The sequence below is a fragment of the Entelurus aequoreus genome, linkage group LG19 (assembly GCF_033978785.1).
Source record: "Entelurus aequoreus isolate RoL-2023_Sb linkage group LG19, RoL_Eaeq_v1.1, whole genome shotgun sequence".
NCBI lineage: Eukaryota > Metazoa > Chordata > Actinopteri > Syngnathiformes > Syngnathidae > Entelurus > Entelurus aequoreus.
The window spans coordinates 29,787,369-30,059,055 of record NC_084749.1 but is presented as its reverse complement, the minus strand read 5'-3'; the positions used below and the strand labels follow the sequence as shown (position 1 = coordinate 30,059,055).

Here is a 271,687-nt window from a genome sequence, read left to right as displayed (position 1 = left end):
TTTTACCGTGTCCCAGGTTGTTTTTTCACTCAGTCCTGTTACCCTAACTATCATTGGGATTTGGAATAAATCCAAAGGGCCCCTGACTGAAATGTCCACCCAACCTCTGGAAAAGTTGGAATATCCCACAAGTCAGATGGTCCGCAGGAAGTTGCATTATGCATATCTTTTGCAGTCCAAAGGCCAAAAGTAAGTTCACTCAATTATTTAATTTTGTATATATACTTGATATGTCAACTATTAATCCAAATTCTGTCATCTCTACCATGTATGCTCCACCAATGGCCCCTGAGCAACACATTGGACACCAGCGTTTTGCACCTTTGTGATGAACTCAGCATCACTAAAAAGTTTTTATTTTTTGTTGATGACAATTTGAATCCACGCATGTTCGGATAACTAATACATTACAAAAGCAGGAAGAAAAAGAGGTTTCCAAAAAAAAAACAAACAAAAAAAAAAAAGCTGAAGAAGTTTGTAAACTCACCGGCAGCACGGATGTCCAAGATGCCGATGAGCAGCAGGGCCATCCAGCCCGGACATCTCCGGAGGTCCCCGCTCGGCGCTGTCCGACTCGGATACATTCCTCTGGGCTTAGCGTTACACCTTGGTCCGCTTTAAACATCCACCAGCACCTCCACAAAAACAAAGTTGGCGACTTAACTTAAAAGTTACCGAACGTACAAAAAACTGAACTATGAGCGTCTTAAGGAAATGTGAGCTTCAATAAGTTTGTGTCTTCTTCCTCCTTGACTTTCTCCTCTTGTGTCTGCTCAAGTGATCACAATCCTGCCCACTAACTAACTAACCTCTTGTCTCAGCACATGGCTGCCTCCAGTACCCGTGATGCCACCCGGTGGCCATCATAGGTACTGCGATTAAAACACACTTCTTTTCATTGGTCAGTTTGATCACATAGGTGTGTCCACAATGGGGACATTTGACGTTTTGTTGACCACAACATATTCAGTCCAGTTTCACTTTATTTCGAACATGCATTCGATACAATGTAATGCATCACATAATTCCAGTTGTTTCAGTACAGCATGTCCGAAAAGGAGTAGGAAGAAGCTGAGTTGATTTAATCCTACCCCTTATCATCATTCTGTAACAGAACAGCGAATAAATAAATACATAATATACCATAGTAAGTAAACAAATATTCATATTTCATATGTACTGTTGCGTTTTTGTTTTTGTTCTTTTTTTCGACAATATTAAGAGACTGTTCAAACTACAAGTGTTCACAAAGTACACAGAACAATAATTATAATGAACATCTTGAACCTTTTTTTTTTTTCAGATAAAGATTATGTATTAAATAAGAAAAATCAGCAAAATGACATGTTGGGGAAAAAAACATACTATGACGAAAACTATTATGGTTTGTCACCTATGTGCTGTATACTGTCGGAATAAAATCGAACAAAAAAAAATAACAGTAATAATTTAAGAAAACAGAAAAAAGACTAAATGCAATGTGTACGCCCCCCCCCCCCCGAATGCAGCTGAGATAGGCTCCAGCACCCCCCAAGACCCCAAAAGGGACAAGCAGTAGCAAATGGATGAACGGATGCAGGGCCGGCCCGTGGCATAGGCCGTATAGGCAAAGGGCGCCGTCCATCAGGGGGCGCCACGCCAGTGCCACAAATGTTGGAGAGAAAAAAAAATAAAAATAAAAAATAAAAAAGTTGGTACTATTATTTCTAAATACAAAAAATAATCCCACGTTAATCAAAATACAAAGTGAAGCCTATTTAATAGAAATATTATTTGTTACAACATTAGGCCCCCCCCCACCTCCCTCCCCCGCACACGGTGCGCCCCCTCCCTTCCCGTATCATTCATGACTCTTTTTGGACGTCACCACATCAAAAAATCAACACAAGATGTCAAAACGGCCAAAACTGTCAGGTGCCCAGGGAAGAAAAAAGTGAAAAGAAGAGGAGGAGAAACGAGAAAAAGACAGAGGTAGCAGGTAGGTAACGTTAGCCTACATGAAATTATTTGTCTGTTACAGAATGTGATAGTAACCTGGCTTTTTAGCATTAAGCTAATGTTACATGATTCGGCAATTGCTAATCAATAAATAGCTAGTTCTGTTTTAACGTCCAGTTAATATTGTGGAGGGGGCTAAATTTTTATGGAAAATAATAATGTAACGTTAGGTAATTACAGTACTCCCACCTTACATTCCTCAGGGACATTTGTATTAGATCTTTTAAGCAGGTGTTTTCTGTTTACATTGTTATTGCATTCTGGTTAGCTAATGTTTGCCCTGCAGGTAATAGTCACTTTTCCACCCCTTTATATATTAGGTATAGTTGTAAGCCTAGTCGTTAAAGTGCACATCATTAATGTTAATTAAGCAATATCACATGAGAGGGAATGCTGTTTTTTAATTTGAGCACTGCTGTGATTCGGTTAAAGATAATCATAACATAACATTGTCATATAATATGTTAATTTGCTTTCTTTAGTAAAAAAAAAAAAAAAGGTCCAAGACAAAGCTATTCGGTTTCTTGTGAGTATATACACTTCACTGCCGATGTGGGGGGGTGCCACCTAAAATCTTGCCTAGGGCGCCAGATTGGTTAGGGCCAGGCCTGGACGGATGGATGCAATGGATTTATTTTTTTTTTATACCGTTTACTAAAGGTTATATGCTCTGTCACCTAATGTACTAAATGCATATGAATGTGATTATAGTATGATTTTCTTGGGGGGGAAATAATCTAATGATTTAGTGTCGATTGATTTACTGCAAATTTCGTTAAATTGCATTATTTAATGACAATTATTTGCTGTAGGTGACAAAGCATATTATTTTTAGATAGAAAGATAGTACTTTATAGATTCCTTCAAGAGAGTTCCGTCAGGAAAATTAAAAAGTTAATAGTATCAAAATATGGGCAGTACAATGGAACAGGGGTTAGTGCATGTGCCTCACAATAGGAAGATCCTGGGTTCGATCCCCGGGCTCGGGGTCTTTCTGTGTGTAGTTTGCATGTTCTCCCCGTGACTGCGTGGGTTCCCTCCGGGTACTCCGGCTTCCTCCCACCTCCAAAGACATGCACCTGGGGATAGATTGATTGGCAACACTAAATTGGCCCCATTGTGTGAATGTGAGTGTGCAGCTGAGATAGGCTCCAGCACCCCCGCGACCCCGAAAGGGACAAGCGGTAGGAAATGGATGGATGGAGTATCAAAATATCTGTTTCTCTCATTACAGTTCGTCTTTTTGCTCTGTTTTCTTACAATTGACAATATGCTGCAGCACATAGCTGCCACAGTTTTTCATCTCAAATATATAATGTATTTTTAGATTTTTTTTCTCAAATAAAATATTAGAATGTCTCTCGCCTCGCATGGTTTGACTTTTCAGTATGCGGCCCTAGGTGGCAAACATTTGGACACCACTTGCTATTCTTTAAGATTCAACCACAACAAGTTAAGAAGTTTATTTATGTACAGTAGTTACACTTAAGCCAATTATTCATACCCTTAAACAGAATAACATTACTAGTTGGCCTTTGTATTCCTCTGTGGTGACGCTCTTAACTCAAAACTCTTGTATCTCAAATCAGCATCTCCCACTGAAAATCTTTGAAATCAATGTAATAAATGGTGCTCAAATCAGCACAATTTTAGCATGTACTGTAACATGCCTTGAAAAGAAAATAATATAAATTTTGATAAGAAATATTGTATAAAATACAATAGAATGTACTACTACTAACAACTACAGTAGTTAAATGAAGTAACGTAATAGTATTGTACAGCTTTGACTTTGGAGAGTGGACCCACAGTATCTCTGAAGTAACAGGACTGAAAGTAACCGAAAATACATGAATTCTAACCACATGGCATTCAGGCAAACCGTATGTTGACACGAAGCAGATTAAAGTGAGGCAAGAAAATATGTATTTTAAAAATAAAATCCGTAAGAAAAATAGGTAACAGCTAAGAGTTGACAATATCATCAAATATATATAAAAATTAAATAATTGAGTGAACTTACTTTTGGCCTTTGGACTGCAAAGGATATGCATAATGTGGACCATCTGACTTGTGGGATATTCCAACTTTTCCAGAGGGTCAGGGGATCTTTTGGGTGGACATTTCAGTCAGGGGCCCTTTGGATTTATTCCAAATCCCAATGATAGTTAGGGCAACAGGACTGAGTGAAAAAACAACCTGGGACACGGCGTGATTCTTTATTTTTAATTTTTTTGTTTTTTTTTCAAGCAAACAAATATACACAATGTGGGGACTTCTTTGCTATTTTTTAAATATAATTCTTAATTTAGTGAAACAAAAAAAACAACAAACAAATATATATATACAAACCCCGTTTCCATATGAGTTGGGAAATTGTGTTAGATGTACATATAAACGGAATACAATGATTTGCTAATCATTTTCAACCCATATTCAATTGAATGCACTACAAAGACAACATATTTGATGTTCAAACTCATAAACTTTTTTTTTTTTTTTGCAAATAATAATTAACTTAGAATTTCATGGCTGCAACACGTGCCAAAGTAGTTGGGAAAGGGCATGTTCACCACTGTGTTACATGGCCTTTCCTTTTAACAACACTCAGTAAACGTTTGGGAACTGAGGAGACACATTTTTTAAGATTCTCAGGTGGAATTCTTTCCCATTCTTGCTTGATGTACAGCTTAAGTTTTACATCAAGTTGTACGGTATTTTAGGCTTTATAATGCGCCACACATTTTCAACGGGAGACAGGTCTGGACTACAGGCAGGCCAGTCTAGTACCCGCACTCTTTTACTATGAAGCCACGTTGATGTAACACGTGACTTGGCATTGTCTTGCTGAAATAAGCAGGGGCGTCCATGGTAACGTTGCTTGGATGGCAACATATGTTGCTCCAAAACTTGTATGTACCTTTCAGCATTAATGGCGCCTTCACAGATGTGTAAGCTACCCAAGTCTTGGGCACTAATACACCACCATACCATCACAGATGCTGGCTTTTAAACTTTGCGCCTATAACAATCCGGATGGTTCTTTTCCTCTTTGGTCCGGAGGACACGACGTCCACAGTTTCCAAAAACAATTTGAAATGTGGACTCGTCAGACCACAGAACACTTTTCCACTTTGTATCAGTCCATCTTAGATGAGCGTAGGCCCAGCGAAGCCGACGCCGTTTCTGGGTGTTGTTGATAAACGGTTTTCGCCTTGCATAGGAGAGTTTTAACTTGCACTTACAGATGTAGCGACCAACTGTAGTTACTGACAGTGGGTTTCTGAAGTGTTCCTGAGCCCATGTGGTGATATCCTTTACACACTGATGTCGCTTGTTGATGCAGTACAGCCTGAGGGACCGAAGGTCACGGGCTTAGCTGCTTACGTGCAGTGATTTCTCCAGATTCTCTGAACCCTTTGATGATATTACGGACCGTAGATGGTGAAATCCCTAAATTCCTTGCAATAGCTGGTTGAGAAAGGTTTTTCTTAAACTGTTCAACAATTTGCTCACGCATTTGTTGACAAAGTGGTGACCCTCGCCCCATCCTTGTTTGTGAATGACTGAGCATTTCATGTAATCTACTTTTATACCCAATCATGGCACCCACCTGTTCCCAATTTGCCTGTTCACCTGTGGGATGTTCCAAATAAGTGTTTGATGAGCATTCCTCAACTTTATCAGTATTTATTGCCACCTTTCCCAACTTCTTTGTCACGTGTTGCTGGCATCAAATTCTAAAGTTAATGATTATTATCAAAAAAAAAAAGTTTATCAGTTTGAACATCAAATATGTTGTCTTTGTAGCATATTCAACTGAATATGGGTTGAAAATGATTTGCAAATCATTGTATTCCGTTTATATTTACATCTAACACAATTTCCCAACTCATATGGAAACGGGGTTTGTATATATATATATATATATATATATATATATCTATATATATATATATATATATATATATATAGATATATATATATATATACATACATTATATATACACGTTTGTATATTAATATGCATATATATATTGTTTTTACTAAATTAAAAATGATTACCGTTGTCAAAAATAACACATTAACTCATGTGATTAATCACAAAAAATATTACAATAATTATATACATACGCAGATTTAAAAAAAAAAAAAAATCTAATTCTGAAGTATTTATTTGATCATGTCTTATAGTAATGTTTAACGTTTTTGAAGCAGGGACAGGCAAAAAAGGCTTTTTTCCAGCAATAATTTTTTAAATTGTATTATTAAATTTGCAATCACACCAGTATGCAGGACACTTGGTACAAAGACACAGTTCATTTTATTATGCATTTATAGATCTTTTACAGCTACATTACCCATTACCTCCCTGCTTGGCACTCAGCATCAAGGGTTGGAATTGGGGGTTAAATCACCAAAATGATTCCCGAGCGCGGCCACCGCTGCTGCTAACTGCTCCCCTCACCTCCCAGGGGATGGAACAGGGGGATGGGTCAAATGCAGAGGTTAATTTCACCACACCTAGTGTTTGTGTGACTATCAGTGGTACTTTAACTTTAATTTACATGGATCATTTCCGAATTGGAGACATTTCGATTTTTGCGTCACAGCCATAACATATATGATACAGAATGCATCATATAAGCATGCCGTTTTTGAGTACATGGTACTCGTCCTGAGACCAACTCTAAATAACATCTGTGAAATACCCCCTAAAATGTAATTTATATTTTAATCCACCCCTCTAAGGACCGAATTGCATTTTAAATAAAGCATTTTTAAATGTGCAATAGGAAGGGCTTTACGAACCTACCAGTCAGGGTTCAGGATGAGCATCGCTGATCAAGGCAGAGCGGGAAGACACAACCTCTCTTTGGCAGCTTCCGGTTTAAACCACGGCTTGAGTGGAGCGCATGGCACGCCAAAACCTCTGAGCTTCGACGAACATTCAGCTATTTTTGACGCAAATGAAAGGATGTTGTGGCATACTCGGGATGAGGTCGATGAACAATTGACACTGGCCGAGGATTGTTTTACTGTGCACCATTGTTTTGTATCCCACTATTTTAACTGCTGTATTTAACATCTAATGTTTTACTAGGATTTTTTAACTTAGTCACTTGGCACTTAAATTAAATTACTGGGTTCGGACAATAGTTTAAATTATCATCTGGTGCGGGGTCAGCAACCCGCGACTCTCGAGCCGCATGCGGCTCTTTAGTGCCGCCCTAGTGGCTCCCTGGAGCATTTTTAAAAAAGGATTGAAAATGGAAAAAGATGGGGTGAAAATATTTTTTTTGTTTTAGTATTTTTTTTTGTTTGAGGACAAACATGACACAAACCTTCCCAATTGTTAGAAAGCCCAGCGTTTAATATGTTTGTGTGTATGCTTCACTGATGAGAGTATTTGGTGAACATCCTTTTGTCCTACTAATTTCGGCGGTTCTTGAACTCACCATAGTGTGGACTGTGACGCAACAGTTTGTTTACATGTGAAATCTTCCACTCCTTCTTTGTCTCATTTTGTCCACCACACGTTCCATGCTGTGCGTGAATGCACAAAGGTGAGCTTTGTTGATGTTATTGACTTGTTGGAGTGCTAATCAGGCATATTTGGTCAGTGCATGACTGCAAGCTAATCAATGCTAACATGCTATTTAGGCGAGCTGTATGTACATATTGCATCATTATGCCTTATTTGTAGGCATATTTGAGCTCATTGAATATCCTTTACTTTTATCCTCTTTGTATATAATTTAGTTTTGCATGTCTCATGACACATTATCTGTATGTAATATTGGCTGCATTATAGATGGTTGTTTGTGTGCCATGTTGTTCCAGACCACAGCAAACATGACCTAGCTTGCCAAAGATAATAATAAGTACATTAATAGAAGACAGCCTGCTGTTTCCTGTCACTTGGACACACACATCTATACCTTTGGCCATTAAAAGCCAGTAATTTCCAGGAGTTATCTCACATTTTAAGTAGCCTCTGGTTTACTAATGGTTTCTGATGTAGAATAAATGTGTAGAATAAATATTAAATTTCAACATTTCTGTCAACAAAGATTTGCTTCAGCCTGCGACATTGTCATTTTGATAGTAGGCTATTATAGCTAATGTAGTCATTTACATCATGTGTTGTCTTTTCATTTTTTGCGGCTCCAGACCGATTTGTTTTTTGTATTTTTGGTCCAATATGGCTCTTTCAACATTTTGGGTTGCCGACCCCTGATCTGGTGCTTTTATTTTGAGGCTTGGTTTTATTTTGCAGTGTATTCCCCTATTTGCAGTGTGTGTGTTTTAGTGTGGGAACATTTATGTTTTTATTTGATTGAAGTCTTTTATAATAGTGCTGGTTTTAATTCACAGCTACTGATAAACTATTGCCTTTTAACTACTAAGTTAACTTTTAGTACCCACACCCACTTAGAACTACTACAAATGTATTTTTAAATGTTATGTGATTTATGTTTTGCATAATAGGACAATTGTTTCCAGAATTTCTAACTCTTAGGTTCTTAGGACGATATGTCCATATGTGGGATAAAATGGTCTAACATATTAAAACCATACACAAATATTCAACCCTGTGAACTTTGCTGATTGGACAGGAACAAAGAGAGATGAACGAAAGGACAAAACAAATTAAAGAGGAAATTCTTCAGCCAATTAGAAATGTTACACACACACACACACACACACACACACACACACACACACACACACACACACACACGCACACACACACGCACACACACACGCACACACACACACACACACACGCACACACACACACACACACACACACACACATCTTGTCTCTGGAAGTCTGCACCTTGTTTCATTTTATGTGATCCATTTCTGGCACATACTTTGTCACTGCTTGTGACTCGGCACACATGGAGAACAGGCAGGAAAAGAATGGTACCAATTTGGTACCAAGCCTCAGGACTGTCGATAATGAGACCGACCTCTTCTTATTAGAAGTGAATGTCATCCTCTCTCTTTTATGTTGGAACTTTGCATGTACCCTCAAGAGAAAAGTGAATAGGAATAAACCCTCAAGGTGAATTATTTTTGGTTGAAACAAGGTGCATGGTGGGAACTGATTTAAAATAAACTTAAACTAAACTATTTATTTCAATATACATACATATATGCACTTATTGAACTATTTAAAATGTGTATTGTATGAATACTTGAATGTGTCATTATTATAATTGGAATTAAATACGTTAATGCAGTGGTCCCCAAACTACGGCCCGCCGGAAGTCCCTAGTAAAAAAAAATATATATATATATATATATATATTTTTTTTTAATTATTATTTTTTTTAAATCTGTCCTTTCTAATCCATTTTCTACCGCTTGTTACTCTCTGTGTCTCCTAGCCGCTCAGGCAAATCATATTGTCTAAAAATGCATTTTCTCATCGATAACGTGACATCATCGCGCTCAGTATAATATATATATATATATATATATATATATATATATATATATATATATATATATATATATATATATATATATATATATATATATTTTTTTTTTTGGTGCAAGATATTGCACCAAAAACCAGACATTTGCAGCTGGAATAGTCATTTACCACATTAGCAATGTATAGAGTGTATTTCTTTAAAGTTAAGACTAGTTTAGAGTTATCTTAATTGAAAAACAAGGACATTTCAATGCGACCCCAAACTTTTGAACGGTAGTGTATATATATATATATATATATATATATATATATATATATATATACACACAGTATATTTAAAAAATGGGTTTTATAGTAAGATTTTGTTTCTACATATGAAACACTTCCTTGTGGTCTTCATACCATGTAATGGTGGTGCTTTGGTCAACATTTTGCATAGATTTGGTTTTACAGACTGTTTTCTGTCTCTTCAGGATGCCTGCCCTCCATTACCCTAAAACCAACATTGCCACCTCATACACACACACTTGGTATGTTTACATGCACTAAAAACTAATTATTGCATGGATTTGGTTAAAAAAAAAAAAAGCTTATGCAATCTGAATTAGGGTTTTGCCTTTTTAACGATGGGATTGACATAATTGAAACCCCCTAAATAATTTTGATTTGTTTGAAAAAAAAAAAAAAAAAGTATTTTATATTAAAAAAAACCCGACTACAAATTCAATATCAAGTGTCCAGAATATAAATATGATAATACATCTGTCCGTCCATCCATTTTTTACTGCTTGTCCCTTTTTGGGTTTGCGGGGGGTGCTGGAGCCTATCTCAGCTGCATCCGGGCGGAAAGCGGGCATGCCTAAACCCTGGACAATAGATTATTTGATACACATAGGATTATCATCAGTGAGTAATATAACTCATAATAGCACATTGTTACTATTATTAGTATTATACTACTATTAGTGCATCTCCAGGGGGTAAAGTCCCCTGTCTTTAAAACCTAGTGACGCCTAAGTTGTTACCTGCACATTTATCTGATTGCATATTTACTAAATACAATTTTTAAAAGATTAATCTAAATTACATTGAACAGTGGAAAAATAACATTTGTTGCCTGTTGACTTAATTAAACATAAAGTAATATACAACACAAATGTTGTATATTTTTACACATCCATCACAACTATGTACTTTAAAAATTTGAGTTGAAATTCACATTTTAGTTGTATTTAGGCTATTTAGGCTAAAAGTGTCATCAGTTGCATCTGTCATCAATAAAGGGAGCAAGACGCTCTTATCCTGGCTCGTAAAACCCGAGTTTGGTTCTGATTATCTACGTTAACATTTTAGTAGTATACAACTTACACCCCCAACCCTCCACTCCGTCGGCCATGTTGTAGTTTTTTTTATCGCTTCTATATCAAGTCTACTGACAGATATGTTAGAACTATTAGCTACTTTTTTTTAATTACGTGCATGTACGAGCCAGTCTGCCCCACAACGAGAGGATAGAGATATATAAGGATTGCCGTATCCGTAATACGCCGATAGGGAGAAGTTTTTATTTAAACGATGAGTCGGGTGTGTCTTGACCTCCGCTGAACCCCTGAGGCCGACTCACCGAACCCCTAGTTTGATCGAAACCCAGGTTAAGAACCACTGGGTTAGAGTGTCTGCCCTGATATCGGTAGCTCATGAGTTCAAACCCCGGCCGAGTCATACCAAAGACTATAAAAATGGGACCCATTACCTCCCTGCTTGGCACTCGGCATCAAGGGTTGGAATTGGGGGTTAAATCGCCAAAATAATCCCCGAGCGCGGCCACCGCTGCTGCTCACTGCTCCCCTTACCTCCCAGGGGGTGGAACAAGAGGATGGGTCAAATGCAGAGGTTAATTTCACCACACCTAGTGTGTGTGTGTGACTATCAGTGGCACTTTAACTGTTAAACCTCTATCATATATGGAGATAATAGATATCACATAACTGAGGCAAACAGTTTCCATTGACTTCCTTGCAACTGCCAGTTATCCCTGGAGAGATGTTGTTAACCGGAGTACACGCTTCCTGTTGATCATTCTAGATAGTGTAAGGCATGCCTAAACCGATATCACTTGCAATGAAAAAATACAAATTATTATATAAATCACTTGTATTGTTTCATCCAGCATTTTATTTTATTTGTACCTCCATGATAGGTGGAATGATGAATGGTGGTGAGAAGAAAGTAAATAGTGGGCAGCAGACCAAGCAAACCAAGGTTGTGGTCAACCCAGGAAGTTGTATAAGAAATGATTTCATCCCTGGAAGAACAGATTTTATCGAGGCTGGGGCACAATCGGCTTGTTCCTTGGGAGTCTCGGTCCATTTTTACGAGAACTTAATCGGAACTGTTCTGTTTGGGATCCTCTGCAGGCACGCACAGCCGTTTTTGTGTGTGTGTCACATATTGTTACAATTCATGCAACAGACCGCTCTTGTGCAACTCCGATATCAAACGCAGAACCCATTCACACAGAAAGAAAGCGGGCATGACTGATTAGAGCTGGAGGGACCGTATTGGCGATGACCATTATGTGTCATTTCTTTTACTTAGGGTGATTTTCTCTGTAAGAATTACCATCAGAGAAGTATGAGACGGCGAAGACCTCGCTAATAATCCAATCACCCTCACAAGATTATTTCTGACATTAGCCTCGATCTTTATTCCCTTGAGGTCCGCTGACTCCGTTCTGGCCGAAAATAGGATTTTAAATTGCAACCATGCGCGCGTGCCGCATCACATGGACGGAGAGGCTGTCTGCAAAATAAAATGGCAAGGATGTCTTAGATAATAAAAGAGTTTGAAAATAAGAAAATTGCCTAAAAAAAAGATCACAGTTTAAAAAAAAAAAGATTGTGTGTTTTGTCAGCCATAGGCACACATTTAATGGGTTTTTTTGTACTTTGATGTGTAAAAAGTGCTGGCTATCATTAAATGAATACCAAAGCATATGAGCCCGACTACATTCCCAGAACCTGCACACATACTTTTGATTATATTTTGAATCATGTTGCAATTTACCATGTCAAATGATTATTTTTGGCTTACTTACACTTTCAATTAAACTACTAAATGAACCTAAACCTTCATATCTTGTTGTGACTCTATTGCTGCGATGTTACGGCCTAATGAATATGCGTGGTGGTTTTTGATTGACATATTCCGTACAATTGACCACTAAATGGTAACACCCCAAATAAGTTTTTCAACTTGTTTAAGTCGGGGTCCACGTTAATCAATTCATGGTACAAATATATACTATCAGCATAATACAGTCATCACACAAGTTAATAATCACAGTATATACATTGAATTATTTACATTATTTACAATTCGGGGGGTGGAATGTGGAGGGGGTTGGGGCGGGAGGGGGTTAAGTTTGGTCGATATCAGCACTTAAGTCATCAACAATTATATCATCTGAGAAATGGACATTGTAACAGTGTAGGTCTGACTTTGTAGGATATGTACAGCGAGCAGAGAACATAGTGAGCTCAGAAAGCATAAGAACAAGTATATACATTTGATTATTTACATTTGATTATCTACAATCTGGGGAGGTGGGATGTGGTGGGGGGAGAGGCTTAGGCTAGGGTTGTAGCTGCCTGGAGGTGTTCTTTTAGTGCGGTTTTGAAGGAGGATAGAGATGCACTTTCTTTTACACCTGTTGGGAGTGCATTCCATATTGATGTGGCATAGAAGGAGGATGAGTTAAGACCTTTGTTAGATCGGAATCTGGGTTTAACGTGGTTTAATGAGCTCCCCCTGGTGTTGTGGTTATGGCGGTCATTTACGTTATGGAAGTAGTTTGACATGTACTTCGGTATCAGGGAGGTGTAGCGGATTTTATAGACTAAGCTCAGTGCAAGTTGTGTTACTCTGTCCTCCACCCTGAGCCAGCCCACTTTGGAGAAGTGGGTAGGAGTGAGGTGTGATCTGGGGTGGAGGTCTAGAAGTAACCTGACTAGCTTGTTCTGGGATGTTTGGAGTCTAGATTTGAGGGTTTTGGAGGTGCTGGGGTACCAGGAGGTGCATGCGTAATCGAAAAAGTGTTGAATGAGAGTTCCTGCTAGAATCTTCATGATGCTTTTGTTGACCAGAGAGGAGATTCTATAGAGAAATCTTGTTCGTTGGTTGACCTTTTTGATTGCCTTGGTTGCCATTTTATCACAGGAAAGATTAGCCTCTAGAATGGAACCTAGGTAGGTGACCTCATCTTTCCTGGTGATAACAATGTCACCCACTTTTATAGTGAAGTCACTGACTTTCTTAAGGTTGATTTGGGACCCAAGCTGCTCTGTTCTCAATGGTTACTGGGTGCCATTTGGCCTTTCTCGAAGAAAAAATGCCTTATGCTGGTGTTGTTTACTGCTGTACGAACCGTTCAAATCGCAAAAAGGATAAACGTTTATTCAGGGTTCCTCGAGAGGTTTTCAAAAAGGGCGGAAAAGTTCAAGACTTGTGGAAACGACGACGAGAAAAGCAGCTCACACTCCAGTCCAAAGGAGCAGAGTCGAAGAATGCATGAGTTCGCAGTGATCACTTCATTAAACCCTTGTGTAATGTTCATATTGTTGTTACTCAGCCAACGTTTGTGGGTCTGATGGACATGTTGCATTTTGTGGCTTTTAATGCCTCACAATCAAACACTTTTATGTTAAAATACTGAACAGATGTTTACCTTATCCCAATAAACATCTGTTCAGTATTTTAACATACAAGTGTTTGATTGTGAGGCATTAAAAGCCACAAAATGCAACGGGTCCATCAGACCCACAACGGCTGGCTAAATAACAACAATATGAACGTTGCACGGAAAATTTGTCTGCCAGTTTCTGCATCCCACGGGGATTCTTCTTTTGTGTTTCTGCACCTGCGGTTCCCACACAAGGTTGCAACATTGTTTGTCAACACTGTCTGCTCTCATTTTCTCGCACATTTGACCCTCTGATATTCTGTGTACCTACACTCTGTCCTCCTCCTGTCTAGGCCTGCTGTGTGTGTGTGTGCGTGGACACACACACACACACACACACACACACACACACACACACACACACACACACACACACACACACACACACACACACACACACACACACACACACACACACACACACACACACACACACACACACACACAGAAAATGAGCCAAAGACATTGAGTCTCAGTTTGAAAAATTAATTGTATCATTTTTCTTTTAATAAAAAATGAAAACGGGTCCCACAGACCCGAACACCACATAAGGGTTGTATGCTAATGTTTATTTATTCCCATTTAAGTATTACCTTGATATTATTTGTATTTCTTAAACATGTTTGCTTCGAGTGTTTCGAAAAGCACCACCTTGGCGTGTCTAAAAAGAAAGCAAATGTGAGCAAAATCTAAAAGAGTTAAAGAGTTTACCAAAGGCAGCAATCACAAATGAATCTTTCAGCACAAACACGACGTTGATATCTATAGTTATATTTTGATAACGACAAGGAAAACCAAGCGACTCGTAAACGGGGCGTGCAACAGCAACAAACATGGCTGCAGACGCAAAGTTAAATCATGAAATGCAACCTTACCCGAGCAAAAACGATGCATATTTTATCTGGCAGAGTCTTGATACCAATTTCCTTGACCCAGTTACATGCAAAGAAGTCGTAGACCTCCATGCTTTTCCAAGTTTTCATCTGTTTTGTGGTGTAGAATGATGTCAGGAGCACAAGATAGTTCGATATGTCTGGGATCGCGACTGACGTATAATCCTTGATATCACTCGACAAACAATTTTTTTTTGATAACGTGTAGCATGGTTGTCAAACATACGAACAGCTTTAATCCGGCCCGCGGCCTGCAAGATGAGTTTGCTAAGTATAAAAATTAGCTTTAATTTTTTAATTGAAAGAAACGGCGGTTCTAAATGTGTCCACTGGATGTTGCAATAGTTTTTGGTTCTTTTGCAATAGCAATTTGAGTGCAACTCACATCACACATGACACTCTTTAAAGATGAAGTGTCAGCCGACTTTAAGCGCCTTCCGGATTGGCTGCTGCTACTCCAATCAGCACAGGTGCAAGCCATCAGCTGCTCCTGTTGGGGCTGGCAACAGACTGATGCAGTATCAACGCAAAATACCTTCTTTCCTTGTAAATTATCCACTCAATGGATAAAATAACGAAACGCTAAGATGCAAAAACTTAAGTCAACATGACCATCATCCTCGTCGTACTTAGAGTTCCCTGCAGCGCTCGCAGTTGGTTGAAAGCCATGTAGGGAGAAGTACAGAGCGCCAATAAACCTTAAAAGGCACTGCCTTTGACTGTAAATTGTTTGTTTTTTATTGATGCTTTTATTTTTTTTTGTATTGTGTAGTTATAATTATATGCTTTTACTTGTAATTGTATTGAATTGTGGACCCCAGGAAGACTAGTGGGTTGTTGAGGCAACCAGCTAATGGGGATCCTTGATAAAAATTAAATTAAAATTAAATTAAATTAAATTAAATTAAAATTTGCGTGCCGGCCCAATCACGTAATATCTACGGCTTTTCACACAAAGTGAATGCCACGCATACTTGGTCAACAGCCATACAGGTCACACTGAGGGTGGCCGTGTAAACAACTGGTGAATGAAAGCTTAGCATAGCTTGATGAGCGGCACCATGTTAATATAGTGCAAGAGTCTCCGACTTGTATTGCCATTAGAGCTACTGAACAGCGGAGATCTAGTGTACTTCCTGTTGGGAAGAAATCTTTGAATTCATGAAGGAAAACAAGTACAGTAAACCATCTGTTCTTTAAGCAGTCAGGCCCTTGGGGCAATAAGTAAGTAAGTAAAGGTCAGAGATGTTTTTGTTCTAGGATGAATCGAGAAATAAATACAGTAAATAAATATGGCTTTTCAACAACCGTAAAGCAGGTTAGAAGTGTTTTTTTTAATTCTGACTGATCATAACAATACTAAAACCAGAATACTCTCTTGTGCAAAGATGATTAGTTTGAGGCTTAATTGAAGGCAGGTGTGTCCATTTGGGAATTGATGTTGATTTAATGGCACACAGGAGAAAAATCATAGCGATATCTTGTTTTTTATTCAAATGTTCACATGCTTCTTAGAGTTCCCTCTGAAAGGGACCTAAAACCTTTAGTATGTCAGTATGTGGAATTGAATTATAGAATGGCTTCAGCAAAGAAGTCAAACAAAGTACTAACATGATCCAGTTTAAGAAACTGTTCAAACTCAAAGTGTTTAAAAATCCCAAAGAAGAAGAATCCTGATAAAAATTTAGAACCCTGAGATCAGTGGTTCTTAACCTGGGTTCGATCGAACCCCAGGGGTTCGGTGAGTCGGTCTCAGGGGCGTATTACGGATACGGCAACAGCAGAAGTCAGACTGATTTGCAGGCGTGTAATTTGTTGTGAGTTTATGCACTGTGTTGGTTTTGTTGTTTGAACAAGGTGATGTTCATGCATGGTTCATTTTGTGCACCAGTAATAAAACATGGTAACACTTTAGTATGGGGAACATATTCACCATTAATTAGTTGCTTATTAACATGCAAATTAGTAACAGATTGGCTCTTAACTAGTCATTATTCAGTACTTATTAATGCCCTATTCGGCATGGCCTTATTATAACCCTAACCCTCTAACCCTGGCCCTAACCCTAACCAAATAACTCTAAATTAAGTCTTTGTTACTTGAGTTTGAGTTTATTTCGAACATGCAAGCATACAACATGATACATCACAATTTCCAGTTTCTCTTTTCAACATATTCGAAAAGGAGTAGGAAGAAGCAGAGCTTATTTAATCCTACCCCTTTTCTTTACATAACAGTTGCTAAACTTTTTTGTTCACTTCCTGTTCTCAATTTATTCACAATGTACTCCATAAGTAATCACAATAAAAAATAAATAGATAAACAATAATTGGTGGAGTAAGTTACATTTCATAGGATGAGATAAGTAAGATTATTTTGAGAGTGAAAGAATGGATGAATTAAATAAATTCAGAATGTTTATCATGGTTCTTCTTCTTTGTACTTTGTAAACACTTTAAGTTTGAAGAGTTTCTTGAAGTGGATCATATTAGTACATTGTTTGATTGCTTTGCTTAATCCATTCCATAATTGAATTCCACATACAGATATACTGAAGGTCTTAAGTGTTGTACGTGCGTACAAATGTTTTAAATTACATTTTTCTCTAAGATTATATTTCTCCTCTTTTTTTGAGAAGAATTGTTGTATATTCTTGGGTAGCAGGTTATAGTTTGCTTTGTGCATAATTTTAGCTGTTTGCAAATTCACTATGTCGTGGAATTTCAGTATTTTTGATTCAATAAATAAAGGATTTGCATGTTCTCTATATCCAACATTATGTATTATTCTAACTGATCTTTTTTGTAACACATTTAGTGAATGAAGCGCACATTTGTAGTTGTTTACCCATATTTCTACACAGTAACTCAGATATGGTAACACTAGTGAGCAGTAGAGAATATGAAGTGATTTTTTGTCTAGAACATGTTTTGCTTTATTCATTATTGACGTGTTTCTTGCTACTTTATGTTGTATATTTTTTACGTGAGATTTCCAGTTCAATTTATCATCAATCATTATACCTAGAAATTTGGTTTCATAGAATATGTCCCCCATACTAAAGTGTTACCAAAAACATACACTTTTGTTTTGAGTTTGAAAAAAAACATTTTATTTTTCACTAAAGGGTTCGGTGAATGCACATATGAAACTGGTGGGGTTCGGTACCTCCAACAAGGTTAAGAACCACTGCCTTAGATGATTGAATTTATTTTGTGTGATCACAACTCATCTATTTATTTATGAGAACTGTTGTATTTATTGTTCAATGATTTAAATTGTGTTACAGATTAAGAACAAGAAGTTAACAAATGCGTTGATAATTGCAACTAGGTAGATAAGGTGTAGGTTTAAATAAGCTCTGCTTCTTCCTACTCCTTTTCGGACATGTAATGAGGAAATTGAAATATGTGAAATATCATATTGTAACTATGTTCGAAATAAACTTAAACAACAACATTCTACTCAATTGTTTTGGGGGAAACGTTTCCAGAAAGCTAAAGGCCAGGGGGCCAGACTTCTCCCTCAGTCTTATTTTGTATATTCAGGAGAATTGGCGTCCTCGACAGAAGACATTTGATTTTGTTGTGTTTATTTTGTCCGAGTTACAGGACCGTTCTGCTGTTTTCAAGGCCCTTCTTCAAAAAAGCTAGTCAAAGATCATCTCTATGGCAGCATTCTATTATTTTTAAGAATCTGCTGCAAAAATGTGCCTCTCACAATTTTCTTTTTAACTGAACTCATGGGCCACCAGTTGAATAGCCTAAATCAGGGGTCACCAACCTTTTTGAAACCAAGAGCTACTTCTTGGGTACTGATTAATGCGAAGGGCTACCAGTTTGATACACACTTAAATAAATTGCCAATTTGCTCAATTTACCTTTAACTCTATGTTATTATTAATAATTAATTATATTTACACTTAATTGAACGGTTTAAAAGAGGAGAAAACACGAAAAAAATGACAATTACATTTTGAAACATAGTTTATCTTCAATTTCGACTCTTTAAAATTCAAAATTCAACCGAAAAAAGAAGAGAAAAACTAGCTAATTCCAATCTTTTTGGAAAAAATTTAAAAAAGAATTTATGGAACATCATTAGTAATTTTTCCTGATTAAGATTAATTTTAGAATTTTGATTACATGTTTTAAATAGGTTAAAATCCAATCTGCACTTTGTTAGAATATATAACAAATTGGACCAAGCTATATTTCTAACAAAGACAAATCATTATTTCTTCTAGATTTTCCAGAACAAAAATTTTAAAATAAATTCAAAAGACTTTGAAATAAGATTTAAATTTGATTCTACAGATTTTCTAGATTTGCCAGGATTTTTTTTTGGAATTTTAATCATAATAAGTTTGAAGAAATATTTCACAAATATTCTTCGTCGAAAAAACAGAAGCTAAAATGAAGAATTAAATTAAAATGTATTTATTATTCTTTACAATAAAAAAAATTAATTTTATTGAACACTGATTTAAATTGTCAGGAAAGAAGAGGAAGGAATTTAAAAGGTAAAAAGGTATATGTGTTTAAAATCCTAAAATCATTTTTAAGGTTGTATTTTTTTCTCTAAAATTGTCTTTCTGAAAGTTATAAGAAGCAAAGTAAAGAAATTCATGAATTTATTTAAACAAGTGAAGACGAAGTCTTTAAAACATTTTCTTGGATTTTCAAATTCTATTTGAGTTTTGTCTCTCTTAGAATTAAATATGTCGGGCAAAGCGAGACCAGCTTGCTAGTAAATAAATAAAATTTAAAAAATAGAGGCAGCTCACTGGTAAGTGCTGCTATTTGAGCTATTTTTAGAACAGGCCAGCGGGCTACTCATCTGGTCCTTACGGGCTACCTGGTGCCCGCGGGCACCGCGTTGGTGACCCCTGGCCTAAATGATGAAAAAGAGGACCTAAAATGGAATCTTGAGGAACAGCACTAGTATAACTAAAGAAGTTGAACAAATGACTACTGACTGCATCTGAAGTAAACAAGCTAGGGCAACACCTTAGTTACATAAATCATATTAGGAAAAAAAAATGTAACTGCTAATAAGAAGGGGACTTAAAGGCGTGCCTTGAGGAACGCCTCAGTTATGTAAATGTCAGTTTGGAAACCAGTGTACTAGGTTTACTAGCAAGGTAAAAAAAAGTCAATGCAGGAATCTTCCAGTGTGCTTACAGTGGTCCAAGTTCCTCTACAGTGAATCCACAAAGTATTTACAGCGCTTCACTTTTTCCACATTTGTTATGTTACATTGTGATAATACAGCCTTATTACAAAATGGAATAAATACATTTTTTGTCCTCAAAATTCAACGGACAATACCCCATAATGACAATGTAAAAAGGTTTTTAAGTTTTCTTTTCAAATTTGTTAAAAATAAAAAAGTTTAAAATCCAATGTACATAAGTATTCACAGCCTTTGCTTAATATTTGGTTGATGCACCTTTGGCAGATATTACAACCTCAAGTCTTTTTTAATTCCATGCCATAAGCTTGGCACACCTATCTTTGGGCAGTTTAGCCCATTCCTCTTTGCAGCACCTCTCAAGCCCCATCAGGTTGGATGGGAAGCGTTGGCTTTCATCCAGGGTGTCTCTGTACTTTGCTGTATTCATCTTTCCCTTTATCCTGACTAGTCTCCCAGTTTCTGTTGCTGTCAAACACCCCCACAGCATGATGCTGCCGCCATGCTTCACTGTAGGGATGGTATTGGCCTGGTGATGTGCGGTGCCTGGTTTCCTCCAAACATGACACCTGACATTCACACCAAAGAGTTCAACCTTTTTCTTATCAGACCAGATAATTTTGTGTTTCATCGTTTGAGTCTTTCAGGTGCATTTGAGCTAACTTTTTACTAATAAATGGCTTCCGTCTGGCCACTCTACCATACAGGCCTGATTGATGGTTTGCTGCAGAGATGGTTGTCCTTCTAGAAGGTTCTCCTCTCTCCACAAAGGAATGGTGTAGCTCTGACAGAGTGACCATCAGGTTCTTGGTTACCTCCCTGACTAGACTGAGACAAATGCAGCAATCTACAGAGACATCCCGGATGAAAACCAACACTTCCCATCCAACCTGATGGAGCTTGAGAGCTGCTGCAAAGAGGAATGGGCGAAACTGCCCAAAGATAGGTGTGCCAAGCTTGTGGCATCATATTCAATAAGACTTAAGGGTGTAATTGCTGCCAAAGGTGCTTCAACAAAGTATTGAATAGAGATGTCCGATAATATCGGACTGCCGATATTATCGGCCGATAAATGCTTTAAAATTTAATATCGGAAATTATCGGTATCGGTTTCAAAAAGTAAAATGTATGACTTTTTAAAACGCCGATGTGGACACGGACGTAGGGAGAAGTACAGAGCGCCAATAAACCTTAAAGGCACTGCCTTTGCATGCCGGCCCAGTCACATAATATCTATGGCTTTTCACACAAAGTGAATGCCATACATACTTGGTCAACAGCCATACAGGTCACACTGAGGGTAGCCGTATAAACAACTTTAACACTGTTACAAATATGCGCCACACTGTGAACCCACACCAAACAAGAATGACAAACACATTTCGTGAGAACATCCGCACCGTAACACAATAGAAAAAATACCCAGAACCCCTTGCAGCACTAACTCTTCCGGGACGCTACAATACACCCCCCAAACCCCGCCCACATCAACCTCCTCATGCTCTCTCAGGGAGAGCATGTCCCGAATTCAAAGTGCTGTTTTGAGGCATGATAAAAAATATAATGCACTTTGTGACTTCAATAATCAAAAATAATAATTGTTTTCCATAACTTGAGTTGATTTATTTTGGAAAACCTTGTTACATTGTTTAATGCATCCAGCGGGGCATCACAACAAAATTAGGCATAATAATGTGTTAATTCCACGACTGTATACATCCGTATCGGTAATTAAGAGATGGACAATATCGGAATATCGGATATCGGCAAAAAAGTCATTATTGGACATCTCTAGTATTGAACAAAGGGTCTGACTACTTAAGTACATGTGATTATTTATTTTTAATTAATTTGTAAAACCTTTTCACATTGTCAATACAGGGTATTGTCTGTAAAATTAATGTATTAAATTTTAGGAATAAAAAAAACAAACAAAAAACAAAACATAACAAAATGTGGATAAAATAATGCGCGGTGAATACTTTCCGAACAGGAGCACTGGAGTGTTTTTACAAATTTGCTGAAATTTTTTTTGTCTCCGCAGTTTTGAAGTGAACTCTAAAGTCGGTATGGTGTCATTCCTGGGCTGAATATGCCCCCCTAATAAACCTGCTGCAGGACATTGAATATTTGATTGAGGAATCCAATTAAGAAGTTTCTCAAACAAGTAAATTCCAAGAGCTGTATCAAAATATATTGTCAAAGAGGTATTAAATTACCCAGACTACACCATTTTTATTCTTTAACCTTACTTGGTAGTTTTAGAATGACGTCTTTGTCCACCACACTGCTTCGCAATTTATTCCGGAGAACATTGAAGGGGTGTCTGTGTAAACATGGCCCCATGCCAACTGTGGAGAATGCTATTTGGACCTTTAATAGCTGCAGACCAGACCGTCTTTATGTAATCCTCTCTGTGATTACATGATGTAATAATGACAGCCAATCCAAACACAGCCTGTGGGCCATTAGCAGCATTAGCACAAGAGGAACACATTATGCATGCATTGCAGAGCACAATCGTGATGCTTTAACTCACCTGGCAATGCTCTTTATAGTGATGGTACTCAAACACAATCAAATCACAGGGAATGCAAAATATATGTTATTGTTCTGCCTTCGACCCCAAAATCATCTTTCGTTAGAAAAAAAAAAAAAAAAAATCCTACCTAATTTTCTAAATCCCAGTTTAAGAAATGTAACCCAACTAACCACACGCTTTGGTGAGGGATTAGCCACCTGATTGTCGGCGGCACGACACTGACATGCATGACATTAATTGTCCTAAAGTACACCATTTGTGATTAAGGCCAATTTTGCCTGTCATGTTCAGAGAGAAACATGCAGCCTTTTCCTGCTGCACCTGAGTTTTAACCCTCACTCCTATTAACCAAATTGCAGCCAATTTCACTCCAGATATGGCGCTTGTGTGAGTTGACACCAATTTGAGTCACAAATACATTCAGCCGGTGTCGCAAAGTTACTAGCATCATTTATCACCTGTACTGAGATCCAACAAACACTATAAATTACAAATAAGACTAGAAAAGTACTCGGAGAGAGCAGACCTCCGCCAGGCCTGTTCTAAAAGTAAAGAAAAAAAAATCCTGAATCGAGATGTCGATCCTGATCCCCTAAAAATATTTCTTATCCCATTTCTGACATTTGCTGAACGTTTCACCAAAACTAGAGATGTCCAATATTAAACGGCCGATAAATGTTTAAAATGTAATATTGGAAATTATCATTATCGGTTTCAAAAAGTAAAATTTACGACTTTTAAAAACGCCGCTGTACGGAGTGGTACACGGACGTAAGGAGAAGTACAGAGCGCCAATAAACCTTAAAGGCACTGCCTTTGCGTGCCGGCCCAATCACATAATATCCACGGCTTTTCACACACAGAAGTGAATGCAAAGCATACTTGGTCAACAGCCATACAGGTCACACTGAGGGTGGATGTATAAACAACTTTAACACTGTTACAAATATGCTCCACACTGTGAACCCACACCAAACAAGAATGACAAACACATTTCGGGAGAACATCCGCACCGTAACACAACATAAACACAACAGAACAAATACCCAGAACCCCTTGCAGCACTAACTCTTCCGGGATGCTACAACATACACCCCCCGCTGCAACACTGCATTAATGTAGCGGTGGAGTGCATCAAAAATGGCTGCAAAATTGACCCCAAATCATGATTATATACATATTGCTTTGACGAAATAAAATAATGTTTTGGATATAGAGAACATACAAACCCTTAATATATTAAATCACAAATATTGAAACTAAACAATTTGGTGCATTTGCAAACAGCTAAAATTATGTATAAAGCAAACTATAACCTGCTACCCAAGAATGTACAACAATTCTTCTCCACAAACGAGGAGAAATATAACCTTAGACGCGCCATCAATATCTGAAGTAAAAAAGTTGGATCACCACCACATTTAGGCAAAAGTAACACACACTGTCGACCACTCAATACTTTTGGACAGGTTGGAAAACTGTGTGGGGATCTCAGGCACAGTTTTAAGCTGGTTCAAGTCATATCTACAAGATAGGAACTATTTTGTTTCCATTGGTGACTTTGTATCAGAACCAACCGACGTAACGTGTGGAGTCCCCCAAGGTTCAATCCTGGGGCCGACTTTATTTAACATCTATATGCTCCCACTAGGACAAATCATGCAAAATAATAACATTGACCATCATTGCTATGCCGATGACACCCAAATCTATGTAGCGCTATCACCAAATGACTATCGCCCCATAGATCTTCTGTGCCAGTGCATAGAGCAAGTCAAACACTGGATGTGCCAAAATTTCCTACAACTAAATGAAGATAAAACTGAGATAATTGTTTTTGGTGCTAAAAAAGAAAGGTTTAAAGTCATCCAACACCTTCAATCACTGTCCCTGAAAACCTCAAATAAAGCCAGAAATCTTGGGGTTATTTTAGATTCTGATTTACATTTAGACAGTCACATCAAATCAGTAACAAATTCGGCCTACTATCACCTCAAAAATGTAACAAGACTTAGAAGGCTCATGTCAGCTCAAGACTTTGAAAAACTTGTACATGCCTTTATTACCAGTAGGCTAGACTATTGTAATGGTCTCCTTGCAGGTCTTCCCAAAAAAACTGTCAGGCAGCTACAGCTTGTTCAGAACGCTGCTGCTAGAGTTCTAACAAAGACCAAAAAACGTGAGCACATTACACCAATTCTTAAATCCTTACATTGGCTCCCTGTACATCAGAGAATTGATTTCAAAATCCTCCTGCTCACATATAAATCACTACATGGTCTAGGGCCCAAGTATATCACTGATATGCTCCCACTATATACGCCCTCTAGATCACTAAGATCTTCTGAGACCAATCTGTTAGCGGTTCCCAGAGTAAACTCAAATCAAGGGAGAGCATCATTCAGTCACTATGCAACAAATAGCTGGAATAAACTTCCTGAAGATGCCAGACTTTCCCCAACTCTGACTACTTTTAAAACTAGACTGAAGACTTTTATGTTCACCTTAGCTTTCAGCTAAATCTTTTAATCTTTTAACTTTTAACGTCCGCACTGTTTTTATTTTTATTGTCTGCATTTTGATTTTGCTTTTATTTTCTTTCATTTCACTTTGTTGTCTGTGAAGCACTTTGAGTCTGCCTTGTGTATGAAAAGCGCTATACAAATAAAGTTGCCTTGCCTTGCCTTAGAGGAAAATCTAATTTAAAACATTTGTATGCTCGTACAACACTTAAAACCTTCAGTATATCAGTATGTGGAATTAAATTATGGAATGGATTAACCAAAGAAATCAAACAAAGCACCAATATGATTCAGTTTAAGAGACTGTTCAAACTACAAGTGTTCACAAAGTACACAGAACAAGAATTATGAACATCGTGAACCCTTTTTTTTTATTGAGACAAAGATTATTTATGTATTTAATATTTGTTTGCTTACTATGGTATATTGTTTATTTATAATTAATTCGTTCACCGTTCTGTTGCACAGAACAAGGAAATTGGATAACATTGCTATGGTATGAAAAGGGGTAGGATTAAATAAGCTCTGCTTCTTCCTACTCCCTTTCGGACGTGCTGTAATGAAACAACTGGAATTGTGTGATACATTACATTGTATCGTATGCATGTTTGAAATAAACTGAAACTGAACTGAACTGTTTTAATGTAAGCTGGAGTATATTTAGAACTATACTTAGACTTATTATTTTGGTTTATTTTGTCAGGAAAACTAATGTCAAAACGACTTAATTGCACGCTTCCGGGCACAGCCGCACACGTCCTTGGTACCAAATATGGTGCCTCTCGTTTAGTTTTCCATACTCTCTCTATACACGACTCTGGTGAAACCCCCTCAGCCCCCTTTAGTTAAGGTGGCCCTGGCTATGTTGCCAATTAACAGACAGACAGACAAACAAGCCCCAGCATTAATTAACCTCTTGGCAGAAGTAATTAATTGAAGGATAAATAAAATTACCAGGTTCGTTTGTTTTCTTCATCTGTCGCTTCCAAACAGGCTGCCAGAGGGTTCACTCTTTGGTCTCAGTTTCTGCGCGCATTTGTTCTATAGCAAAATTTAAATAAACGTAGTGAACCCTCGTCTGTCACCCACTCTCTGTCTCTGTGGATGGAGGCAGGGCATCTAGCAAAGACACACAGTAGCTCAACCTCGTAATGCAGGGGTGGGCAATTAATTTTTACCGGGGGCCGCATGAGCTACCCGAGCACTGCTGGAGGGCCACATCGACAATATTTCAATTAAATTTTGCTCAATATTATTTTTGATATATACCGTAAGATAAATAATAATAATAATAGTAATACTTCAACATAGTGTGTGTAACAGCATTCCATGACTAATATATATAAATTAACATTAATAATAAATGACAGTAAAATAAGCACACGTATGACTGAGGAGTCATAGTGTAACTTTGTGTGGTGTTTGAGTTGTCCGACTTTTTGTGTGGCCTTAAACGCACCAGTGGTTTAGTGCTATGCGTGTTGGTGACAGATGACAAGTTGGTTTTGGCCTGGTTTGTACGGCAGAAAATGACTAGTTTTTCGAGATAGAATTGTTTTACTCATGTTTTTGGTGTGGTTATGTCCGAATATAAACAGTTTTGTTCAATAAAGTGATCGATATAATTCCTGTCCTCGAAGCATCTCGATAGACGTTACAATAATTGAACGGTGTTCAATTGAACGGTGTTGACGAACACCGTTAGGGCCGCTTGTTGTCACTGTCACTCAAAGTTGCATTGCAAAATTCCATAGAATAAATATGTTTATTTTGTTTATAATTCAGATGGGATTTGATTTGGTGCGCGGCATATACTTGCTGCGCGCAGTGGACGCTTGAGCAGTGCGCAATTGCGCAGGCACGCACCTTAGGTGAGGGAACGTTGCTTTGCAGTTCATGTGTTGTTGAAAACACGCCATTCCTCATCAACTTTTCTCTTTTTGGCGTCTCGGGTGTAAACCGTGCATCACTTGTCGCTGCATGTGCACCTTCACTCGCAGGTTACACACGGACACACGCCCATAAATAATACTTTTCAAAATAAAAGCAGCACAGTTGTATTGCGCGCAGGACATAGATGTTTTTTCAACTTTATTTTGTAATTGCAGTTGTTCACATTCACTCACAATCACGCACACGTCCACACGGAAGTAATACAAATAACGATTTTCAAAACAAAAGCAGCACCGTTGTATTGCACACTCGACATAGATACTTTTTAAAATGTATTTTGTAATTTATAATTGGCCTCACGCGGGCCGGACAGGGACGCACAAAGGGCCGGATGCGGCCCGCGGGCCGCAGAATGCCCAGGTCTGTCGTAATGTAAATGTAGCAGAAATGATCACACCCAAAATATAATCACTCATTCTTCCAATTCTGAGATTTACTGTGAGTTTGTGGATAAATGCATGTAAATCTATTGTTTTGATCACTTAGGCTAATTGCATGGTTTTGTAACATTGGTCCATGATTACTTCAAAACTGATATGGTTAACATTATAAGCAAAAGAGAAATCTTAAAAAATCTTAAAATATGATTTGTTATTGAATTTTGGATAAACATGGCTTCTTTGCAAGACAGCTCTGATTCAAGTTCTAAATATGAGATTTATAATAATAATAATACCTGAGATTTATATAGCGCTTTTCTAAGTACCCAAAGTCGCTTTACATGTTAAAAACCCATCATTCATTCACACCTGGTGGTGGTAAGCTACTTTCGTAGCCACAGCTGCCCTGGGGTAGACTGACGGAAGCGGGGCTGCCAATTTGCGCCTACGGCCCCTCCGACCACCACCTATCATCCATTCAACATTCATTCACCGGTGTGAGTGGCACCGGGGGCAAGGGTGAAGTGCCCTGCCCAAGGACACAACGGCATGGTAAGAGGCGGGGAGGGAACCTGCAACCCTCAGGTTTCTGACACGGGCGCTCTACCCACTATGCCATGCCGCCCAAAGAAGAAGCAGAAAAAGGCCAATTAGCCCGATTAGAACTTCAACCATACCGTTTTGAGCCTGAAGCCGAGGCTGACCAGGCTGCACGTGGTGTAGCTGCAGATCTCTGTTCTCTTTCAGCATTTCCTCAAGCATCTTGAGGAAAACATCAGTGGAAGAGGACACAAAATAGAATACTAACGGCTTACCTTCTTTTTCCCCTTCTGTTTTTCCGCAGGTTCTGACTGAGTCTTTCTCCCCTTGATGTTGCTCCAGATTTTTGGGATTGCATTTGGCTTGAGTGTTCTACATCCTCCATCTACAAACCCTTCTTCGAAGTAAGAATCATTAAAAAGATCGCTGCAAATTTCACTTGGTCTGTCCCATTTTCCATCCATCCATTTCCTACCACTTGGAGTTTATCCCAGCTGCATTCGGGCGGAAGGCGGGGTACAGCCTGGACAAGTCGCCACCTCATCACAGGGCCAACACAGATAGACAGACAACATTCAAACTCACATTCACACACTAGGGCCAATTTAGTGTTGCAATCAACCTATCCCCAAGTGTAGGTCAATTTGACTGGAGAAGTCCATATTTTCCTCATTCTAAAGTGTATGCAGGCTGACTCCTTCTTTGGTTGTATTACTACAACTTGCAACAATGCAGCTGGCAGACATATTTGATAATTCCTTCAAATTCTGCGTGAAAATATCATAATTCGGGATGAATAGCTGCCAAAAATACACAATATGAAATCGCTTCCTGTCTTCTGTAGGTGACGTCAGCAGGCTGATGCAGGCCCACTACATTTTGTAGTTAAAAGTGGGCGTTTTAAAAAGTGTTGAAACCCATTCAAAAAGTAGCCTAAAATCACTATCATGTCTATTTTGGGGGAATAGTAATCATTTTTAGGTCCAGAACTATGAAATAAGTGCTAAAGTTGTCAGCATTAGAGGAGCCCTTTAATGTAGCTAACTAACTAACGACTGGAAACAGACCCCAGTGAATACATAACCTCCTAGCGGAGGGAACAATATATGTTATGTATTCATACATTTTTTCAAATGTTTTTGTTATTGTAGTTTAAACTGAGCAGCATCATGTCGTAAAATAAGGGACGCGTTCAGTTTTCGACTGACCTTTTGAAACAGATTGTTAACAAAAACTGATGTACTACTGCAGTAAAAGCTGAAATTAATAAATCAAAATGAGATCATTTCTTATTTATGGTACAGCTTTTGTATTAGATCTTATTAGATAGAGCAAGTGTACCCAGTTAAGTGGTTAGTTCATTTCTAAGTCGGGAAAATCATCTACAGAAGCATGATTAATAGAGACAAAACATGACTACAAATGTTATGACAGCATGTATTATTTTATTAATAGTGCATTATGCTTTCTTTTTTTTAAGTTACTTTCTTTAGGGTTTCATGGTTTCAGTTGGTTTGGAAGAACAAAGGATGAAGGTACCAGGTTTCAACAAGAAGGAAAAACAACAAAGAATGAAACAACCCCTACCTAAATTCTCTTATATACACTTTGCACTGTTGAAATGTTAGACGTTGAATTCAGTTGCTGTTTAGATGTCAAATAGCACAACGAGGCTTCCCTTTTAGTGAAAATTACACACACACTAACATACAATGGCAGTGTATGTCTATTCTCGGGTTCCTGTTCAGTTCCCTTTAGTAATAATTAAGGTAAATACAGCAGACTGATCTATGAGAGAAGAGGTGTTGTCGTTACCGAGAGTGGTTGCGAAACAGTGTGAAACCGGAATCATGTGATCACAGTGGGGCCAGTGCGTCCAGTCCGCTCATGCAGCTGCGAAATCTTCAAGGCGATGTCTACCAAAGGAGCCAGCATCACCTGCACAGAGCCACAAAACACACATACTAAATATGCAATGTCCCCTTTGGGTTACACAAACATAGAATCTCTTTCTACTTTTACGAGCACGACAACAAAATAAACCACTTGGGGGCCTAAGAAGGTTGCAAGTGTAAGCGCTTCGATAAAGAAGGTGAGAAACACTATTAGTTTCAAGAAATAAGTGGTCGCAAAGTCCAAAGATGGCGTCTGGTACGTTTCAGTTTTCTTCTGACCTATTACTTTACTAACAATTGGAAGTACTGCTGTATAGGGTTGTGTCATATAGACCAGTGATTTTCAACCAGTGTGCCGCGGCACATCGTCACGTGTGCCGTGGGAAATTATTTAATATCTCCTAATTCAGTGGTTCTCAACCTTTTTTCAGTGATGTACCCCCTATGAACATTTTTTTAATTCAAGTACCCCCTAATCAGAGCTAAGCATTTTTGGTTGAAAAAAAGAGATAAAGAAGTAAAATACAGCACTATGTCATCAGTTTCTGATTTATTAAATTGTATAGCAGTGCAAAATATTGCTCATTTGTAGTGGTCTTTCTTGAACTATTTGGAAAAAAAGATATAAAAATAACTAAAAACTTGTTGAAAAATAAACAAGTGATTCAATTATAAATAAAGATTTCTACACATGGAAGTAATCACCAACTTAAAGTGCCCTCTTTGGGGATTGTAATAGAGATCCATCTGGATTCATGAACTTAATTATAAACATTTCTTCACAAAAAAATAAATCTTTAACATCAATATTTATGGAACATGTCCACAAAAAATCTAGCTGTCAACACTGAATATTGCATTGTTGCATTTCTTTTCACAGTTCTTTTTGACAGACATTTTAGTGAGGGTCAAACCATCATGGCATGGGGGAAACTCTGGCTTTATGGTAATGAATGAAATAGCCTACTTGATTTGATGTTCAGTTTATGAACTTACATTCATATTTTGTTGAAGTATTATTCAATAAATATATTTATAAAGGATTTTTGAATTGTTGCTATTTTTAGAATACCGGTATTTAAAAAAAATCTCACGTACCCCTTGGCATACCTTCAAGTACCCCCAGGGGTACGCGTACCCCCATTTGAGAACCACTGTCCTAATTAACCGTTGTCGGGTGTCTGTGCTATAATAAAGTGCGGCAGATAATGTAATACTCTTCTATTTCAGTAGGTGGCAACAGAGGGCGATAAATACCTGTAAAGACAATCGAGTTAGCGCTGCGCGACACGTGACAGTGACAGTTTGGGATTGCAGCAAGAGGAGGCGAGCAAGTGACAGTGATGGAGAAGTTTTTGAGAAGGGAAAATGCAAATGCCAAACAAGGTCCTGGACAAAATTCGGACCCAGATGAAGGCCCTAGTACAGTGGTTCTTAACCTGGGTTGGATCGAACCCTAGGGGTTCGGTGATTCGGCCTCAGGGGTTCGGCGGACCCTCCGCCGCGGAGGTCAAGACACACCCGCCTCATCGTGTAAAAAAAAACTTCTCCCTATCGGCGTATTATGGATACCCCCCAAACAATGTTCCCTCTAATTTTCCATCTGATTTGCAGGTGTGTAATTTGTTGTGAGTTTATGCACTGTTGGTTTTGTTGTTTGAACAAGATGATGTTCATGCACGGTTCATTTTGTGCACCAGTAAAAAAAAAAACATAACTTTGTCTTGAATTTGAAAAAAAAAACACGTTTTGGGGGAGGCGCGGTTGGGAGAGCGGCCGTGCCAGCAACCTGAGGGTTCCTGGTTCGATCCCCACCTTGTACCAACCTCGTCACGTCCGTTGTGTCCTTGAGCAAGACACACCACCCTTGCTCCTGATGGGTCGTGGTTAGCGCCTTGCATGGCAGCTACCCGCCATCAGTGTGAATGTGTGTGTGAATGGGTGAATGTTGAAATAGTGTCAAAGCGCTTTGAGTACCTTGAAGGTAGAAAAGCGCTATAAAAGTATAATCCGTTTACCATTTATTTTTCACTAAAGAAGGGTTCGGTGAATGCGTATATGAAACTGGTGGGGTTTGGTATCCCCAACAAGGTTAAGAACCACTGCCCTAGTATGAGTGGTCGACAAAATAAAAAAGACAAGACGGTGAGATCGAGGCAATACAGCGAAAGCTATCTTTCATTTGGATTTACTTTCACCGGGGATGCAACAGCACCAACTCAGCAGTGCTTGTTGTGTGCACCCAATAGCGCCATGGTGCCAAACAAGCTTAAACGCCATCTCCAAACGAAACACCCTTCCGTTCAAAACAAGCCGATGGACTATTTTGTACGCTTACGTACAAACAATGAGAAACAGGCAAATTTTCTGAGAAAAACCACAAAGGTAAACGAGAGAGCCCTCAAAGCTAGCTACCTTGTTGCTGTACTCGTAGCTAAATCAAAAAAGTCCCACACTGTGGCAGAAACATTAATACTGCAAGCTTGTAAAGCCATTGTTAATTAGATGCTCAGGCCCAAGTTTCACACTAGGTGAGTATAAATACATTTAGAAACTATATTATTAACTATATGTATTATATACTGTGTTAGAGTGTCATTTTGGTTGGTGGTGTGCCGCGGCTCAAAACAGGTTGAAAATCACTGATATAGACGACATACAACATAAATTATATAAATTTAGCTGACGATAGAGCTTTTAATACTACTAATAATAGCATAATAATGCATGTTGATGACACATTCTAGAGAGAAGGCATGCTCAACGCAATGTAAAGTCCTCCCTAGCATCCTTCCACAGTCAAACTTTTATATCACTAATCCTTGCCTTCATGGCAGCAAATACAAGTTTTTCTTACAAGTATTATTATCACATGATTAGAGGACAAAGAATAGCTAAATATGCTACATTACACACCGTAGGAGGAAACAAAAAAACTAGCTAACCGCCAAGCTAGAGATTTTGAATGAAAACAAAGGTGGGCGGATAGATACAAATATCGACAATAACGACACCAAGTACACTATCAGTATATGGTCCATACTAAAATTATTAATTTGATATTTTGTACAATTAAAAAATTGTTTTGTGATTTTTTTATTGTTTACAAACTCAGGGAATAAGAGCAAATAGTAGTTTTGCTTTGGTTTAATCATTTTACACTATTGACTTTATTATTAAATTTGTATGTACAGTAGTAAAATTGAATAAGGATGTCGCATGATTAACCCTTAACCTGTCATTGTTTTATAAATAACAAATAATTACTGTAAGTTCTGACCTGAGGGTCCTGGTAAATCTTCTGGGGGTCCTTCTCATAGCTGTCTATGTAGAGCCTGACGGTCGCGCCGGCACTACCAGTGCCGCTGAGACGGAAAATGATCCTAGAACCGTCTGAGAAGATCATTCTGAGGCCCTGAGGGAATTTAAAAAAAGTAAAATACAAATATAAAATGGAAAACACCTTGAAGAATGATTAAAAAAAAATTAAAAAATTTGTGTCCGTGAGCACTTGTGTATTCTTGGGGTTAATGTCTATATTTTTAACAAGGTGATCTTAAACACGACAGATTCCTGACCTGGTTTTTGGAAACGCTTCCATCCACAGGATCAGTGTAGGAAAAGTTGTCTGTGATTGCCACCTCGTAGGCCTTAGCCCCCGATGAAAACTTCTTTCCCACAAAGGACGGCTCGAACATTGTCGTTTCCAGGTCCTTGATCATTTTGTTGGCAGCGTCTGAGTCGACCTCTTCATAGTCGTACCTGAATGAAGATTAATGTAAACTCAAGTACATATATTTGTTTTTGTCGTACTATATACAAAAACACATACAACTTCTCAACACTATTACATTTTTATGCTGCAGCTATCAGTATGACCACTAGAGGGAGTAGAGCAACACACTACAAAACAAGTGGCATGTCTTACTGAAAAGTAAAGTGAAGTGAATTATATTTATATAGCGCTTTTCTCTAGTGACTCAAAGCGCTTTACATAGTGAAACCCAATATCTAAGTTACAATTAAACCAGTGTGGCTGGCACTGGGAGCAGGTGGGTAAAGTGTCTTGCCTAAGGACACAACGGCAGTGACTAGAATGGCGGAAGTGGGGATCGAACCTGAAACCCTCGAGTTGCTGGCACGGCCGTTCTACCAAACGTGTGACGCCAAGCTTCTGGAAGGGGGTGTACCCAGCCTTCCACCTGGGTGCATTGGGATAGGCTCCAGCCTCCACTGCAACCCCGAATGGAAAATGGATGGATGGATGGATGAGTAGTTTAACATCCATCCATCCATTTTCTACTGCTTATTCCCTTCGGGGTTAACATTTAAAAGCAAAACCTGGGAGGATTGGTATGAAAATCTCTTATTTTAACACCATGTCACAGAAAAATGAAATGTGGTATTTAAATTGACATTTGTTTGATGAAAACATATGTGCTTTAGTGTATTTGGATTTTGTCATAATTACAACCACCCACTTTTTTAAAAATTACAAAAAAGAAAAAAACTGATGTTTTCGCTTTTTTAGTGAATTTACATGTTGTATTTGTTGTGTCTAATGTGAACAAAATAGAGTATTAGTGAGAAAATGCCCCTTTTTAAATGGAGGGAGTGCGCTTTATAGACCTAAAATCTAAATTTGAAAAATATAATTACAGCAAAATATAAAAAGCAATTAAAAACATATGGTTGGGTATCTTCTGACCTTTCACATTTGAACGATACGGTACAAAATTCCAGGTACTTTTGTGTGTGTTCATGTGTTAATGAATGTTAATGTGTTTAATAATACATTCTAAAAAAATTTATTTAACATTTACCAGTAAGCTAATAATGACAACTGTGCTGTCCGGTTGTTTAAACTGTATATTGTTTTCCTAAAACTCAGTCTCATTTGTTAGTATGCATTTATTTCAGTTTGTCCTAGATGTGTTGCCATAGTCAGGAAGTAGTCTTTAGTTGAATGTGCCGGTTTTGTCTTTTGTTAAACCCTAAAAAGTGTTTATACTTAAAATATTTCACTTATACGTGCATTTTAGTTTTGATTACCAAAGTTGGAGGTGTTGAAATCGCCATGTAAAATCACTAATGCTAATAAGTAGCATTATATGGCATATCCACTGTAAATTAGCATCGAGCTAGCACATTTTGAAAAGTGGAGCATTACTTTTAAGTGCTTTTTTATCAGGCATGCTGGCTCTTTTTAGCATTGACAGTTGCAACATTATCTACAGTGTAGGCAGTCCGCTACGAACACGCCTGTTTGCTTGCCAAGCGCCTGAGCCGGCGCCGAGTCTAACACCAGACATGATGTCATATGCAACAAAGCTGCTGAAATATGGGACTGGGACCTTTTTATTGTCATTCAAATTTGAACTTTACAGCACAGATAAGATCGTAATTTTGTTACATAAGCTCATCGTAGTGCAGGATAAAAAAGCAATAAGGTGCATATATAAATAAATAAATATATATAAATAATATATAAATATATATATATAAAATAAATAAATATATATAAATAAATAAATAGATTACTGTACAGATAAATATATTGCACTTTTTCTGTACGTGAATTGGCTGAACTTAGTCCATACCTATTAAAGTATCGATATCGGTAGTCATCCTTAAAAATACAACATATTCTACAGTACAATTTAGATTGGTACATTACAATCTGGCTTGTGTTTCTGCAATGTGGAGTATGAGGCAAACGGGTGATAGTTGCATACGTTGTGAAAATCTTGTGACAGCAAAGTAGAAAAATCATGATCAAAAAATTATGAAAAAGTAAGCAAACAATGGAGGAAATCTGGCATTTTATGTTGTTCTTAAAGTGTACCTGTTCATCATTTATAATGATGTATTTTTACTATCAATATTGAACCATTCTCCTAACAACCTTGGAGTAGACTGCAGTGTGTCTATTGCGACTCTTTAGGTAACAACTTCCTGGCGGCTCTACAGAAGAGGGACAAACTGTATTGGCAGTGGAATCAATGTTGTTCTGTACTAAACTGAATTGTACTGCTTGGTTAAAACAAGTGTCACATTTGCATCTACTGTACCTGGTGAAGAAGTTTCTCCCAAACTTTTGCCAGTGATCCTTCATGATGTCTTCTACGCTCTGTTTACGATTGGCTAAGATAGACAACCATGCAAGTACTGCCCACAAGCCGTCCTTCTCCCGGATATGATCAGAGCCTAGATGGTCAACAAGGACAGGGGAGGGAAGCTTTTAGGGTCAATTCAATGTTTTTACTTCCAGGTATCCTGTGGCAAAATGCATACTTTTTTTTTACCCACCAGTGCCAAAGCTCTCCTCTCCGCACAGTGACAGTTTTCCTGCATCCATCAAATTCCCAAAGAACTTCCAGCCTGTGGGTGTCTCGTATAGTGGCATCTTCAGGGCTTTAGCCACACTAGAACAAATACAACAACAAATGGACATAAATCTTGATGGTAGTTTGTTTTTTGTGAACTCAATTAGTAGTAATATAGTGAGTTTTACTTGTCAAGGGCCCCACTAGTGGGCATACTACGGGCCAGACCCTTCACACCGGTTTTCTGGAAGTATGGGATGCTTGTAATGTTGGCAGCAATAACAGCCACCGAGTCTGAAGGGTTCACAAAAAAGCCATGTTTGCCGAGCACCATGTTCCGGTCCTTGAAAAAAGGGTACAGACATGCAATGTTTAACAACTTTTGATAGTAAAAATTTATTTACAGTTATGTGCACCGCGCGTATGCCCTAGCCTGTGTTTTATCTACTGATTCTTTCAATTTTCGGTTATAGGCTCTGATTGGACAGCAGAGTGAGGCTCAGGAGATAAAGCCTGCAGGTTGAGGAGCCGGAAGCTCTCGCTCTCTTTCTCTGTCACTGTGAATGCTCGCCAGCCCAGCTGCTCGCCACACCCATCACTGTTTTGCCACGACTTGCTTTACTTGCGCAAACATCTGGTGCAATATACCAAGTGTTAAATAAAACTTTTTACTGAACAAGTAAGTCCGGAGCAAAAACCGTAACATAATTTGAGGCTCGTCCAAGAATTGAACCTGGGACCTTATGCAAAGAGAGCTTTAACAAACCCTTCTCTCTGTGGCAGCGTAGTACAGTCACACAGGCTCACTGGTAGTCAACATGTGGCCCTTCCTCATGACGGCACAGCCAAGGTGTATCCTATGTGTACCTGCTGCAGGAAACATGGCCACTGATTAACAATTGCTTTAAGAAGAAGAAGAGCCAAAAGTAGTTGCATATAAAAGGTAAGGTCCCAGTGACTATTTTACACGATAGCATACCGTAGTCTATTTTTTTTGTGATGTGTTGCCTTATTAATACCCTACTTGATTGGTTATATAATGCAATTTAAAGGGGCCCAATTATGTAAAACCAACTTTTCTTACTTATTGGTACCTGATTTTGTGTATTTGGGATCTGCATAAGTCCCGAAAATTTGAAATCAAACAATAGATATTTATAAAACAATCTTGCCTTCCTTCAAACTTCCTCCAAACAAGCCGTTTGGAATTTGCCGCTACACTGATTGTAATGCCAGCCAACATCTACATACTGTATATGGTAAAAATTTACCCAAGTCTTCCATTGTAGTCCATGGCTGTAGTCAATAAGCTCTCTCTTTTTTTATATCCTCTTGTTGTGGGGTAGATTAGCTCGTACATGCACATGCATCCTCCGCTATTGCCATTTCTAATACAGAGTACTGGTAGTGTCTAGTTCGAACGTATATCTGTCAGTAGACTCCATAACGAAGCGCTACAAAGTACAGCATGGATGACGGGGAGAAGACGCTGTCGAAATGGAGGCACGTAAATAAGAACACCCACAAAACGGCGCATCTTGAAGAGAGGGTCAGAAAGCAGCTTTGAAGATGGTCTGTACAACATAATCTATGCAACATTTTGACCAAAGAACCACCATTACATGTTATGTAGACCAAAAGGAAGGGTTTTAAATGTAGAAAAAAAAAAATCATAATACGACCCCTTTAAATTACCATGTACTCTCCTCAGCTTGAGTCATACCACCAGTTGCGATGGCTTTGTTTTCCATTTTTCCAAGATAGTTTTCGTGTTGAAGTATTTTCGCTGAAGCTTGACCCTGCACCTCTATTAGAGTTGTTGAGACATACATGTTTTTTTGACCTAGAGGAACTTTTTAAAAAGGAGGACATTTTCCCCACTGTGTTTCCCGTGTGCGCTATGACACCTACAGATTCTTTCCTCAGCTATCATGCAGTGCAGGAGCTGGTGAGCTTTGATAGTTCGCATTTGTTTCTTAGGCAGGAGTTGACGCATTAATTACACGTTCCTTCCTGGTGTATGATGGCTCTCTTTTTCCCACCATTCACCATCTATGGGTGAAGGTTTTACATGCAAATAATAATTTCCTCTTTCAGAACTGTTCTACAGTATTTAGGGTCTTATGTTCTAGCTATTAAGAAAAACATCAACTTACACCATCGCCATCGAAGGCGGCACCAAAATCATACTCTCCACTTTTCATGGAGTTCACCAGGTCGGCAGCGTAAGTCAGGTTTGGGTCAGGGTGGTGCCCGCCAAAGTCCTCCTTCGGGACACAGTTGGCTGCGGAGTTGGCGGGAGAACCGAGCTCCTCACACACGATCTTCTTCACATACGGACCAACCACTGAAAAATAGAGAGAGTGCCATTAGAAAAGGGGTGGCGTGGCGCGGATGGTAGAGTGGCCGTGCCAGCAACTTGAGGGTTCCAGGTTCAATTCCAGCTTCCGCCATCCTACTCACGGCCATTGTGTCCTTGGGCAAGACACTTCACCCTTGCTCTGGGTCATGGTTAGCGCCTTGCAAGGCAGCTTTTGCCATCAGTGTGTGAATGTATGTGTGAATGGGATGTATAAGGTAAAGTATCATTTCAGGTATAGTAAAACGCTATAAAAATACAGGCCATTTAACAAAAAACACAATCACAGAGCGAAAGACGATCAATCGAAAAATAATCAAAAATGACATTTAGAGCTTCAAGTCAACGTAAAAATGCTGTGCCATTTATTTGTACAAATAGACTGTCCCCAAAGAATACCCTACTTTGTGTAGCCAGGTGTCGCTAAGAGTGAAGGATGCCAGAACAGCAGCAGAAAAAATAAGTCATCACGTGACGCTGTCACAGCCAATCTGCCACAGCCAATCTGCCACACAGAGGCGTCACGGAGAAAAACACAAACTCAGAGTTGTCATTATAAAGCGAGCAGCTCATACCAAAAAGGAATTTGATGTCAGTTGCGTGGGCACACTTTGGCCTCGATAAAGATGACGTCAACCAAGAAGTAGTAAAGTGCAAAGACTTCGGAAAAATTTTAAAATAGTGTCTGTGTCCAAGGGTAACAAATCAAATATTTTCCAACATTTGGAGCAATGTTATGTTACCAAATATGAACAATGTACAATATATTGCCAAAAGTATTTGGCCACCCATCCAAATGATGAGAATCAGGTGCCCTAATAACTTGGCCCGGTGTATAAAATCAAGCACTTAGGCATGGAGACTGTTTCTACAAACATTTGTGAAAGAATGGGCCGCTCTCAGTGATTTCCAGCGTGGAACTGTCATAGGATGCCACCTGTGCAACAAATCCAGTCGTGATATTTCCTCGCTCCTAAATATTCCAAAGTCAACTTTATTATAAGAAAAGTGAAGAGTTTGGGAACAACAGCAAGTAAGCCACCAAGTGGTAGACCACGTAAACTGACAGAGAGGGGTCAGCGGATGCTGAAGCGCATAGTGCAAAGACTTTCTGCACAGTCAGTTGCTACAGAGCTCCAAACTTCATGTGACCTTCTAATTAGCCCACGTACAGTACGCAGAGAGCTTCATGGAATGGGTTTCTATGGCCGAGCAGCTGCACCTAAGTCATACATCACCAAGTCCAATGCAAAGCGTCGGATGCAGTGGTGTAAAGCACGTCGCCACTGGACTCTAGAGCAGTGGAGACACGTTCTCTGACAATCTGATGGACCAGTCTGGGTTTGGAGGTTGCCAGGAGAACGGTACATTTCGGACTGCATAATTCCTCCTCCACTTTGGTGGAGGAGGAATTATGGTGTGGGGTTGTTTTTCAGGAGTTGGGCTTGGCCCCTTAGTTCCAGTGAAAGGAACTTTGTATGCTCCAGGATACCAAAAAATTTTGGACAATTCCATGGGATGGCATTTCAAGTTCATATGTGAGTAAAGGCAGGTGGCCAAATACTTTTGGCAATATAGTGTATGTCACAAAAAAAGAGACAGATAACAACAAGTGACACCAATATGCAGATCTTCTAAACGTAATCATTTACAAATGCCACACACTATGGAAAGGATTGTGGGGAGAAATTAATGTTGTAGTTTTATTGTAAAAAATATTTTTTTAAAGGTAAAAGTAATTTTCTACACAACACAGTACAGTGGAACCTCGAGTCACGAACGCCTCTATTTGCATTCTTTTCGGTTTACAAAAGTTAAGATCGAGCCAAATATGCTTCGGTGTGCGACCCGTGTCTTGGTGTACGTTCGCTTCATTCATTTATTCATTTTGTGTGCCTCTGGAAGCTCTATGGGGGCTGCCATTCTCTGTGCATCAGTTGCTGACGTCTCTGCGCTCCTGACTTGTCTCCATTCATGATTATCCCCTGCTGGTTTCCCAATGGACTGGCCTTTCACATGAAGTCGGGAACCGGGGTGACCACTCCTTATGCATCAGTCGGTGACGTCGCTGCGCCTCGACGTGTCTACATGCAAGAGGATCCCCTGCTGGCTCTACTATATTCTACTACATTTAGAAACTTTGCCAGACTCAATCCCACCTATTTGACTGATTAACATTATCACATCATTTATTCAGAAAGTATAAATAAAGACAAATGAAGATAGAATATTAACTGACACAAAAAAACATTATGATTTGTACATTTTTAGAAGGCACTTTGTCTATATTACAACAAAAAAAAACAATCTGATGTTGTCTTTATTTTAGAATTATCATACCATGATTTTACCAGTTCGACACACTTGGGAATAGATTTTCCTCCACGTGACCCCTGAGCTAAAATTACTTTGATCCGTATCTAAATTGGCAGCACCGGAACATCTCTAATTAAAATTATTTTCACTGAAAGAATACAGTACACTTTTTTTTTTCTCCATGGAATTTTTTTTTTCCGCAAAACATTTTCATTCTAGCTGATGTTTTCAATTCCATTGAAATGTGAATTGAGAATGTTCATTTCAGTAACTTGTTTTAAAATTATAAAAATATTTTGAGAATAAACTAAACTGGAATATTTAACTGAAATCGAAGTAGAAGGTTCAATTAATTGTGATTTTATTTGATTTTTTACAAAATTGCCCGGCCTTAGCAAACACTAAAACCCACTTAAATAATGCTTTTAAATATATTGTGTGACAATAAAATGTACACTGGTCAACATCTGCTGAATCAAGAGCTGAATCAAAAAATTTAGATAAACATCTGCGCTGTGTTGTACCTCCATGCATTGCGTCCAGACGGATGTTAATGTGATTGGCTCCAGAGAGAAGCTCCTTTAGAGCAGGGAAGTCAAAGATACTCCTCAGCATTTCAGCGTACGCATCTTCCGATCCTACGACCTCCACTGTGACAAATCATGAGGGAAACATAAATTAAAGCTTTAAAGACATTTAGGACCATAATGCAGCTTAGAAGTTCACGGTCTCCTAACCCGTGTTTTTGGGGTCCACCGAGCCCCCCCCAACGGCACCCTTCAACATACCCGTAAAAGGCTTGAAGTTGTCCACATCAAAGGTCTGCTTGCCAATCTTTGATACGTCCACTTTGAGCTCGGGGCAGATGTGATACTCCTGTAGCCCTTTGCTGATCTCATATATTTTGTTTGTAATGCCTTCTGGAGCAGGTCCTAAAGACAGTGTAGCAGTTTAGCAGAGTCTTTTACAGTAAAAGGGAACATTTGCACAACATAATGTGTGCTCAGCCAGCGGAAGTCCCAGTGCTGCGAGCGCTTTATTCACCTCCACTGGCGATGTTGTACTTGATGCCAAAGTCCCCATTGGGACCACCTGGGTTGTGGCTGGCTGTGAGGATGATCCCGCCCACTGCCTTTATCTTGCGGATCACACAGGACACAGCTGGGGTGGACATGATGCCATTGTGGCCAATCACCAGGTGACCGATCTGTAGGAGGAGTCACACCAGAATACCACGAAAACATTTAATTTAAAACATATAAATAAAATTGGTGTTTTTAAAAATGAAAAAAAAAAAAAAATTTGATGAAGTAATCTACTTAATCATTGATTATAAACATAAGTAATAGTCATTTACTGCAAATACATGGGTTTTATGCTGCCAATTCCAATCATCCATGAGTAAGATCGGCCGATACAAAGACAGATCACATAAGGTTGCGTGTCTGCTTGATTGATGGGAAAGTAGGGTTGCTAATAGGGGTGTGGGAAAAAAATCGTTTCGAATTCGAATCGCGATACTCACGTTGTGTGATTCAGAATCGATTCTCATTTTTAAAAAATCGATTTTTAATTGTTTTATTTATTTATTAAATTTGTTTTCTTTTTTTTAATTAATCAATCCAACAAAACAATACACAGCAATACCATAACAATGCAATCCAATTCCAAAACTAAACCCGACCCAGCAACACTCAGAACTGCAATAAACAGAGCAATTGAGAGGAGACACAAACACGACACAGAACAAACCAAAAGTAGTGAAACAAAAAATAATATTATCAACAACAGTATCAATATTAGTTACAATTTCAACATAGCAGTGATTAAAAATCCCTCATTGGATTAATTAATAACCATCTGTGCGCCTAAATAAAAAAATAAACAATAGTGTCACAGTGGCTTACACTTGCATCGCATCTCATAAGCTTGACAACACACTGTGTCCAATATTTTCACAAAGACAAAATAAGTCATATTTTTGGTTCATTTAATAGTTAAAACAAATTTACATTATTGCAATCAGTTGGTAAAACATTGTCCTTTACAATTATTAAAGCTTTTTACAAAAATCTACTACTCTGCTTGCATGTCAGCAGACTGGGGTAGATCCGGCTGAAATCCTATGTATTAAATGAATAGAGAATCGTTTTGAATCGGGAAAATATCGTTTTTGAATCGAGAATCGCGTTGAATCGAAAAAACAAAACAAAAACGATTTTGAATCGAATCGTGACCCCAAGAATCGATAATGAATCGAATCGTGGGACACCCAAAGATTCGCAGCCCTAGTTGCTAACCGTCCCTTGAAAAACGGAACCGTCCCGTATTTAGAAACAAAAGTACGAGTCCCGTATTGAGCTGTCTAGAGACAGACTTTGTACCTTATTTTGAATAAGTGGCTAACATAGCTGATTATTTGACATGCATGTTCCTGGGTTGGTGTGCCCTATAAAGTTAGAGACAAAAGTAAATTGTAGCGTTACATGCCAGTGTCGCTACAGTAGCCAACACGCACCTTGTCAGGAAAGCAGATGATTAAAGTAAGTGTATAAAACAGGGGTAGTGAACCTATGGCTCTCAAGCCAGATGTGGCTCTTTTAATGACTGCATACAGCTCTCAGATAAATCTTAGCTGTCATTGCTTAACACGATAAGTAATGAATAATTCCGTTGGTAATCAGTGTTAAAAATAACATTGAAAATATAAAACATTCTCTTGCATTTTAATCCATCTATCCGTTTTCTACCGCACCTGTTCAAGAAGTTGCATTAATGGTAAGAAGGATTTTATTTATTATTGGTTAGTTTCAGAATAACAATGTTACTAAAAAGAATAAGAGACGTATTACACTCTAAAAATGTTGGTCTTACTTAAAAATGCACGCATTTAGTTGTATTTGATAACTCAATGACAACAACCTTCTTCTTTGTTCAAATCATCCGCAGGTATTTCCAAAGCTGCATCTCTAGCTCTCCCCGTCAGTGATAGAGCAACAGCTAAGGCTCGTTTCTCCTCATCCAGGTCGGTAACACGTATCCACATTTCAACTTCATTTTTCCAGCTCTCATATGACTTATTTTCTTCTAACGCAGGAGGGACTCTGTAGTTAGCGTTGTTAACCATCCTCTGCTACCATTGATAACTCAATGACGAAAACCTTCTTCTTTGTTCAAATCAGCCGCAGGTATTTCCAGAGCTGTATCTCTAGCTCTCCCAGTCAGTGATAGAGCAACAGCTAAGGCTTGTTTCTCCTTATCTAGGTCGGTAACACGTATCCACAGTATTCAGTGTTAATATCATATGGCTCTCACGGAAATACATTTTAAAATTTTTGGCTTTCATGGCTCTCTCAGCCAAGAAGATTCCCGACCCCTGGTATAAGTTAAAATACAAGCATTCTTCTATCTTTGTTTGCAACAAGTGCAATATTTATGCGAGCGTCTTTGTTTTGTCACTCAGTTGGTCCGAGGTCGAGCACGCGTTATTGTTCAATGAGGACATTACACATCCAGTTTGTACCCTTCGGTAGGCAAAGAGAGGTATGTGGTTTAAACTATTAGTGGCGTGTCATTTATTCCACTTTAATGAGCTACGAGTGTGTGTGTTATGCTTTTATTTAATGACAAACTACACAATATAGCATAAAGACATTAGCCACCCCGAGTGGAGAATCCTTCAACAATAAAGCACAATTGAAATGTTGCCAGTCAACACTATAACATAAATATCTCACCTTTCTTTTGTCAGAGTAGTAAACCTGCTCTATATAAAATTGCACACTGAATCTATTCTGTTTTAAGTTAAGCAGGACAGACTTCTGTTAACAAATGTGTTTGTATTCTGTTAAGTTAAGCAGGAAATATTTATATTTCCGACAAAAAACATTATTCTGTTAATTGAGCTATTTTCACTATACAAATATTATTAAACAGTTTGTTTCCAATGTATTCGTATTAATCCAAAACATGTGCATCCAGTAAAATTCTGGTTGGATTCAAATAGTATACAAATATATGTGTAAATTGTCAGTCATATAATCCACAAAGGTTGAATGGAAGCAACTCTGAAGCATCTAAAGCAAGAAGAGTCCAGTTGCCTCCAATCAACCATTGTGGATAGTAGAAGACTCCATCCATCCTATTTCTACCGCTTGTCCCTTTCAGGGTCACGGGGGGCGCTGGAGCCTATCGCAGCTGCATTTGGGCGGAAGGCGGGGTACACCCTGGACAAGTCGCCACCTCATCGCAGGGCCAACACAGATAGACAGACAACATTCACACACTAGGGCCAATTTAGTGTTGCCAATCAACCTATTCCCAGGTGCATGTCTTGGGAAGTGGGAGGAAGCCGGAGTACCTGGAGGGAACCCATGCAGTCACGGGGAGAACATGCAAACTCCACACAGAAAGATCCCAAAGACTTCTTTCACACAAATTTTTTAAAAAAGGCCAAAAAAATTAGGCCGACCAGCCCTGAAAGGTGACTCATTCTGTTTTCCGGGAGTTGTCAACCCTATGGGGAAGGGATCTGTGGTTCCCAACGCTACATCACGGATCACGTGACTGGCTTCCTCATTAACCCTCAAAGTGGCTCGGGAATCTCTGTGAGATTGGTGCTATTTTAAACATGTTTATTTATTCGCAAACTTTGGCAGTCTTTTGGTGTCATAAATCAGATATACAGTATATGATAATAGTGTCAATATGGGGGCAACTTGTTTTTCCCCTCTAGTGGTACTTTAAATACTTTATTTAATTGATATTGTTACACCGCCATCCTGTTTTTTTCTGATTATAATTGCAATAAAAATGTACAATAACAATACAATAACAATTTCAAGTATCAATATCAGCATTGGTATGGCCAATACTGCCCCTTTAACTACTTGATATTGGCTCGATACCCACGTTTGTAGTATCGCCCAAAACTAATGTAAAGTAGCCAAACAACAAAATAAAAGCATTTAGTATATTTTAACAGAAGTGTAGATAGAACCATGAACAGAAAGTAACCAACTATTAACAGTAAATGAGCAAGTAGATTAATAAAAGTTTTGAAAAAATTATGCAACCGGAAATTACGTAATAAATTCAGCCACATTTTTTGTAATCCGTTTTGAAACGCTTCTATTAATATTTATATACCAAAGGCTGCAATTTTTATCGTGATATAGATTTTAGACCATAACGCCCATCCCTCCAATCACATGTATTAACTATAATTATTTCAATGTATTTATGGTGAGTGGTTTTGACAGTTTTACAATATGAAAACAATATTTAAACTACTTCATTTTCTTTTATTACATAAAGTTGTACATGCAAAACAAAGTCAATAATACACAATATAGTCACTAGACACTTATTACTCTACTTTTTATTTCATTGTCTATATTAACTTTCTTTCTGCGATAACGTGGTTTCATCTACACTTCTTAAGGCTGTACTAAGCACTTATCTCTTGGTGTTGTTTAGTTTAGATATTAGCATCCCTGCTCCTGGATTAAGTTTTAACATGTTTAGCCTCACGTGATAATGATACTGAAATATACTAAGAGTTTATTTGCCGCAATAGAGGTGATTATTATTATCTTAGGGGAGTGTCTCCACACTGTGTATGGCGAAACATAATTAGCTGCCAGTTGCTTGTCAGTCCGGGGACTAAAAATAGAGTCAGCCAGAGATGAGCAATGTTTGTGATCGGCATTAAAAGGCTTAAATTGGCAACGGCAATCACATACTTTTTCAAAAAAATCGACCAATCAAAGTGGTTGATCTGCACAATCTGATGACATGCAATACAAGCATTGTACTAAAAAATGTCACAAAAAAATGTTTTTAAGCCATCATGGGGCTGTTATTTTAATTCTATATTTTTTATACAGTTTATAGTAGAGTAGTTTTTAACTTTACAACATCATACTGAGAGCTTGATGAGGTAACCAAAATATTCAAAACACAAATAGGTCTCCACCACTGCAAACTTCAACCAGAGCACTCAAACAGTGGGGCGGGCCCCCCTGGGGGACATACGATGCAAAGTCGGGGGGGCGCATAACCTCGGGGAACATTCTTTTTTTGCTGTACCAGAATATGATGAGAGTATGTCGCACTTGGCTTCGCTGTAACCACGGTGGGGGACGAGGAAAGACTAGCGTTTTGTTTCCTTTATTTTTGATAAGCTTACAATGTTATGCAGAGGTATTGTCATAACAAATTTATCGACAAAATATACTATTTTTAGTCATGGTGGAGAGTGGGGCTCGTGAAATATTTTCTTCTTCCTAGGGGGGGCCTAACAGAAAATATTTGAGAAGCACTGAACCAGAGTAACACGTCTGGTGATGTACCTAAAGAAGTGTGTGTGCAGTGGTGGACGCTCTTAGCGTGTGTAAATCTATGCAATTTCTCTACTCACTTATTTCTAAATCACCAGTTTCAAAAGTGGGCTTGCAATATTCATTTGTGCAACTTCGCCCACTTATTATCACATACTAATTTACTGCTAATGCTGCTCTCTCACCTTCCTCTATGACAAACAGCAGTCAGCACACCCTAAGGCAGTACATACTGTATTTTTGCTGGGGACTTTACAAAAGCTTGCTTAAAGTATAAATTATCCAAATTAATACAATACTGTGTATACAATGTTCTACTTGTGTGTACTCCAACAATAAGCAGGCTTATACAACTATTCCTCCATGCAGGATTGGTTCACCTGCACCTGGATTGTTTTGACGCTTTTAAAAAAGTTGTCTAATACTGTATGTTTGCATTTTACCTATTTTATTTTATTTTTTTATTTTTAAGCACCTTAAACATGCTGCTGCACACTAAATTGTGTGTGATTGTGAGTGTGAACGTTGTCTGTTTTGTGCATTTTCTCCGACTTAACTTTCGCCTGCCCCACTAAACACACCAAAAAGCTTGTTTATAGATGTACAATAAAAATCATGATAGGAAGTTGCCATTCGTTATATATTCGTTATAACTTTGTGACATGATACAATGCACTTCGATGAACATATCAAATATAAATGTGACAGATTGTAGCCAAAGGCTGATTTCCATCTGCATCTCATTGAAAAGAAACAAGCCCAGGGCTCCCACTAATTCAGCGTTACAGGGAGTTGTATTTTTCATGCACTTATTTTTGCTGTATTTAACTGACACAAGTGGGAAGCCGGTCCTTGAAAATAAGGCCTACATTAAACCCGTCCGTGGTGCAAAAAAGGTTATTATTCACTTTTTTTGGGGCATAGCCATCTTGTTAAGTTACAATGAGAACAACTGCAACTATAGACATATAAATTACACAGCTAAATTGATAAATATATATTAACGACTATTTACCTTAGAGATTGTTTATTGGAGGATCCAAGCAACCCAAATTGTAGGGTTCTATATTATTTGGTGGCATCTCTCAAGTTGCAGCACACAACAGAGGAACGTGACTGAAGGCACGTCCTGCACTACGCCCCCTGCTGGCCAACAAATGTCCACGCACCCTGGCTCAGGTATGTCTCCAAAAAAGCTTTTTGTAACCACCCTCAACTTGTTTTTACTTGCTCGTAAAACATTACAAAAAACAAGCAGACTGGCCTTGTTGAGGAACGCATACCAAAACGTATTGATAGTCTGGCATGTAAATAAATTATCTTTCAATTTGGAAAAGACTAAATGTATGGTATTCAGTAATAAAAGAAAGGTAGAAGTTAGTTTATCCATAAACAAGGTCGAAATTGAGAAGATGTCTGACATCAGATTTGTTGGGGTCATCCTAGATGAAAAGTTGACATGGAAAGCTCATATATTGCATGTGAAAAATAAGGTATCTAAAAGCTTATTTATTTTGAAAAAGGTTAAATACAGTTATAATGTTCAATCATTCTACCTTATTTAATTTATTGTGCAGAAATATGGGGAAACACATATCACAGCAACATAATGCCTTTGTTTCTTTTACAGAAAAGAGCAATTCGTATTATTTTTAAAGTAGGATATAGAGACCACACAAATCCACTCTTCATTAAGTCAGGATTATTAAAACTAAAAGACATTGTAGAATTGCATACTCTGTCAAAGATGTTCAAAGCTGGAAATAAAGTTCTTCCGAAGAACTTACAAAAGTTATTCGTGTTCGCGTCTGAAGATGAGAATCACAGAAGGCCGTATGACTTTAAACATCAAAGAGCGCGAACAAATTTGAAACAAATGTGCTTGTCTGTCACAGGCAGAACATGCAAACTCTGTGACTGTGTGGGTTCCCTCCAGGTACTCCGGCTTCCTCCCACCTCCAAAGACATGCACCTGGGGATAGGTTGATTGGCAACACTAAATTGGCCCTAGTGTGTGAATGCGAGTGTGAATGTTGTCTGTCTATCTGTATTGGCCCTGCGATGAGGTGGCGACTTATCCAGGGTGTACCCCGCCTTCCGCCCATGTGCAGCTGAGATAGGCTCCAGCAACCCCCGCGACCCCGAACGGGACAAGCGGTATAAAATGGATGGGTGGATGGATGGGTGCTTGTCTGTTGCTGGTGTGCAAGCATGGAATTCTCTAAAGAAAGACTTAAAAAGTTGCAAGAATATTTTTGAATTTAAAAAGAGTTACAGAAAGAGACAACTGGCATTATATCAAACTGATTTTTGATTTTGATTGGACGTGTCCTTGTGAAAATGCTTAAACGAAAATTAAAAAGTATGATGGAGTTCGGGTGTTGGTGGCGGGAACAGTGATAAAGTCATCTAAAATAATTTGTCTTAAAAAAGGGGGCAGATAAATATAAGAATATTATTCTTCCATCTGATCATCACTAAGGACAGCACACACCCTGGCTTCCACCTGTTCAACCTGCTACCATGGGGCAGGCGCTACAGGTGCATCAGAGCCAGAACAAACAGGCTCAGAGACAGCTTCTTTCCCAGAGCTGTCACCATCTTGAACTCTAACATATAATAAATAATTCACCCCTATCCTACCCTAATACCCCACTGTGCAATATTACCCTTCGAGTGCAATACATCCGACACTGATTGTTATCACTCCGGTACTCTTGTCTTGTTCTGTATATTGTACAGTATTTTGTATATTGTAGAGCAGGGTTGTCAAACTCAAATACAGAGTGGGCCAAAATTTAAAACTGAACAAAGCCGCGGGCCAAGGTTGAACAAATTAATCTTTTAATAGGGACCAAAACAAGTTTTGCATTGAATATTGAACAAGAAAGGCATATATAACTTTATAGTGACATGCAAAACCCAGTTTCAAATAATAATAATTGAAAAATATCAACGGCATATCAAATACAATTTAAATAAAAATTGAATGCCTCTTTTCTATTTGCAGCCTTCAGAGGTAAATATCAACATGAACTTTTTCCACAGGCTAATAAATTTGAAAATAAAATAACAATGAATAAACCAACCAATCAGGACTTTAAACTGCTCAGTTTGCAACACTGATCTAATCTGATGTGCCCAAGCCAGATACCTGCCATCTTTTCTTGGATGCTAGTTCATTAACGTCGGGGCTCAGGCTTTGAGCTGAGGCAACCTTCATTATCGAACAAAGGTGTTCATCAGTCATTATATCTCGTAGCCCACCTGGACCACAGTCTTGGGGGAGTGCCTTAAAGACACTGCCTTTAATGTCCGCTATGAGCTGTCGTCACGTCCGCTTTTCATCCATTCTAACAACGTGCCGGCCCAGTCACAAGATATGTGCGGCTTCTGTATGAACACACACGGTAATGCAACGCATACTTGTTCAACAGCGATACAGGTCACACTGAGGGTGCCCGTATAAACAACTTTAACAATGTTAGAAATATACGCCACACTGTGAATCCACACCAAACAAGAATGACAAACACATTTCGGGAGAACATCCGCACCGTAACACAACATAAACACAACAGAACAAATACCCAGAACCCTTTGCAGCACTAACTCTTCCGGGACGCTACAATATACACCCCCTCTACCACCAAACCCCCCCCCCCCACCTTGTAGCTCCCGGAAGAGTTAGTGCTGCAAGGGGTTCTAGGTATTTGTTCTGTTGTGTTTATGTTGTGGTACGGTGCGGATGTTCTCCCGAAATGTGTTTGTCATTCTTGTTTGGTGTAGGTTCACAGTGTGGTGTATATTTCTAACAAATCTTAAAGTTGTTTATGCGGCAACCCTCAGTGTAAATTGTATCGCTGTTGATCAAGTATGCATTGCATTCACTTTGGTGTGCGTGCAGAAGCGGCACATATTATGTGACTGGGCCAGCACACGTTGGACTGGATGAAAAGCGGATGTGACGATTTTCGGGACAGGCACTGAAATCTGGTACTCTCCCGCGAGGGTTGGCAAGTATGGGAATTAGCGGTGAATGCTGTGTTACCGCGGCACCGCCGCTTAATATGATCGGCGGGCCAGCTCTAGTGTTAATTTGATATCGCCTCAAGGGCCAAGTGAAATTACACGTCGGGCCAAATTTTGCCTGCGGGCCAGAGTTTGACACCCTTGTTGTACAGGATTGCTTATTATTTTTATTGGATAGTAGTCTATTTATTTCAATTCTTAATTTGATCTTTATTACTTCTTGTGTAATTTATTTTTATCCCATATTTGTTCCCACTACCGCACCTTAAATTGGAGTCCTTAATCTCGTTATATGCAAATATAATGACAATAAAGTCCCTTCTATTATATTATATCATGGAAATGTATAAGAAACAAAAAAACAATGAAAGCGTGAACTGTACGTGGCTTGTATATATGCATTTTCATGAAAGGAATAAACAGAAATGATGATGATAAATGTGTAAAGGTCAAAGGTCCAGCGGTGTAACGCGAGGTCACCAGAGGACATTAAGGCTGCAATGGCCACCTTTGAGCAAACTTCCATCCATTTCTAGAACTATTCACATTCACACAGAGGCCCCTTAAATTATTAATGTAATAGGTTATTAAAGGTTTTTAGCGAATTAGTATAGGTGACTTACGAGTATTAATACTGAATTGACATGGGATACCTGCAACATCCGGGTTCTGCGCAATGACACGTGAAATACTTAATTCAAAAGGCGCGCTAAATGAGTGCTAGCTAAGATTGATAGCCGGAAGCTAACATTAGCTTATCCAAAAGGGGGGAACTAAAGTGCGGTGGTTTTCCATACTGACCCCATTGGCGGCGGCGATTTGAACAATGAGCTGAATGGCGTCGCTCATGAAGAACCTGCCGTCACCTCCCACCACCAGAGAGGCTGCCTGGCGCTCGGCAGGCGGGATGACGGAGATTGTGCTCTGGATGAAGTTCTCCGTGTAGTGCTGGTTCTGCTGGAACACGGTAACCCTCTTCCTCAGGCCACTTGTGCCGGGCTTCTGGTCCGTGTAAGCCTTGGTCTTCACCGTCGTTACTTTCACCATTTTTGACAAGTCACCCCCCAAAATAGCACGACAGTAATATCCTGTGTTTATCCGCGGCGTGGACGGGTCTGCAGTGCAGTGAGCAGGGCTGCCAGCCGAGGACTAGATTGGACGACGACGCCCCCCTCGCAGACCCACCTCCTCGGTTTAAAGGGCACGTTAAAGCCTGCTCTGCACCGCGCAATTCATACTCCCACATTTGTCATGTTCAGGCAGGCTTTTAATAATAATGATTTGTTTTTATAAACAGAATTACATGTCAAAAATACCATACTCACCCTGATACAAGACGACACTCGTTAATTTCCAGTTTAATTATATTTCTGTTGATTCTGCATCATATGCACTATGGTTTCACGATTATGCGATTAATAATTTCACGACATAAAATTATAAAAACACAGGATTTGATTCAAACCCTTTATTTATTAAATACAAAATACTGAAATTCCACGACATAGTGCATTTGCAAACAGCTTAAGTTATTCACAAAGCAAACTATAACCTGCTACCCAAGAATGTACAACGATTCTTCGCAACAAAAGAGGAATATAATCTTAGAGAAAAATCTAATTTAAAACATTTGCGTGCACGTCAGTATATCAGTATGTGGAATTAAATTATAGAATGGATTAAGCAAAGAAATCAAACAAAGCATCAATATGATTCAGTTTAAGAGACTGTTCAAACTACAAGTGTTCATAAAGTACACAGAACAATAATTATGAACATTTGGAACCCTTTTGTTATTGAGACAAAGATTATTTATGTGTTCAATATTTGTTTGCTTACTATGGTATATTATTTATTTGTTCACTGTTCTGTTACAGAGAACAAGGAAATTGGATAAAATTGCTATGGTATGAAAAGGGGTAGGATTAAATAAGCTCTGCTTCTTCCTACTCCTTTTCGGACATGCTGCAAAGAAACAACTGGAATTGTGTGATGCATTACATTGTATCGTGCGCATGTTCGAAATAAAATGAAACTGAACTGAACTGCTACTCAAGAATATACAACAATTCTTCTCAACAAAAGAGGATAAATATAATCTTAGAGAACATTTTTATTTAAAACATTTGTACGCACGTACAACACTTAAGACCTTCAGTATATCAGTATGTGGAATTAAATTATGGAATCCGAGAAATCAAACAATGCACAATGTTTACAAAGTACAAAGAAGAAGAACCATGATAAACATTCTGAATTTCTCATCCATCCATTCATTTTCAAGATAATCTTACTTATCTCACCATATGAAATATAACTTACTTCACCAATTATTATTTATTTATTTTTATTGTTATTACTTATGGAGTATATTGTGAATAAATTGAGAACAGTAAGTGAACAAAAAATGTAGCAACTGCTATGTAAAGAAAAAGGGGTAGGACTAAATAAGCTCTGCTTCTTCCTACTCCTTTTCGAACATGTTGAATAGAGAAACTGGAAATTGTGATGTATCATGTTGTATGCATGCATGTTCCAAATAAACTCAAACTCAACATGTTTTCCTTAGAGCAGTGGTTTTCAAACGTTTCCCCCCCCAAGTACCACCTCAGAAAACACTTGGCTCTCCAAGTACCACCATAATTGACATTAAAATGCAGTAGCGTAATAGGCCTAAGTATTCATTAAAAACAAGGCAGATGATTTATTTAATATGTAAATATTTAATATTTTTGGCCACTGCAACAGTATACACAGTTTGAACGGTAACATTGTTTGAATATAGGAAAACACTGTATTCAATCAAGTGAGTCTTTGGTGTACCACTCAGTTTGAGAATCACTGACTTAAGATATTTTGATGTTATTTATTAGACAAACATAACAGTGATCAAATAACATTGTAATAACCGTACAAAAATAGTATAACTAAAACGTATTAATAAGTTCTGTTATGTTATGTTGTTATGTTATGTACGTGAGTTAAGTTTATATGCATAGATACATAAAAAACACATGAGTGAGTTTATTAATGCCTCAATAAATAATTATGTCTAATATGTTTAAGGCACCCCTCCAAAAAGAGACATTGTTGTCAACTGTGAGTGAGGCACATATTGTGAAATAGTTCTTAGGCCATTATTGTTTGCTTGTTGCATCACAGTGTGTGTATTCAACACAAAAGAGCAAAGTTGAACATCATATATATACCTTGCCGACTTACATGTGAGGTATAAATTACAGCTTTTGATCTCTCATCCTAAATAATATTAAACATAAAAAATACCAGGGATTGTGAAATTAACTTCTTATTGATATGTGACTTGTATATTTTCACAATTATGCTTTTTAATTTGAAAAGTTTTAAAAACGGATAAAAACCCCCCCACAAATTACTTACTGTACATATTTAAGGAGATAAAAGTCAGTGTGTTACTAAACCTGCATTGGGGAAAGAAAAGCATACAGTGGCATAAATTATATATCGAATGCCATATGACATTTAGTTAGCTGGCTCTACTGTTTCAGTAGAGAAAGTCAAAGGGCAAAGAATGGTCTGTGAGATATAAATAGAAGATCAAGACTCCACTTCTGGAAAGGGCAAGTAAAGTTTAGACTAGAGTGCAATGCAGACACACTTACTTTATTGCCAGTGCAATATCCCCAAAGCCAACCCCGCAGTACATTACCAGCTCCGAGTGGTGACCAGTAGATAGTGAACGATATGAGATGTGTACTCAAAGCTTCACAGTAAGCCCCTCATTTTAATGGAACCTTTTTCATTTTAAGTATAGAAATGCTGGGCTTAACTATTTATAAGGCAGTAAAGTCTCTACACAGTTGTAGGTCCAATCCAGTTTCTCACTGATAGGCAGGACATGTTGGCACACCTAAAGACAGCAAACATATTCATCACAGTCATCCAAAATTCTAAATTCTATTTATACATAGACCTGGGCCGATAACAACTTTTGCTTGACGATATACTGACCAACAAATTATTGCCAAAAAACGATATTATTGTCAACATTATTTTGAGACCAAATTAACCGCTGATGTAATGATAATACATGATAATAATAATGCAAGTATGCCCCTTAAAATGCAATAAACTTGCATTTTAATTCAGGGGTGTAAAATGTACGGCCCATGAAGATTGAACGACATTACAGCAGAAAGTAAGCAGATGTTATCATGGGGTGTCAAAGGTATGGCCCGGCCCGCGAGATGAGTTTGCTAAGTATGAAAATGAGCTGAAATTATTGAATGAAAGAAACTGTTGTTCTAGATGTGTCCACTGGATGTCGCAATTGCAATTCTTTGTATCCCCTGCGCAAGCACACGCATGACTTCAGAGGGGGTGCCTTGTTAGAATAATGGCAACACTTCCGTGTTGGGACACTGCATACTTGCTGCTTATTAGTGATAGTAAACAACATGTGGATTTCTACGTTTGTCAAAGATGTTGTTGATAATGTAACCTGTGACAATTCTACCCAAATAAATGCTTTTAAAAATCTGTACGTTGTATTTATGACTGGAGGACACACTTTTATGGGTGCGCATGAGTACTGAGATGAATGAAATTAGTCTGAATTCACAAGTTTTGTTGTAGATGATGCTCTACATATGTACAGAACAAACCACGTGATGTTATTAGTACATCAATTGAGAACAATGAGTAAATTATATTATTAAAATCCTGTCATTTGATTTTGATATTATTTTTTTCATCTTCTGATAGAATAAAAATAAACACCAATGGGAGCATTTTTAAACCCTGCCAGACTCAATTCCACCTTTTTTTAATATTATCACATTATTTATTCAGAAAGTACAAGTAACGACAAATGAAGATAGAATACTATGTGCTTGATCTATTTTTAAACAACGAAAACAAGCTGAAGTTGTCTCTATTTTTAAGTTATCATGTCATGATTTTACCACTTGGGAATACATTTTCCTCCATGTGGCCACTGAGCTAAAATTAGTTTGACACCCCTGTTGTAATTGAAACGTAAACTTAAATATCCAAATTAAATACAACAATCAAAAAATAAAAATAGAATATAGTCTGTCAGCAAAATTTTGCACTTGAATAAAAATCACAACCAAAAGCAATACAATAGGTTCTGTCTCTGTTAAGGAGGGGTAGGGGACCCTCAGATATACACAACCAAAGCAATAAATAAAATGTCTAAATAAAGTTATTGTGACCAAAATGATCATGTTTATCATTATTATCACGGTATTGTTGAATATACTCAAAAAGTACTAATATACACACTAAAATCTTGTCACCAAGTTGTATATAATTTCTTTAATAACTAAAATAAATAGACACACAATATACTTTCTTGGCATCGGAAACATTAAATATTGTTCTGGCTTCATAAGAGCCATATATTATTTGTATTTGTGTGTTTGAATAGGTTCATTTTCTTCTATTTTAATGTGTTAACATTTTAGTATTATCAAAAAAAAATACAGATTGGGTGATCAGTTTGTTTTCCTGTGGAATTTATATCGATTACTTTGTGCAACGACAGCACAGCCTTTATGTTCAATGTGACTACTGTATCTTAATAGTTTAGACAGTCCTGTGTTTATACAAGTTTTGATAAGTGTATGACGTTTCTTAATAGGAAAATACAATGTCTACTGTTTTCATGTTAGCGTTTAATCTAGCTAGCAAGCTAAAGATAGTCGGTCCATAATTTTATCAACAAATAGTTATCAATCACGGTTTTGGGATCATTTTAATTTAATGTAATTTTATACGGTAATACTAACTGTCGGGAGTTTCAGTGGTTATAATTATTATCATTTATGTGCATGTAGTACAAACGCCTGCAGCTGCTGAAACGATGCAAAAAGTGACCGCTCTTGCAGCCCGTAACAGCGCATGCATTTGGCGATTTTCGAGGCTGTTATCAAGTTCATTTTCATTTATCGTTCTCTTAACTGACTTATTGAATATCGACCCAGGTCTATTTAAATACACCAGCCATGTCAGAATTATTTCGATATAAAATAAAATGCCTACCATTTTAGTTCTAGCTGGCACCTCAATGGCAAACACATTCAAGCCTCGACTGCTGCAGCAGTTGCTGTTGTGTTTGTTGTTGACATGAATCGTCACTTTCTGGTTGGACTGCAAAAAAACAACAACAACATAAAGACTGATCACCTTTTTGTTTGTAAATTGTCATGCAGATATTGAACTTGTATAATGTAGCATGCATATGGAAATGGTTTTGTTATTTTGGACACACATTTTTGCACAGCAATTAAATAGACTAACAATGTTGCCAATAGCAATTTTTGATATGGGCTTCATGGTATGAGCAGCATTCTCTAGGGGGATAAGGATAAGAGAACATTTAAAAAAAAAATTTGTGCTCATTTTATAATCAGGTCGGGTTATGTGTGCACAGGGCGCCATTGAAGATCCAACCACCACGGAGTGTTGCTATACAGAAATTCCGAATTTGGAACTTCACACCCTTAATATTGTTGATTGGGTGAAGACATTCGAGAGAATAGTTGCCCTGAAATTTGGGAGTCTCCCGGAAAAATCGGGAGGGTTGGCAAGTATGACGCTGTCAAGCGCCATTCATATAAAACTCGCGGGCCGCACTAACATTACATTTTCATATTAAGGTGTGGGCCGCAAAATAACGTCTCGCAGGCCGCAATTGGCCCGCGGGCCGCGTGTCTGAGACCCCTGGTTTATCCCACAAAATTGGCTAAAATGCTAGTATATTAAAACTTAGCTTGCTAACTTAATTTATTTGTGCGAATGCCTAAATTATCTGTTTACAGAAGATGCTTCTATTCTTGATTGTCAGTTAACATATTTGCTATAATTACATAATAATGTGTACATGAGGTTCACAGTAATAATATCTTGATGAAATACGTAAAAGAGTCATGTATGTAATATACTGTACTATAAAGCCTGATTCTGGGAGACAGCAAAGTCTTCAATTTGAATTTAATGGACTTTTAATTCTATTTCCTTCCGTTTGAATTTGAATCGCAATTCTACTTCCTGTTTGCAAACTCAATTCAACTTCATGGAATGCAGTGGATTTCAGAGACATTCTCAATTCAAGTCATCATTTTGCACAAGCTTGCTATCAAGAGCCCCAGAGATCGTGTTGTTATCTACCTTGTTGGCTATGAGGGAGGACACCCTGTGTTCTCCTGTGTAGGTGTAGATGAACACGTTGTCCTGTCCCTTTAGCTGTTTGGCTGTTCCTGCAAGAGTGATAGACCTCTGAAGGGCCTGGTTCAGAAGCTTGGGCCCTGAGTCCAGTCTTAGTGCCTGAAGTGATGGCCTTGTGCCCTCGCAGAGCACTTCTATCTGAAATGGGCAAGCCTGATGGACATGATAGTTACAATTAGTAACTTGTTGACTTAAGCGCTGATGTGTTCGCTTTGACATTTTTGTTAAAAAGAGTAAAAACCTCCACAAGCTCCAGCCTACGGTTGTATCCCATGGTTTCCACAAGCGTCCATAGGTCATCGGAATCTCCATCTTTTTCCGTTGCTTCCATCAGATTGAGCTCCATGAAGCCCTGTCGTGTCAGTTGGTTCTTTTTCATGTCAAAATTATCTGTGAACAAAAATATTATGAATCTTGAGAGTCAAATGGGACTTGGAGATTTGAAAATTGAAAATACAATGTCCCAGCACATGAACTTAGTGTTGATGAGGGTTGAGAACTCATCATAACCAGAAGGGGTAGTAGTAAGTCACATTTACTTGGTTACATTTACTTAAGCAACTACTTGGATGAATTGTACTTAGTTTAAATGCAACATACTTTTAAAGTTTACTTGGGTATTTCTGTGAAAAAGAAAACACTGCTACATTACATTGAGATTAATTCCCATCGCTAGACTTATTTATATCATCATTGTATTTATTTGTAATCTATTGATTACTGCGTGCAAAGAGGCATTATTTTGGCATTTTAAATGATAAATAAATAGAGAGACTTCTTTCAGCAGGCACTGTCACATGTAGAGATGTGACGTTCGCAAACAAAGTATTTTGAACGGTTCTTTTAAGTGAATGATGAGAATCGATTCGCAGTTTCGAGCCGTTCGTTTAGAAGCGGAAGCAGTGCCGGCAAGTGTGTGTTACTTGACTGGCGACTGGACTGGAAAATGAGTGAGAGGCAAAGGAAACAAAACAATTTTTAGAGTCACATTTCTGGATCATTGTCCTAATGTGAATAAAGTATTCTAAGCGAACACACACCAGGTATGTTGGTACAATTCTGGAATTCACATTTTTATTATGTCTTCATTTTTATTGTAGTGTAATTTGTACTTTTTATATACATATACACTGCAAATTATTTACCACTTGTCACGATTTAAATATGTATTTCTAGAAATGTCCTTAGTTTTAAGAGCTATTTACTTATTTTAGTAATTATCTTAATTTTAGCATGAATAATTATATGTTGTCTACTATAGTTTGAAAATATTAAAATTGAGAAAATCACTATTAAAATGAGATATTTCGGTTTTCCCCACATAGAAAATCTTGTTTAAAGATTCTGCAGCATCCTGAGGATGCTTAATTTAAGAATTGCATGTTGAATAATGCCCGTTTTCAGAATACGTATTTCTATTTCAAAAGTCCTGCTCATTTCTAGATATACAACTCTTAATTTAGGATGTCTTATCAAGTAAAATTAACTAGCTGCATGGACAGATAATTTCACTTGTTTTTAGCATTTTTTCCCCCTAAAATGTAGTCTTTTTATCTTATATTTTGTCAGCTCTTTTTTGCAGTGTACACATGTTATTCATATTTGTGTATTTTTTCTGTATTGTCAAAATGCTCTTGCGCTGCAAAGTTTTTTAGGTGAGGGAAAATTCAAAGTAGTAACAGTTTTGAAATGGCACCACTTTTATGGAATGTTTACAATGAAAACAAAATAGTTATAGTCAATATTTTACTATAACTCCCACCAATAGAGTAATGTTGGTTCCCTTAATAAAAACAACAACTTAAAATAAAAAATAACTAAACTAACTAGCCTGTCTTTTGGACGGCTCCAAAAGAGCCATAAATACCATCTCTCGTCCCATGACTGTTTAACCAATCCAACCTAAGCACTAGTAACGTTTGACTCCATTTCACCAATCAAACAGAGCCTGGCAGTCACATGACTGGACTGTCGGCCACACAGTGTGAAAATTGTGCGACTCGCAGTCAGACGAGACAAGGCTCTTCAGTGTTCACTTTACAAACTATGAAAAACAACATTCATACCATGTGCTGAATCTGTGTCAGTAGAAATGTTCACATTTCAGCCTGCAAGAATTCCACTTCCAACTAGAGAAAACATGCCGCAGTGTTTATGTGACAGCTGTGCATTTGCTAAAATTAGCCCTGTAAAATGTGCATCTTTTGTAATTCATGCTGTAGTGGTCTCTCTCTCTCTTACTCACGCATACACACTACAGTTTGAGTAGGTACATTAAAAAAATATTTATTAAATCAATTAGAAGTTACTCACCAGTCACTCTGTACTTAAGTAGTTTTTTCCACTGAATACTTTTACTTAAGTAATTACTTAATGACTACTTTTTACTTTTATTTGAGTTATAATACTCTAAAATAGCAGTTCAGTTCAGTTTCAGTTTATTTCGAACATGCATACGATACAATGTAGTGCATCTCACAATTCCAGTTGTTTCATTACAGCACGTCCGAAAAGGGGTAGGAAGAAGCAGAGCTTATTTAATCCTACCCCTTTTCATACCATAGCAATTTTATTCAATTTTCTTGTTCTCTGTAACAGAACAGTGAACAAATACATAATATACCATAGTAAGCAAACAAATACAAAATACATAAATAATCTTTGTCTCCATGCATCCATCCATCTTCTCCCGCTTATCCGAGGTCGGGTCGCGGGGGCAGCAGCCAAAGCAGAGAAGCCCAGACTTCCCTCTCCCCAGTCACTTCGTCCAGCTCTTCCCGGGGGATCCCGAGGCGTTCCCAGGCCAGCTGGGAGACATAGTCTTCCCAACGTGTCCTGGGTCTTCCCCGTGGCCTCCTACCAGTCGGACGTGCCCTAAACACCTCCCTAAGGAGGCGTTCGGGTGGCATCCTGACCAGATGCCCGAACCACCTCATCTGGCTCCTCTCGATGTGGAGGAGCAGCGGCTTTACTTTGAGCTCCCCCTGGATGGCAGAGATTCTCACCCTATCTCTAAGGGAGAGCCCCGCCACCCGGCGGAGGAAACTCATTTCGGCCGCTTGTACCCGTGAGTTTGTCCTTTCGGTCATAACCCAAAGTTTGGGTTCAAGATGTTCATCGTAATTCTTGTTCTGTGTACTTTGTGAACACTTGTAGTTTGAACAGTCTCTTAAACTGAATCATATTGGTGCTTTGTTTGATTTCTTTGGTTAATCCATTCCTAATTTAATTCCACATACTGATATACTAAAGGTTTTAAGTGTTGTACGCGCGTACTAATGTTTTAAATTAGATTTTCCTCTAAGGTTATATTCCTCCTCTTTTGTGGAGAAGAATTGTCGTACATTCTTGGGTATCAGGTTATAGTTTGCTTTGTACATAATTTTAGCTGTTTGAAAATGCACCAAATCGTTCAATTTCAATAATTGGGATTTAATAAATAAAGGATTTGTATGTTCTCTATATCCAACATTATGTATTATTCTAATTGATCTTTTTTGTAACACATTTAGTGAATAAAGCGTACATTTGTAGTTGTTTCCCCATATTTCTACACAATAACTCAGATATGGTAACACTAGCGAGCAGTAGAGAATATGAAGTGATTTTTGGTCTAGAACATGTTTTGCTTCTTTCATTATTGATGTGTTTCTTGCTACTTTATGTTGTATATTTTTTTTACATGAGATTTCCAATTCATGTTATCATCTATTATTACACCCAAAAATGTGTTTTCTTTTACCCTTTCAATTTTTACTCTGTCTATCTGTATTTGTGTTTGACTTTCCCTCCTACTGTTACCAATTTGCATTATTTTAGTCCTACAGTGCCATTAAAAGAGTACACTTTTGTGGCTACTCTACCCACCTCAGATAAAATCAAACAATTTCTCATTGTAGTAGAAGACCAAATGTGCAGCATGTTCTGACAGTTCTAATCAGTTTTCATCATTCACACGCACCTTCAGAACTTGTTTATTACTTTGCTGTTACGACAGACCTCTCCTTTAACGTAGTTTATATGATGTACAGGGGCACTATTAAATGAATGCTGTGAAGGATTTTGTGAGTTATACCTTTGCAGATGGCCCACGTCCCCATCTTACACTCTTCTCCACTGATCATCAGCTCCAGGAAATTGTATTCCTCCAGACTGAGCAAACCATTTCCATCCAAGTCTATCATGTCAAAGATGTCAGATAGCACCTCCCTGTGGCAATATATGGTATCAGTGCATTATAATCAAACATGCATGTCATAGATAGGATCATACATGCACTTGTAATTTTGATGCTCAAAGACTAAAACCAACTGGGATGTTGATATTTATTATGCATTAGCGATGTTCATCATTAGATTCATGCACGTAATCTCTTGTCAAACCAGCCATGTTAGCACTAATTGTATACTTCTTAACAAAATCTTGGCACCAACAATTTTAAATTACCGGAACTCCCTGGTGAGGTCCAGATTTCCAGTGTCATTCTTGTAGACAAGTTCTATAGTTTTACTATAAACATTCTTTCTGCCCCTTTTCTTTAATTTGCAGCCACTGGAGAAAGGCAGCAGGTAGTACTTCCCAGCTTTTAGTTCTCCTCTCCAAATGTACTTCTGTGGAAACACGGACCATTTTTCATACACCACATCATCATATCATTCAACAAAAACATGTAACAGGTTATACCTTACAGTATTTAAATCCTGTTGTTTTGACAACAAAATACCACCGTGTGCGGAAAGTCAATGTGACATAATTAATTGCTATAACACAACTAGGACTGAAGGGAGTTTGTTGAAATCATTAGGAATAATTGAAATTAATAGTAAATTTGATATTTAGATGATGTTTACAAATTAACAATAAATATTATTGAACGGAATACAAAATTAGCCTAACACTAACTTACTTCGTTGTCTTTTGCATTAGTGAAACACATTAGTGAGGAATCTGTACTGCCAGCTGACATCACAAAGAGAGCCGTGTCCACGTACATCCAGGGTGGAGGCTTGTCTTAACAACAAAACAGATTACAAATACATTACATTACACATATCAATTGTCTTCTTAAAGTATTTGTTGGATAAAATCAGGAATGAGTAAAGCCTACAGTAAATGGCACTGATTGATTGATTGATTTATACTGAAAGATACTGGGTACAATGCATCTGTAAAGTATTTACAGCGCTTGACTTTCCCCACATTTTGTTAAGTCAAAGCCTTATTCCAAAATGTAATACATTCCCCATTGTCCTCAAAATTATACACACAATAACCAATAATGACAATGTGAAAACGTTTTTTTTGGACAATTTTTTGCAAATGTATTAGAAATAAAAAAAAATCACATGTACATAAGTATTCACAGCCTTTTCCATGGAGCTCAAAAGTGAGCTCAGGGACATCTTGTTTCAACTGCCATCCTGGAGATGTTCCTATGGCTTAATTGTAGTCCACCTGTGGTTAATTTACTTGGTTGGACATAATTTGGAAAGGCACACATCTGTCTATATTTAAGGTCTCACACTTGACAATACATAGCAGAGCACAAACCAAGAACAAAGTTGAAGGACATTTTCTGTAGATCTCTGGGACAGGATTGTCTCGAAGCACAAATCCAAGAAATGGTACCGAAAATATCAGGTGCCTTGAAGGTCCCAATGAGCACAGTGGCTTCCATCATACATTAATGGAAGAAATTTGGAACCACCAGGACTCTTACCAGAGCTGGCCAGTCATCTAAACTGAGCGATCTGAGGAGAAGGGCCCTAGTCAGGGAGGTGACCAAGAACCTAACCCAATGGTCACTCTGTCAGAGCTGCAACATTCCTCTGTGGAGAGAGCAAACCCTTACAGAAGAACAACCATCTCTGTAGCAATCTACCAATCAGGTCTGTATGGTATAGTGGCAGCCATTACTTTGTAAAAGTTTGCCAAAATCCATCTGAAAGACTCTCAAACCATGACAAAAAAAATTCTCTGGTCTGATGAGACTAAGATTTAACTCTTTGGCTTGAATGACAGGTGTCATGTTTAGAGGAAACCAGGCACCGCTCATCACCAGGCCAATACCATCCCTACAGTGAAGCATGGTGGTGGCAGCATTCTGCTGTGGCGATGTTTTCTTAGCGACAGAAAATGGGAGACTAGTCAGGATAGAGGGAAAGATGAATGCATCAATTTACAGAGACGTCCGGGATTAAAACCTGCGCCAGAGCGCTCATGAACTCAGACTGGGGCGACGGTTCATCTTTTAGCAGGACAACGACCCTAAGTACACAGCCAAGATATCAAAGGAATGGCTTCAGGACAACTCTGTTACTGTAAATATCCTTGAGTGGCCCCGTCAGAACCCAGACTCTCGAGAGATCTGAAAATGGCTGTAAACTGACGCTTCCCAACCTGATTAGGTTTGAGAGGTGCTGCAAAGAGAAATGGGAAAAGAGGAATGGGCAAAATTGTCCAAAGATAGGTGTGCCAAGCTTGTGGCATTGTATTCAAAAAATACTTTAGGCTGTAATTGCTGCCAAAGGTGCATCGACAAAGTATTGAGCAAAGGCCAGTGAATACTTATGTACACACCTCACAGATAGATTGTAGTCATGTGGGAAACAATGCAATCTGCATGTTGAAATCCAAATCTCAAGTAGGTTGAAGTCCCAGTCAGTAACAAAATACAAATGTTGTAGCACACTATTTACTACTAAAGAAAACAGTAATTAAATGTCAAAATTTTAATTTTAAAGTGCACTATCGAGAGATAATAACATCATATAGTGAGACATGCAAAACCACCACCATACCTGTTCTGCGGTTGAGAGTGATGGGCTGGATGCTTAGGGTAACACAGGCTGTATGAGGCAGGTGCAGCTGGTAATGTAGCGAGCTGATAGTGCCATCCTCCTCCAGTAAGAAACAGCCCTTCATGCAACTGTGATGCCACTCCTACAAAAATATTTCAGTTTAATTCACAGGACAGGTCATGTAAACTAAAAATTATGTAAATACTGGAGTGAAATATTACTTTGACAAAAATGTGTGCAAAATCAGGCATATGTAGTTAAGACTGTAGTTGATTGTATCCTGTATAATACCCAGAAAAACATTATTTTGGCTCGGTTGGTGGGGCGGCTGTGCCAGCAACTTGAGGGGTTCCATGTTCGAGTCTAGCTTCTGTCGTCCTAGTCTTTGCTGTTGTGTCCTTGGGCAATACACTTCACCATTGCTCCCAGTGCCAACCACTCTGGTTTAAAAGTAGCTAAAATGTAGATAATGGGTTTCACTATGTAAAGCGCTTTGAGTCGGTAGAGAAAAAAAGCGCTATATAAGTATTATTTCACTCACTCACTCAGTGGTGCTAGACAACAAAATGCATTCGTTTATTGTCGTATGAAAAAAAATTGTGATGAACCACTGAAAAGGCCCACACACCAAGCTTTTGTGTCTTTAAGCAAAGCACCTTAACTCCTCTAACTACTCCCTGGTTAATGAATAAGATACCAGTCACTAATGCTGTATACTGGCTAATTAGTGTGAATTAGTATTTAAATGTCTGTTAATGGCAAACAATGTTTATTTTTCCGCTACAGAGAAAATACCTTAAATAGACAAAAAGTATTGGATATAAGACCATTTTTACAACTACTAAATAATAGAATGTGTGTGAGGATTTGATTTGGTCATTCATCCAGAATAACATTTCTGCGGTCATAGGTGCCTGCACTATAGTTTGTCCAAAAGGTGTTTGGTTGAAGTCAGGACTGTGCTGGTCAGTCAGGTTCTTCCACACCAAACTCTTGATTGATTACAGTGGAACCTCTTTGTTCGAACTTTTCGATTAACAAACCACAGACTGAGTAAAAATATGCTTTGGTGTACGAACCTTGCCTCAGTGTTTCATCCACCCACTGTGGGCCTCGCAGCACAGCTGTTTTGTTGATCAATCTCTGGTGCTTATTCAGTCAACACAGCAGTGCTATCATTAGCTACTGTGCTCAGTGCTAATCTGTGTTCTTTTTTACCGCAGTTTACTAGTTTTGCCTGCTGATTTTGAGTGTACAAAAAGCAATGGACAGGTGATGTGTGGTTTAAAACATTCAGAAAGTATCAACAGCGATGTCGAGACTGCCCCCTTCTTTCTGCTGAAAAAAGGTAAAGTTGTTTTTTTCATTATTCCTAATCATTGTAAAGTTAAGGAGTGTTGTGATTTCAGACTGTGAGTGCACCACAGGGCTAGTGACAGTGTTTGTGCGTGTCAGCAGGACGGTTGCAACCGAGTACAGTTCAGCTAGTTGTTGTTGTTTTGGTTTTGTTATTAAATAGATAGTTGATCCATCAACACCTTGTTATGTTTGCTTGATATACAGTACTTTATATTGTATTCAAAGTGTACATATTTTTACCAAAATATTTTTGTTGAGGCTGAAACCCAATATTTGTGTTTACATTTTTTTATGGAGACATTTGCTTCAATATATGAACTTTTCTATTTATGAACCCTGTTCATCAAACCAATTAAGTTCGTAAATCCAGGTTCCACTGTATTTCAAGTGTGAACTGTTTTGTCCCTTGATGTCTGTGGGTGTTTTTGTAGCATTAATGTGGGCTGTGCATCAATGGTTACTTGTTATGCTTATATTCATCCAGAGGAGAGCAGACAAGAGTCATACAAATTTGAAATTATTCAAATAACACTTGAAGTAGATGGTGCAGTGCTTCATTTTACTTTTCCGCTTTACCAATAAAGCAAATCAGTTGAATCTATGTCAGAAGACTGAAAACAAACATGTGATACTGCCTTTACAAAGGAGCTTTTATACAGGGTTCAACTAAAAATACATCACTAAATAAATTGCATTTTGCATGCTATACCATACTTGTCAACCATGTGATACACAGAGGTGTCATACGATTTTAAAACAGGGGAAGCTTAACGCCCTCAGGAGACGCACAGGATTTAAGCGAATGCAGTACTCAAGCATAACATTTAACAAAAAGACTAACACAGACTGAGAAATTATTTCATGTTACTGTTTCCGCCTGTTTACTGTTGTTACAGTACAACAATAATACACAAGTGAAGCAAAGCGAGACTCACAGATGTATAATCATATTTAAGTGAATAATGACTTCAACTTATTTTCTGCCCACTTCATTTTGAATTTGTCGGCACATTTTTGTAAGAAACAAAGAATAGAAAAAAACCAAATTATTTTGGGGTCCTTAGAAATCTTTGACGATGCCCTCTGAAATAGGCATAATGATGTCCCTGGTGATACACAAGCAGGCATGTGATTTGAACTTAATGAAAAAGACTAAAAATAAGCCAGAGGTCTGGGGGCCGCGAACATGCAAAAATCAGCTAAAAAAAGTGTTATGGGTCACACTCCTGCTGCTTCTCTTCCTGCTGTGCGTCCTGACAAGCGCAGCACGGGCCACGCCCACAGACGCACTCTCTCCGCTGCTGGCGCACCTCCTCGCGCACCTCCTCGCGCCTGCAACCAATCCGTAATCTACACACCTGCCCGTGATGAGCGATCTGCCTTCAAGAGCCAACGCAACCTGAGATCCGACGCCAGAACTTAGCTTCTCGTACCCAGTACACTCCCCGTCATCCTTCCTCGTCGTCAAGCTGTGTGTCTTGTCACCTTGGACCTTCCCGTGGATTCCTCCTTGCCTTCCTGGATTTCGACCTCACGCCTGCCCACTGACAACGACGCCGCGCTCCTTCCCTCGACTACCCGCCTGTCCTCCAACACTCGAGCCTGCCTTGCCCTTATTTGGACTTCCACCTGGATCTCGACACGCACCCTCAACACCCTCTGACAACCACGCTCAGATAAGTCTCACATTTAGTCACACTACATCTCTTTGGTTTAATTACACGTCACTTACATACCAAGCTGTCAATAAACACGCTGACAGCTAAACAACGCCATCGTTTCTGTCGTCTGCTTCTCCACGTAAAACGTCACAAAAAGCACCATTTAAAGATGTTTTAATGTTTAAAGAATTGAAAAAATATTAACAGAGTTTACAAAAATACATACCCCATTCATCCAAATGAATAACTATGTCTGTTTCAGTCACTATGTTATTTAGTCACTACAGTAATTACAACTTGTGTTCACATCCACAGGAACCACATGGGTTAGCCTACTCTATACAGCAGACCTGGGCATTCTGCGGCCCATGGGCCGCATCCGGCCCTTTGTGCGTCCCTGTCCGGCCCGCGTGAGGCCAATTATAAATTACAAAATAAATTTAAAAAAGTATCTATGTCGAGTGTGCAATACAACGGTGCTGCTTTTGTTTTGAAAATCGTTATTTGTCTTACTTCCGTGTGGACGTATGCGTGTGCGTGATTGTGAGTGAATGTGAACAGCTGCAATCACAAAATAAAGTTGAAAAAACATCTATGTCGTGCGCGCAATACAACTGTGCTGCTTTTATTTTGAAAAGTATTATTTATGGGCGTGTGTCCGTGTGTAACCTGCGAGTGAAGGTGCACATGCAGCGACAAGTGATGCACGGTTTACACCCGAGACGCTAAAAAGAGAAAAGTAGATGACGAATGGCGTGTTTCCAACAAGACATGGACTGCAAAGCAACGTTCCCTCTAAGGTGCGTGCCTGCGCTATTGCGCACTGCTCAAACGTCTGCTGCGCGCAGCAAATATATGCCGCGCACCAAATCAAATCCCATCTGAACTCTAAACAAAATAAACATATTTATTCTATGTAATTTTGCAATGCAACTCTGAGTGACAGTGACAACAAGCGGCCCTAACGGTGTTCGTCAACACCGTTCAATTGAACACCGTTCAATTATTGTAACGTCTATCGAGATGCTTCGAGGCCAGGAATTATATCAATCACTTTATTGAGCAAAACGGTTTATATTCGGACATAACCACACCAAAAACATGAGTAAAACAATTCTATCTCGAAAAACTAGTCATTTTCTGCCGTACAAACCAGGCCAAGACCAACTTGTCATCTGTCACCAACACGCGTAGCACTAAACCACTGGTGCGTTTATTGCCACACAAAAAGTCGGACAACTCAAACACCACACAAAGTTACACTATGACTCCTCAGTCATACGTGTGCTTATTTTAATGTCATTTATTATTAATGTTAATTTATTTATATTAGTCATGGAATGCTGTTACACACACTATGTTGAAGTATTACTATTATTATTAATTATTATTATTATTATTATTATTATTATTTATCTTACGGTATATATAAAAAATAATATTGAGCAAAATTTAATTGAAATATTGTCGATGTGGCCCTCCAGCCGCATGAGCAACCCGAGCACTGCTGGAGGGCCACATCGACAATATTTCAATTAAATTTTGCTCAATATTATTTTTTATATATACCGTAAGATAAATAATAATAATAATAATAATTAATAATAATAGTAATACTTCAACATAGTGTATGTAACAGCATTCCATGACTAATATAAATAAACACCGTTAGGGCCGCTTGTTGTCACTGTCACTCAGAGTTGCATTGCAAAATTACATAGAATAAATATGTTTATTTTGTTTAGAATTCAGATGGGATTTGATTTGGTGCGCGGCATATACTTGCTGCGCACAGCGGACGTTTGAGCAGTGCGCAATAGCGCAGGCACGCACCTTAGAGGGAACGTTGCTTTGCAGTCCATGTCTTGTTGGAAACACGCCATTCTTCATGAACTTTTCTCTTTTTAGCGTCTCGGGTGTAAACCGTGCATCACTTGTCGCTGCATGTGCACCTTCACTCGCAGGTTACACACGGACACACGCCCATAAATAATACTTTTCAAAATAAAAGCAGCACAGTTGTATTGCGCGAACGACATAGATATTTTTTCAACTTTATTTTGTGATTGCAGCTGTTCACATTCACTCACAATCACGCACACGCATACGTCCACACGGAAGTAATACAAATAACGATTTTCAAAACAAAAGCAGCACGGTTGTATTGCACACTCGACATAGATACTTTTTTAAATGTATTTTGTAATTTATAATTGGCCTCACGCGGGCCGGACAGGGACGCACAAAGGGCCGGATGTGGCCCGCGGGCCGCAGAATGCCCAGGTCTGATCTAGTTATTTACAATATTTACACATTACTTTGGTTCTTGATGGCTCTGACATGAGCCTTCCTGGCAAATTTCTGAGCAGATTGCATTTTCCTTTTTGTTTCTGCTTTAGTGGATTCTGCCTTGGATTTTATAGCCAATTTCTGTCTCTTTGACTCCCTCTCCACTTCTAACTGATCCAAATGCAAAAATCATGCAAAAATCATAAAAAATACAAACCGTGTTTAATCTATTACCCAACTTCCTTTATCTGAATAGCCATTTGTGATGTATAGCATGAAATAAATAGCTTGCAGTCATGTTGTTTATGTTTCAAAATGATTAAACTATTATTCAATGTCAAAATATAAACAGTAAAAATAATGAACAAAATGTCAAGTACTGTCTTGTTCTAAAACACCAATGAAAATGACATTTAGCATTTAGACAGGTTACACTGTAGCAAAAGTCATCACATGTCTGCTACAATCATGTGTGTTTTTAAATGTGTATTCACATCTTCCATGTTGAGAGCAGTTTTGATTTGGGCTTACATGGTAAACAACTAAAATTAATGTTTTGGGCATTGTTTTATCCAGACGCATACATTTGTTCAAATGTGGCCAAGTAGACGCATTGTGGGTTTCCTGGATGTCGTCTACATAGCTAAAAGAAAAATCTAAGGAAGAGAATCCCTCTCCTATCTTCCACTAGTTTTTAAAAAATATGTAAATCGCCCGCTTGAATATTGCCTATTCTCTTCTCCGACTCTCTCGTCGTCATTTGGGATGTGCGTGTCTGTTGTGATTTCCCTTCCTGGTTCGATGACTCACCCTATCTTGCCTCTGACTGGCCTGTCCGTAATGTTTGCCCTAATCTTAACCAATCGTGACTCATCATAGTAAACCAACCAACCAATCATGGATTTATTCCCATATATTTTGTCCCCTGCCCGTGGTGTTACACCAGTCCATCTCTCTCTTTCTCTTGTCCCTCTCTCTTCTTTTGTAGCATGTAGCTTAGCTAACCGCTACATGGGTCTAAAAATAAAAATCAAGCTACGGAAATCGTTACTCGTTTAAAAAGTAGCCAAGCTACTGGGAAATGTAGTTAAGCTATGTAGCTTCAATTTTTACGTTAATAATTTTTAATAGAAAACCGTAGTTTTTACCACTGCAGCTGCAAACCGAAATGGATTATCAAAAACCTTACTCATTACGAAAAACCGTAGTTGTTGGCAAACATGGCAAAGAGAGGGATAAAGATTTTAACACACATTGTAGGTCGGAAAAAACAAAGAAAAACGGAAAATATTTTTTTATATTTTTACAGAGATAAAAAAAGACGGATTTCCGACTATCCATCCATCCATCCATTTTCTACCGCTTGTCCCTTTTGGGTTTGCAGGGGGTGCTGGAGCCTATCTCAGCTGCATGCGGGCGGAGGCGGGGTACACCCTGGACAAGTCGCCACCTCATCGCAGGGCCAACACAGATAGACAGACAACATTCACACTCACATTCACACACTGGGGCCAATTAAGTGTTGCCAATCATCCTATCCCCAGGTTTATGTTTTTGGAGGTGGGAGGAAGCCGGAGTACCCAGAGGGAACCCACGCAGTCATGGGGAGAAAATGCAAACTCCACACAGAAAGATCCCTAGCCCGAGATTGAACTCAGGACCTTCGTATTGTGAGGCACATGCACTAACCCCTGTACCGCCATGCTTTCCGACTATAGACGGAAAAATCGCACGCCTGTAATAAGTGAGAAGTGAATATTAGTGAGCATTTAGTTTTTTAGAGTCCGACTTCCAGAATAAGAGAGGTTTTCACTTAACAATATGTTTATTTTTATGTTTGTCATTTGCATTGATGTAGAACTGCACTGCATCGAACTGAGTTGTTTCTAATGTTTTGGTTACCATATCAAGCTTAATTAAATTAGAATGGTATAATACTGTATAAGCAACATTACTTCAAATTTTGTGGCTTAACTCCATTGCGGTTTTTCTAAATATAATTATTAAAAAATGATACCACAGTTCGTGTTAGATTATTTAGAACTATTATTAGTAAAAAAAACAAAAACATGCTTATTTAAGGAAAATCATATGTATTTTCAAGCATAAAAATGGCTAAATTAACTTAAAATAATACATGTAAAGTACTGTACCATATTGCACAGCAGATCACTCTCATTGAACACGTTTTTTTAATTTATATTTTCACATGTTAGTGGTTGTGTTAAAGAACTGTGTGTAAGTTTATAATTCAATTACAGTATGTTTTATTTATGTCTCAACTTTTCCACTACACAGGAGCCCGAGGACCACTAAAATATTGACAATAAATTTGTAATCTTACTCTTGATTTTAATGGTATTCAATAATTATATCTAACCAACTTACAGTTTAACAGGATACACCTTGTAATATGATATGAAAGCATGTGTTAATTACAAAGATTATTTATTTCACACATAAACCTTAGGCTTAGGTCAGGCTAGGTCAGGGGTCGGCAACCCGCGGCTCTAGAGCCGCATGCGGCTCTTTAGCGCCGCCCTAGTGGCTCTCTGGAGCTTTTTCATAAATGTATGAAAAATGGAAAAAGATGAGGGGAAAAAAATATATTTTTTGTTTTAATATGGTTTCAGTAGGAGGACAAACAGGACACAAACCTCCCTAATTGTTATAAATCACACTGTTTGTATTAAACATGCTTCACTGATTCGAGTATTTGGCGAGCGCCGTTTTGTCCTCCTAATTTTGGCGGTCCTTGAACTCACCTTAGTTTGTTTACATGTATAACTTTCTCCGACTTTCTAAGACGTGTTTTATGCCACTTCTTTTTTTGTCTCATTTTGTCCACCAAACTTTAAACGTTGTGCGTGAATGCACAAAGGTGAGTTTTGTTGATGTTATTGACTTGTGTGGAGTGCTAATCAGACATATTTGGTCACTGCATGACTGCAAGCTAATCGATGCTAACATGCTATTTAGGCTAGCTATATGTACGTATTGCATCATCATGCCTCATTTGTAGGTATATTTGAGGTAATTTAGTTTACTTTAAGTCATCTTAATTCAATTTATATCTCATGGCACACTATCTGTATGTAATATGGCTTTTAATTTTTTGCGGCTCCAGACGGATTTGTTTTTGTATTTTTGGTCCAATATGGCTCTTTCAACATTTTGGGTTGCCGACCCCTGGGCTAGGTCATGTCTAAAGGGCTTTAATAATGTTAAAACCCGTACTTAGAAGGCCGTAAACATTTTTTCTTCTATAATATTTAGTAGTGTTTATTAATTGAGCCCAAGCAAAGAGATGGGAGAATTTTGATGATTTCATATTTATACATAAATATATGTAAGTAGGAAATCATCAAAATTAAATATTTGTAAAGGAAAATATATTGATACGTTCAAAATGATTTTATTAGGTTCTACATTTACACTCTATTCACATGTCCTTTTAAATCTATAAGGACAATAAGGGTTAATATTACACTTCTTGTAAGAAATAGTCTGTTCATGCAAAGAACTGTTAGTAGCTGGGATTAGAACTGACCTTGTTGCTGTTGGATGTTCCACAGGCTGTGTTTGACACATTTGAGCGTCGACTGCGAGCGGAAGGAGGATGAGAAGATGGTCGGCTGTCTGAAATAAAAATACGAAAGCGTAAACAATGATCCAGATCTCATTAACCAAGTCTTTGAACTATTTGAATTGAATTTGCGTTGGAGAAAACTAGATGTCGAGTGCCATGATGAACTACATTAATTAATACATCCTTTTGAAGTTGTTTAAAAAACATTTAATATTATTGAGGGCAATATCTTAATAGCAGAGCATGATGGAAATCTCAGATCTCTCTCTGCATTTACCCCACTCCTCTTGTGGGTTTTCTGCGGGTATTATGGTTTCCTCACAAATTTGATAGGCACTTGTGCACCCAGGACCTCAAACAGCATAAACAGTAACACATTCATTCATGAATGACACTATTTTATTTTAGCAGTATATTTGTAAAAGTGAACAATCAAGCGTTATATATGTACAGGATGAGGGCCATTCGATCGTGCTATTTGCGTGCCCAAGCAAGTAAAATAAAGTAAAAAAATGTACAAGTGTTTACAGAGTGCAAAGAAGAAGAATTGTGACACATGTATTGAACTTATTGAAAATAAGATATAATTAGATGATTGAGTGAATCATAACTGTTTTAACTTTTTATTACCAGAACCATAGGCGCCGATCAAAGCCAAGCACCCACGTGGGATTGATGGCAAATTCTCTCTCACCAGCAAGCAAAAACCGCGCCTGCTCAGAAAATTAGCGTCAGATTTACCGCAGAATTGTGGATCGGCGCCTATGACCAGAACTGTCGTATTTAGAAATACTTGATGTAAATTATGTTAGAAATTTAAAAGAAGAAGTAAACATACACTATATTGCCAAAAGTATTTGGCCACCTGCCTTGACTCTCATATGAACTTGAAGTGCCATCCCATTCCTAACCCATAAGGTTCAATATGATGTCGGTCCACCTTTTACAGCTATTACAGCTTCAACTCTTCTGGGAAGGCTGTCCACAAGGTTCATAGGACTTTTCCACCATTATTCCAAAAGTGCCTTGGTGAGGTCACACACTGATGTTGGTCGAGAAGGCCTGGCTCTCAGTCTCCGTTCTACTTCATCCCAAAGGTGTTCTATCGGGTTCAGGTCAGTACTCTGTGTAGGCCAGTCAAGTTCATCCACACCAGACTCTGTCATCCATGTCTTTATGGACCTTGCTTTGTGCACCGGTGTACAGTCACATTGGAAGAGGAAGGGGCCCACTCCAAACTGTTCCCACAAGGTTGGGAGCATGGAATTGTCCAAAATGTCTTGGTATCCTGGAGCATTCAAAGTTCCTTTCACTGGAACTAAGGGTCCAAGTCCAACTCCTGAAAAACAACCCCACACCATAATTCCTCTTCCACAAAATTTCACACAATGCAGTCCGAAATGTACCATTCTCCTGGCAACCTCCAAACCCAGACTCGTCCATCAGATTGCCAGATGGAAAAGCGTGATTCATCACTCCAGAAAAGGTGTCTCTAGTCCAGTGGCGACGTGCTTTACACCACTGCGTCCGACGTTTTGCATTGGACTTGGTGATGTATGGTTTAGATGCAGCTGCTCGGCCATGGAAACCCATTCCATGAAGCTATCTGCGTACTGTACGTGGGCTAATTGGAAGGTCACATGAAGTTTGGAGCTCTTTAGCAACTGACTGTGCAGAAAGTCTCTTTGCACTATGCGCTTCAGCATCGCTGACCCCTCTCTGTCAGTTGACGTTGCCTACCACTCCGTGGCTGAGTTACTGTTGTTCCCAAACACTTCCATTTTCTTATAATAAAGCAGACAGTTGACTTTGGAATATTTAGGAGCGAGGACATTTCACGACTGGATTTGTTGCACAGGTGGCATCCTATGACAGTTCCACGCTGGAAATCACTGAGCTCCAGAGAGCGGCCCATTCTTTCACAAATGTTTGTAGAAACAGTCTCCATGCCTAAGTGCTTGATTTTATACACCTGTAATTAGGACACCTGAATCTCATAATTTGGATGGGTGGCCAAATACTACTGCTTTTCGGACATGTTGAAAAAAGTAAGGGAAAATATGTGATGTATCAAATTGAAAATGTATACATGTTCGAAATAAACTTCTACCAACCAACCAATAATAGATGCATAATAAAATGAACTGTAAAATCCATTCTTTATTCAGCAAGTGGTCTTGCACGTCAATCTAAATGCAAATTTAATAATACCATTTAAAATAATAATTTTAACCACCTTAAACATTGGAAAAAAAAACTTTTGTTGACAGTCCCCTACCGCTGCGCGCCACGGGAGACAGTGAGAATGTCTTAGGACATTTGCCATTATGTTCTTAACAGTGACAGAGCAGGAAAGGGCTAGCAACAGGTTTTAGGTAAAATATCCTATGAAGCGCCCTGCCATTCATTAAGTGACATTTCACAAGCGCTTCTCTTATGCAAAACAGGGCCCCACACAGATCACGGGGGCCTTACGCACAGCGGGCGATTTGCGTATGGGGAGGGGCTGTCAGGGTTGTCCCTGACAGTTTGGTCAAGTTTTAGTTTTCCTCTGCGTTTGTCTTGGTTTCCTGTTCTTAGTTTCCTGTCAGTGCTTTTATTTTGTCTTCATTTCCTGATTGTCTCCCTGAGTGCTTTGTCCCCTCAGCTGTGGCTGATTGGCACGTGGCCACACCTGGTGCCAGTCAGCCAGCTGCCTATTTAAACCTGTCCTGCCCTCCAGTCACTGCTGGATTATTGTAGTGTCATTATAATACTTGTCTCTTCTACCTGTAGCTTCTACCTGTCAGTGTGTCACTATTTGTCATTGTAGCTCTGTCTACTTTTGTCCACTCCACTCAAGTCAAGTGTATAGAACCTTTATTTAACCAGATAAGAAAACCCATTGAGATCAAGATCTCTTTCACAAGGGTGACCTGGCCAAGAGGTCAACAGCACATGTCACAGAGCAGTTTCAAAAATAATACATTAAGACATACATTTTAAAATACATAAGAGAACTGTAAAACAACATCTTTAAAAACACAGGCACTGTGCAAACGTCTCTCGCGGTTTGTCCCTCAGGACAGAACGGAAGGCTCCAAATGGAAGTAGTTCTGTAAGTTTCAGTTTAGTCTGCAATGCATTCCATGCCATAGGGGCAGCAATGCCAAAAGCTCTTTTGCCAAATTCAGTCCGTACATGAGGAACAGTTAAAACATACAAATTGTTAGAACGTAATGCGTAAGAGCTGCTTTTTCTTTGTAACAGAGTACACAAGTATGGAGGTATTAAACCTAAAAGAGCCTTATAAATGATAGTCAGCCAATGTGTGTATCTGCGTGCACTCAATGAAGATAAGTCTGACTTCATATACAGTTGACAATGGTGGGTGAGACTACGACAGCCAGTAACAAATCTTAGTGCTGAATGAAAAACAGTGTCCAAGGACAAGTTAAAAACAAGTGTTTTTGTTTCTTGTCGACAGTTAGCCTTTGTGCTATTTTAGTTCATAGCCTAGTTTGTTCTCCGCCTTGTGCGCGCCTTTTGTTTGTACCCTTTTGTTTGTTTTTTGCCAAAGTATTGAATTAAATCATGTTTTCTCGCACTATGCCTGCCATCATCTCTGCATCTTGGGGTTCGTCACCAGCAAACTCCGACAGAATAATCCAGCCTAACACGAACCTCGCAGAGATGTCCATGGCGGAGAGGCTTAACAGAGCTTTAGAACTGATGGCTAAATTAAAGAAAAGTTCGGCCGCTTTTAAAGCCCTCTCCCACCCACCCCTGTCGTCTGTGAGCCTATTTGGGGACGTCTGGGATCCGTCCCTTGGGGGGGGGGGGCTATGAGTAGCTGTGCAGCTGGGGAGGCACAGCTACTCCTCACCCCAGTGGGTCTGCAAGAGATGGCGCCATCATCTCCGAGGGGTCTGCAACAGACGGCGCCATCCCCTCCGGTGGACCAGCAGACGCCACCATGCTCTCCGGTGGGCCAGCAGGGGTCTCCACCATGCTCTCCGGTGGGCCAGCAGGGGTCTCCGCCACCCTCTCCGGTGGACCAGCAGGGGTCTCCACCACCCTCTCCGGTGGACCAGCAGGGGTCTCCCCCACCACCCTCTCCGGTGGACCAGCAGAGGTCTCCACCACCACCCTCTCCGGTGGACCAGCAGAGGTCTCCACCACCACCCTCTCCGGTGGACCAGCAGGGGTCTCCGCCACCCTCCTTCCCAGTGGGCCAGCAGAGGGCGCCGCCATCCTCCTTCCCGGTGGGCCAGCAGAGGGCGCCGCCGCCATCCTTCCCGGTGGGCCAGCAGAGGGCGCCGCCGCCATCCTTCCCGGTGGGCCAGCAGAGGGCGCCGCCACCATCGTCTCCGGTGGGCCAGCAGAGGGCGCCACCACCATCGTCTCCGGTGGGTCCTCCCATGCTGGCGGTCAAGCCGCCTCGCCAATTGCGGCAGCTTTCAACACGCCGTCGCCACCTGACTCTTCCCCGCTGGTTGCGGGGACACTTGGCCTGCCGGCCCACCTCCTTGTCCTCCCTCCACCCTCCCTTGACTTTGGACTGGTTTTTTTTGGGTGGGGGGGATTTTCTGATACGTCTGGTATCCGTTATGGGAAGGGGGGCTACTGTCAGGGTTGTCCCTGACAGTTTGGTCAAGTTTTAGTTTTCCTCTGCGTTTGTCTTGGTTTCCTGTTCTTAGTTTCCTGTCAGTGCTTTTATTTTGTCTTCATTTCCTGATTGTCTCCCTGAGTGCTTTGTCCCCTCAGCTGTGGCTGATTGGCACGTGGCCACACCTGGTGCCAGTCAGCCAGCTGCCTATTTAAACCTGTCCTGCCCTCCAGTCACTGCTGGATTATTGTAGTGTCATTATAATACTTGTCACTTCTACCTGTAGCTTCTACCTGTCACTATTTGTCGTTGTAGCTCTGTCTACTTTTGTCCACTCCGCTCAAGTCATAGTTCCTTCGTGTCACAGTAAGTGTTTTTGATTCTTGTCGACAGTTAGCCTTTGTGCTATTTTAGTTCATAGCCTAGTTTGTTCTCCGCCTTGTGCGCGCCTTTTGTTTGTACCCTTTTTTTTGTTTTTTGCCAAAGTATTTAATTAAATCATGTTTTCTCACACTATGCCTGCCATCATCTCTGCATCTTGGGGTTCATCACCAGCTAACTCCGACAGGGGCGGCTCAAATGAGCAAACCAAAATGAAAGAATAACGCATTCAACGTGTGCAGTCGGGTAGCATCTTATGTCAGCTCCTTATTAAAATGTAACAGGTTCAAATCAATATGTGGGAGAGTCACAATGATTTGATAATTCCGACTACTGTGCAGGAACTCGTTTGTTTTTGCAGTGGCGGTCGACTGGGCCCTCCCCTCCAACACTTTCAAATCCCTCATCCTCTCACTAGTGAGTAGTTGTGGAATCGTCCAAATCAATACAAGAACATAGACTGACCACTTAAATCCATCCCATCTATCATACTGTCCTCAGTTTTCTGTTGGTCTTTCTTTCTCAGCGTGGTGGTTCTAACATGCTATTTACTGACACATCCAGTGGATAAATTAGTTGCCATGAGCACGTATCTTTTTGACCAGAACAATGTCTTGTGGTTCTCTCTGTTGCAGATAAAGTGTTTGTCAATCTCCTAATGGCAGAAATGATAATCACAGCACTTTACAGTCTCCTCCCTCCAAACAAGCTGTTCTAATCATGTGGCTCTCATGATGAATGAACTGTCTTAATGAGGTGATTCGTCACTTGGGAGTAAGGACATGATCAATAACAGAGCTATTATATTTAATCAAAAGAAAATGACGATGTGTTGCAAATGGTGTGTATGGGTAAGTATTTAAAAAGTAAATAAGTCAATCCACCACAAAAAAACACAACATAGTAACACTACCCCGGTACCTTTCTTCTGTGTATTATCTGGATCTGACGATGTTGCTTCTGCAGTCTGCAAAGAAGCTGCTGATTTGGGTGACATGGAGGGATTTGGAGGACCGCCTGAATGGCTGCCAAAGTTTTGTTTTTTTAGCTTGGCATCAGCTTGGAGCTTCTCCAAAGAGGCCATCTGACACGCATCCACTGTTGACACAAGCAACCTGCAGAACTGAAGGGAAATTGTATTGACAATATTATGGCTGTCTTCAAATAGTGGAAGATTCGACGATAACCTTGTAGTCCAATCGTCAGACATTGCACAAACATTAAACCCCAAACATTAAAGATGGGTGCGCTAAGTACCTGCTAAGGCGGATAGATGGATGGATCGATTGCGTTGATCATAGTAAAACACTCTTGTGTGCAGACAGATACAGAGTAAGAGATCATTATAATCTGATTACAATTTGGGCAGTCACGAGAAAGAGAATGCTGCTTCCAGGTGTCTAAAACAGCTGGCTATGGGTTTTGGCCCTTCACATCTTTCTTTAAAAACTATTTGACCGCACACAAGAATATTTTACTAGTAGACAGTGTTGGTAAGATATTTCTATATGGGGAACCGGGCTCCTTGGGATGTGCCACAGTCAAACACCATGACCTCCGTGCCACCACGCTCCTTCAGTCGGCCGAATCCCGCCATATGTTCGGTAGGAACTCACCGGAAATTAAATGTGCACGCGCCGCCTCGCCCCAGAACCGTAGCTCTTTTTGCTGGTAAAGATAATGACCCTTCAGCATGTACACATACAGAAACTTTATAACTTTTACTTCTTCTATTCAGTCAAGTTTGTTTTGTCGAGGACCTCACTAAACAATCCAACAACTACCGTGTTTATTTGTTTATCAGAGTGGTTTAGCCTTTTTCTGGGGTGGAAAAAGTTGCAATTGTGATGAAAAAAATAGCACATGAGCTGTTTTGTTCACTTTAATGAAAACTATTCTTTTTATAACTATCTGAAAGAATCACCTTATAGCGGCTAGATTTATATCATGTGACGCTACACTGACACCGTGTGAGCAGTAAGAATACATTAATATTATCACAATCTCTTTATTTCTGTCTTAAAATAAAACGCCATATTATAGGTGACAATGGGGAAAATCTAACAAATCGGATCCTAATATGACATTTCTTAGTCAAAGACAGCCCTAGACAATATATTATGTGACGCAGTGCTTCTCAATTATTTTCCGTCCTTACACTCCTAGGGGACAAAACATTTTACACGACCACCCTGAATTGAATTACAATCAAGAACTTGATAAGATGTTTTTATTTAAATGTACAGTATGACTCACACAGTGTGAGTTACGTTTTTATATACTGTATGCTGCTCACAACTAGGGCTGAGCTGTATACCGATATTACAAATTTTATACTTTAGAAAGAGATATGTATTTGAGACAATACCGCAATACCGATATGTAATCCTTAATGTCCTGACGCGGAAGTCTCTCTGCTCATTGTGGTGCTGTGTCCCTCTTCTTCCATGCACCTTTGACACATACTCCAGTACTAGGGGTGTGTGAAGCCTATATCAACCATCTCATTTTTGCCGGGAAATCACGTATTTTGTCCTCTTTTTTTCCGCAAATTTTGCTCTCAAAGAAAAAATAATAATCCTCAACAGATTTTCCAGGGATTGGGTCCGTTTGACTCGAGCCTCAGCAACACTCAAGGCAAAAGGCGTTCATGACAGCAGCATGGCGAGTAGCAATTTACGTGATTCTGTCAAATCAGCAACGCGATAGCAATGGATGCACTTGGAAATGATGGAGAACATATCGTGTAATTAGATATGTTCCCAGTTGCAACGGTATGAAAAAAACGAAAATAATCAACTCATTATATCAGCTTCCCAGTTGCAACTAATTTGCTCAAGAAGTACTGCCATGACAAAGGTATACATAATCTGAAAGGGTGTTTGGATGCAGTGGCAATATTGTCACTTGTCACACAGCATCCTGCAGTTTACAGCTTGGTGTTCCTGGCTTTAATTTTTGAGGGACCAAGGGTCTTCTAAAAATGTTGAGCTAAAAAACATTATTGTTAAAAGTAGCTAATTTTCAAGTTGCTGCTAATGTTTGAAATATCATCTTAAAGCAGGGACTGTATTTTAGATTACACTTTTTCAAGGCTTTTGTTTATGTGCATTTATCTTTGCAGGAAACTTTAAAATTTCCAGAAAAATTACCCATGTTAAGTATTTATTTCAATAAAACAACCTGACACATGTTTTGGTTTGACTTTGTCTTTCGGGATATATCGTATTCAGCCAAAACATAACGGGATATCACTTTTGGTCCATACCGCCCAGCCCTTCTCACAACGTCCCCTTTATCTTTTCATTTTTGTCACAAATGTGTCCATCTCTTTGCCACTGTTCTGTATACAAATGTGTTAGGCATGTTGCCACCTAGCTGCAGGCTCGTGTGATGTTCCAACATGAATACTAAAGTGTAGACACACATAATGAAAATCTTCTGTGCTGCTCTCAACCCCACTAAAACCTCACCGTGACCCCAGGGGTCCTGACTCACAATTTGAGAAACACATTAAAGGGACAAGCGGTAGAAAATGGATGGATGGATGGATGGTTAGTATATGACAAGCGCTCATCATGATATCATGAATATTATACATTTTGTAAATATGATTATTTCTTCTGAAAAATGTATTGTCTTTATTTACAGATGTTATTTATTCTACTCATACTATATTTATTTTTGCATTATATATGTTATGAGGTGGCAACTTGTCCAGGGTGTACCCCGCCTTCCGCCCGAATGCAGCTGAGATAGATGGATGAATGGCATTATTAATATTGCAAAAGTGTATTTTTTCCACATCTTTGGACACACAAAAGCCTACAACTTTTTGCCACTGATACAATATGAGCTCAAAAGAACAGGCTGAAAGAATGTCATACTTACTTCTGCATAGTTGAATTTGCCATCCTTGTTGATGTCACTTAATGAGAAAATGGCATTCACCTCTTCAGGTGTCATTGTATCACCTCCCTGTAAGGTTCAAAATATTTTGAAAGCAATAAATCCTGAAAATAAATGTTCTTTAGATACGGTCAATTTTTAACTTTTCAAGCTTTAATCCAATATGTATACATAATGCTAAATGCTTAGTAACTCACGGTCGTAAGAAGCATTTCCACTTTGCTGTGTGAGATGTATCCATCGCCATCGGTATCCAGCTTTTTGAAAACTTCTATCAGCTCATTCTTCTCAGCCTTCCGCTCATGTTTCAGAATCCCACAGAAATCGTCAAAGTTCATGTCAGTCGTTCCTGTGGTCCAGTACTTATCGAGAGTGGCTTGGGAGGGATTCCTGCCAGCCAACTGGAGAACTAGGAAATCGGGAACAAGGCAACCGACAACTCTTTCTGGCCTTTTTCTAACATTTTCCTATATTTCATGTAAAAAATAGAACTCTTAATGAGAGTGTACGCATATCCTTATTTCTACTTTCCTCAGTCTTAACGTAAGCATTCAAAAATATGGCAACACAAAGAAGTGTGCTCCAAACAGGCACATGCACAGATACAGTCGTGGTCAAAAGTTTACATACACTTGTAAAGAACATAATGTCATGGCTGTCTTGAGTTTACAATAATTTCTACAACTCTTATTTTTTTGTGATAGGGTGATTGGAGCACATACTTGTTGGTCACAAAATACATTCATGAAGTTTGGTTCATTTATGAATTTATTATGGGTCTACTGAAAATGTGACCAAATCTGCTGTGTCAAAAGTATACATACAGCAATGTTAATATTTGGTTACATGCCCCTTAACAAGTTTCACTGCAATAAAGCGCATTTGGTAGCCATCCACAAGCTTCTGGTTGAATTTTTGACTACTCCTTTTGACAAAATTGGTGCAGTTCCGCTAAATTTGTTGGTTTTCTGACATGGACTTGTTTCTTCAGCATTGTCCACACGTTTAAAGGCCTACTGAAACCCACTACTACCGACCACGCAGTCTGATAGTTTATATATCAATGATGAAATCTTAACATTGCGACACATGCCAATACGGCCGGGTTAACTTATAAAGTGACATTTAAAATTTCCCGGGAAATATCCGCGGTATGATGATGTATGCGCGTGACAAAGTCAGTTTAACGGAAGTTATGGTACCCCGTAGAATCCTATACAAAAAGCTCTGTTTTCATTTCATAATTCCACAGTATTCTGGACATCTTTTGCAATTTGTTTAATGAACAATGAAGGCTGCAAAGAAGACAGTTGTAGGTGGGATCGGTGTATTAGCAGCGGACTACAGCAACACAACCAGGAGGACTTTGTTGGAGAGCAGACGCGCTAGCCGCCGAACTCACCTTGACTTCCTACGTCTCCGGGCCGCCAAACGCATCGGGTGAAGTCCTTCGTCCTTCCGCCGATCGCTGGAACGCAGGTGAGCACGGGTGTTGATGAGCAGATGAGGGCCGGCTGGCGTAGGTGGAGAGCTAATGTTTTTAGCATAGCTCTGTGCGGTCCAGTTGCTAAGTTAGCTTCAATGGCGTCGTTAGCACAGCATTGTTAACCTTCGCCAGCCTGGAAAGCATTAACTGTGTATTTACATGTCCACGGTTTAATAGTATTGTTGATTTTCTATCTATCCTTCCAGTCAGGGGTTTATTTTTTTTGTTTCTATATGCAGTTAAAGCACGATGCTATCACGTTAGCTCGTAGCTAAAGCATTTCGCCGATGTATTGTCGTGGAGATAAAAGGCACTGAATGTCCATTTCGCGTTCTCGACTCTCATTTTCAAGAGGATATAGTATCCGAGGTGGTTTAAAATACAAATCCGTGATCCACAATAGAAAAAGGAGAAAGTGTGGAATCCAATGAGTCAGCTTGTACCTAAGTTATGGTCAGAGCAAAAAAAAATATGTATTTCACTGCATTCTAGTCCGTCACTCTAACGTTCCTCGTCCACGAATCTTTCATCCTCGCTCAAATTAATGGGGTATTGGTCCGAATCGCTCTAGCTGCGTTGAAAACAATAGGAAAATATGAGGGAGTGAACAACTGACAACGTCACGCTACTTCCGGTAGGGGCAAGGTTTTTTTTTATCAGAGACCAAAAGTTGCGAACTTTATCGACGTTGTTCTATACTAAATCCTTTCAGCAAAAATATGGCAATATCGCAAAATGATCAAGTATGACACAGAATGGATCTGCTATTCCCGTTTGAATAAAAAAAATTCATTTCAGTAGGCCTTTAAGTCAGGACTTTGGGAAGGCCATTCTAAAACCTTAATTCTAGCCTGATTTAGCCATTCCTTTACCACTTTTGACATGTGTTGGGAGTCATGGTCCTGTTGGAACACCCAACTGCACCCAAGACCCAACCTTTTGTTTGTGCCGTTACGGTTTTTAAGTTAACGTTTTTTTTGTTTTTGTTTTTTTACGTTATTAACGTGCTATTAGCCATGACTAAACACTAGGTATGTCAAAATCTCCCCAAACCTGTCCCATTTGTTTGTGCGACATTTGTGCTGCAAAATTATTTGGTCTAACTCTTATAAATTTTAAGTTATTCATGTTTTATGATTCGCCTGTGTGAAGTTGCCCCCCCACCCCCCATTGTCCAAATCTCTACAAACGTGTCCCAATTGTTTGTACTTTGTTTGTGCTGCAAACATTTTCGTTTGGGCCGGTTTTTAAGTTACAGTATTTAAGTGTTCATAACCAAACCTCCAACCATGTCAAAATTCTCCCCAAACCTGACCCATTTATTTGTGCTTCGTTTGTGCTGCAAACATTTTCGGTCAAGCAATTATCATTTTTAAGTTATTAACAAATTATGGCTCTAGTGAATGAATGTGAGTGTGAATGTTGTCTGTCTATCTGTGTTGGCCCAGCGATGAGGTGGCGACTTGTCCAGGGTGTACCCCGCCCACCGCCAGAATGCAGCTGAGATAGGCTCCAGCACCCCCCGCTACCCCGAAAAGGACAAGCGGTACAAAATGGATGGATGGATGGATGGAAGTAGCCCCCCGCCTCAAATTTTCCCCAAACCAGTCCCAATTGTTTGTTTTTTTTGGTCTAACTGTTATAGTTTTTAAGCTATTAACACATTTTGATTAAATAATAATAGTACGGTATATAATAATACTAACCAAGTTGTAGCGACATTGTTATTGTACACGGAGGAAATCTTTTTCTGGCGTAGTAACACATCGCCTTGCGATGACATGCTATGGTATTAGCCGTAAGCTAGCTATGGCAAAGGGCAATAGATAAACTGGCTTTTGTATCAGCAGCTGAATGACTTTTGAGATTGTAATGTACAACACAATGCGATAGGACACTAATTTGTACTGACTGAAAAACATGAACCATCATATACATATACAGTACATGCAGTATCTGTAAAGTTTTAGCCCAACAATTCATGTTTTGTTTTTACACAGCTCGCTCGACAGTGCATGTAGTTGTAACAACACACATGATATGCTGCATGTATCATGATCAATATTATAGTGACTCACTCGGTGGACAGTTGTCAGTCCAGCTGGCCGGCAACGTTTTTTCAAGTTGACTTTGGGTAAGCATGCCATTTATGTCCGCAGAGCTTAGCTCCAAGTTCCACATTTATACCCGCAAGTCACGCCGACCTCACTCTGTCAGCTTCCGTCTGCTCCAACATTTCACCCTCTGTTCGTGCTCGCTTCTATAACAAGCAGTTCATCCTCTGTATATTCAGGTTCAAAAAGATAAAGTGGTGAATCCTCATTTGTCCAAAAATAGTCGTCTTTGTTGTCTGTTAAAAAATCTGCCATGATTACAACACACTCGTGTTTGTTTCCGGAAGTAGGAACACACATTTTATGCCGGAAGTGCGCTGCTTTGGAAACGGAAAAAATGCGTTGAGGAAAGAAGTTCCGGTAATGCACAAAATGACCAAAATACAGCAAATATCTAACATATTACATATTGTTATTAACGGGTATGTACCGTAATTTCCGGACTATAAGCCGCACCTGACTATAAGCCGCACCAGCTAAATTTAGGGGAAAATACAGATTGCTCCATATATAAGCCGCACCCGACTATAAGCCGCAGGGTTTTGATGTGTAATTACCGTAGTATATTGGGGTTCCTGCTACCACGGAGGGGATTGTCGGGACAGAGATGACTGTTTGGGAACGCAAAGCGTCCCATTTATTAACAATAAATCTTTCAATCATTCAATCAAACTTTCACATCTTTGACATGGCGAACAGCATTCGTGCAGAGTACAAATAATACAACGGTGCAAAATAATACAAAGTGCTCGCCTGTACGTTATCAAAATAACCAGCCTACCGGTATATGAAAAGTCAGTCTTTAATCATTGTGTCATCGTCTTCCTCCTGCGTACTAAAACCACCGAAATCCTCTTCGTCGGTGTCGGAGAAGAACAGGCCGTAAATAAGCCGCACCCTTGTATAAGCCGCAGGGACCAGAACGAGGGGAAAAAGTAGCGGCTTATAGTCCGGAAATTACGGTAACTATAGTTACTTAAAAACTGTAAGCAGCACAAACGATTGAGACAAGTTTGGGGAGATTTGTACAAGGCGGTGGGGCCAACTTCACACAAATGAATCACAAAATGTTAATAACTTAAAAACTATAATAGTTAGACCAACATTTTTTACAGCACAAATGTAGCACAAATAAATGTGACAAGTTTGGGGAGATTTTGACACAGTTGGAGGGAGTGGGGGGTTTAGTTATGGTTAACATGTTAATAATCACATGTTAATAACAAACCACAAAATGTTAATAACTTAAAAACTATGATAGTTAAACATAGCAGAGACCAGCACAAACATAGCACAAACAATTAGTACTGGTTTGGGGAGGTTTTGACAAGGGGCCGGGGGGGCTGGTTATAAATATTTAAACGTTAATAACTTAAAAACTATAATAGTTAGACCAAAACATTTTGCAGCACAAATAGATGAAACAGCTTTGGGGTGAAAAAAAGCACAAACGAAAATGTTTGCGGCACAAACGATTGGGACAAGTTTGGAGAGATTTGGACAGGGTGGGGGGCCAACTTTACACCGGTTCAAAACGCAGTAGGAATAAGCAACGCATATTTAACCCTCCTACCCCTTTTCCATTTCATAGCATTTACCAACACATTTATTCACTTTCTATTTTCAATCCGTGCACAATTTATTCCATAAATATAACAACTAAAGACCTTAAGTGTAGTGCGTGCATACAATTGTTTTACATTGCATTTTTTTCAACTTCACACCGGTCCTGTTGAAAAGAGAAACTAAACAACTGTATGCACTAAACCAGGGGTGTCAAACGTACGGCCCGCGGGCCGGATAAAACCTGTTCGCGGGCCGCACCAGGTTTTATCCTGCCCGCGTGATGAGTTTGCCAAGTATTAATATAAGCTGCATTTTTTGTGAGTGAAAGAAACTGCTGTTCTAAATGTGTCCACTGGATGTCACAACAGCAATTCTGTTAGGAAGCGCAAGAGGTACAAAATAAAGCGTGGCTGCGGCTCCTCTCCCTCGACCCAAATGAAACTTAAAACCTGACGTTTTATGTCTTCTGTTTTGAACACATCGTTATTTGGCACCCTTACTCCCCCATAATGTCTGTCAAAAACGAGAAAACTTAACCCTTTTGAATAGATTTTACCTCGGTTTCTTACGGTTTGTTGAGTTAACTCTGGATTGATACGTGGACATGACAGAGGAGGTACTTGATACCTCGAAGAGTTTACATGTTTTTTGTTCCATCCCAGAAAGACTGTGACTTAAAGTTTATTTCCTGGCTTTGTAGATCAGTGGTTCTTAACCTGGGTTCGATCGAACCCGAGGGGTTCGGTGAGTCGGCCTCAGGGGTTCGGCGGAGGTCAAAACACACCCGACTCATCGTGTAAATACAAACTTCTCCCTATCGGCGTATTACGGATACGGCAACAGCTGACTGATTTGCAGGTGTGTAATTTGTTGTGAGTTTCAGTTTATGCACTGCGTTGGTTTTGTTGTTTGAACAAGGTGATGTTCATGCACGGTTCATTTTATGCACCAGTAAAAAACAGGGTAACACTTTAGTATGGGGAACATATTCACCATTACCGGGTAATTAGTTGTTTGTTAACATGCAAATTAGTAACATACTGGCTCTTAACTAGTCATTATTAAGTACTTATTAATGCCGTATTCGGCATGGCCTTATTATAACCCTAACCCTCTAACCCTGGCCCTAACCCTCTAATCCTAACCCTAACCAAATAACTCTAAATTAAGTCTTTATTACTTATAATATGTTCCCCTCATGTCCAAATAACTCTAAATTAAGTCTTTGTTACTTATAAAATGTTCCCCTAGTGTCCAAATAACTCTAAATTAAGTCTTTGTTACTTAGAATATGTTCCCCTAGTGCAGACCTGAGCAAATTAAGGCCCGGGGGCCACATGCGGCCCGTTGAGCTTTTCAATCTGGCCCGCCAGACATTCCCAAATAATTTTTTTGAGATCTTTAGGATGGAAAGTGTAGCTGCCATTATGATGTGCAGTCATGTTTTCTAATGACCGTAAGTCTTCAACTATACAAAGTATTTCAATGGTTGGAATCTGCGCTTACGGATGATATACCAGTTACCATGGCAATCTAATTAGTTACTATGGTAATCTAATTAGTTACTATGGTCATCTAATTAGTTACTATGGTAATCTACGTCACAGCAGCTCAGACGAGGCACCAAGCAGTGTGGGCGGGAAGTGTTTCCACAGACGCGGAAGGAGATTTTCACAACAAAGTTCTAAAGCTTAGTGATATATAGAATAAAATAGAATATAATAGAAAGTACTTTATTGATCCCTGGGGGAAATTCAGCAAATATCAGATATATCAGATTGTAGGTGGGTTTATTTTGTACCCTTCGCCTTCATATTTCACTGTTTGTTGCATTTTTGTTGCGTTTCACTTCATCGTAAAATATGTCGATGGTGTGACGTTCATATTTTGTCAATATTCAGTGTTTTATCATTCATAGAAAAATTAAACATTCTATTACGTTTTTAAGGCGGTCTGTCATAACGTTTTTAGCATTCAGTCAGACATTATTGTGAGGTTTTGTATTAGTGTTCCTAAAAATAGATATACCGGCCCCCAGACACATTTTTTTTTTTCTAAATGTGGCACCCGAGTCAAAATAATTGCCCAGGCCTGCCCTAGTGTCTAAATAACTCTAAATTAAGTCTTTGTTACTTAGAATATGTTCCCCATACTAAAGTGTTACCAAAAACATATAACTTTGTCTTGAATTTGAAAAAAACAAACATTTTATTTTTCACTAAAGAAGGGTTCGGTGAATGCGCATATGAAACTGGTGGGGTTCGGTACCTCCAACAAGGTTAAGAACCACTGTTGTAGATACACTGAGACGAAATCTAAGCTCATTGTGTTTTTGAAACTGCACCAATTTCCTCAGAGTTTTAAACAAACTTGAAGTGTTTTTTCCAGAGGATTATTTGTGATTTGTACGTTTTCATAATGTGCTTGTTCTATTTTTGGCCAAAGTAAACAACCTGGAGTTGTCTTTATTTTGAAGTTATCAGCCCCTGAGCTAAAATGAGTTTGACATCCCTGCACTAAACAATAATGAATAATTTTCGTGTTAGGTGCCCTTTTTTCTGTATTGAGCACCTGCCCCCACCCCCCAAATTCTCTGTGCACGTGCCTGGCTCCACCGATGCAAAACACATCTTTGAAATGATTTGGATGACATTAAAAACTTGAATTTCATGTTGTCCACAAACATGTACCGTATTTTTTGGAGTATAAGTCGCACCTGCCGAAAATGCATAATAAAGAAGGAAAAAAACCTATAAAAGTCGCATTTTTGGGGGACATTTATTTGATAAAACCCAACACCAAGAATAGACATTTGAAAGGCATAAATAACCAACTGAGAACATGCCTGGTATGTTAACGTAACATATTACACTTTCCATCATTGTAACTGAGCTACTGTGTTGAACAATTTCCCTTGTGGATCATTAAAGTTTGTCTAAGTCTAAGTCTAAGAGTCATTCAAATAACTATAACATATAGAACATGCTATATGTTTACCAAACAATCTGTCACTCCTGATCGCTAAATCCGATGAAATCTTATACGTCTAGTCTCTTACGTGAATGAGCTAAATAATATTATTGGATATTTTACGGTAATGTGTTAATAATTTCCCACATAAGTCGCTCCTGAGTATTAGTCGCACCCCCGGCCAAACTATGAAAAAAAAATGCGACTTATAGTCTGAAAAATACGGTATGTAGTTATTGAATATGTTCCATTGTAAGACCTCGACATGGAAAAGGAAAATGTTTTGATAGGGTTGGGGTCCCCACATCTGTGGTCCCCTCCAAGGTTTCTCATTGTAGCCCATTGGGTTGAGTTTTTCCTTGCCCTGATGTGGGATCTGACCCGAGGATGTCTTTGTGGCTTGTGCAACCCTTTGAGACACTCGTGATTGATTGATTGATTGATTGGTGTAAATCTGATTTGAGATACCGTTGACAAATATTTCAGGAGGCTTTCCTTTTCCAGTCAAATAGGTAAATAAGTAGGCTTGTGCTATTTAAAAAAATATGACTTACCTCGACATAATTCCTGTTTTGAAGAGATATTTGCCAGGCTAGATCTGAACACACCTATGTAGGCGGCTCTACACTGCAAGTAGAAAGCTTCGTCCTCATCACCAGGAGCCGAAGATGACTCCAAATAAGACATATTTGCTTGAATATATTTTCCAACTCTGTCCCACAACAACAAATCAGGGCAATTGTTTTTACGAATCCAAACAGACTAGCAAATGCATTACGGCTAAACTGATTGGCTTAACTGGCTTGGTTATGTTGTTCGCCGTTACTAGGGTCTGCTTGCTTTGGCAACGTTGTGTGTTCACCACTAAAGAGCACGGAAGAAACACACGTTAACATCTAAAAGTGCCCCCCGGCCCCCTTTTTGCTGGCTCAAAAATCAAATTAATACTTCTTTAACACTTTGAGTTCCACTACAAAACATTGGTGTGTATTTAAACTGAGCATTTTGCAATGTTTTTAATTCCTTATCACAAGCAGGCAAACCGCACTAGGTAGTAGAGTTGTGTATTGTCGTTTCAGTCTTTTGAAAATGGCGGCATCTAGTGTTAGTAGTGATGTTAACTGGCGAGTGTAGGCCATTTAGGTTTACCTATTACACATTACATATTATATTACACACGAAGTATTGGTTAAAAATACATCCATTACTACTTACATATAACACTGAGCTTTTTAATTTAGTTGTGCAAGCTGAACAATGTCGGCGTAGGAGTAGACTAGATGTCAATAAGAAAACAAATCAAACAGACGCCAGTTTTGTGTACCCGAAAATGCCGTAAGTACTTTTAACCCTTATGTCCTGATATAACTTAGCAATACGTGCTCTCTTCTTCATTTACGTGTACAATTTCGTAAACACTGCATTGGAATCATCACGCGACTTATATGTGTGCGATAATGTCAGTGGATGTACCGTTGACTTTTGAACATGGGATTTTATATGCTTAAATGGTGTGAATTATTCATTCTATGATAAACATTCGGTTTGTATAATGTCAAGTTAAGGCTGTTGTTTGACACAGGTTACTGTTTTAATAGGACCAGAAGAGCTCTGCCAGTCGTGGGACGTGCTAATGTAAGTACATGCAGTAAGTATCATGATGTTCAAACAATATATGTAGTGCATTGACCCAAATATAAGACGACCCCTATACAAGAAGACCCCTCTTTCCCCAGTCCTCTTTAAAAATAAGGGAAATAACAACTGGTAGATTACAATATACAGTGGGTAGATTACAATTTAAATGATATCATATCATAACTCGGCTGTTGCCCAACATTTAAGGCTGTATTCACGTGTGTGGGCAATACAAAAGGCTGCAAATTAAAAACATAAATATGGCATAAAGTAAGCCTAGAAATTATATAAATTAAGTGCATGAGCCTCACAATACGAATGTCCTGAGTTCAATCCCGGGCTCGGGATCGTTCTGTGTGGAGTTTGCATATTCTCGAGACTGCGTGGGTTCCCTCCGGGTACTCAGGCTTCCTACCACCCCCAAAAAACATGCACCTGGGGATAGGTTGATTGGCAACACTAAAATTTGCCCTAGTGTGTGAATGTTGTCTATCTGTGTTGGCCCTGCGATGAGGTGGCGACTTGTCCAGGGTGTACCCCGCCTTCCGCCCGAATGCAGCTGAGATAGGCTCCAGCACCCCCCACGACCCTGAAAGGGATAAGCGGTAGAACATGGATGGATGGATATCATAACCCGGCTGTTGCCCCATATTTAAGGCTGTATTCACTTGTGTGGGCAATACGGCTGCAAATTAAAAACATAAATATGGCATAAAGTAAGCCTAGAAATTATATTAAATTAAGTGCATGTGCCTCACAATACGAAGGTCCTGAGTTCAATCCCGGGCTCGTTCTGTGTGGAGTTTGTATGCTCTCCCCGTGACTGCGTGGGTTCCCTCCGGGTACTCCGGCTTCCTCCCACCTCCAAAAACATGCACCTGGGGATAGGTTGATTGGCAACACTAAAATTGTCCCTAGTGCAGGGGTGTCAAACTCATTTCAGCTCAGGGGCCGCATGGAGGGAAATCTATTACCAAGTGGGCCGGAATGGTAAAATCATGGCATGATAACTTAAAAATAAAGACAACTCCGGGTTGTTTTCTTCGTTTTACTTTGGCCAAAAATAGAACAAGCACATTCTGAAAACGTACAAATCACAGATAATCCTCTGGACAAATCACTTCAAGTTTGTTGAAAATTCTGAGGAAATTGGTGCAGCTTAAAAAAACCCAATGAGCTTAGACTTTGTCTCGGTGTATCTACAAAGCTAGGATTAAACTTTAAAGATTGAACAACAAACACGTGTAAACTCTTCTAGGTATCAAATACCTCCTTTGTCATGTCCACGTATCAATCCAGTGCTAACTCAACAAACCGTAAGAAACGGAGGTAAAAACTATTCAGAAGGGTTAAGTTTTCTCGTTTTTGACAGAGACATGATGGGGGAGTAAGGGAGCCAAATTAACGATGTGTTTGAAGCAGAAGACATAAAACCCAAGATTTTTTCTGTTTCATTTCGGTCGAGGGAGAGGAAGACGCCACGCTTTACTTTGTACTTCTTGCTAGTCCTAACAGACATGCTATTGTGACATCCAGTGGACACATTTAGAACAGCAGTTTCTTTCTTTCAAAATACTTTAATACTTGGCAAAATCATCACGCGGGCCGCATAAAACCTGTTCGCGGGCCTGATCCGGCCCACGGGCCGTACGTTTGACATCCCTGCCCTAGTGTGTGAATGTGAGTGTGAATGTTGTCTGTCTATCTGTGTTGGCCCTGTGATGAGGTGGCAACTTGTCCAGGGTGTACCCCGCCTTCTGCCCGAATGCAGCGGAGATAGGCGCCAGCACCGATCACCGAAAGGGACAAGCGTTAGAAAATGGATGGATGGATGGAACTCAAATATTTCAAACCAAAATGCCAAAGGCTGTGTTCAATGTGTTTATCATTGTTGTATATCTGTTTTTTGTCTTCATGCTGTCTGGTCTGGTTTTGCTCTCGTTTTCTTTTTGTCTTCACATTCAGTTACCATGACACCAAAGTAAAGGTGGGAGTAATTGAGCCCACTTGGCCGTCATCCCCACCTATACTATACCTGCTGTTGCCACACACCAGTTGTCGCGGGATCTTTCCCTTGTACTTTGTCGCTTGCATTTCCATCATGTCCTTATGCCTTGAGATTGTTTTGCTCGATTTGCTCCTAGCCTTCACTTTGGCTATTTGTGTTTTAAAGTTGATTTTTTTTCTAGTTTTTTTTGTGGCACCGGCGGCTCCTGATTGTGTCATAGTTTTTAGTTCTTCTCCTTTTGTTGCTGAACGTCAAAAATCTTGTTTTCTCAAATCTTACTCTCTATTTCGAACATGTTGAAAAGAGAAACTGGAAATTGTGATGTATCACGTTGTATGCTTGCATGTTCGAAATAAACTCAAACTCTAACTCTAACTCTATTTAATCTGGGATCCACTCCTGAACAACTCTTAAGTTATTTTTTTGTATTCTGCAAGTATACACTCATTAATCTCTTTACGGTGAAACACTTAAAAAAGTCAATAAAATTATTGGTAAGATAATCGCTTTTCTCTGCTATTAATAGCGACCACCTTCCAAAATACCAGTGGATTCCAATATTTCAAATCAAAATGCCTTCTGCTGAGTTCAATAAGTTGATTGTTTTTATATTCCACTATTTACAAAGGGCTCAGATTTCATGAAAAGCTTCTAAAATATACTTTTAAAGATTGCTTTTGCCGAGCACTGCAACACTAAGCGGTTAAAGAAAGGAGCAGACAGACAACGCTTCTGTGTGTGATTGTAATAGCGAAACATGTTAACTAATAAGTAATTAATGAACAAATATAAAGAACAAAAACACTGAGAAAAGCACTTTGTCAACATGGCACAAAGAAATGTGCAAAATAGGCTTTATTCAGCAACAACAAGGTACTGTACAGCTGGAGTCCTGCAAATACTAAAACATTTATTCAACCTTCACATAGAAAAAAAGTAAAATAAAACTTTTACAGTTTAAAATAATTTATGCTAATGATGACTAAATGCCTGACGACAAACACACTCAAGGAACATTTCTATAGAAATATCAGCTGTACACAGATTAAAGTATATCAAAGCTTAGGGATGAGTACCATTTTACATTTCAATCAATCAATCAATCAATGTTTATTTATATAGCCCTAAATCACAAGTGTCTCAAAGGGCTGTACAAGCCACAACGACATCCTCGGTACAGAGCCCACATTTGAACCGATACAGTTCCAAATCCTGGTGCCCAGGAATCAATACTAGTAATTTTTGGTACTTTTGCGTGTCCATGTGTTATCCATCCATCCATTTTCTATTGATTGTCCCTTTCGGGGTCGCGGGGGGTGTTGGAGCATATACCTGCTGCACGAGTCGCCACCTCATTGCAGGGCCAACACAGATAGACAACATTCAAAATAAAAATATTATTTCATTTAATATTGGGCTGATAATGATAACTGTGCTGTCCAGTTGTTATATCTAGTTTTCTTACACAGTCTCATTTGCAAATCTTGTATTATATAGTAGACTTTGCTTCCAGTTGCAATTAAAGCTCAACCGATTACCGGCGCCGATATTTGGCATTTTGACGTATATTGGTATCGGCCTCTTTTTATCGGTATCTGTCTTCTCTTTTTTGTTACAAATACAACATGACTACAACAGCAGATACAATACATACACATATGATACGAGTATTTAGTATTAAAAAAAAAAAATTGTAGATAGTTATGCAATTCCAAGATGTTAGATGGCAGTAGTGTGTTGCCGTAGTCAGAAAGCAGTCTTTGCCATTAAGCTGAAAATCTTCAGTCTTGTCTTTTGCTTAGTCCTACAAAGTGTAACAGCCATCTTAGTTTCAGTTTTCATTACCAAATTTGGGTTTCTTAAAATACCATGCAAAATTGCTGATGCTAGTTAGTAGCTTCAATGTGAATTAGCGTCGAGCCGGCATATTTTGAAAAGTGAGCCGTACTTTTGAGCGCTTTCTATCAGGCATGCTTGCTTTGTTGGCATGGAACAAAGCAACATTACTTAGAGGCAGTCCAGCTACATACATACACACACAGGTACCTACGCTCCCACATACATACACAAATACAGTACATACCTACACACTCATAGTTTGTACATCCACACGCACATTCACTGTACAAACATACATATACACATACTGTACATATACATTCACTGTACAAACATACATATACACATACTGTACATATACATTCACTGTACAAACATACATATATACATACTGTACATACACATTCACTGTACAAACATACATATACCTGTATACATACTGTACATATACATTCACTGTACAAACATACATATACCTGTATACATACTGTACATATACATTCACTGTACAAACATACATATACCTGTATACATACTGTACTTATACATTCACTGTACAAACATACATATATACATACTGTACATACACATTCACTGTACAAACATACATATACCTGTATACATACTGTACATATACATTCACTGTACAAACATACATATACCTGTATACATACTGTACATATACATTCACTGTACAAACATACATATACCTGTATACATACTGTACATATACATTCACTGAACAAACATACATATACACATACTGTACATATACAAGTACATATACATAAATACACTCATGCATATAATAACGTTTCATTAAACATATATTAACGTTGTTTCCCTCTGGGAAACTGGGTAACACATGGCACACTGACAAAGCTTAACCTATTGTTACTATAACAATCTACAAGGTTAATATAGCTGGCTTCTCTTCCCCTCCATTTATCTGCTTTCTTTTGTATCTCTAGTTATCATTACATATATGTATCGTTGCATTTGAACAATTGTATTGTTGATAATAGAGGTGAATGATTGTTATTATTCATTATCAATAGCGCTATTTATTTTGGTATTTGTATTGCTCCATTTGTAGTGTAATAATGTTCATTGCCATTTCTGTATTATTATTTATTCCACTAACTGCTTCTTTGCTATCACGTTTACTATCATATTTGTACATATCGTATTTGCTGATGTTGTTGCTGTTGTTATTGTTGTGATAAATAATAAATGATAAATGGGTTATACCTGTATAGCGCTTTTCTACCTTCAAGGTACTCAAAGCGCTTTGACACTATTTCAACATTCACCCATTCACACACACATTCACACACTGATGGAGGGAGCTGCCATGCAAGGCGCTAACCAGCACCCATCAGGGGCAAAAGGTGAAGTGTCTTGCCCAAGGACACAACAGACGTGACTAGGATGGTAGAAGGTGGGGATTGAACACCAGTAACCAGCAACCCTCCGATTGCTGGCACGGCCACTCTACCAACTTCGCCACGCTGTGTTTGCTGTTGTTGTTTTTGTCTCTCTGTCTTATCCCCCTCTTGTCCCCACAATTTCCCCCTCTGTCTTCCTTTTCTTCTCTTTCTATCCCCTCCTGCACCAAATGATAATATAAATACATTGAATAAAGTCAAACACAAATAAGGCAACAAGTATCCCACACTTCTCTTTTGTAAAGTAAATTTGTACAGCCGATATGGGCATCTACATCAACAATACGATTTGCCTGAGAAGCTGGACAGGACAAAAGAAAAAAAGAGGCTGTCCGGCTCATTTCACTCCGCGTTCTTGCTCCCAGGCCCCAAATGCTTGAGCCCGAGGTGGCGTCACATGCAGCAAAGGTATCCAATTATGCCATTGTTTGATTTTACATGAGCCGGTACCTGGTACTACCGACGGAGTTAGGTTGGTACCTATAAAAATACAGAATTCAGGGCCCATTCCTATTCTTCATTTCTGGTATTTTCCCTTGTAAATATGTAATGCCATTAGAATGGTTGAGAAGTGTAATACTCAATTTTATTCGATAAAATGTAGATGCAAGGTCACTCTCAATATACCGGTATTCTTTATTCCTAAAGTGTGTCATTAGTGCCTCTTTTCCCGCCCGCTGTCTGCTCTGTCATTGCAGGCATTTTCTGTGTACATTTTGCAGTTTAAAAGTGCTTGCCGATTTAATCATAAACTCAAACCGTTTATGTTCCATCACATTGCACAAAGCTTACCCCGACTTTCACTAACAACATTTGGGAACCGAGTGAGTGATCTATAGCTATGGTTTATTGTTAAGAGATTGTATTCACACGTCCACATTCTGTCAATGTAAACAAGAAAGTAAGGAAGTGCAGTGGGCAATGGAAGAACACTTTGTATTGGTTAGACCATTGTTGTGCGTGTTTACGTTGAGAGCCACTCAGGAATACATTTGATTGGTAAATATGATGATTAATGGCCAAAATGTCCATGGAAGTTATAGGTATTGAACAAAATTGCGAGGATACGCATAATTGGCAGGGATTGGCAATCGCAATGTTGTAAAATCCTGGGGGTCTTTTTAATCGTGCACCCTTTTGTATTTGCAGCATTACTCAATCTTAGTATGTAGACAGAAGCATATCCTTCAGAATTCTTTCTTGATCAGTAAACACCACTGACCCAGTTGCAGCCATGCACTAAATGTATCTGGTTTATAATTTAAAAGACAAGGTCAAAGTTGTCACACCTAAAAAAGATGCGCCTCAGTCATGAGATGTAAGCATAAAGGTTAGTTTATAAATCAGATGCTGTAAGTTGCAAAATGGTATTTTCAATGTTAACTGATGATAAAGACAAAGGGCTGATTGTAAGGCTTGCAGAGAGCTGGCTATCTTTTAGGACTAGTTGCCATATTTCAATTGCCACACTCTCCTGATGCACATAATGACATATCAGAATTTAATGACAGGAGACAAGAAATGACGGGGATTTGTCCCTGGCCAAATTATGAATGATTTACATAGCACTAAAAATAGTTGTGTAAGAGCCACTTAACACACGAACCATTTCCTCAGCCAAGGCAGACATTTGCTGTCTGGCCCATCCATCAAGATAAGCATTAGTTTTTAATTTCATAGTGGTGTCACGAATACATTTCATAAGCTCAGTTTACAGTCATAGCACTCACTGGCTTGTCATGTGTAGGGATGCAACGATTATAGATTTGGACTGTATGATTATACCGGTAGTCTGAGTAATAACCACACTTTTATGATTATTATGCAATGAATAATTGTATACAATCACAGACATTCCTTAGAGATTTTGATGTTATTTATCACTGTCAGAAATAACAGTAATGAAATAATAACATTATAAAAGCAGTACAAAATAATAAATATAAACAAAATAAGTATCATTGATGAGTAAATTAATAATTGTATTATTATATAAGACAATAATTAACTGTTGAACCCTCAGAGGAAAATGTTACTCATGTGGGTAATAAACTCAAGTGTTATTTGTCATCAACTGCCATCCATGCCTATTTATTCATTTTTAATAATCTATTTTATGCTGTGTTAACTGGAATGCCCATAATTAGATCCCATGGTATAGGGCTGTCATTCTACAAACCCCGTTTCCATATGAGTTGGGAAATTGTGTTAGATGTAAATATAAACGGAATACAATGATTTGCAAATCCTTTTCAACCCATATTCAATTGAATGCACTACAAAGACAAGATATTTGATGTTCAAACTCATAAACTTTATTTTTTTTTTGCAAATAATAATTAACTTAGAATTTCATGGCTGCAACACGTGCCAATGTAGTTGGGAAAGGGCATGTTCACCACTGTGTTACATGGCCTTTCCTTTTAACAACACTCAATAAACGATTTGGAACTGAGGAAACTAATTGTTGAAGCTTTGAAAGTGGAATTCTTTCCCATTCTTGTTTTATGTAGAGCTTCAGTCGTTCAACAGTCCGGTGTCTCTGCTGTCGTATTTTACGCTTCATAACGCGCCACACATCTTCGATGGGAGACAGGTCTGGACTGCAGGCGGGCCAGGAAAGTACCCGCTCTCTTTTTTTTACGAAGCCACGCTGTTGTAACACGTGCTGAATGTGGCTTGGCATTGTCTTGCTGAAATAAGCAGGGGCGTCCATGAAAAAGACGGCGCTTAGATGGCAGCATATGTTGTTCCAAAACCTGTATGTATCTTTCAGCATTAATGGTGCCTTCACAGATGTGTAAGTTACCCATGCCCTGGGCACAAATGCACCCTCATACCATCACAGATGCTGGCTTTTGAAATTTGCGTCGATAACAGTCTGGATGGTTCGCTTCCCCTTTGGTCCGGATGACACGATGTCGAATATTTCCAAAAACAATTTGAAATATGGACTCGTCAGACCACAGAACACTTTTCCCACTTTGCATGAGTCCATCTTAGATGATCTCGGGCCCAGAGAAGCTGGCAGCGTTTCTGGATGTTGTTGATAAATGGCTTTCGCTTTGCATAGTAGAGCTTTAACTTGCACTTACAGATGTAGCGACAAACTGTATTTAGTGACAGTGGTTTTCTGAAGTGTTCCTGAGCCCATGTGGTGATATCCTTTAGAGATTGATGTCGGTTTTTGATACAGTGCCGTCTGAGGGATCGAAGATCACGGTCATTCAATGTTGGTTTCCGGCCATGCCGCTTACGTGGAGTGATCTCTCCAGATTCTCTGAACCTTTTGATAATATTATGGACCGTAGATGTTGAAATCCCTAAATTTCTTGCAATTGCACTTTGAGAAACGTTGTTCTTAAACCGTTTGACTATTTGCTCACGCAGTTGTGGACCAAGGGGTGTAGCTCGCCCTTTCTTGTGAAAGACTGAGCATTTTTTGGGAAGCTGTTTTTATACCCAATCATGGCACCCACCTGTTCCCAATTAGCCTGCACACCTGTGGGATGTTCCAAATAAATGTTTGATGAGCATTCCTCAACTTTATCAGTATTTATTGCCACCTTTCCCAACTTCTTTGTCACGTGTTGCTGGCATAAAAGTCTAAAGTCAATGATTATTTGCAAAAAAAAAAATGTTTATCAGTTTGAACATCAAATATGTTGTATTTGTAGCATATTCAACTGAATATGGGTTGAAAATGATTTGCAAATCATTGTATTCCGTTTATATTTACATCTAACACAATTTCCCAACTCATATGGAAACGGGGTTTGTACAAACTCCTGATGCTATGTTAGTGTTTTACACTTGCTGTATCAACACTGGATGAATTAGCCATTGACCGGAGTACCTGTTGCTGTTTGTTTACACTGAACTGACTCAATGCTAAGCTACTGATTGTAAGTGACATATTTATATTCAGCTCAATTCTTCAAAAAGTAACTTGCCACTAAAATAATTTAACTCAGTACATGTGTTAGCTTTACTTTGGTGTGTAAAGTTGTGTGGTCATCCAGCAAATGCTGCACCATATGTAAGACCCTGTAGCCGCAACTGTTTTTGGCAGGTTTGGCAAAAGGGTTAGCTTTAGCCATCGTCTTCGATGTCAATTTTAAGGTACTCATAATGTTCCCACACTGTACTTCAGCTTTTTTTGGGGTAGGAAAAATTTTCTGCTTTGTCCTGTTGCCATTTTTAAGCTAATGTAGCATGCCAGTGTGTCTCTTGACTCAAGCGTATACCACCGGTGGAACTTATTTTTGTTCCGTGCAGATTTGCTGAAAATGACGTACTAACATAATGTCTGTTCACAGTGAGGAGGACTGAAACCCACATTGTAGTGGAGCTTTTGTGATGAAATAATTGTGACTTTTTTTAATCATGGTTAATAGTAAAACCAGTTAAAGCATGACGAAAAAGATAAAAAAATTCATACAATATCATCTTAATTATAGATACACTATTACTGAAAATGTACACCCCATTTCAGGCATTTTAACAACTCTTATTCTTTATCATTTATAAAGTCACAACAGGCATGTGTTGAACCGACAAAGGGCAGTTGGACTACGTCATCCCAGTATGACCAGATTGGACTGTCTGTAGTCTAAATTGGAGCCATCGCTGGATGCATTCATCAGAGCCAGGAAAGAACTAGAGGAAATACTCGTATGACAAAACCTTAAATCTTTTAGAATAGCCGGAACTGTCTTCATCTCATGGCATGTGCTTTTAAATACATCTTTATCTCTTCAGTTTGAAAGGATGATAGCTTTATTACATCATGAATACCCACCTTTGACATTCCTTTTCCTTCCACAGTGACTTGCACTTGAAGGGCTTAGGTTTGAAAAAAAAAAATCCAATCAAATTCAGTGTGATACTTTTCTCCTTTTTGTGTGCTGCACTTTCATTTTTGTATTTTAATTAGCCAGCAGAGGGCAGCAATGAACAAGAACATTTCCAGTCTGCAGTAGGCTAGCAGGCTAAGCTGAATAGCCACTGGGACCCCGAAAGGGACAAGCGGTAGAAAAAGGATGGATGGATGGAGTTAAGTGAGTACATACAGTGCATCCGGAAGGCAACCACAGCGCTTCATTCTTTCCAAATTTTGTTATGATACAGCTTTATTTTAAAATGCAATCAATTAATTTTTGTCCTGAAAATTCCACACTCCATATTGACAATGTTAACGTTTTTTAGATATTTTTCCAAATGTATTAAAAAAAAAAAAAAAAAAAAATTAAATGTACAGTACATAGAAATTCACATCCTTTGCCATGAAGCTCAAAAGTGAGCTCAGGGGCATTCTGTTTCAACTGCCATCCTGGAGATGTTCCTACGGCTTAATTGGAGTCCACTTGTGGTACATTCAGTTGGTTGGACATAATTTTGAAAGGCACACACCTGTCTATATATAAGGTGCCACAATAGACTGAAGTCGAAGGAATTGTCTGTAGATATCCGAGGCAGGATTGTCTCGCAGATATCTCAAAATATCAGCTGCTTTGAAGGTCCCAATAAGCACAGTGGCTTATAAGTTTGGAACCACCAGGATTCTTCCTAGAGGGCCGGCCGCCTAAACTGAGCGATCAGGAGAGAAGAGCCCGAGTCAGGTAGGTGACCAAGAACCCGATGGTCACTCTTTCAGAGCTACAGCATTCCTCTGTGGAGAGAAGAGAACCTTACAGAAGGACAACCATCTCTACAATCAAGTCTGTATGGTATACTGGCTAGACAGAAGCCATTAATTCGTAAAAGTGTGCCATAATGCACCTGAAAGACTCTCAGACCATGAGAAACACAATTATCTTGTATGATGAGACAACGATTTAACTCTTTGGCGTGAAAGCCAGGCATCATGTTTGGAGGAAACCAGGCACCGCTCATTATTAGGCCAATATCATCCCTACAGTGAAGCATGGTGGTGGCAGCATCATGCTGTGGGGATGTTTTTCAGCGGCAGGAACTAGAGACAAGTCAGGATAGAGAGAAAGATGAATGCAGCAATGCATAGATACATTCTGGATGAAAACCAACGCTTCCCATCCAACCTGATTGGAGCTTGAGAGCTGCTGCAAAAAGGAATGGACGAAACTGCCAAAAGATAGTTGTGCCCAGTTTGTGGCATCGTATTGAATCGACTTGAGGCTGTAATTGCTGCTAAAGGTTCATTAACAAATTATTGCGCTAAGGATGTGAATAGTAATGTAGATGTGATTTCTTAGTTTTTTATTTTTAATAAATTTGCAAAACATAAAAAAAAAAAACGTTTTTACATTGTCATTATGGGGCATTGTCTGTAGAATTTCGAGGACAAAAATTAATGTATTCCATTTTGGAATAAGGTTGTTAACACAACAAATGCAAAGTGAAGCACTGTGAATACTTTATTGATGCACTGTACAACAACAGCTTGTTTGAGATGTGTCGTGCACACTTGTATCCAGTAGAATACCAATTAACTGATTAACTGATAATAAAACAACTTACACTTCAGGCTCTCTCCAGTCAGTGTAAATAATTCTGATCACATTTTTTGTCAATGCAGCATCCGCAGTAGCGACATCGCTGAAAGGGAACGTCAAACAAAAGAATCCCAAGAAAGTAGGTCATTGTTCATCTAATGAGTTGGATAAAGCCAAACCAGTATGCATTATTTTGACACAATGAAAAAAAAACACACCATAACTTTGAGTTTATGTTGTCCCAATGATTAGCGGCTCTAAAAAAAACTGCCAAAAAGATTTACTAAAGCTGTTTCACACACGTCAGCGAATAAGAGGAGGCTCTTTCATCTACATTTATTTTGGGAATTTGACGACGTGAGTGCTTCATTGTCTTATGTTATGAGCTTTTATGGCAGATTCCCACTTTGAATTTGATAAAGCTCATTAATTTGCTTGCTCCACATCAAACTCTCTGTATGACACTCAAATTTTATTCATTTAAAACTACTCATGTTTTATGTCAGTAGTATTTAGTTGCCTTGCTTCTATTTTTGCTATTTTTGGATAGTATCAGTAAGCACATTTTTTTTTAGAAAAGTTCAAGTCTATCTTCGGTTGCATTACACTTAATTAAGGGGCAGTGTATCGTCACAATGAAATGGTTTTTGAAACAGTGCCCCAGCTAGTACAGTGGTACCTCAACTTAAAAGTGTTTGGAGATAGGAAGGAAGTGAGTAAGTGTAAAGGACAGTGCTGAAAAGCAGATGATATTCATTTAATTAAAGAAATAAATGCTCCAAAACATGAATTGGCAAAGCAATTGGAGCGAATCAATGCTAGTCTGCTCCATACTGAAGCAGAATGGGTCTAATGCCAGCCAGTCAAGGATGTTAAAATAATATCTAAACAAGGGAAATGTATCCATGAAAATAAGAAAAAGTTGCTGATGGTGTGTTTGATGGAGGAGCAGCTGGAAGGAGATATAATATAATGCCTTTATTGTCACAATGAGATTAGAGCACCACCAGTATCAGTGCATGAAAGAAATATAAAGTGTGTAAGAAAATATGCAACATCTGAGAAGTATAAAACTAGAATTAAAGTGCACAGTTCCAAGGAGGTAACCTGAAATAAGTATGGTGAATATGAGTATTAAAATATTAATATATTGCACGCATGGGCTATAGCACATGGATGGTTTTGTTTACTGTAGAAGTCCACTCACCAAAGTTAAAACTGTACATTATTATTACAATATTTGATAAAACTACAGTAGTTGGTTGTATTCATGCTATTGTATTGTTTTTATACAATATTTGTTATCTAAATGTTTAAAAGGAATGTTACATATTAAAATTGTGCTGATATGGCGGAGATGGGTAAGCACCAATTGATTTACTTTTATTTCAATGGGAGATGTTGATTTGACTTACAAGTGTTTTGAGTTAAGAGCTCTATCACAGAACCAATTACGATGATAAGCTGAGGTGCTACTGTACTCAAAAAAAGGAAAACATTCATTTTGTAATTCAAATGCCTTTATTTTTACGGAATTTTGTGACATGCACATTTCAATGCCCTAATATAATATAAAGACAATTCTGACAATAATAAAATAATCGAATTTAAATCTAATTCACAATAAATTGCACAACCTGCAGCAATACAGAACACAGGGAATGCAAAAAATTGCAACATTTTACAGTACTTTAAGTGCATAACATTTCCCAGTAGATATGATTAATAATTGATACACACTTGATCATACTGTTAGATAAGTGTTTGCTAGTTAATCCTAAATGCAAGAGTCGTGTATTAAATCAGCAAAATAAAGTTAATTATCTTACTTGCACAGTATTACATTCAAGCACTTTCTGCAGGGAGCTAAGTTTGCATGTTTCGAGGTGAAGTACAAACACATTTTTGAAGGTTTCGACCTGAGCATTTTTGCAAGAAACTCACCATCGTCTGAAAACCTAACATAAACCGTAACGTCGTCATGTACGTTGACTCAGTGGTAACTATTCCTCATTTTAGTTCCGCACAAAAACAAGGCACCTATATCTACGTAATTGTTTCAATTTGGTTGCTAATGTTTACCTCAACACCCGTGCCATCATACTACCAAGTTTCTGTACCAATTCTGGCTAAGTGATAACCATAAATCAGTTGTTACGCAGTTTATTTTGGTTTGTTAAGTTCAGGCTCAATATTTATGACCTCTTGAAAAAAAAAAGTCAGTTCCAGGAATGGCCTTGTGTTTGACTGCAAGCACACGGCAGCTGGAATTGTTAGGGCACATTGGTCTGCTGTGAAGCATGGCGATGAGCAACGCTTAAGTAATCTAGAGCAGTGGTCCCCAACCACCGGGCCGTGGACCGGTACCGGTCCGTGGACCGAGTGGTACCGGGCCGCGGCCGCACAAGAAACTATTTTTTAAAATTAAATCAACATAAAAAACACAATATATACATTATATATCAATATAAATCAATACAGTCTGCAGGGATACAGTCCGTAAGCACACATGATTGTATTTCTTTATGAGAAAAAATATATATATATATATTTTTTTTTTACTACCCCCCCCCCCCCCCCAGAAAATATGAATCGCCTAACTTTTGGATAATTCATGAGCTGTTAAGGCTGAGCTTCTCATTGAATAGCAACAAGATTCCCCCATCGTCACTAAAGGTATAAAGGTATAATCTTAGATGTTCGATGCTTGTTAAAAAAAATGTCATTCAGTCTTCTTGCTGGAGTTCAGGAGTAGCATAAAAAAACAAATAGTCACAAGGCTATTTTAATTTCCCAAGGACTTCCCCTTGCTACCACTTCACTTGTTGATCTGCTTCTCACTGCATTTTCCTTGCCATTTACCATTTGCAACATCAATGGACGCTTGTTTGAGTAGCTAAGACAATCATGTTTTCTGCAACCTTTGGAGAAAAACAACATTTTTCTATGGTTACACCAACACGTCAGTGACTAGATTTCCTGGGGAAAGATTTAATTTGATTATTTTAGGCACATATTATGCCTGCAGCCAAGCAATTCTTGTGATCCAATCTTACAAAAGTGAATGGTGGAAAGTGAATGGAGCTTTTTGTCAGACAGCAAGCTTGTTTTCCGACAAGGTTGTTAGAAATTATATTAATTCGTTCCAGTAAGGGGCCTGAACATACATGATGCATTGTGGGTCTGCACCAAGGAATGTCACATTTTTGTCACATGGTTGATGTGTGAAATTTATCAGTTTTGCATAAACCTCCTTACAACAACAGACGTCACAATGTCACTGCAGCAGCAGAACAGGGCCTTTTATTTGTTTTGAGCCACGCATTTTTAAGCAAACAAACTATAACTCAAAGTTGCTGGAGAATTCTGGCCAGTTGGAGTCTGCAATGCGACTCCCAGTGATGGTGTCATAACGCAAAAGCTACTATTGAGTAAAATGTTTGAATGTAAGAGAAGACATCAAGAGAAAGCTTTATCAAACGTCCTAAAATGCAGAGCTCAACACATTTACGTATTGCAGTGTTTTTCTTGGTGAAATAGCAGGAATCTGTGTATATTAAAGGGGCTGTTTGCAACCTATACACAAATGCAGAGAAGGCGCTAACTTTCCAATGTGTTTTACAGTATACCCCACCCTCTTATGGCTTTTAGCACTTAATGATGGAACTCCGCCTGTAGGTAACACATGCACATACTTGCCAACTTTCAGCAAAATATAGTAAACATTTATTTTTTTTAAATTAATACATTTATTTATTTTTAGGTAAGATAAACATAATAATACAATTAATCTCTAGTCTGGATGATTTAGTTCTTGTCACCCTGTTGTCCTCCCGTCTCTTCCCCAAGGAGGGCTCCATGAGCTGGGCAAACGCCTGGAGATGCCCTACATCAACAACACGGTCGGCGGCCCGTCGGTGCGCAGCTCGTACATCGCCGCCCTCTACTTCACCCTCAGCAGCCTAAACAGCTTTGGCAACGTGTGCGCCAACACGGACGCCGAGAAGATCTTCTCCATCTGCACCGTGCTCATCGGTGGTATGCCGGACGCCTCGTATGGAATAACGTGATTGGGCAGGCATGCTGTTTATATCGTGGGAAAGCGGACGTGAAAAAAGGCTGTCCTCACTCAGGTCAGCATGGAACTGGAGGGGGCGTGGCCTCCAGCTCCAGTTTTCAAATGACCGTAAGTCTTGAACTATACAAAGTATTTCAATGGTTGGAATCTGCGCTTTTGCATGATATACTAGTTACTATGGTAATCTAATTAGTTACTATGGTAATCTAATTAGTTACTATGGTCATCTAATTAGTTACTATGGTAATCTAAGTCACAGCAGCTCAGACGAGGCACCAAGCAGTGTGGGTGGGGAGCGTTTCCACAGAGTGTTTCCAGAGCGGCCAGCCTGAAATGCGGGTGTCAGGGACAGACGCGGAAGGAGATTTTTACAGAAAAGTTCTAAAGCTTAGTGATATATCAGATATATCAGATCGTAGGAGTTAGTTTTTTTTACCCTTCACCTTCGTATTTCACTGTTTGTTGCATTTTTGTTGCGTTTCGCTTGATTGTAAAATATGTCGATGGAGAGGGGGTGTGACGTTCATATGTTGTCAATATTCAGTGTTTTATCCTTCATGGTTAATATTGTAAATCCCAAATTCTTTATTTTCATGTACATTCTGGGTGTCTCATTCAGTAGAAAATGTAAAATTCCATTCCATTTTTTAATGTTTTTTTGCATTCAATAAGACATTATTGTGAGGTTTTGTATTAGTGTTCCTAAAAATGAATATACCGGCCCCCAGACACATTTTTTTCCTCTATATTTGGCCCCCGAGTCAAAATAATTGCCCAGGCCTGCTCTAGTGGGTTCAGAATATTCCATGAAGACATTAAGTAGGCAACACATTCTCTGGCAGACCAGGGCCCTCGTGTAACAACAGTTGCGTGGTTTTCCTACTAAAATTAAATGTACGTTCAAATTCGTTTGGAGGAAGTATGAAGGAACGCAAGATTGTTATATAAAAAATCTTCGCCATGTCTGCCTGCCATGCCTGGTTTGATTTCAAATTTTTCGGGACTTATGCAGATCCCAAATACACAAAAACAGGTACCAACAGGTAAGAAAAGTTGGTTTTGCATAATAGATGCCCTTTAAAGTAAGATAAAACCCATGACAAGTACCCATTCATATACTTCACATCCACACTAAACACTTGCATGCAAGCTAACCTGCCTAAAAATATGTAGTGATCATAAAATAAGCCATTTCTGTATTTAAAAAATATATATAAATACAAGGACCACCTGTATGGTGTTTTGTTCTAACTCAATTTAATTGGAATTAGAACAACAGAAGCAACCACTCATTTATACCAAAACATAGCCACACTGTTTGTTTAGCTCTACTTTACAAAAGTGAGCCTAAGGCTGCAACCAGCACGTAATAATAATAATAATACCTGGGATTTATATACCCAAAGAGGATACTAAAAAGTTGTACGGTTTGATTTGATGAGTCGGATTTTCCAGGACCCTAAATACTGAAGCACACGGTGAAAATGAGGTTCAAAGTACCAAGTCACAACTGGAAATATGTGATTCATTACATTGTATTGTATGCATGTTCGAAATAAACTGAAACTGAACTGAACGTCTTGAGTCCCATCGACATGGACAAAAAGGACTATGTTGAGAAAAATAATGCTCCGTTTCTTTTTTAAATTCCTGCCATGACCGTTGCCACTTCAAAATATAGTCTTTGCGCGTACGTCTGCCATGTTTGTGGAGGATTTTCCTGTGCACGCATCATAACACTACTGTTTCTAACAAAACACTATATAGTTAACTTTCCCTGTGACTTCAGCTACATTTTCTGGAGGAATGACACCGTGCTAGGGCAGCATAGCAGCAGACATTGATACAACATTGATTATACATGCATGTCCTTTAAAACTGACTTTGAAACAACGTTGCAAAGTAGTTGTATTTGAAAATTGAGACAACGTTGATGATGTCCAAAGTTTGATCCACGTTGTTGGTTGGGAAAGGACCAAATTTCAATGGTCAAATCAACGTTACAACCTGACATCGAATACAATTTGCCAAAAAGCTTTGTTATTTCAACTGTGTATTTATGTTAAAGAATATTGGTTGCGAAATGACTAAAATTCAATGGTCAAATCAAATTCAGAACCCAACATTGATTCAACGTCCTCAAAAAGCATGTTGTTCCAACATTAAGTATGAGTTGCTCAACGTCAGGACTTAATTCAACAAGTTCTCAACATTGTTTCAATGTCTTGTACCTGCAGGGCGGGCAGCGACGTTCAAAGTACCAAGTCACGTCTCAAGTCCCATCGACACGGACAACAATTACTATGTTGAGAAAAATAAGGCACGGTTTCTTTTTTAAATTCCTGACATGACCGTTGCCACAATAAAATATAATATTACGTGTATGTCTGCCATGTTTGTGGAGGATGTTCCTGTGCAGGCATCACAACACTCCTGTTTCTAGTAAAACACTAACAGTCAACTTTTCCTGTGACTTCAGCTACATTTTCTGGAGGGATTGCACCGTGCCTGGGCAGTGAAGTACCGGTAAATCCATTTTGTTTCACTTCTTTGGACTACTATACTGTAAAAGGGATGCACTGTTAAGAAGTGCTTACGGACATTCTATAATGTTAACAAAAGTCTCCTAAAGAAGTCACTTTCAGGGAACAATCAGGCTTTGAGCAGGCATAAATCCTCAGGGATGTTCCTGCATTACAAATACCCACCATGCTTGTATCTGCTGATGACTACAAAATTGAAAAAGCAAGGCCCTAATAATTCTGAGGCAAGTTCCACACAGCAGCACGTATTGATTATTTGTGTGTGGTGTGAGATTTGGAAAATTCAATTAAAGGACTTGTGAAAAGGATTCATAAATTCAGCACCTCCTGTCCGTATGGAGACATGGTTATGTTCGAAATCAATGCACTACTTCACAATATATTTTCTTTGGCGCATAAAAATAAATAACATTTAAACAGTTCTGCTTACTACAGAAACGGATGACATTTTCTCAGAAGCCTTTAGTTACAGTGGAACACTAAATAGGTCTAGGATGGTAATGTATGTTTATTGCCGTTTTTCCCCGTATGCTCCTGGAAAAAATGTATTTTGAGAGTGACACAATGGAGTAAAGGCAGGCGGCTCAGCAGTGTAAAAATTGATCAGGCTGGAGATGGGGCCACAGTGGGAAAGATTTGTATGTCAGCAGTAATGGGCTGCATTAAAAAAGAATATTCCTTAAGATGTCGTAAAAGTGACGGCGCCGTGTCGCAGGTCGTGGGCCGCCAGCCCAAGAAGCGCAGAGACTATACCGGGTACATCAATCCTCGGAGGCCTCACTGACACATGCCACCTGCCCATTGGGAGTTTTATGCTTTCTGATTGAACAGGCAGTTGTAATTAAAGCAGGGAGTTGTATATCGGGCTGTTTTGGTCCAATATACAACAAACTTCGATCTGCGCGCTGGATTGCATAGTGTGCAATCTTTTCAGGCGGGATTTCTGATTTAGTGAAGGACATTGTGCTTCATTCAAAGGTGGCGAAATACAACCACTGGCTTAAACATTTCTGTACACCTGCACAATCCAATTAAAATGCATCCAAAATTTGCTTCTATGAAGGTAACAACCGTTAATGTTTTGATTCACACTGTGTGCTATGGACGAGCTTACTGATTGATCACCTGTCGCAGCATAATCAGTCTCAAACACATCTAAGAAACACAGTCAAATAAGATGAGGTAAAGTTGAATTTCATCCATGCACAACTCCTAATAATTAAAAAATACCAATAGATTAATTAAATTGACCGTCAATGTTCCCCAGAGCCAATTAAGGACATTTTGTCAAATGCCCATCACTACTCTGGTGTTTGTAATATTTTATGTATTCAGATGTAGTTTGATGCACTACATAACTGTGATTACAACCACAATAATACACAGTAATATTCATTTATGGTACATCTCTTAGATTATACAGGCAAACTATTGCAGTACAGTGGTACATTCATTTTAGGGCTGTCACATGATAACAACATGTTTTGTTTGGAATTAATCCCTATTTGCGAGTCTGTCTGAGATATTTACTGTATTGTATTAACAGAAAGATAAATAACAGGAAACTATCATACTGTATGTATTAAACATAATGTGTGTTCATTAGAGGGGCTGTTTGCCTTGAGGGCGCCAACTATTAAATGTACACTATATTGCAGAAAGTATTTGGCCACCTGCCTTGACTCCTATATGAACTTGAAGTGCCATCCCATTCCTAACCCATAGGGTTCAATATGATGTCGGTCCACCTTTTGCAGCTATTACAGCTTCAACTCTTCTGGGAAGGCTGTCCACAAGGTTGCGGAGTGTGTTTATAGGAATGTTCGACCATTCTTCCAAAAGCGCATTGGTGAGGTCACACACTGATGTTGGTCGAGAAGGCCTGGCTCTCAGTCTCCATTCTACTTCATCCCAAAGGTGTTCTGTCGGGTTCAGGTCAGGACTCTGTGCAGGCCAGTCAAGTTCATCCACACCAGACTCTGTCATCCATGTCTTTATGGACCTTGCTTTGTGCACTGGTGCACAGTCATGTTGGAAGAGGAAGGGGCCCGCTCCAAACTGTTCCCACAAGGTTGGGAGCATGGAATTGTCCAAAGTGTTTTGGTATTCTGGAGCATTCAAAGTTCTTTTCACTGGAACTAAGGAGCCAAGCCCAACTCCTGAAAAACAACCCCATACCATAATTCCTCCTCCACCAAAGTTCACACTCGGCACAATGCAGTCTGAAATGTACTGTTCTCCTGGCAACCTCCAAACCCAGACTGGTCCATCAGATTGCCAGATGGAAAAGCGTGATTCATCACTCCAGAGAAGGCGTCTCCACTGCTCTAGAGTCCAGTGGCGACGTGCTTTACACCACTGCATCCCACGCTTTGCATTGGACTTGGTGATGTATGGCTTAGATGCAGCTGCTCGGCCATGGAAACCCATTCTATGAAGCTCTCTACGTACTATACGTGGGCTAATTGGGAGGTCACATGAAGTTTAGAGCTTTGTAGTAACTGACTGTGCAGAAAGTTTTTGCACTATGCGCTTCAGCATCTGTTCACCCCTCTCGGTCAGTTTATGTGGCCTACCACTTTGTGGCTGAGTTGCTGTTGTTCCCAAACTCTTCCATTTTCTTATAATAAAGCAGACGGTTGACTTTGGAATATTTAGGAGCGAGGAAATTCCACGACTTTGTTGTACAGGTGGCATCCTATGACAGTTCCACGCTGGAAATCACTGAGAGTGGCCCATTCTTTCACAAATGTTTGTAGAAACAGTCTCCATGCCTAAGTTCTTGATTTTATACACCAAGTGATTAAGACACCTGATTTTCATTATTTGGATGGGTGGCCAAATACTTTAGGCAATATAGTGTATTTTAAGCATTATGTATGCCACCCATGTACAACTTCTAGGACATATTGACGTACTCTAAGTAACAATATGAAAATTTGCTCAAAAAGTACTTATACACACTGAAATCTTTAGATTTGATTAAAAAACTAAAATAACTGTTAGAAAACCCATTATTTTACATGTTTTGTGTTTCGTATGCTTCACGGTTAATAGTGTTGTGGCGCGCGTTGTAGTGTCCTACTCTGTTCAGCGGTCCTTGAACACCTCCCTGTCATATTTCTCCGGGTATACTGATTCATCTGTTCCGATAGAGCACAGTTTGTAGGTTCAATGTGCACAGTTGGATAGCTTAGTTGCTCAAACAGTAATGTGTTGTACAAGTTTGGATTGGGGTATGTCATTACTTAATGGGGTAAGACGTTAATGTCTCTTGTATTCATTTAAGATAGCGAGCTAGCGCCAATTTATCTGTTGGTTTATCAAAATGCGGCTATCAATCACAGTTTTTCGATTATTTTATTTTAAAACTGCAATAACCGTCAAGGGTTTTACCGCGGCTATCCTTAATACTGTTTATCGTTACATCCTTAACTTATAACATCTCACGAGCAGGGGAAATTAGCTTTTTGGGTGGTTTTTTATTTGGGTTTTTTGAAAAATCGGCTTTAACAGACTGTAAATTAGTCAGATTGTTGCTAGCTAATGATAGCGATTTGAATTGCTAACGTTACCTACAAGTGTTTTTATATTCTACCATAAGAACATGACTGGAAATTGTTAGTTGGGAGTGCTTTTGTGTATGTGCACGCGCTCGTTGCGAGTACGTGTTGAGTGACAAGCTGGGACCCCAAACACATTCCTCGGGCCGAAGTGTTTTTGTATTCAATATAATTAGTAATTGTGAAAAATATAGACATTTGATAACATATGTTTTGTTAAACAACTAATGGTAACATGAGCTCGCCGGTGGTGTTTTTTGGTTTAAAAAATGTAACGGTGTGTTGAACTTTAACAGCACCAAATACAATTAAAAATGCAAATTAATCTAAAACATACTACACCCGTTCATACAATTTGTCGGTTTCGTTGCAATGTCCATCGTGTATCACTGCAATTCCTCAGAACTAGGTCGTAGGCTGGAGTTACAGGTAGTTAGAACAGTGTTTTCATGTTCAAAAGCAGTTCAGTATAGTACAAGACACTTTTATCCTACATATTCTACACGAGGGCTTTTCAACTGGCGGCCCCAGGGCCAATTCCGGCCCGGGAATGACCCAGAATTACTGGGTTCGATCTCTGCACAGAGAGAATTGAAAGGTTTGCCAATTTCTGTTTTAATTATGTTAAATGTGTTTTTTTGCATCCAAAATAACTCTTAATTAGGTGCAAAATATGCATCTCATTAAATTCAAGTTTCTATTAAAAAGTATACAATTCTGCTTAGGGCCCCAATTTAGCCAGAGTGGCCCTGGCCGGCATCCACTACAGTGGACAATTGTATTTTGCATATTTTTTTAACATATACATACATAACTAACAAAAGAAATAGACATAAAAAATGAAAATAATGCTAGTTTTCAAAATAAGAACAATAGTCCTAGTTTTCTCTTTTTAGTGTGGAAAATAGAATAGCTAAACTGTCATAAAATAAAAATTAAAAAATATACTGATTCTAATTCTGATAAAAGATATAATTGTGGCTTGACATGATGCCCAAGCATTGAATATGTTAAAATATTAACACAGTCAATTAGATAAGTTAGTAACTGCTGTTAATGTATTTTTTGACTGCCCTAAATCTATATTTCAATGGTGTTGTAGTGGTGATGAGTGTTATCATTCACTTTTGGTGTGGACAACTGATTGACTTTGCAGTTTAGATTAGTGTTTATTTAATGAGGTGACTCCTGTGAATAAACAATGGTATATGTTTTCATTAGAGCTGTCAAAAATGAGTTAACTCATGTGATTAATCACAAACAATGATTGTATTAATCATGTATATACTTGGATTAATCACACCATTTATTTTGCCCGCACATTGTTTAACTGTGGATTGTTACCTGAAAGGTGGCATACTTTGTTATACAGACATGGTCAGGTCAATGCATACATCAGTGCAAAGATGAGGGAGAAGACTACGACTGGTGTCCTGGACCTAAAGGGGAACTGCATTTTTTAAATTTATTTTGTCTATCATTCACAATCCTTATGTAAGAGAAAAGTCATCTTAAAACGGCGCCTCCTGGAGTCACTCTTTTATACCTATAGAGCACTTAAACATCCAAACACTTCCATCAATGTTTTATATACGAGCTGTAAGTATACATGTAATGTAGTAACAGGCACATTCATAACAACAAGTACTATTTACGCATTTTGCTCATTTCAAGCATATGCGACGCATTATTTAAAAAAACGCATCACAACGTTCGCTTTTTCCTTCAACGACATCAGTAGTTGCATTTCCATTACAGTTTTTTGCAAAATAGAAGTGATATTTCTAAAATTTTGATAAAGTACATCTGCGACTAGTAGGTGTTTCCATTAAATTGTGTTTTGCATTGTGAGCCGTAATTCTTGTAAAATCTCATCCCGCGAGACTCCCCTTTGAGGAAGATATTGCAGCCAGTGCTCCGTGATGTCAATAGAAGACGAAGGCAGCGGGTAATCGCTCAAAGGCAACTTCCTACGGCTCCCTTGACACTTGCCGGCATGTGGGTCTCTCCGAGCCTGTGGGTCGGCCTCTATTGCGGGGAAGGCTCGGTGCGGCAATGCCGCCTAGCTCGCCCCCGCCCCCGGCCTACCGATTAGAGACTTACGGTCCCGTTAAAATTGTCCGGGCATGTGGGTCTTTCCAAGCCTGCGGGTCGGCCTCTATTGCAGGGAAGGCACCCGTGAGACGGCCCGATGCGGCGGTGCCGCCTGGCTCGATCCCAGCCGACCGATCGGAAGCGAGACCAGGACAACTCGTCTGCCCTGGTTGTCCTACCTGGGCGCCCCGTCGAGTCGGTGTTTAGGTGACCTCTAAATGCGAAAAAAGTGTTTCCATCATGAAAACTCAAAAGCCAAAGTTTTTCGTAATATGGGTGCTTCCATTACCAGTATTTTATTGCGATATTTAGGTTTTGCGTAGAGTTGTCCAAAAATGACTTTTTTGCCGATATCCGATATTGTCCAACTTTTAATTACCGATTCCGATATCAACCGATACCGATATATACAGTCGTGGAATTAACACATTATTATGCCTAATTTTGTTGTGATGCCCGGCAGGATGCATAAACAATGTAACAAGGTTTTCCAAAATAAATCAACTCAAGTTATGGAAAAAACATGGCACTGCCATATTTACTATTGAAGTCACAAAGTGCATTATTTTTTTTAACATGCCTCAAAACAGCAGCTTGGAATTTGGGACATGCTCTCCCTGAGAGACCATGAGGAGGTTGAGGTGGGCGGAGTTGGGGGGGGGGGGGGGGGTGAGGGGTGAGGTGTGGGGGGTGGTAGGTGGTAGGGAATAGAGGGGAGTATACATTGTAGCGTCCTGGAAGAGTTAGTGTTGCAAGGGGTTCTGGGTATTTGTTCTGTTGTGTTTATGTTGTGTTACGGTGCGAATGTTCTCCCGAAATGTGTTTGTCATTCTTGTTTGCTGTGGGTTCACAGTGTGGCGCATATTTGTAACAGTGTTAAAGTTGTTTATACTGTCACCCTCAGTGTGACCTGTATGGCTGTTGACCAAGTATGCGTTGCATTCACTTGTGTGTGTGAAAAGCCGTAGATATTATGAGATTGGGCCGGCTCACAAATGCAGTGCCTTTAAGGCACGCACCCAATATTGTTGTCTGGGTGGAAATCGGGAGAATGGTTGCCCCGGGACATTGTCGGGAGGGGCACTGAAATTTGTGAGTCTCCCGGGAAAATCGAGAGGGTTGGCAAGTATGACTGAAAGACGCAACTGCTCCGTACTTCTCCCTACGTCCGTGTACCACTCCGTACAGCAGCGTTTTTAAAGTCATAAATTTTACTTTTTGAAACCGATACCGATAATTTCCGATATTACATTTAAAAGCATTTATCGGCCAATAATATCGGCAGTCCGATATTATCGGACATCTCTAGTTTTGCGCATTTGTAAGGTTAATGGAAACGCAGCTGCTGATTACTGCTCAATGCAGACATCATGGGAGCCAACAAACATGGAAAAAAAGGCAGACCAAGCGTCTTTTTGTGTCTTTCTTGCCATTCCCGGGTCTAAATTGGCTGTCAAAGTTGACCATCTTGGTCGGATGATGTCCTCATTCTTCTACTTGCAAGGTGAGAGACATTATTTATAACCTAGAATAAACTTTCACCAGCGTCAAGACGAGAAAGCAGCTCACCAGCCAATGATGTCAACGTTAAGCTCTCTCTGATCACAGTGCCGTTATAAATAGTTCATCTGCGTCAGCGCTTATAATAAAAACATTGATAATACTTGGTTAGTATTCAGGTCACAAATTGTAAATGGAATATTTTTATTATTTTCTTTTTGGATGTTTTTTTTAAAGGGCTTTATGGGCGGAATAGATGACATCCCATTGGCTCCATTGTAAGCAGATTTTTATTTACACATTAGAATGCATAACAAAAAAAAAAAAGAATACATCTGTCTTCTTGTCTCTCATAATGATTGTGAACGATAGGCACAATTCCCAAAAAAGTGCAGTTCCCCTTTAAACTAAAGTTGTTAGTTTTGAGCAAATAAACAATATGCATTCAGGGGAAAAAAAATGTTTTTAATTCTGTGTGATATTCTGACAATTGCACTGCATTTGTGTCGAAATATAGGGGTACTTTAAATTAATTGAAATGATGCAAGCGAGTAATATCCTGTGATTAATCATGATTAATGCAAATTCAAAAGTGCATTTAATCTGATTAAAAATCATTACACAACACGAGTTTTTATATCAGATTTTTATTTGTTAATTTTATATTTAACTATTTGAAGGGTAGCTCCTAAGTAATCCAAACATCTATTATGACCTAAGGTACAATAACCAACTTTGTAAGTTTTTCGGACATATAGAAAATGTTCCTCGTGTCAGCTTTATAGTTTTGCAAAGCATCTTGACAGTGCAGAGTGCCAGACGGGTTACAATCATGTTTTCTTCTCCCATATTCCCCAGGTTTTTGTTTTGCGTGGCATCCCGGCCGCTGACAGCTAATGGAATTGCTCCTCACCTCCCGTGAAGCGCTGTGAGTTTGATCCCGTTGAGGTAAAACCGGAGACGGATGCGGAATCTGAGCTGTCAGTTGCGAGGACGAGATGTCTAGAATGCCGTCATTCGTTTGCCCAAGAAGCGCCTGCAACGTATGGAGGCGAATCATCCGTCATGTTAGCCGCGTCCACCCTCTGTCGAGTAACTGACACATTTTGATTACGCACAAGAACGCGCAATCCGGCAACTTTGTGCAAATAATGTTTTTTCCATCATCCCATTTGTGGCTAAAACTCTGCAATCCCGTCCACCTCTGCAGGTTAACACCTTGGAAAAGTGAAAGTGTGTGTGAGGGGCCTTGGGATGGGGGGGGTGGGGGTCTCACAACACAGTAGTCTCTTTATTTGGCAGTGCCTGGGAAGGCCGAGGCCTCTCACTGCACGAGTCAACCTAAGCAACAGCTGCTGTTCACAGCAACATTTCCTATTTCTGCCCAAGGTGGATCGTGTAACTCTCACTTTATCGCCCTTAGAGGCCACGTGAAGGACAGGAGCCAGCACAGCTGTAAACATAACTAACATTCGCGTAAACATAACTAACGTTTGCGTAAACATAACTAACGTTTGCGTTTCCAATTTAGATGTTTCCAAAGTGAAACCGTCAGTCTTGATTGGAGTAGGGATCTTGAGTTCCTATTAGTGCAACGTTTCAGAGAGGATACAGGAAGTAAGTGTTGTGCCAGCCTCTAATCCTAACTGAACATCCTACGTAACAGTTGACCTTATTTGTTACCACGGTAACAAATGTTTACGTTTGATAATGAATAAAGACTAATATTCACAAAATGATCCGCTCCTACAGCTAAACACATGTTGATTAAATTATTACATTAACTATTTATTTCACTTATTCCTCATGAATTATTGATAGGTTTCAATCTGTCTTTTTAAGGTATCCTAAAATGCACGGCAAAAACTGAAATCTAAGTAAGATTAAATATCTCAAATAAGGGTGATATTTGCTTATTTTCTGTCTGATAAGATAATTCTTCTCATTAAGCCAGGGGTGTCAAACATACGGCCCGCGGGCCGGAACAGGCCCGGGAACAGGTGTTATCCGTCCCGCGGAATGAGTTTGCTAAGTATAAAAATGAGCCGAAATGTTTGAATGAAAAAAACTGCTGTTGTAATTGTGTCCACTAGATGTCACAATAGCAATTCTTTGTATCATTGTAGATGATGCTACATATGTACAAAATAAAGCACAGGATGTCAGTGCACCAGTCGAGGAAAATGATCAAACTACATAAATAACATCCTCATTTTGATTTTGATATTATTTTTTTATATTGATGGATTGAAAATGAACACCAATGAGATGCTGGTGAACATTATCAGATAAATTATTCAGAAAGTATAAATAAGGACAAATAAAGGTAGAATACTATTAACCGCAACATATAAGTGTAAAAATCCCCCAACAACATTATGATATGTACATTTTCAGAATGTGCTTGTTCTATTTTGAAACAAAGAAAACAATCTGAAGTTGTCTTTATTTTTAAGTTATCGTGCCGTGATTTTACCTGTCCGGCCCACTTGGGAGTAGATTTTTCTCCATGTGGCCCCCGATCTAAAATGAGTTTGACACCCCTGCATTAAGCAGATTTTATGTGAGAGTGTTTTACTTGTTTTATGGGTTTTGGTCCTAAATGATCTCAGTAAGATATTACAGCTTGTAGCTGATATTTTATGACCTATATTGAGTAAAACATGCTTGAAATTAGAATATCAACTGATGCAAAGCTGTGTCATCAACACTCACAAGTATAAAACTACTTTCTTAAAGTAATAATTTCTTACTTCAAGCATGAAAAAAAAAATCATGGTGACAAGCGCATATCATTATGTCAAGATAATGGCACTAGCATTTATTTAATTTAAGAATATTTTTCAACATATTGAGCAAAAAGGTCTCTTTTTTTCTACCAAGAAAAGTGCACTTATTTGAAGGTATTTTTGGATTCATTGAGGTTAGCTAATTTTACTTGTTTTGGAAAGTCTTGACAAGCCGAATTTTCTTGTTCTATTGGCAGATCATTTTGCTTAGTTCAAATAAAATACCCCTAACTTTTGTATTTTTTTTCTTGTTTTTGAACACTGACTTTTTGCAGTGTGGACTTTTGTTTTTGGTTTGTCCTGCAAAGGACACTGGTTTTTAGAAGAATATAGAATAAAATAGAATAGAATAGATCTTTATTGTCATTGTACCACGAAAATGCAAGCAAACCAATTTAGTGCAAATTCATAGATGAAATATAAAATAAAATAAAAAAATATAATTTTAATCTTATTTTATATGTTCTTACAAAAAGTTTGGCCATTTAATACACATTCTTTTGTTCAAATATTTTATTAGGAACTGTGATAAGAGAAATATTACAAACATTTAAGTCGTATGATACATATTTGTTTACAAAGGCTGCTTTTTTGTTTGTTTTTTCAGCAATTTTTTGCTGAATTTTTGGCCATGATTTTTGCAGGTTCTTTTCCCTTTAGAAGGGTTTTTACATGTTAAATTAAAAAATGTCAATGTTCAAGTCTTTCACAGGTGTGCAATACAGTGCAGTTATTTGAAAATACGCCATAACAGGACATAAAAGTTCTTTATTTTTCAAAGGGCATAAAAACATTTTGGAAATATATATTTTTTTCAACCATTTTTTTCCCTCAATTCTCTTAATCAACTTCAACCCTAAACAAAAATACCAAACATGTACACTTTGATCAAATTATGTTAAAGTGATTTTCCTAGTTCCTACCTGTGACATCTGATCAAAAGGCCTTCAAAAGGGTCAAAATTCACATGTTTTTCGGACGGAAGTTTAGAGAAATTTGAGCATAAAAAAGCGGTCATACTGTATCATGATTTTTTCTATTTTTAAAACACTTTATTTTAGTCTATATAACATGTAATGATAATTCTTTGGTCAACATTTGGCATAGATTGTGCTGTAAATACCTTTCTTTAGGCCACTTCCTGGCTGCTTCTAAAAACGGTTCATTTTGAGAGGCGGAGTTGTTAGATGCAAATGAAGCCCTCTTAACCACGCCCCCTCACACGTACTAGCCTTCAGTCCCCGCCCCGCAGCTATGATTGGTATAGTAGTTGTTCTTGTTTTGTTTTGCTAAAACCGTATGGAATATGGACACTGGTGATCACCACCAGCTATATCATTTTCACTTGACTTTCACCGCAACACAACATTCCAGACGATTTATCGAGACCACGCGGCTCACCGTGTTTAGTTTGTCGGCTAAATGAGGAGACGACACGGTGGACACAAAGTAAAAAAGGAATTTCGTACCAGTAAATTTTTGGTACAAAAACGTTGGCCAAAGTTAACTTCTATCGAGTCATTATGTCTCCAACACCAGATCATTGACGCATGCATCTGTATATTGACAATAAAATGTTTTCCCACTCTATATCGTGGTAATATTTTTACTGCACCGCAGCTTCAAATCTTATTAAACAATAGAGGCCCGAGCCGGCTAATACAGTTAGCCATGCTCTGGGCTACATAATCGTTCGAGATGTTCGCAAATGTAATTACAGATTATAATACTAACTTGTCCATTGCCAAACACAGTAGGCACTGATACAACTAAAAGTAGTTTTTATGAAAACCATTCTTTATTTTGCAGGACGGTGAAGCTATTGTCTCACAGTAAAAGGCTAAGCTAGCTACACAACAACTCCAGCTAACATTACTAACATCATTCACACATTCTTAACCTACCACATTCTTTACCGTTTCATTGTCTCCTCCATTGCCATAAATAGTAGTCACCATTAAAAAAGGTTTTTTTACTGCAAAATCTTATCTTTATGTGAAGGTATGTGGGTGAAGCAGGAGTAATCTTTGCACACTCTAAGCGACTTCCTCACAGTGAAAGGCACATTGCCATCAATCATAAAAGTTAAAAGTAACTTTTTAGTACTTTTTACTTCGGATGACGCTGGAAGTTTGTGTAGTGACTTGTGTTGGTTAGAGCAAACAAACAAACAGAACATTTTCCTTCATTGAGTTTCATGGTTGACATGATGTTGTAGCACAACTCGGTTAAATTGGCTGACTCACGGAACGATGTTTGGGTAAATGTCTACCATTTATGAATAATCTGATGATGTCACACCTGAACAAACTTCCATACGGCCTGTTTGGAGGAGGTATGAAGGAAGGCAAGATTGTTTTATAAATATCTCTACAATGCCTCCACGGTCGGATTTCAAATTTTCGGTACTTATGCAGATACCAAATACTATGGAGCCAGAGCACTGCCAGTAAGATTTGGTGTCCCAATAGTTCATTGACATTGTACACAAATTTGTATTTGCACCGAAATGAGTTTTGGCAACAAATAAATTGAAAAAACCCAATATTTTTGGTGGATGTTTTTGATGCCAATATTCATATTTTTGTACACTTTTTGTTTTTGTGTGTTTCAAAGGTTTTTATTATAGCTTTTATTTTGTACGATTTTGTTTCTTTTTTTGGGGTTTCGCTTTTTTTTTTTAATGGTATTAAAATAATGGCAGTGTTTTAGCATGGAGGGCGGGGCTTATAACACGTTTACCCGGAAGCAGTTTTACTGGACTGTAAAAACATTGCAGAAGAAGAAAGGAGGACCGAGGGCGTCTAAACTACAAAAGCTTGAAAATATAAAATTATGAAGCAAAATGTTTTTGCTTTATCTTGAGTAGGCCTGTATGTGTTGCTGTTAGCAGATTCATCTCCTGCTCAGAGAGAAATTTTGTATTTGTAAACATGATACAGTACTTTATTAATCTTTGACTACTTCATAAAGCACTCTGGTCAACCTCGTTACTTTCACAATTGCTTTTATATATGCAGTTGATTTCAGCCCTAAGAGGTTATTAGGATATATTTCTGTTATTTATTAAATGTTTAATTTATTACTATGTATAAATTCTCTTTACAAAGCAAATAAAATAACTTTTAAGCAATTATCATGATGATACAGTTTATCAGGATTTAGTATATGATTGTTGATGAAGTACTGCTCAGATATTTTTTAAGATGTTTCAATGTAATTGTTAATAGAAATGTCTCCTCCAAAAGTCCACCCTATTTTTTTAAATTAATTTTAAATAATCCCTCAACTCTACATTATAGCAGTTGATGTATTAAAAATATGTTGTAGCTTTCAAATTTACACGTGATTATTATGTGGAATATAAGTTAGGATATCTGAATGTATCCTCCTGTTTTGTATTATTTGCAATTAAGGCAGGAAATTAATCACAATAGCGGTACTTTCAGCACATTGTTTATACAAGTCAAAATAAAACTTGACAATACAATAAGACATGAGTCCACTTAGTTGGGTGTAAACATAAAATAAAAGAATAGATCAGATGTAAGGTTTTACTTCCAAATGCTGAAAAAGGTTTTGTGCATGAAGTTGTCGCCACAGCCTGGATATGATCAGCTCCCTCCCGGGCGAACAAGAGGGTGAACTGCCAGAGGTCGCTCAACATTACAATAGTCCAAGTCTCGTATTTGAACACAAATTGGTCACTCATGTCACACCAAGCTTTACATGTTTGCTGTTAAATGTTTGAAATGAATAAATACAGCTGGACTTACATTTTAAAGTCGCTCTTTTCTCTCCGCGTGGAAATGTAACAAAGTATTGTTCAATACAGAGTTTTGCCAAATATCGCGGCCATATCGAGACAAACATGGATCATTTTAAAATACATGATCCATTTCTGTACCGCTTATACTACATCCTCAAAGTACTGCTAGGTTAACACGAATATATCATATAACTTTTACACTTGATTTAAGTTCAAGTTAAAGTTCCAATTAGAGATGTCCGATAATATCGGACTGCCGATATTATCGACCGATAAATGCTTTAAAATGTAATATCGGAAATTATCGGTATCAGTTTCAAAAAGTAAAATGTATGACTTTTTAAAACGTTGCTGTACGGAGTGGTACACGGACGTAGGGAGAAGTACAGAGCGTCAATAAACCTTAAAGGCACTGTCTTTGCGTGCCGGCCCAATCACATAATATCTACGGCTTTTCACACACACACACAAGTGAATGCAACGCATACTTGGTCAACAGCCATACAGGTCACACTGAGGGTGGCCGTATGAACAACTTTAACACTGTTACAAATATGCGGCACACTGTGAGCCCACACCAAACAAGAATGACCGCACCGTAACCCAACATAAACACAACAGAACAAATACCCAGAACCCCTTGCAGCACTAACTCTTCCAGGACGCTACAATATATACCCCCCCTATCCCCCCAACCTCCTTATGCTCTCTCAGGGAGAGCATGTCCCAAATTCCAAGCTGCTGTTTTGAGGCATGTTAAAATAATAATGCACTTTGTGACTTCAATAATAAATATGGCAGTGCCATGTTGGCATTTTTACTTGAGTTGATTTATTTTGGAAAATGTTGTTACATTGTTTAATGCATCCAGTGGGGCATCACAACAAAATTAAGCATAATAATGTGTTAATTCCACGACTTTATATATCGGTATCGGTTAATATCGGAATCGGTAATTAAGAGTTGGACAATATCGGAATATCGGATATCGGCAAAAAAGCCATTATCGGACATCTCTAGTTCCAATGATTGTCACACACATACTAGGTGTGGCGAAATTATTCTCTGCATTTGACTCATCACCCTTGTTCACCCCCTGGGAGGTGAGGGGACACTCAACATCAAGGGTTGGAATTGGGGGTTTAGACGCCATCGGCCCTCCTTTCTTCTTCTACTGTGTTTTTACAGTCCAGTAAAACTGCTTCCGGGTAAACTTGTTGTAAGCCCCGCCTACAGGCTTCCGCCCCTCATGCTAAAACACTGCCATTATTTTGATACCGTAAAAATAAGAAGCAAAACCGGAAAAAAAGAAACGGAATTGTAAAAAAACAGACGCGATCATAAAAACAAAAGTGTACAAAAATATAAATATTGGCATCAAAAACATCCACCAAAAATATTGTATTTTTTCAATGTTTGTATTCATTTGTTGCCAAAACGTGTTTTGGTGCCAATACAACTTTTTCTACAATGCCAATTTTGTTTCCAATACCAAATCTTAGTGGCAGTGTTCTGGCTCCATGAAATACACATAAGCAGGTACCACCTGGTAAAAGTTGGTTTTGCGTGATAAGGCCCCTTTAAGGACTTGTATGTCTTGTGTGGCTTTGAAAATAATTGTAATCGAATTAAATTACTATTTCTCTGAATGCATCATTCACAAATCAGCATGATCTTTTTTTTTTTTTTTTAACAGAGATGCGATTTAAGTATAATTCCACAAAGCACTTAAGTATACGACGTTCAATTTTGTATCAAGACCGCTTCTTCCTCAGCCTGCAGAGGGTCAAAGAGGGGCTGGCGCCAGCAGCAGCTGACCTGGGGTGAAAAGGCAGAGACTCCCTGGGTGTTCACCAGTCAATCTCAGGTCTGACAAGGCAGACAAATTGCTAGTGGGTGGCAATATAGCTCACAACTTGCTCTTAAATCACCCAGGAGGTGCAGAAAGATATAATTATCATGATTTTTGAAATACATTACTCATTTGGCCTTTTGGGTAAAATGAACAGAACTGCTATTGTTATACTTATTAAACCAGGGATCTAAATAAGGCTTCGGCAACCTTTCTCAAATCAAGGGGACATATTATGATTTGTTTTCTACATGAAAACACTCCCTTGTGGTCTACATAACATGTAATGGTGGTGCTTTGGTCATTAGATTACTCCTTTGTGTTCTTGATGTTGCCTTCTTGTTTTCATGGGGTGTTTTGCATTTTGGATCAGGAGCTTCGGGACTGCAGAACAAGGAGTGGCACTTTTCTGACTTTTGTGCTACTTTTTAGTGCTTTTTTGCAAACTTTTAGATTTGTCTAGGGCAGGGGTCGGCAACCCGAAATGTTGAAAGAGCCATATTGGACCAAAAATACAAAAAAAAAATCTGTCTGGAGCCGCAAAAAATGAAAAGACTTAGATAAGCGTTATAATGATGGCAACACATGATGTAAATATGCCTGATTAGCCCTCCATAACAAGTCAATAACATCAACAAAGATCACCTTTGTGCATTCACGCACAGTATAAGACGTTTGGTGGACAAAATGAGACAATGAAGGAGTGGCATAAAACACGTCTTTCTGTGGCAGCGTCGGCGAAGGTTGTACATGTAAAACAAACTGTTGTGTCACAGTCCACACAACGGTGAGTTCAAGGGCCGCTGAAATTAGTAGGACAAAGCGACGCTCGCCTAATACTCTCATCATCCATCCATCCATCTATTTTCTACCGCTTATTCCCTTCGGGGTCGCTGGAGCTTATCTCAGCTACAATCGGGCGGAAGGCGGGGTACACCCTGGACAAGTCGCCACCTCATCGCAGGGCCAATACTCTCATCAGTGAAGCATAAACACAAACATATTCAACAGTGGGCTTTCTAACAATTAGGAAGGTTTGTGTCGTGTTTGTCCTCCTACAGAAACCATATTACAACACAAAATATATTTTTCACCCCATTTTTTTTTTTTACATTTCCATACATTTTTGAAAAAGCTCCATGGAGCCACCAGGGCGCCGCTCAAGAGCCGCATGTGGTTCTAGAGCCGCGGGTTGCTGACCCCCGGTTTAGGGGGATCCATGGCCAGGTTTGGACCAGAGACCAGCTGCACACAAAAAAAATACTGGGTAATTTTGATAACCCAATTTATGAGTTGCTAGTGTTGGGTTAAATTTCGGAGTTATTTTTATTAATAGCAATCCATTCTTTGGGTATTTTAACTCAATTAGTGGGTTTTCAAAATGATGAACAATTTTTGGGTTGTTTTTCAACGAGTAACACATTTTTGGGTAAGAGGCTTTTTTTAATTAAAAAGTAACTTTTTACTTGAAGGGAATTTTTTGATGGAGTATTATCATTAACATTATTTACAATCACCCAAAAAGTTAAAGTTAAAGTAGCACTGATAGTCATACACACACTAGGTGTGGTGAAATTACCCTCTGCTTTTGTTCCACCCCCTGGGAGGTGAGGGGAGCGGTGAGCAGCAGCGGTGGCCACGCTCAGGAATCATTTTGGGAATCAATTCCAACCCTTAATGCTGAGTACCAAGCAGGGAGGTAATTGGTCCCATTTTTATAGTCTTTGGTATGACTCGGCCGGGGTTTGAACTCACAACCTACCAACCTCAGGGCGGACACTCTAACCACAAAGCCACTGAGCAGGCTAAACTTTTTTAACCCAACTTTTTAGTTAAATAATTCAACGCAAAAGTTGGGTTGAAAAAATGTACCCAAAATGTTGAGTTAAAGTAAGTCAAAGAAGGGGTTTGTCTTTTTCTGAACCAGTAGTTGGGTTAAAATTGGGTTATATTTTAACCCAACATTTTTTTGTGTGTGCTGGCTCTCTGCCACACCGTAGTCCGTGTGGAAAGACTGGAGGAGATGGGGCTGCGGAGCTCGTGTTGAGCATCTGGCTGATTGGACACTTTGGTCTCCCTGGACAGATACTTGCTCATCTGCACAGACTGGATATTGGCCGAGAGCTAATGGGCAGCCTAGGACGAAGTCGGCTCTCATGGTTGCTTTGATGAGTCTGTTCCTGTTTCTGGCCGTGCTGCTCCCCACCCTAGCAGACGATGGCGTGGAGCATTGCAGAGGCCAACGTGGTGTGTGTGGGTGTTAAAATGGTGTTTATGTTTTCTTTTGTTTTTTTGTTTGTTTATGCATGGTGCAATCGTATGTGCACAATTTGTATTATTTATGGCTTTTTAAAAATGTTTAGTTGTGTTTTACTTTTGTACTTGTATGTAAAATAAGGCGCTGCTTCAGTGGCAGCTGGTTGCATCCTATATATATATATATATATATATATATATATATATATATATATATATATATATATATATATATATATATATATATATATATATACACTACCGTTCAAAAGTTTGGGGTCACATTGAAATGTCCTTATTTTTTAAGGAAAAAAGGAAAAGCACTGTACTTTTCAATGAAGATAACTTCAAACTAGTCTTAACTTTAAAGAAATACACTCTATACATTGCTAATGTGGTAAATGACTATTCTAGCTGCAAATGTCTGGTTTTTGGTGCAATATCTACATAGGTGTATAGAGGCCCATTTCCAGCAACTATCACTCCAGTGTTCTAATGGTACAATGTGTTTGCTCATTGGCTCAGAAGGCTAATTGATGATTAGAAAGCCCTTGTGCAATCATGTTCACACATCTGAAAACACTTTAGCTCGTGACACAAGATACAAAACTGACCTTCCTTTGAGCAGATTGAGTTTCTGGAGCATCACATTTGTGGGGTCAATTAAACGCTCAAAATGGCCAGAAAAAGAGAACTTTCATTTGAAACTCGACAGTCTGTTCTTGTTCTTAGAAATGAAGGCTATTACACAAAATTGTTTGGGTGACCCCAAACTTTTGAACGGTAGTGTGTATATATATATATATATATATATATACATACTGTATATATATATATATATACATACATATACATACACATATTTGTATATCTGTATGTATGTGTATTTATACATACATGCATATATGAACATATATACATACAAAGCGCTTTCAAAAATGCTAAATACAGATACATACACATATAGATACACAATATATATACACATTTACATACGTGTATATTTATCTATGTATATATTCATATATAGATACATATATAGATACATACAGTACAGGCCAAAAGTTTGGAAACACCTTCTCATTTTAATGCGTTTTCTTTATTTTCATGACTATTTACATTTACATGAAGGCATCAAAACTATGACACCTGTGAAGTGAAAACCCTTTCAGGTGACTACCTCTTGAAGCTCATCGAGAGAATGCCAAGAGTGTGCAAAGCAGTAATCAGAGCAAAGGCTGGCTATTTTAAAGAAACTAGAATATAAAACATGTTTTCAGTTATTTCACCTTTTTTTGTTAAGTACATAACTCCACATGTGTTCATTCATAGTTTTGATGCCTTCAGTGCCAATCTACAATGTAGGCAAGGCAAGGCAAGGCAACTTTATTTGTATAGCGCTTTTCATACACAAGGCAGACTCAAAGTGCTTCACAGACAACAAAGTGAAATGAAAGAAAATAAAAGCAAAATTAAAATGCAGACAATAAAAATAAAAACAGTGCAGACGTTAAAAGTTAAAAGATTAAAAGATTTAGCTGAAAGCTAAGGTGAACATAAAAGTCTTCAGTCTAGTTTTAAAAGTAGTGAGAGTTGGGGAGAGTCTGACATCTTCAGGAAGTTTATTCCAGCTATGTGTTGCATAGTGACTGAATGATGATCTCCCTTGATTTGAGTTTACTCTTGGAACCGCTAACAGATTGGTCTCAGAAGATCTTAGTGATCTAGAGGGCGTATATAGTGGGAGCATATCAGTGATATACTTGGGCCCTAGACCATGTAGTGATTTATATGTGAGCAGGAGGATTTTGAAATCTATTCTCTGATGTACAGGGAGCCAATGTAAGGATTTAAGAATTGGTGTAATGTGCTCACATTTTTTGGTCTTTGTTAGAACTCTAGCAGCAGCGTTCTGAACAAGCTGTAGCTGCCTGACAGTTTTTTTGGGAAGACCTGCAAGGAGACCATTACAATAGTCTAGCCTACTGGTAATAAAGGCATGTACAAGTTTTTCTAAGTCTTGAGCTGACATGAGCCCTCTAAGTCTTTTTACATTTTTGAGGTGATAGTAGGCCGATTTTGTTACTGATTTGATGTGACTGTCGAAATGTAAATCAGAATCTAAAATAACCCCAAGATTTCTGGCTTTATTTGAGGTTTTCAGGGACAGTGATTTAAGGTGTTGGATGACTTTAAACCTTTCTTTTTTAGCACCAAAAACAATTATCTCAGTTTTATCTTCATTTAGTTGTAGGAAATTTTGGCACATCCAGTGTTTGACTTGCTCAATGCACTGGCACAGAAGATCTATGGGGCGATAGTCATTTGGTGATAGCGCTACATAGATTTGGGTGTCATCGGCATAGCAATGATGGTCAATGTTATTATTTTGCATGATTTGTCCTAGTGGGAGCATATAGATGTTAAATAAAGTCGGCCCCAAGATTGAACCTTGGGGGACTCCACACGTTACGTTGGTTGGTTCTGATACAAAGTCACCAATGGAAACAAAATAGTTCCTATCTTGTAGATATGACTTGAACCAGCTTAAAACTGTGCCTGAGATCCCCACCCAGTTTTCCAACCTGTCCAAAAGTATTGAGTGGTCGACAGTGTCAAATGCAGCACTGAGGTCCAAAAGCATTAATACTGAAGTTTTGCCAGAGTCTGTGTTTAGACGGATGTCATTTATAACTTTAAGAAGGGCCGTCTCTGTGCTATGAAGAGGTCGAAATCCTGACTGGAAGTTGTTGTGGCAGCCAGTAGAAGCCAAGAAGTGATTTAGTTGTTGGAGGACAACTTTCTCAATTATTTTACTTATGAATGGTAGATTTGAAATTGGTCTGTAGTTGTTGATAACAGAGGCATCTAGGCTCTGCTTTTTTAGAAGAGGTTTAATGACTGCAGTTTTGAAAGCCTTCGGGAAATTGCCCGATTTAATAGAATTATTAACTATTTGCAAGATGTCTGTTGATAGGCAGTCAAAAACATTCTTAAAGAAGTTGGTAGGTAAAACATCAAGGCAGCAGGTGGATGACTTTAGAGCTGTCACCGTTTCCACTAGAGTTTTAGAGTCTATGGCATTAAAGCTTGCCATCATTGCTGTGTTACTTTTGCCTAAATGGGGTGGTGATCCAACTTTTTTACTTGAGATATTGATGGTGCGTCTGATGCCTTCAATTTTATCAGTATAAAAGAATGCAAAGTCATTGCATTTCTGCGTGGAATGGAGTTCGGCTGGTATTTGTGTTGGGGGTTTAGTCAGTCTGTCAACGATTGTGAATAGGGTTTTGGCCTTATTTGTGTTGCTGTTTATGATATTGGAGAAGAATGTTTCTCTAGCACTTTTTAAGACTAAATTGTAGGCCTCGAGGCTCTCTTTATAGATGTCATGGTGAATATGAAGTTTTGTATTCCGCCAGATTCGTTCAGCCTTCCTGCACTCTCTTCTCTGGGCTGTTACAGCAGCAGATTTTCTCCAGGGTGCCTTTTGCTTGCCAGAAATCGTTTTAACTGTAACAGGTGCAATGATATCTATGATATTCACAATTTTGGAATTAAAGTTGCTTACAAGATCATCAGCATGACATGGGTTTAGAGGTGGTAGTGAGGAGATGGCGTTTTTAAAGAGGACATTAGCATGTTCATTTATGTACCGCTTTTTGACATTCTTTGATTCTGTTTGTGTGTCCGGAATTACAGAAATATTAAAGAAAACACAGAAATGATCAGACAATGAGGGATCAATCACAAGAACATCAGAAACATTGAGACCTTTTGTGATAATCAGGTCCAGGGTGTGTCCCTTATAATGTGTAGCCTCTTTCACATGTTGAGACAGTTCAAATGTGTCTAAAATAGTAAAAAGTTCTTTTGCGCCCTTGTCATTTAAATCGTCAATATGAAAATTAAAATCACCAGTTATAACCAGGCAGTCAAAGTCAGTGGAGATGCTAGACAATAGTTCAGTAAAATCATCAAAAAAATTTGCAGAATATTTAGGTGGCCTGTAGATAATTAACAAGAGAATTTTGGGAGAATGTAAATAGTCATGAAAAAATAAACGCATTGAACGAGAAGGTGTGTCCAAAGTTTTGGCCTGTACTGTATGTATATATATATATATATATATAAGGGGTGTAACAGTATTGTATATACAGCGGTATTTTGGTTTCTAAGTCTTCAAAATCATACCCTGACAACTGACGATATCAAACAAAAACTTGGTGTTGTCACGCCAAATTTCTTCCCTCTACAAAAACCTTCCCTCCCCATTTACTTCCGTGGTCATGTTTCCTCTTACGTCATTGACAGCGATCGATAGCACTTCGGCTTTGACTGCCCGTCGCTGGAAGGATACTTCGTCTTTGACAGCTGCTGGAATCTGAAGAAATCGATTATTGTTTTTTTTTTGTACAGGCGCGAAACAGGACAGTCGCGTGCAGGTTAAGGACCCCCGGCAACTTTGTGATTTTATTGGACGCAGCCCCGGAAGTAAATGGGGGAGGGAAGGTTTTTGTAGAGGGAAGAAATTTGGCGTGACAGCGTGTTGTTTTTAACGGCGCTTAACTTTTGGCGGGATCTGAAAATGAACTACATCTCCCACAATCCTCTGTGCAGTGTGGGGCGCAAGGTGGGGGCGTGGAACGCCGTAAGCAGGAAGTGTGTTCGTAGTCGATGAAAAGAACAGTTTTTTTTTGGCAAATCCTGAAAAATGTCACAAAAATCTTGCCATAACTATTCAAGTTACGTTGCTAACAAACAGACAAACAAACCCTTTGGCAGAGGTGAGGAAGTCTGCGTTCTGCAAAACAATATATTCGTCTTGAGTGTTTCCAAGGCGACACAGAGTCAGCCGGTCACGTCGCATCCCACGGAAGTAATCGCCCAAAAACAAATGTTCAACGCGGGAAACATGAGGAAACTGAAAAACTACTTGATAAGTCCTCAGTCCATCCATCCATTTTTCAACCGCTTGTTCCTCTCGATGTCGCGGGAGGCGAAAGGCAGCGTAAACCCTGGACAAGTCTCCACCTCAAAAAATGTATTTCAGAAACTATATTTGAAGCCAAACATTAGTTTGTGATGTATTTACATTATTCAAAGTTAAATTGTTAGTTTAAAAAGTAAAAGTTTAAAAACACTAAAGTGAACATTGTTTTACACTGGATGTTTACATTGTCACTTTAAATAAATGCAACTGTAAGTTTTTAATATTTGCTTGAAACAGTGGATGTCCCTGCACAATTCTTTGCACTTAAAATACATTTATGTATGATTTGAACATGTTAGCATTATGTTTGTCTTTAATTACAAGTACAACAAGGGACTCCTCCCAGTAGCTCCACCCACTTGGCTGATGACTTTATGAAATTGTTTACTAAGAAAATTGAACTCATTAGAAAGGAGATTAAAGATAACGCGTCTCTCCAACTGGGTTTATTAACGCAGACAGAATGTATGTACGACGGATACTGCTCTCCAAAATAATCTCTCTCTTTTTGAAGATATAACATTAGAGGAACTCCTGCGACTTGTAAATGGACAAAACATACACCATCTTTACTTAACCCACTTCCATGGAAACTTATCAAGGAGCTGTTTATAATATTAAGACCATAAGTGGTAAATATTATTAACTTATCACTTTCCTCTGATTTTGTTCCCCTAGCAATTAAAACAGCGGTTATTCACCCTCTGCTGAAAAGACCTAACCTCAATCCTGACCTCATGGTAAACTACAAGCCGGTGTCCCACCTTCCCTTTATCTCAAAAATCTTTGATAAAAATAGTTGCACAGTAGCTAAATTAACACAGCATCTAACAATCTCTGTGAACCCTTTAAGTCCAGTTTCAGGGCAAATTACTCTACGGAGACAGCCCTTGCAAAAATGACTAATGATCTTTTGCCAACTATGGATGCTGCTTTCGATACCGCTGATCATAGTATTCTATTAGAACGTATCAAAACACCTATTGGTATGTCAGACTTAGCCTTTTCTTGGTTTGACTCCTATCTTACTGACAGGATGCAGTGCGTCTTCCCTAACAATGTGACCTCGGAGTATGTTAAGGTAACATGTGGAGTTCCACAGGGTTTAGTTGTTGGCCCTGCACTCTTCAGCATCTACATGCTGCCGCTAGGTGACATCATACGCAAATACGGTGTTAGCTTTCACTGTTATGCTGATGACACCCAACTCTACATGCCCCTAAAGCTGACCAACACGCCGGATTGTAGTCAGCTGGAGGCGTGTCTTAATGAAATTAAACAATGGATGTCAAGCAATTTTGTGCAACTCAACGCTGAGAAAACAGAAACGCTGATTATTAGTCCTGCTAGACACCGACATCTATTTAATAATACCACCTTAACATTTGACAACCAAACAATTACACAAGGCGACTCTGTAAAGAATCTGGGTATTATCTTCGACCCAACTCTCTCGTTTGAGTCACACATTAAGAGTGTTACTAAAACAGTTTTTTTCATCTCCGTAATATCGCTAAAATTCATTCCATTTTGTCCACCACCGACGCTGAGATGCAAGACTTTTGACAAGAACAAGAAAGTTTGATCATATTACGCCTATACTGGCTCACCTGCACTGGTTTCCTGTGCACTTAAGATGTGACTTTAAGGTTTTACTACTTACGTATAAAATACTACACGGTCTAGCTCCATCTTGTCTTGCTGATTACCATATGTCCCCGCAAGAAATCTGCATTCTAAGAACTCCGGCTTATTAGTGATTCCCAGAGCCCAAAAAAAGTCTGCGGACTATAGAGCGTTTTCTATTTGGGCTCCAGTACTCTGGAATGCCCTCTCAGCGCTACCTCAGTAGAAGCATTTAAGTCCCATCTTAAAACTCATTTGTATACTGTAATAGACCCCTTTTTAGACCAGTTGATCTGCCGTCTCTCCTGCGTGAGGTATTACCAGGTGACCACGGATCAGCCTCCACGGATGAGACGCTAGCTGTTCAAAGTCGGGACTTCTGTGCATCAGTCGGTGACGTCTCAGCGCCCCGACATGTCTACATGCAAGAGGATCCTCTGCTGGCCCCACTATGGATTGGACTCTCACATTATTAACTGTATCCACTCGGTCCCCCCACATCTGCGGTCCCTGCGGGTTGAGGTTTTTATATATAAGTTAACTTTGATTGATTGAAGTGTGTTTATCCTAAACATTCCTGCCATTTATTTATGCACACAAACATTTTTAAGCCTTTTTTTTTTACCACAATAATATCGTAACGTGGCCTTAATACCGTGATAATATCGTACCGTGAGATTTGATACCGTTACATCCCTAATAAAAATGTATACATATATAGTAGTGTGTATATATATATATATATATATATATATATATATATATATATATATATATATATATATATATATATATATATACATACATATATATATATATATATATATATATATATATATATATACATACACATACATATATATATATACGCACATATATGTATATATATATATTGATATATACACATATCAATCAATCAATCAAAGTTTATTTATATAGCCCTAAATCACGAGTGTCTCAGAGGGCTGCACAAACCACAATGACATCCTCGGCTCAGATCCTTCTTACCACAGAATTTTCCTCCAGACGGTCTTATCTTTGACCATGTGATGTCAGATGAAACAAAAATTGAGCTGTTTGGCCACAATTCCCAGCAATATGTTTGGAGGATAAAAGGTGAGGCCTTTAATTCCAGGAACACCATCCCTACCGTCAAGCATGGTGGTGGTAGTATTATGCTCTGGGCCTGTTTTGCTGCCAAAGGAACTGGTGCTTTACAGAGAGTGAATGGGACAATGAAAGGAGGTTTACCTCTACAGCCCAGAGGTTGGGTCTTGGGCGCAGTTGGGTGTTCCAACAGGACAATGAGCCCAAACACACGTCAAAAGTGGTAAAGGAATGGCTAAATAAGGCTAGAATTAAGGTTTTAGAATGGCCTGACTTAAACGTGTGGACAATGCTGAAGAAACAAGTCCATGTCAGAAAACCAACAAATTTAGCTGAACTGCACCAATTTTGTCAAGAGGAATGGTCAAAAATTCAACTAAATGTGAATTAGTTTTTTGTGATAGAGTGATTGGAGCACATACTTGTTAGTCACAAAAACATTCATTAAGTTTGGTTCTTTTATGAATTTATTATGGGTCTACTGTAAATGTGACCAAATCTGCTGGTAGGTATGGTGTTCCTGGGATTAAAGGCCTCACCTTTTCTCCTCCAAACATATAGCTGGGTATTGTGACCAAACAGCTCAATTTTTGTTTCATCTGACATCACATGGACAAAGATAAGACCTTCTGGAGGAAAGTTCTGTGGTCAGATGAAACAAAAAATGAGCTACCTACCGTCAAGCATGGTGGTGGTAGTATTATGCTCTGGGCCTGTTTTGCTGCCAATGGAACTGGTGCTTTACAGAGAGTAAATGGGACAATGAAAAATGAGGATTACCTCCAAATTCTTCAGGACAACCTGAAATCATCAACCTGGAGGTTGCGTCTTGGGCGCAGTTGGGTGTTCCAACAGGACAATGACCCCAAACACACGTCAAAAGTGGTAAAGGAATGGCTAAATCAGGCTACAATTAATGTTTTAGAATGGCCTTCCCAAAGCCCTGACTTAAACGTGTGGGCAATGCTGAAGAAACAAGTCCATGTCAGAAAACCAACACATTTAGCTGAACTGCACCAATTTTGTCAAGAGGAGTGGTCAAAAATTCAACCAGAGCTTGCCAGAAGCTTGTGGATGGCTACTAAAAGCGCTTTATTGCAGTGAAACTTGCCAAGGGACATGTAACTAAATATTAACATTGCTGTATGTATACTTTTGACCCAGCAGATTTGCTCACATTTTCAGTAGACCCATAATAAATTCATAAAAGAACCAAACTTCACAAATGTTTTTTGTGACCAACAAGTATGTGCTCCAATCACTCTATCACAAAAAAATAAGAGTTGTAGAAATGATTGGAAACTCAAGACAAATGTATGTAAACTTTTGACCACGACTGTATATATGTGTAAAAATTGCTTTTAAAAATGCAAAATGTGCCCAATACGGTAAATAAAACATGTCTGAAACTTCTTCCCAACAGTGCCATACAAGGGAGAATTTTCCATACGTGTTATGGATTTCATTCTGTCGTGTAAGAAACACAACATAAAACAGTAAATATGTCTCTTTAAATGTCCTCCATAATGACAAACAAATAAATCTTAGCAAGTCAGTAGCATAAACAAGCTTGTACACAACAGTTATTAAATGGATTCTGTCCCCAAAGAAAAAAAAGTCTGATCTTAGGCTCCCATGTGGAGCCATTATTGGCCAGAGGCTCAAGGTCTGTGATGCTGTAGCAGCCCTCGCTGACCTGCTAACATTTATAGTTCTAATGGGTTTTTTTATGCCTATGTCATTAATTCCCACAGAGATTGGAGAGCAAAATTGCTTGTACCTTTTTCTGTGGTATTTCAACTTTATAGCATTATGCTCAGATATGTCACCTTCCATCATCTCTTTTTTAACAACCTGTCCTGTCACCCGTTGTCAAATGAAATGCGGAGGACCATTGTGGTATCTAGGACTTGAAATGAATTTTTAATAAGGTTGCGTAAAAAAGCTTTGCCAATGTAATTTGTTTCTCATTATTGGCTCAGTCTGTGCCGGGAAGTCGGGAGAGGTTTGTGGAAAATGACTTCCATAAAACTGCTTGGAATCATATCATTTTAACAAGGTAATATAATAAAGCTGGCGTCCACTCTGGGTGGTTGGCAAACTTTTATTTTGTTTTTAGAAAAAATAAGTTTGTACAAAATAACTTCTGTAAAAGATTCAGTGTGAAAAAAAATAACAAAAAGGCCTAGCACCATCTATTGAGACACATTAATTGGGGAGAAAGAGGTTAGTTGTCACGCTTTTTACTCGAATGTGAATTGTTTGTGGTCCAAACATCAGAGCACAGACCTCCATGCTCAGCTCTGAATCCAAAAGGCGATCCGGATCACCCCCCCAAAAAATCTAATCACTCGTTCCTTATTACATTTCTGACATTTTGTCAAAGTTTGGTGAAAATCCACCCATAACTTTTTGAGCAAAAAAATAAACATCGTGAACCCTCTTGCCAATCATCAACTCCTTTGTCTCTGTGGGTGGAGGCGGGGCCGCTAGCATACACACACACACAGAGAAGGTTGAGCCTTGTCATGTAAATGTAAGGTAATGAGTAGAAATGGTCTAGATCGGCCCCCGAAATCGTATCACTTGTTCGTTATCGTATTTCGGATATTTACGTCTATATCTTTTTGAGCTATGTTGCGAACTAATTGACGGACAAATTCATACAAATATGCGGCGGTAATAATCATCCCTACTGTACATTAAATTGAAGATTGAGGTGCTTGCTTGAAATGTGTATCCCTCTTACTTTTTTAAATTTTATTTATTGTCATAAAGAGGTAATAAAACTAAGGTAAATGCTGGTTGTCACACACTATGGGTTTGGTTTAGAGACGTCCGATAATATCCTGACTGCCGATATTATCGGCCGATAAATGCTTTAAAATGTAATGTCGGAAATTATTGGTATCGGTTTCAAAAAGTAATAGTTATGACTTTTTAAAATGCTGCTGTGTACACGGACGTAGGGAGAAGTACAGAGCGCCAATAAACCTTAAAGGCACTGCCTTTGTGTGCCGGCCCAGTCACATAATATCTACGACTTTTCACACACACAAGTGAATGCAACGCATACTTGGTCAACAGCCATACAGGTCACACTGAGGGTTACCGTATAAACAACTTTAACACTGTTACAAATATGCGCCACACTGTGAACCCACACCAAACAAGAATGACAAACACATTTCGGGAGAACATCCGCACCGTAACACAACATAAACACAACAGAACAAATACCCAGCACCCCTTGCAGCACTAACTCTTCCGGGACGCTACAATATACACCCCCCGCTACCCCCTAACCCCCACCTCAACCCCGCCCCCCCAACCCCGCCCAACTCAACCTCCTCATGCTCTCTCAGGGAGAGCATGTCCCAAATTCCAAGCTGCTGTTTTGAGGCTTTAAAAAAAAAAAGAATGCACTTTGTGACTTGAATAATAAATATGGCAGTGCCATATATCGGAAATCGGCAAAAAAGCCATTATCGGACATCTCTAGTTTGGTTGTCACAATTTTATTGTAAAAAAGGCAAAATGGCAGTAGTTTACACTGACAAGGTGACAAATACAGAATAAACTTGGCACAAAATGAAGAACATTAAGAGTAAACATCTTTAAGCCAGCCTACTGTATATGTGAGTATATATGAGTTTACATGACAACCAATATGCAATTTCTGGCTAGCAACATGTCTAATCACCGTGTTAAACTACTTAGCTAGCTAATATTTTAGAATACAGCTTTTTCCCCCACACTTTATTGGACAATTTTTTTGGTATAAAGAAATTGTGTAAAAGCCAAGAAAACAAATACTGAGGATGTTTACAATTTGACATGAAAAACACAAACAGTCTTCTTACCTCAAATTCAACTGTCCTACTCCACGGAAGACTATGTAAGTGAGCTCTGCCCCCTATTTTGTACATTTCCATAACACAATTTGAGAGACAGCGCCCACTGGTGGCGATATATACCGCGTGTGACAACTAACCTCGTTTTCCGCTACATCAACATAGAAAACAGTCGTTTTAGATCACCATCACCAAACACACTTACCATCTCTACAATGGTACACATTTTAAATAAATGCAGTTATTTTCTCAAATATATGCACGTGTTCTCATTATTTGGTCGTTCAAGTTCAATTGTACGATTGGGCTCTAAAGTTAAACAAAATGTAATTTGTTGTATGTCACGTCTTGCAAGCATTCCTTGCGAGAGCTCAGCTACACGAGCGTCTAAAGCAGGGGTGTCCAAACTTTTTCCAGAGAGGGCCGCATACAGAAAAGTTGAAGAATGCCACTTTGATAGATTTTGTATGTTAAACATACTAAAAGTAACACAATGTAGGTCAGGGCACCCCAAACTTTTTTACTCGGGGGCCGCATTAGGTTAAAAAAATTTGGCCGGGGGCCGGGCTGTGTGTGTGTGTGTGTGTGTGTGAGAGTGTGTGTGTGTGTGTGTGTGTGTATATATATATATATATATATATATATATGTATATATATATATATATATATATATATATGTATATATATATATATATATATATTACCCATTCTGTGTTATGTGTTTTATGTTGCACGATTGCACCAAGAAAAATTCCTAGTTTGTGAACCCGTTCTCAAACAATGGCAATAAAAACTATTCTGATTCTGATTTTCCTCACGCACTAAAAGAGTGCGCACTTGCCGCACGCTCGCCCGACAATGCGGCGCGAGTGCGATGATGTCACGTTATCCATGGGAAAAAGCATTTTTGGACAATATGATTTGCCTCAGCGGCTAGGAGACACCGAGAGTAACAAGCGGTAGAAAATAGATTAGGAGGGACACTTTTTTTTTTAAACTTGAGACTTCCCACGGGCCAGATTTTGGACGCTGGCGGGCCACATTCGGCCCACAGGCCGTAGTTTGGGAACCACTGATCTAAACTTTACCTCTGCCTGGTATTTTTTTCTATACTTTTATTGTTATATTTTCAGAATGTGTTTGTTCTATTTTTAAGATAAAGTAAGACAAAGAAAACAATCTGAAGTTGTCTTTAGTTTTTAGTTTTAATGCCATGATTTTAATATTCCGGCCCGCGTGTCTGCAGATTTCCCTCCATGCGGCCCCTGAGCTCAAATGAGTTGGACACCCCTATGTACAATAATACAGTATACTGTATGTAACAGCTGCAGCAACAAAAAGGGCAGCATAAAATAGAGAGTAGATCCAGCAGAAAATAGACATTATAAACAAAGACAGGTAGCTAACATAGAAGTGGAAGGACAAATTTAAATAAAAACTTTAGACTTCCCGCGGGCCGGATTTTGGACACTGGCGGGCCGTATATGACCCGCGGGCCGTAGTTTGGGGACCCCTGATGTAGGTCAATCAATATATGCTAAACTATCAGCACAAAAAATCTTAGCTTTGTGTTACAGGTGTAACAGCAAATTAGTGTAATATCTAATCTAATGGCCGTTATATTTCATTTCTTCTTATTATTCTTTACTAATATTGTCATTATTATGCCAACTAAAACATTTGTGAAAACTTAGCATATCTTGCATAAAAAGTGTAAACATGCCTATCAAAGACTATAGAGTATACAGTAAAATGCTCAAGCTGTCTGACATTTTGTTTTGTGTGTGATTTGGACCAGTTCGTTCTATTCTTTGTTTTTTGTGTAATGTTCTAATCCGGGACGTGTTTATTTTCTCTATAGAACTTGCCGCGGCCCAAGAAAAGACAAGGTCTGAGCCGCAAATGGGCCCTGGACCGCACTTTGAACACAACTGCTTTAAAATACATTTTTGGTGGAATGCCACCACAGAAGGGTGCCAGTAATGACAAAGGGGAAAAGTGTGATTGTAACCATAGAATGGGGAAAACCAACTAGTAAAACGTACAAGTAGAGCTGCTAATTTTTTTTTTTAAACTTGCTCTTAGAGCACAAGCAACTGCATGATCTTTAATGTGTCGTCAAATTGTATGCACAGTTGCACTCAAAGTACTAAAACCTCATTGTAAATCCTTGTATTATTATACACTAAAACTAATTAAATATTTCAACAACATGAGTGTTTGTTTTTAATTTGAAAGTTTTTTTACATTTTGAAAAGACATGAATACAATGATTGTCCAGTTCAACTATAAATCATCATTATCGCATTGTTAAAATGAGCTTAATTAAGAAAAAAACTGTTAAAAATGTTAAAGAGTCGGAATGCATTTACGTTATATATTTCATTGGGTATGGACTGACAGTGAGCTAAAGGTCTGGTGCATAGTGATGAATGACACACCTTTGTTTTGTGCATCATTGCGGCTCCCCTGAATCAATAGTCCAAATGTGTGTGTGTGTGTGTGTGTGTGTGTGTGTGTGTGTGCGCGCGTTACCTGCAGGAATTATTTGTTCTTCTTATGTCTCTTTCTGCTCGGTAAAGTGTTGAACTGGATGACGTTGAAGTAGATAAACATTCCCAAGAAATGCACGAAAGCAAACGTGGACACCAGGACAGGAAACAAGTCGGGCAGATGAGGTGGCGTGTCGAATGTTACGTTGGCGGCGCTCAAACACGCCATGGCCGTGACACTGATGTAGAACTGGAACGCAAACAGAGGGGAAGGTAGAAAAATAATCATACAGTTTATCTAAAAGTGTTCAACAGACGGTTATTTTTTTACACTTATGTTGATATTCTGACTTTTCCATCAAAAAGTAGCATTCAGTACTCCAAGAAGAAGCAAAAATACATTTTACGTCTGAATTTGTTTAGGGCTGTCAAAATTAACGTGTCAAATTATTCCATCCTCTTTATGAATGTGATTAAAAAACACAAAGTAATTTTACTCTGTGAAGCGCAAAATGACTCAAAAATCCCTGAAGCCTCCCTGGCAACACATTTTGTCCAAATAGTGTTAGCGTCGTGGATTAATTTATATTAAAAGTGCCCGTGAGAGACATGCGGTAGAAAATAGATGCATGGATATTAATCGTGATTATTTGAACTTAATCCACAGCAACCCTGTTTAATCTGATTAAAAATAATGATATGTTCCAACAAGTCTCAAAGCTGATATGTATAGCTATAAACGGGAAATGAACAAATAGATTAATAAGAGTCTAGAGAGGTTACTAATATAAGAACTGTTTGTGTGTCAACATTGTCACAGTCAGTACAGGACACGTACGAGGAGGGCGGGTCGATCCATAAATTGGTGGTGTTGACACCAAGGGTAGTACCTCTATATCAGGGGTGTCCAAACTGCAGCTCGGGGGCCATTTGCGGCCCGGAGCTCGGTTTTTATTGGCCCCCTATAGACAAACTAAACAGGTCCCAAATTACAAACCCCGTTTCCATATGAGTTGGGAAATTGTGTTAGATGTAAATATAAACGGAATACAATGATTTGCAAATCATTTTCAACCCATATTCAGTTGAATATGCTACAAAGACAGCATATTTGATGTTCAAACTGATAAACATTTTTTTTTTGCAAATAATCATTAACTTTAGAATTTGATGCCAGCAACACGTGACAAAGAAGTTGGGAAAGGTGGCAATAAATACTGATAAAGTTGAGGAATGCTCATCAAATACTTATTTGGAACATCCCACAGGTGAACAGGCAAATTGGGAACAGGTGGGTGCCATGATTGGGTATAAAAGTGGATTCCATGAAATGCTCAGTCATTCACAAACAAGGACGGGGCGAGGGTCACCACTTTGTGAACAAATGCGTGAGCAAATTGTTGAACAGTTTAAGAAAAACCTTTCTCAACCAGCTATTGCAAGAAATTTAGGGATTTCACCATCTACGGTCTGTAATATCATCAAAGGGTTCAGAGAATCCGGAGAAATCACTGCACGTAAGCAGCTAAGCCCGTGACCTTCCATCCCTCAGGCTGTACTGCATCAACAAGCAACATCAGTGTGTAAAGGATATCCCCACATGGGCTCAGGAACACTTCAGAAACCCACTGTCAGTAACTACAGTTGGTCGCTACATCTGTAAGTGCAAGTTAAAACTCTCCTATGCAAGGCGAAAACCGTTTATCAACAACACCCAGAAACGCCGTCGGCTTCGCTGGGCCTGAGCTCATCTAAGATGGACTGATACAAAGTGGAAAAGTGTTCTGTGGTCTGACGAGTCCACATTTCAAATTGTTTTTGGAAACTGTGGACGTCGTGGACGTCGTGTCCTCTGGACCAAAGAGGAAAAGAACCATCCGGATTGTTATAGGCGCAAAGTTGAAAAGCCAGCATCAGTGATGGTATGGGGTTGTATTAGTGCCCAAGACATGGGTAACTTACACATCTGTGAAGGCGCCATTAATGCTGAAAGGTACATACATGCATACATACATACATACATACTTGGAGCAACATATGTTGCCATCCAAGCAACGCCCCTGCTTATTTCAGCAAGACAATGCCAAGCCACGTGTTACATCAACGTGGCTTCGTAGTAAAAGAGTGTGGGTACTAGACTGGCCTGCCTGTAGTCCAGACCTGTCTCCCATTGAAAATGTGTGGCGCATTATGAAGCCTAAAATACCACAACGGAGACCACCGGACTGTTGAACAACTTAAGCTGTACATCAAGCAAGAATGGGAAAGAATTCCACCTGAGAAGCTTCAAAAATGTGTCTCCTCAGTTCCCAAACGTTTACTTAGTGTTGTTAAAAGGAAAGGCCATGTAACACAGTGGTGAACATGCCCTTTCCCAACTACTTTGGCACGTGTTGCAGCCATGAAATTCTAAGTTAATTATTATTTGCAAAAAAAATATAAAGTTTATGAGTTTGAACATCAAATATCTTGTCTTTGTAGTGCATTCAATTGAATATGGGTTGAAAAGGATTTGAAATCATTGTATTCTGTTTATATTTACATCTAACACAATTTCCCAACTCATATGGAAACAGGGTTTGTAAAACAAAAAACTATTAAAAATTAAACTGGACCAAATCCCATAAAAATGGGACCTGAAAACCAAAATAGCCGACAGCCTGAGCGTCTTACTGTATAAGGTCTTTGAGGATTTCTGTATGTCCTGTCATGATAAAAAAGTGTACACATTTCTTGAGAAACATGATATGTTTTTGAGTGTACTAAAGCTCTCAAAAGCATTTCAGTTGAAGGTACAATAGCAATATTAGTAAATACAAGCTTACTTTCGAGCACAGTTAGCATAAATAAAAATAAAATCATTATTAAAATAATCATGAATTATTTTATTGCTTTGTTGTCTATAACACAAAGCTAAGATGTAGAAGTTTTTTTCAAATGTTAGCATATGTTCACCTACATTTTTTTGGTTTGAGTATTTTTCATATACAAAATGTATAAAAGTGGCCCTCGCATCATTCAATTTTTCTCTATGTGGCCCTCGCTGGAAAATGTTTGGACACCTCTGCCCTATATGATCCATACTGGAATAATTAGGTTAACATTTTTATTTTACAAAAATCTTTTTAGGATTGATACTAGAATGATTAGATTGATATGTTTATATTTTCAAAGCTTTTAATTTTTTTGGTAACGTTTACAAACTCAGGAATTATTTCCCTGAACACAGGAGGACTTTGAAGGCAAAACACAAAGGATTTAAAAGAGTAGTAGAAAGTAATTTTTGTTTTTGTTTAGTTATTGTGTATTATTGACTTTTGACAGTTAAAATGTATTAGTATCAACTCATCTCACTCATAGATGATTGGTATCGGAATCGGCAGCATAAAACCTTGATATGAACATCACTATTAATGACCATTTTAAATAATTGAAAAACAGTATAAAAGGGTCCATAAATGTCCAAAAAGAGTACAATCACATCTACAATTTTTAAATGTTAGCTGTTTGAGACAGATTTCCCTAAAAGGTCTAAGGAATTCAGCGAAAGTGACTCCCACAAAAGCAATCTTGTCAATGTTTAACATCATTGTTTATTTTTTTCTGCAACATGCTGTGGGACGTAGAGGGAAGAACGTTGAGTGACAAGTGCGTTAGGTCTGAATACAGTGGCAACTGTAGTCAATAAAAATATGCTACAAACTTAAAAAGGTTTATATTATGCAGAACCCACATTTCAAGAGAACCATCCGTCATTTATCGGCAGTTATATGTAAGGAAATATTTTTGATGTCAAAGCAAAGTAAGCCAAAGCCTTCAATCCTTTTTTGGTGTATGTGACAATAGTGATGGGATCGGCAGTTCTTTTGACTGTACTGAATCACTAGAATCAGTTCCTTAAATTGATTCGTTCAAAAAATTAGTTCACCGAATCACCCCCCCCCCCCCAAAAAAAAAAAATTGGGGGGGGGGGGGCGTGCGTAGTACAGACAGTACAGTGCAGACATTCGCGCACTGCGTAGGGACTCGCGTTAATCTAACAACAACAGTTGCAGTAGAAGGGATAATAATAATAATAATAATAATAATATGAATCAGAATTGATCCCCAAGGAGAAATTTATTTTTGTTACAATAACTGTGTAAATAATAGCCTATTTATGTGTACATACATTAGTTATTATTTTTATTTTAAATCTTCTCAAAACAGTTTTCATGTGGCTTGTTTTCATGGGATCGGCAGTTCTTTTGACTGTACTAATCACTAGAATCAGTGACTGACAACGCCACACTGTGGCCGCAGTTCAGTACGTGAACCGAATCACTTCTGCAGTTCTTTTGACTGTACGAATCACTAGAATCAGTGACTGACAACGCCACACTGTGGCCGCAGTTCAGTACGTGTACCGAATCACTTCTGCAGCAGCAGTACAGTTTAATTGCAAATCAGCATTATTATAATGATGATGATAGCTACTAAACAACAACAACAACAGTTGCAGTAGAATGGATAATAATAATAATAATAATATGAATCAGAATTGATCCCCGAGAAATTTATTTTTGTTACAATAACTGTGTAAATAATAGCCTATGTATGTGTACATACATTAGTTATTATTTTTATTTTAAATCTTCTCAAAACAGCCTGCCCTACACGTTACCCTCCGCCCCTCCCCCTCGCGTCGCTGCTGCTCAGCCTGCACGGATTTTCTTTAACTTTATGTGTTGAGATAATGGGGACGTGTGTTTGTTTTCATGTGGCTTGAGTCAACATTAGCCGTTAGCTTGGAGAATGAATGGAGAACGGATGCCAATGGCATGAAACATATCCCCGCGACGGGGGGAGAATCACTCGCGGCATTGGGGCAAGCAGAGCAGAGAGCGAGAGCGTTGACGTTCACTGAGTGATTCATGTCGTTAATCCGTGGTGAGCGAATCGTTCGCTCAGTCCCTCCCCCCGCCCTCTCATTGGCTGCGTTGTTTGCCGACGTCGAGGGTTCAGTGAGTCACAGAATGCGCCAGTTCCACTCATACCGGCATGGTCGCAGCGGAGCTCAACTGAACTGAGAAAGGAACGAATCAGTTCATGAAGTGATTCGGTTCAGTACGTTCACTCAAAAGATTCGTTCTTTCGAACGAATCGTTCGCGAACGACACAACACTATGTGACAAACTGCCACATTGTTCAGGTTTCTGTTTCGTGCAGTCGCAAAGTTAACGTCCTCAGTGCACCTCTCAGCATCAGTTAACCAAGTAGGAACAACTACCAACAGTATCACAAGAACCTTCACCTGATCAATTAGATCTCTGACTGCTGGCAGGATGGGATGCCTCTTAGGAGGTCTACAGCTTCTGTGCTTGATATGTACTGTAGGTGTTCTTTAACTGGCTTAACTGCAACACTCTCCTGTTGATCTCTAGATATTGCTCCACAGTGGCATCACTTTTTTACTTATAAGAACATTCTTAAACTTCTGAAGAACGTCAAGGCTTGTTTTATGAAACCGCTCTCTGAATTGCACATCTGTTGTATTGTAACTATTTATTTCAGACATGTATAATAACAGAAAATAATAATAACTGTCTGTGCCTAATCCATTCCATAATTTGATTCCACATACTGATAAACTACTAAAGGTTATAAGTGGGGATGTGGTGAACTGAATGCAAACCATATGCATGTGTTGTTTACCTGCCAAGTGTTGTTACTCTTTTGGGAAGGGGTACAAAATTATGAAGAAATCATTACTATGCTTAAAAGGGAATGTGCAAATAGAAAATATGCTGGGCATAAATATAAAGCAGAAACTGAAATCCACACATGTACATCTATTTACCAAATTTAGAACCACTGCAAATAAACAGATAAAAACTTGGAAAGAGACCGCAGCACCTAAAACAAAATCCCGGCCACAGCCCTGTACTAAATATTAGAAATGGAAATATTAACATTTAGTATTAGAGAAAAAAATCCAGAAGATGTCTCTAATATAATAATTGATATAGATGATAGTATATAAACAGAATGTAGGTCAATATTGCATGAGTGTATGTGTACATATATGTATATGATATATACTATAAGGATAGGTAAACACGCCATCTCCGCAGTATGATTCTCTGTATATCTATGCATACCAAAGACTATAAAAATTATACCCATTACCTTCCTGCATGACACTCAGCATCAAGGGTTGGAATTGGGGGTTAAATCACCAAAATGACTCCCGGGCGCGGCCACTGCTGCTGCTCACTGCTGCTGCTCACTGCTCCCCTCACCTCCCAGGGGGTGATTAAGGGTGATGGGTCAAATGCAGAGGATAATTTCACCACACAGAGTGCGTGTGTGACAATCATTGGTACTTTACCTTTAACTTAATAAGAATATCAAGATGGGAGTGTTTTTTTTAGTTTTTATATACATACATGACATTCACTAGAATTATAGTTTACTTCTGTTAAAAGGGGCAATGTTAAAGGACAAGATTTTGCGTAACTGTGAAATCATTGCAATAAAATATATATATATATATATATATATATATATATATATATATATATATATATATATATATATATATATATATATATATATATATATATATATATACATACAAAGGTTTTAAGTGTTGTTCGCACATACAAATGTTTTAAGTTAACTTTTCCCCTCAGGTTATATTTATTCTGTTGTGTTGTTTCAAGTATCTTGACAAACTACCCTCTGAAGTAATCCACAGAAGCTGCTAGGGGCATGCTTTACCAGCTCGGCCCTTTGGTGGCTTTCGGGTATGTAGTGAGGTGAATATCTCTATGCTGTCAAAGATCTGATTAAATTGTTCCTATTTTCTTTGCTCTTGCAGAGCTGTCAACATAAGCTACTGCAACCTTCATGCCTGCAACTGTAATGGTTTGCTTTTAAAAGAGTTTGTTGTTGTTTGTCATCAAGATTTTCCAAAGCAGCACTGTTTTCTTTCTGGAATCTGTTAAGGAGACCATTTGCCCTAGTAGCTGCTTTGGAGCCACCAGTTGAAGCCTCTCCTTTAAAGTTAATTAGCTGTGGCATAAATACATTGGGGTTTGAATAACAGTTTTATAATGATAATGTCTAGGATAAGGGTCCTCAATAGGCAAAATGTCTAGGATAGTGGTGCTCAATAGGCAACCTGCAACATTACACAAAAACTTATCAATGGAGGAGATACAGTACATTGTAAGTGGTTGAATAGCTCAATAAGTAATCTGAAGGGGACCAGAATTAAAATTTCAGTCAGGGTGAATGTACCTATCTTGATGTCCCGATCCCGATCATGGGATCGAATCTGCGCTAATATTTGCTTCTTTTTTTTAAATTTATTGTTGATCCGCTGATAAGCTGATCTTTACCACAGCTGTGTCCCAGTTTGGGCTGTAATGCTTCATCTAGTAAATCGATTAATTCAATTAGACAAAGGCATTGATTTGTATTTTGTTGCTTCGGTGATTTGTTTAATGAGTGAAATACGCGCAAGACCAATAGCACGCAAATGAGAGAGCTCCACCTATAGGCGATATAGCTTCCACTGACGATGATGATGCGTGTGTGTGCATGTGGGGGCGGGGACAGTGAAGTGCGATAAAGACTGGTACCTTAAAGAAAAAAACAAGAAAGTGGAAAAGAGAGAAGAGGATGTAAACTGTCAAAGGTTTTGCGATCATTTACTTTTCTTCTTACAAAATAATTTGTGTTATTGTTTACAAACTCAGGAGTCTGGACACAGGAAGGCTTTGAGGGCAAAACCCAAATGATTTAGATGGAAGCCAATAGTAAACATTACAAAACTACGGATCAACCGACCAAGAGGGATCAGATACAACAAAAATAAAAAACAGGCCCCAGAACAGAGCCCTGGGCAACTCCACATAACAGGTTGGACACATCGGACATTACACATGAAAACTTCTTAAATTTATATGAGAAGTAAAGGACTGGATAACAGCACCAGAAAAGCCCATCTCAGATTTGAGTCGGTTAATCAGTATACTGTGATCCTCAGTATCAAAGGCAGATGTCAAATCTACTAAAACCAAAACAGAGAAGCGACCAGAGTCACATCACTGGAAACTTTCAAAAGATCAGTTTCGGTGGAGTGGATTGACCTCGAGCCAGATTGATATTTATAATGAAAATCATGCTGTTCCATTAACAAAGTTAGCTGCTTAGCTACCGCTTTTCCCAGGATTTTTGACATGAAGGGGATATTTTATAAGGGCCGATAATTTATAAGATCCACCAGATCAAGATTAAGCTTTCTAAAAATGACATTTAAAAAAACAAACTGTGGATCGAGCCAGACTAAAAGTGAAAGATTTATCAATGTTGCCACCCAGGAACCAACAACATCAAAAACATTTAAGAGCAGTGGAGGAGGAACAATGTCCACAGGGCTCGATATGGGTTTCATCTTGCCCACTAAAACCTAAACATCCTGTAGGCTGACAGGAGTAAAGGAAGACCATGGTGAGCACACAGGGGCTTATGAAGTGCACACACTATCCAAAAGAGGAGTGATATTGGCCCCTATATCTTGCACTTTGTTCACAAAGATGTTAAAAAATATATTACAGTCATCCTGTATGTACATGGGCACATGCGGAGATGGGGATGCAACAAGATTTTCAGAATCAGAATCAGAATCAGAATAGTTTTATTGCCATTGTTTGAGAATGGGTTTACAAACTAGGAATTTTTCTTGGTGCAATTGTGCAACATAAAACACATATAACACATATTTGGTAATAAAAAGAGCTGTAACTGAGCTATCAGATCATGTTATAGACTTAGAAGGAATTCAAGGAGCTACTGTTTGGAGTTATTGTTCATGTGCCTGATGGCCGAGGGGAAAAAACTGTTCAGGTGGCGGGAGGTGTGGGTCTGGATGGAGCGTTGTCTCCTGCCTGAGGGGAGAGGGGAGAATATTTTGTGTCCAGGGTGAGAAGAGTCAGCTGTGATCCGACCCACACGCCTCCTGGTCCTAGAGGAGAACAAGTCCTGGAGGGATGAGAGCTTGCAGCCAATCACCTTCTTAGCAGCAAGTATGATGCGCTGCAGTCTATGCTTATCCTGGACTGTGGCGCCGGGGAACCACACAGTGATGGAGGATGTCAGGATGGACTCGATGATGGCTGAGTAAAACTGCACCAGCATCTCGGTCGGCACCTTAAGTTTCCTCAGCTGCCGCAGGAAGTACATCCTCTGCTGCGCCTTCTTGATGAGGGAGCTGATGGTCGGCTCCCACTTGAGGTCTTGGATGATGGTGGTGGCCAAAAAACAGAAGGAGTCCACAATGGAGACGGGGGTGGGAGAGTCAATCAGGGTGAGGGGGGATGGTGGGGCTGTGACTTTCCTGAAGTCCATGATCATCTCCACTGTTTTCTGGGCGTTCAGCTCCAGGTTGTTGAGGCTGCACCAGGACGCCAGCCGGTCCACCTCTCTCCTGTAGGCGGACTCATCGCCATCTGAGATGAGCCCGATGAGGGTGGTGTCCTCCGCAAACTTGAGCAGTTTTACGTACTGGTGACTGGAGGTGCAGCAGTTTGTATACAGGGAGAAGAGCCAGGGGGAGAGTACACAGCCCTGAGGAGTACCAGTGTTCGTGTTTCGACTGTCCGAGACAATCTACCCCAGCCGCACGTGCTGTCTTCGGTCTGTCAGGAAGTCATTGATCCAACTGCATAGGGAGTCGGGCACGCTGAGCTGGTAGAGCTTGTCTCGTAGCAGTCCAGGGAGGATGGTGTTGAAGGCAGAGCTGAAGTCCACAAACAGGATCCTAGCGTAGGTTCCTGGGGAGTCCAGATGCTCCAGGATGAAGTGGAGGGCCAGGTTCACTGCATCATCCACAGACCTGTTGGCTCTGTAGGCGAACTGCAGTGGGTCCAGGAGGGGGGCGGTGATGTCTTTGAGGTGGGGCAGGACCAAGCGCTCAAAGGACTTCATGACCACAGACGTCAGCGCAACCGGCCTGTAGTCATTTAGTCCTGTGATCCGTGCTTTCTTGGGGACAGGGACAATGGTGGAGGTCTTAAAGCAGGACGGCACGCGGCATAGCTCAAGAGAGGTGTTAAAAATGTCAGTGAAGACAGGAGCCAGCTGATCCGCACAGTGTCTGAGAGTGGAGGGGGGGATACCATCCGGCCCGGGGGCCTTCTGCGTATTCAGTTTCAAGAACTGCCGGCGTACATCCTCTTCTCGGATGGAGAGGGCCTTTACAGTCCTATGATGTTCTTGGAGTCCTGTGATATCCTTGGAGTCCTTTACCTCCTTTTATGAAGTGCTGGCATTGGTGGGGAGGGTGATGGTGGGGGGAGCAGGGCTTTGATGAGCTGAAGGCCATTCATGATGACAGTAATGTGTGTTGAGGCCCTGGGCGAGAGTTCGGTCATTCAGGGCCTGGGGGGTTTTGGGCTTATAGTTCGTAAGGGCCCTTAGCCCTCTCCAAACGGCCGCAGAATCATTGGAGCGGAACTGTTCCTGTAGACGGTTAGAGTACACAGATTTAGCTTTCTCCACTTCCCTTTTGAAGTGGTACTTCGCTTCTCTGTAGGTACTCCGGTCCCCGCTTCTCCACGCAGCCTCCTTCTTCTTGCGCAGCAGTCGGAGCTTGGATGTGAACCAGGGCTTGTCGTTGTTATAACAAGCCCTGGTGCGCGTTGGAATGATGCGCCCCTCATTGAACTGTATGCATGAGGTCACAGTGTCCGTATACTCGTCCAGATTGTCCATGGCCGCTCCAATTGCCTCCCAGTCTGTCGTCTCCCAACATGCACGCAACTCGTCCATAGACTCGGCAGTGAAACACTTAATGGTCCTCATAAGAGGTTTAGCCCTTACAGTCTCTGTCTGTATGAAGGGATTAAGTGCACCATCACGTGATCTGATAGTCCAAGAGCAGCGCGCGGGACTGCATGAAAAAGCCTTGCTTAATGTAGTGTAGCAGTGACCCAAAGTGTTCTCCTCTCTGGTCGGGCATTTAATAAACTGTCTATACCAGGGGTCTCAAACACGCGGCCCGCAAGACGTTATTTTGTGGCCCCCGCCTTAATATGAAAGTTTAATGTTTGTGCGGCCCGCGAGTTTTAAATGAATGGCGCTTGACAGCGTTGTGTGCGGAGCTGAAGGAATCTACCAATCACGGTGTGGCGAGGGCGTGCCATGATGGCACCGCCTTAAGTGTCCTCTAGAAACTGTCACCGCATCATATTTTTCTCCATACTAACAGCGTGCCGGCCCAGAAACATGTAGTATGAGGCTTCTGCAGACACACGCAAGTTATTGCAAGACATACTTGAGGAACAGCCATACATGTCACACTGAGGGTGGTCATATTTTATTTTATTTATTTTTTAACACTGTTACAAATATGCGCCACACTGTGAACCCACACCAAACAAGAATGACAAACACATTTCGGAAGAACATCCGCACCTAAACACAACATAAACACAACAGAACAAATACCAAGAATCCTTTGCAGCCCTAACTCTTCCGGGCTACAAAAACACCCCCGCTTACCCCAACCCCGCCTCCTCCCAACCCCACCCACCTCAACCCCCCCACACACACCTCAATCCCCCCCCCCCCCATCTCCCGAATTTGGAGGTCTCAAGGTTGGCAAGTATGCATTGACGTCACTTGCGTGATGCAAGCAGAGAAACATTTTGCCGCTTTTCCACGACACATGCACACGCTCTTCCTTCCTCCCTCGCTCGCCCGCCTGCTCGCTCCCGTCCCCGTCGTAAACAGTCCGGGCGGGGAAGACGAGCACTCTGCCGAAGGAGCGAGCGACAATACAAAAGTGTGGTGCACTGGACCCCAGCGCTGATACTCCGACAGAGTAACGTGTAACACGTTAGTGGTGATGTTAGCCCGTTCGGGGCTAATTGTGCTACCGTAACTGTAAACTCCACGGCGAGCCCATACCCCCCCCCCTCCCTCCCCCCCGTTGGCTCCAGACAGAGACGATTTGTGATGCAAGATTTCTTTATTGTGCACAGGGGCACCCCGACGTGTCTTATTTCATTTCATTTCATTTCATTTTTATTTATCTCCTTCATTGATGTGCATCTTTGATCGATAGACAATTATACCTCAATTATTCAATTATACATTTACACACCAATGCCTGAGAAGGAGCAGGATGAAGAAAAATCTTCTATTTTTCTGCCCCTTTCAACATAATACGTAGTCTTACTTATTGATATCATATAAACCAACAATTACATCCAAATATAACGAAAACAAACAAAAAAACACAAGAAGTGCAAAACTTCATGATGTACAAACCGAACAAAAAAAACAAAACAAGTAATATACACCTCACGGAATGATACAAAACAAATACAAAACCAGGCAAAAAATAAGTAAAATAATAAATATAAAGCAGAATGTAAACACTTATGGCTGTCCATATGATCTTAGTGTTCTGTCTTTATATATTTTTTCTATTGGAATATATTTTTACAATCTTTTATCTCATTGTAAAGATAATTCCATAGTTTAACCCCCACCACTGATATGCACATTTGTTTTAAAGTTGTCCTTGAATACTGATGTTGGAAATGACCTTTTCTTCTATGCTCTTAATTCTCAGAAGTGATGACAAACATTTTTTGTAAATTTGCTGGTAATGTTTTACTTTTAGCCTTAAACATGACACATAATGTCTGTAACTTTACTAGCTCCTGTAATTTCAATAAACCCAAATTAATAAATAATATGTTAGTGTGTTCTAAGTAATCTACTTTATGAATAATCCTTATGGCTCTTTTCTGTAGTTGATACAGAGAAAGTTGCGATGCACAAGGAATACAATTTGAAACGTCATTATACAACTAGACATGCTGAGGAGTATGCAAAATACCAGGGAGATGAGAGAGTGAACTGGGTTGCAAATTTTAAAACCAGTCTACTGAGGCAACAAGATTTCGTCAAGAAAGCAAGCGAAAAGAGCGATGCAGCAGTCAAAGCTAGCTACATGGTGAGTGAGATAGTTGCTAGGGCGGGAAAGCCATTCAAAGAAGGTGAATTCATTAAAAAGTGCATGTTAGATTTTTTTTAACAAATCTTTTCTTGCGGCCCAGCCTCACCCAGTTTCTGCATCCAGTGGCCCCCAGGTAAATTGAATTTGAGACCCCTGGTCTATACTTTGGTAATTCCTGGCTCAAATTTCCCTTGTTAAGTCACCAAGCACGATAACAAGAGAGTCCGTAAAAGACCGTTCCACATGTAAGATCTGTCCTGCAAGCGTGCGCTGAGCGTCACAAACGTCCGCGCCGGGTGGGATGTAAACAGCCACCAGAATGAATGAAATGATCTAAAAGTAAGTAAAAGGGCTTACAGTGAATGAAAATATATTCCAGAGAAGGAGAGCAGTGTTTGGATATCACTGTCACGTCTGTACACCAGCTGTTGTTGATAAAGAAGCAGACTCCACCGCCTCTTTTTTGCCGCGCGGAGAAGATGAAAGCCCTCCTGTCCGGGACACTCGCGCTCAGCCATGTCTCCGTAAAGCACAACATACAAGATGAGGAAAAGTCCTTGTTTCTTCTCATCAGCAACGCTAGCTCGTCCATCTTGTTTGCAAGTGAGCGTACGTTGGAGAGAAAGATGCCTGGTAGAGGCGTGCGTAATCCCCGTCCGCGGAGACGGACAAGGGCGCCCGCTCTCTTTCCTTTTCGGCGCGGTCTCCCTCTTTTGATCACAGAATGGACCAAATCCGCAGCTGACGCTAAGATGACTGGTATTAAGTCCATAGGGATGATGGATCTGATGTTAGGGATGATGTTTGATAAGGAATTATCGAGTTCGAGCCTATTATCGAATCCTCTTATCGAACTGATTCCTTATCGATTCTCTTATCGAGTCCAGATAGGTTGTTGTATATGGAAAAAAACACACAATATTTGGTTTAACAAAAGCTCACTTTTATTATATAATAAAAAAATAAAATCTAATAAATAAATAAATATTGACTGTTACCCACCTAAAAAAATAAAATAAAATACGGTAAATAAATATTGACTGTTGTTACCCAAAGTATATTAAGTGGGATTTTTCAGAGAAACAAATATATACAGTAACACAAAAACAACATGTCTCTGTGATCACTATAGGTGTATAAATAATAATATAGTGTTAAATAAAATCAGTCCCTTGGGCACAAAACTGAAAATAATACAGCTCTCCAAAAAGTGCACTTCTGCTGCTATTTGACATAACTGTTTGTTATGATGCTTTGACATTTTTGCACTTGATTTCTTTATTGAAAGAACATTCTATGAAGAGAAAAGTTCTTTGCAAATGTGGTTACAATGCTAATAAATGAAAAGTTAAAGCTAAAAAAAGAAATACACTTTATTGAGTTAACATTATTTCTTTATGGGGGAAAAATGTTATGAGCTAGAGAATATAACAACTACACTACCCAGCATGCAACGGGAGTTACAAGCATGCGCGGTAGCCCCGAAAAGTGTTGCATGTTGCCACGCTGTGAAAGTAAACGTCAAGAACTCAGCCAACACGCCTCGTCTGCATTATTTATAATTAGACAGACAACACATCTACAGTGTGATTTTGTTTTGTTTACAAGGAAAGAAAAACAAAAGTTAAAAAAGGGAGATATGTTGTATATATATGTATGTGCTGCGGTTGTTTTAAGAATGTTGCGACAGCTGCCGTAAAGGAGGTGCGTTGCTATGTTTCCGGTTGGTCGTAAAAGTGTTCGTCATGTGTTTTACCCTGCTAAAATCTCTCAGTAAAGTTATTCGATGGATTATAGCTTTTGTTTTGAACTTTATTACACCTTGGAGCGCTTTTTCCCGTCCATTGTTTTCCTGCTTTCGCTATCTGCGCCTAATGACTGAGTTACGTGACGTCATTTATTGTGATGTCCCACGGAGCATTTCTGGTCGGGACGGGATTCGAATAAAGAATCAACTCTTTTCCTTTACTATAGTGGTCTCGATAAGGGGTACCGGTTCTCAAAAAGGGATTCGAGTCCGAGGACTCGGTTCTTTTCTTATCAAACAACCGGGAAAACCGGTTTCGAGTATCATCCCTATCTGATGTTCAGTAGCTCTTCGCGGGTGTAAGAGCACCCGGACACACAATTTACCCACAAAATCAAACAAAACAGAGCGCACGAGAGCACCGAGGCAGCCTTCATCGGCGCCATGATGATGACGAATAATAGTGTCAAATAAGACTTTAGGGTTTTTCTTATGCAAAACAAGATGTGAAAAGAAAGCTGAGTGAGCACGTTGAATCATTTTATCTAGCTCTTTTCTTTAAAATGGTGTCTATGAATCTCTAATTCTGCGGCTTTCCACAAACGTTCCACTTTTTGACAGCTTCTCCTAAGGCTGGAAATGGCTTTAGGCCAAAATTTCTTAAGAGAACCGAGAGTGTTTTTAGCTGGTGATACTGTGTTCAAAACAGTTACACAATGGCAATTGAAAAAAAAAGAAAAAAAAAAAGTTTGCCTGTAATGTGTTAACATCATCACAACTAGCAAAGGTAGTTGGGTCAAATGAGGCAGAAAACCAACTGATTGCAGATTCATTGAGAATGCGTGTATGTTTCTTCACTTTGAAAGGTGGTCCGTGCCAGTGTGAACGACAGATCAAATACAATACAACAGTGGTCGCTTACTTGAAGATCTTCAATAGTTAGTTGGTCAATTTTTACTCCAAAATAAAAGACCAAATCTTAAGTATGACTTTTTGTTGTGAGAGTAGGACCCAACACATGCAGTGAAAAGTGGAGGGAGTCCATATGAGATACCAGCTTGGTCACCAAGGGACAAGAGGAGTTATCAATTCGTGCTGCTGCTCAGGAACCCTTCTCGGCAAGGCTGACCAATCACAGCTCTGCGGACCGCTTTGCCGCTGACGCAAATCTAAGATTTTTGAGAAGTGCCCGTCAGGACTTGTGGGAGGGTACCCAGGGGGAGGAGCAAGACTTTCGCAAGTAATGTGACACGAGAGTAAAAACCAGGCTTTAGTCTTTCTCCCCTCGAAGGTGCTCCTGATTCACAGAATTGCATTAGGCTTTTGGCTCTTTTTAAAATGTTTACATCCAAAATGTGACCAAAACGCTTCTTCAAAGGCAGAATCATTCAAATGATTGCTGCAATTTGCACTACTTTTGCTGGGTCCGTCCCATTTTGCGCAAGTTAATTTGACTGGAGTGGTCCATTCTTTCATCATAGTCCCATCATTTGAAAATGTATGTAGACTGACCCCTTCTTTAGTAGTATTGCTACAACCTCCAGCAGTAGTTTAGGAAAGCATATTTATTAATTCTTTAAAAATTTGTGCGAAAATAACATGATTCAGGATGAAGATGTTACCAAAACAGATAATACACAATATTAAATTGCCTCCAGTCTTCTGTGGGTGACGCCAGCAGCGTTAGAGGGGGCCTTTAACTTGAGCATGAAAGTACACATCTTTTGTAAAGAATTAGGACCCTGACAGGGAATCTGTTTTGGCTGTTGGAAAATTTCTGGGGAACTCCATCATTAGAAGGTTAAAGGTCTACTGAACCCCACTACTACCGACCACGCAGTCTGATAGTTTATATATCAATGATGAAATCTTAACATTGCAACACATGCCAATACGGCCGGGTTAACTTATAAAGTGCAATTTTAAATTTCCCGCGGAACTTCCGGTTGAAAACGTCTATGTATGATGACGTATGCGCGTGACGTCAATCGTTGAAACGGAAGTATTCGGACACCATTGTATCCAATACAAAAAGCTCTGTTTTCATCGCAAAATTCCACAGTATTCTGGACATTTGTGTTGGTGAATCTTTTGCAATTTGTTTAATGAACAATGAAGACTGCAAAGAAGAAAGTTGTAGGTGGGATCGGTGTATTAGCGGCTGGCTGCAGCAACACAACCAGGAGGACTTTGACTTGGATAGCAGACGCGCTATCCGACGCTAGCCGCCAACCGCATCGATGATCGGGTGAAGTCCTTCATCGCTCCGTCGATCGCTGGAACGCAGGTGAGCACGGGTGTTGATGAGCAGATGAGGGCTGGCTGGCGTAAGTGGATAGCTAATGTGTTTTTAGCATAGCTCTGTGAGGTCCCGTAGCTAAGTTAGCTTCAATGGCGTCGTTAGCAACAGCATTGTTAAGCTTCGCCAGGCTGGAAAGCATTAACCGTGTAGTTACAGGTCCATGGTTTAATAGTATTGTTGATTTTCTGTCTATCCTTCCAGTCAGGGGTTTATTTCTTTTGTTTCTATCTGCAGTTAAGCCCGATGCTATCACGTTAGCTCCGTAGCTAAAGTGCTTCGCCAATGTATTGTCGTGGAGATAAAAGTCACTGTGAATGTCCATTTCACGTTCTCGACTCTCATTTTCAAGAGGATATAATATCCGAGGTGGTTTAAAATACAAATCCGGGATCCACAATAGAAAAAGGAGAAAGTGTGGAATCCAATGAGCCCTTGTACCTAAGTTACGGTCAGAGCGAAAAAAGATACGTCCTGCACTGCACTCTAGTCCTTCACTCTCACGTTCCTCATCCACAAATCTTTCATCCTCGCTCAAATTAATGGGGTAATCGTCGCTTTCTCGGTCCGAATCGCTCTCGCTGCTGGTGTAAACAATGGGGAAATGTGAGGAGCCTTTCAACCTGCGACGTCACGCTACTTCCGGTACAGGCAAGGCTTTTTTTTTATCAGCGACCAAAAGTTGCGAACTTTATCGTCGATGTTCTCTACTAAATCCTTTCAGCAAAAATATGGCAATATCGCGAAATGATCAAGTATGACACATAGAATGGATCTGCTATCCCCGTTTAAATAAAAAAAAAATCATTTTAGTGGGCCTTTAATGACATTTAATCACTACAGTTTTATGACATGTACCCAAGAAGAGACCTCTGCCAGTGTGAAAAAAAGCCCTGGCACAGCAGGCTAGAAACTAACAGTTGTAATGTGACTATAATCTATCAAACCAAGCTATAATTTAATTTACCACCAGTGATGCAAACAGCTGATGGTGAGAGTGAGATCATTTCTACGTCTATTTAAGCTTTATGACCCGGAGATAAATCAGCGAGTACGACAGAGGAAACACCTTGTGCCCGCAGACCCACCCAAACCCATGAAACCCTATCACCATCAGTGGCACTCGCTATTTATGCTGCTTGTGTAAATAAATATATCTAGGCAAACGTGTGTTAATGACCCACGCTATAAAAAGACACCTTCTCTTAATCTCTGACACCCTACCAATGCCCCTTCTGCTACAAGCCTGGCACCGCAGCCTCTTCAGACACTGTGGAAACTTAAATAAGCGATAAATAATTCTTAGGTTGGCAGCAGCTTTCATTCTCCAAACAGCACAGCTTATAGTAGCACATGATCTATCTTTATATATACACAGATGCAATTTACAAACGCATCAGCTTTGGTGGTGTAATAGCAAACTTAACATATTGGCCATGTAAAAAAATGGTATACTTTTTTTTCCCATTCTAACTATACTTTAAGTTTATTATCCTTAAAAAAACAACAACAATTTAGTTACAATTAACACTTTAGTTGTGTACTGTCACCCTAACATATTACCCACTCTGAAAAGTTTAGAATATTCTACAAGTCACATGGTCCACAAGAAGTTGGATCAATTCAGATCTTCTGTAGGCCATGAGAAGGTCAAAATTAGGTTAAATTAAGTTTACTCATTATTCTGTATATTCAATATGTTGACACATTTTTCTCTCATTTTTGTTACGTGCATATTTTTTCATTGTTATTTGAAGGGGAAAAAAAGTTGAATCACTGTAATGTGCCTAGTGTCAACATACTATTGCTTAAATGCTACATGGGTATAGTTAATGTATTTGCTATGTTTATGCCAAAAACTCACTCGTTAGTTTCAGTCCTGTTCATGAGTCATCTTCGGTTTACGGAAAAATAAAATTACGTTGCCTTAGGTGGGCCGATACACATTTTAAGTACATTATTATGTAATTTAATATCAAATTTAGAGTTGAAAAATGACATACTTTAGGATTACTAAAAGGGTTAAAAAAAACAAATGACACCAATTTGGTGAAATGGCTGAAAGGAATTATTAACTTAAACTGTGTTTGTAGTTAAAACGATTTCTAACAATTTGGTTACTTAACTTGGATAATTGGGGCACTTTCTCAGGACTTGCAGTGCAATATATACATTTTCTGAAATACAAGCAACAAGATCATTTTTCTAAAATGTGTTTTAACAAGGAACTTCAGGTAGAATGTCCCCTAAACTTTACTAAAAACAAAATACCTCTAAAATTGCTGGAAGGATATAACGATCATTGCTATTATAAGTAAACCTCGGTAGGACCGGGGGTTTTGCTTATTTCCTGGAGAAGCAAGCTAGCCCACTAATGGCTGGATAGCTAGTTGAAATACTAACATGGACACAGGAGACAATAACATATTTCCTCATTAAGAAACAACATACCCCAATCTAAACTTGTATAAAAACATTGCAGTCTGTTGAACTAAGCTTATAATTGTGCACATTGAGCCTACAACGCTCTCTTCGGACAGATTGATCGATACTTACACGAAGGAATATGACACGAAAGTGTCTATAACGGGAAGTGAACCTGCGTGATGCCACATGAACCGGACGTGTAACCATAGTTTTTCCTTTATTATTCAACAAATCAGTCTAAAATGGAGGGAAATAACATTACTCTTAGAAACCACAACAATTTTGTATGGTTTTTTTTTCAACAAAGTATATAGTGTGTGTATTTATTTTATTTTTCAAACAATACTTGGTTAAAATATTTCAGTGTGTGTTTAAATACTTTCTGAGCACATTCAATACTACTGTGATAAGTAGATAATTATGGGGGGTTACCCACATATGCGGTCCTCTCCAAGGTTTCTCATAGTCATTCACCGACGTCCCACTGGGGTGAGTTTTTCCTTGCCCGTATGTGGGCTCTGTACCGAGGATGTCGTTGTGGCTTGTACAGCCCTTTGAGACACTTGTGATTTAGGGCTATATAAATAAACATTGATTGATTGATTGATGACATGAAATTTTCCAGCAATTACATTCCGAAGTTGCACAAACCTTTGCATGATCTTATGCGGGATGTAAGATCGTAAAATAGGTTAGGGGGTGTCGTTAGATACACTGCAGTCCAATGATTAGTTCATAAAGAAAATGGAATGTTTCACTGGGAATGGTATTTTAAAAAACATGACATTTTAAATGTCACAATGGAGAAATAGTTCAAAGTGTTTATTGTTCATGGGAAGAAGTGTTTCGATTTGCAAGGACTTGGCTTTGAAATTGAGACCAGAGCATATTATCCGTTGTGTACAAATAATGTTGGAGAGATGCTACTCTACTTCCTCAGCAATGTTGACGCACTCCTGAGCAAGGCACTATACTCCCCCAAACTCTGCTTAGGGCCTTGTTCTTGTGATACAGTATACTCTCTCACATTATTATTATCCAGCCATCCATTTTCTACCGCTTATACCCTTCGGGGTTATTATTAGTGTGCTATATTGTGTCACTGTGGTATGATGTCACTTGTATTACTTCATTAACGCAGACATCACAGTCTGCTTACCCTTCAGATAGTAAAAACGCAACCCAGATCAAGGAATTTACATTCCAAATTATACCATGGCAAAGTGATCTAGGTAGAATTTTAACATAATCAAACGCAAACAAAAAACATTATTTTTAGACGATTATCATACCTTATACATATTATTGGTTATCAATCATATCATACATCAGTTAGAGCAGTGGTTCTCAAATGGGGGTACGTGTACCCCTGGGGGTACTTGAAGGTATGCCAAGGGGTACGTGCGATTTTTAAAAAATGTCTGTCAAAAAGAACTGTGAAAAGAAATGCAACAATGCAATATTCAATGTTGACAGCTAGATTTGTTGTGGACATGTTCCATAAATATTGATGTTAAACATTTCTTTTTTTGTGAAGAAATGTTTAGAATTAAGTTCATGAATCCAGATTGTTCTCTATTACAATCCCCAAAGAGGGCACTTTAAGTTGATGATTACTTCTATGTGTAGAAATCTTTATTTATAATTGAATCACTTTTTCAACAAGTTTTTAGTTATTTTTATATCTTTTTTTCCAAATAGTTCAAGAAAGACCACAACAAATGAGCAATATATTGCACTGTTATACAATTTAATAAATCAGAAACTGATGACATAGTGCTGTATTTTACTTTTTTATCTCTTTTTTTTCAACCAAAAATGCTTTGCTCTGATTAGGGGGTACTTGAATTAAAAAAATGTTCACAGGGGTACATCACTGAAAAAAGGTTGAGAACCACTGAGTTAGAGTATTAAAGGCCTACTGAAACCCACTACTACCGACCACGCAGTCTGATAGTTTATATATCAATGATGAAATCTTAACATTGCAACACATGCCAATACGGCCGGGTTAACTTATAAAGTGCAATTTTAAATTTCCCGCTAAACTTCCGGTTGAAAACGCCTTTGGATGATGACGCATGCGCGTGACGTAGCCAGTGAAACAAAAGTATCGGTACCCCATTTAATCCAATACAAAATAGCTCTGTTTTCATCTCATAATTCCACAGTATTCTGGACATCTGTGTTGGTGAATCTTTTGCAATTTGTTTAATGCACAATGGAGACTGCAAAGAAGAAAGTTGTAGGTGGGATCGGTGTATTAGCGGCGGACTACAGCAACACAACCAGGAAGACAGAGATGGATAGCAGACACGTTAGCCGCCGAACTCACCTTAACTTCCTCCGTCTCGCCGACCGCATCTGTGATCGGGTGAAGTCCTTCGTCGCACCGTCGATCGCTGGAACGCAGGTGAGCACGGGTGTTGATGAGCAGATGAGGGCTGGCTGGCGTAGGTGGATAGCTAATGTTTTTAGCATAGCTCTGTGAGGTACGGTTGCTAAGTTAGCTTCAATGGCGTCGTTAGCAACAACATTGTTAACCTTCGCCAGGCTGGAAAGCATTAACCGTGTATTTACATGTCCCTGGTTTAATAGTATTGTTGATCTTCTGTCTATCCTTCCAGTCAGGGATTTATTTATTTTGTTTTTAAATGCAGTTAAGCACGATGCTATCACGTTAGCTCCGTAGCTAAAGTGTTTCGTCGATGTATTGTCGTGGAGATAAAAGTCACTGTGAATGTCCATTTCGCGTTCTCGACTCTCATTTTCAAGAGGATATAGTATCCGAGGTGGTTTAAAATACAAATCCGTGATCCACAAAAAGGAGAGCGTGGGGAATCCAATGAGCCAGCTTGTACCTAAGTTACGGTCAGAGCGAAAAAAGATATGTCTTGCAGTGCATTCTAGTCATTCACTCTAACGTTCCTCATCCACGAATCTTTCATCCTCGCTCAAATTAATGGGGTAATCGTCGCTTTATCGGTCCGAATCGCTCTAGCTGCATTGTAAACAATAGGAAAATGTGAGGAGCTGTTCAATTGACTACGTCACGCTACTTCCGGTAGGGGCAAGGCTTTTTTTTATCAGATACCAAAAGTTGCGATCTTTATCGTCGTTGTTCTCTACTAAATCCTTTCAGCAAAAATATGGCAATATCGCAAAATAATCAAGTATGACACAGAATGGATCTGCTATCCCCGTTTAAATAAAACATTTCATTTCAGTAGGCCTTTAAAAAAAATATTATCGTAAATTATTACATTTACTGTGTTTAGTTCAAGTGAGTCCATTACTTAATAAGCTCTTCTCTAATGGCACAACAAACGTAAAAAGAAGTAGGATGTGCATGTGTGTTACGGTACTGCACCATTAATTTTGTTACAATGAAACAGGGTGGACGCCAAATCAATTGGAAGTAAAGATATTTTTTCGCCTCCAACGATTTACGAAACTATTAATATTGATAAACTACTGTAGACATTTTAATCAGATTAATCACAGGGTTGCTGTGGATTAATTTCAAATAATCACAATTAAATATAGTTCCCATTTAATCAAGAAAGAGGGAATGTATACATTGGCCTGGGCCGATAGTCAATAAATCAATTGATCGAACGATAAATTAAAATGAACTTGATCATTTTGCTGTCATCGATAAATTACATGTCTGTGTGTGTTTGTTTTCTTTGTCTTTTGCTTTCAAACAGCGTGCAAAGGGGTTCACTCTGTGCTTCACTCTTTCCATCTGAGTGTATTTTTCAATAGTGGAATTAAATGAACTGAGTGAATCCTCTTGTCAGTCATCCACAATCTTTGTCTCTGTGGGCGGAGGTGGGACCTCTAGCTTACACGCCTGCTCGTCGCGACCTCGTAGAGGCACCACAAAGAAACAAAAATTAACAGGAATAAAATTATTGCAAAGCCAAATGTCTAGTGTGGGAATATTTCGGCTACACACCAGTGAGCAAGATGGGCCCAACACGTACAAATGAGCTAGTACTGTATGCCAAAGTTGTTGGAAAGTGATGGCAAAAAAACATCACCCAAACCAGTTTTTCCAACTGGTTAAAAAAATAAACTTCAAGATGTTTAATATTAATGGAAGTGCAATTTTTGCTAACAGGGATTCCGTTTTATTTAGCTTTATTCAAAGTTCTTGACCTTCCAATTACAGTGGTAACAAAAAATAATGACAAAAAAAATAAATAAAATGTATTTGAAAGGAATACTTATAAGGAATTATTATTAATATATACATTATGATTACATTGTTGCTTAATTTGGTCTCAAAATAATGCTGTTTATCAGCAATAATATGTCAGAACAGCAAAATGTATTATCGGCTCAGGCATATGTATATGCTTTTAGCGTGTTTATTTAACACCTTTAACATCATGTTCATGTTAACAAAAAACTGTTTTTCTAAACAAACATGTATCCACATTGATGTGGACTTTTATGTTGGGGGCTGGAGCCTATCCTAGCTGCACTCGGGCGGAAGGCAGGCTACACTCTGGACAAGTCACCACCTCAACACAAGGCCAACACAGATAGATTCTAATGTGGTATTTTACGATTGAAGTGCTTTGATCAGAATCAGAATCACCTTTATTGGCCAAATATGTTTTTTAAAACAAAATAAATGTGGCTTTGTAGACTGTGCTCTCTTTGCAATGCAAGAAACAAAGAAAAACGCAGTAACTACAAGAGAGAACAGTACCGTGGCCACCATTTGATGACACGAAACATATCGGTAGCCTCTTCCGTCATTTTTGGTACTCAAACCTCCCGGGAAAAGGGCCAGAGCTGTTTAGCGTCTTCCATATTGACTTGTTTAATTCTGCAGCCTGTCACTACTACTATGTGTGATAATAACACTTGGAGAAACTTCACACATTTTTTTTTGACAGATTTTGAGAAGAGTTATTTGCATAAAATTTCTGAACCAGATTAATAATGATGGTGAATTAATCCAGATTAAATCCTGAATTTGATCAAATATAATAAATTTGGTCACAATACTCTTTATATTTGACATTTATTAGTGTCATTGCAAAGGTCGTTGACACTGACCTTCCATCTGACTATGCAAGCCAGGTCCAAGTTGGGTAGGAAGAATAAAAGCTTGCGGTAACCTTCCAGCCCAAGCTCTTCTTCTGAGCAGTGGTCCAGTGCCGACAGCAGGTAGGTGCCAAGGAAGAGGAAGGCCAGCGAGGTCACAACGTAGGGCACGAAAAGACCGTCCTTCAGAAACAAAGGCAGCATGCTGCATGGGCAGACAGAAAAAGCAATGCTCTTTACCTATGATTCATTGAAACCTCACACTAGATGGACACTACACATAATAGCTTTCAAATATGTCGCTGTATGTCATTAGGGTCACAAATACATTTTCGGAGTGAAGGGCAACAGTAAACCGCAGAGCTATTATCCCAGAGGTCCGACCGTCCCACACCAGCAGTTTGTTGCTGAGAGAGATAATGCTGACGTTTATACTAAGCTTATCTTAGTTTATCGGCGATGCCTGGACAAGAACAACAGTTGACTCATACTAAACAGCACAACACACCGACTATCAAAAACCTCGACACTGACAACAGAACAGCCATTATTTATGTTTCTATCCAAACAAAAAAAGCCCCATTCAAGAGTTAAACATTTTCAAAATGTAATAATCAATTAAAACAGACTGGTTACATTGTATGCTCTCCCTGTTTTGCACGAAGTATTCATTCAGCCAATTATGCAAACAAAAGATGTATTTTTTAGATAACTGAGCCTGGAGAGGATGCGCATTATGTCCCATGTCAGACTGTACTGAGAAACCAGAGAATGACCTCTTGTTCCTATACAATGCACACTTAGACAGCAGGCATTCTGGCTATGTCGGGTAATCCCCATGTATCCTTATACTAAACCACACACACAACAATTAGAGCTGCCGGAAGAATTTTACAACAGCTGGTGAAAGTTAGACGTAGCACCTGAAACACTACTTGTCTTTCCACACGGACTCCTCACCTTAACCCACAACTCACTGACAGTTTAAAGACTATTACTATATATACTATTACTTGCCATTTGATACACACAACCAAAGCCTAAAAGAATAAGTGACAGATTTATGTGGACTGGGCCGACTATTAACCAGGTCATGACATATGTTTGGACGCTGGAATTGAAACTGAATGACACCACTTAATTATTTCTCGGTTGTTTTTCTCCTGGACTTATTAAATGTGGTTGAATCAAGCCATTTTTAAGACATCATTCTTATTTAAAAAATTACCTTCATATTATTATTAAACAGTGCAGGATTGACCGTCTTAAATTATGTTATTATGTTATTTTAATAACATATTTAATAATAGATTAAATGAAAAAAAAAAATGGTGTTAAATAAATTATATTAAAAGGGACCTATGATGAATTGAATCTTTTCTGACTTACTAGTGTTGTTACAATATTGGATACTCGCGTTAAACAATGCCAAGGCATCAAATCATACGTTTCATGCTTGCACACAGTTTTGGATTCCTCTGTTCGCAGGGTTTAGCAGTCTGTCTACGTTGTGACGTAACAAAGATGTGGATGTATTTATTTGGACATTAAGTAAGCTCTCAGCCAAAAGGGGAATAGCTCCTCCCCTTCTGCTTCGGGCTAGGATGATACACAAAATAAGGTAGGACTTAGAAAAAAATATTTTTATTTATTTATTATTAAAGGCCTACTGAAATGAAATGTTATTATTTAAACGGGGATAGCAGGTCCATTCTATGTGTCATACTTGATCATTTTGCGATATTGCCATATTTTTGCTGAAAGGATTTAGTAGAGAACATCGACGATAAAGTTCGCAACTTTTGGTCGCTGATAAAAAAGCCTTGCCTGTACCGGAAGTAGCGTGACGTCACAGGTTGTGGAGCGCCTCACATCTGCACATTGTTTACAATCATTCCCACCAGCAGCGAGAGCGATTCGGACCGAGAAAGCGACGATTACCCCATTAATTTGAGCCAGGATGAAAGATTTGTGGATGAGGAAAGTGAGAGTGAAGAATTAGAGTGTAGTGCAGGACGCCAGGATGTATCTTTTTTCGCTCTGACCGTAACTTAGGTAAAAGGGCTCATTGGATTCCACACTTTCTCCTTTTTCTATTGTGGATCACGGATTTGTATTTTAAACCACCTCGGATACTATATCCTCTTGAAAATGAGAGTCGAGAACGCGAAATGGACATTCACAGTGACTTTTATCTCCACGACAATAAATCGGCGAAACACTTTAGCTTCGGAGCTAACGTGATAGCATCGTGCTTAACTGCGGATAGAAACAGAAGAAACATGCCCCTGACTGGAAGGATAGACCGAAGATCAACAATACTACTATTACTTCTACTATCAGGAGACACTGAACTAAACCCTGGACCTGTAACCACACGGTTAATGCTATCCCGCCTGGCGAAGCCTAGCAATGCTGTTGCTAACGACGCCATTGAAGCTAACTTAGCTACGGGACCTCGACAGAGCTATGCTAAAAACATTAGCTCTCCACCTACGCCAGCCCTCATCTGCTCATCACCACCCGTGCTCACCTGCGTTCCAGCGATCGACGGCGCGACGGAGGACTTCACCACGATCATCGGTGCAGTCGGCGGCCCGGAGACGGAGGAAGTCAACCCAGACACCGGTGAGGACAGCGGCGTGGCGGCGGACGCCGTTGTGTTGCTGTAGCCAGCCGCTAATACACCGATCCCACCTACAGCTTTCTTCTTTGCTGTCTTCATTGTTCATTAAACAAATTGCAAAAGATTCACCAACACAGATGTCCAGAATACTGTGGAATTTTGCGATGAAAACAGACGACTTAAGCTGGCCACCATGCTGTTCCAAAATGTCTGCTACAATCCGTGACGTCAAGCGCAAACGTCATCCTACCGAGACGTTTTCAGCCGGATATTTCCCGGGAAATTTAAAATTGCACTTTATAAGTTAACCCGGCCGTATTGGCATGTGTTGCAATGTTAAGATTTCATCATTGATATATAAACTATCAGACTGCGTGGTCGGTAGTAGTGGGTTTCAGTAGGCCTTTAAAAGGGGCAGCATGGCTCAGAATTGTAGTGTGGTTGGCCCCAACCAGATGGTTGTGGGCTAGATCCTCGGTTCCCCCTGTGACCATGTTAAAGGGAAACTGCACTTGTTTTAATGTTGCCTCACATTCAAATTCCCGATGTGAGACAAGCTCACAATCTGTATGTTTTTTATGCACTAACTCATAAAACGCTAGCAAAAGTCAGCTAACAATGGAGCAAACGGAAGTCGCTCTATTCTGCCTATAAAATGCTCTAAAAACATCCAAAACCCTCCATCAACGTTGTATACTGTATACACACTGCAAGTATACATGTAATGTTGTAACAGACACATTCATAATAAGATGTAATATTTATGTATTTTGGTCATTTTAAGCATACATCAGCATATTAATTTCACAGATGCAATGCAATAACTGTACCCACTTGGCATCCATTGGAGCTGGTCAACCAGAAGGTGGTCCCCACATCTGTAACCCCTTCCCAAGGTTTCTACTTTTTCCCATTTTGGGTTTTAAGTGTTTTCTTGCCCAGATTTAGGTTTCAGATCAGAGGTTGTCATTGTGGTTTGTGCAGCCCTTTGAGACACTTGTGATTTAGGGCTTTATAAATAAACCTTGATTGATTGATTGATTGATTGACAGACACATCGCAACACTACCAACCATGGCAGACTTTATGAGAGGCAACCACGACTAGTTTGGGACAAATGATGATCCAGAACCTTTAAGCCTGGTTATAAGGAGGCTCAGCTACAAGTTTTACAAGCTGTGTGCTAAACAGATCCAGCTTCAGTGAAACACTAAGCATCATGTACTGTCACAGTATTGCTAAGTGCTAAACAGAAATACAAATTATGCACGTGACAAAACAACCACTTACTGTACAATGTCTGCTCTCACTGGGATTTCAACTGATAGTGTGTTCATATATTCCCATTTAGATAAAGAATTAATCAAAATCCTCCCAAAAGGTGGGATTTTTTAAATTTTTTTTATTGTGGCCACAAACAAGTGTTTTTCCGTGTCTTTCTCGCCATCACTGGGTCTAAGTTCAATGTCAAAGTTGACCAACTTCTCTGTTTATGGCAACAACCTTCTACTATACAAGATAGAGGAATGATTTAGAACAGGGGTGGGCAATTAATTTTTACCGGGGGCCGCATGAGCAACCCGAGCACTGCTGGAGGGCCACACTGACAATATTTCAATTAAATTTTGCTCAAATTATTTTTGATATACCGTAAGATAGATAATAATAATAATATTTTCATTTAACCTAACTTATCTTTATACAAAAGCAGATGGCTTTTGATGGTTTTATTTTTAACACTTTCTTACACAACACTTCCTGATGTATATTACAATACAAAAATTTCAATTTCTGTCACTTTATCCTGCATCCTCTTTGTTGTAAAACCTTTATTTAACCAGATAAGAAAACGTGAACGTAGCACGCCTGTAAGGTGATTGGTGCAGAAGGAGGAAGCGTTGCTGTTGCGGAAATGAGGAGTGAGGATTGGTTTTCCTTTTGGAAAGAACGAGATAAGTTGAGCTGTGTTAGTATAGCTTGCTCAATAAAAGTTTAAAAAGTGCATCAGACTTGGTGTGCACTTCTTCTGGACGCTACAATTGATGTCAGAAGTGGGATGAAATGCCTCCCAGTTCGCCTTGCCATCAAACCTGGGAGTCTTCATTGAGGGCGGAATTCCCCCCGTGGCAAGCAGCGTGGCTGCACCTGTAAACGCTCTCTCTCTCTCTCTCTTTGCGGCGAGCTCCTCACGTGGCACGTACCTCCCGATGACGTAGCACACAAACAGTGCAGTATGCGCAAAGTTTTACTTCTGCCACCAATTGTAGCGTCCAGAAGAAGTGCACATCAAGTCTGACGCTCTTTTTAAACTTTTATTGAGCAAGCTATACTAACACAGCTCAACATATCTCGTTCCTTCCACACGCACGTCTCCTCACTCATTTACGCAACTCAAGAAGACAACATCTACTTCAGCAGGTCGTTACACTATATTCTTTAAACACAGCAACGTGTGTACCACAAATAAGCACACAGCTTTACCTTTACTTGTCTTGTTGAAAACACGCCATTCGTCATCAACTTTTCTCTTTTTAGCGGGCATCACTTGTCGCTGTGCGCCTTCCCTCACAGGACATACGCACATATAACACTTTTCAAAATAAAAGCAGCACAGTTGTATTGCACGCACGACAAAGATGTTTTTTTAAATTTATTTTGTAATTTGAGATTGCCGCTGCGCGCACGAGCATACGTCCACACGGAAGTAATACAAATAACGCTTTTCAAAACAAAAGCAGCACCGTTGTATTGCACACTCGAAATAGATGCTTTTTAAAATTTATTTTGTAATTTATAATTGGCCTCACGCGGGCCGGACAGGGACGTACAAAGGGCCGGATGCGGCCCGCGGGCCGCACAATGCCCAGGTCTGATTTAGAATATATCATTAACGTTCACCAACTCGGAGGCGATGCAGCAGCAGCAGCACAGTATATCAATACTGTAGCTGCATAAGCTATTTAGCTCTTTGTGATCATTGCACAGCTAAAAATAGTTTGTCTGTGTTAGTGCTTATAATACCAATATCTCTAATATTTGGTTTATATTCAGGTCACGAGATGTAAATGGAGTGTTGGCAGTTTTTGGATGTTTTTAGAGAGCTTTATGGGCGCAATAGACTACTTTTATTAGCTGCATTGTTAGCTGCCGCATAGTTGACGTATTTTATGAATTAGAACGCATTAAAAAAACATTTGTGTTCTTATAATTGTGAATAATAGACACAATTCCAAAAAAATTGCAGTTTCCTTTTAAAACCCATGTTGCTCCTGATGTGTCATCAGTATATGAATGTGGTAATAATGTCAAAGCGCTTCGAGTAACTTGAAGGTACAAAAGCGCTATACAAGTAAAATCCATTGACAATTTATCTAATTTTGGCATGCGCATAATAACACCGACATACAACATGTAATGGCAATTGATCGGAAAAGGTGCAGGTGTACCGAATGTTGTGACCAGTTGAATCTGTACGTTTATAAAGTTTCTTTCCAACTGTGCCTGGAAAGAAAAGAGCAGTGACGGCTTCAAGATATATATTTAAACGGTGTACTTTTTCAAAAGATAAAATATGATACTTTTGGAGAGGATGGGGCATGGTTTCATTTGCAATTGGGTAACGCCTCCAGAAACAGATAGACAGGTTATAAAAGTGACTGTGGAGCAAAATTTGCATCACAGAACATAAGGACGTTTAAATATAGAATAAAATCATCACAGGTCCCTTTAAATAAATACAATCATTGAGAAATATAAATACTGTACTTCCAAATCCACATTTTGAGTTACCTGAATGTTGAAGCCTGTAGGAACCAAATGGCCATTAGTGGAAGGTCATTCAGGAACAGACAGACAGGCCTAAAAAAAGATCAACATAAGCAGGTTATCAACACTGTCAAACACTGTACAGTAAAGGATTTGGGGTAGTGTTATGTGAGCATCAAATGTCAGCAGCAACACGTGTTGGTAATATTAAACTAATGACAAGATACATTATCCACATAAATCGGTTACTATTGTCTCCTCACATGGCAGTCACTCTTTGATTAACCATTATAGTTTTAATCATTAACATAACTGGTATGTACAATAAGTGATGGAAACATGTCACAGCAAGTGTCATATTTCAAAAGGAACAACAATATTTTGCCCCTGCGTTACTGTGTGAAGTTAATGGCTGGCTGCTTGCATCAGTGTTGACAAGTGATGTTGTATACTCTACTGCTCCAAGGGGGGCACTTTCCACCAGTCCCTGATCCCATAATTACAGTCACTGCTTGTTGGTGATCCTGTTACAGCCCAATAATTGATCCTGCGCAAACACCGCCCCAAGCTGCTGTCTTCCATTCTTTCCTAATCCCTAGACATGCATTACTGATTGATTTAGGGGGGACAGGTGGGAAATATAACTCAATAGTTAATAAAGCAACAATCTACTCTAATCTAGATTAATAGAGGAGCACAGATCCTCTGCTCTTGAATGTACCCATGGCTTTACCCTCTATCTTTATATAGTGGTCATGAACAACACGTATGTTATCTGATGAAATATGGCTGACATGAGCACACACAGCTCAAGTTTATGACAATGTTAAATTGAATGTGATGACAAAGGGCAAAAAAAAAAGTCATTTTGCAAATGTGCAGAACAAGGCTATTCAACTAGCGGACCGAGAATAACACCATATCTGCCCCCGAGTTCAGTTAAAATCTTGGGATACAAACATTTTTGCAGCTAATTCTTAAAAACAGAGTAGAGAGGAACTTGGACCATTGTAAACACATTGGCAGATCTTTGCATTAACATTTTAACCTTTAACCAAACTTGTGATTTACATAACTGAAGAGTTTTTCAACGCACACCTGTAAGCCCTATCCTTTATGGAAGTTACAAATTGTTTTCGTAATGTGATTTCTGTAACTAAGGTGTTGCTGTACGAACGCTTCATTTAAAAATGTTGTGTCCCGCTGGCAGTCATTTTGTGCTTGCTGCTGGTATTGAAGAGATAGGAAACTGGCTTCGTACCACAGGAAGTTTTTAACGGTGATGAAAACCCACTTTTCTGGAAAAAGTTGCCAAAGCGGACTTATTTTACGGAGGAAGAGAAGACTACTTCACGTTCAGCGACGTCTCTTCCAAGAGCATATAGACAGCCCCTCCCCCTTTCACCCCCTTGGTCTGCTCCTTTCTCTCCTCATGTGAGCTGCTTCTTTAACGATGTTAATGTAATTTAAGTAGATTAGAATTTTTAAATGTTTATTATTGTAGCTATATGGTTGTTAAATTTAAGGATTTTTGTGGTTTCTGATCAATTGTGAAGGCACCAAAGTGACTTGTGTGTATGCGCACGTGTTGGCAGAGGAGCGTATACAGAAAACAGCTCAACTTGACGTTGTTGTTTTGGCTTGTTAATAGAGAAAAAATTGATTCATCACCTCCTTGTTAAGTTTGTTTGATATACAGTATACTATACTTTATAGTACTTTATATTGTGTTGGAAGTGTACAAACCTTAACTAAAATAGGGAATTGTGTCAAGGTTGTAACTAGGGGTGTAACGGTACACAAAAATTTTGGTTCGGTACGTACCTCGGTTTAGAGGTCACGGTTCGGTTCATTTTCGGTACAGTAAGAGAACAACAAAATATACTGTACATTTTTGGGTTATTTATTTACCAAATTAGCAAAATCTTCCACCGAAAATATTTTTCTTAGTGGAATATTTTATGTGAAGTAAACGGAACCTGGGATAGGTCAATAATTCATAATAACATTGATTTTGCTTCAATATTATGTTTTGAGCAATGACAGTTTGAAAGAAAAAAAAACACCTTTGTTTTATTAGTCAACATTGCAACTTTTTCTAAATTACATTTCACCTTTAAGCTTTTTTATTTCACTTTTGTTATGTTTTTGTTTACTTTAATAGTATTTTTAGAATGCCTTTAAAACATTAGCTGTGGGCCGCAAATGGCCTCCGGGGCACAATTTTGAAACCCCTGCTATAGATAATAAAAAATTAAATCTGATAAATCTATGGATAAAAAGCAGAGCCTGGCGACGCATGCGCGTTTATCATAACTCTCTCGCTCTCTCTGTCTCTGCCCCTCCCTCACGAATAGTGCTGTGCGCACAATTTGTTTTGTTTTTAACCCCTTCTTAACCCTGAACATACATTGAAAATACATGCAACCCTAACTCAAAATGTCGGACATTTGAGGCATTTAAGAAACTCTGCCCTGACAGCTCCGCAAAAGAGGACATGTCCGGTGAAAAGAGGACGTATGGTCAGTCTATCGTAGCCCGTTAGCTGCTAGCATGCTGTGTGTTGTGCCTCGGTGTGCATTGTTTACACAACGTGCGTTACACTACTTAATATGTCCGTGTGGAAACTCGTTTGGTACACCTCCGAACCGAACCGGAACCCCCGTACCGAAACAGTTCAATACAAATACACGTACCGTTGCACCCCTAGCTGTAACCCATTATTCATATTTACCGGTACATTGTTTCTTATTGAGAAATGTGCTTCACTACACAAACTTTTCGATTTTCAAATCCTGTTGAAGAACCAATTAATTTCATAAATTAATAACAGTAGATAATGCTGGTTCTACTGAATATACAAAATACGAATAATAGTGAAGGGAGAAGTCCGGCCATCGGCCATTGGTTTTCTGGAAATGTGGCCCGAAAACAATTGTGTTGAATATCCCTGGTGTAGAAGATTGACAGCGTTTCTTGGGGGATAATTCAATTTGTATTTTTGCTATACTTACAAGGAAGCCAAGAGAATGGATTTCTCATGGACGTGAAAGGAGAAGAGGAAGAATGCCAGTGATGAGTTGACCTAGAGGGACAGAATTTTTAATTGTTACTAAATGATAATAGTGGACTTTTAAGAAAGTATACAGTGGTACATCAGTTGGCATGCATCCAACTTTTTGGCGAAACATTTTTTGTACAATTTAACTGTAATTGGTGATCTGCTTTACTTTATTTAGTATGATTGCAAAATAACCGACCATGGAGCAAAATAATTTCTGTAGTGTACAGTAATAGTCTAATCGAGTCACTAAATGAACCGCAAGGCTAGGGTAAGTCAAGCAAAACAATCAAGGGTATATATGGCGCTTACTGGCTTTGCTTTGTAGTTTTGTAGAGCAAAACTTTTGCGCGCATGCTTGCAATTACATCAGTTGACATAAACAAAGTTGTGTGAGCACAATGCCCTTCTCTGTGTGTTTTTGAATGTGACACGAGTGCCAGCACTTTGATAAACATCGTGGGAAATGCAATGAACTTCAAAAATAATTAGCTGCAAAGTACAGGGGTGGCGTTCGCTCATTGCCGCCAACTTCAATAGAGGTTAAAGTGGTATTTCATGGTCATTTATCCATTTCATTCATTAATTACTGTACATGCACGTAAAAAACCAATGTTTTCTAAAAAAATGTGCTTTGTTTTAATATTTTTGGTTGTCTGGAACAGATTATTAGATTTACAGGACACTGTTTGCTACGGCAAAATTTGTTTAGGTTTGCAATTAAACCATTTGGAACAGATTAATAACGGAAATCAAGGTACCACTATATTAGTATATGTATTATTGCAACTCACTTAACATTAGAATACTTCAATGACGGAAACAGGCAAAATTACTCAATAATGGACACTCGCGACCATTTCACCGTGTAGTCTGCCTTTGGCTTGACATCAGCATTGGAAAGGCTCTGGATGGTTGAGTGGATTGGTGGGTGGATGGATGGATGGGCCTAAATCGCTGATCACGCCCACTTTGAATAGCCAGAATGTAGTTTTGTCAACACTGATGGATGGATTGGTGAATGGATGGATGTGTGAACTGAAGGGGTTTCTGTGCCTAAATCACTAGCCATGGCCAATGAAATTGCCAGAAGGTAGGTTTTGTCAGCGCTGATGGATGGATGGATGGATGGATGGATGGATGGATGACTGTGCCTAAATCACTCACCATAGCCACTTTAAATTGCCAGAAGGTGGGTTTTTTCAACACTTGGATACAGGATGGTAGGACTGCTAAAATAGTGCAGGCCATACTGAAAACAAACAAACATAAAAACCCAATCAAAACATATATTCAGATGATTCAGATTCATTCCAAGGGACCAAACTGTGAAAATATTATATATCAGCACAACACATTGCCAGCCTGATCTGATGAGATTTTACAAAGATTTGAAGATTTTAAATCTGATTTTCAACATTAAATGAATACTGGTGCACAGTCAGCTCACATTATATGATTTGACATGCCAGCTTGTGACCATGCATATACGTAGTAAATGTCATTCAACTGGGCGCAGATTGGACAAACATTCAAGTGTCAAGCAAGGATTGTCCATGGAAAATTAAAATTGCTATTGTAAATTGCAAACTGCATCAGATGGTTAGGGGACTTTTACAATACAGCTTTTGATCATGCATACCGATTGAAAATGTGTAAAAATCGGACATTTGACAAATATTACAGTTTGAACTTTTTGCAATGAAAAAAAAGCATGTAAAACTGTCGATGGGAATTTCACACATTTGACCTTCTTAATGTAAGAAAAGCACATGTTTTAAAAGCCCAGTTGCAAAGAAATGGTGTGGTGCTTGTTCCAATGGCAAAAGTTTGCTAATGAAAAACCAGTGGCTAAAGCAATCTGTGATTTCATTATTAAAATTATATTGCTGAAAGACCAACCCTTTAGCATTGTTGAAGATACTGTTGTTTGTCAGTACAAATCCCCATGTAGTTTGTTAAATCCACCTTTGTTTGAGTGTTTCTAACCTCCAGGTGTGCACAAACTACAGTTACATCACATTTTGCCTACAGCTCGGGTTGACCCTGAGGTGGTTTTGTTAGTCTGCAACTTCTTGAGCCAACCTTTAATGTACCTGAATGATTTTAGGGTATAAATCCCAAAATGTTCGGAAACAGGCCTATGGAAATTCTCATTCATTCAGGTAATTATTCTGAGAGCATTTAATTATTGCAACTGGACTAAGTAAATAATTACCCTGAGAATACAATTACTTGAATAATAAAAATATCCACAGGTACAGTTAAATCAAAATTAATCATATATATATATTATCAAATACGTTATCGGTATCGGTCTTGAGATGCAGGAAGTTATCGATGTTGGCTCTACTGTAAGAAAAAAAGTTTTGTTCCAGAATCACAAAATCTGTTGACAGGGCTTCACATCAGGAGAGCAATTAGTAGATATCAATTTCCAAACATTGACTATGTTGATCATTGACAGTATCATTTGACTGTAGATCCTCTATTTTATTTACCCCTGTAGTGAAGGTTCTAGCGACAAAGAAAAGAGCACTAAAACACTGGACCCCTCTCTCTGGACCATTAGTTTAACCCTTCAATTGTCACCTACTGGGGGTGGGGGGTGGGGGAGTGAGAGGAGTGTGATTAGGTGGTAGTATGTGTCGAGTGGTCTGTCAGTTGGCTGAGGTATCAGGGCAACAATGTGTTTGTGCTTCAGAAATAGAAAATAGTTGTGTAAAGTTGAGCAGACATGGAACTACTCTAGTGCGGTAATTCAGTATGCTCACTCTAAACAACGGCAAGTGTCTTATGTATAAGGGTGGCATTTCACACTGTTTGAGAGTGGATTAATTCTATATACTTGCGCACATTTTAAATACAGTGCCAAAAGACAGGAGTGTTTTTCATTTGTTTGAAATTCAAAATTCACTACAGTAAAGGAGGTCTGACTTGAGCCAAGGAATTAACAGTCTGGCAGAATCATGCTCATGCAGGAAACATATGACCTATACTTAGGGTGTTGAGCTATTTAAACACAATCCTCCATGACACAACTGTTACATCAACTGTTTCCTCTCAGTGATTTACAGGATGTCGGCTTTTGTTCAAAATAGTAAATCCAAAAACTTCCTGTGATGCTTAGTTGACACCTGGTTCTTTTTCAGAACAACTTGTATCATAAAGACATTAAGGTTTTACTTTTGTTTTGCTGTATACAACACACTTCCTTTCAGTAACTCCAAGAGCAACACCAAAGTTCTTGTCGCCACATTCTAAAAACTTTGACTTCATGTTCAGAGGGTCCCCACAAGATGTTTCTAGCTCACTCATTCACAGTATTCACACCCTTGGGCAGGCTCGGCTTTCCCACCAAAAGGATTCACGACATAAGAGAGGTAGGTTGAATGGAAGAAAGAGACAAATCACAGAAAGAACAATAGATGGAGAAGATCAGTTTTGATAAACAGATGTACGAATTACCTGAGGTAGAGTTGAAAGTCACTGGACAGAATGGATCTAATCTTTATTAGGACGTTCAAGCTGCACCATGTGTTGGCCACCTTATCCTGTCCACACAAGTACACAACTTGGTTAAATGATAAATGGTAAATGGGTTATACTTGTATAGCGCTTTTCCACCTTCAAGGTACTTAAAGCGCTTTGACACTATTTCCACATTCACATCAAACCAGGAACCCTGAAGTTGCTGGTTCGGCCGCTGTACCAACCGAGCCACGCCGACAGGCCAAATGATTGTCATCACATTCAAGAACATTTAATTACTGCAATACATTTTGCAATGACCATTTATTGTTCATATACTGTATTTTTTTTAAACACGTCATTATATCTTTGCAAACTCAATTACTATATGACTCTGATGTCCAATTTGGAAAGAAAGCAAATAAGTGACATAAATTCCCTTCCGGAAAGTGAAACAGAAATTCCCGGGAACATTCCTGGTACACAGGTTTTGAAAGTACAGTTCAGAAGTGTGTGGTAAGTGACACGCTCTCCGAAAAACATGGGACTTATTTCTAAACAGTGGGACATAAGATCAAAAGTCATGTAAAGAGAGTAGTTTTCCCTTGACCAGCAGTTACAGACCAACCACAGAACATAATGTAATAATCAAAGTTTTAAAGGAATAATTAATTAAGAATTAATTGGACAGTTTTATTTATAAATGCTAGGTTAGAGTGTAAATATTTCAGATTTTTGATGTTAAGTTTAGAAATTAATTAAATAATTTGCTGATTAAATGTCAGCTGAGGAAATGGTCATCATTTCCTTCAGCCCAGAGAAACTTCATTTGTGTCTAACGAGTTGGAGACAATTTGCAAAACAAAAACACAGTGAAAGTAATACATGTATACATTAATAGATTACATATTTCAAATTATTACATTAATGATTTTAGCACTTCCAAATTAATAAAATGTGATCTCATTATTATAATCTACAAATGCTCTAGTGTCGGGCCACAGCCAGACATCTTATTTCTGTCTCCCTTCCATGCTACAGCTGCTCACAACACAGCTGTGTAGACCCTCATGGCAGCCCCGTCAGCAAAGGGTTGTGCAATGTTTCGCTGTCTAAACTACAGCCCTCTCTGTTTTCTCTCCAAATAACCACCATGGGAATTTTTTTGAACACCACCTGAAGGCAACACATGATCGGGAAGGGGGTCAGGCTCTTCAGCAATTGGTGCTGCACCGTCACCTATAAGCTATGTTGGAATTTCACAGGGAGAAGCATTTGGTGCCATTTTTCTGTGAGCGGGCAGCAATCTGAGATGCCAGAATGTAGTTCAGTAGGTAAACTTACAACAGCTCCCTCCCAGAAGTTGCCACAAGCACCACACCACATCTCGCCGTCCCCAACAAACTTTCACACCCCTTTACACAAAGCGTATGTTTGCACACATAATTTCACAGTTAAGGACAATGTTCCCCCAGCAGCCTGTCTGAGTGTCATCACAGTCTCTGGCATCTTGTGTTGGTTACTAGGGCTGTGAATCTTTGGGTGTCCCACGATTCGATTCAATATCGATTCTTGGGGTCACGATTCGATTCAAAATAAAAAAAAATCGATTCAACGCGATTCTCGATTCAAAAACGATATTTTCCCGATTCAAAACGATTCTCTATTCATTCAATACATAGGATTTCAGCTGGATCTACCCCAGTCTGCTGACATGCAAGCAGAGTAGTAGATTTTTGTAAAAAGCTTTTATAATTGTAAAGGACAATGTTTTATCAACTGATTGCAATAATGTAAATTTGTTTTAAGTATTAAATGAACCAAAAATATGACTTATTTTATCTTTGTGAAAATATTGGACACAGTGTGTTGTCAAGCTTATGAGATGCGATGCAAGTGTAAGCCACTGTGACACTATTGTTCTTTTTTTTTTTATAAATGTCTAATGATAATGTCAATGAGGGATTTTTAATCACTGCTATGTTGAAATTGTAACTAATATTGATATTGTTGTTGATAATATTCATTTTGTTTCACTTTTTTTGGTTTGTCCTGTGTCGTGTTTGTGTGTCCTCTCAATTGCTCTATTTATTGCAGTTCTGAGTGTTGCTGGGTCGGGCTTGGTTTTGGAATTGGATTGCATTGTTATGGTATTGCTGTGTATTGTTTTGTTGGATTGATTAATTTAATTTTTTTTTAAAATAAATAAATAAATACATAAAATAATCCATCCATCCATCATCCATCCATCTTCTTCCGCTTATCCGAGGTCGGGTCGCGGGGGCAGCAGCCTAAGCAGGGAAACCCAGACTTCCCTCTCCCCAGCCACTTCGTCCAGCTCTTCCCAACCCTCACTGGAAACGTGTCCGACTTACTGCCGGCAATGCGGACCAAACTCTGGCACTGATCATACAGGGAGCGGACCGCCACAATCAGACAGTCCGATACCCCATACTCTATGAGCACTCCCCACAGGACTTCCCGAGGGACACGGTCGAATGCCTTCTCCAAGTCCACAAAACACATGTAGACTGGTTGGGCAAACTCCCATGCACCCTCAAGGACCCTGCCGAGAGTATAGAGCTGGTCCACAGTTCCACGACCAGGACGAAAACCACACTGTTCCTCCTGAATCCGAGGTTCGACTATCCGGCGTAGCCTCCTCTCCAGCACACCCGAATAGACCTTACCGGGGAGGCTGAGGAGTGTGATCCCACGATAGTTAGAACACACCCTCCGGTTCCCCTTCTTAAAGAGAGGAACCACCACCCCGGTCTGCCAATCCAGAGGTACCGCCCCCGATGTCCATGCGATGCTGCAGTGTCTTGTCAACCAAGACAGCCCCACAGCATCCAGAGCCTTAAGGAACTCCGGGCGGATCTCATCCACCGCCGGGGCCTTGCCACCGAGGAGCTTTTTAACTACCTCAGCAACCTCAGCCCCAGAAATAGGAGAGCCCACCACAGATTCCCCAGGCACTGCTTCCTCATAGGAAGACATGTTGGTGGGATTGAGGAGGTCTTCGAAGTATTCCCTCCACCGATCCACAACATCCGCAGTCGAGGTCAGCAGAACACCATCCTCACCATACACGGTGTTGATAGTGCACTGCTTCCCCTTCCTGAGGCGGTGGATGGTGGTCCAGAATCGCTTCGAAGCCGTCCGGAAGTCGTTTTCCATGGCTTCCCTGAACTCCTCCCATGTCCGAGTTTTTGCCTCCGCGACCGCTGAAGACGCACACCGCTTGGCCTGTCGGTACCTGTCCGCTGCCTCAGGAGTCCTATGAGCCAAAAGAACCCGATAGGACTCCTTCTTCAGCTTGACGGCATCCCTCACCGCCGGTGTCCACCAACGGGTTCTAGGATTACCGCCACGACAGGCACCAACTACCTTGCGGCCACAGCTCCAATCAGCCGCCTCGACAATAGAGGCGCGGAACATGGTCCATTCGGACTCAATGTCCAGCACCTCCCTCGTGACATGTTCAAAGTTCTTCCGGAGGTGGGAATTGAAACTCTCTCTGACAGGAGACTCTGCCAGACGTTCCCACCAAACCCTCACAATGCGTTTGGGCCTGCCAGGTCTGTCCGGCATCCTCCCCCACCATCGCAGCCAACTCACCACCAGGTGGTGATCGGTAGAAAGCTCCGCCCCTCTCTTCACTCGAGTGTCCAAAACATGAGGCCGCAAATCCGACGACACAACTACAAAGTCGATCATGGAACTCCGGCCTAGGGTGTCCTGGTGCCAAGTGCACATATGGACACCCTTATGTTTGAACATGGTGTTCGTTATGGACAATCTGTGACGGGCACAAAAGTCCAATAACAAAACACCGCTCGGGTTCAGATCCGGGCGGCCATTCTTCCCAATCACGCCTCTCCAGGTTTCACTGTCGCTGCCAACATGAGCGTTGAAGTCCCCCAGTAGAACGAGGGAATCACCCGGGGGAGCACTCTCAAGTACTCCCTCGAGCGAATCCAAAAAGGGTGGGTACTCTGAGCTGCGGTTTGGCGCGTAAGCGCAAACCACAGTCAGGACCCGTTCCCCCACCCGAAGGCGGAGGGAAGCTACCCTCTCGTCCACCGGGTTGAACTCCAACATGCAGGCTCTGAGCAGAGGGGCAACAAGAATTGCCACCCCAGCCCGTCGCCTCTCACTGCCGGCAACGCCAGAGTGGAAGAGAGTCCAGCCCCTCTCGAGAGAACTGGTTCCAGAGCCCTTGCTGTGCGTCGAAGTGAGTCCGACTATGTCTAGTCGGAACTTCTCCACCTCGCGCACTAGCTCAGGCTCCTTCACCCCCAGCGAGGTGACGTTCCACGTCCCAAGAGCTGGCTTCTGTAGCCGAGGATCGGATCGCCAAGTGCCCTGCCTTCGGCCGCCGCCCAGCTCACTTCGCACCCGACCTCTATGACACCTGCTATGGGTGGTGAGCCCATTGGAGGGGGGACCCACGTTGCCTCTTCGGGCTGTGCCCGGCCGGGCCCCATGGGGACACCAGGCACTCGCCATCGTGCCCCACCTCCGGGCCTGGCTCCAGAGGGGGGCCCCGGCGACCCGCGTCCGGGCGAGGGAAATCTGGGTTCCTTGTTTTTATCTTTCATTGAGGTCTTCGAGCTGCTCTTTGTCTGATCCCTCACCTAGGACCAGTTTGCCTTGGGAGATCCTACCGGGGGGCATAAAGCCCCCGGACAACATAGCTCCTAGGATCATTGGGACACGCAAACTCCTCTACCACAGTAAGGTGGCAGCTCAGAGAGGAGTACATAAAATTAAAAAAAATAGATTTTTTAAAAATGAGAATCGATTCTGAATCGCACAAAGTGAGAATCGCGATTCGAATTCGAATCGATTTTTTCCCACACCCCTATTGGTTACCCATGTAAGAAATGTCTGTGTGCAGTGTTCCCTCGGTTTATCGTGTTTTATCCTTTCAGACCACCCCGTGGTAGATGCATTTCCTTGAATTAGAGACCCTATTTATTTTATGATGTATACTAATTTTGTGGTGCTTTAACTTACAAGCAACGTGAGATTAGAGCTGTCTCGCAGCTTTTTGTTTTGCTTTAAATTGCAAGCATACCATGAGGTGCGAGTATTTTCGCTCTCGGTTGAAGTAATATTTGTAACAGGGCTGTGCCATTTGAGCAATAAAGGGATAATATACTATTACACGTTGTTGTTCCAGCTTCGTTTACACAAGAAACAAAGAAATCAACACAATCCTGCCCTAAAACCATACTAATCGGAACAAAAAAAAAATTAGAGCAAAATAAAGGAAGTGGAAAAACAAATTTAGAGAAACAAACTATTGAAAATACGTCCTACCTGTTAGCAGCCGAATCGGCAAGTGAGCCAGCATTCGCAAAATGCAGCCACACATGTCCAAACGATGAACATTTATACATAAAAATATTGAAAAGCTTCAGATGCTGTGTTTGACGTGTTTCAGTTAGTTCTGTCTAGTTTTGACTCAACAAAATGGATGGTCGAGCATTAGCTTTGGTACACAGACATACATATCACTTGTTGTCAACACTGACTTTTCCGCTTCATCACTCAAATACGTCTCTGAGGAACTTAATAAGCGATTTCCTAGCTCCTTTTGTTACACGATTGACAGTGTTGCCAGATGTCACAAGAGAAACGCTCCAGCACTATAGAAACTAGTAGCTTATAATAACTGATAAAAGCAGACTTGGCAACACTAGACGAAGAAGCAGCCCAAAGGAGACACCGCATTAGTCAGGTCCTCTAGAAAATGTCTGTACAATACTATTACATTTAGAAAAATTACTGTAGTTGTTTGTAGTACATGCTTTGGTAACGTTTTTTAAACAATATTTTTTGTCCAAGTTTTTTTTTTTTTTTTAAAGACATGTTAAATTGTTATTTTTTTGTGAGGGTATGGGGGGTCAAGCACAGATTAAATTAATTTTAATAGGCTGATTTGAGATACCAGTGTTTTGCGTTATGTGCTCGGCCGTGGAACACAATGTGCACGTAGGTTGAGGCACCAGCTCTACTATGTGCCTTTAAAGTAACAGTAGAGTGGAAAAACAAGTTGCCTCTATATTGAAGCTATTATCATCCATCCATCCATCCATCCATTTTCTACCGCTTATCCCTTTTCGGGTCGCGGGGGCTATTATCATATATTTCTGATTTATGACATCAAAATACTTTTACATTTTGCAAATAAATAGATATGACCAAAACAGTATCAATCTCAGAGAGATTATCGAGCTTATTTGAGAGTTAATGAGGAAGCCATTCACGTGATCCGTGACATAGCGTTAGGAACCACAGCTCCCTTCCCCATCAACAACAATGCTAACTAATCAAGCAGATTTCGTGAGAGCCAACAACAATTACTTTGGGAAAAATTATGATCAGAAACTTATATTTTTGAGCCCAAACCCAAAGATAATGAGCAATAGGTTTTAGAAGCAAAGTGCTAAATGGATGCAGCTTTATTGTAACAATAGAGCATTAGCAACATTGTTAGGTGCCAAACATACAAACTAACCATTATAAATCATAATAAAACAAACACTTACTGTACAATTTACACTCTCGTTGGGATGCCGAACAACGGGACGCTCACTAAATTCCATTTTAAATGAAGCCTCAAATCGCAATCCTCACGAAAGGTTAAAAAAAGTTGCAGCAACTATGACTTTTTCGCCCTCTCAGGGGATGTCGAAGTCGACCAGCCTGTCGGTCCATAGCCACATTAGTCTACTACCAGGTGAGAGATGCATGAATTATAATCTAGAATTTACTTTTAGCAAGTGTGAGATGAAGCAGAAGCAGACGCCGGCTTAGTGTGTCAACCATAGCAGAGTAAGCTAGCATTAGCTAACTGCTATTAATGCCCCGCTAAAATAGGCCAACTGCATTGGCGCTTATAATAACAATATCGCTTACATTTGGTTTTTCAGGTCACATCATCTAAATGGAGTATTATTGGCGGTTTCTGGATGTTTTTAAGAGGGTATAATGGGCGCAATAGAAGACCCTTGATCTGTTAGCTCAATTGTTAGCAATTTTTTGACAATTTCGAATGCATTAAAAAAAGCCAAGCAAATGTGTTCTTGTCTTACATAAACATTGTGAATGATAAACAGCACATCTCTTTGCAATTTTTGTGTATTTCCATTATTGCTGATCTAATAATATGGTCAGAGTGCAGAAGCGTTACTACAGTGATCTAGAATCTAAGGAAATTGCCAAAAATATTTTAAGCGGAATATCCAAAATGGCTGACTGAATTTGTAATGTTCAGATGGTATTTTCACATACTTTGCAAATTGTAAATGCAATTGGATAGGGTTTAATGAATACAATGAAACACAAGTAGTCAACTTCTTTTCCCACTCTACTGGTACTTTCCATCTTTTAGAAGCTAAACACTTCATTTGTGCTTAAAACTCTTCATACACTCTGAAACCTATGTAATTTTAACATTAAACTTAAATGGGTACTCAAATTGAATGTACTCAGTGGTACTTCAAAATATGTGATGCACTGAGATCGTAGTAAAGTAAACCATAAAGTGGCCAGGGAATACTAAATGGTTTTTTTGTCTATATGTGATTACAGTTAGAGTGGCACAAACATTTCTTTGAACATGTAACTTTTAAACTTATATATTTTTTTTATTCCTAAGGCATCTTTTAATTATTTTAAGAGTGAATTATATTTACGTAGCGCTTTTCTCTTGAGACTCAAAGTGCTTTACATAGTGAAACCCATTATCTACATCTTCAAGCTACATTTAAACCTGTGTGGGTGGCACTGGGAGCAGGTGGGTAAAGTGTTTTGCCTAAGGACACAACAGCAGTGACTAAGATGGCAAAAGCAGGGATCGCACTTGGAACCTTGAAGTTGCTGGCATGGGCACTCTATCAACCGAGCCACTCCGTCCCACGCCACATCATTATGCAAAATGAAAGTTATGAAACTTTTCAGTCACCAAGGGTCTGTTACATGTTTTCTGAAGCGCATTCTTTGGCTGACATGAATTTGTACCACTCTTTTAATCAGCCAATAATACAGACCGGCCATAAGATTTGTTAGCTAAAAGAAGCCCTAGAATGTCAAACTAGAACAGTACTGACTACACCTTACATCTAAGATTTCAGAATAAGCCATCTCCACACTCTCCTCATATCCTTTCACTTCCTAGAGATAGAGTGTAACTGATCCCCTGACCTTTCTCAGATTTGATTCTTGTTATCCTTCTCTGATCAGTGACGGACTGAAGGACTTAACTGTGTTTACCATGCTGAGAAAATGGAACTGTTTGGAGGACACAAGGAACCATTGCTTGCCTCTCATTAAAACATTCCAGTATCTTTCAATTCAATGATTATTTTTCAAATGCATGAAGTTTCTCGGGAATAAAATGTAATTCCCTGGAAACGTTGTTATGGGATCACACGTGTCCTCCTGTTTATTTGTTTGAACCACAATTCTTAGACAAGTGCAAAAAAAGAACAGAGGCTTTCTTGGTGGAAAGATTAGATCTGTGACATGTGAGTTTCTCGTTTTTCTTTCAACTGTTGTACCTCAAATAAGCCTCGAGACACGGGAAATATTCTCCTGAGCACCTGCAAGGCCTGGCTAGGGTCAGACAAGAAAGGCAGCCAACAGAGGGCAAAAGTCACCAGCACTGTAGCAGCGACTTTCAGAAACAGCAACAACCTGAAAAAAAAAAAAGAGTGTAACACAAAAATAGTAATTTAAAAAATAAGCATTACATGAATGAAATGTGAGCATCCTGTTATAATGATTCATAAAAGCTCAGCCATTAACAGATAATATACAAATTAAACTATTTTATCTACACTCAACATTTTGATGAAGATTTTATTTTAATTTATGATTTTATTCGCATTCTTGTAAATTGTATGCACTTTGATTTGCCTTGCCTACAAGTTGTGCTCTATGAATAATTGATTCTCTATAAAAAGTGTTCTGTGTTAACATTTCTGGGTGTCTAGAGAAGAATATTTGGACTTCCAAATTTGTTTTGGTTTTTTAACAAATCCTTGAGAATGGATGAATAACAAAAACTGAGGTACCACGGTAGTTGGGCTGCCCTTGTTTAGGGATTTGAATTCCCTTTGAGGAATGCAGTGAAAGCCACACATCAGCCTTGAGTCTTCAGTGTAGGTCATACCCTGCAGTGATCTTGTCAGCTGTAGCTGGGAAGCTGCTAGTGAAGCTGCACACATGAGCATAGCTGAAGAGTTTGGGCATGGCTAAAATGTCATCTGGACATATCTTCCCACCAATCCTTCTAATCCGCCACTCCATTTGTTTGAAATGTCCTTGGAACATTGTTACTAGATAAACAGACACGAGTAACAGCATCCAATCTGATTACCTCAGTAATTATGTGGTGCTTGAGAGAACTGAGCTTTCTTACACCAAGTGACATAGGTCAAAACGACATGAAGGCATAATAAGAATCTATTATGGACAAATATTTTTCAGCTTGCTTTTCTAGCTGTAACCACAAGCCTAGAATGCACATAACAGACAACAAGAAACTAAATTCTACTCTCATCACTCGCAACACTTGCACAGCATTGGAGAGACATAAAAAGACTCACCCTCGACCTCTCAGGCCCAATTTAACACACTTTCCCAGGAGGTAGCAGAAGAACGGCAGAGCATGGTAGAGTTCCATCTGTTTGTAGTTGAGGGCCATTGTGAAAGCCATTGAGCCCAGTGCATCCCAGCCCAGTCCAAGAGCCAGAACAGCCCACAGGGCAAAGCCAAGGCTTACTGCATTGTACCTGGTACTGTTAAGTTCAATATTATAATAATGAATCTTTTAATTAGGGCTGTCAAAGTTAACGTGTTAATTAATACATGCAATTGATCACAAAACAAATTACAGCATTAATCATGTATAAAAGCGCTGGTTCATTTTGACTACACATGCTTCTTTACCTTAACCGTAAATGGCTACATCTACGACGCAGGTCGTTATATGGTCCTTGACCCTTAAATTTTTTGTGGCCTTCAACAAGATTTTGTTTGTAGCCTCATTTGGTCTTTAAAAGGGAACTGCGCTTTTGGGGGAATTTCATAGTCATTCGCAATCTCTATGTGAGAAAAGAACACGTCTTTCTCATTTTTGTGAATCTCAACTTGCCGGCTAACGATGCAGGTACCGGTAATCGGGATTAAATCTACTCCACCTAAAAGTCCTCTAAAAAACATCCAACAATGTTTTATATACGTACATGCTGTAACTGTATAAGTAAAGTAGTAGCAGGCACATTTATAATAACATGTAATATTTACGCATTTTGGTCATTTTAAGCATTGTCAGAACTTTTAGAAGCTGAGTAATAAGCAGATCCAGCTTGAGTCATCAATCGGCATCCCAGTCAGAGCAGACATTGTACAGTAAGTGATTGTTGTAATATTTTCGTAGTTTGTGTTTCTTGTTTATCACTTAGCAGTACTGCTACATGATGTTTACCCCGAATTTCCACTGAATGCGCAACTACCTGCACACTCTTTCTGTTATTATTCAAGTCTGTGTGTCAATTTCCACCGCCCGCAGAACGTCACCATCATACCATTGTCGTTCCGCATTCCAGCGCTAAATATACGCAAAACTTTAATTTTTTACGGACACCGCAAAAAATCTGTTAAATTCAGCTAAAATCTGCTAGTGTTGGACAGGAAGTCACGCACAAAAACAAAATATAGTATTCTTTTACTTTCAAAATAAATTACTTCGTCATCAAGGCGGATCGCATTTTAGACTTTGAAAGGTCCTATTGGGCGGCGACGGACATTAAGTCAACTTGTCAAAGGTTTTCAGACTTAATTTGGGTTAGTGTTTCACCAGAGCTAGATCTACTTAGCGTCAAGCATCTAAAACTTGTAGTTAATCCTCTGTATATTCAGGCTCAAAAATGCAAGGTTCTGGATCCTCATTTGTCTCAGAGTAGTCGTAGTTGGCTCTCAAGAAGTCTGCCATGATTAGTAGTAGCTGTTATTGTTGAAAGAAATAGTGAATGTTGCAATGTGCTCTATAAAATGTATGCGCCGTCAAAATGTTCCGGTTATGCTTTAAATGACCAAAATATGGTAAATATTATATGTTTTCATGAATGTGCCTGGTACGAGATTACATATATACTTACAGCATTTATATAAAATGTTGTTGTTTTTTTTAGAGGACTTTATAGGCGGAATAAATTAAATCCTCATTACCTGCATTGTTGGCTGACTTTTACTAGCATTTATTAATGATTTAGAATGCATAAAACAAGAACATGTGTTCTTGTCTCACATAGGGATTTTGAATTTTAGGCAAAATTCCAAAAAGTGCAGTTTCCCTGTCAGTTAATTTAAATTATACATGCAAGTAATTTACTGCGATTAATCGTGATTAATAAAATATTCATAAGTGTGATAATCTTTTTTATTTATATATTTTTTAAATGCATTAATTGACCGCACTAGTTTTAATGTCAAGTCTGGGTAAGTGAAGTGAAGTGAATTATATTTATGTTACGCTTTTTCGCAAGAGACTCAAACGCTTTACATTGTTAAACCCAGTATCTACATTTTAAAGCTAGATTTAAACCAGTGGGTGGCACTGGGAGCAAGGTGGGTGAAGTGTCTTGCCCAAAGGCACAACAGCAGTGACTAGGAAAGCGGAAGCTGGATTCGAAACAGGAACTCTCAAGTTTCTGGCCAGCTGCTCTCCCATCTGAGCCACACCACCCACAAAGTACTGCCGTAGAACTTAAAATCAGGTACTTTTTTGGAGGGAAAATGTTTACTGCCCTCTTCATTCTGCAAACACTTATGATGAAATTAAAAAAAACTTTTTTTTTACCATATTGCCCAACCCTGTATACAGCCATACATCCTATTTACACTTTGATGTGTATGAATTAGTGTTGTAACAATACCAATATTTTGGTACCGGTACTAAAATTATTTTGATACTTTTCGGTACTTTTTTAAATAAAGAGGACCACAAAAAATTGCATTATTGGCTTTATTTTAACCAAAAAATCTTAGGGTACATTAAACATATGTTTCTTATTGCAAGTTTGTCCTTAAATAAAATAGTGAACATACTAGACAACTTGTCTTTTACTAGTAAGTAAACAAACAAAGACTACTAATTACCGTAATTTCCGGACTATAAGCCGCGCCTGACTATAAGCCGCACCAGCTAAATTTAGGGGAAAATACAGATTGCTCCATATATAAGCCGCACCTGACTATAAGCCGCAGGGTTTTGATGTGTAATTACCGTAGTATATAGGGGTTCCTGCTACCACGGAGGGGATTGTCGGGACAGAGATGACTGTTTGGTAGCGCAAAGCGTCCCATTTATTAACAATAAATCTTTCAATCATTCAATCAAACTTTCACATCTTTGACATGGCGAGCAGCATTCGTGCAGAGTACAAATAATACAACGGTGCAAAGTAATGCAAAGTGCTCGCCTGTACGTTATCAAAATAACCAGCCTACCGGTATATGAAAAGTCAGTCTTTAATCATTGTGTCATCGTCTTCCTCCTGCGTACTAAAACCACCGAAATCCTCTTCGTCGGTGTCGGAGAAGAACAGGCCGTAAATAAGCCGCACCCTTGTATAAGCCGCAGGGACCAGAACGAGGGGAAAAAGTAGCGGCTTATAGTCCGGAAATTACGGTAGTCTGCTGACGTATGCAGTATCATATTGTGTCATTTATCATTCTATTATTTTGTCAACATTATTAAGGACAAGTGGTAGAAAATGAATTATTAATCTACCTGTTCATTTACTGTTAATATCTGGTTACTCTCTCTTTTAACATGTTATGTCTACACTTCTGTTACAATGTAATAATCACTTATTCTTCTGTTGTTTGATACTTTACATTAGTTTTGGATGATACCACAAATTTGGGTATCAATCCGATACCAAGTAGTTACAGGATCATACATTGGTCATATTCAAAGTGTCCAGGGACATATTTCCTGAGTTTATAAACATAATATACATTTTAAAAAAACGAAAGAAGATGTTGTGATGCCAACAAATATCGACGTAATCATAGTACTATTGACTAGATACGTTCCTGTACTTGATATCATTACAGTGGATGTCAGGTGTAGATCCACCCATGACATTTGTTTACATTTTGATGCCGGTGAGCTACGGTGTGTAGTGAAGCCTGCAGGGATGATACTTGTAAGAAACTTACTTTATTTGTCGCCATAGTGATTTAGAAGTACCTAAAACACTGCCGACGGCGGATGGACGTTTGCCGCTAGCTAGCCATGTTTTAAAGCATCTCTTCCTGAGGGCGTTTCAGTGTTATAACTTCACCTTTATCGTTAGTTTTTAAGCCAAAATGCGTCCGTTGTCCCTTTCTGTCTACAGACTGTGTCTGCTTGCAAGTACTGCGTGATTGTGTGCGACCGAACATACTCCTCTGCTCGTAAAACCAGCAATCATGACGTGACTTCGACGCGGGCGCCGATACCGGTACACCGTACAAGCCTAGTATGAATGCTAAAATGTTAAATAAACATTGCCTTGATAAAGGTATCATGATAGCAAAGGTTTGACACTGTAACGGACTATTAATTGGAGATTGACCAGTGTTCCACAATAGATTATGCTCGACCTTTTGGATTCTCCTGTATACATAAATACATTTAACCCTCAAATTCACTTCTGGGTTGTTATTGCCACCTAAAGTTGTAGGTGATTGATGAATAGTTTGTAATTGAAAGCTAAAGTAATACATTAACATTTTAAGAAAAGAAAAGGATACTGGAAATGTCCATAGTCAATTAGAAGTAGTCCTGGATACATCAGAAAGCAGAGCAGAGTACAAACCTGGGGACAAATATGTTTGTATGATTAAGTAATGGATAGGAAGCACAAGTATTTTCTTTGTAACATCAGTTCTAATTGCTCTCTAAGGACAAACCTTGCCACAAACCATCCAACTAAGATGTGTCTAATATAGTGACTTATCTTATAAGATGAGGATTTTTTTTTTAAATAATACTTTACCTGCACCTGTAAAAAATGTCTTTCTTGATTAAGGGGCATTACAGAGTGTCTATGACGCCCAGGTGGGATCAAACCCAGTGCCCTTTGGTCAGAAATCATAGATGCACCTCAGAAATGAAAAGACTAAATATATGTTGACTAACTGTATATATTAAAGGCCTACTGAAACCCACTACTACCGACCACGCAGTCTGGTAGTTTATATATCAATGATGAAATCTTAACATTACAACACATGCCAATACGGCCGAGTTAGATTAGTAAAGTGCAATTTTAAATTTCCCGCGAAATATTCTGCTGAAAACGTCTCGGTATAATGACGTTTGCGCGTGACGTCACGGATTGTAGCTAACATATAGGGACACCATTGTGGCCAGCTATTAAGTCGTCTGTTTTCATCGCAAAATTCCACAGTATTCTGGACATCTGTGTTGGTGAATCTTTTGCAATTTGTTTAATGAACAATGAAGACAGCAAAGAAGAAAGCTGTAGGTCGGAAGCGGTGTATTAGCGGCTGGCTACAGCAACACAACCAGGAGGACTTTGAGTTGGATAGCAGACACGCTACCGTGAGTACGCAGCTTTGGCTTCCAAAGATTTGATCGCTTGCCCGTCCGTGCGTGCCGCTATGTGCATGTCACGTACTTAACTTTGGGGAAATATATGTGCTGTATGAACTCTACGGAGGTGAACGGTACTTTGGGCTGTGGGATTGAGTGTGTTGTGCAGGTGTTTGAGTTGTATTGCCGGGTTATATGGACGGGAGGGGGGAGGTGTTTGTTATGCGGATTAATTTGTGGCATATTAAATATAAGCCTGGTTGTGTTGTGGCTAATAGAGTATATATATGTCTTGTGTTTTATTTACTGTTTTAGTCATTCCCAGCTGAATATCAGGTCCCACCCGCCTCTCACAGCATCTTCCCTATCTGAATCGCTTCCACTGCCCTCTAGTCCTTCACTCTCACTTTCCTCATCCACGAATCTTTCATTCTCGCTCAAATTAATGGGGTAATCGTCGCTTTCTCGGTCCGAATCGCTCTCGCTGCTGGTGGCCATAATTGTAAACAATGTGCACATGTGAGGAGCTCCACAACCTGTGACGTCACGCTACTTCCGGTACAGGCAAGGCTTTTTTATCAGCGACCAAAAGTTGCGAACTTTATCGTCAATGTTCTCTACTAAATCCTTTCAGCAAAAATATGGCAATATCGCGAAATGATCAAGTATGACACATAGAATGGACCTGCTATCCCCGTTTAAATAAGAACATTTCATTTCAGTAGGCCTTTAATGGTCAATAATGGCTTAACAAATCTCTAAGTGATGTCTATTATGTATCTATATTAGGGCTGGGCGATATGGACGAAAAGGTATATCTCAATATATTTTTACTTAAACTCGATATTCGATATATTTTCCGGTGAAAGTATACATGTAAAGATATTCATTTTTGAGCGAGATTCAGTGAAATTGAAGTGAAAGACAAGTGTACTGTAAACAGTCAGTGGCACATTTATGAAGCCAGTTAGTCAAGATGGGTATTAACAGCACAGAAAATAAACTGTTTAAGTAGCACAGAATTACATAACATAAAATAAATAGAAAAATATTCTTTCTAAGTAAAACAAATAACATAGCCGTGCAAATAATTCAAAATGTATCAAACTCAGATTAAAAAAAAAAAATTGCAGGCAGGCACTTTTTAATTCCCAGTCGACGATGTAATGGACTGTCACACACGTACGGTTCTGGTCAGCGCCAAGTAAGTGACTTTACTTAATTGTGCGGCTATGATCTTCCTCACTTCGGCATACATTTTTGGCAGCATTTCTTGTGCGAAATATGCACAGTTTTGATTTGGGCTTACATGGTAAACAACTCAAATGAATGTTTTATCCAGACGCATACATTTGTCCAAATGTGGCCAAGTAGACGCATTGTGGGTTTCCTGGACGTCGTCTACATCGCTAAAAGAAACATCTAAAGAAGAGAATCCCTCTGCCATCTTCCACTAGTTTTTTAAAGATATAAATCGTGACTAATCATAGTAAACAACCAACCAATCATGGATGTTCTTATATACGTGCAAGCACGTCTTGGAAGGAGGAAGGGCGGGGTTTAGTAGCCCATGGAGTTTTGAGAGGGAGTGGGAAGCGGGGGAGAACAAGGAACACAACAAATAAGCAGTGTTTGGTCATTTCAACGTGAAATAAATGATATTGATATTACGATATTTTCTTAATTCATATCTTGTTTAAAAATATATCGATATGTTTTACAAACTCGATATGCCCCCCAGCCCTAATCTATATTAATAGATATCCCAATAAATACTAGATCTCACAAAAAACATGGCTCACCTTTTTCTTAATGGAGCCATCGTTTAACCATAAACAATATAATACCACCGCAGGGATGTATATAAGTAAATCTGCAACCAGCACTGCAACAGAAAGAGAAACAAAAATGTTTTATTATATAGTTTGCTACCCCAAGGAATGTACCCAAGTTGTGTTCAGACCTACTGTACCTGTGGTTCTCATGAACAACTTGTGTGATGTACTTTCATAACCTCTGGATTTGTGAAGCTGCACCCATTCAGGATGTATTATCTTGGCACTGTAGGGTAAAATAAATGTCATACTGGATATGCCGACAGATTGAAGTTAATTGGTTGATGCTACAGTCAAACTAGTGAGGTTGCTGTTCTACTGTGGAAAACATACTTACACATGAGCACAGATCAGACTGTGATAGGCAGTTAGAGGAGGGTAGTCAAGACCCCAATAGTTCAACTCATTGTCGGTGGTGTTACAGTACCTGAATGATAGCAAAAAGGGAATTTATTGTATTAATGTTGACGTTGTAAAAGGAACTTCATGGTATTCTCTAATTGCAATAGTTTGAAATGCATAGTACTGAATATGAATACACAACACAATAACAGACAAAATGAGTACCCTTGTTTGTATTTTTGTCTTTTGGATTATGCCTGCACATGTACTTGCCACATACACATTGATATGATGACTCTGAAAAGTTCCTATAGTCATCAAAGCACATACTGTATGTAATAAGACAAGATCAATGACAACAGAGAGAAAGACCAGCATATGTGGCATATACTACAATGTAAAGAATTTGCTCTATCTTAGGGGTGTCCAAACTTTTTCCACTGAGGGCCACACTGAAAAATACAGGATGTGTGGGCCATTTTGATATAATTCATTTACAAAGCCAAAACATTGTAGTTTTTTTAAGAGAAAAAAAACAGCCTGCATGTAAAATTCTTGTTTTTATTAGGGGTGCAAGATGAATATCGGACAAGTTATTATCGATATGAGGAATCATGGCATCATACCAATACGAAAAAATTATTTAAAAAAAAGGCGAGTTTCCCCGCACTGTGCTCGGGTGAACAAATCAAGTGCTCCTTTTCTCCGACTCGTGTGGTAAACTTCCTCCAGGCTCATGGTAAACAAACATGGCGTCGATCGTTTGGGACTTCTTAACTTTTTCAGATACTTTTTATGTGCTATTTGCACCATATATTTAGCCGACATTCAGCGAGGAGGGGATGAAAAAAACATCACGCTTAAACACATCAAACCTTATCAGCCATCTGAAACGCCAGCATCGCTATGAACCTTAATTAGTGTCCAAACTTAACAAAAAATAAATCGTGCACCTCTAGTTTTTAGCGTTTCAGCTTTTTCTCGTTACTTTACAGCGGTTTTCTCTTTTGTACCACTTTTTATGTGTTTTATAATAATACAATTTATAGAATGAAAATGGTCCTGGGCTGCACTTTGGACACCCCTGCTCTATAGTGTTTACATGAGGTTTAAAACTGACCATTCTTGCACAGGAAGGTTGTAAGTTATTTCTTGCCAGTGTCTCTGAGCTTCATAGTCGCCAAATAAGGGTGGTTTTCCTGCACCTACAGAAAAACATTCAACTGTCACTTTTGTGTTTGAGGAAACCAAGAATGATATTTAAACACACTGCATCAACCCTATAATATAAGCATTATATTAGCAACATTATAAACTTGTAAACTAATTTCTGCCGTACTTTATTGTACTCTCGAGTCGGAGCAGTCCAACTACATATAACTATAACTATACAGCACTAGATACACAGCTTTTTGATGGCTTTTTGAGTAGTACATGCTTCCTACCGGAATACGAATTTAAGGACACTCCCCATCTCACCACGACGCCGAGCAAAATACATATTGAAACAAGACACCACGTTTGCATAACTCCCGAATGGTTAAAATGTGCTTTTTAGTCGGTAAAATTTTTAAACATCCATTCAATGAGGCGGTTTTTTTAAGGCTGTGTGCATTTCCTGTATACGTCATCAATGTAGAAATCGTTGCACGTTGTTATTGGTCAACGCTCTCTGACGCCCCAGTCGAAATGTATGAAACGTTCAAGTACCCTCGGAAAATCAGTTATTTAAACATCTGCGGTGTCGGGCTGCAATTAAATCCGGTTTGTTGTTATTCGACGATGAGATATAAATGAATACATTAATTAATTATTACTTTTTTCTCACTTTTTCCCCAGAGTGTTTATACCCATTATGTTTATCCTCAATAGTTCGTTCCACATGGACAGTCGACACAGACAATGTACAAACCCCGTTTCCATATGAGTTGGGAAATTGTGTTATATATTCAATTGAATGCACTACAAAGACAAGATATTTCATGTTCAAACTCATAAACTTTATTTTATTTTTTGCAAATAATAATTAACTTACAATTTCATGGCTGCAACACATGCCAAAGTAGTTGGGAAAGGGCATGTTCACCACTGTGTTACATGGCCTTTCCTTTTAACAACACTCAGTAAACGTTTGGGAACTGAAGAGACACATTTTTTAAGCTTCTCAGGTGGAATTATTTCCCATTCTTGCTTGATGTACAGCCATACTTGCCAACCTTGAGACCTCCAATATCGGGAGGTGGGGGCTTGGTCGGGGTGGGAGGGGGGGGGGTGGTTGGGGCGGGGGCGTGGTTAGGGGCGTGGTTAAGAGGAGAGTTAAGAGTAGCCCCCTGCTTTTCTCGTGCCTTGTCCTCTGCCGGGTGCGTCTGTCTGCGGCCTGCTGCTGGCCCTTGTGGGTTCCTGTCGCTGTCCGTCTTGGCTGCGTGGGGGCGGTGGTCCCTGGTTCCCTGGGCACCCCACCAACTGTTTGTGGGATGGGCTCTCGGGGAGGCTGGGGCCGTACTCTGGCTCCCACACACACTGGGAGTCAAATGTATTGTACATGCAAATTCACATATACTCACATACATACATACACACATACATAGGTACCTACGCTCCCACATACATATACAAATACAGTACATATTTACACACTCAAAGTTCGTACATCCACACGCACATTCATTATACAAACATACTGTATACACATTCTGTACATATACATTAACTGTAAAAACATACATATACACATACTGTACATATACACTCACTGTACAAACACACACATACACATACTACACATATACATTCACTGTACAAACACACACATACATATACTGTACATATACATTCAGTGTACAAACACACATATACACATACTGTACATATACATTCACTGTACAAACACACATACTGTATACACATACTGTACATATACATTCACTGTACAAACACACACATACACATTCTATACATATACATTCACTGTACAAATACACATGTACACATACTGTACATATACAAGTACATATGCACACATACACTCATGCACATAATCACGTTTCATCAAACATATATTAACGTTGTTGCCCTAGGGTAAACTGGGTATAACACATGGCACACTGACAAAGCTTAACCTATTGTTACTATAACAATCTACAAGGTTAATGTAGGTTGCTTCTCTTTCTTCCCCTGCATTTTTCTGCATTCTTTCGTATCTCAAGTTATCATTACGTATATGTATTGTTGCATTTGAACAATTGTATTGTTGATAATAAAGGTAAAGTATTGGTATTGTTTATTATCAATAGCACCATTTCTATTGGTATTCATATTGCTCCATTTTTAGGGTAATAATGCTCATTGTCATTTCTGTATTATTTTTTATTTTCGCTAACTGCTTATTTGCTATTACTTTTACCATCATATTTGTACATGTCGTATTTGCTGATGTTGCTCTGTTGTTGTTGTTGTTGTGTTTGCTGTTGTTGTTTTTGTCTCTCTGTCTAATCCCCCTCTTGTCCCCACAATTCCCCCCTCTGTCTTCCTTTTTTTCTCTTTCTATCCCCTCCTGCTCCAGACCGGCTGCACCAAATGATAATATAAATACATTTAATAAAGTTAAAATACAAATAAGGCAACAAGAGAAGTATCCTACACTTCTCTTTTGTAAAGTAAATCTGAACAGCCGATATGGGCATCTACATCTGCTATATGATTTGCCCGAGAAGCTGGGCATGACATTAAAAAAAAAATATATATATATATATATATATATATTTATATATAAATACTTGACTTTCAGTGAATTATAGCTATATATATATATATATATATATATATATATATATATATATATATATATATATATATATATATATATATATATATATATATATATATATATATATATATATATATATATATATATGTATATATTAGTGATGGGTTGATGAGGCCTCATGAAGCGTTTCGACACATTGCAAAACTGTATTGATACTGTGTCGATACTGTGTCACTAAATACTGACATCTGCTGGACATTAAAAATCCCTACAGGCAACCTATGGACCGACTCAACTGACACTGATTTTATGACCTAGTATATACAATAATATAAACCAAGTCATTGTATTTCATTTAGGATTATTTCATATCTTCATTTAAATAAAAATATATTTTTATCTTTTATAGATACAGTCAAATAATGTGAACATGTATCGTGACTAGGATGGTAGAAGGTGGGGATTGAACCCCAGTAACCAGCAACCCTCCGATTGCTGGCACGGCCACTCTACCAACTTCGCCACGCCGTCATTCCTGTACCTTTCTCTAGTAACAGTAGTGATGGGTCCTGCAACACAGATGCATCGGCACATGCGTCGAACTCATAGAGCGAAACCCTGTGTCGGTGCGCGTACCGCTTTTAGAAAGTCACGTGACCGATCATGAGCTGCTTTGGTCATGTGACCGATACGCGAACTGTATCGCACTGACGCCTCCTCTGTGCCCTGTGAGCAACGTTCCCTCTAAGGTGCGCGCCTGCGCAATTGCGCAGTGCTCAAGCGTCCTCCGCGCACACCGTGCGCCGCACAGCCTATATATGCCGCGCACCAAATCAAACCCATCTGAATTCTAAACAAAATAAACACATTTATTCTGTGTAATTTTGAAATGCAACTTTGAGTGACAGTGACAACAAGCGGCCCTAACGGTGTTCGTCAACAACACGCATTGCGCCGCTTCCTAATAAACACAGTTTGGCGCGCAGGCGTCAGTGCGATACAGTTCATGAGCGGTCACGTGACCAGAACAGCTCAAGGCCCCGGCGGTGGATGAGATCCGCCCGGAGTTCCTTAAGGCTCTGGATGCTGTGGGGCTGTCTTGGTTGACAAGACTCTGCAGCATCGCGTGGACATCGGGGGCAGTACCTCTGGATTGGCAGACCGGGGTGGTGGTTCCTCTCTTTAAGAAGGGGAACCGGAGGGTGTGTTCTAACTATCGTGGGATCACACTCCTCAGCCTTCCCGGTAAGGTCTATTCGGGTGTGCTGGAGAGGAGGCTACGCCGGATAGTCGAACCTCGGATTCAGGAGGAACAGTGTGGTTTTCGTCCTGGTCGTGGAACTGTGGACCAGCTCTATACTCTCGGCAGGGTCCTTGAGGGTGCATGGGAGTTTGCCCAACCAGTCTACATGTGTTTTGTGGACTTGGAGAAGGCATTCGACCGTGTCCCTCGGGAAGTCCTGTGGGGAGTGCTCAGAGAGTATGGGGTATCGGACTGTCTGATTGTGGCGGTCCGCTCCCTGTATGATCAGTGCCAGAGTTTGGTCCGCATTGCCGGCAGTAAGTCGGACACGTTTCCAGTAAGGGTTGGACTCCGCCAAGGCTGCCCTTTGTCACCGATTCTGTTCATAACTTTTATGGACAGAATTTCTAGGCGCAGTCAAGGCGTTGAGGGGTTCTGGTTTGGTGGCTGCAGGATTAGGTCTCTGCTTTTTGCAGATGATGTGGTCCTGATGGCTTCATCTGGCCAGAATCTTCAGCTCTCGCTGGATCGGTTCGCAGCTGAGTGTGAAGCGACTGGGATGAGAATCAGCACCTCCAAGTCCGAGTCCATGGTTCTCGCCCGGAAAAGGTTGGAGTGCCATCTCCGGGTTGCGGAGGAGACTCTGCCCCAAGTGGACGAGTTCAAGTACCTTGGAGTCTTGTTCACGAGTGAGGGAAGAGTGGATCGTGAGATCGACAGGCGGATCGGTGCGGCGTCTTCAGTAATGCGGACGCTGTATCGATCCGTTGTGGTGAAGAAGGAGCTGAGCCGGAAGGCAAAGCTCTCAATTTACCGGTCGATCTACGTTCCCATCCTCACCTATGGTCATGAGCTTTGGGTTATGACCGAAAGGACAAGATCGCGGGTACAAGCGGCCGAAATGAGTTTCCTCCGCCGGGTGGCGGGGCTCTCCCTTAGAGATAGGGTGAGAAGCTCTGCCATCCGGGGGGAGCTCAAACTAAAGCCGCTGCTCCTCCACATCGAGAGGAGCCAGTTGAGGTGGTTCGGGCATCTGGTCAGGATGCCACCCGAACGCCTCCCTAGGGAGGTGTTTAGGGCACGTCCGACCGGTAGGAGGCCACGGGGAAGACCCAGGACCCGTTGGGAAGACTATGTCTCTCGGCTGGCCTGGGAACGCCTCGGGATCCCCCGGGAAGAGCTGGACGAAGTGGCTGGGGAGAGGGAAGTCTGGGTTTCCCTGCTTAGGCTGCTGCCCCCGCGACCCGACCTCGGATAATGCGGAAGAAGATGGATGGATGGATGGATGGATATATTTATTTTATTATATATATAAATAAAATAAATACTTGAATTTTAGTGTTCATTTATTTACACATATACACACACACACACACACACACACACACAACACTCATCTACTCATTGTTGTACTTGAAAGTACAATGCTTTGTTAAGGGTTGAATTGTCCATCCTCTTTCTATTCTCTGTCACTATTTTTCTAACCATGCTGAACACCCTCTCTGATGATGCATTGCTGTGTGGCACGCACAAAAGTGCTTTCATCAAATGCACGAGAGTGTGGAATCTTCCATCTCTCCCTAGCATGGCCCAAAACCGGTCAATCCTTGCTTCCTGGGGAAGATCTTCCCTGGCAAGCAATTGGTACTCCAGTACTTGTACCCGGAGGCTGGTCAGGTCCAATCGCAGCTGCGGCAGACTTTTTTTTTGGGGGGCGTGGCCTCCAGCTCCGGCTGAATACCGGGAGTTTGTCGGGAGAAAATCTCTGTCGGGAGGTTGTCGGGAGAGGCGCTGAATATCGGGATTCTCCCGCTAAAAACGGGAGGGTTGGCAAGTATGTGTACAGCTTAAGTTGTTCAACAGTCCGGGGGTCTCCGTTGTGGTATTTTAGGCTTCATAATGCGCCACACATTTTCAATGGGAGACAGGTAGGCCAGTCTAGTACCCGCACTCTTTTACTATGAAGCCGCGCTGTTGTAACACGTGGCTTGGCATTGTCTTGCTGAAATAAGCAGGGGCGTCCATGGTAACGTTGCTTGGATGGCAACATATGTTGCTCCAAAACCTGTATGTACCTTTCAGCATTAATGGCGCCTTCATAGATGTGTAAGTTACCCATGTCTTGGGCACTAATACACCCCCATACCATCACAGATGCTGGCTTTTCAACTTTGCGCCTATAACAATCCGGATGGTTCTTTTCCTCTTTGGTCCGGAAGACACGACGTCCAGTTTCCAAAAACAATTTGAAATGTGGACTCGTCAGACTACAGAACACTTTTCCACTATGTATCAGTCCATCTTAGATGAGCTCAGGCCCAGCGAAGCCGACGGCGTTTCTGGGTGTTGTTGATAAACGGTTTTCACCTTGCATAGGGGAGTTTTAACTTGCACTTACAGATGTAGCGACCAACTGTAGTTACTGACAGTGGGTTTCTGAAGTGTTCCTGAGCCCATGTGGTGATATCCTTTACACACTGATGTCGCTTGTTGATGCACTACAGCCTGAGGGATGGAAGCTCACGGGCTTAGCTGCTTACGTGCAGTGATTTCTCCAGATTCTCTGAACCCTTTGATGATATTACAGACCGTAGATGGTGAAATCCCTAAATTCCTTGCAATAGCTGGTTGAGAAAGGTTTTTCTTAAACTGTTCAACAATTTGCTCACGCATTTGTTGACAAAGTGGTGACCCTCGCCCCATCCTTGTTTGTGAATGACTGAGCATTTCATGGAATCTACTTTTATACCCAATCATGGCACCCACCTGTTCCCAATAGCCTGTTCACCTGTGGGATGTTCCAAATAAGTGTTTGATGAGCATTCCTCAACTTTATCAGTATTAATTGCCACCTTTCCCAACTTCTTTGTCACGTGTTGCTGGCATCAAATTCTAAAGTTAATGATTATTTGCACAAAAAAAAAATGTTTATCAGTTTGAACATCAAATATGTTGTCTTTGTAGCGTATTCAACTGAATATGGGTTGAAAATTATTTGCAAATCATTGTATTCTGTTTATATTTACATCTAACACAATTTCCCAACACATATGGAAACAGGGTTTGTAATTTGGGACCTGTTAGTTTGTCTATAGGGGGCCAATAAAAACTGAGCTCTGGGCCGCAAATGGCCCCCGGGCCGCACTTTGGACACCCCTGAATTAGGCCATCAAGTTAAGATAAATGTTGTGATGGTTGATAAAATGTGGATGAAGGATACTTTATTTGATTTATTTTACTTTTTTTTTCCCCCTTAGAGGTTCCCTCCTATTGTGGTTAAAAGATACCAGCAGGACCTTAGTCTTCAGGTGGGACACCCAAGTTGTACAGGTGTGAAGGTAGAGGCCTGGCAAAGTGCAATCCTCTTCTCCAGGTTGGAGTTAGGTTGTTAAAAGGAAAGGCCATGTAACACAGTGGTGAACATGCCCTTTCCCAACTACTTTGGCACGTGTTGCAGCCATGAAATTCTAAGTTAATTATTATTTGCAAAAAAAAATAAAGTTTATGAGTTTGAACATCAAATATCTTGTCTTTGTAGTGCATTCAATTGAATATGGGTTGAAAAGGATTTGCAAATCATTGTATTCCGTTTATATTTACATCTAACACAAATTCCCAACTCATATGGAAACAGGGTTTGTAGAACAAAAAACTATTAAAAATTAAACGGGACCAAATCCCATAAAAATGGGACCTGAAAACCAAAATAGCCGACAACCTGAGCGTCTTACTGTATAAGGTCTTTGAGGATTTCCGTATGTCCTGTCATGATGAAAAAGTGTACACATTTCTTGTGAGACATGATATGTTTTTGAGTGTACTAAAGCTCTCAAAAGCATTTCAGTTGACGGTACAATAGCAAAATTAGTAAATACAAGCTTACTTTTGAGCACAGTTAGCATAAATACAAATAAAATAATTATTAAAATAATCATAAATTATTTTATTTCTTTGTTGTCTATAACACAAAGCTAAGATGTAGAAGTTTTTTTCAAGTGTTATCATATGTTCACCTACATTTTTTTGGTTATATATATATATATATATAATATACAAAATGTATAAAAGTGGCCCTCGCATCCTTCAATTTTTCTCTATGTGGGCCTCGCTGGAAAATGTTTGGACACCACTGGCCTAATTCTTAAACTGAATTTAACCTTAAGTAGGATTTCACACACAATAGTCAATATTTACAAAACTGAAAAGTACAATAGTCTTATGAATAATACCAAAACATTTTTCTCAAACTAGTTTATCATCAGGTCAGCTGCATCATGCTTCAAAGTTTCTCCATGAATTCTGTTCATTTCATTGTGTTCTCTGACCTGTAAGCATGTAGACACTTGCAGCGTGGGACAGTTCACATTGACGCAAATAATGGTAGCCTACTTATTAGTTTTCATCACCGTTTAAAAAGGAATGGCAACTGACTCTCTCCATTTGGACAGAACACCTGAAGCAGCAACACACACAGCTTTAACTTACAGTCTGTAGATGCCACAATTGATGGCTCACCTGCTGATGGCATCATATACAAGCATCATAAATAAAATGTTAACTTTTGTATCGCATTGCCCATAATTGTGGTGCGTTCAAAACCCCTAATAAACATAATAGTAACAATAATAATAATGTATTGTTATGGTGGTCATGGTATTAGTTTATTTCGAACCTGCATACAAGTACAATATGGTACATCACATATTTCCAGTTTCTTGTTACAGCATGTCCAAAAAGGAGTAGGAAGAAGCCGCATTTATCTTTTCCCACCCCTTTTCGTTTTTTAGCAAATTGTTTTACATTTGTTCGTTCAATTCCTGTACTCAATTTGTAACACAAACAAATAAATAAAGAGGTAAATAAATAAGTTTCTCCTAAATAAATCGTTAAGTTGTGATTCACATAAAGAGATGAATAAAATTATCTAATTTTTAATAAGGTATCATTAATTGTATTTTGTATTATGAGAATAATCGTATGTATTAGCTAATTGCTATACTTTGAAGTAAAGGGAAATATGATCGATTTATAATCATACTCAAGTGAATATTCATATGTTACAGTAATATGTGATGAGGTGGCGACTTGTCCAGGGTGTACCCCGCCTTCCGCCCGTTTGTAGCTGAGATAGGCTCCAGCGCCCCCCGTGACCCCGAAGGGAATAAGCGGTAGAAAATGGATGGATGGATGGAGTATATGATTATTTATATTTATATTCTGGCCACTTTCAGGAAAAAAAACCCTAACTTGTTCTTGCAAACAAAACCAAACTATTTAAGGGGGTTTTATCTAGATATTGTATATGTTAATCCTATCTTTAAAAAGTCAAAAAACCTAATAAGGTTCTTACATGTATTTCAAAAAGCTGGTTTCAAGTGAATACATGCAATAGTTAGTTTTTTAAGTACTCATTGTGTATGTATGGGACGGCGAAGTTGGGTTTAGGGTGGGATGGGGGGCCTTTAGGAGTTCTGTGTATGAGGTCCCAGAATTTGGTGCTCGGGCCCTGCTGCTTGTCCTCGTTAAAATCACAGGTGAGCTGGAGAATATCCCAGCTGACTTTACCCTGAACCAGTCGCCAACCGCCAGTCAATCACAGCAGAACTCATTGGATACTAACTCTTAATTCAACACATTTTTAATTGTCAGCTTAATATTAAATGCAGTGATTGCTAGGAGTATTTATTCTCCTGTAATAAAGGCTCTGTCAAGCGGTGCGTCGTGGAGACGACGAAGGTCATAGTGATTTTAAATGCAGATGAACAAGGAGGCAGCGTTCAGTTATAGAGGATATTTAATGATTAAACAAACTAAAGGCGAGAGCAACAGGGAAGTGCTCAGACTGTGAAGGAAACATAACGAAATGCTGGAACACAGCAAAAATACTTACTAGGAATGTGGAGCAGATGGCGTCCACAAAGTATGTGCGTAGTTGAGCTCAGCATGGAAAGAATCGTCTATAGTGAATAATGTCCCAACAATCCAGTGGTGTCGCAAGCTCAACTTAATTAGTGATGATTACAAACAGAAAACAAGAGAGGGGAAAAGTACTCGGAGGCAGGCGTAAAGTTGCTGCAGGAAAGGGAAAAACAGGATGTGAAAAACCACAAAATAAGAGTGCAAGACAGGAACTAAAACTACACCCAGAAAATTAACAATACATTTAAAATAAGGCATGGTGTGGTGGAAATATGTCCTCGCAACCAGCGGGGAAGAGTCAGATGGTGGCGACGAGTAGACCGCCACCATCTTCCTTGGCCGATGAGGAGGCGAACGCAAGTGTTCATGGCGCACCAGCAGCTGTAACCAACCATGCCCGGGTCCTGGGCCTAGCAGCTGATAGCTCGGAGTGCGTCCATGAAACTGTCACATTCTTGGCCGACGAGGGGGCCGTGTGCGGTCGCCTGACGGTCGCCTCTGCGGCCGGCAAGCTGGAGGTTGCGCAGGTGACGATGAGCCCGCTGGAGACAATGATGGCGGCGTTGTGGAAAGAGCTGCTGGAAACGATGATGGCGGCGTTGTGGAAAGACCCGCTGGAGATGTTGATGGCGGCGATGTGGAAAGACCCGTTGGAGACGATGATGGCGGCGTCGTGGAAAGACCCGCTGAAGACAATGATGGCGGCGTTATGGAAAGACCCGCTGAAGACAATGATGGTGGCGTCGTTGAAAGACCCGCTGAAGACAATGATGATAGCTGGACCGTCGGCGTCTGCGGAGCTGGAGCAGCAGGCGGCTGGACCGTCGGCATTTGCAGAGCTGGAGCAGCAGGGCGGACCACAGGCAGAGGAGGCTGAGCAGGGCGTAGCACAGGCGGAGGAGGCCGAGCAGAAAGTGGCCGCTTGGCTGGACGCAGCTGTGCCTCCCCAGTTGCACAGCTACCAGCCCTAGCCCACCCCTCAGGAAGCGGATACCAGACGCTGTCACCGGTTTGATGGGAAGAGCGTTTGACCCTTGACCTGAGCGGGAGAAGAAGCCCAGGGTGGGTGGGCTCTGGGAAGCCTCTGCCTCCATTTTAGCCCAAAAAATATTTTCATATTCCTCGTCGTTATAATCGTCTGCAAAATCACATGCTCGGGACATTCTGGCAAGCGGGACATCGTAGAGACGACCAAGGTCGTAGTGATTTTAAATGCAGGTGAACGAGAAGGCATCGTGCATTAAAAAAGGGTATTTAATGATTCAGCAAACATAAAAAACCGAGAGCAACAGGGAAGTGCCCTGACTGGACAGACTATGAAGGAAGCAAAATAAAATGCTGGAACACAGCTAAAACACTTACAAGGAATGTGGAGCAGACGGCGTCCACAAAGTACGTGCGTACTTGAGCTCAGCATGGAAAGAATCGTCTATAGTAAATCATTAATTATGTCCAGAAAAACCTTAAATAGTGCTAATTACAAACAGAAAACAGGTGAGGGAATAAGTGCTCAAAAGCAGGTGTAAAGCTGCTGCAGGAAAAGGAAAAACAGGAAGTGAAAACCCACAAAATAAGAGCGCAATACAGGAACTAAAACTACACCCAGAAAATGACCAAGAAACTCAAAATAAGGTACGGCGTGGCGTGACGAGCAGTGACAATCATATCTAGTGCATAAGATACTGGTCAAATTTCGACATTCCCAACACAGCAAGTTTTCATGCAATAGCAAGTTCCAAGCAGTAAAAAGTAGCAATATACTATGTTACTACTTTGTCATGGTCTGTATACAGATGTGGTGTTATTGATGTGGTCCCTTTAACCTCCCCTCACATTGTAAATCTCAGCCCACGGGCATATTCTCCTCTGTGACCTTTTCCTATGTTGACACCAACGTCTTTGTTCCCAAGGTGTTGGGTAGACATGTTCCTTGTGGTTCCGCCATCAATTATGTATAAATAATAATAACCTTGGACAACTGCTGATTTGCAATGACACTTTCATTACAAAGCGAGCAGCCAATAACTCACTGGTATCCATTAGTTATTAATGCCTGGCCACATCAGCTTTACTTTGTCATTTATTGCTTCATCTCCATGCCTTTTTAAATATTCAGTAACTCCTGTATCTACATTTACAGTCTGTGGTCCCCCCGGAGCAACCTATCGCTCGTGGAGGAAGATGACCTACTTCTTGTGAACAACTTTTCCAATGGCATTGAAGTTTGTAATGTCAAGTTTGCAACAGTAAGTCAATTGGATCTTATTCTTGGAACTTATAACCACCACTGGTTACAACATACACCAACCACACACATTACCTATATTGAGATATAGTCTAGAAGCATTAAAATAGCTGGATTTTGATAATGTGTCGGAAGAAAAAAACACAAAAAGTGATCCACCCATAGCGTCTTCTTTATCTTTAATGATTGTACAATACACGTGGGACTGGACAATTTGTCTGATTTACGCAAACGTTTGTTTATTAAACGTGATATGCTTTATTTTAACAGATCAACACAAAATGGGCACACACACTCTTTCATAAACACACACATATACATATATATATATATATATATATATATATATATATATATATATATATATATATATATATATATATATATATATATATATATATATATATATATATATATATATATATATATATATACATATATACATATATATTTATATATATATATATATATATATATATATATATATATATATATATATATATATATATATATATATATGTATATATATATATGTATATATGTATATATATATATATGTATATATGTATATATATATATATATATATATATATATATATATATATATATATATATATATATATATATATATATATATATATATATATATATATATATATATATATATATATATATATATATATATATATATACATATATGTAGTATTTTTTATTTGTTATGGCCTACACCAGGGGTGTCAAACTTGTTTTAGATCAGGGGCCACATGGAGAAAAATGTACTCCCAAGTGTGCCACACTGGTAAAATCACGGCACGATAACTTAAAAATAAAGACAACATCAGATTGTTTTCTTTGTTTAAAAATAGAACCAGCACAATTCTGAAATTGTACAAATCATAAAGTTGTTGAGTTTTTTTTACACTTACATGTTGCGGTTAATAGTATTCTATCTTTATTTGTTGTTATTTATATTTTCTAAATAAATGCTGTGATAATGTTCATCAGTCATCTCATTGGCGTTAATTTTCAATCAATCAAGATAAAAAAAAAGAATATCAAAATCAAATTACAGGATGTTATTTATGTAGTTTGATCAATTTCCTCGACTGATGTACTAACATCATGTGGTATATTTTGTACATATGTAGCATCATTTACAAAGATACAAATAATTGCTTAGGGACGGCGTGGCGAAGTTGGTAGAGTGGCTGTGCCAGCAATCGGAGTGTTGCTACCTTCCTAGTCACGTCCGTTGTGTCCTTGGGCAAGACACTTCACCCTTTGCCTCTGATGGCTGCTGGTAGTGCCTTGCATGGCAGCTCCCGCCATCAGTGTGTGAATGTGTGTGTGAATGGGTAAATGTGGAAATACTGTCAAAGTGCTTTGAGTACCTTGAAGGTAGAAAAGCGCTATACAAGTACAACCCATTTATCATTTATTTATTGCGACATCCAGTGGACACATTTAGAACAGCTGTTTCTTTCATTCAAAAATTTCAGGTACATTTTTATACTTAGCAAACTCGTCCCGCGGGCCGGATAAAACCTGTTCGCGGGCCTGATCCGGCCCTCGGGCCGCACGTTTGATACTCCTGATCTAAACCGTGCTCCTGCCGAGAAAAATTCTTGTTTTTGGACAAATGTAGTTGAGGACCCCTGCAGTCCTGTGGTTGATTTGTGTAATGCAGTGTGAATAATGGTTGTTTGTATATATAATACTGAATATACTGGATATTTGTTCTATGATTGACTGGTGCTGTCCAGTGTGTAGTCCGCTTTTTTTTTGTATTGCAATAAGCCACCAACGTCCTCCATGGGTCTAAAAAAAAAAACCCCAACAACAACAAAAACAGAACCACGCCACTTGTCAATAATCAGGGGAATGGACTGCGTCAAAGTTGTGATGGTTCCTCTGAAAGTTCTTATATTCCAATTTGATACAGTGTTTACTTTGTTCCCCGCTTTGTTTTGGGTAAATGCATATTTTTGTAACCTATATTATATTTTATTTTTGTGTTTGTTTAAATCAGTGCTGTCAGATGATAATTGGTTTTATTTAGATTAATGACACTTTCGAATTTTAAGGATGACGACGACTAATCGCAGCAAATTACTTGCTTGGGTGATTTAAATTAATTAATAAAAAGACCTCAATATTTCGACAAAATGCAATTTGTTTGTCAGGGTGTCATACAGAAACATTAAAAAATATATTTATTTGACTGCACCTCATTTATTTGCTCAAAACATGGTAACAGTATTATCTAAAATACCGTCTGCATGTATTTTGAAGTGAAATTATCCACCTCACTCATCTTTTTACTGCCGTATCTTCCTTCCGCCCGAGTGCAGCGACCCCGAAAGGGACAAGCGGTATAGAAAATGGATAGATGGCTTATGTACTGACCTGATCTCTGACCGTATAGGTAAAGCTACATGAGCATCATAAACTGTGTGATTAATCTGCGTTTATACATAAGTAATGCAATGTTTTTTCTGTGATTATTCGCATGCGTTAGCGCTGTAACTCTGACAGCCATAGTTTGAATTCAAGCCGTCTTCTTCTATTGCTTCATTGTGACGCGTATTCGTTTCGCTGTTGCCCCCTGCAGAGCGGAGGAAGTACTGTATGAATAAGTACTTTCTATCTAGCGCAAGGGTTTCACACTCAATTTACCTGTGGCGATGCTGGAGCTCGAGTCAGGGTGAGTCATTCAAAATGATGATTTAGAACGACTTCTACCAGCAGTTGTGGTGACCCTGAGCTACATGTGAGGTCTTATGTAAAATTGAATATGGAAATTGTGTATTTTGACACCGTAGATTTCCCCAGAAGACAGTCAGAGACACTTCCGCTTGCTTACAGGAAGTTGCTCTTTGTGTTGCCTAATGTGTGTTTGTTGTGCTATCATTGTTTGCACCGTTATTGAACGTTTCAACTGTCAATATCAATTGATAAATCAATCAAACATTACTTTGTGCTTTACACACACACATTTGTTTACTTCTCGAGACCTCCAAAAAATGCTTCCCTCTTTAGGACCACCTTTTCTAGATATATAAAGATTTGTATTTACAACATTAGTATAATATACATATTATGCAAATATAAAAAAGCTTGTGAAAAATTAGTTAGAATTTCACAAGAAAAAGGTCTCAATTTCACAAGAAAAACTTAGAATTTTGGCAGTACTATAATAAAAGTCGTAATTTTCCTCAACGCAGGTCCAAATTTGACAAGAAAATCTCAACATTTGTGCAATGTTATGGTAAAAGTTGGAATTTTACTCAATAACAGTTGCAATTTTATGAAAAGAGTCGTAATTTTATTCGACAAAAGTCACAATTTTCTCAGAAAACTTACAATTTTTGACAATATTCTAATAATAATCAGAATTTTACTTGGGGAAAATGATGACAAAAGTCATCATTTTACTCAAAAAATTTCACTATTTTACAAGAACAACAAAAAAATTGGCAATATTGTGATATAAGTCAGAATTTTATATGACAAGTGTCACCATTTTGCATTAAAAAGTTACAATTTTACATAAAAAAGTAATAATTTTACTAGAAAACATTGCAATATTACAGAAACAGAAATAATATGAGAAATTGTTCCCAATTTGATCAGAAATAAGTCGACACATTATGAGAAAAAGACCGCTTTTAGTTATTTTTATTTTTTTGAATTGTTTTTTAATCTTCATTATTTACTTTAAGTTATTACAGTATGTCTCTATATACATATTTATTTCCATCCATGCATCCATTTTCTACCGCTTGTTCCTTTCGGGGTTCATTTTTTAAAATTAATTTTGGCCAAAGGGGGCGCATTTCAATTTCTTACACACACTTGTTATTTCATATGTTGATTAGAGGGGAAGCAACTTCAAATTTTTACACACACTTGTTATTTCATATGTTGACCAGAGGGGGAGCACTTTCAAAACCGACACACAGTCATTTTGAAAAATCCCTCCTTTTTGGGACCACCCTAATTTTGATAGATTTCACCACCAGGGGTGCAAATGAGACATTCTCTATTCTCTATTAGATGCAATGGTTTTCCGTATTGGGACCATGATTTATGTCCTAACTTGTTCACCGGTCCTCATATGGAAGGCACTTTTCCTTGTTGATGTCTCAAGAAGGTTAGAAATACAAGAACACACACACACACACACACACACACACACACACACACACACACACACACACACGCATGCGTACTGAGCATACACAGCACTATTAACAATAACAAGGACTACAGATGGAAATTAAATTAGCATGGTGCTAAATCTGGTCCAGTCATCTTTTTAATGTAACTGCATGTTGTCCTTCAAATAAACAAATACAACCAAACAAACATGGCATGGCAATAAGAATTGAGGAAAGCGCCAATTATTAAGCATCCACACTGGAGAATAACTAAGATTTTATTTATTCTAAAAATATATTTTAAAATATCCATCCATCCTTTTTGTACTACTTGTCCTTTTTGGCGTCGCAGGGGTGCTGGAGTCTATCTCAGCTGCATTCGGGCGGAAGGCGGGGTACACCCTGGACAAGTCACCTCCTCATTGCAGGGCCAACACAGATAGACAGACAACATTCACACATACATTCACACACTAGAGCCAATTTAGTGTTGCCAATCAACCTATCCCCAGGTGCATGTCTTTGGAGGTGGGAGGAAGCCGGAGTACCTGGAGGGAACCCACGCAGTCACAGGGAGAACATGCAAACTCCACACAGAAAGATCCCGAGCCCAGGATTGAACCCAGGACCTTCGTATTGTAAGGCACACGTACTAACCCCTGTTCCACCGTGCTGCCGTATGTAAAAATATAATTAATGAATAAAAAAATATAAAATAGTGAGAATATAGTAGTAATAATAGCAATAAATAAAGTAGAACAAAACTGAATAAAAATTAAGAACTAAATAATATTTTAAAATGGTCATGTGGAATTAAGTATTGCCAAGGGGCCACAAAATATGGGCCTTCTGCCCACAAATGGCCCGTGGGCTGCAAGTTGCACTACACCAGACTAAACTTTTTTATTATTTTTTTTTTATGGTCGTGTTGTTACAGTCTGAACATCTACAAGGCAAGTCATGTCAGAAGTGTGGGAACGGCACTGCGGGCTGGGGTCCACCTGTGCACCAGCAAGTGCAGCTGCACGGCTCAATATAGAGCAGGCTGGGAATGTTTGCTCTTCAAACGAGCGTCAAGTCAGCACTTTGAATTTTTGGTCAAAATATTGACACTACAATTTGATTTTAGTGCTCATGCAAAATTAATCCATTAATAAAAAAAAACAGACTATAGTTTCTTAATTAGCGATGCGTCTTTCAATATTTATGACTGCCAAGAGGCCTCGTGGTGCGTGTGTGTGTACCATCAAGGGGATGACGTAACGGACAAATGGACTCTGTAGTCCACTAAGGTGGATTTGTTCCCGGGAGGATGACTCTGGATTTCACATTCCTCACGTCTCCAATGACGAATGCAAATATGAGAAATGATGCACCACCTCGCAGCCATGTTGACCACATGCAGGATGGCCTTCCAACAATTTCATGCACGATTTCCTCTATTTATGAGATTAAAACGGTGTCGTGTGCGCATGCGCCCCGGAAATGTGCAGCATATAAACATTAAACCGCATTATAAAAATGACAATAATCAATCAAATGTGTTTACATTGTTTAAATTATTTATAAATTATCATCCATTTTACGACGTCTGAATAATTTAATTATGGTGGGCTTCTGCAACGTATTGTTAAATTATTGTTATTATTATTATTTCATTATTTGCGTTACAAATACACCAGAGTGACACTGGAGAGGAGTTTTGCATCATTGTCACCTTCTTGGGTGTCTGACTGACTTTCTCTTTCCCATGGGGATCGGATAAATATAGAGTGGACACACACACACACACACACACACACACACACACACACACACACACACACACACACACACACACACACACACACACACACACACACACACACACACACACACACACACACACACACACACACACACACACACACACACACACGCCATTTGCTGTTTGTGTAGAAGTGATTAGCCAGACACAACTGCGAAACTGTTGAAACGGTGATCTTGACGGAAGCCGACACGATTTCTGCCAAAGGATTGCACCGGTGACGTAATGTTAAAAAAAAAGAAAAGAAATAAAGTATAATATCTAAATATTTAAAAAATAAAATAACTATAGTCGATTCAAGAATTTAAATTAATCAACAAGCGCACGATGCATATTTATTGATAAAAAACAATTAATAGCAATATGACGAATTTATTGTTATTGGAAATAGTGTAAGTGTCAGGACCTGCATTTCAATTTACCCTACAACACATTTGAACTGAGTTAGTAGTTCACATTAACAATAAAATAGTAATTATTATTATTTTTATACAAGTTTTTTTATTTTATTTTTATTTCTGCTTGTATTTCTTTTATTTGTACGTTTTCTTTGTCTGTGATATGGCTCCCCTGGGTCTGAAATAAAATGACTACTTATCGCATACAGTTAAACCCCCTTCCCACACACACATTTGTTCAGAAAGGTATAGGAATAAATAAACTCTCTTTCTTCATATACAATATGAAATTGTGAATGTGTGAAATTGTGAATGTAATGCGTGTTCAACAAAATAAATGAATATCATTGCCATAACATTTGAAGTACACTATTATTATTTGTTGACTGCCCGGTACATTTGTCTAAGACGATTACCAAAATATTGCCATTTTTTTAATTTGATTTAAATAAAATAGCCTTGGAAAAAAATAGGTTACATTGCAAATTTGCTTCTATTGGGATGTTATTTTCCTTAATAGGTAATTAAAGCGGAAATAACGGAAAAATAGCTTTGAATTCTTTCTGATTTATTTACAAATAAAGCCAGTGTACAACACAATATAGCTACGTAGAATTACATATACTTGATATTTTATTTTATAATAAACAGATTATTTCAGAGCTTTTTGTGTCTCGTATACGAAATAAAAAAATCAAAACAAAATATCCACATTCCTGCTTCCATACAAAAAAATGTAAACTAATGACATAACGAATAGAATGAAAGAAGTTTAAAAAAAAACAAATATTTACAAATATTACCTGTACAGAAATATTTCCTTTTTCATGTCACATATCTTCATAAAGTCCAGTGCTGCCTATTTGGGTTCACTGCACGTTTCCCCTTTGTATTAATGTCTCAATATAAAAATAGTTTTTTTTGTGTTGTTTTTTTAAGTTATTGTGAGGGCCATTTGGACGCGGAGGGTAAAACGTGTCCGGAAAGAATACTGGAAGGAACACTGAGGATCGGGGCGATGGCAGCGGAGGTCCGGGTCAGAGAGAGGGACTGCGCGCTCAGCAAGGCCGACTGAACAGTCACTGGAGGCCGCAGGAAGGCCTGAGCCGAGGACGCCGCGCTGGAGACGCCGATAATGTTCTCTATGCTGAACGAAGGTCTGTTGGACGGCTCGGACTTGATCATGGACGCCGTGCTCAGACTGTTGAGCTGCAACTGCAGACCCGGACTGAGCTGCGAGTTGAACGCTTTCCGGTTCAACTCCACCGAGGGCAGGAGCGGAACCCCCGGGGGCAGCATGGGTCCAACCGGGGGGATGTACGGGTACTGCAACGCCGCCGGGTGATGGGAATACGCCGCCGGGTGGATGCCGTAGTGCCTCCCGTACGGACCCCCGAGGCTGTACGCGCCGAAACTTTGCATCATGAGCGCGGTTTGGTCCCGCAGGATGTCCGGTTGAACCCGCTTGAAGCGTTTCCTCCTCCGGAGGAAGCTGCCGTTGTCGAACATGTCCTCCGAAGCCGGGTCCAGGGTCCAGTAGTTGCCCTTCCCGGGGTTACCGGGCTCCCTGGGGATCTTCACGAAGCAGTCGTTGAGGGACAAGTTGTGGCGGATGGAGTTCTGCCACGCCGGGAACTTCTCCCGGTAGTACGGGAAGCGGTTGCTGATGAACTCGCAGATGCCGCTGAGGGTGAGCTTTTTCTGGGGGCTCTGGAGGATGGCCATGGTGATGAGGGCGATGTAGGAGTAAGGCGGCTTCACCAGGCTGTTTTTGGGCTTCTGGAGCGAGCCGCCGGCCTGATGAGCCTCACCTTTACCCTCCCCGGAGCTCTCGTCGCAGCCGGGACTCGCCGCCGCGTCGCCACCGCCGCCGGGCGTCACCTCCTCCTTGTCCGCCTCGTCTTCGCTGCTGTCCCGCTCCATGCACTCGTCATCGTCCCCCTCGCCCACCACGTCGATGTCCGCGTCCTCGGCGGTGAGCACCGTTTGGCCGGACATGTCGCTGGCTCTCTCGCTGCCTCCAGACAGGGTCATCTCACTTTTCTTCTCTTCACACACACACACAGGAAAAAAAAAAGAAGAAAAAAAAAAAAACAAGACAAACTTGCAGCTGCGGTCCAAGTTGTGTACAAGATGGCGACTTTTACTTTTAACTCGCTTATTTCCCTTGGAGCACCGGGAGGAGATGTCACATGCTTTTAAAAGGTCGGAGCTTTTAACTGATAGAACCCCCCCTCCTACACCACCACCATTACACCACCTCCAGCGTGAGTGCCGATCACGTGGTTCGATGACGACACACAAACGCCCCCTTTCCCCTTCTCCCTGCAGCAGCCTGCAAACTTGGAGTTGTTGCATGGATTTGTCAACAACGGGACATCAGCAGCTTGCCGCTCTTTTCTGCGTCCGTTCAACAGACGAGGAAGAGGAGGAGGAGGAGGGATCGAACAAGCGCGCGCAACAATGCATATTTTTTATTTATAACCAATCGACGACAGTTAAGTCCGGATTTTAATAATTATGTTCTATTTATAACAATTTGCATGCGTTATTTAAATCTCTCTCTCTTTTTTTTTTTTTTTTTTTAATGCAAAGCAACAATTCAAGTCGATTTATTCCCCCGCAGGAATGAATGTGGAGAATAAAGAGGTGCTAACGACTGCCGTCATTGCGTGTTTTTTACATGTGAAAACAGTAGGAAATGCAGCAGCGGGAGAATGCAAATAAGAGAGCATCATTCAGACGCATGAAGGTGAGCGCAGCTGCTTAAAAAACATGGAGGCAACGAAAAAAAAAGAAGGTTTTACATTAATGTCATCGTTTAATTGCATTGCTTTACTATTGCGTGATTAAAACGTCCAATATGGTGGGTTGATAAAAAAATAAATTAAAAAATAATAAAACACCAGTAGTCAATACACATGCAGTAATCTAAATAGTCATTTTAAATGTTGCTGTTATTTTTCCTCTCACTGCATAGCTTCGGTTTTGGGATACAATGAAGGAATTAATAAGGACGAGTGAGACCCTCTGGTGTTTGATCTTTGGCCGACCTGTGTGATCTGAGAGGCCGTCAATAAACGGACTACTTAGCAGGAATAAGTCAATTCTTTTGCAGGACTCATTTAAAAAAAAAAAAAGAAATAATATTAGGCCTATGTCATTCTTTTTTTTTTTTTTTTGAATTGTGCACATGCATCCAGGCTGCAAAATAAAACACTAAACACTATATATATATACACACACACAAAGCCCATATATAAGTGCATGTTATTATAAAGATATAATGGATAGATAATTAATAATAATTCTTTTGCAGGACTCATTTAAAAAAAAATATATATATTAGGCCTATGTCATTCATTTTTTTTAAATTGTGCACATGCATCCAGGCTGCAAAATAGAACCCTAAACATTATATATATATACATATACAGCCTATACATATATGAGTGCATGTTATTATAAGGATATAATGGATATATAATTAATAATAATTATAATTTGTTATTAAGGTATGTGATAGTTCAACTCCTGTTTTGTTCATATATATATATATATATATATATATATATATATATATATATATATATATATATATATATATATATATATATATATATATATATATATATATATATATATATATATATATATATATATATATATATATATATATATATATATATATATATCTGATACATCATAGTCGTCCTTCCTGTGATCTTTTGCAGCCTCATAAATCCGCAGTTTGTTAATGAAATGCACGTTTTAAGCACACGTGCACGGCTTAGCGCAACTAAACCTTTTAGTATAATAAGACAACACGCTCCAATGTGTGTGTGTGTGTGTGTGTGTGTTAGAGAGAGAGAGTGTGTGTAATGGGGTGCTGCTGCAGGAGGACAGGTGATGGAGAGGAAACTATATACAGCAAGGTCACATAACTAATAATTGTGATCATAATAACGTGATGCTCTGTGGATTTCTGACAAGGGAGTTTTTCCTCTCTTTCTCACACAATGCAGGCCCCTTTTTTATCCTCTATATGGCGGGGTTAAAGGTGCGGGTGGGAATATTTGTGTATACGAAAAAGATGGGTTATTTTTTTGAGCGGAATAAAAATATTTGACAAATAAAATAAAGATTGATTTAATTAATGATGATGTTGATGACTTATAGATAAATCCTTGAGTCCCAATAGGTGCAGAAACAAGTCAAATAAAACACTATTTAGGAATACATTTTGTAAATTGGATGCTGGTATTTACAGACATTTGTGATTTTATTAAAAAAAATATATTTCCACCTGCAAAATAAAAGTCTAAACGTGCGCATTTTAAATGTGTCCCTTTTTTATAATGGGATATTACACTTTTTTAAATTTATTTTTTTTAATATAACACTTTTCACCGATTGCTTTTGTATCTTAACAAAACATATGATTTTCCATTAAACGAAACATTTTATACGACGGATAATTTTCTTTTTGAAATTACATGAATATGGCAGTAAATTATTTTTTTCATCTCCTATATCAACTGTCAAACGAACATGATGGAGCTCATTTCATGTTGCTGCCCAATTAATTGATAAACATTAAATCACCCTGAATATAAATTCCTTCCCCATCACCGATGTTTATGAGAGGCCAGAAATATGATAAAACAATAATTAATTCAAGATTCGTTTACTTCTACACAATTGCTCGTTTATTATGGCCCATTTTGTCCAACAGATGTCAGCAGGTAGCATGGGATGCATTCACGTCACGTGAAGAATGTAGGAATTTCCCCGACCGTTCGTCACTTTGTATTACAATTATTTAAATATACGATATGCATATATTTACACAGGTATATAGAATATAAGATAATGAATACATGCGGCTTTTGGTTGAAAACATGCATGACACTCATTTTGTCCCTTACTAGACTTTCTTTTTTCAGTATGCTATTTTATTCGTTATCACTTTAAAGAAATTATGCATTTTCCCACTCATCGGTGGTGGGAAAATGCCCCCTCCTCCAGCTAAATGCGTGCAGATTACCATGCCAATGTGTACTTGTTAACTGCATGCAATGTCACCAGTTTGTAGGCTTTTTGTCATTCAGATGACGCCGACACGACCGGCGTGCTGTGGACGTGATTCCGGCTGTAAACAGTGCAAATGAGCTTTCTATTTAAGCACGGTGTCAAAACACACGCAGACCGCCTTTATATGGAATCATTGAGGGAATAAAAGCATGGTAAACAATGTGCTAATTCTGCCAGGGTGTCAATGGCTGCTGTAATTGGAGCATTATGGATAGAACAAAGACCAACATCAATGAAGGAATCTTGCCAGAAAGATACATTTAGTGAACCCGCCTCCAAAAAAAGAAAATACAATAATACACACAGATCAATGAAAAATGATAATATATTTTTTTTTTACTCTGATGGTGGAGTGAAAAAATGAAGCAATTTGTCAGTGTTGCAGATGTGCAGAAGCCCCTGAACTCAATATTCTCTTGACCAGGGGTGTCAAACTGACTTTTTTCCGGCCTGCATGATGAGTTTGTCAAGTATAAAAATGAGCTGTTTTTTTTTTTAACGAATTAAACTGCTGTTTTCAATGTGTCCACTGGATGTCACAATAGCAATTCTGTTAGGCAAGCAAACGGTTTATACCGGGGCCAAGCAAGAGGTACGGAGTAAAGGGTGACTCCTCCTCCTCGACCCACATGAAACGTAAAACCTGCCGTTTTACGTCTTCTGCTTCGAACACATCATCATTTGGCACCCTCGCTGCCCCAAAATGTCTCTGTCAAAAACAAGAAAAGTGAACCCTTTTGAATAGTTTTTACCTCCGTTTCTTACGGTTTGTTGAGTTAGCCGCCACCTACTCAGTGGCCTAATGGTTAGAGCAGGGGTGTCAAACGTACGGCCCGAGGGCCGGATCAGGCCCGCGAACAGGTTTTATCCGGCCCGCGGGATGAGTTTGCTAAGTATAAAAATGAACCTGAAATTTTTGAATGAAAGAAACAGCTGTTCTAAATGTGTCCACTAGATGGCACAATAGCAATTCTTTGTATCTTTGTAGATGATGCTACATATGTACAAAATAAACCTCATGATGTTAGTACATCAGTCGAGGAAAATGATCAAACTGCATAAATAACATCTTGTAATTTGATTTTGATATAATTGTTTTATCTTGATAGATTGAAAATGAACACCAATGAGTTGACTGATGAACATTATCACATAATTTATCCAGAAAATATAAATAACGACAAAAAAAGTATATATACTATTAACCGCAACAGGTAATTGTAAAAAAAAACAACAACTTTATGATTTGTACAATTTCAGAATGTGCTTGTTCTATTTTTAAACAAATAAAACAATCTGAAGTTGTCTTTATTTTTAAGTTATCGTGCCATGATTTTACCAGTCCGGCCCACTTGGGAGTAGATTTTTCTCCATGTGGCCCCCCATCTAAAATGAGTTTGACACCCCTGGATTAGAGTGTCTGCCCCGAGATCGGTAGGTTGTGAGTTCAAACCCCGGCAGAGTCATACCAAAGACTATAAAAATGGGACCCATTACCTCCCTGCTTGGCACTCAGCATCAAGGGTTGGAATTGCGGGTTAAATCACCAAAAATGATTCCCGGGCGTGGCACCGAAGCTGCCCACTGCTCCCCTCACCTCCCAGGAGGTGATCAAGGGTGATGGGTCAAACGCAGCGAATAATTTCGCCACACCTAGTGTGTGTGTGACAATCATTGGTACTTTAACTTTAGCACTGGATTGATACATGGACATGACAAAGGAGTTATTTGATACCTAGAAGAGTTTACATGTTGTGTTTTTTGTTCCATCCCAGAAAGACTGTGACTTAAAGTTGAATCCTGTCTTTGTAGATACACCGAGACCAAGTCTAAGCCCATTGTGTTTTTGAGACTGCACCAATTTCCTCAGAATTAGAAGTGTTTTGTCCAGAGGATTAGTTGTGATTTGTACGTTTTCATAATGTGCTTGTTCTATTTTTGGCCGAAGTAAAACAAAGAAAACAACCTGGAGTTGACTTTATTTTTAAGTTATCATGCCATGATTTTACCATTCCGGCCCACTTGGGAATATATATTCCTCCATGCGGCCCCTGAGCTAAAATGAGTTTGACACCCCAGCTCTTGACTATCGATGCATATATGTAACATCACACTAAATTACCATACCGATAATAGTCATTCACATTATCTGTCAACCTCTTTTTGAACCCAATTCATTAAAGCATGAGCAAAATAATAGAAAATGGGATCATGGTGTTTTGATTAGAACTGGCAGAACTGTTCATGTTATGTAAAGAAGGCCTTTTATATACGACACCGCTGTTATTTTGGGTGTCACTCGTGCCCTTGTGTGTTATGGCAGCAGGGAAGTGCACATCCCACACACTAATCAAAGTCATGGCGCTGTCTATTGAAATTAAGGATTGCACCTTTTAATTGTCAATTACCGGGAGGTTAAGTGGACTGAACAGACCCAGTGATTCAAATCAGGTGTTGCAATTTACTGCACATAGCTCTCTGACTTCATTACCGTCCTCTGTGTGCGGCACACAATGGGGAACTTTTACTACACAAAGACAAAAACGTATGTTTGATCTGAAATAGGCAATGGTCATTTATAGGATATAGGGTATTTATCCCTCTTTGGGGAAGTGTAACAGGAGATATACAGAGCACAGGTGTTAAACTCAAGGCCTGAAAATAACGTGCATCAATAAAGTATGCCATTTTTTTCACGAAATGTATTTGTTCTTTTCATTTGAACAGAACATTTACATGTACAGCCATTCCTTGTTTACGACCAAACATGGCTGCGATAAATGAATTACTGCAAAGTAGGGTTGTACGGTATACCAGTATTAGTATAGAACCGCGATATTAATAAATCATATTCGGTACTATACCGTCTTTGAAAAGTACCGGTCCGCCAACCGGTCAATTTCTACCACTTGTCCTTAATAATTTTGACAAAATAATAGAATGATAAATGCATACTTGCCAACCCTCCCGTTTTTAGCGGGAGAATCCCGATATTCAGCGCCTCTCCCGACAACCTCCCGGCAGAGATTTTCTCCCGACAAACTCCCGGTATTCAGCCGGAGCTGGAGGCCACGCCCCCTCCAGCTCAATGCGGACCTGAGACTGAGTGGGGACAGCCTGTTCTCACGTCCGCTTTCCCACAAAATAAACAGCTTGCCTGCCCAAAGACGTCATAACATCTAGGCCTTTTATAGAGTGCACAACTGCACACACAACAAGGAGACGAAGCAGAAGAACGAGGAAATTACAGACATGGCGGCCGAAATGATATACTCATCATGAACGGAGAAGTTAAACAGGACAATACTTCTATCTAATGGATTGCCACTGGAACACTGAAATTCAAGTATTTTTTTTTTTTCCTATGTAAATAAAATAAAATTTAAAAAAAATATATATAGCTAGAATTCACTGAAAGTCAAGTATTTCATACATATATATATATATATATATATATATATATATATATATATATATATATATATATATATATATATATATATATATATATATATATATATATATATATATATATATATATGAAATACTCGAGTTGGTGAATTCTAGCTGTAAATAACCACGCCCCCAACCACGCCCCCCGCCCGATATTGGAGGTCTCAAGGTTGGCAAGTATGGATAAATGACACAATATGTTACTGCATATGTCAGCAGACACATTTGGAGCCTTTGTTTGCTTACTTACTAATAAGAGACAAGTTGTCTAGTATGTTCACTATTTTATTTAAGGACAAACTCGCAATAAGAAGCATATGTTTAATGTACCCTAAGATTTTTTTGTTAAAATAAAGCCAATAAAGCAATTTTTTGTGGTCCCCTTTATTTGTAAAAGTACCGAAAAGTACCAAAAAGTATCGAAATAATTTTGGTACTGGTACCAAAATATTGGTATCGGGACAACACTACTGCAAAGTATAGGAATCATTAGAAATCAAATATTTTCATATAGCTATAGCATAAAAAACAGTTAATCCATCCATCCATCCATCCATCCATCCATCCATCCATCCATCCATCCATCCATCCATCCATCCATCCATCCATCCATCTTCTACCGCTTGTCCCGGGTCGCGGGGGTGCTGGAGCCTATCTCAGCTACATTCGGGCGGAAGGCGGGGTACTACCCTGGACAGGTCGCCACCTCATCACAGGGCCTAAAAAAACCAGTTCACTACCTTCTAAATACAGCTTTCAACATTATGAGAGCCCTCTAAACATGATCAAACACCCTTTAATCACCTTTAGACTCCATTAATCCAATATAGTGATGAGCCAATCAGTGGCCACAATACTGAACAGCGTGACCTGATTGGTTTACTACTGTAGTATTGATATCACAATTCAATTTAGCCATTCTTATGCTTGGAAATGCATAATTTGTGTAGAGTATGCTCAAAAGAAACAAAAACAAAAATCTGCGATGTGGCGAGTGATGACTATGACTATAGATACTTAAATATCTGCTATTCACTTTGACTTATGATTTTAACGCAAGTCGTCCATCAAGTTGTGTGTTCAAATTGTAATAATCAAATGCATGGGCCAGGGATATTAAACTAAATAGTTTTCGGGGTTACATTCCCAGAAAGCTCGAGGGTTCTAGGTTTGATTCCAGCTTCCGCCATCCTAGTCATGGTTGCTGTGTCCTTGGGCAAGACACTTCACCCTTGCTCCTGATGGGTCGTGGTTAGCACCTTGCATGGAAGCTTCCGCCACCAGGGTGAATGTGATGTTTCATTTAACGCGCTTTGGGTATCATTCCAGATATAGTGAAGCACTATATCAATACAGACCATACAGACCAAACCAAAGCTAAGGACAGGGGGGCGGACGTCTCCCTTCACTTTTAGTCTTATTTTATATATTCCAGAGAACCGGCGTCCATTACAGTAGACATTTGATTTTGTCGTCGTTACAGGTGCACTCTGCTTTTTTTAAGGAGCTTCTGCAAAATATGTTAGTCTCTCACAAGTCTTTTGAACTGAACTCGCAGGCCACCAGTTGAATAGCCCAAATGTGGAAAAAGAGAGGACCTAAAATGGATCCTTGAGGCCCACCACTAGAATAACTAAAGAAGTTTAGCAACATTTTAGTGACATAAATCCCATTATGAAAAAATGTGTAACTGCAGAACAGGAGAGGACTTACAGGGGTGCCTTAAGGAACGCCACAGTTATGTACAAACCCCGTTTCCATATGAGTTGGGAAATTGTGTTAGATGTAAATATAAACGGAATACAATGATTTGCAAATCATTTTCAACCCACATTCAGTTGAATATGGTACAAAGACAACATATTTGATGTTCAAACTGATAACACTTTTTTTTTTGTGCAAATAATCATTAACTTTAGAATTTGATGCCAGCAACATGTGACAAAGAAGTTGGGAAAGGTGGCAATAAATACTGATAAAGTTGAGGAATGCTCATCAAACACTTATTTGGAACATCTCACAGGTGAACAGGCAAATTGGGAACAGGTGGGTGCCATGATTGGGTATAAAAGTAGATTCCATGAAATGCTCAGTCATTCACAAACAAGGATGGGGCGAGGGTCACCACTTTGTCAACAAATGCGTGAGCAAATTGTTGAACAGTTTAAGAAAAACCTTTCTCAACCAGCTATTGCAAGGAATTTAGGGATTTCACCATCTACGGTCTGTAATATCATCAAAGGGTTCAGAGAATCTGGAGAAATCACTGCACGTAAGCAGCTAAGCCTGTGACCTTCCATCCCTTACGCTGTACTGCATCAACAAGCGACATCAGTGTGTAAAGGATATCACCACATGGGCTCAGGAACACTTCAGAAACCCACTGTTAGTAACTACAGTTGGTCGCTACATCTGTAAGTGCAAGTTAAAACTCTCCTATGCAAGGCGAAAACCGTTTATCAACAACACCCAGAAACGCCGTCGGCTTCGCTGGGCCTGAGCTCATCTAAGATGGACTGATACAAAGTGGAAAAGTGTTCTAACGAGTCCACATTTCAAATTATTTTTGGAAACTGTGGACGTCGTGTCCTCCGGACCAAAGAGGAAAAGAACCATCCGGATTGTTATAGGCGCAAAGTTCAAAAGCCAGCATCTGTGATGGTATGGGGGTGTATTAGTGCCCAAGACGTGGGTAACTTACACATCTGTGAAGGCACCATTAATGCTGAAAGGTACATACAGGTTTTGGAGCAACATATGTTGCCATCCAAGCAACGTTACCATGGACGCCCCTGCTTATTTCAGCAAGACAATGCCAAGCCACGTGTTACATCAACGTGGCTTCATAGTAAAAGAGTGCGGGTACTAGACTGGCCTGCCTGTAGTCCAGACCTGTATCCCATTGAAAATGTGTGGCACATTATGAAGCCTAAAATACCACAAAGGAGACCCCGGACTGTTGAACAACTTAAGCTGTACATCAAGCAAGAATGGGAAATAATTCCACCTGAGAAGCTTAAAAAATGTGTCTCCTCAGTTCCCAAACGTTTACTGAGTGTTGTTAAAAGGAAAGGCCATGTAACACAGTGGTGAACATGCCCTTTCCCAACTACTTCGGCACGTGTTGCAGCCATGAAATTGTAAGTTAATTATTATTTGCAAAAAAAAAATAAAGTTTATGAGTTTGAACATGAAATATCTTGTCTTTGTAGTGCATTCAATTGAATATGGGTTGAAAAGGATTTGCAAATCATTGTATTCCGTTTATATTTACATATAACACAATTTCCCAACACATATGGAAACAGGGTTTGTAAATCACAAGTATGGACCTCAGTGTTCTGGGGTCCGAAGTTGTCAACGCAAGGATCTGCCAATGTGTTTACGCCAGTGTTTTTGTCTACTAAGTTTGAACTGTACTTCGGGAAAAAAAAAAGTTTTCCCTTGCAAACAATAGTTTTTTTTTGACTTGGGAATTGTCTTTTTAATTAAAATAAATTGTTTTTTACTTGCGAATCATATTTTTACTTGCAGAAATTGTACAGAAATTGGTATAATTACCGGGCCAGTTGGCCCCCTGGGCCAACAGTTGAATAGCCCTGCAGCTTAGGCTATTGTGTAAGGCTATGTCTACACTAAGCTGGATAACCCCTTAAACGAATAATTATTTAGCCTAAGCACCGTTTCAGCCACACTAAACTATCGTTTAAGGTCCCCCTCCTCGGACAATTTTTTAAACGGGTATGTGTAAGTATTTTTTGAATCTCCGGCTCTTAACTTTGTATGGACTCATTGATCGTTTACAAACTGAGTTCGGAGAGGAAGTGACAACAGAAAGACCACGCCCCACACAGGAAGTGACGTCAGAAAGAACTCAACCAGCTTCATAATAAAGCGGTTTCGTAACTCGGAGCTAACCACTGGAAATATGAAGGCGAGTCATCCAGACATGCCGTGTTTCTCCTTCTTCTACATGTACAGACGCTTGTGGAAATCACACATGAATACCTTAAGAGAAAGCGATTGCAGCTATTTTGGATACAACACTTCTCAGACGGCAAGAGAACTTTCCAATGTCCAGGTCAGCTGTGATTCTACTTAGCGAAAAACTTTGTCCATTTGTCGAAGGAGAGACAACGAGAATGCGGGCTCCCGTGGATGTGATAAAAAAGGTAGCGTGTGCTTTGTATTACCTGGCCGTCGAGGGAAGACTACGGAAAACGACGAATGCTTTTGGACTGGCAAAGCAGACTGTATCAGTTATTGTCCGCCATGTATGTCGCGGACTCAACGTCTAGGTCCAGAGTATATAAAGTCACCAAAAAGGAATGGACAATGAAGGTGAAGGCAAAAGAGTGAGGAGTGTCCTGACCAGATATCTAGATCCCTAGATTGATTGATGTAAAATGTTCTTTATCACATTGTTTACATGTCTAATAAAGATTTGATTAATTTATGATGGCACAGGTGTGATTCACTACAATAGGGCCCCACAGCGCACTGGATTCCAGTTAATTGAAATACCACAACACTGGATATTGTTCAGATAAGTTAAATTGAAGAACTTGCACCCAAACCAACACTGGAGGTGACTATGACGTGTGCAGTTTCCGCGCATGCGTACTAGGTCGCGTTGCGCCGGCGGACGGAGGGTGTGTGTGTGCGTGTGTGTGTGTTTGTGTGTGTGTGTGTGTTTGTGTGTGTGTGTGTGTGGACAAGGATAGGGTTAGGTGGGATTTATCCTGGATAACCTTAGCCGGCTTAGTGTAGAAGGGGCCTAAGTTTGAACTGTACTCCAGGGCCGGTATGGTGTCATTACCAGGCCATATTTGGCCCCCTGGGCCAACCGTTGAATCGCCCTGCAGCATAGGCTATTGTGTAAGGCAATTATATATTTACTTTCAGTAGAGATGTGAAACTTTCAAAAACTCACGATTCTATTCCGATTATTGGGGTGACCATTCTAATCACAATTGATTCTCGATTCAAACCAGCTCTTAAAATATATAATTTGGTATAAAAATAATAGCTTTTCAAAAGAGGTTGCAGGTTCCCAAAGTGTTACTTGGCTGCGAGGAAGAGCAGAAATGGCCTAAAAAACCTTTGTTTTAAAAATTTATTATTTGAACAAATAAAATATTTTTGAAAATTATAAATCAATTTATAATCGGAATAAATAATACTTGTCTTCAGCACCCCTGATATTCATGTATATTCGCTGTTACAAGGGCAGCCATAACTGCGATGTTGCCCTCAATAAAAAAGAGTTTGACACCCTTAGAGTAAAGTAATGCACATATTGCACACTAAAAAGATGGCATTATGGCAGTTTTTTCAATTATAAAAGACAATGCAATTAATTGCGGTAGTGCTCTTTCCCACACTGTGTATGAAACAGTGTTGCTGAAGGAGCTACTCAGGTCCCCTACAGTGGCGTGGATTTTCTAAAATATTAAATATTTAGGAATCAATGGGCTAACCCAGGGGTCGGCAACCCATAATGTTGAAAGAGCCATATAGGACGAAAAATACAAAAAACAAATCAGTCTGGAGCTGCAAAAAATGAAAAACCGTATATAAGTCTTATAATGAAGGCAACACATGATGTAAGTGTCTATATTAGCTATAATAGCTTACTATCAAAATTACTTTAAAAGCCTTATATAAGTGTTATAATGAAGACAACACATGATGTAAGTGTCTATATTAGCTATAATTGCTTACTATCAAAATGACTGTGTTGCAGGCTAAAGCAAATCTTCGTTGACAGAAATGTTGAAACGTAATTTTTTATTCTACACATTTTTACAACATTAGAAACCATTTGTAAATCAGAGGCTACTTAGAAAGTGAGATAACTCCTGGAAATTACTGTCTTAGAATGGCCAAAGGTATAATGTGTAATGTGTGTCCAAGTTAAAAGAAATGGCAGGCTGTCTTCTTTTAATAGATTTATTACAGTTTTGGCAAGCTAGGTAACGTTTGCTGTGGTCTGGAACAACATGGCTCACAAACCACTATCATAAATGCAGCCAATATTACATACAGATAATGTGTCATGAGACATGCAAATATAAATTAAATACACAAAGAACATAAGTAAAGGAAACTAAATGAGCTCAAATATACCTACAATTGAGGCATACTGATGCATTATGTACATACAGCTAGCCTAAATAACCTGATTAGCACTCCAACAAGTCAAAAACATCAACAAAGCTCACCTTTGTGCCTTCACGCACAGCATACAACGTTTGGTGGACAAAATGAGACAAAGAAGGAGTGGAATATTTTAACATGTAAACAAACAGTTGCTTCACAGTCCACACTATGGTGAGTTCAAGAACCGCAGACATTAGTAGGACGAAGCGATGTTCACCAAATAATCATGTTAAACATATTAAACAGTGGGCTTTCTAACAACTGGGAATGTTTATGTCATGTTTGTCCTCAAACAAAACCCATACTAAAACAAAAAAAATATTTTTCACCAATCTTTTTGCATTTTCAATCCTTTTTTAAAAATGTTCCAGGGCTAACCGTACTTTGTTTCAATTATTAGGTCATTTGCATATAGCTGTGCAAGACTGAAATCTGAATAAAGCTGACCACTGTTACACCTCTGCTGGAAGTCCAAAGTCAGGCACACAAGCATCAATATTTTACATTCCCTCAAGTATCCTCTTTAAAGATGCAATCAATGTCTCCTATTCATTATCATGCATGTGTATGTCTTCTAGGTATGGTCTTTGTCATTAGGCAATAATTCTCCTGTCCACACTCCCGCCATTACTTCACCGCGCCATACTTTTACAAATGCCTCAGGGCCATAAATACTAATGAAATGTCTTTGCTTAATTTGATTTGGCCGCTACACTCGCAGTTATGACTGAACTTTCCCACAAGAGAGGCTGATTGAACACTTTCAAGTCCTCGTGGAAGCAGGAAAACATTCCAAAGAGCCGAGGAGATCATTTCCATAATTACCCCCCCGATTGGCAGCCTAATGACCCCGTGTGACAATAAAAAGATCTATTGTTAATTCCTTTTTGGACGCTGACATTCAAGAGATTCCCATCTTGCATGTTTGAGAGTTCACAAGATAACAAGTGTACGTTTTCTCCCCCCCTCCCACCACCCTTGCCTTTTTCAGGCGGCGAGAAAGAGTGTTGGAGTCTGACACGCTGCAGAGTGCTGCTTTTGCCACCTTGGCCCAAAGTTGGATAATTTATGGGCTGAGGGAGGAGATTATAAAGATGGATCTTTGAGGCAATCAATTCTCATGTTAGGTTTTCAATGGTGGGATAGAAATGAAGTGCAGAATAATTAAAAAGATCACAAGTCCCCCCTCGCATGTAATAATGAGCAGCTCTGACGGTGTATCGGCCTCTGCCACCATGCACGGGTTTACCGAGGGGCCCCGCCCAATCGGGTTTTGATAGCAGAATGCAATGATTCGTGTTCATAGCTGTCGATCACAAACAGCTCAGCTTTGTGTAGTGATATTTTACTACCTCTCTAGGCTGTGTTGTTTTTTTTCTGGGCGTGAATACAGGTTGCCGTTGTGAGAGGCGAGCGTGCTGACTACTGAGCTAAAAGCTCAGGCAGTCTCGCACACACGTGCATGGGTGGTATTTTTGCATTGTTGCTGTTCTGTTGTGTAAATTCATGATTTCTTTTTCGAAACTGTGTTTTTAAGTTAGGGGAGTGTTGAGGTTGGGGGGGGGGGACTAAACCGCCCCAGCACCCCCCTTAGGTTAATTAAGGTGGCCCTGTCTGCCACGTTCACCAATGGGGGTTTCGGGTGCTGTGAGACACTGAAGCTGCTTAGAAAATAAGGCAAACCAGATTGTTAAATGATTCAAAAAAGTGGGAGGTGGTTTTAAGATATTACAATAACAGTTATAAGATGGGCAGCACGGTGGAACAGGGGTTAGTGCATCTGCCTCACAATACGAAGGTCCTGAGTAGTCCTGTGTTCAATCCCGGGTTCGGGATCTTTCTGTGTGGAGTTTACATGTTCTCCCCAGTGACTGCATGGGTTCCCTCCGGGTACTCCGGCTTCCTCCCACCTCCAAAGACATGCAGCTGGGGATAGGTTGATTGGCAACACTAAATTGGCCCTAGTGTGTGAATGTGAGTGTGAATGTTGTCTGTCTATCTGTGTTGGCCCTGTGATGAGGTGGCGACTTGTCCAGGGTGTACCCCGCCTACCGCCCGAATGCAGCTGAGATAGGCTCCAGCGACCCCCCGCGACCCCGAAAGGGACAAGCGGTAGAATATGGACGGATGGAGTTATAAGATGTATATAAGCATTGTACACACATCATTGTAAACTGTTGTGCCCTACTAAATTGAATCTGCTTGGTCCCTATTTTTGTTCCACTTCCTGTTTTGATTATGCCTAGCATTGACTTCACCACTGTTTCCGAGCGCGGTTATTCACACCTGCTCCTGATTGGTGATCAGGGGACTCACCTGCCTCTGATCAATAATCAAGAGGGTTATCTGTCAGTGTCGACTTCCTTGCGACACTGGTTCGTTTGTCTATTTTGACTTTGTGCTATTTGCACTAGCTGTTTTTTTTTTGCACTGTCCCTGATTAAAAGGACTTTTTACATGCACTTCGCCCGCCGTCTCTGCATGTATCGGATCCCGGCGACAGCAACCATGCGAGCATGTGACACTACGGTCTTTCATGACTTTCATGACGATACACAATATCAATTATATACATTTGACCGAAAATAGAGATTTTAAAGGCCTACTGAAACCCACTACTACCGACCACGCAGTCTGATAGTTTATATATCAATGATGAAATCTTAACATTGCAACACATGCCAATACGGCCGGGTTAACTTATAAAGTGCAATTTTAAATTTCCCGCCACACTTCCGGTTGAAAACGTTTTTTTATGCTGACGTATATGCGTGACGTCAAGGGTTGGGTACGGAAGTATACGGCCCCATTGAATCCTATACAAAAAACTGTTTTCATTTCAAAATTCCACAGTATTCTGGACATCTGTGTTGGTGAATCTTTTGCAATTTGTTTAATGAACAATGGAGACTGCAAATAAGAAAGTTGTAGGTGGGATCGGTGTATTAGCGGCGGACTACAGCAACACAACCAGGAGGACTGAGAGATGGATAGCAGACGCGCTAGCCGCCGAACTCACCTTAACTTCCTCCGTCTCCGGGCCGCCAACCGCATCTGTGATCGGGTGAAGTCCTTCGTCACACCGTCGATCGCTGGAACGCAGGTGAGCACGGGTGTTGATGAGCAGATGAGGGCTGGCTGGCGTAGGTGGAGAGCTAATGTTTTTAGCATAGCTCTGTGAGGTCCGGTTGCTAAGTTAGCTTCAATGGCGTCGTTAGCAACAGCATTGTTAACCTTCGCCAGCCTGGAAAGCATTAACCGTGTAGTTACATGTTCATGGTTTAATAGTATGGTTGATTTTCTATCTATCCTTCCAGTCAGGGGTTTATTTCTTTTGTTTCTATATGCAGTTAAGCACGATGCTATCACGTTAGCTCGTAGCTAAAGTGTTTCGCCGATGTATTGTCGTGGAGATAAAAGTCATTGTGAATGTCCATTTCGCGTTCTCGACTCTCATTTTCAAGAGGATATAGTATCCGAGGTGGTTTAAAATACAAATCCGTGATCCACAATAGAAAAAGGAGAAAGTGTGTAATCCAATGAAACCTTGTACCTAAGTTACGGTCAGAGCGATAAAAGATATGTCTTGCACTGCATTCTAGTCCTTCACTCCAACTTTCCTCATCCACGAATCTTTCATCCTCGCTCAAATTAATGGGGTAATCGTCGCTTTCTCGGTCTGAATCTCTCTCGCTCCATTGTAAACAATGGGGAATTGTGAGAAGTCCTTCCTCCGGTGACGTCACGCTACTTCCGGTACAGGCAAGGCTTTTTTTTTATCAGCAAGCAAAAGTTGCAACCTTATTGTCGATGTTCTCTACTAAATCATTTCAGCAAAAATATGGCAATATCGCGAAATGATCAAGTATGACACATAGAATGGATCTGCTATCCCCGTTTAAATAAAAAAAAATTCATTTCAGTAGGCCTGTGTTTTGTAGCAATAATGCATGTTGATGACACATTCCAGCTGTGTCCGGCAAATTTGACAGCGACAAGCGAACAAAGGCGCCGCAGTGCTACTCCCAAATCACTAATCCTCGCCTCCATGGCGGCAAATGATCAAAGTTTCTTACAAGTAGCATTATGCATGCTGTAGGACAATACAAACATGTGGGTAGTGGCCAAGTGGACTTGGCAACTACTTCAGGGCGTGACGACCCTGCCTGACACGAGTCCCGGGCTCAGCTGGCTCCGGCTGACAGTACCCGGTATGGGCCCCTGTCCAGGGTTACGGATAACGGAGTGGAGCCCCGCAGGCGGTCTGGTGTTCGATACGACACTTTTCCGGCAGCTCCTGCAGCCAAACTGATGCCAAATGTATTGCTATGCTTTCCTTTGGACTACGTTAGTAAGGCCGAGAGGGGGATTCTGACGAATGGGCTACCCAGGATCTCCATACCTCTAGCCCAGGCTTGCGCCAAAAAACTGGAGAGGCTACTTCAGTGCCACTGTCAAAAGTAGCAGAAACAACACGGGAGATAGCAGTTACGAGTTATAAGCCGTTTTCGATTGGCGTAGGATATCGGCGCTACGGGTTATCTCCGTCGGTGGGAGGGACCATTGCGTCCTACTGGTCAGTTACCGCCCACCTTAAGCTGGGCAGCCCCCGGTTAATAAGGTACTGACCCGCCACAGGCCGCCTGCTTCATCGGGTGCTTGGAGCTTAAAGGACTGACTTGACAAGCGGACTGTAAATACTGCACCAGGCAAACAACGAAAACAGAAAAAACTGCCAGTCTTGCGTTTAGCAAGCTGGAACGTCAGGACCATGAGTCCTGGCTTCTCGGAAGATCTATCCACGGTTGACGACAATCGGAAGACGGCCATCATCAACCGCGAGCTCAAGAGGCTCAACATCGATATTGCTGCCCTGCAGGAGACGAGACTCCCCTCAGACGGCTATATCAGAGAAGAAGACTACACCATATTTTGGCAGGGAAGAGAGCCACAGGAACTATGTCTGCATGGCGTCGGACTTGCAGTGAGGAACTCCTTACTCTCCTCAACTGAACCACCAAATGGAGGCACAGAACGCATACTTTCTCTTCGCCTGTCAAGTGCTTCAGGTCCAGTAAACATCCTGAGCATTTATGCTCCTACTCTTTGCAGCTCTGCAGAGGCAAAGGATCAGTTCTACAATCATCTGGACTCTATCATCACTGACATTCCTGCCACTGAGCACCTGTTCTTACTAGGAGACTTCAATGCTCGAGTGGGATCAGACCATGACTCCTGGCCCAAATGCATAGGACACTTTGGCATAGGAAAACTAAACGAGAATGGACAGAGACTACTAGAACTTTGTTCTTACCACCACCTTTGTATTACCAACACATTCTTCTCGACAAAGCCACATCACAGGGTTTCCTGGAGGCATCCCAGATCAAAAAGTTGGCATCAACTAGATCTAATCATCACAAGAAAATCGTCAATGAACTGCGTTCAAATCACCCGCAGCTATCACAGCGCTGACTGTGACACGGACCATTCACTGATTGGCAGCAGGGTGCGTCTTCAGCCCAGACGGATTCACCGTACAAAGCAGAAAGGTCGCCCACGCCTAGATACTGCCAAAATGCATGCCGCCGACCTACGTGAATGCTTCGCCGAGTCCATCGAAAATTAAAGATTAAAGATTAAAGTACCAATGATTGTCACACACACACTAGATGTGGTGAAATTTGTCCTCTGCATTTGTCCCATCTCCTTGGGGAGCAGTGGGCAGCAGCGGCGCCGCGCCCGGGAATCATTTTGGTGATTTAACCCCCAACTCCAACCCTTTGTTGCTGAGTGCCAAGCAGGGAGGTTATGGGTGCCATTTTATGCACTCCAGGACTGTCCTGCTGGTAATGCTGAAGAACGATGGAACTACATCCGCGATGCTGTTCACAGCACAGCCATGGCCATCTATGGTAAGAGAGAAAAGAAGAACCCAGACTGGTTTGTCGCTGGGCTTGCAGAGATGGAGCCCATCATCGAAGCCAAGAGAACAGCCCTAATGAGTTATAAGAACGATCCATCTGCAAAGACACTTGAAGCTCTCAGGAAGACAAGAAATAATGCCAAACGCATTGCAAGGAAATGTGCTAACAGCTACTGGCTCGGCCTCTGCGAGAGTATCCAACTGGCTGCAGATAACGGTGATTCTCGTGGCATGTATGAAGGTATGAAGAGAGCTTTCGGACCAACTACCAAGAAGGTAGTGCCACTGAAATCCTCCACTGGAGAAGTCATCACAGACCGTGGGCTCCAGATGGAAAGATGGGTCGAGCACTATCAGGAACTCTACTCCCGGGATATTGCAGTCAATGACATTACAATTGAAAGCATCGAGAACCTACCTGTCATGGATGATCTCGACAAGCTCCCAACCTTAGCGGAGCTCAAGAAGGCAGTCAACTCCCTTACCTGTGGCAAAGCTCCGGGGAACGATGGCATTCCCACTGAGATCATCAAGAACAGTAAGGACACTGTTCTTCTAGACCATCTTCATGAGCTTCTATGTCAATGCTGGGATGAAGGAACAATTCCTCAGGATATGCGTGACTCAAACATCATCGCACTGTACAAAAATAAAGGAGATCGCAGCGACTGCAACAATTACCGTGGAATATCCCTCCTAAGCACTGTCGGGAAGACCTTCGCTAGAGTGTTACTCAACAGACTGCAATTGCTTGCGGCCCGTGTATATCCAGAATCGCAATGTGGATTCAGGTCGGGGAGATCGACCATCGACATGATATTTTCTATCAGACAATTACAAGAGAAATGCCGTGAGCAGAGACAACCATTGTATATCACCTTCATCGACCTTACAAAGGCCTTCGATTTAGGTAGCAGGAAGGCTCTCTTCAAGCTTTTGCGCAAGATAGGCTGCCCACCAAAGCTGCTAAAGCTGATAACATCATTCCATGAAGATATGCAAGGAACTATCCAGTATGACGGCTCCGCATCAGCCCCATTCCCAATTGAGAATGGAGTGAAGCAAGGATGCGTGCTTGCTCCTACGCTCTTCGGAATCTTCGTCTCGTTGCTATTGTCAGAAGCATTCAAATCATCTGACGATGGTGTTTACCTGCACACAAGGAGCGACGGGAAACTGTTCAACCTCGCACGTCTCCGGGCAAAAACTAGAGTGTGTAAAGTCCTCATCAGAGAGGTGCTCTTCGCAGATGATGCTGCTCTGGCCTCACCATCAGAGGAAGCACTACAGAGGCTGATCAACAGCTTTTCTGATGCATGCAAAGACTTTGGCTTAACTATAAGCCTCAAGAAGACAAACATTATGGGACAAGATATGCGCAACATTCCAAGGATCTCCATTGGAAACCACACCCTGCAAGTTGTTGAGAACTTCACCTATCTTGGCTCAACCATATCCAGCAATCTCTCTCTCTCGATGCCGAGATCAACATGCGCATCGGCAAAGCATCTACAACGATGGCTAGACTCTCCAAGCGTGCTTGGGAGAACAGACTGCTAACCATCAACACGAAAAATAAGATCTATCAAGCCTGTGTTCTTAGCACTCTACTTTATGGCAGTGAGTCATGGACCTCGTATGCACGCCAAGAGCGCCGTTTGAACTCCTTCCATCTTCGGTGCCTAAGGCGGATTCTGGGAATTAAATGGCAGGATCGCATCCCAAATAAGGATATCCTCGAGAAAACAGGAATGAAGACAATCTTCGCTCTCCTTACACAACGACGTCTGAGATGGCTTAGCCATGTAAGTCGAATGGATGACACTCGCATTCCAAAAGACATCCTGTACGGAGAACTGGCCTCTGGAACAAGGGCTGTGGGAAGACCTGTCCTTCGATTTAAAGATGTGTGTAAGCGTGATATGAAGGCCAGTGACATCAACCCATTAAACTGGGAAGCTTCTTCAGCTGAACGTGGGAAATGGAGGAAGTTAGTGGAGGAGGGCGTACATCAGAGTGACTTAAGAAGAGTAAGACAATGGGAGGAGAAGCGTGAACGTAGAAAGCGAACAGTCACACCCCCACTGAATCAACTAACAATACAATATGTGTGCAGGAACTGCAACAAAGCATGTCTGTCAAGAATTGGCTTATATAGTCACAACAGGCGTTGCACAGGAATTGACATTTGAGCGCAAAACTCTATTGTCTCTCGAGACAAGCAGATGCCAGTATAGGACAATACAGAAAAAGCATAGTAAACCGCTTCAATGTAAACAGGGGTGGGTGGATCATGACAAATATCAACATTAGTGATACCATTATAGGACTGGTATATGGTCGATAGTATAATGATTGGATTGATATCTTTTATTATCACAAATTTTTTTTTTTTTTTTATGGTTTATGCACACCTGATACTTATTTCCTCCTGACTACTTACGCTTTTAAGTCCCTTTCACTCGACTGCAGTAGATTACCTGATGTTTCACCCTTCTAGTCGTGTGCATCGCCTCTGCTTTGGCTCCACACACGCTTCTCGTCCCATGTGGCTCAGTCCCGGTCCTGCTGTGTTGTGTTACTTTAAGTGTGCTCTTTCTGTTCCTCACACATTCAAGTGTGAATCCTTAGTTATTTTGTCCTCACTCCTTTTTGAGTGTTCTTTTTGTTATTATTTTATAAATTTTTCTGCTCTGCGTTGGGGTCTTACTCCGAGTGAGCCGATCGTGACACACACTCAGGAAATAAATGCCAATACAGTCCTTCCTCGCGAAATAATGTGGCTTCACCACATCGCATAATTTTGTAGTTTTACACAATATTTTGGTCATAAATGAAACATTTTCAGCCTTTTTTTAACTATCAATACTATACTAGTATTGGCCACTAGATGAGACCAAACCAATCAGAGCGCGCTGTTCAGTATCGTGGCCACTGATTGGCTCAGTCTCAGTTTCTAATCATTACAATTACACTCAGCTGGAAATATTATTTATGAACAGTAACTAGTTACAGTTACTAGTTACTTTATTTCAAAAGTAACTCAGTTACTAACTCAGTTACTTACACCAAAAAGTAATGCATTACTGTGAAAAGTAACTGTGGAGAGGGACGTGGTCTGCAGGCCTGCCGCGGAGCAGGTGTGTAAGGACCGGCCTCGAAGCCAGCGGCAGGTGAGTAGATTGCCCAGCTGGGGCTGGTTATCTAATCACCTGTCGTCTTTATTAGCAGCAGCCGGACCGAGACACGTGGTTGGAGTTGGAGCCAGAGAGAGAGAGACACACACGTATGAGACAGAGACTGCTGGAAAGCAATTCTACCCTGTTTATGTCAATACAAACTATATAAAAAATAACGTAAAATACCGCAGTAACGCATCATGTAGTAACGATAACTGAGTTATTGAATATAAAAAATAATGCGTTAGACTACTAGTTACCGCCGAAAATAACGGCGTTACAGTAACGCGTTACTTTGTAATGCGTTAGTCCCAACACTGGATATATCACACAATCAATTAGCATGATAAGTGGGTGTGAATTTTGTAACAATTGGAATTGTTTTTTGTGTTTGTGTTGCACATGGACGTATTTGAGTGACGGACCGGAAGCCATATTGAGTGTTGACAGCTACCGATGTGTGTGTGTGTGGGTGTGTGTGTGTGTGTGTGTTTGTTGTATATTATATAAATAAAAAGACTCAGTGAGCAAATGTAATGCTAGATAGTCTACTTTGTAGTAAAGAGACAGAACAAACTGAAACACATTTAAGTCAAATGTGTTTTAACAGAGACCTGTCAGTCACAGTGGATGGTATCTTGCTTCAAAGCAACTTTATGGGTTATTCTATTACCTAAATGTTTCACTTTTTTGAGTGAATTAATATTCGCCCGTGGATTAATGGATCGCTAAGGAGGACGGTTGATAAAACGCGGTCGTGACTCGTCGTGAGCAAAGTGCGTTCACTTCAAACTGACACAGAGTGCGTGACTTTGAGGAACTTTTGAGGAGGAAATATTGTTGTGTTACAAACCTTTGTGTGGTGTTGCTTCCTTATTTGTCATTATTCAAAGCTGATTTCAATGTGTAGCAGTGGCAGCTGAAATGAACGTGACAGCGTGTCATGATTACGTCCGTCAGCTGGAACAAAAAAATACAGATAACAGTATTCTTAGTCACGGTCCTCATGGACCGACCTAATTAGGAACCGGTACCAAAAAATATCGGTACTCGGTATACATCCCTTGCAATATGTCTTGAAGGCAGAAAATGCACAGCAAAACAAGTGATAACAAATGGGCGGAAACTGGAGTCACTGTCTGTGACCGAATTGTAGGAAAGCGCCTAAAGGAAATGTGATTTAAATACAGAAAAGCTTAATGAAAGCTATCAATAACATATAAACATAAAAAACAAGGTTACAATAGGCTAAGGAAAACAATTTTATACAACGATGGATGACTGGATGAAGGTATTCAGTGATGAATCGCAAACCTGCATTGGGCAAGTTGATGATGCTGGAACTTTTGTTTGGACAGATGAGATTTATGAAGACGACTGCCTGAAGAAAACATGCACATTTCCACAGTCATTGATGGTATGGGGCTGCATGTCAGGTAATGGCACTGAGGAGATGGCTGCCATTAAACTTCAATAATTGCACACGTTTACATTAAAGGCCTGCTGAAACCCACTACTACCGACCACGCAGTCTGATAGTTTATATATCGATGATGAAATCTTAACATTGCAACACATGCCAATACGGCCGGGTTAACTTATAAAAGTGCAATTTTAAATTTCCCGCGAAACTTCCGGTTGAAAACGTCTATGTATGATTGATTGATTGATTGATTGAGACTTTTATTAGTAGGTTGCACAGTGAAGTACATATTCCGTACAATTGACCACTAAATGGTAACACCCGAATAAGTTTTTCAACTTGTTTAAGTCGGGGTCCACTTAAATTGATTCATGATACAGATATATACTATCATATATACTATCATCATAATACAGTCATCACACAAGATAATCACAATGAATTATTTACATTATTTACAATCAGGGGTGTGGAGGGGGGGGGGGTAGGATATGGACATCAAGTAGTGGACATAGAGAGAGAGAGAGAGAGAGAGAGAGAGAGAGAGAGAGAGAGAGAGAGAGAGAGAGAGAGAGAGAGAGAGAGAGAGATCAGAAGGCATAAGAAAAAGTATCTGCATTTGATTGTTTACATTTGATTATTAGCAATCCGGGGAGGGTGTTAGTTTAGGGTTGTAGCTGCCTGGAGGTGAACTTTTATTGCGGTTTTGAAGGAGGATAGAGATGCCCTTTCTTTTATACCTGTTGGGAGCGCATTCCACATTGATGTGGCATAGAAAGAGAATGAGTTAAGACCTTTGTTATTTCGGAATCTGGGTTTAACGTGGTTAGTGGAGCTCCCCCTGGTGTTGTGGTTATGGCGGTCATTTACGATAAGGAAGTAGTTTGACATGTACTTCGGTATCAGGGAGGTGTAGCGGATTTTATAGACTAGGCTCAGTGCAAGTTGTTTAACTCTGTCCTCCACCTTGAGCCAGCCCACTTTAGAGAAGTGGGTAGGAGTGAGGTGGGATCTGGGGTGGAGGTCTAGCAGTAACCTGACTAGCTTGTTCTGAGATGTTTGGAGTTTAGATTTGAGGGTTTTGGAGGTGCTAGTGTACCAGGAGGTGCATGCGTAATCGAAAAAGGGTTGAACGAGAGTTCTCGCCAGAATCCTCATGGTGCTTTTGTTGACCAGAGAGGAGATTCTGTAGAGAAATCTCGTTCGTTGGTTAACCTTTTTGATTTCCTTGGTTGCCATTTTATCACAGGAAAGGTTAGCCTCTAGAATGGAACCTAGGTAGGTGACCTCATCTTTCCTGGTGATAACAATGTCACCCACTTTTATGGTGAAGTCATTGACTTTCTTGAGGTTGATGTGGGACCCAAACAGGATGGATTCTGTTTTACCCAAGTGTATGGATAGCTTGTTGTCAGCGAGCCAGGTGCAAGTTCTACAGAGCTCAGCACTGAGGATTTTCTCCACCTGTGACTTGTCCTTGCCAGATACCAGCAGGGCAGAGTCATCCGCAAACAAAAACAATTCACAGTCGCATGCCGATGACATGTCGTTTATGTATATTAGGAACAGTAAAGGTCCCAATATACTGCCTTGGTGGACTCCACAGCTCACCGAGAAGGGGGGGGGAGGACACGGTGCCGTTCACCTCTACCACCTGCTCCTTCCCCTCCAAGTAAGATTGCATCCAGCTCCATGAGGTTTTGTTAAATCCGATTGCTCTGAGCTTATCCAACAGTATAGCGTGGTTAACGGTGTCAAAGGCCTTCTGAAGGTCCAGCATGACCATGCCGCAGTATTTGCCCGCGTCCACCTCATGTTTGATGTGGTCGGTCAGATAGAGAAGGCATGTGTCAGTGGAGTGGTTAGTTCTGAAGCCGGATTGGAATTTGTACATGAGTTTATTAGTGGCAAGGTAACTATCGACCTGTTCATAAACTATTTTTTCCATTACTTTCGAAATGGAACTGAGAATAGAAACAGGTCGGTAGTTGCCAGGTTCCAATTTGCTTCCTTTTTTAAAGAGGGGAGTTACTCTTGCTATCTTAAAATCTTTTGGTACTTGGCCTTGTGTAATTGATAGGTTTATTATGTGCGTGATGATCGGGGCAATGATGGAGGCAGAGTCCCTGAGGAATCTGGAGGGAATATTATCAAGGCCGGTGGCCTTGTTAGGGTGGAGCGCGCTCAATTTTTTTGACGTTTGCGCGTGACGTCGATGGTTGAAGCGGAAGTATTCGGACACATTGTATCCCAATACAAACAGCTCTGTTTTCATCGCAAAATTCCACAGTATTCTGGACATCTGTGTTGGTGAATCTTTTGCAATTTGTTTAATGAACAATGGAGACTGCAAAGAAGAAAGCTGTAGGTGGGATCGGTGTATTAGCGGCTGGCTGCAGCAACACAACCAGGAGGACATTGAGTTGGATAGCAGACGCGCTATCCGACGCTAGCCGCCGACCGCATCGATGATCGGGTGAAGTCTTTCGTTGCGCCGTCGATTGCTGGAACGCAGGTGAGCATGGGTGTTGATGAGCAGATGAGGGCTGGCGTAGGTGGAGCGCTAATGTTTTTATCATAGCTCTGACGAGGTCCCGTAGCTAAGTTAGCTTCGATGGCGTCGTTAGCAACAGCATTGCTAGGCTTCGACAGGCGGCACAGCATTAACCGTGTAGTTACATGTCCAGTGTTTGGTTCGGTGTCTCCTGATAGTAGTATTGTTGATCTTCTGTCTATCCTTCCAGTCAGGGGCTTATTTCTTTTGTTTCTATCTGCATTTAAGCACGATGCTATCACGTTAGCTCCGTAGCTAAAGTGCTTCACCGATGATTGTCGTGGAGATAAAAGTCACTGTGAATGTCCATTTCGCGTTCTCGACTCTCATTTTCAAGAGGATATAGTATCCGAGGTGGTTTAAAATACAAATCCGTGATCCACAATAGAAAAAGGAGAAAGTGTGGAATCCAATGAGCCCTTTTACCTAAGTTACGGTCAGAGCGAAAAAAGATACGTCCTGCACTGCACTCTAGTCCTTCACTCTCACGAACCTCATCCACAAATCTTTCATCCTCGCTCAAATTAATGGGGTAATCGTCGCTTTCTCGGTCCGAATCGCTCTCGCTGCTGGTGTAAACAATGGGGAAATGTGAGGAGCCTTTCAACCTGCGACGTCACGCTACTTCCGGTACAGGCAAGGCTTTTTTTATCAGCGACCAAAAGTTGCGAACTTTATCGTCAATGTTCTCTACTAAATCCTTTCAGCAAAAATATGGCAATATCGCAAAATGATCAAGTATGACACATAGAATGGATCTGCTATCCCCGTTTAAATTTAAAAAAATCATTTCAGTAGGCCTTTAACATTTTGGACATGTTTCTTTTTCAATAAATCAAAATAGTGTTTGGGTATGATGACATCATTTTTCAAGATGATAATGCATCTTGCCATAGAGCAAAAACTGCAAAAACTTTTCTTGAAGATACATAAGGTCTATATCATGGCCTGCAAATAGTCTCTTGTATGTGGTGGAAATGGAAGGAAATGATCCATGAAAAGACTCCAACCTGCAAAGCTGATCTGACAACAGCAATCAGAGAAAGTAGGAGCAATGCTGATAAAAAGTAGTGTTTGTCACTCGTTAAGTCCATGCCTCAGAGACTGCAAGCTGTTAAAATGCCAGAGGTGGAGCAACAAAGTCTAGTGGTGTGCTGCTGTAGTGTGTTTTTGTTTGTTTTTTGGTGATTCCATAATCTTCTCTCTGCTTGTAGTTTTTCTTTAAGCCAGGAAGTTGCCAAGTCAAGTGACTTCGTAAATGTTTCCAAGGGTTATAGAACTAAATTAACAAATCAACAAAGCACAGCTAATAACTCTCTTTCTCGCCAGTTTTGGACTTTTTGGGCTTTCATGTCACAAGTGCCACGGGGAAGCAAATTGCTCAAACATGTGACTGTCGACTTGAGAAAAGCTGCTCAGAACAACAAATTGGAATGATCATGTTAGAATTCAGCTTGAAAACAATCTATACTAGAAATTAGAGGTATTCATGTCAGATGACTCGTGTTATCATGGCTAATGTCATTTGTCACAAAGAACCTTGCATCTTCTTTGAACGTTATCTAATGTTTACAGAGGAGCCTAATTTGTGAAAATGCCATTAGAGAACCCGGTGGGGATTTAGTTCCCACATTAGTAAACAGGTACTCTACTTTTAATACCAGTTAGCACGTCTTTTGTTGATCAGTTCATATTTATGCAATAATTAGTCTTCTTATTTCCCCTGAAGGGACATGTCCTCCTGGGTCAGGTTTTTCCTTGAAACTTTGGGAGGCTCACAAAGACCCCTTTATCCTCGGTGTTGCTCTTCTTCATCACCCAGCTCCAGGGAGTAGCGGATCCGCTCAAACCCGGGCATTGTCCGGCCAAACCCCACATTCAATTTTCCTGCATAAGCCGTTTCATTGAGCTGCAGCGGGAATTCCATTGCCGGGTCGTTTTGTCTGTGTACTCGGTTTGGACACACATTTGAAACAAAGCAAGGCAGTCAAAGGAAAATATTGAGGAAGTTACGTACATACAAGTTTTGTGGCATATGTCATTTCTGCTTTATGCGCATTAACGTCGGATCTGTCCATTCAGGCGGGGATGGGGAAGGATCCAACATTTCTTCCTGGATATGTCATGTTTTCAGCTCCATTAAGAATTCTGGATATCCCCCATCAGGAATGTCAAGTGAATACGAAGAAACTAAGAGAGCCCTGTATCCGCAGCAGACAATTAACAATGAATAATATGGAGCCCAAATCTGATATAACCCAACTCGAGGTCCTGTGGATTCCTTGGCTCTGTATTGGAATAGGAGCTTGTCACTTGTCAGCTCGTCTCAGTATTTTACTAACATATCTGCAGCTTCATCTCGGCGTTTGCAGTCATGGTTTAGCTTATCATCATAACCATGGCAGTGATTTATGTCGTAGCGCTACAAGCTGTTGCTCTATTCACAAATAAATCTTGTTTTTGTTAGCCATGCAAAAAGGATTTCCAAGCATAAAAAAAATTAACAAGCTCTGAAAGGGTATTTTTTGATAATATTATCAGACTTAATAGAAATTATAATTATAATTATATTAGTTTCATATTAGTTTTTCTTTCTCAGACACTTCCCATTGGAATGTTTATTGTTTCGACATACATACAATAGTGACAAAGCTCTTAACTCAAAATACTTGTATCTCAAATCCACGTCTCCCTTTGAAATGAATTCAAATCAGTCATAACTCTTCGGGTTTTTGTTGTTTTGTTTATGTTTCTTCCTGTCTATCGCTCTTACTTTTGTTCTACTTCCTGTTTTGTGGTTGAGCGCTATTCTCCTCACCTGTTCCTGGTTGACAATCATGAGAGTTTATCTACCGATGTCACCTGCCTTTCAAAACTGGTTCTTTGTTTCCTGAATGACACAGTGTACTCTGTTGATTCTTGACTTCCTGCTCAACCCGTATGGTACCCAATTAAATTACTTTCTGCCTGCACTTCATCTACCGTCTCTACATCCTGTGGTCACTTCTACAAATCGCAATGCGCAATCATCACAGATATCAATTGAATTGGTGCTTGGCCCCCCACAATAGTCCAATTTTACATGTAACATGCTTTTTAGAAAGAAAAAAAACAAACTTTCCGATAAGAAATATCGCATGAAAAACAAAACAATAAAATGCACTACGAACAACTACAATCGTTTTATGAAGTAATGTAATAATAATTTACAGCATTTACCTTGGAAAGTGGACTTATAAAGTATCTCCTTCCAGCTGCTTCTCTGTCAAACATACCATCAGCAGCTTCTCCATATTCTTATGGATAAATGACCGCCGTACAAATATTATCTTCACATTCTTGGCTGGCATTAGACTCCTTCTGCTTCAGTATGGTGCAGACTAGCAGTGATACGCTCAAACTGCTCCACCAAGTTAACTTGGCGCTCTGTCAAGTTTTTAATGATTTATTTGTTTAATCCAATAAATACACTATATTGCCAAAAGTATTTGGCCACCTGCCTTGACTCACATATGAAGTTGAAGTGCCATCCCATTCCCAACCAATAGGGTTCAATAAGATGTCGGTCCACCTTTTGCAGCTATTACAGCTTCAACTCTTCTGGGAAGGCTGTCCACAAGGTTGCGGAGTGTGTTTATAGGAATTTTCGACCATTCTTCCAAAAGCGCATTGGTGAGGTCACACACTGATGTTGGTGGAGAAGGCCTGGCTCTCAGTCTCCGTTCTAATTCATCCCAAAGGTGTTCTATCGGGTTCAGGTCAGGACTCTGTGCAGGCCAGTCAAGTTCATCCACACCAGACTCCGTCATCCATGTCTTTGTGGACCTTGCTTTGTGCACTGGTGCACAGTCATGTTGGAAGAGGAAGGGGCCCGCTCCAAACTGTTCCCACAAGGTTGGGAGCATGGAATTGTCCAAAATGTTTTGGTATCCTGGAGCATTCAAAGTTCCTTTCACTGGAACTAAGGGGCCAAGCCCAACTCCTGAAAAACAACCCCACCCCATAATTCCTCCTCCACCAAATTTCACATTTGGCACAATGCAGTCCAAAATGTAGCGTTCTCCTGGCAACCTCCAAACCCAGACTCATCCATCAGATTGCCAGATGGAAAAGCGTGATTCATCAGTCCAGAGAAGGCGTCTCCACTGCTCTAGAGTCCAGTGGCGACGTGCTTTACACCACTGCATCCCACGCTTTGCATCGGACTTGGTGATGTATGGCTTAGATGCAGCTGCTCGGCCATGGAAACCCATTCCATGAAGCTCTCTGCGTACTGTACATGGGCTAATTGGAAGGTCACATGAAGTTTGGAGCTCTGTAGCAACTGACTGTGCAGAAAGTCGGCGACCTCTTTGCACTATGCGCTTCAGCATCCGCTGACCCCTCTCTGTCAGTTTACGCGGCCTACCACTTCGTGGCTGTGTTGCTGTTGTTCCCAAACTCTTCCATTTTCTTATAATAAGGCCGACAGTTGACTTTGATATATTTAGAAGCGAGGAAATTTCACGACTGGATTTGTTGCACAGGTGGCATCCTATGACAGTTCCACGCTGGAAATCACTGAGAGCGGCCCATTCTTTCACAAATGTTTGTAGAAACAGTCTCCATGCCTAAGTGCTTGATTTTATACACCTGTGGGCCAAGTGATTAGGACACCTGATTCTCATAATTTGGATGGGTGGCCAAATACTTTTGGCATTATAGTGTATGATTCACTTCTTCTCAACACTGTACTTCACACTCACTTTCTTCCTTTTCATGCTCGGGAAAACAAAGTTGTGTCCATATTTATCTATGAGCTAATGCTGTAGAGTAAGACCAGATGTTTTGGGTGGGATCACTGTGACATTTGCAACACCAACTAATGTGTCTGATCAAATGTGTTTGTGCTGAAAACAACATTTCGTTGTACTTGTGCAATGACAATAAAGACCATACCATACTCTAACTAAGGCTTGTAACTCATTTTTTTGCTAGCAACTTAAAGAATAACAATTATCTGAGAGATAACTAATGTACGACTGTATTGGGATTAATAAATGGCCGTAACGTTGGATAATATGTGAGATGGAGACTGTATACAGCACCATATTGACATGTATTATTAATTCCTTTCATGTAGCTAAATGTGTTGTCGTCTTTTGGCATAGTCAGTCACATTTTTGTTTGGTTTAGTTTTGGCGAGAGACTGTTTCTGGAGAACTCAAACGGCTGAATGTTGGGGCATTAGCCGGAAACACTTGTACCTGAACCTATTGCACGAAAGGCAGCATCATGTGTCAACTACACTAATAAATAGACTATACACACTAATAAAAGTAACCAAACTTTTGAGAGATTTTTAAAAAAACTGTGTCCCAGTTTTTACATGGCTAAAAATTGTACTCACGTGAAATAATTCTTCAAAAAGGCATGCATGCTTAGGAAGACACAAATATATTTGCATATTCCTTGTTACACACATGCAAGAGTTGCATGAATTCCAGGAAGGTGCATGTCTCGCCAAAACACTGGCTCGAATTTGAGAGAACGCTGCAACGAAAGCGTCGTCTATCCAGCGTGCAAAGCCGCTTCTAAAATACTAATCCTCATCACTATGGAGGAAAATAAAGTATGTTTTTTTTTCAAGTAACATAACCATTGGAGGGATAGAGGAAAATACACACACACACACACACGCACACACACACACACACACACACACACACACACACACACACACACACACACACACACACACACACACACACACACACACACACACACACACACACACACACACACACACACACACACACACACACACACACACACGCACACACACCCACGCACACACATACATTCTTGTATTTGTTACCTTCTTGAGACCTGAGAAAAATGGCTACCTCTTTAGGACCACCCTTTCTAGATAAATAAAGATGTGTATTTACAACATTAAAAAAGGTAAGCTTTTAGTAAATTTTTTACTTTTTATTTTTTTGTTTGTAATAGTTTTTTAATCATTATTTACTTTGAGTATTACAGTATGTCTCTATATACATATTTATTAATTTTTTCATAACTTTTGGCCAAAGGGGGCACATTTCAATTCCTTACACACACTTGTTATTACATAAGTTGGCCAGAGGGGGAGAACTTCACATTTTTACACACACTTGTTATTTCATATGTTGACCAGAGGGGGAGCACTTTTAAAACTGACACACAGTCAATTTGAAAAATCCCTCCTTTTTGGGCCCACTCTAATTTTGATAGATTTCACCACCAGGGGTGCAAATGAGATCTCTATTTTTTGTTTTTTGTAAAGTGCTTAAGGCCGATGACAAACGAGTCACGGACCACAGATGGCCCCTGTGCTGCACTTTGGGCAACTCAGCTGTAGAAGCTAACTGTTAATGGCCACTATAGTCTTACTACCGTAGTGTATTGGTTCATCCTATGGTCACATATGGGACGCGGGTTGTCTTACGTCAGCACCGAAAGTCGTAAAATCAGCTATTCACCTGGCGGGTTTTTTGGGGGATGAATGGGAAGTCCTTCTTTATCTGCCGTCTTGTTTCATCTTATATTGCTGCCTGTGCACCTGTCGGTGTTTACTTTTGTGTATGCACATTAAATCAACAAAAAATCCTGACTTTGGAGCAATGTTCACGGACTCTAGTATTTGGCTCTCTATCAGATGCAATGGGTTTCCGTATTGGGACCATGATTTCGATCCTAACTTGTTCACCGGTCCTCATATGGAAGTTACTTTTCCTTGTTGATATCTCAAGAAGGGTAGAAACACACACACACACACACACACACACACACACACACACACACACACACACACACACACACACACACACACACACACACACACACACACACACACACACACACACACACACACACACACACACACACACACACACACACACACACACACACACACACACACACACACACACACACACACACACACACACACACACACACACACACACACACACACACACACACACACACCGTTTCTAATCAAGTCAATTAAGGTTCACATGTTGCTTCTTGCCAGCGCTGGATTAATGCCTATTTGTTACTGGCCAACACTGTTATTTCTAGTGTTTTTGCCTTTTAGGAAAATAATTAAATTCTTTGAGCTGCACGTTTCTTTCTGTCTTTGCATCCTGGTGTCACGCCATCAGCATGTGCTACGGTGACAGTTTAGTTCATGTACACGAGCCACTTATTTTGTTACAAAAATATTATGTAGAATTCAATACCACAAATGTAAGACATCACCTGAGTTACAACCATACTAGCAATTGTTTGAATAAGATAAGCTTTATGAAATGTAATATTGTGTTTACTTTAGTTACTTACGATTAGGGATGTCGGATAATATCGGACTGCCGATATTATCGGCCGATAAATGCTTTAAAAATGTAATATTGGAAATTATCTGTATCGTTTCAAAATGATCGGTATCGGTTTTAAAAAGTAAAATGTATGACTTCTTAAAACGCCGCTGTGTACACGGACGTAGGGAGAAGTACGGAGCGCCAATAAACCTTAAAGGCTCTGCCTTTGCGTGCCGGCCCAATCACATGATATCTACGGCTTTTCACACACACAAGTGAATGCCAGGCATACTTGGTGAACAGCCATACAGGTCACACTGAGGGTGGACGTATAAACAACTTTAACACTGTTACAAGTATGCGCCACACTGTGAACCCACACCAAACAAGAATGACAAACACATTTCGGGAGAACATCCGCACCGTAACACAACATAAACACAACAGAACAAATACCCAGAACCCCTTGCAGCACTAACTCTTCCGGGACGCTACAATATACACCCCCCGCTACCCCTTACCCCCCACCCCCCACCTCCTCATGCTCTCTCAGGGAGAGCATGTCCCAAATTCCAAGCTGCTGTTTTGAGGCATGTTAAAAAAAATAATGCACTTTGTGACTTCAATAATAAATATGGCAGTGCCATGTTGGCATTTTTTTCCGTAACTTGAGTTGATTTATTTTGGAAAACCTTGTTACATTGTTTAATGCATCCAGCGGAGCAGCACAACAAAATTAGGCATAATAATGTGTTAATTCCACGACTGTATATATTGGTATCGCTTGATATCGGAATCAGTAATTAAGAGTTGGACAATATCGGATATCTGCAAAAAAGCCATTATCGGACATCTCTACTTACGATAAAACATTTTCAGTTCTATAATCTATAGTCGAAGTGTTGGATCGGGGCACAAAATTGTATCGGATCTGAGGCCAAAAATGTTGATCGGGATTCCTTAGTTGAAGGTCAATAAGCTAATGGCTCGGTGAGAAGGTTTGAAACCATGTGAATGAAGGACAAAGCTTAAATATTTAAGTCCTAAAATAGCTTTGCTGCCTACAGTATGTCTAAGTCTAAAATACTCTAGTTAATAATTTACTTGTGCGTGACTAATCCAACTAGTGGCGTTGAAAATGGTCTCTTGGAAAACTATGTGCATTGCAATGTCATTGAGACACTTTAGCAACATCAACTTAAATGTGCTCCACAGGCCTTCAGTGTGTGGCTTAAAATGGCTCCACTGTGCAAAAGCATCCAGATTGTCCAGAGATTCCTCCCAATACACCACATTAAAGCCTCTGTAAACATTGGGTTTATTTCAAAGACGCCTTCAGTTATCTTTAATTGTATTTGTCTCAAATCGAGGTCATCTGACAGGAATTCCGCAAGACTCTCGAGCTCCAGTTCAAACAGAATATAAATTCAATCTAATTTCACGTAATTGTTTCATTACTTTGTGCTGCGTTCTTAAGGCTATTCGGATCAAAAGACAGTGTGTGTGTGCATGTCAGTGGTAGGAGCTGACATACATGAACTAACATTTTTTTTTTTTTAATAAAACCAGAGGAACTTTTATTAAAAACAACCCAAGATTACAAACCTCTGTCAGTCAGGCTAAAATAACTACATGAATCTTGCATAACGTTTTTATTTTTTGAAAAATAAAAAGTTATTGTGTGTAGCAGTCATCAGCATTTTTATATTTATCGGCTGGGCCTAAGTGACACAGAAAGTACCCAATTTCATGGAAATAGTTTGACCATTGACCGAGATATTTTATGACAACTCTCAGGACATTTTGTTCCTGCCATCTTTTGAATGTTGCAATTGTGTGCTAGAACTTTCATTGACCATGAACTCGCTGTAATTATACCAAAGAGTTGTTGATCACACTAAATAATTTGCCCTTTGAGGAACATTTGAGAACTAGCAAAAATACTCACTGAAATCCCAGATAAAGTGTGTTCATAGTCATGGGCGTCAAAAGACGTTATACAAAAGACGTCATAAATGTTAGTATGAAATAAATATATGACAATTCAATATCAGGTTGTTTGAATCAAATCAAGAATGTCTAAGACAGAGGTCAGCAACCCAAAATGTTGAAAGAGCCAATGTTGGACCAAAAATACCCCTAAAAAATCTGTCTGGAGCCGCAAAAAATGTAAAGCCTTATATGAGTGTTAAAATGAAGGCAACACATGATGTAAGTGTCTATATTATCTATATTAGACTACTATCAAAATGACTATGTGTCACAGGCTGATGCAAATCTTCCTTGACAGAAATGTTGAAATGTAATATTTATTCTACACATTTTTACAACATTGGAAAACATTACTAAAACGGAGGCTTTTCAGAGGGTGTGATAACTCCTGGAAATGACTGGCTTAGAATGGCCAAAGGTATAGATGTGTGTGTTGAAGTTGAAGGAAAAGGAAACGGAAACGGAAACGGAAACTACAAATAAAATGATAAAAATATACCTAACATACGAGGCATAATGATGCATTATGTACATACGGCTAGCATAAATAGCATGTTAGCATCGATTAGCTTGCAGTCATGCAGTGACCAAAAATGTCTGATTAGCCCACAAGTCATTAACATCAACAAAGCTCACCTTGGTGGATTCATGCACAGTATAAAACGTTTGACGGACAAATAGAGACGAAGAAGGAGTGGCATAAAACACGTCTTTCTGTGGCAGCATCAAGGAAAGTTGTACATGTAAACAAACTATGGTGCGTTCAAGGACTTCCGAAATCAGGACAAAATGGCGCACGCCAAATACTCTCATCAGTGAAGCATGTTTAATGTAAACAGTGGGATTTTTAACAATTAGGAAGGTTTGTGTCATGTTTGTCCTCCTACAGAAACCATATTAAAACAAAAAACATTTTTTTGTCCTTATCTTTTTCCATTTTCATACATTTTTGAAAAAGCTCCAAGGAGCCACTATGGCGGCGCAAAAGAGCCGCTTTGCTGCTCGAAAGCCGTGCGTTGCAGACCCCCGGTGTAAGGCTACATTAACACTGCAGGGTCGAATGTCCAATTCAGATTTTTTTGTCAAATCCATTTTTTTCAATGGCTGTTCACATTACGATGAAACATGTGAATTCTAATGTGAATGCAATCTGACCCGGATGCGGACATGATGTCATGATGTCACACAGACGGCAACGTGTACGGCAGTAAACATGGCTTCCACTGGTGCATTTGTAGCAATATAAATGATTTTTTGCAATCAAAGTTCACATTTTCTGAACCAAAAAATTGCGTAGAAGATTAAGAAGGAAGAGTACAAGTATTTTGGCTGTGGCAGTTTTACGGGATATTTTGCTTCGATGTCTGTGGGCGAGCAGTCGCAGACATGAGTGGTAAAACTTTCACGTGAGTTCCTAAATCATACTTTTTTCATCTGTTTTCTGCTCAGTTGTTAAGTATTTATTTTGTAACCGTGTATTCTGGTGAATAATTATGACGCTTATTGCCTTTTGATGACATTCTGGTCGGATTAGTGCGACCTGAGCGCGCGAGCGTTCACAGTGAGAACACATTGCATATATATCCGATTTATATCCACATACAAAATAGGCCTGGGTCAGATATGAAAAAATTCGGAATTACACGGTTCACACGGATATGAAAAAATCCGATACAGGTCGCATATGGGCAAAAAAAAAGGGTGAACAAGGCCTTGACTACCTTCACCCGCTATCAAAAATGCAAAATGGTTTGCTCCGCATGGACAGCGGCAAACTAACACGGAACATTTAACTCAGCACAGCACCAAATCGTTAAATTTCAATATTTGTGATTTAATAAATAAAGGGTTTGTATATTTTCTATATCCAACATTATGTATTATTCTAACTGATCTTTTTTGTAACACTGTTAGTGAATGAAGCGCACATTTGTAGTTGTTTCCCCATATTTCTGCACAATAACTCAGATATGGTAACACTGGTGAGCAGTAGAGAATATGAAGTGATTTTTGGTCTAGAACATGTTTTGCTTTATTCATTATTGGCGTGTTTCTTGCTACTTTATGTTGTATATTTTTTACATGAGATTTCCAATTCATTTTATCATCTATTATTACACCCCAAAATGTGTTTTCTTTTACCCTTTCAATATTTACTCCGTCTATTTGTAATTGTGTTTGACTTTCTCTTCTACTGTTACCAAATAGCATTATAATAAATAGCATATCGGACAAGGTATTACCTGGATTTTGCCCAAATAATGCTCAGGTGTGTGTGAACGTGAGTGATGACCTCATCAAACTGCACTGTTCTCCACAGCGCAAAAAACCTGCTAGCTCAGTGCATCCAAGGTCTGAAATTATTTCCTAGTGTTATCTGCAGATTGTAAACATGCAAACTGTGGTATCGGTTGATATTAGTATATCGCAAATGATAGTCAGAAAGACAATTTTGAGCATCTCTATGCGTTTCACATTGTTTTCTGCATGTTAAACCTTACATACATGTAAAATAGGACATTAGCATGCCAATGTGGACTCCAAAAAGTACTACATTACCCAGAAGGCTTAGTGATGTAGACAGGAACTAGAAGTATGTCTGGGGTGTGCAGGAGGAAAACAATTGTGCCATTTGAGCAATAAATAGTTAAATATTAATTAAAGTTACTGTTCTGTAAATTGGCCTAGTCGCAACATTGCAAATTCCTGGATGACGTAGACTTAGACCAGGGGTGTCCAAAGTGTGGCCTGGGGGCCATTTGCGGCCCGCAGCTCATTTTTAATTGGCCCGCGACACCGGCAAAATACAATTTGTGCTTAGGAGAAATGGAACCAGACCAAATTCCCCCAAAATGAGACCTGAAAACCAAAATTGCTGTTAACCTGTGCGTCTTTTACATGTACACATTTCTTGCAAGATATGGTAAGATTTTGAGTTTGCGAAAGCTAAATATTAATAATAATAAGTATTGATAAAGACTAATTATAAGATGAATAATTGATTGAACTACATTGTACTAGTTTTTTGATACGTTTCGTTTTATGTATGCACTCCAGGATGCAGAGACGGCAGGCAAGTGCAGAAAAGAATGGTAATGGTAAAATTTTGAGTGTGCTAAGCCTTATAATGTAATAATCAGTGTTGGGTTAGTTACTGAAAACCAGTAATGAGTTATAGTTACTAGTTACTTCATTTCAAAAGTAACTCAGTTACTAACGCAGTTACTTACACCCAAAAGTAATGCGTTACTTTGAAAAGTAACTATTTAGTTACTTATTTTTTTCTTTTCTTTTTTAAAAGCTCCCATTAATGCCCTTTGGCCTTCATTTCAGTACTGTTATTGCACTGGAGAATAATACAATGTGTTGATCAACTTGACATGCATTTGCATCACTGAACTCTGCTAAGCAATGTGCTCTACATACAACACACAAACAATGTGGTCTACATACAACACACAAACAATGTGGTCTACATACAACACACAAACAATGTGGTCTACATACAACACACAAACAATGTGGTCTACATACAACACACAAACAATGTGGTCTACATACAACACACAAACAATGTGGTCTACATACAACACACAAACAATGTGGTCTACATACAACACACAAACAATGTGGTCTACATACAACACACAAACAATGTGGTCTACATACAACACACAAACAATGTGGTCTACATACAACACACAAACAATGTGGTCTACATACAACACACAAACAATGTGGTCTACATACAACAAACAAAGACAAAGATATGTTTCAAAGGCCAATTTGTTTCTGGCCAGAACAAATTGACAAAACTATTTTAAATAGCTGCAACATAATGGCACTTTAACTTTAACTCTAAGTAGATAGGATCTTTGATCCAAGACACAACTTAACGCTTTTCTGTCTTGCCACTGGTGAGGGCGGTCATCTCTCTCCGCTCCCTCCTTCCCTGCTTGCTCTCTTTGTTTTTGTCTTGTTTGAACTATTTTGAAGCCTCTTTTCTTGAGCTGTCCTCAAATCTAAACATCAAAATGAATTTGATCAACTGGACTCTCGACGCAATTGACACAGTCTTTTCGACAAGGAAAAGAGGCTCGGGGGAGCCTGGCTGCCCTGATGGAACCATTGCTGCGGGGTACGTGAGAGATTCCTGGAATACTTGGAGAATCATGTGCCTCTCAGTCCTTTCCATCGAGGACGTGGAAGACATCTACCTATTTGGAGCTGTGATCGCAGGGCATTTGCTGATTGGGCTGGGCATTGCTCTGGTGTATCGTCAAATTCGGAAGACGATGGCAGCCACTCAAGGGGCCAACAGGCTGTTCAACGCAATGGAAGGATTGGGTCGTGCTGTGGGATCACAGACTGGAGCGATTGCTGATTTGAATCGCAAGGTAGATTCGATCTTGATGATGTTACAGAAAGAATAAATTGGAATTGTCAGAGCCAGCATATAGAGCAGGAATGTCATTGTTTTGACTGCTCGAAGAAAAAAACAACATCTTAATCTACGATTTGACTCCCTCGAATGGCCTTGAGGAACAGGCTGTTTGAAAACACTCCCCCGAGGACTCCTCAAAGATGGACGCTTTTGACCTTTCCCTTTTCTTCAAAAGCACCTGGGTCGGTCTCTTGAACTCTTGAACTCTTGGGGCCGGCCTCGGCCCATAAAGACAATCCAACATCTCACCCAAGTTAATTGGGCATACATGCACGCACATACCCTTCCCCAATCAACGCCTTCACCACTGCTTTATTCCTCCGGGGTTGTGGGGGCTGAGCAGCGCTCAACAGCAGCTGCCGGCCTCCAAGGTCCTGTTGGATGACTTTGTTGCGAGTTTGTTGTGATTAAATGTACCTTGTTTATATGTGCCATGCTATGTGAGTTTTTTTTTCCTCGGACTCAGTCTGGACCATTCCTGAGGGTCCAGCCTCAGACTGATATTTTTTTTACTTCCACCCTCCCCCCAATGTCACCTTTTTCCCACCTTTTTGAGGAGCGCCTAAGTGAGGCTGATCCGTTGGCGGTCCCGTCTTGTCTCCCTGTAACGTATGTCTGCTCTTAGCGGGATTGTGCCGAAAATGTAATTTCAGTTCTTATGTGTCTTGTACATGTAAGAATGGACAATAAAGCTGATTGATTGATTGATTGATTGAACTTACATTTAACTAAAATGTTATTTTCTTTGTGCTCGACAAAAGAAAACTATTGAGAATTTCTCCTTGTTAAAAAAATCGACTCTTGGCTTCGCCTTGATGTCTTGTTAGTTGTTATGATAGTAGCGTTTATGTGTGTGTGTGTGTGTGTGTGTGTGTGTGTGTGGCCCTTTAAGATATGACAGCATGTGGGTGAGGGACGTCAGTGAGTGAGTGGGCGAGAGAAGTGAGCGAGCGGGCGACAGTGAGTGCTTGCAGGTGCTCTAGCTTGGTGGATGGCTGCGTGCAATAAAGTCACAAAGTTGCAACAAACCGCCGGCCTCGTCATTCACCCTCAGCTGTAAAGACCACTTCCGGGTAAAGTGAAGGTTGTTAGCCCCGAAGGAACGTCTCCCCTGCGCCCCTCAACTACGGTATGGGAGTCTCCCCCCGCCCCCACCCACACAAAGCACGTACGCCCTTTCTTTTCCACCGCAGCGCTGCCACAAAACACACTCAGATCTTCAGTTTCTAGCCGATACTACATAAAAAATAACGTAAAATAACGCAGTAACGCATCATGTAGTAACGGTAACTGAGTTACTGAATATAAAATATAACGCGTTAGATTACTAGTTACCGCCGAAACTAACAGCGTTACAGTAACGCGTTAGTCCCAACACTGGTAATAATCATACTACTATTGATAAAGAATTAAATAATGAGAATAATTGATTCAACTACATTGTATTCGTTTTTGTTACGTTAGGCACTCCGGTGTGCAGAGACGGCAGGCAAGTGCAGAAAGTAAGTCTTCTTTACCAGAGAAAGGCAGGTGCACAAATGGAAAAGAGACGTATGAAGTGCAAAGATACAACGTTGAGGTACAAAGCAAAATAATCCAGTCCCCAAAAGCATCCTGATTGGCAACCAGCGACAGGTGACGGCGCCAGCACTCAGCTGGCAAATGGAGGAAAAAAGGACGTGGGGCGGTATAGCTCGGTTGGTAGAGCGGCCGTGCCAGCAACTTGAGGGTTGCAGGTTCGATCCCCGCTTCCGCCATCCTAGTCACTGCCGTTGTGTCCTTGGGCAAGACACTTTACCCACCTGCTCCCAGTGCCACCCACACTGGTTTGAATGTAACTTAGATATTGGGTTTCACTATGTAAAGCGCTTTGAGTCACTTGAGAAAAAGCGCTATATAAATGTAATTCACTTCACACTTCACTTCAACAAAAAATAAGAGCGCTGGACAGGAAATCATGCAAAATAAAAAAAACTAATAATAACTGGCACGTAAGAGGTTTTCGGGTCTTGAATGTACAAAAAAGTACTAAGTGGCCCCTAGAGCCTTCAACTTTTCTGTATGCGGCCCTTGCTGGAAAAAGTTTGGACACCCCTGACTTAGACCTTTTATCGTCATTCAAATTTGAACTTTACAGTACAGATAAGAACAAAATTTCGTTGCATTAGCTCGATGTAGTGCAGGATAAAAGAGCAATAAGGTGCAGATGTAAATAGATTACTGTACAGATAAATATATTGCACTTTTGCATATGCATCCCCTTTTTTGGATGTATGTTATATTGTCTTTATATTCCAGCGAGTTAAATCGTTTTTGGGGGGAATTGAGGGGATTATTATGATGCGTTCAAGAGTCTTATGGTCTGAGGGAAAAAGTTGTTACAGAACCTGGAGGTTCTGCTACGGAGGCTGCAGTGAAAACAGTCCTTGGTACTGTATCCATGCTCTTTTTTTTTTCCATTTGCTTGTCTCTCATGTGGCAATTGAGAAAGAGTTCTGGCTTATGGTAAAATTGGGATGACATCATGTTGTGACAAATGTCACCATGTGGCAACTTGACCACTGTATAGTAATTACCATAAATGAGGTTATAGACTTGACCCTTGGGATTTGTTTTCCCCTTTTCTTTTTGTGTGTCACTTGATGTCCACTGCCTTAGTCATGATGGATATGACAAATATGGATCATTTTTATTTTAGTAGCATCACAGCTGTCACAATTGGTATTTACTAAAATGACCTCACAATGAAATCTAATAACTTAAAACATTGAATCTCAAACTTATTTCACCAAGTACCACTTCATAAAACACTTGGCTCACCAAGTACCACCATATATAACTGATGCTAAAATGCAAAAAAATAAAATAAAAAATAAAACTACAGTAGCGTAGTAGGCCAACGTATTTATTAAACACAAGGAAGGGGTGTTATTTAACAAATATATTTCATTTCTTGGCCAGTGCAACATTACACACAGTTTGAACAGTTACACTGTGTTCGAAATAGTGTTGTCTCGATACCAATATTTTGGTACCGGCACTGGTACCAAAATTATTTCGATACTTTCCGGTACTTTTTTAAATAAAGTGCACCACAAAAAATTGCATTATTGGCTTTATTTTAACAAAAAATCTTAGGGTACATTAAACATATGTTTCTTATTGCAATTTTGTCCTTAAATAAAATAGTGAACATACAAGACAACTTGTCTTTTAGTAGTAAGTAAACAAACAAAGGCTCCTAATTAGTCTGCTGACATATGCAGTAACATATTGTGTCATTTATCATTCTATTATTTTGTCAACATTATTAAGGACAAGTGGTAGAAAATGAATTATTAATCTAATTGTTCATTTACTGTTAATATCTGCTTACTTTCTCTTTTAACATGTTCTATCTACACTTCTGTTCAAATGTAATAATCACTTATTCTTCTGTTGTTTGATACTTTACATTAGTTTTGGATGATACCACAAATTCGATACCAAGGGTATCATACATTGGTCATATTTAAAGTCCTCATGTGTCCAGTGACATACTTACTAAGTTTATAAACATAATATTAAAAAAAACAAAAAAACGAAAGAAGATTTTGTGATGCCAAAAAATAGACATAATCTTAGTACTATCGACTAGATACGCTACTGTACTTGGTATCCTTACAGTGGATGTTAAGTGTAGATGGCGTTTGTTTACATTTTGCGGACTGGTACTTTTCAGAGGCGGTATAGTATCGAATATGATTCTTTAGTATCACGGTACTATACTAATACCGGTATACTGTACAACCCTGGTTTGAAAATAGGAAAATAAATCACTAATCACTAGATTAAGTGATTCTGTGGTGTACCACTAGAAGGAGCCCGCGTACCACTAGTCGTACGTATACCACCGTTTGAGAATCCCTGACCTAAAATGTTTTGAGCCTATTCTGGTGGTAGACTCTGCAAGCTGAGCAACATCACCGGCCATGAGTTGTTGCCCTCTCTTGTCCCCATCATTTGTTTCTAATGACTGAAGATCTCTGTTGTCCACGCCACGACAGGACAATATTAAGAGGTTCACCCCAGATGTATAAGCGCAGAGAGAATGAAAGATTGGCGGGTAAGTCAAGACTTTTTTTCCTCCTGTTTCTCTCCTTTTTTCTGACAGATGGATGATCTTTGAGGAAAATATTATTTGTACTGTTACCACTGTTGATGGTTTCTGGCCCACCTCTGTGATGCTATCTCAATTTGGATGACAGAAGTGAGAGATGAGCAGCAGGCCGACAGAAATATCTGCCTGAATGCTGAAATGCCCGAAGAAGAGCAATATATCCTACTCAGATCTAGCGTCCACTGCAGTGCACGTGGGTTTTTTTGCAACAAGAAACAGACGAAAACAAATGTCCACTGCAGAGTTTGTGTTTTCAAAATGACAACAATTAGGTCCACCTGCCCAACCCCATACAAATCTTCCTTATTATAGACCACATAAAGAATGTACAGTCGTCTTGAGTGTCCAATACTTTTTATAACTCTTATTTTTTTGTGATAGAGTGATTGGAGCACATACTTGTTGGTCACAAAAAACATTCATGAAGTTTGGTTATTTTATGAATTTATTATGGGTCTACTGAAAATGTGAGCAAATCTGCTGGGTCAAAAGTATACATACAGCAATGTTAATATTTGGTTACATGTCCCTTGGCAAGTTTCAAGGCGCTTTTTGTAGCCATCCACAAGCTTCTGGTTGAAATTTTGACCACTCCTCTTGACAAAATTGGTGCAGGTCAGCTAAATTTGTTGGTTTTCTGACATAGACTTGTTTCTTCAGCATTGTCCACACGTTTAAGTCAGGACTTTGGGAAGGCCTTTCTAAAACTTTAACTCTAGCCTGATATAGCCATTCCTTTACCACTTTTGACGTGTGTTTGGGGTCATTGTCCTGTTGGAACACCCAACTGCGCCCAAGAACCAACCTCCGGGCTGATGATTTTAGGTTGTCCTGAAGAATTTGGAGGTAATCCTCCTTTTTCATTGTCCCGTTTACTTTCTGTAAAGCACCAGTTCCATTGGCAGCAAAACAGACCCATAGCATAATTAATACTACCACCACCATGCTTGACGGTCGGCATGGTGTTCCTGGGATTAAAGGCCTCACCTTTTCTCCTCCAAACATATTGCTGGGTATTGTGGCCAAACAGATACATATTTGTTTCATTACTGTTGTTTTGGTTAAATTATTGGAAACTCAAGACAGCCATGACATTATGTTCTTTACAAGTGTATGTAAACTTTTGACCACGACTGTATATCAACAGCACTAGGGGTGTCCCAATACAACTTTTTTTTTTTAAACTTCCTATTGGATACTAATATTGGATCATTGCGTTTTGGTCGATACTTATATTGATTCGATACAATATCAGTACGAATCATACATACTTTTATTTTGTAGTGTGGAATGTTTCAAAAGGCTTGATCAAGTGAAATTGCTCAAACAGAGAACAATGGTACGTATAAAAAACACTAACCTATTTATTATGAACAATATGGAATGGACTTCTGCTGTCTTTAAGTTGAAGTGGAGTGGTAACTTAGACTTAAAGGCCTACTGAAATGCGATTGTCTTATTTAAACGGGGATAGCAGGTCCATTCTATGTGTCATACTTGATCATTTCGCGATATTGCCATATTTTTGCTGAAAGGATTTAGTAGAGAACATCGACGATAAAGTTCGCAACTTTTGGTCGCTGATAAAAAAAAGCCTTGCCTGTACCGGAAGTAGCGTGACGTCACAGGTTGTGGAGCTCCTCACATCTGCACATTGTTTACAATCATGGCCACCAGCAGCGAGAGCGATTCGGACCGAGAAAGCGACAATTTCCCCATTAATTTGAGCGAGGATGAAAGATTCGTGGATGAGGAAAGTGAGAGTGAAGGACTAGAGGGCAGTGGAAGCGATTCAGATAGGGAAGATGCTGTGAGAGGCGGGTGGGACCTGATATTCAGCTGGGATTGACTAAAACAGTAAATAAACACAAGACATATATATACTCTATTAGCCACAACACAACCAGGCTTATATTTAATATGCCACAAATTAATCCCGCATAACAAACACCTCCTCTCCCGTCCATATAACTCGCCAATACAAATCAAACACCCGCACAACACACTCAATCCCACAGCCCAAAGTACCGTTCACCTCCGCAAAGTTCATACAGCACATATATTTCCCCAAAGTCCCCAAAGTTACGTACGTGACATGCACATAGCGGCACGCACGTACGGGCAAGCGATCAAATGTTTGGAAGCCGCAGCTGCGTACTCACGGTACCGCGTATCCAACTCAAAGTCCTCCTGGTAAGAGTCTCTGTTGTCCCAGTTCTCCACAGGCCAATGGTAAAGCTTGACTGTCATCTTTCGGGAATGTAAACAATGAAACACCGGCTACGTGTTTGTGTTGCTGCAGCCGACCGTTAATACACTGCTTCCCACCTACAGCTTTCTTCTTTGCTGTCTCCATTGTTCATTAAACAAATTGCAAAAGATTCACCAACACAGATGTCCAGAATACTGTGGAATTTTGCGATGAAAACAGACGACTTAATAGCTGGCCACAATGCTGTCCCAAAATGTCCGCTACAATCCGTGACATCACACGCAAACGTCATCATACCGAGACGTTTTCAGCAGGATGTTTCGCGGGAAATTTAAAATTGCACTTTACTAATCTAACCCGGCCGTATTGGCATGTGTTGCAATGTTAAGATTTCATCATTGATATATAAACTATCAGACTGCGTGGTCGGTAGTAGTGGGTTTCAGTAGGCCTTTAGACAAACTTTATTGATCCACAAGGGAAATTGTTCCACACAGTAGCTCAGTTACAAAGGATGGAAAGGGTAAGATTAGAAAGGATAATGCAGGTATTGTTATGATCCGTTGCCCGGATTTTGTTCTGTTAGTTTGACTACGTCAGTTCTGTTTTCAGCACCCCTGGATTTGTGTTTTGTATTCAATGGGTGCCGATTAGTTTCACCTGCCTCTGATTAGTGTTTGGGACGCTCACCTGCTCCTGGGCACTAATCAGAGAGCTACATATTCCTGTCTTTCGCCACACACTGGCTGGCAGTCTTATTTGCTTCCACACAACAGTTACGACGTCTATTTCTACGATTCCAGAGCTAAGCTTTGCTTTTGTTTGCCTGTTTTTACGCTAAGCTTTCACGCTAGCTATTTCCTTAGTTTAGCTTCTGGTGCGATCGGCACGCTAGTCTTTTTGTAGTTTTGGCATGTTTCATAGACAATAAATCATTGTTTCACCTGCACCTGGCCTCCGGAGTTTCCTGCTGCATCTTGGGAGAACGACCCGCGCATTACCATGCGACCACGTCGTTACAGATATAAAGTAGCCAAAACATTTTGAATTCTTTAACTTAAGCTAATGAAGCTAAGGCAACGCTATGCAAGTTTGTTAATCGAGCACAATTCGTACGCCAGGCAACTCTAAACACTTTACAGTAAGTTAAAGGATGTGGACACATTTGTTACTTGATACTTTCTAATACGTTTCTGCCTTGGAGACTTAAAATTAAAAAATTAACACCAATGAGTTGACTTATGAACATTATTACAAAATGTATTCAGAAAATATAAATAACGACAAATAAATTACTAACCGCAACATGTAAGTGTAAAAAAAACCAACAGTATGATTTGTACATTTTCAGAATGTGCTTGTTTTATTTTTAAACAAAGAAAACAATCGGAAGTTGTCTTTATTTTTAAGTTATCGTGTCGTGATTTTACCAGTCCGTCCCACTTGGGAGTTGATTTTTCTCGATCTAAAATGAGTTTGACACCCCTAATATAGAGTAACGCTAGGCAAGTTTGTTAATCGAGCACAATTCGTGCGCAAGCCAACTCAAAACGCTTTACAGTAAGTTAAAGGATGCGGACACATTTGTTACTTGATACTTTCTAATACGTTTCTGCCTTGGAGACTTTGTATGTGTAAGTAATATACAACTATAATTATTTGAAACTTGTTCATATTGACAAATGTCATGTTTTAGACTGCAATATGGGGCGGTATAGCTCGGTTGGTAGAGTGGCTGTGCCAGCAACTTGAGGGTTCCAGGTTCAATCCCCGCTTCCGCCTTCCTAGTCACTGCCGTTGTGTCCTTGGGCAAGACACTTTACCCACCTGCTCCCAGTGCCACCCACACTGGTTTAAATGTAACTTAGATATTGGGTTTCACTATGTAAAAGCGCTTTGAGTCACTAGAGAAAAGCGCTATATAAATAAAAATCACTTCACTTCAATATTGTTCAATTAAGGACAACTATTTGTATGTTTAGCTTGTGTGCTATTGTGTGCTTAGCTGTTGTGTAGTTACTAATAGCCTGTAGCCTACCATATTTACCTTTTGTAAGTGGCTTGACTTAAATATAAGAAAACACCGAACTGGTGTGTTTATTGGAGGACATTTAGATGTTAACTGTCCAGCTTTGCACAAGTAAACACGCTGCAGGACTGCTTGTGTCGGAGCTTATATAGGATAAGTTTGGATGCAAAACTGATACATAATTTTTTGCAGATATCGGACCGATATCCGATAACGATATCGGATCGGCACCATAAGTAATGCATTATCAGTATATTAAGAATACGCTACACTATTGACAATAATCTACTTGCACAATGCCAAAGCCTCCTGAACGCTAAAAATGTGGACTCAACAACGGCATGAGAATGCAATGCTTTCCCATCTTTAAAGCGGCGGACTTCTGTGAGCCGTAGAGCGTAGAAGCCTTTGCTGCACTTGGGGTTAAAGGGCACAACCCGGCAGAGATGAAATACTCCACAGCAGTTACCGAGAGGTTAGGTCACCAAATGTATATTGATCCAGCTGTGTTGTGTTGAGGAATATCACCCAACAAATATAATAGAATACCATAAATGTGTTTTGTTACAGTGCTGGCGAGCCAGTTTTAGTGTCAACAGCAGCCTGCATGTTCGTCGTTTCGCAGCTGGTTAGTTACTGCACCGATGAACTGTGACGATAATTAACTATACAGCTCAGGGATACTTGCACAATTGATGCAGCACATCAATGTGCAACTTCAAACGGTTAATTGTCTATGAAATGTGACATACACCTCATATGGACAAAGGTATTGGGACACATCTCTTATTCAATTTATTCATCATTCAAATAAAAACAAATCCCACAGCCACACTCTGTTATCTTGTGGAATGTCTTTCCAGAAGAGTGGCCAAAAGAGGGGAGAAATATGTTGCTTTTTTCAATGTTTCTGTACTGTAAGTACAAAAAAAAGTAAATAGAGCAGGGGTGTGAAACGTACGGCCCGAGGGTCGGATCAGGCCCGCGAACAGGTTTTATCCGGCCCACGGGATGAATTTGCTAAGTATAAAAATGTACCTTTTTTTTTTTTTTTTTACTCTGGGTACTTTTGTATTCTTACTTTTGTTTTTTGTTTTTGTTTTGAGTGACAGCAGGGGTAAGGGATGAAGAGGGTTTGAATTTGTTGTTAATGTGAATGTGAAATCAATAAAAAGAACTATGAAAGAAAGCTCTTAAAAATGTACACTACCGTTCAAAAGTTTGGGGTCACCCAAACAATTTTGTGGAATAGCCTTTATTTCTAAGAACCAGAATAGACTGGCGAGTTTCAGATGAAAGTTCTCTTTTTCTGGCCATTTTGAGCGTTTAATTGACCCCACAAATGTGATGCTCCAGAAACTCAATCTGCTCAAAGGAAGGTCCGCTTTGTAGCTTCTGTAACGAGCTAAACTGTTTTCAGATGTGTGAACATGATTGCACAAGGCTTTTCTAATCATCGATTAGCCTTCTGAGCCAATGAGCAAACACATTGTACCATTACAACACTGCAGTGATAGTTGCTGGAAATGGGCCTCTATAAACCTATGTAGATATTGCACCAAAAACCAGACCTTTGCAGCTAGAATAGTCATTTACCACATTAGCAATGTATAGAGTGTATTTCTTTAAAGTTAAGACTAGTTTAAAGTTATCTTCATTAAAAATAAGGACATTTCAATATGACCCCAAACTTTTGAACGGTAGTGTATATCTTTGTTAAAAACCTTTAAAGTGATTTAGGTAGCCCTTTTTGTCTTTTAAAATTGTTTTTTTTTTAAATTATTATTATTTCTTAATATTTGATAGTCCATCTGTATTTGCTTTTGTTTTCTTTCCTTGACATGTTTTGATGATGTCGTGATTTGCTCAACCTGATGTGTAGATTGGTGGTTAAGTTGAAAGTGCCTTGACTTTTGTGTGCAGTATAAATGTATGTTTGTTGTTCAATAAAAAAATACAATAAAATAAAAATAAAAAAAGCTTATGCCGCGGATGTTAGCCGGTGCTGACTCGGAGAGTAAATAAAATAAATTAACCTGAAATTTTTAAATGAAAGAAACAGCTGTTCTAAATGTGTCCACTGGATGTCGCAATAGCAATTCTTTGTATCTTTGTAGATGATGCTACATATGTACAAAATAAACCACATGATGTTAGTACACCAGTCGAGGAAAATGATCAAACTACATAAATAACATCCTGTAATTTGATATTGATATATTTTTTTATCTTGATGGATTGAAAATGAACTCCAATGAGTTGACTGATGAACATTATTACATAATTTATTCAGAAAATATAAATAACGACAAATAAATTACTAACCGCAACATGTAAGTGTAAAAAAACCCAACAACATTATGATTTCTACATTTTCAGAATGTGCTTGTTTTATTTTTAAACAAAGAAAACAATCGGAAGTTGTCTTTATTTTTAAGTTATCGTGCCGTGATTTTACCAGTCCGGCCCACTTGGGAGTAGATTTTTCTCCATGTGACCCCCGATCTAAAATGAGTTTGACACCCCTAATATAGAGTATCACTGCATGTAATTGGATTTTACTATCCAGTGTATTATTGCATGTTTAGTATGTGTTCAGGCTGCAAGTGTCCAACTGTTTGACGTACATATTTACGTACAATAGCTCCCCGCATATTCACGATTCAGCATTTGGACCATGCAAATTTGTTGATTTTTGGTAAAAAGTCAATTTCACAGAAGACATTTATTCAGCCTAAGTCGGTTATAACTTATTATTACGTGATAATTGTTACTTTTCGTGTCACCGTGTTGTTGGTCATAATCAAAGGATGCAGAGACGGCAGGGGTAGCGCGTTTAAATAAATACAAATAAAAAAAAAGGTATTTAATGAGAAAAACAAAGATGTGCAGCTGGGAAGTGCACAAAGCTCAAACAGGAGTTGGAAGCACAAAATGCAAAGCATCCTCTCGGCAGCCAGGTGTGTCCTGATTACAGATCGGGGACAGGTGAGGGAGCCAGCGCTCAGACCAGAGGAGTGGCGGTAAATGGAGGCAAACAGGAAGTGGAATGAAAAATAAGAGCTCTGGACAGGAATTTATACAAAATATAAGAAACTAATGATACTGTCATGAGAGATCATGAGGGCTATCAGAGGAAAACATTTACATATATACAGCACATTCGATATTTTTCGTAAAAAAAAAAAAAGTTTGTTTATATTTTTTTCCTGCAAAAGACACATCTCATTTATCCTGAGTTGATAACAATTTGTAAATATGTAATAATAAAGCAAATTCTAGACAAGACAAGGTACCGGCGGCTTCTATCGCTCCTGATGATGCTGAAAGAAGAGTACACGTAAAAATGTACATATATTTTAGGGCTGTCAAAGTTAACGCGTTAACACATGCCATTAATCACAAAAACGATCGCATTAATCATTTATAAACGCAGATTTATCACGCAATTTACTGGCAGGCCACGTTGTACAAAAATGTTTCGATGTTTATGGATATGTTCAGTACATTATCTGGTGGTATACATCAGCACTTTGTTATTTGCAATATTATTGCAGAATTGTTCGAAATGTGCACTTAATACCACAGTACGCTGTTAGCTAGCTTTGAGCAAATGAACGTCGTTCAATAACATTAAAAAAATATTTGTTTAAGACATTTTATGTTATTTTGACAATAACATTGCATTTGTGTTAAAAATATATTTTTTAAACATTTGTTTATTGGATTTTTTACATATACAGTCCAGAATTACAATTAAACACATGTCAAATGTTCTTTTTTTCCCTCCCCCAATCATGTAACCCACAACAATTATATATTAAGAATAAAAACAAAACCATGCATCAGTCAAATAAGTACAGGCAAATATTGACATGAAGCCACAGACCACCGCACTCTGAACCCCAACACGGTGCACCATTACACAAAAGCAGACAAAAGGCTCATCAGTTACCTACCTTTCAAATACTTTTTAATTGGGGTTAAATTTGAGATTGGTCTCTTTTACATATTTTAGGAAACCACCCCATACATATTGGGGTCTTTTTTAAAAGTTAATTTAGATTACAGTATAAATTGACGATTTTGATTAATCATAATTAATCAGCCACCCCCGCGACCCCGAGAGGGACAAGCGGTAGAAAATGGATGGGTGGAATCACATTATAGTAATTAACTGTGATTAATCATGTTTAATCAAAGTTAAAAGTGGGATTAATATAAATCAAAACAATTATCATTTAACATCACTTAATATTTTATGCCTTCAGTGCATCCGGAAAGTATTCACAGCGATGAACTTTTTCCACATTTTGTCATGTTAGAAAAAAACAAAACATTTTTGTCCACAACATTGTACACACTATACCAGGGGTCGGCAACCCAAAATGTTGAAAGAGCCATATTGGACCAAAAATACAAAAACAAATCTGTCTGGAGCCGCAAAAAGTTAAAAGCCATATTACATACAGATAGTGTGTCATGACATATAAATTGAATTAAGATGACTTAAAGGAAACTAAATGAGCTCAAATATACCTACAAATGGGGCA

The 271,687-nt window shown here is 39.6% G+C and overlaps 6 protein-coding genes across 8 annotated transcripts in view; 1 reads left to right on the top strand and 5 right to left on the bottom strand.

Moving 5' to 3' along the window:
- ror1 (receptor tyrosine kinase-like orphan receptor 1) overlaps nt 1-837 on the bottom strand; it is a 313,481-nt gene extending 312,644 nt beyond the window's left edge. The window contains exon 1 of the mRNA XM_062028260.1: nt 488-837. Coding sequence (XP_061884244.1) covers nt 488-584 — 97 coding nt within the window. The 5' untranslated portion in view covers nt 585-837. The remainder of the gene's footprint in view (nt 1-487) is intronic.
- Nucleotides 838-29,637: 28,800 nt separating this feature from the next.
- Nucleotides 29,638-52,671, bottom strand: pgm1 (phosphoglucomutase 1). The gene is made up of 11 exons (XM_062027554.1): nt 52,283-52,671; nt 42,153-42,315; nt 41,897-42,040; nt 41,633-41,758; nt 38,590-38,780; nt 36,622-36,776; nt 36,417-36,532; nt 36,179-36,314; nt 33,686-33,869; nt 33,388-33,522; nt 29,638-30,150 (listed from the first exon to the last, which is right to left on the bottom strand). Exons 1-11 carry the CDS (start codon nt 52,526-52,528, stop codon nt 30,061-30,063), a joined length of 1,686 nt encoding a protein of 561 aa, XP_061883538.1. The 5' UTR covers nt 52,529-52,671; the 3' UTR covers nt 29,638-30,060.
- A 2,431-nt stretch (nt 52,672-55,102) lies between these two features.
- Nucleotides 55,103-92,482, bottom strand: efcab7 (EF-hand calcium binding domain 7). Its single transcript, XM_062028255.1, has 13 exons — nt 91,978-92,482; nt 83,485-83,696; nt 83,270-83,356; nt 80,300-80,501; nt 74,371-74,459; nt 65,512-65,653; nt 63,618-63,721; nt 63,158-63,321; nt 62,787-62,920; nt 58,953-59,101; nt 58,655-58,864; nt 57,527-57,634; nt 55,103-55,370 (listed from the first exon to the last, which is right to left on the bottom strand). The coding sequence occupies exons 1-13, from the start codon at nt 92,108-92,110 to the stop codon at nt 55,290-55,292; spliced, it is 1,815 nt and encodes a 604-aa protein (XP_061884239.1). The 5' UTR covers nt 92,111-92,482; the 3' UTR covers nt 55,103-55,289.
- LOC133635257 (potassium voltage-gated channel subfamily H member 4-like) lies at nt 92,313-142,993 on the top strand. 2 transcript variants are annotated; one of them, XM_062028258.1, is made up of 5 exons: nt 92,313-92,758; nt 93,022-93,058; nt 102,889-103,416; nt 104,913-104,968; nt 108,679-110,206. In XM_062028258.1, the coding sequence occupies exons 3-5, from the start codon at nt 103,403-103,405 to the stop codon at nt 108,897-108,899; spliced, it is 291 nt and encodes a 96-aa protein (XP_061884242.1). In that variant the 5' UTR covers nt 92,313-92,758; nt 93,022-93,058; nt 102,889-103,402; the 3' UTR covers nt 108,900-110,206. The 2 variants fall into 2 exon arrangements, 1 of the variants encoding a protein (XP_061884242.1); XR_009822039.1 differs by lacking the exons at nt 102,889-103,416; nt 104,913-104,968; nt 108,679-110,206 and adding an exon at nt 142,715-142,993.
- On the bottom strand, nt 92,981-199,263 carry alg6 (ALG6 alpha-1,3-glucosyltransferase). Of its 2 annotated transcripts, none has more exons than XM_062028257.1 (15): nt 199,072-199,263; nt 198,747-198,831; nt 197,622-197,711; nt 197,422-197,510; nt 197,252-197,334; nt 194,645-194,709; nt 190,447-190,632; nt 189,397-189,532; nt 180,821-180,906; nt 178,520-178,604; nt 177,306-177,376; nt 174,316-174,384; nt 167,913-168,105; nt 143,389-143,595; nt 92,981-93,650 (listed from the first exon to the last, which is right to left on the bottom strand). In XM_062028257.1, exons 1-14 carry the CDS (start codon nt 199,151-199,153, stop codon nt 143,398-143,400), a joined length of 1,518 nt encoding a protein of 505 aa, XP_061884241.1. In that variant the 5' UTR covers nt 199,154-199,263; the 3' UTR covers nt 92,981-93,650; nt 143,389-143,397. The 2 variants fall into 2 exon arrangements, with proteins under 2 accessions (XP_061884241.1, XP_061884240.1); XM_062028256.1 differs by lacking the exon at nt 92,981-93,650 and adding an exon at nt 103,488-104,027.
- An 18,515-nt stretch (nt 199,264-217,778) lies between these two features.
- foxd3 (forkhead box D3) lies at nt 217,779-219,416 on the bottom strand. The gene has a single exon (XM_062027553.1). It carries the CDS (start codon nt 219,196-219,198, stop codon nt 218,104-218,106), a length of 1,095 nt encoding a protein of 364 aa, XP_061883537.1. The 5' UTR covers nt 219,199-219,416; the 3' UTR covers nt 217,779-218,103.
- Between the last annotated feature and the right edge of the window lie 52,271 nt (nt 219,417-271,687).

Excerpts from the sequence above, each read along its gene's own strand:
- LOC133635257 (XM_062028258.1), top strand. Across the intron at positions 104,969-108,678 it reads AACAAAAGAATCCCAAGAAA|GAGGGCTCCATGAGCTGGGC; the intron begins GTAGGTCATTGT and ends CTCTTCCCCAAG.
- alg6 (XM_062028257.1), bottom strand. The coding sequence starts at position 199,153 with ATGCAAACGTGGTGTCTTGTTTCAATATGTATTTTGCTCGGCGTCGTG. Across the intron at positions 177,377-178,519 it reads GGCAATTTAAAGTGGCTATG|GTCAACTCATCACTGGCATT; the intron begins GTGAGTGATTTA and ends CTGTCCCTCTAG. Across the intron at positions 174,385-177,305 it reads TCCATTCTCTTGGCTTCCTT|GCCTGTCTGTCTGTTCCTGA; the intron begins GTAAGTATAGCA and ends ATCTTTTTTTAG.
- efcab7 (XM_062028255.1), bottom strand. The coding sequence starts at position 92,110 with ATGTCTTATTTGGAGTCATCTTCGGCTCCTGGTGATGAGGACGAAGCT. Across the intron at positions 80,502-83,269 it reads GCAAATTCAACTATGCAGAA|TTCTGCAGGTTGCTTGTGTC; the intron begins GTAAGTATGACA and ends ATTTCCCTTCAG. Across the intron at positions 55,371-57,526 it reads TGCCAGCTAGAACTAAAATG|GTGTGCCAACATGTCCTGCC; the intron begins GTAGGCATTTTA and ends TGCTGTCTTTAG.
- pgm1 (XM_062027554.1), bottom strand. The coding sequence starts at position 52,528 with ATGGTGAAAGTAACGACGGTGAAGACCAAGGCTTACACGGACCAGAAG. Across the intron at positions 38,781-41,632 it reads TCTGGACGCAATGCATGGAG|TGGTTGGTCCGTATGTGAAG; the intron begins GTACAACACAGC and ends TCTATTTTTCAG. Across the intron at positions 30,151-33,387 it reads AGATTTACCAGGACCCTCAG|GTGATGCTGGCTCCTTTGGT; the intron begins GTCAGAACTTAC and ends GGCTCTGTGCAG.
- foxd3 (XM_062027553.1), bottom strand. The coding sequence starts at position 219,198 with ATGACCCTGTCTGGAGGCAGCGAGAGAGCCAGCGACATGTCCGGCCAA.